Here is a 288,358-nt window from a genome sequence, read left to right as displayed (position 1 = left end):
CTTAGCTACTGTCACTGGGCAACGGGCTCTAGGAAGACCGCTGAAGCCTAAATATTTTATTCATCACATGTGGATTCACAGCCAACCATGGGTGACCAACAGCTTGAGTCAAAAATATTTCCAGTTTTGTTTACTGGAGATATTTTCACTCCAGTCTTTATCCAAGTAAGTTGCCAGGGTGGTAAATATGAAAAATCAAAATTAAATCAATAAAGCACCCCCATAAAACAGAGGTGGTGTACTCCAGTCTGACAACATCTCTGAGGCACCACATTGGCTAACCCTGTACTAAAACTGTATTCTTTATGCTTAATCTGAAATTTCATTTCTGCTGATTACAGGTGACACAGGAATAATGGCAGTGTTGCCTGCCAACTGTTTCTTTTGTCATAATAATAAAACTTATTATTAACAGTAAGGTAAAAGTAAAGGGACCCCTGACCATTAGGTCCAGTCGTGACCGACTCTGGGGTTGCAGCGCTCATCTCGCTTTACTGGCCGAGTCATACAGCTTCCAGGTCATGTGGCCAGCATGACTAAGTCGCTTCTGGCGAACCAGAGCAGTGCAAGAAAACACCGTTTACCTTCCCACCGGAGCGGTACCTATTTATCTACTTGCACTTAGGGGTGCTTTTGAACTGCTAGGTGGGCAGGAGCTGGGACCGAGCAACGGGAGCTCACTCCGTCGCGGGGATTCGAACCGCTGACCTTCTGATCGGCAAGTCCTAGGCTATGTGGTTTAACCCACAGCGCCACCCGCGTCCCATTATTAACAGTAGGGATCCCCAAATATTTGAGTTGTACATTTAAAACCAATCTGACCAACAAGAATTATTTTCACCTACTCTGTCTCAAGAAAGGGACGCAGGTGGCGCTGTGGGTAAAACCTCAATGCTTAGGACTTGCTGATCGTAAGGTCGGCGGTTCGAATCCCCGTGACGGAGTGAGCTCCCGTCGTTCGGTCCCAGCTCCTGCCCACCTAGCAGTTCGAAAGCACCCCTAAGTGCAAGTAGATAAATAGGGACCGCTTTTCTAGCGGGAAGGTAAACAGCGTTTCCGTGTGCGGCGCTGGTGCTGGCTCGCCAGCTGCAGCTTCGTCACGCTGGCCACGTGACCCGGAAGTGTCTTCGGATGGCGCCGACTCCCAGCCTCTTGAGCGAGATGAGCACGCAACCCTAGAGTCGATCACGACTGGCCCGTACGGGCAGGGGTACCTTTACCTTTACTCTGTCTCAAAGTTTATTTGTATGGGCTACAATGCAAGGGAAGACACCCCCCCCCAAAGCAGCCATCTATTTAAACACTCTACAACAGTTCAAAAGCATTCATCCTATATGTTACCTTCTTAATGCTGCGTTTTGTCCTCAGACCCCAGCCGCGCTGGTCCGTTTTTATAATTTCTGCTTCTGGGTAGAGTCTTTTGGTGAAGCACTGGTTCTGGCAGCGCTCTCCTGCAGGGCAAACCTGGGGGTGGCATTCATACTGCAGCATTCGATTCAGACACTCTGACTCCAGGCCACAAGGGTTTTCGTCAGTTGGCTTACAGTTACATCGAGGGATTTCTGACAAGTCTGCAACTTGGATCTGAACTTTCCCTACTACTTTGTTGGACTGTGAAACAGAAAAAGAAGAAAAGATAAAATGTGTAATTCTAACACTTGCATGCAAGCACACACAGAGATTTGGTTCATATATGCATGTACATCATTTGCACTCTCAGAATTTAGTAAACCATGCACCCCCCCCCCCCGGAAAAGTACCAAGTTTGAAATTCCATTTGTGGTTTTCGTATGGCTACTTTTGGGGACAGACTACAGCACAGTGGCAGAGTGCATGCTTTGTATTTAGAAGGTTAGATCCTTGACATTTCCTGTTAAAAATTCAGATAGCTGGTGATGGAAAACCTTTGCCTGTCAAGGGACTTCTGGTTTGCCATGACTCATATCCGGGCACATGTTCGTTCTCTCCAGGGGCAAACCTGATCGCTGTAGGGGACCTGGGGGGCAACGCGGCCCCCAAAGGCTCAGGTGGGTGTCCTGAGACCCTAGAAGCCTCTGTGGTGCTAAAAAGAAAGATTCCCGGTCCACGTGTGAGAAGCGAGGCGAGGGGACTAATGTTTTATAAACTAATGTTGGTAGACAAGGAAAAAGCATTTGATAACATCTCCTGGAACTTCATGAAAAGATTAATTAACCAAATGGGTTTTGAAGAAACTCTGCAAAGGAATTGGGGCAATATACTTGGAGCAGCGGGGACGTGGGTGGCGCTGTGGGTTAAACCACAGCGAGATAAACTTATCATAAATAGCAGTATTACATATAGTTGCAATACAAGGAAAGGGACATGGCAGGGGTGCCCTCTGTCCCCACTAATATTTATTTTGATTTTGGAAATATTGAATAGGAAAATAAGTAGTGATGAAAATACAAGAGGAATTGTAGTAGGGGGAAAATCATTTAAATTGAAAGCCTTCACTGACAATTTGATAGTTACGACTGAAAACCCAAAAGAATGCTTACCAAAAGTGCTGGAAATGATTAAAGAATTTGGACAGGTGGTGGGTTTTAAACTCAATAGTAAAAAAACAAAACTGCCGATTAAAAATATGGAAACCCAAGAAAAAGAGGAACTAGAAAGGATTTCCAGATTGACAATTAGTAAGAAAGTAAAATATCTAGGAATATGGCTTAGGCAAAAAACAACAACTTATTTTAAGATATTAAGACCTGGAAAGAGATTTTTAAAAAATATGGAGATCTGGAATAGACTTAACTTATCATTATGGGGGGAAATATCCACTATAAAGATGAATGTGCTTCCAAGGATGCTTTTATTCTTTCAATCAATTCCTGTGATCGGGGGAACGGGCTATTTCAAGGAATGGCAGAAGGATTTCTCTAGATTTATATGGCGGGGGGGACCCAGGATTAAACACAAATTGCTGATAGATATAAAGGGGGGGGGTTTCCCTGCCAGACTTGAAATTATATCACGAAACTGCCAGTGTCTCCTGGATCCGGGAATGGATGATGTTACAAAATACCGATCTGCTCGACTTGGAAGGATTTTATAATCGATACGGATGGCACACCTACTTAGGGTATGATAAAGTCCATAAAGGTTTCTTGAACCATGTCATAAGAAAATCTTTATATTTGGTGTGGTCTAAATATAAAGATCTGCTAGAGCCTAAAAAGCCATGGTGGTTATCACTGGTAGAGGCATTCTCTGTTTAAAAAAAGAATATGAAAGGAAACTGGGCAACTTACAAAGTATTATTGGAAGAGGTAGAAAACCGACTCAAATTAAAAATTTGTTTTGAAGAAATTCAAACGCATTTATCTGACTGGTTACAATATCATCAGCTTAATGAGACATTTAAAATAGATAAAAGGAAAGGTTTTTCTACAGAGCCATGTAGACTCGAGAAAGAACTACAGTGGTACCTCAGGTTAAGAACTGAATTCGTTCTGGAGGTCCGTTCTTAACCTGAAACACCACTTTAGCTAATGGGGCCTCCTGCCACCGCTGCGCTGCTGCTGCGCGATTTCTGTTCTCATCCTGAAGCAAAGTTCTTAACCCGAGGTACTATTTCTGGGTTAGCGGAGTCTGTAACCTGAAGCGTCTGTAACCCGAGGTACCACTGTAATTCAAAACAAAGACAAATCACTCTCTAAAATGTATAGACTCCTCCTATACTGGGAAGTCAAAGAGGAGGAAGTTAAATCGGTAATGATCCAATGGGCCAGAGATTTTGGTTATAACATTCTAATGGAAGCCTGGGAAAGATTATGGAGGGAAGACTTGAAGTTTACTGCATGTTACACCCTGAAAGAGAACTTTATGAAAATGCTATACCGGTGGTATTTAACACCATCAAAATTGGTTAAAATGTATAGAACCAGGTCAAGCATTTGTTGCAGATGTAGAGAGGCGGAGAGTATGATGATTCACATGTGGTGGAATATAATGAGCTCAAAAATATGTTTAAAATCTCCTTTGAAAAAAACCCCGAATGTACATATAGACATTCCAAAAAAATTGAGGAAAATCTTGCAACAGTGAATGCAACAGTGGCAGCAAGAATCTTAATAGCCAAAAAATGGAAAGGAGATTCCATTTTGACCAAAATGGACTGTCAGATGAAATTATTGGAATACACAGAATTAGCAAGGATGACAGGAAGAATTAGAGATAATACAGAACAATTGTTTACTAGAGAGTGGGATATTTACAGAGAATATCTTAAAAGAGCATTGTAAAAATATGAATTCTCTGGCTGGCCTAGAATGACCCCAGTATGAACATAGAAAACTTATTAAAACAAAAAATTGGGAGAAGTTTGGAGCGATAATGAAAAGTACGCTACTTAAAAGAAACCTGGGACTCTTGATGGGGTGACTGGAAGTCATAAAAAGAAGTTGTATTGTAAGAAGTTAATAAATTTTTTTGTAATTTGTATCATCCTTTGGTTTTTTTCTTTGTTGACTTTTTTCTTTTTTATAATCAATAAAGCAATTAATAATAATAATAATAATGAAAACCTCTGCCTGTCACAGCTGCTGCCTGTCAGAATAGACAATCCTGGGCTAGATGGACAAATAGTCTGATTTGATATAATGTCACTTTCTATGTCCTTATGGCACCTCTTTTGCAAGCCTCTGTAAATCTGTACAGGGAACATGCGCTCAGAGAGGCTGGTTACCTGATGTCATCGTAACATTGGGTGATTGACAGTGGGTAGCCCTGCTCACATGTCAAGTCTGGCCCATGAGGAATAGGGCAGATGCAGACCTGGCTGGCCGGGAGAAAAAGGTTTCTCACTGTGGATGTAAAGTGCTCATGTGCTCAACACATCCAACACAAGTAAGAGCAAGAAAAGGGGCTCACCTTAATATGTTTGTATGGAGGTGGCTTTCTTGAGTTCCTTTCAATTTCAAGTGCTTCTTTGCTTTCTCTTTGTGCTTTCAGTTCCTGGAAGCGTTTTGCTGCTTCTTCAAGTGCTGTGTGAAGGAGCCCAAAATGGAGGAAGGAGTTAGTATTAGCAGTTGGTGCAGAGGGAACACTCTACAAATAGCTACGCTCTGGAAATCCAGAACAAAACGGTTTTAAGCCATCAGATAATATTTAGAACTTACAAATTTTAAAATCTATTATTTCATTTAATTGATTAACTGCATAAAGGGGTGTGGGGAAGCATACTCTTGTTGTTCATACCCCATTCACAAGATGGCACAAAGAACCAGCCCCCCCCCCACCATGTATTTAAGGGAAAGAAACTGCTGCCCAATAATCAGGAACATCTTTTTCATCAAATATTTTTTAACCAGATTTTAAAAAATCAATTAATAGACTAATCAACTAAATGTTGCAGCACTAATATTAATGTTTTATCATTTTACCAAATATGCACATGGATTGCTACCTTCTAGATGGAAAACAATTCCAGAACTGTTGTCGCATATAGTTATAAACATTTAAAACAGTTCTCAGTAGAGTTCAGCTGGTGTTTCACACAGGACACAAAACACAACAACCACAATTTCCATGTGATTAAGTAGTGATGGAGACACAAAAAATGTGGAACATTTTGTCATTAAACCACTAAAAACTGTCTTTTGATTTTACCTTTCTTGAAGGTCTTGTTAATATTAGTTTGCCCCTCAGCAAAGCTTTTGTCTCCTTCAACATAAGGGAATACTCTGCCCTGATGTACCCAATAGTAGTCATGTGAACCAAAGAAAAATACTGGAAAGTCCCCGATATCATGTTTGAGGCCCTGAATGTTGAGAGGAACAGACCTGGGATTGCAGATCTCAGCTGGCCACCACCTAGAAATAATGGAGTGAGAAAAAAGGAGGGGGTTTTAAGAAAGAAATTCATTAAATAAAAGGCTTACTGTCTGTCTTACAGCTCTCAAACCATCTCTCTGCTAATAAATTATGTTCTGCAGGATTATTCCTAGTGTAGGTAACAATCTTAGAAAATTCCTTATACAAGTGAACTCCTCATCACTTAAGAGCTAACCACCCAGCAGTCCAGCTGCACAAGGTCCATTCATTTCAATGAGTTTGTGCAAAAGTGGTATATCCTAGAAGAGAATATGAGCTCTGTAAGCAGAAAACAGACAAGAATAATTCAATTTTGAAAATGTCAATCAACAGTACTAGTCCATAAGACATTTTACTAACCAATTCACATAGCTAGGTCAGAAAAATATGACAACTAGTCAAAAGACAGAGAGAGAACACTACTGAATACTGTTAAAAGTTGCAAAAAGTTTTATTAATCCACAGCACATTTTAAGCCATACAATTCCTTAGAAGAATATTATTTTTAAATGATTGTCTGGAGAACTGGAACTTGGCGACATCAAGTTATGAATGATACATCTTTCTTGCTCTATTCCCATCTCAGGTTTGGGAAGACTCTGGAGATCCTGAACTGTAGCCCAAGATCAACAATGGACTAGATATTTATTTGTACAAGTATATATATATACCACAGGGACGCGGGTGGCGCTGTGGGTAAAAGCCTCAGCGCCTAGGGCTTGCCGATCGAAAGATCGGCGGTTCGAATCCCCGCGGCGGGGTGCGCTCCCGTTGCTCGGTCCCAGCGCCTGCCAACCTAGCAGTTCGAAAGCACCTCCGGGTGCAAGTAGATAAATAGGGACCGCTTACTGGCGGGAAGGTAAACGGCGTTTCCGTGTGTGGCTCTGGCTCGCCAGAGCAGCGATGTCACGCTGGCCACGTGACCCAGAAGTGTCTCCGGACAGCGCTGGCCCCCGGCCTCTTGAGTGAGATGGGCGCACAACCCTAGAGTCTGTCAAGACTGGCCCGTATGGGCAGGGGTACCTTTACCTTTACTATATATAGCACATAAAATATTAAGGCAGTGCACAACATTAGGTACTATAAAACAACACAAACCTTTCTTCAAAAGGTTTGCAATTTTTGGATCCTCTTCAATACATCTTTCCTCCTGGATTGTGACCAAGAGTGCCACTGCACAGCTGAGGCCAAGGCAACAATGACACTCTTTCCAGGAGTCACAACTGCTTTATTTATATCCAGCTAATAATTATAACGGACTCTAAGTGAAGCTGCTCCAAAGACTGTTCAGAAGCTTCAGGGGGTACAAAGAGCAGCAGCAGAGCTGCTGACTAGAACCAGCTACATGGAGATTGTGAGGTCTCTAAATCACCTTCACTGGCTACTGGTTCATTTTGTAGCACAATTCAAAGTCCTAAATGGTTCGGAACCAGGCGGCATCAAGGGCCATTTCCTCTCATACAATTCTGCCTCTTCTTTAAGGATAGCTGGAGACAAAGTTGTCCATCCTGCCACTGTCTGGAGGGTGGCTGGTAGAACCTTAAGAAAGGAACTTGACCTGAATTCAGACTGCCAGACATTATGGAGCTCCTTGAATTCTCTTGGGCCAGGTCTTATTCTCTGAACATAACCTATCTTTCACTCTTGTTGTTTAGTCGTTTAGTCGTGTCCGACTCTTCGTGACTCCATGGACCAGAGCACGCCAGGCACTTCTGTTTTCCACTGCCTCCCGCAGTTTGGTCAAACTCATGCTGGTAGCTTCGAGAACACTCTCCAACCATCTCGTCCTCTGTCATCCCCTTCTTCTTGTGCCCTCCATCTTTCCCAGCATCAGGGTCTTTTCCAGGGAGTCTTCTCTTCTCTTCTCATGAGGTGGCCAAAATCTTGGAGCCTCGGCTTCAGGATCTGTCCTTCCAGTGAGCACTCAGGGCTGATTTCCTTCAGAATGGAGAGGTTTGATCTTCTTGCAGTCCATGGGACTCTCAAGAGTCTCCTCCAGCACCATAATTCAAAATCTTTCACTCTTACTGTGAATATAAAAAGAGGGACTGCTGCCTCCCCCAGCTGCACTAAGCTCCGGAGAAGAGGGGAAGAATACAAATATGACGAAAAATAACATCTGCAAAGTATTTTGTACAGGTAACTCACATCTTTTGCTAATTTCACTTATGTGATTGCAGCTTTGCATGCTTGGCCAGAAAATAATGAATTAAATACAAAGTGTGTGGAGTAGGCAGAGAGAAGGGCCAGTGGGTGGTCCAAACAGAATAGTAACCCTCCTACATCCCCCTTCCTCTTCCTTTCTGCAGGGCTGGCTCGGAAACAGTGACTCACACAAATCCTGTCCCTCGGGCTGGGCTCCTCTGCATGGGGTAACCAGAGCCCAGCAGCCCCAGGAAGGAGCCCAGCAGCAGCATGGAGAACGGGGTGTGGAGAAAGCTGCTAAGAGACCCGCTACTGTAAGCAAGCTGGAGGGCTTAATAGCTTTCTCCATGCTGGGCTTTCCAGATACAAAGAGAACAGGAAAAACCAGAAAGCAGAGCCAGGGTGGGGTAAAGATGTTCTTTTTTAAAAGAAAGTTTGCGAGTTTGCAGGGATAGAACAGAAAGAGCAGCAGCAGTCAAGGAAGGAGAGGCGGCAGCAGCGGCAGCAGCAGCGGCAGCAGCAAGAAAATGACTGAGGAACGCTGCTGAGGGAAGGAGAAGCGAAGCTGCAAGGAGGCTGCATGAGTACAAGTGGTGTTTCCTGAGACCCCAGTAAGTAAGCTGGAGGGCTTAACAGCCAGATCTCAGGAGGTGGGAGCAGTTCTAGGGGTTGTGGAAGCTTTGAGCAATTTAGAAACATAACCCCTGCATAAGATGTGAGTTACCTGTATAGTTTTTAAAAAGAAATCATGATGATGATAATAATGATGATAATAATAATAATAATAATAATAATAATAATAATAATAATAATAATAATTTTTATTTATACACCGCCCTCCCCAGCCAAGGCTGGGCTCAGAGCGGCTTACAAGCAATAATAAAAACAAGTTGAATGTGTCAGGTCTGGTCGTTGTCCTCTTCAGATCACCACACAAACGCTTCTTGTTCTTTTATAACTTTTTATTGCATATTAACAAAACAATCTTATAAACGGTTCTTAACTATTCTTCCTCAGAGTCACTTATTTCAGATACCTTCTGAGCTCTGCTTCTCGATGACCAGCCACCTTCAAAATGGCGAAGGTGCCCTTCCCTTCGGTTTCCTGCTCTTTTTCCTACCCTCCTGGCTAGAGCTGGCTTGTATCTCCCCTCCTCCGAATCTGAGCTAGGACTGAACCCTGGCCTTTCCTGGGAACAGCCGGTCCCTCCCTCTTGTTCCTCTTGCTCTCTTCTGTTAGATTCACTGCTCTCCTTCCCCCCTTGGGGAATGCTTTCTCCCTCTGAGAAACTGGAAACTTCTAACTCTTCCCTGACAGAATGATTACAACTTAAAAACAAAATTAAAATACAACATTAAAATATTGAAACATTAAAATATTAAAATGCAGCCTCATCACAGGAGGAGAAAGACAAAAGAAAAAAAGAGGGGGGAGGGAATCAAATTGGCTCCAAGCCAAAGGCCAGGCGGAACAACTCTGTCTTACAGGCCCTGCGGAAAGAAATCAGATCCTGCAGGGCCCTGGTCTCATGAGGCAGAGCGTTCCACCAGGCCAGAGCCAGTGTTGAAAAGTCCCTGGCTCTGTGGTTGAGGCTAATCTGACTTCCTTCGGGCCCGGGACCTCTATGGTGTTGCTATTTATGGACCTTGAGGTCCTCCGTGGGGCATACCGGGAGAGGCGGTCCCGTAGGTACGAGGGTTCTAGGCCATGAAGGGCTTTAAAGGTCAAAAGCAGCACCTTAAATCTGACCCTGTACTCTACTGGGAGCCAGTGCAGCTGGAAAAGCACTGGGTGAATATGCTCCCATGGCAGAGACCCCGTGAGGAGCCTCGCTGCAGCATTCTGTACCCGCTGGAGTTTCTGGGACAGCTTCAAGGGCAGCCCCGCGAAGAGCGAATTACAGTAGTCAAGCCTGGAGGTGACCGTTGCATGGATCACTGTGGCCCGGTCGGGGCGGGAAAGGTAAGGGACCAACTGCTTGATGCGGCGAAGGTGGAAAAATGTCGCCTTGGCTGTTGCTAGAGTAGTAGTAGTAGTAATAATAATAATAATAATAATAGTAATAGTAATGGGATAACCACAAAGTATTTTGAGTTGGGCTTCACTTGCCTGTAGTTTCCCAGCTTGACCCAAACAATCTGCTTGTACCGTAGCTTCTTGCCCACTTTGCAGTCATTGCAGTTCCAGGAGCCCTCTGGCATCTCGATGTTGAGACATTCCGGGTGGAAGGATGCTGGACATGATTCACAGCACAACAGCTTCCCACCTTTAAACAAACAACATTGCTCAGTTTATAGCTAAAGGCATCGGGCAGGATTCACCGTCTCTCAAGTGCAATATGCCCAGGATTACCAACCCATACAATACAAACGGCAAAACAAAAGGATCAAGTCAAATTTACAATGCTGGATTTAAAAACACATATTCTGTATGTACAAGACTAATTTAAAAAAAAACACCTCCCAAGCCATGTGATTTGCTAAAGCACATCAACTTTTTATGTTACACAGCCAAATCAGACCTACTTTTGAATATAAAAAAACTATGTGGAAGTTTCCTTTTCTCAGGCAGTCTTAATATTAAGAGATGCCAATATTTCAGATAAATGACTGGTTGTAATATGTTTTAAACCAGCATTGCCATGACTGAATCCCTTAGCAATCAGTTAGTGCATAAAAGTCAGCCTATAGGTTGATCAATTTTTTTCTGCTTCAAAAACGATACAAGAGAAAAATAAATTCTATTATCTCTAAATTGCAAATCTTTGCTGACTCTCCAAAACAAAGGTTTCCTGCACTACGTGGCTTGTGCAGATGTAACAATTCCCTTCTCTAAAGTGCACAACAGGCTAAACTCCCTTGCGCATCCCTCCCTCCAAACACTTTCCCTGCTTTTCTGCTTTTGGAGCAAACCACACAGTAGCCTGACATCTGCACCAAGGTTGGCTCTTACTATGGGAAGCTTCAAACCAGTGTGATCAGGGACATCACATCTGCACGAGCTACCTGTATTTTGAAGTAGTTAAATATTTATACTAACGGATGGGGATATTTGCAAGTGGGGACTTGATTTTTGTTCAAATATGTTGCTGATAGCAAACAAGCACTCTTGCAAAGCTGGGGGGGGGGGCCCTCAAAATTTAGGACACAGCATTAAGCTGCTTTTGTGGGACTTTTTAGTATCTGGAGAAATTTGGATTCATGTTTTCCAAAAGGCTGTCAGAAAATCTTGTCCACCTATAGACTTACAAAGCTGTGATTGCACTGGTTGTTATAGAGCTCAAAAAAGAGTTTGTTAAAACAACAACAAAATAATTACTATATTTCCTCTGCTGTGGATGCAATAAAGCCTAAAATGCTTGATTTCCCTTTCATTTCAAAATCCCACAATTAATTCTAAAAGTGTAAACACCATTTCAGAGGAAATACAGCTCCAATCATTGAAAAAAAATGCCCAAACAAGGTAAAATGTCAAAAAGATGTGAAAACCAAAGCAAACAACCAACAAAACAAACACACACACACACACACACACACACACACACAAAATTTTCCACTGCTAAGCAGGAAATTGGCTTTTACAATGCATTAGTAAGATTTGCTGAAGCTAAGCATAAAGAGGGCTCAAAATAATTCTGAGTGTCTCAAGTCTCTCAGTGATGGAGACTAGCTTAAGGACAGCAACAAGGTGAGCGAGCTATTAGCAAGGGGAACAAGGTCAACACTCTTTTGGAGAGTTCAAGCACTCAGAAACAATAGAAGCTGTTTTCCAAACTTCACAGACAAAAGCCCTAGTTTGGACAAGGCTCCAACTGTGTACAGCTCACATGCAGTTGAGGAGGCAGGCCCAACCAAAGTCCTCATAGTGAACATTATGGGTTCTTATCCAACTAGCATCTACTTGGAATAGACCCACTGAAATTAACAGACCTCAACTAGCCGTGTTTATTAATTTCAGTGGATCTACTTTGAGTTTGTCTTATGTTGGATGCAACCTCATGTTTTCCTAAGAGCTATATGTGCCAAGTGGAAGTGAAGGCAGGGAACATGGCAGATGACTGGGTAAGCTTCTCCTGTGGATAGATAGGGTCTATACATGCATGGAACCTCTCCAAATTCCTTCAAAACTGGTGTCCTACTCTTGTTCTCATTTGAACTGAAGGACTGTTGCAGAGTTGTCACCTGGCTGGTCTTCTGTCTTGTCTGAGTCTCAAAATTAAACAGCAATTGTGAATCTTCGGAAATTTAAAGAAAGATTACAACTGTGCAAGAGTCATTTCTACATGTGAAGCCCTTAAGAGAATTATTCAGTAGCATCAGGTGACCACATTTTTAAAGCCATCCTTCCTATTCCCAACTGTCTCTTGCTGGAAGGACTAAATTTGCTCTCTTCAAATGTAGTTTCTTAGGAACCCCCATGAGAAGTATGGTTCCAGGGAGAGGTAGAGAAACAAATCAGCTGTGTGTAATATGTCCATTCTGTTATACCACATTAATGAAAATGGATGAGGAGATAAGAACATAAGAACAGCTTTGCTGGATCAGGCCAAAGGTGTGGGTATTATTTATTTCCAGCAGTCCAGCATTCTGTTCTCATGTGGCTAGTGAGATATCTATAAGAATCCCACAAGCAGGACATGAGCACAACAACCCTCTCCTACTCAGGTGTTCAGAGGACACACTGCCTGTCATGCTGGAGGCAATAAATAATCATTGATCGCCTTATCCTCCTTAAGTGGCGACAACTGGTCAGAAGGAATCTTCTGGGAATTAAACCAGCAAAAGCTATCTAGCTGCCTAAGGAAATATCAACAAGCAATTAAAAGGCTGCCTTCTTCCTCATGGAGACTGAATAAGTCGAGCAAAGGCTTCTCAACAGAAAAATGGCAGTTGAGAAATGTGAAAGCCATCCAGGCAGAAATGGCAAGGATTGGTTCAAATACATGGCAGCCCCATACGATCGATGGCTTGGAAAGGGGTCTTGGTGATCTTACAAATCACGGCACCAAAAATCTTCTCCTGGAGTCACTGGCTAACATACTTGCAACCTCTAGGCAATCCCATTCTGGCTGTGAAACAGGTCTGAACGAGGCTCAAATGGGCATTTATCTAATTTAGTGTGGTTAACATGCAACACAAAAACACAACAGATTCTGTCTCACGGCTTTCAGGAAAGTCTATTAGATTTGGTTGGTAAAGTGCAGCTCAGTAACAGAGCGGAATTTAGCAATTATTTTAAGCCCCTTTGTAATATTTTTGCCAACATGAATGCACACTCACAATAAGCAATGAGTGAAGTTTATCAAGCGCAACAAGAAGGTGCTGGATGAGCATAGAGAGCTTGATTTGTTTTTAAAAGCAAACAAAAAGAAAGGAAAAGCAGGAAAGTGAAAGAAAATTAAAAAGAGAAAGAAGCTATTTTGGTTACCTTTCTCACATTTCTTTTTGGAAGCTGACGAAGAAGGAGGAATCATAGGTAATTTCATCAACTCAGCACGATTTGATTCATTCAGTAGGTAGTGGGACTTATTGGCATATGAACTGAACAGGGGGTCTGAATGATCCTGCACTATCAGCCCTATACGAAACAAACAGAAAGAAATGAGTTGCAATGAAGCTACCCATGATTCCATAAGGAGAAAAATAAAATAAAACCAAATTAAACACCTACTATGCATATTTTACTTATGTTTTAAGTATGGAAAGAAAAGTGATGTGATGAGGAAAAAGAAAAAGTGAGAGAGAAAAAGGTTCTATGTCTACGGAGAGGTTGTTATGTTGAATAAGATAGCATCTATGTGCCTAAGTATATAGGATTAAAGATAAGATATAGGTCCAAAATTGTTTTTCACCTGTGCTCTATTTTAACCTGCACACTTGAGAAAACACATCTGTGACTTTCCCTATAACCGATCTACCCTCAAAAAGGAAAGGCAGCTAATTGGGAAACATGCTGCCAATCCCATCAACAGGGGCTAAGAACTTAAGACCACACGTAAGCCACAGCCACGTTAAGAATCACCTAGAGAGGATTCAGAGCTTGGCTGCAACTTCTGCTGCACAATGCAGTCCTGAATCAATGCCCTTCGTAGATGTTGCTTCACGGGAGCAATTTCAGCCTGGTGAAATTGTTAGACTCAACAACATCTGATTGATGTGCCATGTTTATTTGAGTATTCCTTTCCCCAAATCATCATTGGGAAGAATGAGTATGGGGGTTGGATGGTTGTGGTGTAAGGGAGGCATCATGATCAAATAAATGCAGTAAAATGGGGATCAGACATTTCACATGTCATGGTAAACCATCGTGAGCGGTTTGCCATAGAACATGCAGGTGGCTCCTGCTTCACGTCTGCCCTGGCAGGAATGGGAACAGCATTATGTCCAAACCAGGGATCTAACAAACCACCCCTGCGGAGACATGAACAAACCTCAGCCTCAGATCATGGCTTGTCTGGAGTGAAATAAAGCACGACCCCCAGGTTGAAGGTAACCTTGCACAGGGATTGTGATTTGTTGTAGCCACTAGTGAAGCAGCAAAGCACAAGTCATCTGCACATACATAGCAAACCATTCATGTCAAAATGCAGCCATTACTCCCCCCCCCCAGTACCCCCCCACGGATATATTTTAGAGAGTCTCACCAGATTGAGATTTCTCTCCAGTAAGTTAACACTGGAGCATAGTTTCTTTTAATTTTTACCAGTCTCCAGTGACTAAGGAAAGACCCCAATATATAAAAGGGATGAAAAACAATAAAATGACTTTTCCAGAGACAACTGCAGGACACAAATCATGATTTAATTAAAAGTCTCCTCAACCAAAGCATCCTAGGTTTGGCAACTCTCATGGCAAAGGGGACAGTTTCTCCTGACTTCCAGCTTCAACAGAACTTTTTCTTTCTTTACTTCTTCCTCCTTACACAAATTAAAAGTGTAAAACATACTTATTGATCAGTGCACATCTATGCTGCATGGAATCTACATGCTAGAGAGCACGATCTTTCAAGAAAAAGGGGCCATATACAACTAATTCACTTAGAGCATACCCACTGAAATTAATGGACCTAAGTTACTGAGTAAGAAAAACACTGGATACAGCCCCAAGATTCTAAGCCATCAAGGCTATAAAATTTGTGAATGTGCAAATGCTTCATAGGAAGAAGTCGTCTATTCCTCTGATGACTACAGCAAGGGAGGCAAGCCACGCTAAGTTAAACATTCCACGCATGCCAGTCCCATTTAAAAAGCTTATGTTATGAAGTGCATACTGCAGTCTCAACATTAAATGTTGGTTTCCTACACAAAAATGTACGTATGTTGAGGAGTAACGCACAAACAATTATCATGAGATGTCTGAATTGTATTTGTTCTCAGGGACCCCAGTATTTACTAGAACTGTTATCGGCCAAGCTAGGAGGCAAATCCAGAGAAAGATCAGGAAAAAATCATTATAAACATGATTATAAACCATGCAGCAAAATCAACACTGTAGGCCACTAAAATTCTGGTTAGCTTTACTCCTCCTTTTTGCTAGCAGCAAAGCACCCCAGAATTTTGGGGTTAGCCTTACGTGGAAATGTGGCCAACATAAACTTTTGTCTTCAAACTACAGAAGGCACACATGATAATCAACAGAACACTTTGGGAATCTTAAAATTTTATTACAAAAGCTAAGAATTCATCCATTTTACTCAGATTTGGGACAAGTCTCCATTTTATACCCTCGCATGGCAAGACTACACTATACTCTCTCAAAGCCTTGCTACACTTCCAAAGTTGTTGTCTCTGAAACACGTGTTCCTAACAGTGACCAATACTTCTCAAAAGTAAATGCAGAATATAGCTGCAATGTACTGAAAGCTATTCTTCAATGCATTTTAAAAAAAAAATCCTAAACATGCCTACTTAGAAGTAAGCCCTCTTGACTTCAACGTAACTGTGTCTTGGATTACAGCCTTCATTACAGAACCCTCAAGAAGTACATCTCTGTGAAAACCAGATCAACAAGTCAACGTACAAGAAAGTATTTTTTCTCCTTGTTCTTATTATTCAATGTATTACTATTCCACCTTTCTCTCATGTTGGGATTCAAGGCGGATTCCAACATTAAAAAATAGCATCACAAAATATACAGTAATAAAAATTAACTAGTTAAACCCAATAGTTTAAATATATCAAAACACATTTAGAAGTAGCAATTGAAATCCGATGTGCCCTTACATCAGCCCAGTGACCAGCATCGTCTGCAAGAATAGCAAAGAGGGAGCCAGTCTAGCCTCTCCTGAGAGGGAATTCCACAATATGGGACCAGCCACAGATGAAGCTCTATCTCTGGTGCACCCCCCACATGCTTGTGAGGTTGATGGGACTGACAGAATGTCATTAATCAGGGAGCAGGCAGGTTATTAATGTGCCATCCTGTGTGCCTTTGGATCACACAAGAGCCCCATTTAGCCCGCTGTGCTAGTTGGAGCTGATGGGACTCCCATTATTATGTTCACTAAAACACAATACAAAAGGAACATTGGACACTTACCATGAAGGTTCCTTCTGGTTTGGAGTGAAGAAAAACCCAATCAGGTGGGCTGACTCTTACCATCCAGAAAATTAGAGAACATGTGAGCAAACCTTTGCAGTTCAGCCTGGTCATGTAGACTCCTTCTCAGTTCTGCCCTATGGCCAAGCTTGAGGAAGAGTTTGCTGAGAAGTGTAAAGAACTGGAGGACCTGGTGCCAGCCAGAGGCCTCAGCAGATGTAACTGTTCAGGAGTGTCTAATAAGTGCTAGAGGTTGGCTGTGGTAGAGTGAGCATTGGATGCCTTGTTCACCCCAAAAGAAGATAAGTGCCCCAAGTTCCTTTCTCAGTTTAGAGTAAAGGAGCATCCGATAGTGTGATGTGTGCAAAAGCTGCCCTGATCACCAGGGAGGGAAACAGAAAATGAACAGTGGCTGAAGTTCAAGCAGAGGGAGAACACGCTAGAGCACTCTCTCCCCCAAAGCCAACTCAGTGGAGGTAAAAATGTTTGGTGAACATGAAGGATTTCCATATGGTTGCCCTGCAAATCTCCATGAGAAGAGCACTGCTAGAAAAAGCAGTGGTCTGATGTTTGCAAGAAAGTTCTGGTTTCTCTCCTGCGAAAAGCACATTAAATTCTTTTTTCTGGGTCTAGAACTGCTCCCATGTGCCATAACCTTCTGGGTGAGTAGAGATGGCTTTTCTGCTTGTTTATAATGAAGCCAAAGTTTTCTGTAAGTCCTGCCATGCTCTGTTCCTGGATAAAGACCCAAAGAGCAGGAGGTGAAAGGATGCTACTGATATCAGTGTCTACCTGTCTGCTGGTATACAAAGCTCAGGAGTTGCCCAAACAGAGAAAATACGGGGATATGAAGGCATGGCCCTGTTAAATCTATGGAGTCCACTTTGTGAATTGCCTCCCTGGTGGTCCTGAGGGACTCCATCCTGAACTTGCAATAAATCCTGACACTGTTTATATATTCCAAGTCCAATATGGACATCCAGTTCCCTCTTTCCTTTGGGTCAACAAAGATGACTGACTAAAGCAGAGAATTATTCCTCTGAGGGAACTGGCTCAATGAACCCTATATCTAACAGATTCTGAATGATGTTATCACCTGTTTCACCTCCGACCAGAAGGCTGGCCATGGTCAAAAACAGTCTTTTGGTCTGGACTAAAATTATGTGACTGGGTTTAACACCCAGTTGTCCAATTAGGGTTCCTAGGTGAGGAGAAACAACTTCAATCTTCTTCCCACTGGAGGAAGGCTGGCAGCTCAGCAGGTCTGCCCTAGAATATGTGTCACCATATGGGCTTCAGTTTATATAATCCCTGTAGTGAAATGAGCTTTTACTGAGGTGAAATGAATAATAAGTATATCTAGGCTGTCCCTCCCCTGTTGGGATGCATTTGTCCTTTGTTTCTACAAGGGGTTGCTTGAGTACACATCACCAAAGAGACAAATCCTGTTAAAGGGCACTGATTAAAATGGGAGGTGAACTCCTTCTACCAGAGTAGCAGTGATCGCCTGGTGAAAAATGGCAAAGCATTCAGGGTGGGATCTAAACTGAATGCCAAGGCTTTGGCCAGCCTTGTCAATCCTCTATGGAGGATTCTATCATCCAAATCCTTGTTTTGAAGGTTTGCAAGTCAGAGAAATAAAATGATAATTAAAGAATGAAAGTAGAAGTGGCTCTTAAAGCCAGGGCTTAGTCCGAATGAGATTTCTTGACTGCCACATTGGATTTCTTTTCAATAGGCTCTTAATGCAACATTCATTATCCATAGGTAAGACAGCACATGACAACAAGACTGTCCCCAGGGATTTCTAGTTTTTCCATTGGTTGGGAAGAAAGAGTGTAGAACCTGTGAGCTAGTTTAGCAGCCTTTTTGCTCTGTAAGGAGCTAGCCCATTCCAAGTCTACCATCTGAAGAGGAGGATGAGGAAGAGCACTTCCTTGGAGGCTGACCAGAACTCAGAAAACACCAGTACGCCTCTGGAACTCATTTGAGATGGCTGAGGAGCCAAGGTTGTAAACCAAGTGACAATAAGGCTTTTGCTAATAAAGGCAAAATATCATAATTATGAGTAAGTCTGGTAGTGGATTACCCATCAGTTATGCTGCCAAGTGACCCTTCTCTAGCTCCCTTCTCCAAGCTACTCTGTTGTTGGAAGTCCCCTTGATTAAGAGGGGAGAATGAGGTGCCTGTATGGGAAGCCCTGAGAGGCAACATCCTGCAGGAAGATAGAAAGCCAGCAGATGTGAGTTCAGGCAAATACTGATTAGGTTCCTCTGATAAAGAGTGAACAAGCAGCATGGATTCTTTAGCTGGGGGATTTTGTCTGGCTTCTAGCTATCCCTCCTGTCTGGGGACTGGGGGAGACAGAAAACTCTGAATGTGCTGATGCCATTCTAAAGTGTTTTTGAAATCTATCTTCTTTGTTTTGTTTTAACATTTAATTGGTGAAATCATCAATAACAGCCCCATAAATTCTATGAATAAATTGTTTCTCAGCTAAAAAAAAAAGGCTGGAGGTGAAGGACTTAGTAGCCATGGAGGAGGGAGACCCCAAAGACAACATGTGGCATTTGAGCAGTTGTGGTGCATTTTTGAAAAGGCACTGCATTCTGCTAAAGTCAGCTGCAGGCAGCTATGTGAGTTAGCTGCTTGATGCCCTGCCATCCTCTGAAAAGGGACTGCCATATAAATGTTTTTCCTCATCTGCAGATGACACCTGGTACAAAGATGCAGAGGCTGAGATAATGGTGCTGAGAGCACCCTCCTCCTGCTTTGCTATCCCTTTGCATCAGCTGAGCTGGAGGGCAGGTCAGTACTCCTCAGACTCCTCTGTTGTTGCTGTTGGCTGGCCTTGAAACTTTGTAGTGACAGTGTCAGGCATGACAGGACCCCAGCAGTTGGCTGCACAAAAGCAGGAAGCAAGCAGAGGAGGAATCTACAAGGCTAGGATGAAAAGTTTGATCACATGTCCTCTGCCTTCCTGGGTGGTAGACGGAATCAACCCACTCTGCATGCTTCCTTTGCCCCAAACAAAAAATGTCAACTGTAACAATTTTTTGGCAAAAACCACACTTTCCCTTTTTCTCATTTGCCTTACACTTCAACAACTAATAGCACACCTAATGTTTTTACCTATAGACTAGACAGTCCTAGCAGACAGAGCAATTTGAAACACAACAGACATCGCTGTGCTTTTGAAGAATACTGCTCAACATCAAAACCAGTAAATTTGGGAAGGGAAACAACTTTTACGAAAGAGAGAACAAAATGTACCAGCATCCCCATTCACCCCATGAAAGTTTCCGAGGACAATTGAAACCATGAACCTGAGAAGGCAACGGCCTAGAAAGAACAGTAATCAGAGGTAGGCAACTAGGTACAAAGCAAAGTGTTTGAACCCATTCATGGCTGTTGTGCATGTCTAATAAATACATCAGCACTCTATTACTGTAGCAACCACAACTCACCCTGCAAACCTTGTCAATAGCCTTCTATCCAACAAAGATTTTCAGAAATAGTGTGCATATATCTTAAAACGTCCAAAGAATTTTCAATTAGGAAGTAGAAATCTACAAGCTATTCCTTCACTGCACAAGTACTGCAACAGAGCAAATTTCACCACTCTGAAGGCCAACTGTAATTTCTCAGAGAAAATGTTTATGTCACCATCTCCAAGACAGAAACTGCTCAAAAAGTGTCGGCATGGTGCCTTGCCTTGGGCACTGGCTCAACCATGTGGACAGTCTCCACACCAGGAGGTTGGCAAATGGTTCTCCAGTGAACTGGGGCAACCCATGAAGATTATGAGCCCCCATGTGAAAGCTTCTCGATGCAACAGCATGTGCAGCATCTTCCCATATTAAGAGGGAAACCTGAGCACTGCAGCGGCTGAGGCACCAAGTCCTATTCTAATGTGGCTGTCTATGCCTTTTGGCTGCTTGAATTCATATGTTTTGTTTTCTTTATTTATAGATTTATTTACATACCACCCCCTTGCAAAAACATCAGGGCAGTGTATGGGTACATAAAAATCTTTTGAAAGCAATACAGAACAGTAATTAAAATGACTAGCTACTCAAGAGCATTTAAATTACCAGCTAATTCTCCTTTTGATATAAGAACAAAAGAGCTGCTCCCTCTGTCTGTCCTAAAGTAGATGTTCAGGAGAATTTACCCAACCCAGACCAGAGAGGTAGGCAGAAATCATAGTGTGATGTAATTAACTTAGGACTGGAGTGTAGGATGACCAAAGTGGCCACCTGCCTTTCTGAACACTAAAAGAGCTGGAATCTAAAAACTACAAGTTTTGGAAAAGCTAGCAACAGCCAACCCATTTAAGAAGTTTTGATCTTGTATATTAGATATTTCTAGCTATTTTAAATTTGATCGCCTATCAGATGTATTTATTTTTTTAAATCATGCTTGTAAATATGAAAGTGAAGTCAATCTTAAAGGTGGAGGGAAAGGTAGCTAAGAAGTAACCCCCAACCCCAACAGGTAAAAGGAAACTGAAGCTAGAGGTATGTAAATAGTTTGTGCCCACAACTGTGACTCCATTGGCATGAAGACTGCTTAGGACAGTCACAACATGCTGAAAAGGAGTTAGATCCATTCACTCCAGATGTTGGAAATTATTTGGTTTTCTTACTGCTCCAAGGACCCCTGCTCAAGCTCAACACTCTAAAACTTACTGTTTCCCTCTGAGCCTTCAGGCGCCATTCCTCTGGAAAAAATTAAATTTATTTAAAGGGACATGAACTTTGTCTCCTGTTTACCTCCATGCCCTGTGTCAGCATCATTGCCTCTCCTGTATGTAATATATCCCAAGGAGGAAATGAAATAGTTATTTCCACCACATCTGTTTATGTTCTCTGTCTCTGTATGTCTGTCTCTCTCCCCTTCACCTGCCTTTACAAACAACATTCAAAAAAATTTTTTAATTGACATCTATTGATGAAACTTTGGGGGATCAAGCAGAAAGAGGTGCATTCTACCAGGCAATGCAGGTATATTCTTCTCATTTCAACAGGGCAAATGTAGTTGCTGTCAGTACCTGTTAGATTCTAGTCCAGGCTTCCTCAACCTTGGCCCTCCAGATGTTTTTGGCCTACAACTTCCATGATCCCTAGCTAACAGGACCAGTGGTCAAGGATGATAGGAATTGTAGTCTCAAAACATGTGGAGGGCCAAGGCTGAGGAAGCCTGTTCTAGTCTAAATCACTGCCTGTATCCACTGAATACAATTTAAGAGTCACAGCTCAGTTATTCCCTCTTGCTAGAACTGACTTCCATAATTGCTCATGTGAAATTTACTACCACATTGCTGGTATACTACAATGCACTATACATAAGCTCATTTTACATCTATACAGCTAATCTTGCTGGGTTATCATTGACTAAAACAAGTAAATGACAAAGAACTTACTGTGCAATCCTAGCCATGTTTGTAAAAAGCCCTATTGAATTCAATAGGGCCCAGCAAAGTGTATGCAATTCTAGTCTCCATGCTTTAAATTAGTAAAATTTGTAAAGGCGGATTCAGAACTACTAGAATTAGAGAACAGAAGTCTCTTCCTACTTATATTTAGCTTAAAAAGTGGTGTTTCCTCTAACTCATATTTAAAAGTATTTCATGGTTGAAAAGGGACCTTTTTCTAATCTATGAATAACCCACCCACCTGCAGGATCAGTTTTGATTTACATGATGAACTGAACACATTCATGGCTGCCAAAAGTGACTGAAAAAGTCAGTATTAGAATTCCAGCCGCTGGCATCAGGGACTTTGCCACAGGCTCCCCCCACCCCACCCGGAAGCAGAAGGCACCACCTTGGTATCCTTCCTAACGTGTCTAAGAATGGGCACTAGCAGCTAAAAGCCTGTAGAAAATTAATATGCTACATCCAATAGCCAAGGAGGAAACTTGAGAACAAAAATAATTCCCCCAGAGCAGAAGGGGTGGGAGTGGGGGTTCACAGTTCAGTTTTTAACAAAATCAAGGACTGAACACCAAAGATATAAACAGAGGAAGACAAAAAAAACAGAGCTCACCTCTTGCACAAACGAAACAAAAGCCTACATTTACAGCTGATGAAGAGTGATTGCTCCTTTTGGAATGGTTACTACAGATGAGAATGTGGGATGACACAAACAAACTTCCTGCAGCAATACAGCCATCTCCCGAGTGATAGGCAATAGGGCATCTCAAACATCTCACCATGCGACCTGTTTAATATAAAATGCACCATAGGACAGTATGTTTAGAACATGGCTACAGACTTCAAAGTCTGCAACGAAGTTTTGATTTTCATTTGATATACCTAATAATGATGTAACAGTTTTCAAAAAGCAATGACATTTTGCATCCCTGGGGTGCAACTCCACCCACACCCTGGAGAGAACCTGTTTTGGATAATCCTAACATGAGCCGTAAATGGGCACAGCCAAATTCATATTGGGATTATTCCACAGGAGTGCAGAAAAGATATATCACATCATATCATGTTCAGAGGTCAGGTTCCCAAAAACCTCAGCTTCCATAAATAAAGACATTTTTAGTGCTCATGTCTATGAAGACAGCTTGAAACACGTGCTGCAAACTCAGAATCAGAGTAGATTTACTTACACACTTACTTACACACACACACACACCCCTGCAAAGTGAGGCTTTCATGCCCTGATTCTGGCCTTCCCCTCTCCCACATCTAGAAAAACTAGATGGCTGGGTTGTCAACACAGGGAGCAGTGAATACCACCAGTATTTCCCAAAGAATCTCTCTTTCACCTGCACATCAAAAGCATGGTAAAGACCCTTTCTGTCCACATGGCTCCACCACTGCAAGAGTGAGGGCCATTAGCAGAAGAGTCAACCTTTTCATTGCTTTGACTAATCTTGATGAGGCTGATATTCCCCCCACCCTTTTCAACCGAAAAGAGCCTCAGTACACCAAAGTCTTGAGAGTCCCTATCCGAGGTGCCTTTTTGTGGCTGAGAATTCAAATGCTCTACAACAAGGGTGGGGAACAGAACCTGGCTGATGGGCTGGATCCTCATCTCTATGCCCCCCTCCCCAATGTAAAGTATGACAGGTGGGCACACAGATAATCAGCTGACTGCTGGGACTTACACAACTGTCTGGCACTTACCAAATCCTGGCAATCAGGTGACCATCTCTTGCAAAGGGCTGTGCAGGTGCTGCTGATTAACAGTGTGTGCAAACCCCCTTTGGTGCAGCTGCGCCTTCTCCCGTCCCACACCTGATGACATGTGTAGGTTTGGGGTCATGGCTTGGCCAAGATGGCCTGGTGGGCCTCATTAGGCCCATGAGCTGCAGGTTCCCCAGCCCTGCTCTATAGCTTATCTCAAATGTATTCTAGCTAACTCAGGCCTAATTCAATAAAGGCTGCTAGGAACGCTAATGGATGTTTGTTAGGCAGATGTGTTTCTGTACCTCAACCCAATTGAGTAATCCTCCAGCTATCCCTTCTTCTTTAAGTGACAACTCCACTTTTTTGCACGCACAGGGTACACAGATTGTTTTACACAAAAGATATCAATAACCAAGCAAAATATAACGTCACTTCTTTTCACACCCTACTGTACAGGTTTTATGTCTGCTGTACCAAAAGGTCTCTGCAAATTCTGTTAAGTAACTGAAAATAAAATGAAACAAGATTTGCTATACTTGTTGGTGGCCTAATATTTGGCTTCTCTTGTTCACTGCCAACAGCAATGAAAAACAGCCAGAGGCCATCAAGACAGGTTAATACAGTAACTACTTCTCACTCCTTGGATAGAACCAGAACAGAAATATGGCCACCCGAAGTAAGTGCCTGGATGAGTTTCTTGCTGATATGATAACAATCTGAGACTAGCTCAGCATACCGGCATGTCTGGTGCACAAGCAGGAAAACATACAGATATTATAAGTTGCATCAAACATTCTCCGTTCACTAGTGCAAGGAGTCTTACACTGGTGGACGGGTGTTTGAATGTTGCGCAAGAATCCAACACAACAGCTGGGATAGTGAAAACTTGTTACACAACAAGAAAACATTTCACCAGTGAAACAAATATACTGCTAAGTGGCTTTGTGTGGTACTCAACTAAGTTTTACTCAAAACAGACCCACTGAAGTTAATGAGTATGACTAATATGTGCTGATCCACTTTCAGATCTTGGCAATGGGTTCCTCCATCACAAGCCAACTACAGGAATTGGTAGCCTCAATTCAAGGCCACCAACACAATTTTTTATTTATTTAAGATTTCTGACCTGCCCTTCATCACAGCATGAACATCAAGGTATGATACACCAGGCTGCCCTTGCGCCATGGGAGAAGAAAACAGCACATTCTCCAAGGTAATTCAATGACCACAGGGAAGCCTTGTATCAGGATACCTGGGCCAGCGTTATGAGGTTGCCTTAATGGCCGCTATGAAGAGTGTCCCTGATGCTGCTCTTCCTATTTCCAGGGTCAAGCTAAACAGGCTGAGTGGTAACTGCAGCAGTCTAAGCGCCTTGGGGTTGTTGCTGCAACACATCAGAGAGTCTGCAGTTTCCTGCTCTTCTCCAAAGACAACAAGTAAGAATCTTACCTTTGCTCGCTTTATGAATATCCTTCTCCATGGAGCAGGCAGTACAGCAGTGTTGGGGGCAACGGAATCCTCGGGACTCAAAAACAGCCGTAGCAAACTTGCGGATGCAGACCTCGTGATAAAATTTGCCACAGGCATTGACAGAGCAGCGTTTCACGTCTTTGCCAGGCAGCTTGCAGGAAAAGCACGTATGCTGTCCTTTAGAAAAGAGAAATAAAGAGGACCAGCCTAGGGTAAAACATTCTGAGAGTGTAAAACAAAGCAGCCATGACAGGTAGTAGCTGCCCTAGGTCTCTGTAGACTTCTTCAGACAGAGTGGACAGGAAAGGAAGACAACTGTATATTCCTGCCAGCTTTCTGAGGCTGAGAAAGCTGATCATCAAGACGATTTCCCCCAGTTACTCAGTACGAATAGAAAGTGGGTGGCGAGGGGGGAAGCTGAGTTAATGGACGGTGGCTAGAAAAGAAGGAGCAAATTAGCCAAGATAGTGCCACAGAGCAAGATCCAGGCTGGGAAACCTGAATAGTTTAATGTGCTTTCACACACACACACACACACACACACACACACACACACACAGCCAATATATTTGCTAGTGAACCCTCCAGGACAGGAACACAACAGCCAAGCTGAACAAATGGCAAGCAAGAGCCTCCAGAACTCCTACCAGGAGAATTCACAAGGTAGAAGTCATCCCCTCATTTACCATTTTTGCACTCCAGGCAGATGAACTTCCCATCAGGCTGTGAGCTCAATCCTAGGCATTCTGTATGGAAGACCCTGCAGCATTCTCCTTCACAGGACACCAGAGATTCACCAGAACTTTCACAAATCTTAAGAGAAATAATGAATATGTGATCATAACGACCAGAGGTTTTAAATATTCAATGTAAGCAATAAGAGCTAAAGCTAAAAGAGGGGGACACCACACAACCCTGCAAGGTTCCATCACTGTCTAGCACAGGACTCTTCTACAGGTCGTATTTTTTTTGGTATGTCAAGAAGCACTGGTTGAAAAGTACTGGGCTGGTGTGACCAAGATTCTTCAGATGAAGTGGCTGGGCTAGCCAGATGGGAGGAGGCTTGAAGACCAACTGTTGGGGCCCCCAGAAACAGGGAGCAGAGTAAGCCCGTTTCAAGGCCCTGCATTTGAAAGAAACTAGTCCTGCACTGCTGGAATAAGGCAGCCCCACGGTCAGGAGCTTGCAAGGCATGAGGAGCACACCAAGGCAGAGGGCAACCCTCAGAGATCCTTGCGACACCGTTAGTGACCCTGGGCAGACTCCAGAGCAGTAATGATGTCAAGAACCTGGTAACACTACTCTGCTTCAGCTCTACTCCTATCTTTGGGTGAATGTGATCAAACCAATATTTTCTTCACTCTTTTAACAAAAATTTATAAGGCGAAGTATGGTTTCTACTTGAGTACAGAGTCAGTGGCTGGGAATTCTTCCAGACTGACCCAATGCAGAGTCCAACACTGAGGGTTGTAGCCAACGCTAGCTTTACTCAGAGTAAACTCACTGGAATTAGGACAGGACTTTAGTTTCAGTGGGTCTACTGTGAGTAGAACTTAGTTGGCCAAACCCCTGTGATGCTGCTACATATGCAGTGCAGATGTCATTACCTCAGTTAAGTTTGAATCTTTTTTCCAATCCCTACATTCCCTCCTATTTCTAGAGGCCACACTTTCCACTTTATAAAATTTACACAACTTCAAATGCCTCCTATCAGATGGAATGTCAGCATATGACCTGTTTTGCAGCCAATCAACCTCTGATGGGCTGACACAATACTAACTAAAATAATGCTAACCAGCCTTATAGGACTATTGTAAGGATTACCGTATTTTTCGCCCCATAGGGCGCACCGCCCCATAGGATGCACCTAGTGTTTTTTTTTGGGGGGGGGGGGAATAAAGAAAAAAATGTATCCCCCCCCCCCGGCACGGGGCTGGCGCGGGGGAAGCCCGAGCTTCCCCCAATCCCAGCCCCGAGAACAGCCTGCTATCCGCAAGCCTAGGGAGGCCAGCGGTAAGTCGCTAAATTTGAAGGCCAATTATATTCCAATCCACCTATTAGTCCAGAAAATGTGTATCAGTTTGCATCCAAATTCACAAAAACTAAATTCCTCAAACATCCCTACTCTAGATATGACCTATCAGAGGTTATTCTCCCAATTCATGACTTTAAGGCTGCAAGCCTATACTCACTTACCTGGGAGTAAGCATCACTGAACTCAGTAGGACACTTAGTTTTGAGAGGGTGCATGTAGGCATGTGCTTGAAAACTATCACAAATCTGTATTATACATTGTAATAGGTGCAACCCCTAGTGACCTTTGGACAGAGCATTTAAAGGATAGTTTTGTCTCTGTCTAAGATACAACTACCAGGATCAAGGAAACTTAGAATCTTAGACTGTGTTCACATTATATTGTATCCTGCGGTTGCTGTTCCCAAAGATGCCTATTGTGCTTGCCTCTTGGAATTTGCCAGCCTCCCTCAAGACAACCAGTGTTGGACTTGGGAGACCTGGAAGATTCAAATTTGAATCCCCACTCAACCCTAGAGCTCACTGGGTGACCCTGGCCAGTTGCTGCTTCTCAGGCTCACAGAGAATAAAGAGAGAAGGAGGAGAACCACATGTGTCACCCTGAGCTCCTTGCAGGAAAGGTGGGGTATTTTATAGTCTCTCATTGATACAGAGGACAATCTGATGACATGCGAGTGGGAATTGCTTTAGATTGTTAAGGTGTTTTTATTACTGTTATAACAACAGCTACTTTTTTATCATTAGCAGAGTACCTGGATTTTTCAATGAGGTGAGCATTTTGACCTGTTTCCATTCTGTTAAAAATTGTTATGGTTGCTTAATTTTTGTTTCAGCATATGGTTATAACAACTAAATGTTTCCCCCCTAAAAAGGATGTGGATGATGATTACGATAATAATAGCAATAATGTGGAATTTCAGAGTCAGTGCCCTCAAGCTTTGTGGATCTATAGAGGTCTAAAGTAAATGGGAATTCATTATGCACTGAACAGCTGTTATTCAGCTGCATTTTGGCCAGCACTAATGCAAAGTAGCCCCTTTCTGCTTAATTTGCAAGCAAAAAGAGCAGGAAAGAACTTATCCTGGGCACTCAGAGTTATATAGTATCAGAAGCAAGGCTAATCCTTAATTTTGCCAGAGGTACAAATGCAGAGAAAATTAGCTGGAGGTATATTATGGGAAATGCAGTCGAAGGTATGTAACAAGGTTGCGAAGTACAGTGGTACCTCGGGTTACATACGCTTCAGGTTATATACGCTTCAGGTTGCAGACTCCGCTAACCCAGAAATAGTACCTCGGGTTAAGAACTTTGCTTCAGGATGAGAACAGAAATCGTGCTCCGGCGGCACGGCGGCAGTGGGAGGCCCCATTAGCTAAAGTGGTGCTTCAGGTTAAGAACAGTTTCAGGTTAAGAACGGACCTCCAGAACGAATTAAGTTCTTAACCCGAGGTACCACTGTATTTCTTAACGAAGGCTTGAATCAGTTAAATAGCTTTCAAGTCCATGCTGGGATTTAAACGTCATGTAGCATGGTGCTGACCTTGTGTTGTCCAAAAGGTTTTAGCTGAAAGCAGTGCAGCTCAATCCTGTGCATTTTTACTCTGAAGTAAGTCTCACTTACTCTTGCTCCTCTGAGTGCATGTATAGGATTGCAGCCTTGACCCTGCCACACTTTTTATTTACCTGACATATTGTGTCTCTCTTACTTGTCCCAGAACCTCTTCTTGATAAACTTGAGTCCACGGATTGTACATCAGAAGCATCAGCATCTGCTGCAGCTGAAGGGCTGTCTGACTGTTTTCCAAAGCTACCCTAAAAGAAAAAACCCACAGCCATTTATATTGCCAACTTTTTAAAAGGAATGCTACAAAAGATAAATGCCACTGATTGAAAGAGAAAACCATAATCATATGATAGACATTGAAATTTTCTATGAAATCTTCTCTCTTATTTTAGATCAACCCTATAGTATGTTCTGCCATTTCCAAATTCGTATCAATACAATGTGTAAATGAGGAAAACATCACAGCCTTTGGGGGGGGGGGGGACTGCACCAAAATCTGAAATAAGAAAAGTTGAATTGTGTGGCATGGAACTTAGCATCTTATTTTCAATAATTTAGTCTGCCAGTTGGAGGAAGCAAAAGGAGCAAAACTGAGTATTTTCACAACTATAGGGAGGAAAGGAGCAGTAGCTGAGATTCTGAGTAAGTTAATTGTTGTAGCTAGGATGTTTTCTGCATCTTTGAAATATGCAACTCTGTCCATAACACCAATCTACTCCCTACATTTCCCCTTTTCAATGTAAAATGCTCTGACTAATCAAGGAGAAATTATGCACAGTTCACTATAATCAGTTATTTGCCCATTTCAAAGCACATCAAGAAATACAAAACATGTACCTGTGGATCATTAAGACCTCTCGAATCAGAGTCAGATGTATCTCTGTATGCTGAGCTAGTCAGTTCTACATCTGTTGAGGCACGACTCCTTTTCTTTAGAGGCTTACAAGAATCTGAAATCTCACTGGCACCTTGAATACAACATACTGGAATTAATCTTAAAAGATCTCTTAAATGTATTAAAAACTGAAGGAGAAACTAAGGGGCTGGGTAGACACATGCAGAGATAGAACTGACAAGACACTTAGTTTAAAAGCTTTTAAAATTGCAACTAGTCCACTAAGATAACTCCAATTCTTTGAAAGATTGTTGCTCCAACCCATAGATCAGAGGTAGCCCCCAGGGTGCTCTGCAGGACTACATCTCCCCTCATTCCTGACCACTGGTCATGCTGGTTGGACTGGATGAGAGTAGGGAGTCCACAACATCTGGGAGGCACCATGGAGAAGAAGGGAGTAGCAGGGGGTGAGGGTGCTTTGTATAGTGTTTATTTCATTCATCCATAACCTGTCTTTAAATATGAAATATTTTCAAGGCTGCTTACAGTATAAGCACTAAAACAGTAATAAAAACAACAGAAGTTGAATGCTATACAGTACGTAAAGGTCAGGGAAGAGGCAATGATGCTCAACCCTACAAAGCTAAACCCCACAAAACTAAAATTCAAAGCATGCTTTAAAAGGCAGCAAGAAAGGGGGGGGGGGGTTGACCATAGTGTTATTTATAGATTTTTTTACCCTATTCTTCAGTAGGCTTTGGGGCAGTTTACACATATCAATGGCATATTGCTGTTATTATAATGATCATTTGTCACCTAGTACAAAATGTCTCAATGACTTGCATGATTTTTTTAAGTGCCTCATCAAGTTTAAGAATAAAATAATACCATCCTCCCCTCCAAATAATATTTGCACAGAAACAGCAGTAAGAGTGGTAATCACATTCCCTCAAATGCTTGGAGAAGACAGGCATCTTAACCTGGCACTGAAAGGATGTTCATGTTGGCATCAGAGGCCCTTGCCAGGAGAGAGCATTCCTTAAATGGTGGGGAGGGAGACAACAGAAAGAAGTATTCTGCCTTCTCACCACCCTCCGAACCTCTCTCAGAGGGGCCGGGGAAATGTTGGAACAGACCTATAGCTGTCACAGTGAGCCACCCTGGCAAGGATACTTTTTACACTTTCTGCAAATTGTCTGCTCTTATACACAAAAGGCTGCACCAGAAGCAATTATCACCAGACACATTTTCCAGCTTATATTGAATTGACATCCTTTTGTTCATATGTAGTGTGATAGAGAAGACCAAGGTCATAACTATTTCAATGACAGTTATTGGGGACAGAGGAGCTGGAAATAATAAGTCTCGTCCCTGCCTTTCCACCTTTCCACAAAGGCTAAAATCCATTACACTGCTTAAGAAAGCCTAAAGAATTTTTAAAAACTCTCTCACCCACCCCATTCCTCTGAAACAAGACCTTCGCACCAAATCAGCTTTCCATGTGACATGCAAGATGAGTGTTTGAGAAACACAAGCCCAAAGGCTTCTGAGGCTCATGGAACCAGTGACAAAGCTCTTTTGATTTAGTTCTTTTTGATCCCTACCTGCCCGCCAAACATTTCCTAGCTCTTGTAGGTCAGTGCAACAGATCCAATGCTACCAGACCTGATTGATCTAGCAGAAGGAGAGACAGGACCACAGGGCCTCTCCATCTACTCTGCTGAGAGACCAGATCCATCAGGCTCATCCCTCAACTGTCATCTATCCACAGCCATCCCATAAGGCACGAGAGAGGGGGGGGGGGAGGACCTCTCTATGGGATCTGCTGAAAGATCGGCAACTCCTCTCCAAATTGTTCCATTCCAGCCAGTCATTACAAGAACATTCTTCTTCCCATTTTTGTTCCACCCAATCCCTTTTGAGTTTCTGTCTTTTAGATTCTGAGCATTTCTTATATTTGGTTATGTTTTGGCCACTCTAGAAGCCTTTTTCAGCTGAATAGCATGTTAAAAATTCTTTAAATAATAAATAAATATTACCTCCAACATCAGAGGTAGGATGTCTCTGAATATCAGTTGCTGTGGGAATTTTAGATGGGCTTCTGGTCTGATCCAGGTGGGCTCTTATGTTCACTGCATTAACTGTTAATGCAAGAGATTAAGAAGGAGTGTCCCTGCTTTTTCCAAGCTTTTAAAAAGAACTTTAAAAGCATGCTGTTGTCCCTATGCTCAGGGACCTGGTTCATTCCCTTTTTATTTGATCTGGCTACCACTGGGCAGTAGGTGAATGAGCCAGTTGGCAAGCAAACTCTTCTTCTGGCAAGCAATGACTTCAGACCAGGGCAAAGTCTGTGAATCCCAGTCCTATTTTCCTAGTAAGCGCTCCAATAATCTATAAAGTAGCATGGAAAAGGGGGACAAGAAGGACTTGAGGCAATGAAGTACAGTCCTACACTCCATTCAGATGTGCACATTGAAATATGCAAGAGGTGGTTAGGCAGGTGATTGTTAGATGTGGGACTACAATGCCTACATGGATTACTTACATACACAACATGGAAGGCATAGATGAGTAAAAATGAAATAGGCTGTATACCAAGTTTTGGGTTATAAGCAGCACTACTCACCTTTCTGTAATCCAGTCTTCACTGTTGTCTGTGGGACTGTTTCCACCTGTTTGGACAGGAAAACAAGCAATTAATAGAGGAATTTCCTGTCCCCTAGTATAACAGAGGAAATGAAACTTCAATGCAAGCAATTAGCAAAAGGGAAACTCATGTTGCCATCTCCACCCCCACCCCACCCCAGCAAGTCGTTTCTGATCCACCTCTTATGGAGATAAGTGACGCTGCCTTCTCTGAACTGGGTGATGAGGCGCCTTCCCTGAACTGTGTTGACTTCAAATCATTCACTTTGTGTATTTAGTGATGGAATGGCTTTATCTTTGGTCCAGGCATCAGGAGAGGGGGTTTAGCAGCCACTCCTTGGGCTACAGAAAACCCCTACAATGGCTAAGAAAAGTAAAGAGAAACAGGACACTCTAGTTCCATGTGACGCTTAACTTACTGCCCCGTTTTTTTAAAAAAGGCACTTCTACTCAGCAAGCACTTGAGCTTCTGAGGCCATGGGCTGCTCCTCTGTATAGAGTGCTGCAAAGGCAGAGCGGAGGGAGCAGGAGGCATTGCAGGCCTCTATACAGCAACATCAGCACAGTGCTTGGGCAGGCAAGTTGGCGACCTTGTGAAAGCACTTCATGGCCTCCAGGATCAGAGTCTTGGATCCTACATTGGAAGGCAAGCTTTCTTCCAGAGTACACCCAAGTTGTGAATTTGGTAGTTGCAAGCAGCTGCTTTTGCTAAGATCTTGCTTTTAGGCTAAAATTGCCACTTGAAATAAATAAATAAATAAATAAATAAATAAATAAATAATCTACACAGGTTGGTTATATGTGCATGTAAGAAACACGTCTCATAGATATTTATTAAGGATTATTCTATAATTTTTTAAAAATATTTTATTTCGTTGTACAATGGATAAAAACATACAATAGAAGGATTTGTATAGGATACAATTGATAATACAAATATAAAATCTAAACAATCACTTGTATTTCACTACCACTCACTGCAACAGAATTAACATTGCATCTCTCATTTGTAATTAAAATTCCAGTTATAATTTTAAAACCGAAAGGATGCAGAAAAAATTTGGAAATTCACTGCAACAAAGCTTGACCCTGGGAAACAAATATGGTTGCAGAATCCTAAGGTATCAGGACACCTTTCTCAACATATATCACATCCAAGCTTATGCATTACAGTGCATCTCTGACCATTAAGTTTTGCTGGCCATATGCTCTTCCTGAAAAACATGAGTACAATATACTATGTTGTCTTAATTAGCTACATAGTATAAAGCAAGCAAGACTACTTGGGGAACAATGGCATGTGGTTCTTGTACCATGGTTAATTAAAAATATATAAATTACTACAGCTTCATATTTAAAAAGGGAAACTGCAACAATGGATGCCAAGAGTTATATATGCTATTTCCCAATATTTAATATTCACTTTAGGAAAAAAGTTGCACTGAAGTCATAGTCCTTTAACTTCTACCATTTTGGATATCCAACAAGAGAAATGTTGAACAGGGCAGCAACAGAGTGGATATTTAAATAGAACGGTAATGATGTATTTTCAAGACTTTCAGCTAACCAAGAAATCATGTGCAACACGCTTAAAGTTTATTAGAATTGTAATTGCAAGAAATGTTCCCCCCCCAACATTACTTGGCCCTTGCAATAATCGTGTTAGAGAATATTTATTACATAGTGTATATGGTTCAAGGTGGGTTGCCCTTAAATTTAAAATGGGAGCATACTGAAACAGTTGAAACAGTGACAATAACCTTCTTGAAACCTGCAAAATCCATATACCGCATGGGTGGTATGCAACTTGCCTATTCCTCTTCACTTACAAGTGGCTAGTTTCAAAAGCAGTATCCTTAAAAAGGAATGTCCTGTACATGATGGTTCTACTTAAAGGACAAAACAAAATCAACCCATCGTGATGCTCTTCCCCTTCTGCTAACATAAAAGGCTATAGCCTTTAAATAATGATTATGCTAATAGTAAATTTTCAAGAGTAACCAAACAAATCCATCTAGCTTTTCTTTGAAAACAAACTAAAACCTCAGTACAAACCAGCAGCTAAACCAAGGGTAAGACAAGAAAGAAGCTGGTAGCATTTCCAGAGAAAACACTGAAACATAAAATCACTATGCTTGTAACAGAAACAGCCAAAGTAAACGTATCAGCTGATGAAGAGGTCACTGTGTTCCCATTTATCCAACGTGTGATTGATGCTGAAAAGGGATATCAGTTAACAGCAATATTTACTGAGGGAGAGGATCTCAGGAGGGGAAGTCCAAAAGCAAACCCAGTGGGGGATTATAGAGGGGCAGGTGGGTAGGTAGAAATAAAAAGGCATCAATATTAAGCCACAGAAAGTATGTATACAGTATATTTTAACTCTCTACATGGAGGAAGCCAACCTGCTCCTTTTTGATCTTCTTCTTTGGCACAACTTCAGTGGATTTCTCAGACTCTGAGCGAGTTCGTATTGATCTTCTCTGTTGCTTCTTTTCTACAGAACCTGAGGGAACAGAATGGTTTCCATTACAGGAGTCTCTCTCTCTCTCTCTCTCTGCTCTCTTTCCTCAATGAGGGATGACGTTCAATAGCAAAGTCCTGATTTCTCTACATTCTTCTTTGAGTGCATAGACTTTAATCTGCCAGCTGGCGTTCTGGCTGCAGGCAATACATCTCAGTGCTTCAGGGAGAGTCCTGAGTTCGGGAAAAGACCAGCTTTAATATGAAGATAAAGGGGAAGTCTAGAATTCAAAGTATTAAGAAGGGGTGACTTTTCATGTTCAGAACCTTTAAAATCAACCAGGAACTTGCTTAAATGTCATAAGTTACCAACCACACCAAGGACACAAATGTTCTGAATTTTATTTTCAAAGTATTTGCCTATGTAGGCAATATTTTGCATGTCTTTAAATGAACATCTTATTCCTCTCTCTGTCTGAATCTAAGAAGGGGATGGAACCCTAAAGCCTCCATATGTTGCTGGACAACAACTTCCCTCTTCCCTGAATGTTGGCCATCAGAAGTGGCTGGTGAGATGCGATGTTCAGCAAAACATGGAACCCACAACTTCCCCAATTCCTGTCCTGCCAGGTTTAGTCGTTGTACAACATATAATATTCTAGTGCAATATTTTGGGCACTTTAGAGTAAGTCAAAGATGAGAAACAAAGAACTCTTATGCATTCTCCAAGCATGGGCTGTTCATTCAAGACATGGAACCCAGGCTCAGTATCAATAAGGGCAATTAGGGTATTCAAAGCCATCAAAGAACCTGTGCTGCTCAGCAAATGAAAACCCCAATTCACTCAAAAGGGCTTAAAAATCATTGAGAGCAAAAGTTACATTTAAGAATCCTGGGGAAAACTTTAACAGGCAACAACTTTTGATACCCATCAAGGGACTGAAATAGACAGACTCAAAAGAGATTTATTGTCAGTGCCCAATTTCTAGAAGGAGCTATGCTAGAAGACCAATTGGGGGCCCCAATCAATGATACACAAGAATGGCATCCTGAACCTGCTCAGATGCATCAATTACTTCACATACTCTGGGAAGATCTGTGTCTTCATGATAAGCCAGTTTGTTTTAAAACATGGGTTAGTAGTGAATATGGCTGCCATGGCATGCCCTGCATGGCTTGCTTCTGTGGGTGCTGCGAGAAGCAAAAACAAGGCATGGCATAACTTCTTGTGTCATGTGAATGCAACTCTGATTTGTTTGTTTCAAGCATGCCATGAATGTTAAGCCAGAAACAAGTGAAAAACAAAATTTTAGCTTATTTCTGGCTTAACACTTGTGTTTCTTTTTTAAAAAAACTATGATTCAGGTTTGCAGAACACAAGAAGCCACGCTATCTGAAGGAGGCTATGCTGCAGGATTAATCCATGGTTTAAAACAAATTATGGCTTAGCATGGCATGTGAATCAGCTGTATGAATATGAGGAGACAGGCAGAGCCTCATTTCTAAGCATTTTGAAAGACACATGTGAAAACTTAGAATGTGCTTACCTGTGGATTATCCTCCTATTTGTTCACCAGGCAGTGGTCCATGGCCATTGGGCGCAGAGGCAGCAGAAAGACTGGCTCTAGGGAGGAGCCTCTTAGTCCAAACCCCGCAGAGTCTTTCTTCTAAAAGAACCTGCCTCCTAGTGGACAGAGATCACCCCAAGGTCTGGACCACTGAATGGTGACAAATAGGGAAAATAAAGCATCTTGGAAATGAGTGATATTCAAATACTATAGAATTCTGATGGTGCTGCGACCCTCACAGAATATACCAAAGGGCTCCCCCCCCCTAAACAAACACAGCTGTGTCACATAAGTAAAGAAAAAACCACTGGGAGCACCATTTGTTTGCACAATGCAAGTAAAAATGACTAGAAGCATTGTGAGAATACAACTGCACTCCTGCACAACTCCCATTCATTTCAAAGAGGGCATTGGATTGAGTGTACTGAAAATGATTAAGGCCTTATTCAAACGCATCTAAAATACTGAAAATGATTAAGGCCTTATTCAAACTCATCTAAAATTCAAGCTCATCTAAAATACCAGATTCAGATCTGGTGTGCTTCACTGACAAATGCTTAAGACATGACATTAAACATATGATCACATTGGAGTCTGAGTAGGAGTAGGTTGGAGGTTTTTTTCCATTTGTAAGAGGTCAGCCTATGTTTGGTTTACCCATCAGTCCATCTGTTTATGTGGTACACGGCTATTTCCTCCTCTGGCTGGATATGCAGAGGCATTGAGAAATATTTCTTCCCACATAAAGGAACACATACCAGTAGCAGCAAACAAAATGTTTCACATGCATGAGGCCTAAAGTTCAATCACCAATACTTCTAGTTAAAGGTTTTGGCCAGGAGTGTGCACAGGATAAGAACTCTGACCTAGTCAGGGTTGGACTTTACAGAGATAACCAGGTCATTGGTCTGCCTCTGTATTAGGCAATTCCTTGTAACTGCTCCCAGAGCCTTCCAAGTAGTATTAGCCTATATCAAACTCTGAGATGTGTTTTGATAATGCAAGATATTGGCTAAAATTCCTTTCCTGTGTTAGGATAATAATGGGAACATTAAACCAAAATCCGTAAACCCCTATAACTGTATGACTCTAGCCTTTTAAAGATAATTCACAAATACTACTTAAAATTCAAGACCAAATTAAACACAGTAGATTTTCTATTGTGCTAACCTAGACAGAATTAATGGCTAAGAGGGATTTATATATGAATCTGCATCTGCTCCTACAAATAATGTACTAAATAAAAAATGAGATTTTAAACGCACAACTACCGTCCTGTGAAACAGTTTTAGGTTCCAGAATGTGCTATGACATCTAGGAAGTTTGGGGTGGGGAATTCATGGTACCAATCAGTACCAGAGTGCAAGATGAGCCTAAAAGGAGAAGCATCATGCAATGAAGTACTGGTGTAGCTGACTTGGTGTCTCCACATCTTGTTGCACTACAACTCCCATCATACCTGGCCATGCTGTCTGGGTTGATGGGAGTTGTAGTCCAACAATGTCTGAAGAGCATCGCCTTAGCTACCCCTAGAATGGTGGATAGTGTGTTAGATTTGGACTTGGGAGGCCAAAGTTCAAATCCCCATAAAGTCAAAGTGTGAGCTCAAAGTGTGCCTTGGGTCACTGAGCATCTTTTAACTTAACGAACCTCACAGGGAAAACAAACGGTTTTGCAGCATTGTTTAAAAGACTAACAGATTTATGTCATAAGTGTTTGTGGACTGGAGTACAGTGGTACCTTGGGTTACTAATGCAGCAAACACGGAAGTGTATATTTCCAGGTTTCGCCGCGTACGCATGTACAGAAATGCTCTGTGTGCTTCGCGCATGCGCAGAAATGCTCTATTGCACCGTGCGCAGAAGCGCTGTATCGTGCCGTGCGCATGCACAGAAGCGGCACCTCTTGTTGTGGACTTTTCGGGTTGTGCACGGACTCCTGGAACGAATTAAGTTCGTATCCGGAGGGTCCACTGTACCCAGAAATCAGTTTGTATTTAAGATGCTGCAAGACACATTGCTGTCGTAACAACAAAAACTTATTTATAGCCTGCCCATCTGGTTGGGTTTCCCCAGCCACTCTGGGCGGCTCCCAACAGAATTAAAAGCACAATAAAACATCAAAACAACTACAACATAATACTATGGCTTCCTCCTCTGAATTCCCCTGCTACCTCACAGGGATGTTGTGTATGTAAAAATGGGGAAGTCTTGAGTAAGATTATCAGTCTCTAAGAGACAAACATGTAACAAAATGTTTCCGTCAGTTTTCTGTGCTCTGTAAGTTTAAGAGTTTATGACTAAAATGAGAATTCCTGCATTGCTTAAACTGCTGCAGCATAACGACCTCACAGCCCACCACCCCAAAATAATTTTTCAATGAAGCTTTGCATAATGCATTAGCCAGTTTTACATAGTAAAGTGATACTTCTGACTGCTGTATTCTGAAGACTACCCCAATGGAGGAGGTTTGATTTACTGGATATAACCCAGGAGTTGCAAACTTTACCTACTTGCCAACCCAGAAGATGTTTCAGGAGAGGGTGCACTTTGTGAGGAGGCTCTTTCATTTCGCTGGTTTGAGACAGAAGTGAGTTTGTCTTGCCCCTTGATGATTATTTCAGGTTTGTTTCCTATACCCTGTTATGAATAGAAAAGATCAAGTTAGTAACTACTGAATTAGTCCTTTGGGTTAACTGCTGCATCTATGAAATAAACACTTTCAACTGCTCAGTTATAAACTTTGTATTTAAACTGAATGCCTCCAAAGTGGGAGAATAATCCTATATGCCGCAGAACTGTGCTAAGGGTAGAGAATGTCAAGGCTTTCCCAAAAAATAGTGAGGGAAGTGGGATGTCCAGCAACTCTGCTTTCTCAAATAGCCAACAGCTAGCCAGTTTGTGCAAGATTCTAATCCTCAGAATAGTTTCAGTCCCAGAAGCTGGCACTGCACACAAACTAAGTGGGGGGGGGGGTATGCATGCTACTGGTGCTGCCAAGCGTCTCACAGACTTCACAGTTTTCCTGACCTGTGAAGTGAGAAGGGTTTTTTGTTTTGTTTTTTTAAAGGAGACTGGGCAGAGTACCCCCACAAGTTTACTTTCTCATCTGCTGCTTGTGAGAGCTAGGCCCATAATAACTGCCTTGCAATAAGAGACCAAATATATTATTTCCAGTATATGTTCAATGCCAATCAAATTCCTCTGGAAAACACACACACACAGGGTTCGGTTCTTAGCACCCAATATTCAGCGGATGCCTTTGTGCAGAGGAAGTCAAGAGCCAAACATGTTACATTTTTAAGCAATGTAGTGAACATCCAATTTGCCACACAGGCCCAGTTTAGATGTCACAAACCTAGGGATCAATCGTGAACTATAGCTTCATGCACTCCCCTTTCCTCTCGCATGCAAGTTCCTCCTCCACTTCCCTAACCAAAGCTGCCTGTGATGTCAAAATTGGTACATAGTTAACACCTTGCTTCCAAACCATTGTTTAAAATTATGGTTTGAAGTGGATGTGCAAGTCATAATATGTAAAGCAAGTTGCTAACCATACTTGGCCACTTCAGATGCCATGGCAAACTATGATAAAAGAAGGAAAGCAAGTGAAAGAGAAAAATACTAGCATGTTCATCAGTCTCTAAAACCATGGCTTGGCTGATTTGAATTAATGATGTCTGAAGTGGGTCATTGTTTACCAACACCTAATGACAACCTGCAGTCCCAGAATGGAAGAATCATAGAGCTGGAAGGGACCACAATGGTAATCTAGTCCAACCCGCTGCAATACAAGAATCTTTTTGCTCAACATGGGGCTCGAACCCATGACCCTTAGACTGAGTCACAAGCTTTACCAATGGAGCTATCCTTCACACAAATCAAATGAAATGAAATTAAGAAAATCTATTGCTATGCCATCTCTCTCTAACTAATCATCAGGAGTCAACAAATTCACTTTATTAGCTTGACAGCAGTGAATAAACTTTCTAATCCGACAAAACAAAATTAGCACAATTTCAGGGATAAAATCCTGCTGCTTTCAAAGTTGGGAGGAGGGAAGTCAGAGAAAAGTACAATCTTTGCCTAGCTAGCAAGATCATCTATAATTTGTGAACACCTACTTGTTAGTTACAAAGCAAAGACACAAGCTAACCCAAAGCAGCCTAAACACTTATTTGATTTTTTAAGACTGTAATATAACAGTAAACAAGCAATTTAAATATCATTACAGAAAATTAATTTAAATTATCTTGATTTTCTGAAACTAGGAAGGATTGGGTCACAGACTTCTTGTTTTGCTGAAGACCACGAGCATATACTGCTTTGGGGGTTTTTGTTTTTTGCGCTGCTGGCAGTGTTTCACAGGGACTGATAGCAGTATAATACTTCACGTGTATAAGAGATGATGACAATGATGATGTTATTTTGATTAACATTTACAATTGGGTATGGAAGACGAGCTGCTGATTTACTGGGCATCACCTGCTAGCTCAAACTGAACAACTCTCACAAAAGGTACCTGATTTCACATTACATTTCAGTACAGAAATCAGGCTTAGCAAGCATGGGATAATGAAACTCCCAACATTTTAAGACTAAAGAATTCACCCAAATATTTTACACAAGCTTGCAAAGACCACATTCTGAGACAAAGGTGAGCAGACAAGAATAAACCTTTTAATTCATTGCACATTTATACCCTTTCAATAAATATTTATGTCGTTACCTTGGTAGAGTAAACAAACTGATCAATGAACTTTCCATTCCCAGCAGCATTCTGTAGAGCAAACACTTGTTCAATTTTAACAACTGGAGACATATTACATTTCTGAAGGTCCAAAGTTCCCTGGTGCATGGTGATGGATGCTGGCAAGGATTTTCTGGCTGCAGCCGTTTTCCATGCTATTTTAACAGGAGGGGGCTCTTCATCCACACTTGACTGCCTTCTCTGACTATTCCTCTGGACTTCAGTATTGGATGGAGAGGACACGGCCAACACCTCACTGGTGTGTTCTGGCTGTGCATTAGGCGATGGTTTAGACCTACGGGTTTTCTTCACCTCTGTCTTCGGCGCACCAGTCCTCTTGGCTTTTGACAAAGCCTCTTCTGGCTCTTTATCTATATAGATGAAGGTATATTGCTCCGTCCTCTCTTCTCGAGTCATTTTCAGTGCTTCCTCAGCATGAGCAATGCCAATATCCCATTGTGCACGTTCTCTCTGTGGCCTTGGTTTGCGAATCTTTAAAATAAAGGAGATAGCATTATTGCATTTACTCATCTTCACCTACAAAGCATGCCTAATTGCTGTTGTTTTGTTTGTTACAACTGAATCCGTCAGTGCTAACAGGATAGCACGAAGTGGGAAACATTAGAAGGAAATGTTCATAACTACAAGCATCTAAAGTATTCAGACCTCAAAATACCCATTGTGCCCCTCTCATACTAGTGGACTGACCCAAGTACCCAGAACTCCCTATACTTTTGATAACATCCCTGATTGGAAACATATGTACACCAATATATTAGATAAAACTATAAATCAGTGTTGCTGCTGAATAGGGTAGGCAGCATGACTTTTCAAAACTTAAGTTTAAGGAATAGTCTGGGAAGGCTGAATCTAGGCTGTACCTACAATGAGGTACAAAGGCTGTACCTTTAAACCATCCCCACACCATCCTGCTAAATCTCCTCCCTGACATACCCAAATCACAACTGCCTTCATTAAATTATTATGAAATTACTCCAGCCAGCAGACAGATGGAATGTGCATCCATATGGCTTTTAATTTTTAAAAAGCTACATATGGAATGTGCACCAGTAAAATTAACTTTAAAGGAAACAGCAAATGTTGTAGAGTTTTTAATGGTACTTTGTATGTAATACAATACAAATGGCAAACTATGTATGTTGAGCCACAGCTGATGTAGGGCTTGAGAACAGGGGAGCCAGGGCTGACCATCACCATATCCATGTCTTCCTATTTCCTTTGCCTTAAGGGCTGCTGGCACTATTCCTGGCTATTGTTCCCTGAGACAGCAAGGCCATGGAGCAATTTGCAAGCCCTGTAAAAAACTGGCTGCCAAGGCATAAACAGGAAAACAACATCAATCTGAATCTGTCCCAACAATTATCCTCTCACCCCACTGGTAAAATAAACTGTTGTCATTTCAGACTGTACACACCTTCTGTTTTTCAGAGTGGTTGGCTTGCTTAGCAGCCTCTGCCACCAACTGATCGTACTGTTTACGTCCTTTGTACTCTCGCACCCGCTTCTCATGCACCCATGCTCTCTCAGGCTGGTTGCTAAAGAACTGGACATGATATTCCCGTGCACCTGAAATTGAAAGAAAGCATTCTGCTGAGAAATTCCATCAACACAAATCTCCCATCACTTTCTAGAAAAATATCCTCCACACCATTTTTTAAGCTGCACAGAAAATAATGGATAGTTGGTGAGAGGCCAAGCTGGAAGTATACCCCCAGCATGACTCAAGAGCAGCCCACTCTCTCAGAGACTGCATCAGGTGAACTCCAGCAACAACCAAGGCGAGTGTCTTGCGGGGCTATGGGAGGGGCCAGGTGGAAGCCCTCAGCTCTTGCTTTCCTGGCATCCTGGCAAATGTCCAGACAGCACTTCACCAGAGAAGAGACCTTGGCAGTACATTGCTTATCAGCCTGTGGGCCAATCAGCCTGATAAGGGCCAGCTGTTTTCAGCCTTCTCCACCTCCTACTTCTCATGGGATCTGCAGAAGGTAAAACCCAGCAACAGCCAAGGAAAGCCAAGGCCGATAAGTTGCTGGGCAACAAGGGGTGGGCAGGGAGAAGCTACCAAACACCCCCATCCCCTCTTCCTCTCCTTAACTCCTGACAAAATGTCTTGACAGAATTTCTCTTGTGGGCCGAACTTGACACAACATTAATTATGTGAATGTTATCAACGTGTATTTTCATTGTGTGGACAGCCACAGAAAAATCTTACGTCTTGGGACATGAGGTTGGTGGTAGGGAAGGGATGTTGAAACTGCTTTTTGACTTCAAAGGAAGATCACATCAGTGCCAAAGGGGTCCATCCTTGAAATGCAAATAGCTGCTTCAGAGAGGTTAATTTTAGAAGCTTCCCCACGACTGTTAAGAACATGTAAGAATACCTTGCTGGATCAGGCCAATAGCCCATCTAGTCCAGCATCCTGTTCTCACAGTAGCTGAACAGTTTGCCTGTAGGAAACCAGCAAGCAGAATTAAAGCACAAGAGCCCTTTCCCCCTCCCGTGGTATCCAGAAACTAGTATGATTTACATAACCAACATGTCCATTAAAAAGTGAGCCTTCAGGGAATGATCTGTGGGGTCCTTCAACTCCCCTGGATCCAAGGAAAAATGTGAGACCATCCCCCAAAACTGTTTACAAAGCTATGCAAGGAGCAAAAAGGCTCTACAGTCAGATACAATTCACTAAGGACACTTAAGCAAACCACTTACTTTCAGCCACAGGTCTTCAGTCTACAATTTGAGAATAATAATACAGATCCAACTCTGAGTTGTGGCAAGAAAGGTAAGTATATTTGGGCTTTTAAAATGCAATAGCCAGGCCATAGAGCATGCCTAAAACTGGAATATGCTTTAAGTCAGATATCATCAAATCAATCCCCTCACAAATAGGCCAGGGTCCATAAGAAAGTTGGCACCTCCTGGCTTTAAGAGCTTCACAGCTATGTAGCTCAGGAAGAAAATTGCACAGTAGTAATCAGTTGCATATGAAATCTAAGAGAGCTACAGTAAAGTACAGGATATTTGTCAATTCCACCCTCCTACCCCTCTCCTAATGGAATGGTGTGCAATCCTTCTATCATCTAAAATTTGGAAAGACCTCAGGAGCCACAGCTTCAGAGGCTACAAGTTGCCCATCCCCACTTTGTGCAGTTGTCTTTACTGTGCTACATGCAAAAACTAGTCCTGCGTGGTCTGAAAACTCATGAAGCAGCCACCTTGCTGAAGCTAAGCAGCTGAGAGTGCAGCTGGCACCTGGATAGGAGACTTCCTGAATTCACCAGCTTGGGGGCAACCACAGGTGCAAAGGTGCCACTTCTCAAGACCTTGTCTATGGCCCTCAGCCATAGGAGACTGTGGAAGGAAATTTACGGGGAACTGTGAGGGGTGAGAGCCCACAATAATGGGTGGGCAAAATGCCCTTCTGAATGAGAGCCTGGCTGGGAATGCCAGCACTAGCCCAGGTGTGAGACGTGATGGAGACCTTTGGGGTTTGAAAATTGAGTCTGGGAAGCAAACCACTGGATACAAAGGCACCATCTGAAATATGGGATACTTTATATGCTACTATTCGATTTTTGTTCTGTTTAAGATTGTTCTGTTAAGTTTATTTAATTAGGCTTGCTTTTTTGTTTGTTTTATGCAATTTTTATAGTTCAAGCTTTTAAATTGGATTAACCTATTTGCATTGCTTTTATATATTGTTATAGGGAATGACTTTTTGTACTTATTATGATAAATCTGAATTGTTTCTAATATGTTTCTGAATTGTTGTATTGTTCATTTGATATGCTACAAGCACAATTTTGTGGAGAAGTAGCAAATAAACAGATGGTGATTAAGGCCCACATATGCCACCCTGAGTTCCATAAATGGAAGAAATGTAGGCTATAAATATACAGTGGTACCTTGGGTTACATACGCTTCAGGTTACATACGCTTCAGGTTACAGACTCTGCTAACCTAGAAATAGTACCTCGGGTTAAGAACTTTGCTTCAGGATGAGAACAGAAATCTCGTGGCAGCGGGAGGCCCCATTAGCTAAAGTGGTGCTTCAGGTTAAGAACAGTTTCAGGTTAAGAACGGACCTCCAGAATGAATTAAGTTCTTAACCTGAGGTACCACTGTACTTAAATACTAAGACAATGTATATAAAGTGATCTGAGCAATATACCGTATTTTTCGCCCTATAAGACGCACTTTTTCCCCTCAAAAAATGAAGGGGAAATGTGTGTGCGTCCTATGGGGCGAATGCAGGCTTTCGCTGAAGCCTGGAGAGCGAGAGGTGTCGGTGCGCAGCCGCGCGGGGCTCTGGAGGGTGGCGCGGAGCTGCCTGAGCTCCAGGGCTTCCTGCAGCTCCGCGCAACCCTCTGGATCCCGGCGCGAAGCCGCGCGGGGCTGCGGAGGGTGGCACGGAGCTGCCTGCGCTCCAGGGCTTCTTGCAGCTCCGCGCCACCCCCCGGATCCCGGCGCGAAGCCGTGCGGGGCTCCAGAGGGTGGCGCGGAGCTGCCTGAGCTCCAGGGCTTCCTGCAGCTCCGCGCCACCCTCTGGATCCCGGCGCGAAGCCGTGCGGGGCTCCGGAGGGTAGCGCAGAGCTGCCTGCATCCCGAAGCCTGGTGCGCGCTGAAGAGCGCACCCGGGCTTCGCGCACCTCTCCACAAGCCTGGGGAGACAAGTGCGGCTCCCTAGGCTTGCGGATATCAGGCTGTTCTGGGGGCTGGGGTCGGGGGAAGCTCGGGCTTCCCCCGCGCCTGGGGAGGGGAAATTTTTTTTTTCTTTATTTCCCCCCCCCCCAAAAAAAAATTAGGTGCGTCCTATGGTGCGGTGCGTCCTATGGGGCGAAAAATACGGTACTACAGGCATGCATGTATAATTAATAATTATCACTAATGTATTATCATATTCTTTGCATCATCTGCAGCCAATCTCATTCCTATACAGCCAATAGAATCATCAAATTGTAGAGCTGGAAGGGACCTTGAGGGTCATCTAGTCCAGCTCCCTGCAATGCAAGAATCTCAGCCTATCTGAGGTCTCCCATCCAATTTGAAACCATACAGGACCCTGCATAGCTTTGAACATGGGCTAGCAGTTTCATTGCAGTACCACTTGAACAATAAGGCAATCATTCAGATATGCTACTCAAATCCTCCTGGGTTTGTATAACACTAACTTCTACTCAGAGAAGCCCCATGTGTGTAAATTTCAACATGTCTACTCTGAGTAGGACTAGCACTGAAAACAACCTATACATTTTTAAATCTGAGTTTAAGAGAAGCCCTAACAAAGTAATCAAGTGCATTAGCAATTCCAAACAAGTTTCTAACAAACCTACTAAGTTTTAGTTACTTACCTCTTGTGTTAATTTTGGTATGAACCTCAAGTTGTGGATCACTTGAAACCATGCAAGGCCACCAAGGATATGTTCCCACTTTGGACCAGACCAGATCTCCAACCTCAAACTTGATATCGCTTGCTACTTGTGTTGGAAGAGGAGGAGAGATTTGCTGGACCTGAACAAAAAAGGAAAAGTTGTGTACCAGATATTCTGTACATATATCAAATACTACCAAACATGTGAATGAACAGACCTTTTACAAGAACACCCCAGCAAAAATATACATGACAATCTCTCTCCCTGCCCCCACTAGTGTAGGTGCAAGAAAAGCAGAGTATATCAAACTCTGTGGCATTATCCTCATTCTCCTTTAGTAGAGCTACAGTCTTTAAACAATTCTTCAGTTAGATTCATCATTCTAAAGCCACTGAAAGTAACTTATACTGCAAAACTCACCATGTCTACACTGAAGTCCTACTGAATTAGGACTGAAGCTGAAAAAGGTACCCACACTTATTTGACCACTGTGTGCAGTGAAGAGAGACAACCTCTTCTAAGATGGTGCAGAAGTGATATATACGTGTACCATATAAGAACACATGTTGGTCTTCCATTCTTTCTCCTGCCTTGCACCCTTTTGAGAAACACTACTCCATTTTCACCCAGGCTTACCTGTTCCACACCCTACCCAAATAGGGTGTCTGTGTCCTGCAGGCTACCCATGCATCTGGCAATGAAGCCCTTTATCTGAATGCAGATTTATTTTTTTATTACAATTTATATACCACCTTTTCTTTCAAGAAGCTCCAGATGGTGTACTTGGTTCTTCTCTGCCACCCATGTTATCCTCACAACAACCCTGTGAGGTAGGTTAGGCTGAGAAATGGTATTTAGCTCAAGGTCACCCTGTGAGCTTCACAGCTGAGTGGGGTCTCCCCGGTCACAGTCCAACACTCTAACCCAGGCTTCCACAATCGCCAGATATTGTGGACTACAACTCCCATAATCCACAGCCAGCAGGGGCAGCAGTCAGGGGTGATGGGAGTGGCAATCCAACAACACCTGGGAACCCAAGGTTGAGAAAGGCTACTCCAACCCCTACATCGTACTGGATCAGCTTGAAAATTCTGCAGTCAGAACTCTAGAGGATTTGACTCTACTCACCAGGGTTTCATCCATCAGCTTAGTTTCTTCCCTTGGTCTTTCAGACAGTGTGCTCAGCCTTTCATTTGGTCTCTGTGAACAAAGGCAAACAAAAAGAGTCGAGTCAAAATGGAACAACAATGAAGAAGATGGAAAGGGGAAAAAATACAGGAGAAACAAAATCAGAAGAGTCTGTGTCACATCCTCAATAGTGATGTCCCAGTTTATTTTAGAATTCAGTTTAAGCCACAGTCTCCTAACTGCTCTGGAGATCTACATTAATAAGACACAGGTCAGAGAAGTACAGGAAAAGAGAGGCAGGACAACTGATATGCCATTTATATTTTTGAACTGTTATATGCAAGTTTGTTGACAATTAAAACAAAAAAGGTTCTCTTTTGGACAACACACTTTTATACATACTAACCTCAAAGAGAGGTTATTTCACTGTCAGTGGCAATGAAGTCCATTGAAGCACACAGAGAAGTGAACCGCATGCATGATGTAAGCCAACCACGAGGGGAGGGGGACTGAGGTAAATTCAAAATTTCCTAAGGCAGTTACCTTCTAAACAAGGTTGCTAACTGTATTTGGATTTAAATTAAGTATGTTCAGTCTTTAGAACTATCACATCTTGAACCAGAAATCCAATTTAATGTGGCCAGACTTGACAACCTTCTTGCAAGTTCAACAAACAATTACTTGAACTTAAGAGATAGGAAAGCATCCTTACAATTCAACATATCCAGAGCATTCTGTTGCAAATGAAAAACTCGTTGGCAGACAGGCAGTTCAGCTAAAATTTTAAGAACTATTTTGCCAATGGGAAGTTTACTATGATTGTGATACAGCTTCTCGATTATGTTTTCAGCTACGTTTGGCAGCACTGTACAAATTGCACACACAATTACAGCGTTCAACCCAAGTGTATTTTGAAGCACTCTATGTACAATCAATTTTCTTCCTGATGCTACAGAGGAATAGGCCCACAGAGGAACAGGCCCCCTTTACCTTTCTCTTCCCAATAAACACACAACATACAACCAACGGCAATATCAGCTTCATCTAAACTCACAGCCTGTTTCCAGGATGAAAGGCCATTGTGATTAGATATGAAGAGGTCCTATGAAACCCCTTTAAAGGTATTTGTAGAGTACAATGGAGTATCAATAAACATGGATTAGCAGCAGAGCAGGACATAAATTTAGAAATATGAATAGGGAAAGAGGCAATTGAGGCCAACTCAGTCTAATGTTACTGGAGATGGAAAGGTAAATTGCAAGCTTTTGAAAATTTATTTTTCTGGCTGAATTTCTCTGTCTACACTGTGTTGAAATGTATTGTCACCTTGTTTCCATGGGGTTGTGTAATCTCAGGCAGGCCAAATTGCTTGCCCAAGAATCACAGTGCCTGTATAAACCTTTGTTCTTGTTATTAAATTAAGAAAACTTGGTGAGGCTTAGTTACCACTAGCTTGGGTTCATGCAAATGATAATAATAAAGTCAGCAGAAGAGATTATTCACCATCAGTAATAATACTGTTCCGTATTTACATGGAACAAATTGCTTAAAATCTACGGTCTACCTTGACAACATCTTAGAATTCTACTGTAGCTTGGCAAGAGCCATATGCCAACCTGATCTAAGCTATGAACATATAATTCCCAGTTTATACCAATACTCACTTTTATTTCATAGTAAACAATTTTTAGAGCACCTTAACAAAAATAAAGCTTGATGTTTCTCTAACTCAAGCAGGGGTGGGAACCCTTAAGCCTGGCAGCTTCTCTTTCTGGCCTTTCAGAATCTCTCCTGCCACACTTCCATCCTAGGAACAGCCCCTCTCGCTGGGCCATGCCCCACACCCGCTTGGTTCTGCACCCTTCATGAATGCCTAGGATTGGCTGGAATGTGTCCTTGTGCTCCGATAATGTCTCTAGGCTACCTGGATGGAGGATAGAGGGGTGTGTGAGAGTGTGAGCAGAAACTAGTCTGCTGCAGAAAGGTAAAATTCTACCACTACAGTTTAGAGGCCTGAGCAGCTACCGGCAGCAATGGACAAAATGGTTTTAAATGTTTTAATTGTTTTTAATTTGCAGCACCTTAAATGGTTGTTGTTGTTTTTTATAATATTATATTATTTTACTATTTTATTTTTGCTTGGGGGAGGGATAAGCATTTAGTCAGCGCTATTGTTTCTTGTTTTATTTTGTTCTGTTTTGTTTTATTATTATTATTATTATTATTATTATTATTATTATTATTATTATTCTGTTAAATTATTATATAATTTGTATTTTGCTTTTTAAGGGGTGGGGTCAGGGCTGCCTGGGAGTGGGTCCCAGCAAACAAAATGGCTGGGGCATGTTCCACAGGGGGGGATGCACTGGGACAACCGATCTCAGTGATCATGGGTAGGAGGAGGAGTTACGCTAAGACCAGACCATGTCATTACCGAGGAGGCAGGTTTAGTCGTTGTCTGAGGACTATCCCTGCCTCCGGGTCTGGTTCTGACCGGAAGGATACTGGAATCAGCAAGGGAAACCCACATGACCTGAAAGTGTTGCTGTGCAATGCCAGGTCAATGATGAATAAAACCACTGCCATCCACGACCTGATTGTGGATGGAGGATTTGACCTGGCATGTGTGACAGAGACCTGGTTGGATGAAGCAGGTGGGCCTGTCCTTGCCGCTGCTTGCCCACCAGGCTTCTCTTATGCACAGCAACCCAGGTCATGTGGGCGGGGAGGGGGGGGTTGCAGTGATTTTTAGGAAGTCATTAGTCTGCACCAGGCGTCCTATTGGGAGGACCCAGTTCTCTGAGTGCATGTTCTGGAAGTTGGGCAATAGGGGCAGTACAGGATTCCTACTGGTGTACCGACCTCCCCGCTGCACCAAGGATTCCCTGCCCGAGCTGCTTCAGGTCGTGGCGGATATGCTCCTGGAGACACCTAGCTTGGTTGTCCTGGGGGATTTTAACATCCATGCCGACACGACCTTACAAGGGGCCGCTCGGGACTTCGTGGAAAGCATGGCCTCCATGGGGCTGTCCCTGAATAAGTTTGGCCCAACTCATAGCCATGGACATGCCTTAGACTTGGTGTTCACCTCTATGGATGTTGGTGATCTGACACTAACTAAAAGCGAAACAAAAGAAGTGCCATGGTCAGATCACTTCCTGGTGCAACTGGACTTCTCTGCAACCCTTCCCCTCTGCAGGGAGGTGGGACCGATTCAGATGGTCCGCCCCCGCTACTTAATGGATCCAATTGGCTTCCAGAGAGTGGTAGGGGATGCTTTATCCCAAGTTGATGGCCTTTCAGCTGATTCCCTGGTGGCACGCTGGAATGCGGAGTTAACCAGGGCTATTGACTGTCTGGCTCCGAAGCGCCCTCTCCGATTGCATGGAGCCCGGACAGCCCCGTGGTTTTCCCCGGAGCTGAGGGTGATGAAACAATCGTTGAGACGGCTAGAGCGCCGGTGGCGGAAAACTCATTCTGAATCAGACCGGACACGGGTTAGAGCTCAACGTCGAGCCTACCAAGTGGCAATGGCGACGGCGAAGAGGGCCTTCTTCGCCGCCTCCATTGCATCTGCAGAAAACAGCAGCAGGAGACTTTTTCAGGTGGTTCGCAATCTATCGGAACCACCTGTACCACCGGGGCCTGGTAGGGACCCCAAGATCTCCTGCAATGCTTTTGCAAAGTTTTTTGCAGATAAAATCGCCCAGATTCAGAAGGAGGTAGACTCCACCGTGGGAGCAGGGCCAGGGCGGGAGAGTGCTAGAGTTCTGTCTGGTCCTGTTACATGGGATCAATTCCAGTCTGTTACCTCCGAGGATGTGGACAGGCTGCTTGGAAAAGTGAAACCGACCACCTGTCTCCTTGATCCTTGCCCATCCTGGCTGATAAAAGCGAGCCGGGAAGGGCTGGGCGATGGGCTCTGCGGGGTGGTGAATGCTTCCCTCTGTGAGGGAGCCTTCCCAGACCCGCTGAAAGAGGCGGTCATTAAACCGCTTCTTAAAAAAACATCTTTAGACCCGGCCAATTTGGCCAACTATCGCCCAGTCTCAAATCTGCCATTCTTGGGCAAGGTGATTGAGCGGGTGGTTGCTGAACAACTCCAAGCACGCCTGGAGGAAACGGACCATTTGGATCCCTTCCAATCGGGATTCAGGTCTCACCATGGGACTGAAACTGCCTTGGTCGCACTGGTTGATGATCTCCGGCGGGCTAGGGACAAAGGTGAGAGCTGTTTCCTAGTTCTGCTGGATCTCTCAGCGGCCTTTGACACCATCGACCATAACATCCTTCTGGACCGTCTAGAGGGGTTGGGAGCTGGGGGCACTGTCATACAGTGGTTCCGCTCCTTCCTCCTGGGCCGTGTCCAGAAAGTGGTGGTGGGGGATGAGTGTTCAGACCCCTGGGCTCTCACTTGTGGGGTGCCTCAGGGTTCTGTCCTCTCCCCCATGCTTTTTAATATCTATATGAAGCCGCTGGGAGAGATCATCAGGGGGTTTGGACTGGGTGTTCATCAGTACGCAGATGACACCCAGCTCTACCTCTCCTTTAAATCAGAACCAGTGAAGGCGGTGAAGGCCCTGTGTGAGTGCCTGGAGGCGGTTGGAGGATGGATGGCAGCTAACAGACTGAGGTTGAATCCTGACAAGACAGAAGTACTGTTTTTGGGGGACAGGGAGCGGGTTGGTGTGGGGGATTCCCTGGTCTTGAATGGGGTAACTGTGCCCCTAAAGGACCAGGTGTGTAGCCTGGGAGTCATTTTGGACTCACAGCTGTCCATGGAGGCGCAGGTTAACTCTGTGTCCAGGGCAGCTGTCTACCAGCTCCACCTGGTACGCAGGCTAAGACCCTACCTACCCGCGAACTGTCTCGCCAGAGTGGTGCATGCTCTAGTTATCTCACGCTTGGACTACTGCAATGCGCTCTACGTGGGGCTACCTTTGAAGGTGACCCGGAAACTGCAATTAATCCGGAATGCGGCAGCTAGACTGGTGACTGGGAGTGGCCGCCGGGACCATATAACACCGGTTCTGAGAGACCTGCATTGGCTCCCAGTACGTTTCCGAGCACGATTCAAAGTGTTGGTGCTGACCTTTAAAGCCCTAAACGGCCTCGGTCCTGTATACCTGAAGGAGCGTCTCCACCCCCATCATTCAGCCCGGACACTGAGATCCAGCGCCGAGGGCCTTCTGGCGGTTCCCTCATTGCGAGAAGTGAGGCTACAGGGAACCAGACAGAGGGCCTTCTCGGTAGTGGCGCCCGCCCTGTGGAACGCCCTCCCATTAGATGTCAAAGAGATAAATAATTACCTGATATTCAGAAGACATCTTAAGGCAGCCCTGTTCAGGGAAGTTTTTAATATGTAACGCTGTACTGTTTTAACACTGATTGGGAGCCACCCAGAGTGGCTGGGGAAACTCAGCCAGATGGGCGGGGTATAAATAATAAATTATTATTATTATTATTATTATTATTATTCACTGCTCCACCAATTTTTGCCTCTGGCCCCACCCAGCACTGAAAAATGGCCCCAGAAAAAGTAGCCCTTGAGTTGAAAAAGGTTCCCCACTCATGAACCCAGGTTCTCCTCCCCATGAGTTGCCTTAGTCTTGATCCTCTTTAAAATCTTTCCAGCTTTCCCTGAAGAAGTAACACTTTAGCAGTGAACATATTAAGACTGAAGGGAAGGAACTAAGTGACTCAGATATCCTACTGGAGAAGAAGTGAACCTTATAAAGGAGCTATGAGAATGTCTTCTCTCTACAGACTGCAGGGCTAACTAAGCTGTTAATTTAACTGTCCTGAAACTGGCTTGACTGCCACAGCCCATGGGGGGGGGGGATACTATAAATTCTGTATACTTTGAATTTTCAAAAAAACTCTGTAATTTAATCATCATTTTGTTCTACTATGGGCTCCAAAGAAATGTGCTCCAAAGAACTGTGATGCTGAAGAGACTTTAGATGTGGTTTTCTCCAAACAGCAACCACCCAAGTCAAATTACTTCTAAAACGCAGGGGATTTCAAGTTTTGCTTTGTACCATGGCACTGTGGGGTGTCTGTGTTTGTCAACTGTTTGAAAAGGAAAAAGCAAGGATTACATTGGGCCAGTGTAGGCAGCTCTTTGGAGCCTACTGCAGTTTTCTTTAATTAACAGAGAACCAAGGCTCTGGTCAAGGCCAGCCTAACCTCCCTGTGGCCCGGGACCTCCAAGATGCTTTTGTTTGAAGACCGGCCCATGAGCCGCCCCTGAACCAAGCCGCCCACTCGGTGAGTCCCCGTGTGCTGTGCTAAACTGGCACAGCATGGCGAGGGGACTTGCTTCCGCGGCGCCGGAAATTGCATCTGCCCAGATGCCGGAAATCGCAGGCGCGTGCACGCTACCCGGTCCAACGAGGGATCTCAGCTGGACTGAACTGGCCAAGGCGAGGTAAACCTTGCCGACCCCTGCTCTATATGCATAACTATATTATCATTATTAGTTACATTTCTATCCTGCCCTTCCACCCAAAGGAGTCCATGGTGGCAAACTTCAAAAAGTTAAAACAATACAATTTAAAATAAAATAAAAACTTATTTAAAACATTTCACAACAATTTAAAAACCATCTAAAAGCAGTTACATACCCTCATAATTACGAATTTCAAAGTTGTAATGGCCAATATCTTTCAGCCATCAATTACCTGGGTGTTTTTAAATTTCTTCTTAAAGTCAATAAATATTACAGACACATCTCACCAGGAAGGGCATTCCACAAATGGGGAATGAACATTGAGAAGGTCCTGTCACAGGTCAACACTAACTGGGCAACAGCTGGTGGTGGCAAACATGGTTCGCCAACTATGTGTACCACAAGTCCATTTTACAGTACAGTGGTCCCTTGGTTTACAAACTTAAACCGTTCCAAAAGTCTGTTCTTAAACCGAAACCGTTCTTAAACCAAGGTGTGCTTTCCCTAATGAGGCCTGCCACCCATCCACCATTCAGATTCTGTTCTTAGACTGAGGTAAAGTTCTCAAACCAGGACACTATTTCCGGCTTAGCGGAATTTGTAAACCGAATTGTTCTTAAACCGGACAGTTCTTAAACCGAGGTACCACTGTATAAGAATGCCTTTCCCGTCCAAACTACAGCTCCTATACAGTTCAGCCCCTCCCCACCCATGCCTTGGGCCGGTTTTTCCTTTCATCTTCTGAGCTAAGGAGCAGGCCTGACTATGGGAAAGCCAGAAGTGCACCTGCTGCAGTCCAAAGGTGCCAGACTTGTGGCTTTGGTGCTTCAGGTTGGCCATTCATGGATTTGTGCATCAAAATGAAAAGCTGGAGCCCTGAAGTCAAGCCCACCAAACAAGTAGCTTAGCTGCAAAACTCTATACATACTCACCTGAGAACATGTCACAATAAATACAATAGGAGTTGTGAGTAAACATGCATGGCATCACACTACAGAATAGAAAAAAAGCTTTGAATTGCTCCAAAATCCCCCTTGCCTTCTCCTTCACTCCACTGAATCTTACAGAATATTATTCTAATGCCCTTGGCACAGAAGATTATATTTACTACTTCCTGCATTAAAGCCAGCAATTCTTATCACATGCAACAAGTATAAATTAACTGTGTTAATTATATAGAAGGAAATAAATTTACAATATTAGAAGAGGCTTCCTTTATACAGAGCTACCCCATGTATGTACAGTTAAAAAATTAATTAACACAAGAAGAAAGAGAAGGCAAGGAATGGTTGTTAAGAGACAGAAAGCTTGAAGTGATTTATAATACTGAATCTAAAAATACCAAACTTTTCTTAAAGAAAAAGTTTGATGCAGCTTTAGGAGAGTCATTCCCTCAGTAACAATAAAATCACTGAAAGAAAAATTATGTCATTGATCAGGATAATTTTACTCTGTCAGGATGTCAAGCTTCTGACAAATCATTATGAGAATTTGCATACTTTACGCAAAGAAAATCCAAATTCTGTTTTTGCAATAAAGAGCAATCCACCAAGATAAAAAATAATTTAAAAATGAGAGATCCATAATGGTGAACTGTTCAGGAAAGAAAACCACTAATCAATCTTAACTGTGCTGCCTAACTGTAGATGCTTTGATAATCTTTCAACATGTAAACAAAAACAAAGAAAATAAAAGCAGTGTTGGAGGAAAAGGCTAAAATTCAGTTTTCACTTACATTTTGTTCCTCTTGCTCCAGTTTTGGAATTTTATGTGATTTGCGCTCTTCTGAGTGGGAAGAGTCATGCTTGCTACTTTTTTTCCTTTTCTCTTTTCTCCCTTCATGTTTTGACTTCGCATACTCACTTCCTTGTACTTCATTTAAAAGGTCCCCACACAGAGAGGACTCAAACAATTCCCTGCCGTTCTGGATAGTTTTGGTTATTTTTAATTTGATTTCTGGTGAACCAGTCTTCTTTGGAATCACCGTTTGGGATACTGAAGGAGGTGGCTGCTGTGGAGGAGATGGTTTTTCCAGATTTTCATGTGGCCTTATGCTAGAGTTCTCCATGTGGTAATACTCTGGTGGACTAAAGTTTCTAACAGTGCCAAAGCCATTGGCTGAACCATTAGGATACTGACTATATGGCTGATATTTGGCTTGGGGTTCATACATGCCAATTGGTGGAAATCCATTAATGAGGGGTGGAAGATCCTCCGTTGTTGGCGTAGGATACTGAAAACCTTGCTGCAAGGCAAGAGCAGCTTCATATGGCGTCTGACTACCATCTTCAGTGATGTCACTGCTGGCATCAAAAGCATCCTCTTGGCGGTTGTTAGCCGAGTCAATGAGTTGAGGTGGTTGCTGAATTGTGTTTCCCATGATCCCTTGCATGAAAGAGAAGGAGAAATCCATTGTTCTGCTCCAGCATCCTTAGCTTTCCCTTTTTCTCATAGGGCCTAAAAAAAGAAACAAGTGAAAAGATAAAGCAGTTGGTGATGCAAGTTCTTTGGTAAAGTTTAAGAAGCCAAGACAAATGCTTGGAAGTGGACTGGACGAGAATTTCCCTCCATGCTAACACAATGAGTCTTAGGGCAATTCAAAGGCTAACAGATGTTTTATGGCATAAGCTTTAGTGTGCACTTCATCTGATGCATGAAGTGCTACCTTCAGTTAGAAAAGTACCGTATTTTTCGTTCTATAGGACGCACATTTTCCCCTCCAAAAATTAAGGGGAAATGTGTGTGCGTCCTATAGAGCGAATGCAGGCTGCGCCGCTAAGCCCAAAGGCAGAACAGGAAGACGGAGCACTGCAGAGTGCTCCGTCTCGCTGCTCTAGCTTGGGGACGGCTGCGCGCAAACCTCTGCAGGGCAGCGGGGTGCCTTCACCCCGCTGTCCTGCAGAGGCTAGCAAGGCTGTTCCCAAGCCAGAACAGCGAGACGGAGGGCTCCGTCTCGCTGCTCTAGCTTGGGGACGGCTGCGCACAAACCTCTGCAGGACAGCGGGGTGCCTTCACCCCGCTGTCCTGCAGAGGCTAGCAAGGCTGTTCCCAAGCCAGAACAGCGAGACGGAGGGCTCCGTCTCGCTGCTCTAGCTTGGGGACGGCTGCGCGCAAACCTCTGCAGGGCAGCGGGGTGCCTTCACCCCGCTGTCCTGCAGAGGCTAGCAAGGCTGTTCCCAAGCCAGAACAGCGAGACGGAGGGCTCCGTCTTGCTGCTCTAGCTTGGGGACGGCTGCGCGCAAACCTCTCCAGGGCAGCGGGGTGCCTTCACCCCGCTGTCCTGCAGAGGCTAGCAAGGCTGTTCCCAAGCCAGAACAGCGAGACGGAGGGCTCCGTCTCGCTGCTCTAGCTTGGGGACGGCTGCGCGCAAACCTCTGCAGGGCAGCGGGGTGCCTTCACCCCGCTGTCCTGCAGAGGCTAGCAAGGCTGTTCCCAAGCCAGAACAGCGAGACGGAGGGCTCCGTCTCGCTGCTCTAGCTTGGGGACGGCTGCGCGCAAACCTCTGCAGGACAGCGGGGTGTCTTCACCCCGCTGTCCTGCAGAAGCTAGCAAGGCTGTTCCCAAGCCAGAACAGCTAAACGGAGGGCTCCGTCTCACTGCTCTAGCTTGGGGACGGCTGCGCGCAAACCTCTGCAGGGCAGCGGGGCGCTGCGCTCCAAAGGCTTGAGAGATCTTTGAGGCTGGCGGTGGGGGAAAGCAGCGCTTCCCCCCACCGCCAGCCCCACAAGCTCTGGTGAATGTACCTTGAACGCACCTTGTTTTAGAGGGGAAGAACAAGAAAAAAAATTTTTTCCCTGTTCTCCCCCTCCTATGGTCTGGTGCGTCCTATGGTCCGGTGCGTCCAATGGAGCGAAAAATACGGTATATATAAGATCCTAAGAAGAGTGCTTCTGGACTCCTCTAGTCCAACATCCTGTTCTCACAATGGCCAGTCAGATGCCTGTGAGAAGCCTGCAAGCAAACAGCACTTTCTCCACTTGTGATTCCCAGCCACTGGCATTCAGAGACATGCTGCCTCCAATAACAGAGGTAATACATAGCCATGATGGTTGCATTCTACACACACCACACACAGAAGGGGAAAAAATGCATGTCTAGCATCTCTTGCATTTCACAGCCTTTCCCCTCACTGCTTATTTCCCCCCCTCTGTACCCATGTGTGGAGGCCTGGGAGACATGTTGAAACGTCATCCAAAACCGATTAGAAGTCCAGATCACAATAATGGTTTCAGAATTTTTGACCTGGCAATATATCATGAATTCCCACTCACTTCCTGGCAGAGGGAGCTCGAGAAATTTCCCGCCCGGCGCCCGCCTGCAAGTGGGCTGCCTCCTTCCTCCTGGTCACTCCTCCTGCCCACTCCCTCCTTATTTCGCAACAGAAGTGGAGAATCGTGCCATGTAGCTGCCTGGCTCTTGCATGGCCGATATGCAGAGACCAGATTACAACACAAGGACTGGGTGATGTATCGTCCAAAACCAGTTTGAAGTCCATATCCAGGAATCAACTCTCGGTTGCTTCTTCTTCCCCACCTTATTTCCTCCTTCCTCCTTATTTCAGACATCATGATATATTGGTATATTGTGATGGTTAGCTGGTAATATATTAAGATGTTGAAAACCGGATCTCACCCAGCCCTATTTGTGTAAAATATATTAAAAATCTCTAAGCCATTAAAGGTGCCAAAAGCACCATGAACAATATGACTACAGTGGTACCTCTGGTTAAGAACTTAATTCGTTCCAGAGGTCCGCTCTTAACCTAAGGTACCACTTTAGCTAATGGGGTCTCCGGCTGACGCCGCGCGATTTCTGTTCTCATCCTGAAGTAAAGTTCTTAACCCGAGGTACTATTTCTGGGTTAGCGGAGTCTGTAACCTGAAGCATTTGTAACCCGAAGTGTTTGTAACCTGAGGTACCACTGTAACTCTGTGGAGCCAAGGGCACTGGCTGAACTATTTTTTAAGTCAAGAGTTATCTACCTATACATTGCCCTCTATACCCCAGTTTTTATGTTTTGGGATTATCTTGCATTAAAAAATGTATCTATTAGACAAGAGCAAATACATGTAGTATATATATGCTACATGTTCTTCCAAAAACTGAGTTTTCTTACATACTGATGTGAGCAACTCCATTTGTGTGGTGGCCATGACAAGGAAGCAGCAAATTATTTTACAAAATCACAGATATGGAAGTAAAAACACAATCTTGCCATTCATGCATATATAATAAAGGTAAATTAAGTGGAGGCATCTCACAGCAAAAACATCCTAGGGCCTATTCAAAAGTTAAAACAGTAAAGGACCCCTGACAGTTAAGTCCAGTTGCAAACAACTCTGGGGTTGCAGCGCTCTGGCTGAGGGAGCCGACGTTTGTCCACAGAGTTTTTCCGGGTCGCGTGGCCAGTATGACTAAGCCACTTCTGGCGAATCAGAGCAGTGCACGGAAATGCCGTTTACTTTCCCGCCAAAGCGGTACCTATTTATCTACTTGCACTTTGACGTGCTTTCGAACTGCTAGGAGGGCAGGAGCTGGGACTGAGCAACAGGAGCTCACCCGATCGTGGGGATTCGAACTGCTGACCTTCCGATCGGCAAGCCCTAGGCTCAGTGGTTTAGACCTCAGCGCCACCCGCGTCCCTTATTCAAACGTTACTTATATCCCATTTTGGACTGTACCCAAGGGAGAGAACAGAAGCATGGTGACAGTTCATGGACTCCCTCCCTTTCTATTCTCAATGGGGAGAGAGCAGAACATCCAACTTAGGAGGTCTTAATTATCTGAACATATGTCAAAGTGCAAGTAGATAAATAGGTACTGCTCCGGCGGGAAGATAAATGGCGTTTCCGTGCACTGCTCTGGTTCGCCAGAAGCAGCTTAGTCATGCTGGCCACATGACCTGGAAGCTGTACGCTGGCTCCCTCAGCCGATAAAGCGAGATGAGCGCCACAACCCCAGAGTCGGCCACGACTGGACCTAATGGTCAGGGGTCCCTTTACCCTTTTACATCTTCCTTATTCTGGGAGACCAAGAACTGTTAAAGAGTGCTTATCTGCCTGGAATCAGGGAAGATTCTACATTGCAATAACCACAGGACCTTTTTGTTCAGGCAGCCATGTCTCCTGCAGTGAGAAAAACAGGTGCACTCGATAGGGAGCACAAGCCCGAGGCTCAGTCTTGCTCTCTTCCTAGTAAGAATCCAGGCTAGGAAGGTGGTATCTTTTGAACGACTACATACAGAAAACGTTTAAAGACCTCCCCAGGCAGCATGCAGATGAAGATAGCAAAAGAAATCTAGGTTATTTTGAAGAACACTCCTTTAAATTTGACACACATTGTGATGGTTTTATGAACAAACTGTTCAGCTGAACTACTTGCTGGCAAATTTGGCCCTCGGTATCAACAACCAGCTTGCATTAGCACTCTACACTCCAGATCCAAGAATAAGCTTTTACAGTACTGTATTGCTGATCCCAGGCCAATGGGACATACAGCATAGAATAAGCATAATGACTCTCCCTCCTCTCCCCTCAAAAAACATTTTAAATACACACAATATATCCACCATCCCAATGCTTCCTTCCTAGCTGGTGTTCTGAATTCAACAATATACCAAGTCCTAAACGTTTTGCACTCAGACTTATTATGACAGTTGAGAAAATGAACCCCAAAATGCAACTATGCACACAGCTTATAACTTCATGTTTGATCAGCAATGCCTGTTTTATATGTTTGAATAAACAAACAATTACTTTGCTATTTTGCTAAGTACAAAACATTTCTAAAGGGACATAAGTTTTTAAGGTGGCAAATTTAGGAAACTTGACTTCACTTCTTAAAATCTGGTCTACAGTACATACGCTTCAGGTTACAGACTCCGCTAACCCAGAAATAGTGCTTCAGGTTAAGAACTTTGCTTCAGGATGAGAACAGAAATCGTGCTCCGGCGGCGCGGCAGCAGCAGGAAGCCCCATTAGCTAAAGTGGTGCTTCAGGTTAAGAACAATTTCAGGTTAAGTACGGACCTCCGGAACGAATTAAGTACTTAACCTGAGGTACCACAGTATGAACATTCTTTCTCTTCCATCATCTTGCAATTTAACATGCAGTATTCCATTTACTAATGACACAAATACAAAATAGATCTCATCTCTCAAAAATATAAATCCAGCACAGTTAGGATCAGGGAAAGTACAGAATGAAAAAACACAGATGCACTCTCTCTCTCACACACACACACACAACTTTTTTAAAATGGGAAAATTGCTCAAAACAGAGAGCAACAGCTATGGCAAATTACATCTACAACTAAAATGAAAGTCATTCTGGGAACCTGGTTGTAAGGGTGACATAAATACTAAAAAGAAGGAAGAAGCAGCTCAAGATTCTTAAGACAGATCCCTGGTTTGAAGATCAGGCCACAGGAGTTCATGCTTTTGTTGGTTTTACTGTCATTTATAGTCTTGGAAATGGCTTCAATTCTTGATTTAAATCCTAGTAAAGAGCAAACCTTTAAGAAAGGAATGTAAGGAACTGGGTTATTCAATTCCATGTCCCTGAGAATCCTAGCATGCATAATTGGCACCATTTAAGAGTCAAAGAGAGAAATAATGCCTCCCCCATTTTCAGAACTGCTCTACAATAGAGAAAAGTTGGAGGAGGGAAAGGAGCTGCTGTGCTTAGAAAGGAGAAGCCACAGCTGCTGACAGCTTGGTTTTCCTCTGCAAAAGCAGTTTTGGCAGAGCAGCAGCAGAGGGGGAGTTGTACTGCTATCGCCCTGACATTCCTGTTCGTAGAACAAAGGAAGAGAGGAGGGAACTTTTTATCACAATCTACAGCAGACACTCAACATCCTGGCCTGTTTGCCCACCCTTAAAAGTCATCCCTCCAGCATTCAAAGAGTTCTCTTTCCAGGATACTTTCTGCAGGTTGAGATGTGAAATAGCCGACCAACACATGCCCAATATAAAAAAATCAGCAGTACAGTGGTACCTTGGGTTAAGTACTTAATTCGTTCTGGAGGTCTGTTCTTAACCTGAAACTGTTCTTAACCTGAAGCACCACTTTAGCTAATGGGGCCTCCTGCTGCCGCTGCACCACCGGAGCACAATTTCTGTTCTCATCCTGATGCAAAGTTCTTAACCCGGGGTAATATTTCTGGGTTAGCGGAGTCTATAACCTGAAGCGTATGTAACCTGAGGTACCACTGTAGTTCAGTGACAAGTATAAAACCTCAAAAGGATAAAAAGCATAATCTTGTTTACCTCAATCACTGGCTGCTCCACACTGACAGTAAACTGTAGAGAAGTGTGTCACAAGTGCTTGAGTTGACTGTAGATAATAATACTTTAACACCACACTGTGCTGGTCCTAAATGTTAAAGTGATCTCTGGTGTATATTAAAATTACTTTTTAGAAATGTGATGGGTTTTGCTACAAGGCAAGGAAAAGAACTACATATTGCAATCAGGGTAGCTGAGCATTTCCTGATATTCCTGGCTTCCAGAGTAACACACTTTCTTGCTCCAACAACTAATCATTTATTTTTATTTTTGCTTTATGCAGAAGACACTATAATGCAGTGCAGCTGCATTGATAAACACTCAGCTAAAATCAATATTCACGAATTTCCAACAAGTTATTTTCCCAAAGTTCATTGGGGATGTTAGGAGCGGGTGGATGCTAGAGCATCATACACACATGATCCTCTCCAGAAGCCCTCCTTCAGGTCCCCAAGAGGTGAGAAAAGATGGCTCATCCGTCACAGAGCTCAATGCCTTTGGTGGCGGATGGAGAGTTTTTATTCACCCAGGCCTTTTAGATGTTGGGTTTTATGAAATTTTTAAATATGGCTTATTGATCATTGTTCTGCTACTGTTATAGGATGCATTTTCTGTATCTATTAATTTTTTAGTATTTCAGCTGCATTAGCAACTCATAAATCACCGGAAAAGCAAGATATTAATGCTCTAAAGCAATTAAAGAAACATTATTACAAAATACAGTGGTACCTCTAGATGCGAACGGGATCCATTCCGGAGCCCTGTTTGCATCTAGAAGCAAATGTAACCAGTGATGGCACGTCTGCGCATGCGCGCGTTGCTTTTCATCGCTTCTGCGCATGATGTCATTTTGAGCGTCTGCGCGCTACATTACTTCCGGGTTGCCGCAGAGCGCAACTCGAGCGCGCTCATCCCGAAGCACATTCAACCCAAGGTATGACTGTATAGCAATAAGCAAACTTCATGACAACTATAACCAACATGAAAACTTTAAACACATTTTTACATTATTGATATTTATTAATTTGTATCCCACTCTTCCTTTCAAGGCAGCAAACATCAAAATGTTACATTTTATATTTAATGTTCCTGAAAAAGAACATGATGCAATACCCAAGGAACAGGCTGCAAAAAGCAGAGTCAACAAATGGTCAAACTAGGACAAAGAGTCTGACCCCCTGCACCACCATTATATTGCATTAACCCCAGCATCCCATTTTGTGATAGTAGGCAAACAGCCAGCGTTTCACTGATGGAACATAACCCTTTCATTAGTAATGAGACACGGTTAGACTGAGAGAAACAGAATATCAGAAAGTCAGCACAAAGCTTTACATCCTCCTTCATCAATACAGTTGTACTTTGGATCCCAAATGCCTTGCAACTTGAATGTTTTGGCTCCCGAATGCCACAAACCCGGAAGTGAATTTTCCAGTTTGCAAACGTTCTTTGGAAGCCGAACGTCCGGCGGGACTTCCTGCACTTCCGACTGAGTGCAGGAAGCTCCTGCAGCCAATGGGAAACCGCACCTTGGTTGTCGAACGTTTTCAGCAGTCAAGCGGATTTCTGGAATGGATTCCATTCAACAATCAAGGTACGACTGTAATTACAATTCTGCATTTTTCTAGAATGTACACAAATGATGTAATTCATTATTAGAATGTTTCTACCCAAAGAGTAGTATTTTTCCCAATCTGATAAAGACAATGCTAATCAATTGCAATTTTAGACACACACAAAAGGTTAAGTTTAACCTCAAAAGTAAGCCCAGGCTTAACTTGAAGGTTATCTATCATATGGCATTATTCAGCCCATTAAGCACTTTTAAGTCCCAGCAAGTGCTTAGCTGTCCGACAATAAAAATAAATGGGAATTTAGAATTGCTTAAAATTGATCATGTGCACTGTTCTGAGTAGAGGCACTGCAACCTTCTGGGGGCCACATGGCAGTGGTGGGTAGCCCAAGGGACATGACTTGTAGCTTTGTACTGGAGGCTACAGCCCAGTCATTCAGAAGTCAAGCTATTTCTACATGTGCGTGCCTCCATCCAGGCAAGCAAAAGGCATTATTACAGTTCAATGACACACTGCATCTAGACAGGAGGGAGGCGTGGAGCAGGGCCAGTGAGAAATGTGAGCTTGAGAAGGGGTGTGGCCTGAAAAGAAAAGGACCAGACAGGCAGAACTATAAGGCTGCAGTGGACCCCTGGGTCTGAGACAGTAAAGCTTTTCTGTGTTTGCCCTACTATCTGAACTAGAGAGTTCAACACGGCAACCTCCCTGCACACTTTCCATCAGCAGATGAAACACTGCCTGGGTACTGGTCAGCTTATTTATTTTACTCTGATTATGACACTGCTGTTTATGGCTTTTGTGGCATTCTGTTTTTATGGTATCATATCACAGACTTTTTTCCACATCTTGTTAAGAGTATGAGAGAGAGCAGCTACTAAATAATATACAAATGATTATATATACACTACAATAATTAGCAACACTACCACCAGAGGAGCGGACTGGACAACATAATCTGCAATCTTAACCCCACTGAATTCCACAGAACTTAATTCTGAGTAGACATGGTTAGGATTTCATTAGTAGGCTTCAACAGTAAATCAATGACACCCTCTTTCAAAAGAGGTGTGTCTGGGCTAAGGTGTCAGCTAACACTATCACACCTGCATACAAGCAGCCATACAGAGAAGAAAATCAAGGCCTTCATGCTGCCTACCATTTTTATATGTATGTATATAGTCTTTCAAAGGGGCGCAGGTGGCGCTGTGGGTAAAAGCCTCAGCGCCTAGGGCTTGCCGATCGAAAGGTCGGCGGTTTGAATCCCCGCGGCAGGGTGCGCTCCCGTTGCTCGGTCCCAGCGCCTGCCAACCTAGCAGTTCGAAAGCACCCCCGGGTGCAAGTAGATAAACAGGGACCGCTTTCTAGCGGGAAGGTAAACGGCGTTTCCGTGTGCGGCTCTGGCTCGCCAGAGCAGCGATGTCACGCTGGCCACGTGACCCAGAAGTGTCTCTGGACAGCGCTGGCCCCCGGCCTCTTGAGTGAGATGGGCGCACAACCCCAGAGTCTGGCAAGACTGGCCCGTACGGGCAGGGGTACCTTTACCTTTACATAGTCTTTCAAGTATCCAAAATCTTCCATTTGCAAAATAAAATAAAAATTTTACCTTCTTCACGTAACAAGAAACACAGGATGCTATTTTCACTAGATCAATTAGGTTTTCAAAATAAGCTCAGTTCGAGTATTTTAAAGCCTAGCTGGTCCAACAAAGGCATCATCTCATGGGTCTGGGGTTTCTCATTCCCACATAAATTGCCAACACTCTGGATGTTTTGTATATTTATATTATAGAAAGCATAGTCTAAACAGTTTTATGAAGAGCAAAGCAGTTCATCAACCTAGCCATCATACAAAATGTTATGAGTCATTTCCAACTTTACATACACATAGCGCTGAAGTAAAAAAGTAATCAATTTAAAGTGAAAAATAATTATTCCTAGAAAGCATTTTGTTACAAACTTCCCCTTTGCCAACATACTTGTCCTCTCTACTGGAGCCAAACATCACTACTTTAACCGATTCAATAGCACCTGGTGTCATCCACTGATCATCTTTTACTAAGACTTGCTTAGAGAAAATAGTAACAAGAAAGAACAGCACTAGAGTTGCAGACATTGCCTAGTGTTACACAGAACATGGTGCAGTTATGAAAATGTTAATGAAATATTGTTATTCTGCATATAACTGCAGCATTGCAGCCAATCATAGTAATAAATTATATCTTGCCCCCAGAGTATTAGGGTTTTTAAGGGCAAAAACAGGAACAATGAGAAACCTGTAAACAGATGTGTAAAAATGAAGCAAGCATATCAAAATATGATACTTTGATTTTAAAACAAACTGACACAGGATTTATCCAAACATGCAAAGATTGTGGCTGATTGACAAGACATTCACATTTATACTTCTGTCAAATCAACAAAGAAAAACAAAATGAACAAACTACAAACATTAGAGATACAATCAGAATATGGAGCCTCTCTCCACTGCAGAAAAAACCCTCGGATGCTATCAATTCAAAAAAAATTATCAAAGCATCACACAAATATACCTGCTTCCCACTAATCAGATACCTGAACAGCAATTTGTCTCACATCTCTGTTGTCTGCTGTACATGAAATACAAACAACAGCATCTGCACAGTTCAATGGCAGTTAAAATAAAGGAACACTTAGCTATCTGTACAGGAATAGAGTCAAGAAAAAGCATTAAGAAAAATGTAGGAGGAAATCCCTTCGTGTATAATATTTAAAACACAATCAGTAAGTAAGTTTCATCTTGCTGTTCACAAACAAGTGTGCCTTTTGTCAACAGCCTTGGCAATGTCATTTCCTTGTTTACTTAAAGAAATTGCTGAAGACGGTTCAGCCTTGTGCCATTTACAACAGAGACTCTACCTATTTAATTCTTCATGAAAATGGAGAGAAAAATGTCTGTATAATCCCGCTGCAGATTTGTATTGAAAAGGGTTAATTTCTGCACCACAGTCCCCTAGCAGTACTGGCTGCAGAAAGGAATGAGAAGGAGGGAAGATGTTCCTTTCTCAGCCTGCTTATGATAAATTTCAGAATGGTATGATTCTAAGATAGAGAATAAGGAACAAGGAGAAGGATCTTAAAGATCATTTGTTAACCCAAAACAAGCCTTGTTTCTTTTGGGGAGTAGGGGGTCTAAAGAGATTTACACTGCAGTATATGGCAGCAAACATGGCTGCCTCTGCCCCTTTAAATCCAAATGGCCCTCCTCCATCACATTAAACTATTATCTGATCTATCCTCAATTATTCCTCAATCCTTCTTTGAAAAACAAAGAGGGTGCCTCTCCCTTTAGCAACAAGAGATCACTTTCTAGAACTCTAGGTTCAAGCCTTAATAGCGCATTCATGCAAATTTATACATGTAGGCAGGCACTGTATATACATACACAAAAGGTTGTGTTATTAACAGTCCCAGATTAGACTTCTCCAACTCCAAGGCCAACTCCAACACTACCCCATGACTATTTATGGCTTTCTAGTTAGAATGTCATGCAAAACAGCAACCCCATGGCAAGCGACATAACCAATTCCACATCCACAGTCCATGTTCTCACACTTATATATGACACTACATTAAGGCCATCTCGCCAGACTCCAGCACAGTTATTCTATTATTGTACTGGTCACAACACACAACCCATAACAACACTTTGTCTATAAATTATTTCATAATGTATTTTCCTACATTGTTTCTCATATCCTTTAAGCCAACAGTCTTGAAGAGTCTAACACTCCAAACCACCTAAAATGCCTCAGCAACTGTGTTTACATTGTCATGTTGACAACATCAACAACAACAACTATAGGACTATAGTTGAGGTTATAGGACTATAACCTCCTTGCATACCAGCTGACTTTATTATTTATCACCAAATCATCAATCCCATTTTATTTTATTTATTAAATTTGTACACCTCCCTTCATCTGCAGATCTCAGATGAAGCACAAAATACATGATAAAAACAACTATAACCCCACCTCCCACAAACAAATTTAAAAGGCATATACAGTGGTACCTCGGGTTACATACGCTTCAGGTTACATACGTTTCAGGTTACATACGTTTCAGGTTACAGACTCGGCTAACCCAGAAATATTACCTCGGTTTAAGAACTTTGCTTCAGGATGAGAACAGAAATTGCGCGGCAGCAGCAGGAGGCCCCATTAGCTAAAGTGGTGCTTCAGGTTAAGAACAGTTTCAGGTTAAGTACAGACCTCCGGAATGAATTAAGTACTTAACCTGAGGTACCACTGTACTGTAAGATGTTAATCAGTCAAAGGACTGATTGAACAGGAACATTTTTGTCTGGAACCTAATCATAATGCCTCAACCCGCCTCCAGCCTTCATCCCAATTCTGGCATCCTCACAATCCCATTGCTCTATGTGAGATCTAGCCTCCAGTCATCATCCCACTTCCACTCCATCTGTTTCAGAGTCCTATACCACCCATACATCCTCACATTCCTAGGTCTCCCCAAACCCCCATTCCCCCAGAATATATATGTTGCCCACACCTCCCCTCTGCACTATCTACCACATACAGTGGCACCTCGGTTTAAGAACAGCCCTGTTTACAAACGATTCAGTTTACGAACTCCGCAAAACTGGAAGTAGTGTCCTGGTTTGCGAACTTTACCTCAGTCTAAGAACGGAACCTCATTAGGGAAAGTGCACCTCAGTTTAAGAACAGTTTCGGTTTAAGAACGGCCTTCTGGAACGGATTAAGTTCATAAACCGAGGTACCACTGTACTGTCAGGGATTAAGCTGCTGTGGAATAGTGTTTATGTATTTTAATAAAGTGTTTGATGATTTGATGATACGTTGTTGGTGTACTTTCACTACAAGTTCTTGGTGCTGCTACTGCTAAATGTCTAACAAACACACAAATACTATGGTACTCAGAGCCAAAGCCACTATGAAAAGTCCTTACTTCCACATCTAATGACCCCCTGACTCTTTAGAGCTCTCCCTCAACTGGTGGTATATTAACCAATTCACTACTACTGTATACATATCTCCTCAAGAGGCCCACTAAGCTCAACGGGGCTCACTCCAAGAGCTAAGGGACTATTAGGTCCAAATTTGGAAACTTACATACAGTATTTTAAATCTCACTTTGCCATGAACTCATTATGTGGTCTTCAGCAACCCACTGTCTCTCAGATCAAATTCTGATATAATAATAGCTACAGGTTATTTGTCATGATTTTATATTGCCCTTTCTCCAAAGAATTCAGGGCAGCACACATAGTGTTAGGCTGAGAAATATTGAATAGCCTAAGGTCACAAAGTGAGTTTAACAGCTGAATGAGGATTTGAACCCACTGATCCTAATACACACCACATTACAGTGGTACCTCGGGTTAAGAACTTAATTTGTTCTGGAGGTCCGTTCTTAACCTGAAACTGTTCTTAACCTGAAGCACCACTTTAGCTAATGGGGCCTCCCGCTGCCACGAGATTTCTGTTCTCATCCTGAAGCAAAGTTATTAACCTGAGGTACGACTTCTGGTTTAGTGGAGTCTGTAACCTGAAATGTATGTAACCTGAAGCGTATGTAACCCGAGGTACCACTGTACTGAGGGCTACTTTGGAAAATGCCCACTTGTGCTTGTCTGTGCCAAGTAAGGTTTGCTTCTTGGGAACTGGGAAGGGAAAGCTTTTGCTTCCTGCGCTGGGTTTGAGCCCCGCATCGGGCAAGAGATTCCTGCATTGCAGCGGGTTGGACTAGATGACCCTCGCGCCCCTTCCCACTCTACCGTTCTATCATGAGAAGCCTAACACCCTTCAGCTCACGTTTTCATCAAGGGTCCTGTAGATGAAAAACGGAAGGAAAAATGGAGGGCCCTCGGGCTCTCCAAAAGGTAAATATTGGACACGGAGGAATGTTGAGGACTAGCAACTTGGGGAGGCTCGTTCGCAAGGCGACGTCTCCGCCCCCTGCCCCCCCTCCGTGGCGCCTCACCGTCAGTCTGTTCCATTCTAACTTCCCCGCCGTATCGGACCGATCGCCGCCGGGACGCGTAACGGAGGAAGCGCGGCGGAAAGGGCCTCGCCGGGCCGGGCTCGGCAAAGGGGGCGGGCCAGGCCCCGCCGTAGGCCGCGCTCGATCCCCGGCCTCAATTGACGCGGCGCTCCCGCCGCCGCCTCTGCTGCCGCCTCCTCCTCCTTCTCCTCCGTCGCGGGCGGCGCAGGAGCCTCCTCGGGGGCTGCGGGCGAGGAGTCCGGGGAAGAGAGGGGGCGCTGGCGCTCCGCTCTCGCTCGCTCGCTCTCAGGCCCCGGCCTCGGCCCTGCCCGCCGCCTTCGCCGCCGCCGCCGCCTTTCTTCTCGCGCAGCACAAAGCTCCCTCAGAGGCAGCGCCGGAAGAAAGCGGCGCCTCATTGGCTGCCCGCGCTGCGCCAGGCGCCGGGCATGCTGGGAGTTGCAGTTTCCCGCCTGGACGGGTCGGGCGGAGGGCGCGCGCGCGCTTGCTTGTCCCGGGGCAGCAGCGCCAGGCGGCGGCGGCGGCGGCGGCGCTGCTCCAGTTCCCTCCAGCCCAGCAGGCAGGGCGCTGCCTTGGGGGACGGGGAAGCCCCGCAGGTACAGCCCGGCTGGCAGGAGGGGTTGGGGCCCCAGAGGATTTGGGGCTCCCCTGTGAGGCCTCGGGGGGCCCCGGGCGCGCGCGCAAAACTCTTCCACAAGGGAAGGCGGAGACCCGCGCTTGGCGCTCGGGGAAGAGGCCCAGCTGTGGCACGGACACTTCTGCACCAACATGCAGGCCCGAGTTGTGGGTTTTAATTCACATATTCATTGGAATGGATAGACTGGGCTTCCCCTCAAGTCTACAGAATGCCGACTTCAGAAGAAATAAGCATAATCTGTCACCTCTCTTCAAGTCTTGTTTGGACAAGAATGAGCAGACTTGTGATTTCTGGACTCTGGAAACTGGGCAGAGAAATGACATAGATGAGATTCAGAACTTAGAAAGAAGGCTAATATAATAAAGAATTGCTATGGACATACACCCATGCCTGTAACTTGAGGCATACTGGTTGGGTGGGCGGGCACGTAAACCACACAGCCAAACCTCCTGCTGAGGGCAGAACATCCAAACCTAGAGCTTCCCCAGCAGATGGTTGGCCAGCTCCTACTAAGTAATGTTAGAGTCTGGGGCTCAGGCCAAAGACACAACTAGTCCGGCATCTTGTGGCCAAGCCAGTGCCTAATGGCAAGCCTCAAAGCGGGACCTGCGCACAACAGTCTTCGCCTTCTCCCGGTGGGTGTTTCCCAGCAACTGGCATTCCAAGGCATCATTGGAGGTGGAAGAAAGACATAAGGCTAGTAAGCCATCCATAGTCTTATCCTTCATGAATTTGTCTCATTCTCTTTTAAAGCCACCCAAGTGTTGGTGGCTTGACCTCCACTGAGGGAGTCTTCCACATCCCTGGGTAACGGATTCCATTATCAAACTGCTCTTACTGTCCAAAGGTTTCACCTGATGTTTTGCTAAAATAGTATATCATCGTATAACTTAATCCCATTTAATTTAGTCCTTCCCATCCTGAGGCAGCAATAAAACTGCTAGCACATTTGCAAAGCTAAGCCGTGTCTGGTATGGTTTCAGATTGGATAGGGACCTTAAATGGGTTGAGGTTCCTGCACTGCAGGGCGAGAGGACCCTTGGGGTTTTTTCCAACTCTATGATTCTAGGAAAAAAACCTTTGCCTGCCTCTATATAGCAGCCCTTCAGATTCTGGAGTAGTGCTGTCATGTCTCCCCCTCAGTCATCTCTTCTCCATCAACCTTTCCTCAGGATTTATTTTCTATACCAATGGCCGTCTTCATGGCCTTCCTCTGAACCTGCTCTAATCCATCTACATCCTCAAAATGCAAGTCCAGAAACTGGGCACAGTCCACTGGATGTATTCAGAATAGTCCTGAATGATGTGGGAGTAGGCCTTCTCATGACTTGGAAACGATGATTCTGTTAATGGGGCCATGAATTTCATTCGCATTCTCTCTAGCCACTTCACACTTCTAACTTCATGTTCAGCTTGTGGCTGACTACAGTCCCAAACTCATTTTCACAGGTGTTACTGCCATATCAGATCTCCCCCATCTTATACATCTGGTTCATGTGCCTAAATAGATAACTTTGCATTTTCATTCTGCTGAATATCATTTTATTAATTTTTATTCCTGTCTCCTGAGATGTTAGCAATACCTCCTGGTTTTGTGTCATTTCCAAAGTGATAAGTGTTCCCTCTATCCTTTAATCTAAGTCATTGATAAAACTTTGCCTGTTGTTTAAGTATGCTGCTGATCAAAATATCATGGGGGACTTTACCTCATGCTTTGCTGAAATCCAAATAAAGTATGTCCACAGCATTCCCACTATTGACTACGCTAGTAACCTAATTTTTAAAAAATCTATAAAGTTAGTTTGGCAGGGTTTGTTTTTGACAGTCCACGCTGGCCCTGACTAATCACTGCATAGTTATTTACAGTACTTGAAAAAATTACCTTGATCTTCAGTCCCAAAAAGACTCCCAGAGTAGCTTACAGACCAACAGACAGAATAGAGTTCCTGCCCTCAGACTTACAATCTAAAAGGACACAAAAGGAAAATTGTTTGTGAGGGAGGAGGAAATAAGCAACTTGTGCACTCCATATCAATTCTAGTACCTTTCCCAGTCAGACTGATTCTGTGGTTTTCTCAAACTTTCTTACCTAAACCCACTTTTTAATATAGAAGATTAGGACAACATTTGCCAGTCTCCAGCCTATCTGGCTCAACAGCGTCTAGATTATTTAGCAGTAGTTTTCAGACAGAATACATTTGCGGTCCTACCTAGAAACATCCAGGATTGAACCTGGAATTGTCTGCATGCAAAGCACATGTTCCACTCCTGAGCTGCAGCCTGTCCCTTACAAAGGTAAATTTGTCTGTTCAGGATTTCTCAACGATGATTTCTCAGCCCTCTCTTCCACCAAAAGACTTTAAGAGGTAAAAATGTCGCACTAAACTTTTTATTTTATTTTTAAAAAATACTTCTATACTGCCTTTTACTCCAGAGAGTATCAAAGCATAGATTGTAAAACATATCTGGAAAATATTCATAAGAATTATAGTAGGGTGCTAAATTCTTGACATTAAAGGTCAGGAAATATCTGAGCATGCCAGAAGCAACTGACAGTTGGTAGCGTGTATTTGACTGGAAAAAACAATCTGAAGTGTAATGCATAATGTAAATTTTGATAGGCCTGGAGACTGGCCTCCCACTGCATGTGCTTTTAGTGGGCTTGAAAAGAGGCATTGTGGGAGAAATGACCATGTGGAATATGCATAGACCTGATAGGCTTCCCTCCTGGACAGAGTAGGCTGGGGTAGAGACTTGAGGGCCAAATGCAGACCTCCAAACTTCTCTATCTGACCCTCAGGACTCTCCCCATACCAGAAGCCCTCCCCAGGCCTCACCTCTCACTGGTACCTGGGCTGCCACTCCTGGAATATTTCTGGCTGGCTGGAAGGCATCCTTGACCTCTGGTGATGATGCCTCTTGCTTGCCTTGATGGGGAGGCAGGAGTGAGTGTGCATTAGAAGCAAAGATAAAGCATATATTCAAAAGGTTGTCCAGAAGGCTGAAAAGGGTTCCCCAGGCCTGCATTGGAGTCTGAAAGAGGAGAAAGTGGTCTGGAGTTGGAGGGAGTTGCAGCATTGAGGATTCAGAGAGTGACTGGTGGACTGCTAGGCTGCCACAACCTATAAAGGGAGATGGAAGCCATGAAGAAGAAAAATCTGGCTGTTTGTTCAAATCAGCTTACAGAGGCCCTCCTCCTGCACCCACAAGAATGGATACTTGGGTTGGAAACCACAAGTGATAGGGCCTTCTCAGTGGTGGCTCCATGGTTATGGAATTCCCTTTCATACAGAACCTGGAAAGTCCCTTCATATATTCTAATTTGCCTTTCTTAAACAATGTTATTTCTGTCAAAGATTCCTGAGACTTGATGCTTCCTTACTATTCTGGAGTCTTCCGTTTTCAACTGTATACACATCTTGCTCAGATGGATTTCCCCCAGTTATACACTGCTTTGTAAGGCAGATTATAAAATGCTTTCGATAAACAAAGCTAGGGAACAGATTGTGTTTTTTGTTTTGGAGGCTTTGGCTACATCTGATGCTTCTTGATTTGGAGGAAGGTGCAGGTAGACAGAAGCACCAAGGGCAGGGCAGGGGGCTTTAAATTGCTTCAGTGTGTTAGCATGTCCTTACTCATTACAAGATGAAGTGGTCACAGCCTGGGTAGGAGTGATGTAGCCAAGAAATTCTACAGACTCATGTAATATACAGAAGGCAGTTCCAGATTCCGGTGAATCAATTTGCATTACAGCATCTTGTTGAGTTCCTAGCTCTACCTGTTGGATGGTTGCCATCTGGGCAGGAGACTGAAACTGTAGGTGGGGTGTCATTCTGAATGCTCACAGACATGTACACAGATCCCTGCATGTAGACAACTAGCATATCACGCCAAAAGTTTGCATATCATGCTCTCCCCGCAGTGGAGACTTTTATTTAAGGGGTTGCAATAATGCAGGAAAGAACTGTGTTGCTGCGGTTAACATGTCCCCGAGCATAGCATGAGAAGGGGGGTTCTTCATTACTGGGAATGACAGCAATAGGGGGACTGATGTGCTATTTTGTCCTGGGTTTAGAGCAAGGAGAGATCTTCCACACAAGCCTGGAAAAGAAGATAAGATGAAGGCTTTTCAGTGTTTTCCTTTTTTAAAACTTTTGAAGCTGATTTCTGGTGAGTCAAGGTTAAAATGGTATAACTTGCTCAGGTGTGAAAAAGGCTAAAATCTTAAATGTTTGCTTAGGCTGAGCAAAGTAGTCACTGGTAATGTCACTGGAAACAGAAATTAAGATATAACTGAATTAATGAATGCACACCTGTCATTGGATATAGAAAAGACAGCAAGTGAGGATGTAGAATGGCTAATCAGTGGCACAGCCATTTACATCCTCTTTAAATGAAAATACATGTGTGCACACACCACACTGAGAGATGGAAGATGCTGTTAATTACTAATAGATTGCATTTAATTACTGATGCATTGCATAAAGACAGGGAGCATGCAAGATTCTGGAGGATCAATATAGCATCTGTCTCAGGTTCTGCTTTTAGCTGCTGGGGTTTGACATCTGGGCAAGAGACTGGGAATAAATACCATCATTTTCTGTTGTAGTCATGAATGCAAGATGCAGAGGAAATCATTTGCAATTCATTCCACTCTTGCCCAAATCTGAAACATCCAAAGTAAATACATTGGGAATGAAATCTACTGTTACTAAGCCAAAAGGAAAGCAGAAGAGGCATGTGTGGAGGGGGAAGAAACCTTACATCCAGCAACAGTAAAAAGGAAAGAAGGGGGGGGGGAAATGTTGGTTTTGAGGGGAGACATGAAAAGAGTGATGCCTGTTTCTATAATACCGTAATCAGAAAAAAACTAAAGTACCAGGGAAAACGAGATACATGTTCTTATGAGAGATGAAAGGTTTTTCACTATTGCAATATCTGACACCTGTTTTAAGTGAAGTAATGAATAAAGTCTTAAGAGAAGGAAGGATGCCAAACACCTGGAAAGAAGCCTATATTACACTGATCCCGAAGAAAGAAGTGGATATATTAGATGTAAAAAATTTCAGACCAATTTCATTATTGAATAACGACTATAAACTATTTGCGGATATACTAGCGAATAGACCAAAAATGGTGTTAAACAAGGTTATACATAAAGACCAAACAGGCTTTTTGCCGGGGAGGCAACTAAGGGACAATGTAAGAAATCTGATAAATATAATTGAATATCTTGAAGTCAGAAATGAGAAACAGGCAGTACTAATGTTTATAGACGCGGAAAAAGCGTTTGATAATGTATCTTGGCATTTTATGAAAGAAAACTTAAAAGTATTAGGAATTGGAGAATTTTTTTTGAGAGGTATTGACACGATCTACTCGGACCAAAAAGCAAAGTTAATAATTAATAACAATATATCAGATAACTTCGAGATAACCAAAGGTACTAGACAGGGATGTCCTTTGTCTCCCTTGTTATTTATTACAGTCCTAGAGGTCTTGAATAAGAAGCTAAGAGAATCATCAGAGGTCAGAGGCATTAAGGTGGGACGAAAAGAATTTAAATTAAGAGCTTTCGCAGATGATTTAGTCTTAACGCTGGAAGAACCAAGACAAAGTGTAAAAGAGGCAATAAAAAGAATGGAAGAGTTTGGGAAGGTATCAGGATTTAAACTTAACAAAAACAAGACGAAAATGCTAGCAAAAAAATTGAAGAAAGAAGAGATGGAAGAATTACAAGTATGTAGACTCAGGGATTGCGATAGTTAAAAAAATGAAATATTTAGGATTTTGGATGACAACAAAAAATATAAACCTGTACAAGGACAACTATGAGGCTGTATGGAAAGAAATTAAGAAAGATGGATATATGGATGTATGAAAGGGAATTCACTATTAGGCAGAATCTCTGTGATAAAAATGAATATACTACCTAGATTGCTATTTCTATTTCAAGCAATACCAGTGGTAAAAGGGACAAGACAATTTAAGGACTGGCAAAAAAATTTAGCAAAATTTGTCTGGCAGGGGAATAAGCCAAGGATAAAAATGAAGATGCTAGTAGATAAGAAAGAGAGAGGAGGTTATGATTTACCAGATTTGACTTTATACTATGAAGCTTCGTGCTTGGTATGGTTAAAAGATTGGCTGACTTTAGAAAACACTGACCTATTAGATTTAGAGGGCCACGACAATAGATACGGTTGGCATTCGTACCTATGGTATAACAAAGTAAAGGTACATAAAGGTTTCCTGAACCATGTGGTTAGGAAATCCTTATATGAAGTATGGGATCGGAATAAAAACCTCCTGGGAAAAAAGACACCATGGTGGATATCACCAGTTGAGGTGCTGACAACAAAAAAAGTAAACATGGAAGGGGAAAGAGTAACATATGAGGATATTATTAGGAAAACAGACCAAGGGATAAAGCTCAAACCACATGACCAAATTGAAAAGATGTTAATAGGGTGGCTGCAATACCACCAGATTAGTGACTTATTAAAAAAAAGGGTAAAGGTACCCCTGCCCGTACGGGCCAGTCTTGCCAGACTCTAGGGTTGTGCGCTCATCTCACTCTATAGGCTGGGAGCCAGCGCTGTCCGGAGACACTTCCGGGTCACGTGGCCAGTGTGACAAGCTGCATCTGGCGAGCCAGCGCAGCACATGGAACGCCGTTTACCTTCCCGCTGGTAAGCGGTCCCTATTTATCTACTTGCACCCGGGGTGCTTTCAAACTGCTAGGTTGGCAGGCGCTGGGACTGAACGACGGGAGCGCACCCCGCCGCGGGGATTCGAACCGCCGACCTTTCGATCGGCAAGTCCTAGGCGCTGAGGTTTTACCCACAGCGCCACCCGCGCTTATTAAGGGAAGATAAAAAGAGAAATGGGTTCGAAGATAAAAAATTGAAATTGGAAGGAGGGTTTGAGATTTACAGGATGCATGGCTTTAAAGGAAAACTTACTAAAAATGATGTATAGATGGCATTTGACGCCAGTAAAATTAGCTAAAATGTACAGGAAAAAAGAAAGAAAATGTTGGAAATGTAAAAAGGCAGATGGGGGCTATTTCCATATGTGGTGGACCTGCAATAAGGTTAAAAAAAAAAAAGGGAATTAATTTATAATGAACTCAAAAAATATTTAGATACACTTCCCCCAAAAGACCGGAAGCGTGTCTATTAGGCTTAATAGGAACAGAAATTAAAATGGGAGACCAAAATCTGTTCATGTATGCTACAGCTGCCGCGAGGACCCTTCTGGCCCAAAGATGGAAAGTACAAGACATACCAACTATCCAGGAGTGGCAGGTGAAGTTGACAGAATATGCAGAACTTGCCAAACTGTCAGGGAGGATCCGGGAGCAGGAAGATCAAAGATACCAAAATAACTGGAGTAAATTTATTGAATATTTAAAGAAGAATTGTAAAGAGGTTAAGACACTAGCAGGACTGACATAATACCTCCAATGTATAATAGTACTATTATGAGAATGATGTGTGCGATAGAAAGGGGTTAAATATACCAATTGTGGGGAGGGAGGGAGGGGAGTCGCGACTCGGCAGAGTCAAAGGGAATGTATGGTGTTATTATAATTTGTTGGAAAAAAATATGTAAGGAAAACAATATAAATCTACTTTTAAAAAAAGGAGATGAAAGGTTTTTATCACTTTCTTAACAGAGGCTGGATGTGGATCTCCACATTTCCCTAATTTCTCACAACCACAAGCAAATAAACAATATATTTGCCTTGTATGTGTTCTTGGGTAATCCAGACTATATGAATATGCATTTTAAAATCGTAGGTTGGGGTGTCTTAGGAATGACTTCCCTTCATCATCCTGCTGTTCTTACATTACCAAAATATACAATTTTTACCCCAAAATAGGACCATGGAGGACATTAACTGCATAGGCTGCATGGGCGTGGGGAACCTTTTTCAGCCCACATTCACTTCAGGTTGAGTAGGGCCACGGATGCGACTCTTACCTTTAAACCAACCCCACAAGTTAGAGGCTTCTACCCACACCCCTCTCCATCCAAGCAAGAGTTAAAGGACACGCTCCAGCCAGGTGGCTTTTTAATCTTTGAAGCAGAATTGAACCCGATAGCCCTTCAAATAGAGGATTGCCTTCTGTTCCCCCTCTGGAAGGGTCTCCTTGCAGAGCTAGGTTGACATAGGATACGGAGGAAGAGGATATACACGATTGCTTAGCATTTCCCCACTCTCATTTATCTCCTTTTGCACACTTTCTTAGGTGTGAAATCCATAGAATTCAGTGGGATTGTTTTCAGCAAACATGCATGTGCTTGAGCTACATGCAACATAATGGGATGTTTTTCTACTGCTGTATTTTTGCATGAAAAGCTTTTCATTTACAAAAATGCACTCTTTAAAAAAATTGTAACATGTACCAGTCAAACTGGGCAGTTTCAAAGCTTTCATTATTTTTTCAGGAAAGTATCCCTAGAAAGTGTGCATGGATAAATAATAGATAAAAATGCATAGCTCTTTAGCAATGTCCAAAATTAACATACTAATAGTTTTCAATGTCTTCATGTTTCAATCCCTTGATAGCAATAAAGGAAGGAAGGAAGGAAGGAAGGAAGGAAGGAAGGAAGGAAGGAAGGAAGGAAGGAAGGAGTGTGTGGGTTGTCAAGGCCACCCAGGCTTAAGAATCATACTTATGGTCATTGTATCATTTTGCCACCACCTTTGACCATCCAGGAATACTATCTCTCCTTGTGTAGGATATCTAATGGCTTCAACAGTTCCTAATTTTCCTTAAAGTGTTGTTCTCCTTTCCCTTTTAGATCCTAGTCTGAATTATCTAATTTCTTTAACTTGGCATTGGCCTTTGGAGTGAGCCCAAGCTTGAGGGATTGTTTCCCACACAATCTAAGGCTCTAAACAGCTTTGAGTTACACGACATAATTGCACCTAGGGCTAAATGCAAGGAAAACAAGCTGCCCAATCCTGTGGAGATATGAGGGATGCAGCTGGTTGCTGTCTTGCCCAGGCAAGCATCTGGCTCATGACACTGGCATTCTTACATGGTTAGAATTAAGAGGAAAAGGAGGTGGCCAAAACATACTAAAAATCTTAGTTGTACATACAACTGGCCCACCTCACAATGCAGTTGTGGGCATGGCTTTGTCACAAGGGTGTCCTTGAAAGCTACGGTTTATTTATGAGTCGACAAGCAGAATCTATTGGAAGCATGTGGACTCATTCAAGTCATCAGATGCCCAGATAGGATCTGATTCTATTCATATAATTGGTATATTGAATTTCTTGGATGCTTTGGAGTCTTAAACTGCTTATGGTAAAGTACTTTGAGATATTTTATATATTAGAAGCAGTCTATAAATTGACCAAGTAAGTATTATGCTCAACTTAGCCTTCCCTTGGCCTTTCAGACCAGTCTTCTTCATGTTGGGGAAACCCTGAAATTCAGGAAGTTGTAGGGGCAGTGGAATTTGGACTTCAGCTTTCACACATGCATTTATTTGGGTTAGGTCAGGGGTGGTCAATCTCAAGCGTGAGGGCTGTGTGCAGCCCTTCAGGTCTTTGTATCCGGCCCCAGGGACTCTCTCCTGGCCAGGCCGCTCACCAGCCTTGCTGCATGCCCTCCTGGAGTGTTTTCGCCTGGCTGGGATGCATCCTTGAACTCTTACAATATCTCTGGCTTCCCTCACTGGAATTTAAAGAGGATGTCTAAGTGCATGTGGAAACCGTACAGAGGGAAAATGTACATTCAATGCTCTGCCCACTTTCGCATCTGTCTCCACCCACCAGCAGGTTGCCCAGAAAGAAATGTGGCTCTTGGGATGCAAAAAGAATTCCCAACCCTGGTTTAGATTAGTAAGCCAAGTAGCCATGTTGTGAAACAAGCTCTGCAGTTGCTTCACTGTGTCTGGCTCACAATTCAACCCAAAATTATGTGAAAGTCTGCTGAACGTCCTGAAACACATTCAGCCGGGGTGAAAACATTACACCACCACTTTGCCGCTTGCTGGAGTCACCCCGTCAGTCATGCCTTCCAAGTGGCTATCTAATGGCTGCTTCATGCATCACAAATTTCCCGTGTACATGTCAGAAGCCACCTCTGTGCAGACATGAACACCTGAACGGGTGGGACAACCATGAAACATGGGATCACCCTCAGTTGTTTCTAAAATATGTCTACAGCTGGCTTGGATTGAGGGTTGGCAAGCAGCAAGCCTCTTACTGGCCTGGCTAGAGCTCCCTCCTTGGCTCACTTGTTCACTCTCCCGCTAGTCTCCATGACAATTTACAATATGTCATGCAAAGCAAGGAGGTGAATGGGAGTGTAGTAAAGTGAAATGACACCACACATTCCCTTGTTAGAGGAAAATGTCACCATCCGTCACACACAGGCATGAAAATGGCCACATAACCTGGTTCGTACAATTGAGGGGTAGCTGTGTTAAGTCAGTTGCAGAAAAAACAAGAGAGACACATGGCATCAAAAGTAACACATTTATTATAGCATATGCTTTCCCGGACGAAAATATTTTTCCTCAAATGCCAACTTGCATGTGACCTTAAATGTGTATTTGTGCCAAGAATAGCAACTTGTGGGAAGCCATCACTGTCAGCATCACAGCAAGGAAGGAAAGACCTAAAGCTCCCCACCCCTGACCACCGCCATCCTTCCCTTCCTCAGCCCCTTCCACAGTGGATGCCCTTGCATGCAAGCTGCAAAGAGACGTTCAAGGCACATCTAGCTTGGCCCTCCAAAGTTGGCAGGTGCATCTCCCACAAAAGGATGTAACAGAAAAGAGGGGTAACCGTAAACAGTGGGATTAATTGGAGATTAAATGCAAAAAGCACAATCTGCAACCATCGAATTAAGTAACCATTTGCAGCAGTAACTGATTTACAGTGTATTGTTTATTTAAAGAAATTATATCTCGCTCTTCACCTTTTTCCGTCTCAAAGCAGCTTACAACAATGAAATTCTACAAAACTTAAGACATACATGTTAAAGCTGCAAAATTTAAAAATCTCGATGATTTAAAAGCCCCAGAACGAAGCAAATGGCGACAACACAATTGCAGTAGCGCAAAGCGATAGGAAAAGTTCCGCTTCCGCGCTGGAAGTCAGAAATCTCTTTTCCTGCAATGCCCGTCCGCCAGCCCAGGCGCCCGGCCGCCCTCTCAGCCGCGGGCTGCACGCAGGCAGGGCCAAGAAGAGGAGGAGCCGCCGCCGCCGCCGCCCCCTTGCCCGCCCTGCAGGAAGCCGGGCTCGCCGCCAGGGGGCAGCAGGCAGGCAAGCTCGCCCTCCGCCCTTGGCTCCTCCTCCGAAATGCCGGGCGAAGGGCCCGGAAGTGGGCTCCCTGGCCCCGCCCCTCCCTGGCCCTGCATCCCTATTGGCGGGCATCCGCTCGCGAGAGAAAAAGAGGATCCGGGGCGCGCGCGCGGGGGCCGCTGGGGCCGAAAGCGGCCGGCGGCAGAGCGGGGCGCTCCCGGGAGAAGGAGGGTACGTGGGGATGCGGCGTCACGTGTACGGGCGGGGCGGGGAGAGGGGCAGCGGCTTCTCCGCGCGCCAGCCCGGCCCCGCTTCCCTCCCGGCCGCGGGGTCCTGGCGGGAGGCGAGAGGGAGGCCCGGGGGACCGGCTGGCCAGCGGCTTCCAGGCAGATCCCGTCAGCATCCTTGATTTTGAAGTTGACCTTAGAACTCAGTCCTGTTCTTGTCTCTGGTGTGTTCCATCTTTTGGGGTGGCTTTTAAAATAATTTTATTATTAATTAAAAGACTTCTTTCTCAGTCTCAAGGCAGCATACAACAACATTATTTATTAAATTTGCAGACGACCCTCCATCCATACATCTCAGAGCAGTTCACAACATAAAAATGTAGCAGCCACTTTAAAATCAATACAGATAAAAAGGAGAATGCAGCTCATAACCCAGGGCAAAATTAAAGCAGTGTTAGAAACTCAAATATACGAGCTAGATGCCAAATGGCTCCTTAAACCAGGGTTTCAGTCACCAAAATGGAATGCCTAGTTACCATTTTTCAGCCAGAAGGCTCCAAAGTCGTATTTTTCAATAAGATTTTTTGATTCCTGAAATTCATTCTTGTTGTGCAGATAAAATATAACAGATAGAATTCTACAGGGTGTGTTGCTAGTGTGTGAAAGCAGTCCAGATGGAGATGTCAGGTGCCATCCTGGTGCTCAGGCAGCTTCACTTGGTCGCAAGTGGCTGATAGCCAGGTGCAAAATGTGCCTGGCAGATTTTGAACACTGAGTTAAAGCATAACAAACTGCTGGAATGAAACACCAATGAAGGCCGATTCATTTTTGAATCATCACATTTTTGTTTTTGACCACTGTGCATCATGCCAATACAGATCAGGGGCAGCCAACACGGTGCTCTCCAGATATTGTTGGGCTACAGCTCCCAATGAGTGCTGACCCTGCTGGGATTGGGCTGATCAGAGTTTGAGACCAAAACATTTGAAGAGCCAAAGAGTTTCTGCCTCTTTCCTATATTACAGTATGATCACATGTTATGTGCATTAACTCGTGTGATTTCAACCATACATAGTTGAAGGCCGGCTGGTTGAAATTCAACATGTTAAATGAAAGCAAGGCAGACAGCTTAAAAGCTTTTTTTGTGTGCCAGTGAAACCTGGTGCAAAAAGAGCTTTTAAGCTCTCTGCTTCACTAAGGGGCAAGGTCCTCTCCGCACACCAGTTTTGGGATGCTCTTGTAAGATCTCGCAGGGCTTTTTTGAGTTCCAACAAAATCTTATGTGAGCATCCCTAGCAAGCAAGGCTAGGGAAAAGAGCTAGAGCGCTTTTCATGCTGGGAGAATCAAAGAACATGGGTTAGTAATGGCTTCCCACCTTATGACCAAGTCATGGAAAACACATTTCTTGATGTGCAATGAGCGAAACAGCCCTGATCCTATATATTGGCTGAAAATACCATTTCAGATGGAAGCTGTGTCTGTGACAAGCAGAATGCTTACTAACCTGTTGTAGTATTTTCTGTTGAAGACTATGTAAAGGAATACTTTGTTTAATGAACTTCCATTTTAAGTTGTTTACTGCTACATTAGTTGAGTGAATTCCCTTTTTAAGAGGCAGATGTTAGCTTAAAATGTTGTTTTTCATTCTGCCAGGCCATAGACCAAACAGACTGACTCCAGGTGAACATGGCCTTCTACAGCTGTAACATATTCCTTGCAGTAGCTAGGTCCAGGTAAGAAATTAATTATTGACATTATTTTGTGGACATCACTGTTTCAGTTGCCTAAAGCTTGGAAGAAGTGCGTCATCATTGTACTGAGAAACAGCGCCACTCATTAAACACATTGGGTTGCAGGAATGATTAATGGAATACTCAGGGGCCAATGAAGGTATTTGCCCGGTCACCAATACTGCTCATACCTGATCTTGTGCTGAGCTTCAAGGGTTTGCAGATGCAGTAAGGAGTCTTTCTGCTTCTGTGTACCTCTGAACCCCAATATCATCATAGAGGATTCCAGATAAGGGCAGGATCTTGTCTATGCTGTTGCACTGGACTTCAGAGATGCACAGAAGTAGCAAAGACTACTCTGCTTCCAAGTACCTCGGAAACCCAGCATGGGCAAGACCCAATTTCCTTCTTAAGCTGAGGAGAGGGGTGAGTACTGATCACAATATTTTAAAGATGTGTTCTTGTATTTCTCCTATTCCCTTTCTCCCATAGAGGTACAATGCAGACAAAACTACAATTACAAAACAATTAAAACATTTAAAAACAGCTGTACAGAATAAACTCTCTCTCACACACCCCTACACACAAAATTGCACAGTACAGCAGGTGAGGAATACTGCTCCATCAGATTCCAGTCACCCTTCTCTACAGGCATGGACAAACTAGTGCATCTTTAGTTGATGCCAAAGGCCTGCAAAAATTTGGGCAGTACCAGTATTTTTGGTATTTTGTTACAGCAATTATTGTTTTGTCTCTTACCCCTCACAGGGGACCTCATCTTCTTGTACACTCCATCTGCTCCCCGTTCTCCCCATCGGTTGTATTTGCCCAGCTGTTGGATTCCCACCTTAACCGAACATACCTGAAGGACTCTGAGAGCCAGCAGTTGCTCCTCAGTGCGCAGCAGGGCATCAGGTTACCTCAGTTGCTAAGTAAGCCCATGCGAATGCTTCACACGTCAGCTTCCTGGCACCAAGAGCTTCAGGACAAAACTCAGCCTAGCCAAAGTACTGTAACAAAGGACACTGAGCTGGCCAAAGTTCCAGTGGACCAAGCGACAGAGACTGCCAAGATACCGTTACGCCAGAGGATTATAGATGAACTAAAACATTATTACAATGGTTTCCATCTGCTTTGGATTGACACAAAAGTTGCTGCTAGGATGGTGTGGAGGCTGTTACACGGGCAAGTTCTCACTCGGAGGGAAAGGCGAAGGGTGAGCATTGAATGGAAAGCCCTCAGCAGTGGAGTCCCGTCCACTGGACCAAGCAATCAAATGAATATTTATAGCTGACTGGCCCCTACCATCAGATTTTTGGGCTGGTTCCAAACTTTTGTTCCCTAGTCTGATAAGGTTGCCAAACTTTTTGGCTCAGTGGGCACATTTCAGATTTGGGGGTGCCACTCACAAAGTGGCTGCCATGTGGGGGGGAGTATGGCATAACACAGAAATTAGAGAGGCAGTCATTCCTGGCAACCTTATGTGTACCATAGGATGTCAGCTATGTCCTGATTGTGGAAATCACATAATATGGATCACACACACACAGATGCCTCTCTGAGTTCACGTGCAGGACGTGATGATGACTTCTCTCCCTGTCTTGTTTCCGGTATTTGAGGCCAGGTCATAGGCATCACCTTTCTCCTTGGGGGAAACTCAGGATTGCTGCTGCAAGAGGGGAGAATATCACCCTTCCCTCCCACGCCCCTCTGAGCAAACCGTCTGACACCGTCAGGCCTGAGAGTTTTTAACTTGTGCAGGAAAAAAGCACATATTGAAATCATTATGCTAATTTATAGCACAGTTCAATTTGTGATTTCTTGTCATGCATAAAATTGCGCATTTGGCTTGCTGCGACAAAATACTAGTTTCAAAAAATATTTTTTAAAAATATTGTGTACTATCAAAGTTAATCCCTGCAGGACAGAGTAAAGAACCTTTGGTCCTCTGGATGTTGTTGGACACCCCCTCCCATCAGCCCCAGCGACCACGGCCAGTGGTCAAGGATAGACATAGAGTTGGAAGGGACCCTGAGAGCCCTCTAGTCCAACCCCCTGCAATGCAGGAATAGGCAGCTGTCCCTTGCGGGGATCGAACCTGCAACCTTGGTGTTATCAGCACCAAGCTCTAAGCAACTGAGCTTGCTTTTTAAAATATATTTTAAGATGTAGAAGGGGAAATTCTGTTTCAATGTGGCTCTTAAGGTTGCTAATTTAAAGTGAATAAAAGGTAAATCCCCTTCTTCCGGGCTAAATACATGTTATTGACCTATTTTTAATTGGCAGAACTTTCATTATTTATTCAGCTCCTAAAAGTGTATGTTGCATAGGAATTGCAATGATGTACCTACCTTTGATGGCTTATTCTTTGAAGCCCAGTTCTATAATTCTTGAAGGAACCTTTTCACAGAAGTCAAATCTCAACAGTTTAGTACTGGTTTTGAAGCATAGTATTTAAGCAAATCAAACATTGTTTGACAAGCATGCAATACTGAAATAAAAAGCATTTTAAAGCTGCTATATGTCAGTTTAGTATATTGATTTGTACGAACAAGGAAAACTTAGTTATACAAGATAAATTTCAGTTTTTATTGAAAAACAATAGTGGATTTACCTCAGTTTAGAAATGTGCAGCTACATTTCTTTCAACAAAAGTGAATTACTATGTTGCATTAATATCAACAAGCATCAGACATGATGAGAGTTCTAGTTCTTCAGCCTTTGGAGAGCCACAGGGTCCTCTCCTCTAGATAACTCAGTTTAACTGCTTCTGTACATTAAGTCCTGCAAAAGAGAGACTCTCCTTTTTCCATTTCATGCTTTCAAGATTTTGTGCAATCTTATATTTATATGAAGATGCTGTTTGAGGCACCATTTTCTTCTCAGATTGCTTAGCTATGCCTTAAAGAAATAAATCTGAAAGAAGTGTAGCTTATAACTTTAAAATGATATCAGCGTAGCTTTAGCAAAATGAAAGATAGTGTCATAAACAAGAAAATGGGAGCTAGCTTAACATTTCTCCAGCCATATAGGAGACTAAAATCCTGCCTCAACAAAATTATTTGAAAGACATCTTAAAAACAAGTAGGAAGTGCATTGCAAAGCTTCTCTGAAATTCCAGAGCAACAAAAAGGCACTTAGCCTTGCTGATGTCGCCTTCCTGGTTCTTTTGAGCAGGGCCTCTGCTGACAAGTTGAATGCATAGGAAGAGACTCTGTTGTTCTGCTTTGTGTCTTAACCTCTGCAGCTGATGAGAACATCTGCTGATCTTTTCCGGCTGGTTCCCTTTTTGGTGTTCATCATTGTGCCCTTCATGGAATTCCTCTTACCTGTATTTCTGAAACTGTTTCCTGAGATGCTGCCTTCAACCTTTGAAACCGAATCTAAGAAGGTCAGTGTGAAAAGCAGCTCAGCCTTCGCCTCAACCACAGTGTATCATAGCATGATGTGGCACCACTGTGTCAGGAATTCTCTGCCTCCAACTCTGCTGCATCTGTTTGCTGTATGGGAACCAATGTCTCCATAAGCTGTATGAAGGGGGATAGAGAGGCCCAAGTTCAAATCCTCTCGGCCTTGGGCTGAACACACTTGCATGTACACTCTCTTCACCCACAAGGTTATTCTTAGGATAAAATGGACAAGTGGGAGATCCTATACACTACTCTGAGCTTCTTGAAAGAAGGATAGAATAAAAGGATAATAAGTCAGATATGGGTAAGTGCCAGGCATTATGCTTTCACAAGTGGGGATGAGAATCCTAGGTATAACTTGATACCTGCAACACCTAGCAATCTAGGTGTGCAATCTACATCTCAGAATAGAGTCTCGAATGGAACTGAGTCTTCATGGCGTCAAGATCCAGCCCCCTGCCTCCTTTTGTAGCATCTTGCTGATGAAGAGTTTGGGAAAATGCAAAAGCTTGTTCACTCCTAACAAAAGTATTGCCCAACAGTGGATTTGGGAATGAAATAATAGAATAAAATATAAGTGGCAACCATTTTGGTACGTTCAGTTGATGCACACCCACCAATGTGCAGCTCCCTTTGGACGCAGAAGAGGGTGGAATGGGATGAGGTGTGTTTATGCGTGCTCCACCAATGCACGTGGGGGCCAGGAACAGAACCTGCGCACAAAATGGTTGCCACCTATAGAGAGGAACAGGCACCTTGATGCAGTTAAAGCAGCAGTCAGGAAAACTGTACTTCTGTATCTCACAGGCAATTTTAGCATTCATTCTCATTAAGAACCTACAGTAGTACCTCTAGCAAGTCTTTGATCTCTTGTTATCTCCTATAAATTTAAGCCATGAAAAATAACAGTGGAACAGAAACTGACTAGCTGTGAGCAAAAGGATAATATTGGCATATCTTACAGCACAGAAGGCTCACCTGTGGCCTTGCAGATGTTACTAGACTATAAATCCCATCGTCCCTGACCATTGACCATGCTGGCTGAGGCTGATGGGAACTAGAGTCCAACAGCAACCATAGGGCCCCAGGTTATTTCTTGTCCCATGACCCTGCCTTATAGGGTTCTCAGCCACGACTGGACCTAATGGTCAGGGGTCCCTTTACCTTTACCTTTTTAAGAAGTACTGAAAAAGCTTTTGAATATTTGAAATCGTTAGATAACTGCAAATGTTTATTATTATTTGTATTAAGGAAGAAAAGCAGAGAAAGAAACTGAGTGCAAAGTTGGAACTAGCCAAATTCCTGCAGGAGACCATCGCAGAGCTGGCCAGAAGAAACAAAGCCAGTACTGGAGAAGCCACGAAGCAATTCTCTTCTTACGTTCAGCAGGTACAGACTTCTACTGCTCATCAGCTGATGGCTGGCTGGCAGCATGCCTTGCTCCAGCAAAGGAAGGAACCATCAGACGCCCCACGCTTACACCCCCACCTGACATCACGGGTGACATCTGCTGAGGGTGACTGGGCATGGCTTCTCAAAATTGGTCTTGTGGGCCAAATTTGGCCTGCAGGCTGGAGATTCCTCAGCCTTGTTCTAGCGGAAAGTATTTGAATCCCCTCGCCACAATAATGTAGTTAGGTTTTGGAGACCACATAGAAGCTATGTCTTCCTATTTAGGCATAGGAAACTCTTCCCAACATTGTTTTCTTCTTTTTGTTTTTACCCATTACTTGAGGGTTTAGTGCAATATATCAGTTGCACTCAAACTCAGTACAGTACATAGATTCCACATTGAGAGTTTGTCTGTAGCAGCACATTCCTCAGCTTATACTTCAACAATGTTTCAAGATTGAGTAATCCCAAGGCCTCCATAGAACGTATCTGTTGGTCTTGCCAAATTTCAGGACCTTTTGAGAAGAGATTCTCCATGTCCTGAACATTATATGTGCACTAAGGAAAGAACTTCCACTTGTTTGTGGAGCATGTATGGGAGGAGAAGGAGGAGGACACATTCTTGCTGGAATCTTATTCATTGCTTTGTACAGGTTCGGCATAGTGGCCAGCAGCCCAGCACCCAGGAGATCGTGCGGTTTTCAAAGCTATTTGAGGATGAGCTGACCCTGGAACACTTGGAGCGGCCACAGCTGGTGGTCCTCTGCAAATTGCTTGAACTGCAGCCCATTGGCACTAATAACCTCCTCCGCTTCCAGCTTTTGATGAAGCTCAGGTCTATCAAAACAGATGATGAAGTAAGAGACCAAAAAAGAAAAAAAAAGAAAATGTTAACAGCTCTCTGCCAGCCATTTCTCTCTTCTGATACCTGAGTCTAAAAGGTGCAATCATGCCCAAGTCTCAGTGCTTTGGTCTGACAGATTATGTTTTCCACAGTCTGTGAAGGTAAACACAAAGTGCTGTGTGTGAACTCCCAATTACTTTCATGTAGTAAGTGCTGCCTATTTTCTTTCTCGCCATCCTAAGACTCCAGAATATTTCAGTTGGTCTACATAACAAACTTTCATTTAAAAACCTATAGCGTTCAGAGAAAGTTGAAAAAGTTAAGCTTTGTACAAGTTGCCCATGGATGCTGGAATTTAATACAGATGTCTGCAAGGTCACCCTCTAATGGATATGGCAATGTGGTTCTGTGCCATAACATCAGATTCCTGCACTGAAAGGGGTTGGACTAGATTGCCCTCGGGGTCCCTTCCAACTCTACCATTCTGTGATTCTATCACCTCTGCCACCAAGGTACATTTAAGCAGTTTGCTGCCCTGCTAATACTGAAATAGTTCAACCAATGACAGTGACAGGAGACCTGAAGCCACTTCATTCCCACCCATATGCAGTCTTAATGTGAGGTCAGAGCAGCTCAGCCAATGGCAGGAAGAGGCAAGGCAGGCACAGAGATTTAAGATGTAGGCAGATATTGCCGGTGTGAATAAGTTAGATGGCGAGGAAGGTTTTTACAGGAGAATTAAAAAGACAGGCCGTTTAATAACAACAACAACAACAACAACAACAACAATAATATAAAAAATAATTTATTTATACCCCACCTATCTGACTGGGTTTCCCCAGCCACTCTGGGCTGCTCCCAACAGAATTAATGATGATATGATAAAACATCAGACATTAAAAACTTCCATAAACAGGGCTGCCTTCAGAGGTCTTCTAAAGTCAAATAGTTGCAAACCCATAGCACTACCCCCCACTCTAAGAAAATCACATCTGACATCACATGTGTGATAAACCAAATGGAGCTCCTGTTTAGAAAAACAACAGAACGGTTAATAAAGGCATTGGAACACGCATTACCAACATCATCATAACACAATTACACTTTTAACCCAACATGGTAAAAGCTTATTCCCAATCCATCAAGGTTTCTTCAGGTCTCCTGCTTCCTTCTTGGTGCATACTCCAGCCCAGGGGTCGGCAAACTAAGGTCCACAGGCCAGATCAGGCCCAAATGCCTTCAGGACCCGGCCCACGGACTGTCCGTGGATGGGCGTGGGGATTCTGTTCATTCGGGCTGCGCCACTTTTATTCCTGCGCCATTCCATTCCCCCCCCCCCCCACCGTGATGGTGGTGCCTCCTCCCTCCTGGCTTCTCCCCGCCCTGTCTAGAGGAGGAAGGGGTCTGGGCTGAGCTGGCTGAGCGCCATTTTAAGCAGCCCCCTCTCCAGAGCCAGCCCTTTTGCGCCACTCGTCTTCCCTCCGCCATTGCCGCCCTGGTGCTCCTGTGGGCCAGAGAGCGAAGCGGACAAGCTCACCCCGCCTCCCCACGAGAAGAAGCTGCGGCAGCAGTCCCTGGGAAGGTATGCGCAGCAGCTGCGGGTGGGGAGGAGGACTTCTTGCCCCCCATGCCTCTTCTCCCCCCCCCCACCCGGTGCCGCTTCTCCGGTCCGCCACAAGGTCTGAGGAAAAGTGGACCGGCCTGTGGCTAAATTCCCCCCCCCCACCCCTGCTCCAGCCTGGAGCAAAAATAGCTTTCAAACACATAAGCAGAGTAATTCTAAAAATGTTAAACAGTCAGAAATAATAAACATGCAAAAAAACCCTGTGTTTCAAAATCTATTGCAAAGACTGCCTTGGCCCAGTATACCTGAAGGAGCATCTCCACCCCCATCGTTCTGCCCGGACGCTGAGGTCCAGCGCCAAGGGCCTTCTGGCCCTTCCCTCACTGCAAGAAGCAAAGTTACAGGGAAGCAGGCAGAGGGCCTTCTCGGTGGTGGCACCTGCCCTGTGGAACGCCCTCCCGTCAGATGTCAAGGAGATAAAGAACTATCTGACTTTTAGAAGACATCTGAAGGCAGCCATGTTTAGGGAAATTTTAATATTTGATGAATTATTGTATTTTTAAGATTTTCCTGGAAGCCGCCCAGAGTGGCTGGAGAAACCCAGCCAGATGGGCAGGGTATAAAAAATTATTATTATTATTATTATTATTATTATTATTATTATTATTATTGCTACTACTACTACTACTACTACTTGCAAGAAGAATTCCTGCAGCAAAAGTGAACAAACCCAAACCCCTGTCCCTTGCCCTCCCCCCCCCCCCCCAGTCAGGCTGCATGGCCCTTTGCCTTGGGGTTTCTTAGAGTTTTCCGGCTTGAGTGAATCACACTGCTACATAGAGTTCCTTATGGCATTTTCACAAAGTTCTCATTTCAAGCAAGTTAAACAACTACTTTGGTGCCAAACTCACAGGTTCTGCTTCTCTGGTTGTGGGTCAGAAACATTAAACCCACACCCCAGTCCCAAAATAGTTCCTGTATGGTCTTTTAGGTTAGTTAATCGGGGCACCCATTGTTTATCTGAAAGTGATTGAGTGCTAGCTATACTGAATCAGCTAAAGTGTCTCCATAATGCTTCTCTCACTTTCTATGGTCACAAATTTTCAAACTTGCATAACCACAGCTGTGCATAACTACAGCTTTCAGTTACTAAGACTAGGACTCGTAACCAAATAGGGATTTTGATTTTTAATCAGTAGGCTGATTTTACACTTGCACATTGCTAAAACTTGGATAGAGGTGACTTTTGATGTATTGACAGAAGCACGGTAACCTAATAAACCCAAAGCTATGATTTGTTGTTGGAATGAAAGCCACGTGTAATTTTTTTATTTTTTATTTTTTAAAAAAAAAAATTTGATTTTCAAGAATATAAACATATAACAAAACCAATTCCGAATCCAAATATTGAGATTTCTCTAAATCTCCTGACTTCCCCCCATCCCTTCCCCCATCAACTGCATATCAATACCTCTTCAATTATTTTTTATCTTTCTAAGTTATCCATACATTCTGTTACATTACAAGTGTGTTTAAAACCTGCTAATGTTTTAACCTTCTTACAATAATCTTGTATATACATTATAAATAGTCCATCAACTTGGTTTGCCATTTTTCTCTGGTTAGGGTTGTCTCTTCCTTCTATCTCTGGGCTAGTAATGTCCGTGCAGCTATTGTCACGTACATGAAAAGTTTTTTCTGGTCCTTTGGAATCTCGGTACCTATAATTCCTAATAAAAAGGCTTCTGGTTTTTTAACAAAAGTTATTTTAAACTTTTTTTTTCATTTCATTATATATAATTTCCCAGAAATTTTTAACTACAAGTCCACCACATATGATAAAAGGTACCTTCTTTTTCTTTACATTTCCAGCATATGTTTGTACTTGTTCTATACATTTTTGCTAATTTTACTGGGATCAAATAACACCAGTACATCATTTTAATATAGTTTTCTTTCAGTGAAGAACATGCCATAAATTTCAGATCTGTTTTCTATAGCCTCTCCCGGTGTATCATTTGTATATTATGTCCCAAGTCTCCCGCCCAGTGTATTTGACCTGTTCATCTTTTGTATGCCATTCCATTCCATGGCATATGAATGGAATGGTGTAATATGTTTTTTCTTTTCAAAAATAGTTTAACCCTCTGCATTGCCAGGAAAAGGCTCTTTGTTTTACTCTTAGTACTTCAATTTGTTTCTATAGTATGTGTCAGTGAGAGAGTGTTACCTTCTGAGTTCACCACTTGCTGAAAGGGATGGTGGCCTGATTTCCAAAAGAAGAAGGTGGTGCTAATTTGATCTCTCTTTGCTCTGTGCAGATGATTGCCAAGGAAGGTGTTAATGGCTTGAGCGTGTCTGAGCTGCAAAGTGCCTGCAGAGCCAGAGGAATGAGGTCCTTGGGCCTCACAGAGGAGCAGCTGAAAGAGCAACTCAACCAGGCAGGTTGGGGATGAGGGAGGGTGGGGAATCAGCTCCAAGAAGAGAATTACTCTTTTGTATTAAATTTACCGTATATTCTACCCTTCCTCCCAAAGGAGCCCAGGGCAGCAAGCAACAAAGGAGCAAAAGAATTAAAATAAAGCAAAACATTAAGAAAGCTAAAAACATTTAAAAACAGTCAGCTACCCCTCACAACTAATAATTTCAAGGTTGCCAGGAACAGCATTCATTATTCTGAATAATTTCCCCCCTGCATCTCCTAGATGTGCACAAAATATACTACAAGCTTAAGCCCAAGTTTAGCCCATAGATTCATGGAGGAGGAGAGATCTACTCATGGATATCTGCAGCATCCAGAATCAAGAGAGGAGCTGGCCCTGTGGGCAGTGAGGGGGTGGCAGGGAAAGGAGAGTGGGGAGAGCAGGCTGCTTGCAGGCTTCCCATAGCATCTAGTTGGTCCCTGTTAGAAGATGCTGTGTTCAATGGCCTGTTCTTATGTCATAACAGAGTACATCATCTGATATAACAGGACCCTTAGGGTCTCTAACAGAAAGTAGTGCTGCTTTTATGGCTAAATCCCAATTGGATCAACTTAGTTTTCCCAGTGCTATTCCCCATTATCAGACTTTAGTCTTACATATTTAAACATCCTGTTCCAAATTAGGTGAGAGCCCAAATGAGCTGAATTGGGTGCCATCTCACATGAGTCAGCAGTTATTGGTAGGAGATTCAGCATACCAGGATTAGATCCTGTGCTGAAGGATCTGAGTTCTGTGCTGAAGGATCTGAGTTCTCTTGAGCAAGACTTGCAGCTAATCAGCAAATTCCACCACTTTGCTGAAAGCTAGCTTAAGCTGCCGTGTAATTTTGCACTCCAGCATCCCTAGGTGGCCCTCACATGTCCCCACTGCCTTTTCTGCTGGGAGCTTACAGGAAGTGTGGGGCCTCAGGTAGATGCTGAAATGGTGGAGCCCCATATTTTCATGTCGTTGAGGAACCTCTGGCATCTTTAGGTCTCCCCTTCCCCTGGGTGAGCTGCTGTCCATTGGATTTGAGCTCAGGCCAGCATGAGTCCATAGGATATTCCGGGGCAAACTCCAGCAGCCCCATCTCTGCAGAGGCCTGCTTTGCCTTGAACTCTTACTCTAAAGCATTGTGGGAAAGGAACACAGGAATGTTGCAGGATTTGCTTTTCAGTTCAAACAACTTAAGAATGATATAGATCAGGCAGAAGATGAAGCAAGTATGGGCAGGCTGCCTAATGATAGTTGAGATGCCAGCCTCTATCTGAACAACTGTGTAAAAATCATAGAATCATAGAGTTGGAATAGACCACAAGGGCCATCGAGCCCAACCCCCTGCCAAGCAGGAAACACCATCAGAGCACTCCTGACATATGGTTGTCAAGCCTCTGCTTAAAGACCTCCAAAGAAGGAGACTCCACCACACTCCACCACACTAAAGGGAGGTTGCTTGTCCATGTGGGAAGGTGGCCCATGCTCCAACACTTGCACATGGATTTTTCAGGCTCACTAAAATGCAATTCCCCACCACAGTTTAAATCAAAATTCTCTGACACCGTCTTTCTCTTGTTTCTTTCTGCTACACAGTGGCTAGATCTACATCTTAGAGAAAACGTTCCTCCTTCTCTGCTGCTACTTTCTCGTGCCTTATATTTGACAGAGGTGAAGCCCAAGCCTCTTGTGAATCCAGCTGAGGTGAGCAGGATCGACAGCAGCAGTGTTCAAGAAATGGACCTGGTGGCTTCCTGAGGAGGAGTGGGTTTGTGAGGCTAACAGGGATGACCTAGAACCGCTGCAGCAGAGTTTTTACAAGAGGGGCAGACCCACCAATAGGTGTGGGGAACTCTTCCTTCCCCAGTTTTAGACCACACATGATTATTTTGCAGGAGCACTTATGGCTAAAAGGTATAAAGAAGTAAATATAACAAATGCTCTTAATACACACTTTGTTAGGTCCAGTCTAAGTTAGTTGAATTTGGGTCCTGATGAAACCAGTCAGTTTTGTCATGACTTTTTAGTTCCTGTTGATATCGTTGGAACCGAAGTCCAGCTAACTTGCAGCTGAATCCTGTACCTGTTGGCCCATAATCTCATTAAGTCTAAGTAAGATTTATTCCGAAGAGTGTATAGCATTGCAGCTTTAATCCTGAATGTGTCTGTGAAGTTCGAAAGCTGGCTCTTGAACTCTCATCTCTCTCCTCCCTCCCCTGCACCTGAAAACTGAAATGGCACCTCCTGAGTGAGGTTAATTACAGTGGTACCTCGCAAGACGAATGCCTCGCAAGACGGAAAACTCGCAAGAAGAAAGAGTTTTCCGTTTTTCGAGGTGCTTCGCCAGACGAATTTCCCTATGGGCTTGCTTCGCAAGAAGAAAGCCCATAGGGAAATCTCCGGGGACCTCTTTTAAAATGCTGGCGGTCCCCCCCGCCTGCCTTCCCGGGATAGCGGAGAAGTGCAGCGCGTTTCTCCGCTATCCCGACGGCTTTTGAAGGCAGGCGGGGGGGGGGAGCAAAGACTTTCGCCCACCGCCGGCCTTCAGAAGAGGTCCTGGACCTCTTCTGAAGGCCGGCGGGGGGCAAAAGTCTTTGCTCCCCCCCGCCTGCCTTCCCGCGACAGCGGAGACTTCTTAAAATGTTGGCGGTCGGCAGCAAAGCCCTCCTGCCCCCAGAGCTTGCGGGGCGGGAGGTGGGGAGAAGGGCTTTTCTTCCCACCGCCAACCTTCAGAACAGCCTTCTGAAGGCTGGCGGTGGGAAGAAAAGCCCTTGTCCCCCCCCCCCAAGCCTTCAGAAGAGGTCAGGGGACAGACTGTCCCCGGACCTGGTCTGAAGGCAGTTTCCATAGGAACGCATTGATTGATTTTCAATGCATTCCTATGGGAAACCGTGCTTCGCAAGACAAAAAACTCGCAAGAAGAAAAAACTCGCGGAACGAATTAATTTCGTCTTGCGAGGTACCACTGTAGACAGTTTGGGAAACCCCGTGTTTTGTCCTGCATCAAAAATGTCCTCCGTATGGGCATCTGCAGCACTGCTGCTTCCTTCAAGGCTGGTCCCAAGAATGCAGATCTCAGGATGCATAAAGTCTTTCACAGACTTCTTCCTTCCTGATGGCATCTGCACACAATTCCCAAGTGACACACTTTGTTTCTTGTGGGGTCCAAGTCTCAGAGACGGGTGCTGTAAACCCAAATTAGCACTGCAGGAAAGCCTTAACATTTTCCCTCTGTAGATAATCAGGGTGAAGGCAGTCTTGCTTCACTGAGATCTAGAAAGCCAATAATGACACCAAGCTTTCTGTTCTTGCTTTAGCCTCTGAAGACCGAGGGTGATGCAGACACAGATGATGAGGATCATGAGACCTTGTTGGATTCTGCCCCCAAAGTACAGGAAAGAAAGGTGAGAAATGGTGTGTGCTCTTTGGGTGTTTTCTCAAAGCTTCTCCAATAATTAGGCTCATAAGTAACTAGTAGGGGGCTCGGACTTCCGGCGAGGCAGCATGGCGGCAGCAGCAGAAGAAAAGAGCTCCTGAAGCCAGCCAGAGTAAAAGGCTCTGGTGACCGATTCCCGGACCCCCCAGAACTGCTGCTGCCAGCACTGCCAACGGAGAGGAATTGGGGGTGCCCGGGCATCTATCAAAGGAGCCAAAACACCCCCCCACGACCTTGATTGAGCCGGAAAGGCACCCGACCCCCCCCCCAACAGCCGAGAGGAGCTCCAAAACCCGGAGGACAGTGGAACTAACGCAAAGAGGGAGAAAGAAAGGGAGAGAGAGGAAGAAGAAGAAAGAAAGAAAAAGGAGCCCCAAATTTACCGTTGCTGCCCCCATCTCTGCCGACGGGAAAGCAGAGGAGAGGTAGGTGAGCACGGTGAAGGCAAAATAGGCTTCGGGGAGGAAGGAAAAAAAAAACAAAAACGCACGTGGCTGAGCCCTACCGGGAGCTCCAGCGGCAAGGAGAACACAGAGAAGCTGCATAACAAAGGAGACCACAGAAAAGAAAAAACAACCTCCCCCCCCCTTTTTTTTAACACCCCCTTTTTTTAACCCTTTCCTCCCCCTCCCTCCCTCCCTTTAAAGAAAATATATATATACATCTTTCTTATCCCTCCCCCCCCATATACCTACTTTTACCACTTTTCTTTTTAAAAGAGGGGCCACTGCTGCTGCAGCCACCCTTTATTTGAATCTTTACTTTTATTTCTATCTTTTCTACTCACTATTTAAAGACACACTTTTCCACACACACATCCTCAATTTAAACCTCATTTTATTTCCACCTCAAACCCCCCTCTTAAGATTTAAAATGGCAGTACCCAGAAAACAGCCCTGAACCATCACAGGCCATTTCCTGGGACTGCCACTCCGCCCCAGACTTTCCACTCTCTTTTACCTACCCTCTTTTACCTATACTTTACTCATTTAAAAAAAAAACAAAAATAAAAAGCTTTATTTAAAGACACCCCCCCTTTTTTTTTCACCTTTAATTCTCATTTTTATCTTTTACCCGTACATTTTTGGTTGCTTTTCTGCAGACGGAGAGTGGTGGCGGTGGTTGGGGGGACATATTATTATTATTTTTTAAAAGACAGAGCAGAGCCATACAATTATTCTTCTTTTCTTTCTCTTTTTAAAGCTCTTGTTCGCCTGCTCCTGAGGGGGGAATCTTTCGCCCCCAGCTACGACCACCACTCTCTTTTAAAACAAAAATTTCCTCCATATACCCATTTGGAGAACAAAAAATAACTGCATGGTTTTGTTTGATTTGTTTTTCTTAAGAATAATATTTCCCCCTGGTTATTGTTGTTATTTTTTGCTTGTGGGAAAGTAATTAAAAATGGAGGAAAATTAAACATATACCCTCTAATCTCTTGCATCTCTACCTGCTAACCCCCTTCCCTTTATATGAACTGTCTGTCCGTTAGTATACCCATCTCTACTTACCTGCCCCCCCCCGCCTCGGCGGCACCGCTGAGGCATCTACAGAAGCCCTAGAGAAGTTCTTAAAACACAGGCTAGAAGTGACACAAATGACCACCTAATCGAAACGCTCTGTAAAAGCCACCAGCCAACAAAGCCTGATCAGCTCAGCAACCCAACAATACCCAGGAATCACCACTGCCACAACTCCTAACCACCACACGCCCAACCCCAAGAGGACGCCAAGCCAACCTCAAACCAAAACCATCAGGGAGACCGAGATGACACCAACCAGGGAGATGGCAAACAATGCTAAGATGGTAGCTCCCCTTCAAGATGATGACCACCCAATAACGAAACGAGATCTGAGGGAAATGGAAGCACGATTAGAAGAAGCACTGAAGGCCACAATGGCTCCCATGCAGGTACTAATCAACAATCTAACCTCCAAAGTGGAAGCTCTAGAGAACAAGAACCAAATGCAAGAAAGAATAATAGAACAATACCGGGAGGAGAACGCACGTGTGAACAAGAAACTGGACGAACTGGTAAACCAAATGGAAGCAGAACACAACGAGATGAAAATTAAGCAAGCCGACCTTGAAGACCGCAATAGACGTTGTAACATCCGCTTCCGCAACTTTCCTGAAAAAACAGAGGAGAAAAGCCCAGCGGACCTAATTATACGCTGGCTGAAAAACACAATCCCAAGCCTGAAACTTGAGGCAGAGGACTTGGAGAGGGCTCACAGAGCCCTAAAACCTATGCCAAAACCCAGCGCCCCCCCGAGAGACATCATTGTATGTTTCACACGCTACCGAAAGAAGGAAGAAATATGGCACCAACTCAGAAACTCAAGCAACCTTCGATATGGAGAAACCCCCATTCTGGCCTTACAGGACCTATCTCAGGATACCCTAAACCGGAGGAAAAGCCTGCGCCCATGCACCCAGCGTCTCCAACAAGCAGGGATCAAATACCGATGGGGCTTCCCCTTCCGCCTCATTGTAACAACGAACACAACACAACACATGGCTACCAACATACCTGAGGCCCTGCAACTACTAAAGAACCTTGAACTCGACCTCCCGCCGGAATGGAAACCGACAAACCCACCAAGCGACAGCCCCAACCACGAGGAAACAACAGCAAACAACTGGACAATGGTACAGAAGAAAAAGATACAACAGAAGCGGCGCAACAACGCAAACCAATACAGGCAAGCATCATGCTCAGAACCGTCCCGCCGGCCATACGACACAAGAAACCAGACCAAGATCAACCAAACCAACTCATCGCAGATGGACAACCCTACAACAACAACAACCCCGGCTGAAAGAAGCAACCAGGAAAAAACCACAAACTGAAGGACTGGTGATTCCCCCCCCCTTTTTTCCCCTCCCCCCCCAAAACATAGATTTAGTTAACACCATCAACACCCCCCCCAGCCCCGCACCCCCACAGAAATCCCCACCCCAACACCAGTCCAGACGACCTCAACCACATTCCCCATCACCCACACCTTCAACATCCTCATACTCCATACTAAGGAAAAACAACTCCAACCTTAATAACACAACCCACAATCAGGCTAAAATCTGATACCCAACCAGCACTATGGTGGCACCAGAGCGTACCAGCACCCACATCCCCACCCCAACACACCAACAATGTTGCTCATAATACTGGCAACACTGCTTACAAACCTTATACCTGACAGCGACGTTACAAAGTCACTTCACACTGTCTCGCTGATCACCCCCTATCGCAGACAACAGGGGGGACGGCCTGTCCTTGAACACGGCCTTCCACACCAGCTGAGACCTAGGACCAACTGGCTAAATGCCAGATGGCCCAAAATACCCCAAACAAACACCTATATGACTACATATAGGAAACTCCCTACAACTTACCCCCTACTCTTTAACCCAAATCTCACTCTAATCCTACTAGCCCCCCACCCACCACACCCTAGGTCAGCGCAACCCCACTGGTTCTTTAAACAACACGAAGAGAGAGACACAAGACAACCCGAACGGGTTGGCAGGGAATCGCCCCACATAATAGATAAACAAAATGGCTAACCTAAAAGCAATTACATTAAACGTGAGGGGGCTGGGAAACCCCATCAAAAGAAAACGCATCACCTCATACATAAACACCATGAAACCACACATCACCTTCCTACAAGAAATACACAATCCACCCAAAGGCAGCAAACTCCTGAGCGACCCCCGCTTTAGTCAACAGTGGGTCGCACGAGGCTCAGGGAAAGCCCGTGGTGTAGCCATAATACTCAGTAGGGACCTGAACTTCACTGCCACAACAGTCCTCAAGGACAAAAAAGGCAGATTCATTTTCGCTAAAGGGACACTAGATGGCAAAATCAAACTGACAATCGGCTCCATATATGCCCCAAACACGAAACAACTAGAATTCTTCCAGAAAACACTAAACAAATTCCTCTCCTTCTCTGAAGGGGAAGCAATCCTAGGAGGGGACCTCAATCTAAATATGAAAGGTATATCCCTGAAAGATATCCACCCCACAACCCCATGGGCAACCTTCCTCCGAAGGAAACCCCCAACAACCAGGAACTCTTACAAGTTACTAAAAATGCTAAAAAACAGGGGTCTCTATGACATTTGGGGTGAGCAAAACCCGGGAGACATCAGCCATACATTCCAATCGGGACGCCATGATACAGTGTCCAGACTGGACAGCATTCTACTCACACAGGGTCTGATTCCCTCAGTAGAATCAACAAACATAGGTAACATTAAAATCACAGATCACGCCCCAGTAGAAGTCACTGTTAAAATAGGAGAAGGAACACAAACCACCCCATCCTGGTCCTTCAGTCCCATCCTAACTACAAACAAACAAATTAGAGAGAGTCTCACAAAAACCCTCCAAAACTACTTCAAAGAAAACGATGTAAACAATACAACAACCCCCCTCCTATGGGACGCAATGAAAGCGGTCACCAGAGGAGCTTGCATAAAAGAGAAAACATTCCTTAAAAAACAAACCTCCTCAAAAATTAGCAAAATAGAACAAGACATCACAGCCCTCTCATCACGCTACAAACAAACAGGATCTAAAAAACTCCTCAAACTTATAGAACAGAAAAGGAGAGAACTAGACTCCTTAGAAATCAACAAAACAATGATCAACATTCTATACTCTAAACAACGTTTCTATGAATATGGAGGGAAAAACTCCAGATTACTAGCAAATAGATGTAGGAAAAAAGCACTCAAAACAAGAATACACTGCATCACCAAAAAAGACGGCAACATAACATTCTCCCCCAAAGAAATAATTTCAGAATTTGCAGAATTTTACTCCAACCTATACACCTCCCATAACCCACCAGAGAGGGAAATCAAAAAATTTCTAGCAGGACTGACCATGCCTACCCTAACTGATGAGGAACAGGAATTCATGGATAGCCCTATCACCCCAGAGGAAATAGATGCGGTCCTCAAAAACTTGAAACCACACAAAGCCCCAGGCCCAGACGGCTTCACAGCAGAATTCTATAAGAAATTCAAAGAACCCTTGATGCCCTACATGACCCGCCTATTCAACGACATCATAAAAGGAGGCCCCATCCCCAAAACCTGGACCCACTCCAAAATAGTCTCCATCCCAAAACCACTAAAAGACAGCCTCAAAGTAGAATCATACCGCCCAATCTCATTAATAAACCAAGACTACAAGATATTCACATCAATCTTGGCCAACCGCCTAAAAATCTTCCTACACAAGTTAATAGCCCCAGACCAGACTGGCTTTGTCCCTGGCCGCAATATAACAGACCCCATCAGGAAACTACTGAACCTGATCGAACACAGCAAGGCAACCAAACTCCCATTGACAATTATGTCCCTAGACATACTCAAAGCCTTTGATTGCTTGGAGTGGAAATACATATTAGCAGTACTAACTAACATGAAATTTGGCCCCAACTTCCTACAAATCCTCAAACAAATATACTCCCAAGCCTCAGCAAAATGCAGAACTAACAATATGGATTCTAACACTATAGCTATCCAAAGAGGCACGAAACAAGGATGCCCACTGTCTCCCTTCTTATTTATCCTGGCTCTGGAACCCCTAGCAATCCGCATCCGAGCAGCCGCAGACATCAAGGGAGTGGAAATAAAAGGCAGGACCTATAAATTAGGGCTCTTTGCAGATGACCTAATGGTCACAACACCAGACCCCATAAGCACAGCAACCTCCCTAATCAGAGAACTCAACGCATTTGCAATGGTGTCGGGCCTACAGGTAAATTTCACAAAGTCAGAAGCTATGTGCTTCAACACCCCTCCTCACACCCAAAAAGAACTCACGAAGGTCACCAAAATAAAACTTTGCCACACCAAGTTCAGATACCTAGGGGTACAAATAACCAGAAACCTCAATAAATTATACCTCCACAACTACAAGCCCCTGTGGCGACAAATTAACAAAGACCTAAAGAGATGGAATAACATGAATTTCACTCTCTCAGACAAAATAGCCATGATCAAAATGATCACACTCCCAAAACTAACCTACCTATTCCAAACCCTCCCAATCTGGATCCCCTCAACCCAACTTCACAGTTGGCAGAGAAAACTACACTCTTTCATCTTCTCACATAAAAAACCAAGAATAAGCCCCAAATACCTGCACCTCCCCACCTCAGAAGGAGGATGGGGAATCCCCAACATAGAAGCATATTACAACGCCAACCAAATACGCCATATAATCCCATATATACTAGAAGATGAGACAAAACAATGGGTACACCTAGAGAGGGACACAATTGAAAACACCTGCACCACAACATACCCACTCCTCCCAAACAAACTAAAGAAAATTCCCACAACACTTAACAGGTACACACAGACCATGCTCAAAGCATGGAAAACACAAATAGGCAAACTATCCCCAACCCCATCCCCACTAATCCCCCTGGCATACCACCCATTATTCCACCATGCAGCACAAAACCTCAAGATAAAAACCTGGCGAACCAAAGGCTTGTATCGCCTAATAGACTTTTATAAAAATAACAAACCCTTGTCAACACAAGAAATACAAGACAAACTAGAAGACACCCAAATGCCCTGGTTAACACAACACCAACTACATGCCCTCTTAAACAACCCAACAGTAAAATCAGCAGCAACTAGGCCCCTGACAACCTTCGAAAACCTCCTCCTAACAACAAAGGGAAACGGTAAAGGGATGGTATCCGCAATATACAAAATACTACTCCAAAATCTCGCAAATCCCCTAGACGCAATCAAAAATCAATGGGAGAATGACATAGGCTATGAGATAAACCCCACTCAATGGACCAGAATGTGGTCTAAACCCCCCTTTAAATCCATATCAACGAAAAGAAAAGAACTCACACTGAAACTCACCTACAGGTGGTACCTAACACCAAGGAAACTAGCGCTAATACACCCAGGAACCTCACCAAAATGCTGGAGAGGGTGCACCTCCACAGGCACATACTTCCACATGTGGTGGGAGTGTCCCAAAATCCAACTATTCTGGACAACAGCCATACAAGAAATTTGTAAAATAACTAAGCAAGTAATAGACACCACCCCAGAATTGGCCCTACTAAACATCTTCCAAGACAACAATGCCCATTTACACCACAAAGAACTCATAACCCACCTGCTCTCAGCAGCCAGAAACACCATAACCAGACACTGGAGAGACCTGTCAGGAGTAAGCATGGACCAATGGTATCAAATAGTATGGGAAACAGCCCTACTAGAAAAATTAACCAACAAACTGAAACTGACACGGGGACAAACAGAAGAAGATGCCTTCACCCCGGTATGGCTCCCCTTTATCACACACACAGCCCAACAGGACAATGACAATAATCCACCAACAGCATACAAATCAATATGGCTAACCTGATCCAAAACACCCACCCACCTCACTCACACACGAAAACAAAGATCACCACAGCCAATCACAAGCAAACAATCACACCGTAGGCCAACCCCAACCTCTCTCACCACCAAAGGAACACAAGTGAACAACACAAGCACGCTGACACCAAACTCTACACACATTAAACATAATAGAAACACCGCCACCCAATCCCACCCTTATCCATCTTCCCTCTCTCCACCCCCTTTCTCTTTTCTCTCCTTTTTTTATTTTTATTTTTATTTTCTTCTCCCCCTAATGCCTCAACAAATGAAACGGATTTGTAAAAATGTTACATGGGGAAAAATATATATGAGGCACTACACTTCTGTAAAACAAGAAAATCCTTAATAAAATATTAAAAAAAAAAAAAAAAAAAAATAAGTAACTAGTAGGGTGTTCACCAGTTGCCCTCATGATTTCTTTCTTGAAGAACACCAGGGCTCTCGCAACAAAATTGCTTGGGTTCATCGTTCTATTTTTTCCTTCTGAATCTTGGCCTACAAACCAGTTCTCTGACCTTATTTCTCTCTCTCCCTCTTGAAGAGTGAAGAATTTATATTGCAGCCAACAGAGAAATTACCAGTTCCTGAGGTGTCAGTCAAGCCTCCTGCAGGAGAGGTGAGTTCTACCTCTTTGCCTCTTGCGCTGCAGCTTGTAAATAAACAATGACTAAGCTGACAGTATTTAAGACTATGTACCACACGAATAGATTTTTGTTTTATCATCTTAACCAAACAAAATAGTTATTTAAATTACTGATGAAATAGAGAGTCTGGGGAAGATGGCGCCGGGTCAAGCCTCAACTGAGTCTCTGCTGCATGAGTAGGAGCTCTAATGATCAAATTACCCTGATAAAAAGGCTCATCCTTTGAAAATACCTGCCAACTTTTATCAGTAAAGGACTCTGGGAGCTGTCGGGTGGACTTTTAAACCTCCCCTCCCTTTTAAAGCTACTTAAATCAACTTTGAACCACCTCCCTTGAAAAGCCCATAAAGCTGTGGGTTGGATAAAATAGCCCCATTTATTTCTGGTACTTACAAGACAATGTTGCAAAGAATTTAGGATTTCACCTTTATAACCTGTAACAACTCTCCCAAAGAAAAAAACAGGCCAAAATTTCAACCTACTTCGATTCCAAGGCTGATGAAGCAAATAATCCAGGAAACCTCCATTCTCACGAGTGGTCTATTGACCACACCTGGATTGGAAGGGAGGAAAAAACTAACGTTGGAGGTGAGGGAGTGGACCTGGCAACAAAGCTAAAACAAGCTGAGCTAGCCAAAGAGGGAAGTGAAGAAAGTTTAGAACAGGAGCTATTCCTGGAAAACCCAGAAGCCATGTTAAACAAGACTCCCCTCTCCTCCCTATCAGGAGAGAATTTAAGGTGCCCTTCCCCGACTGAGCCGATTGAGACAGACAAATGGCCAAACAGCTTAAGGTTACAGCACCCGGACAACTTTATCTTCTACCTGTCAGGGATGTTTGAAGAGTTACTCAAAACTCATTTCACACAGATAAGCAAAGAACTTGAGCCAATTAAAAATTTCCTTTTGGAAAGCTTGAACCTGCTTACCACCCTAACTGAATTGATTAAGAACCATGAGGCCGCTTTCCCTCACATGACATCTGGGACTAGGACTAATGGAGGTGAAACTAAGCCGGGACTCGATTACAAAAAAACAAACAGAAACAATTCAGTGCAGGAGGGAGGGTCCCTTGCTCCCAAGAAACCGACCTTAAAGAGAAAATGCTCAACACAAAAAATGAATAAGACCAAAAACATCAAATTGAGAGGCCATAAAGGAGCGCCGACCTGCCGGACTGAAAAAATGAATTTCCAGAAGCTCTTTAAGGTGCTGGAGAATATAACAACAAAGAACTCTGCTTCTACAACCCAAAAGAAAATCACAAACTCATGCATGCCAATAAAGCACTCTGAGGAAAAGCCCCACGCCCCAGCAGATCACACACCGCCCTCTAGTGGGAAAATAGGAAAACCAAAGGAAATTTCAGCTCCCAAGCAACCAACCCTTCTCTTGACATCGCAAATAAATCCTGTGTACCCTAATATAACAAAAAAGGATCAAGATAAAACAACACAGACTTGTTGGAAGCTAACGCTAAACAAACACAAATTTGCCTTCACAATACTTCCCACAAACAGATGTCATCCATCATAGGTTGGACTTGATGGCCCTTGTGGTCTCTTTCCAACTCTATGATTCTATGATTCTATATGCTCAAAGAAAAGTAAATATTCCCGAAAAAATCGGAATAGTCACCAGGGGCCTCGTGACAGCAGAAAATATCATCAAGGTAAAATTCCTCCCTCATGATATGGCCCAAAATAGGGCTATAGTGACTTTTAAGGACGGGCTCTCAACTTAACAGACCCTTTCAAATAAAGACAATTTCCTGAGGGCTGGCTTGCTTGTGCACCGTTTCTTCGAAACATCGAAGACCCTTCACCATTTCTAGGAGCACATAGGCCAGTCAGACCAAAAACCAAAACCAGCACTGCAATCCAACAGTGCCAGAAACGGTAAGCCGCTCTACCCAGAGGCTGGCAACCTTAAACAATCTGGCAGGCTGTACAAAACCCCACCCTCACCAAATAAGTTAGAAAAGGATTTCTCCTCAGAGGATGAACAACTCCTAACAACCTACCTCGAGCAGATCCTACTTTCCCAGGATGCACTAGCTGAAAGAATATCGACCATCCTCTAGCCCTGCCTCCTCCCATGGAATTTAATTACATCAATTGCAAATCAAAGCCTTTAACCAATGAGGAATGGACAACTTGTTGATATCTGTCTCCAGAAGAAACGGGTTTTCCTACACCTCCACCAACAACCCAGTCCAAATCGCAACAAGTTGAACCAGTGGTGCCAGCGCCAGGAATTGGATCAATCTTCATGGATTGCCTGGGAATCCTAGAAGCCATTCATGCAGAGGAATGAAATAAGGTGAGAGGCACAAATACAAGATGGGGGACACCTGGCTTGAGAGCAGTACATGTGAAAAGGATCTAGGAGTCTTGGTTGACCACAAACTTGACATGAGCCAACAGTGTGACGCGGCAGCTAAAAAAGCCAATGCAATTCTGGGCTGCATCAATAGGAGTATAGCATCCAGATCAAGGGAAGTAATAGTGCCACTGTATTCTGCTCTGGTCAGACCTCACCTGGAGTACTGTGTCCAGTTCTGGGCACCACAGTTCAAGAAGGACACTGACAAACTGGAACGTGTCCAGAGGAGGGCAACCAAAATGGTCAAAGGCCTGGAAACGATGCCTTATGAGGAACGGCTAAGGGAGCTGGGCATGTTTAGCCTGGAGAAGAGGAGGTTAAGGGGTGATATGATAGCCATGTTCAAATATATAAAAGGATGTCATATAGAGGAGGGAGAAAGGTTGTTTTCTGCTGCTCCAGAGAAGCGGACACGGAGCAATGGATCCAAACTACAAGAAAGAAGATTCCACCTAAACATTAGGAAGAACTTCCTGACAGTAAGAGCTGTTCGACAGTGGAATTTGCTGCCAAGGAGTGTGGTGGAGTCTCCTTCTTTGGAGGTCTTTAAGCAGAGGCTTGACAACCATATGTCAGGAGTGCTCTGATGGTGTTTCCTGCTTGGCAGGGGGTTGGACTCGATGGCCCTTGTGGTCTCTTCCAACTCTATGATGATTCTAAGGTCTTAGCGGGTGTCTGCCTGGACAGACAAATTAATACCCCCAAATTAGTCTTCCCCTCAAAAGGCTCCCCCATTCCTCCGCATCGTGGCTCAATCAAGCCAAACTCAAAGGACCTGAGGAATCAGCAGCAGAAAACAGCTATGAGAGCCTGGAATCTAAAAACCCAAGAATCAACTGCTGCCCTAAACATCATCTCCTGGAATGTTGCCGGCTGGTCCAGATGCCTCTCCCATTCTACAGACATTCCCTTCTACCGTCAAAGCTTTAATATCATTGCTCTCCAAGAGACGTTGGCGGCTGAAAACCCATCATTGGAAGGATACTCCACATATGCAGTGAGAGCGGTTGCAGGCAGAGGACCAGGGAGGGTTATGCATCCTAATCTCACTCTGCCTAAACGCCACCTGTAAGGAATTGTCCCCCGTAGACCACCTAGCAGTGGCCCTACTCATATCCTGGGGAAACTACAGTTCACTAATTATCAATGCTTATATCCCCCCAACAAGCAAAAAAACCCGATATTGAGGGCATCTGAAATAGACTGGACTCTTATGTCAGGTTACTGCTAACGGACTATCCGGGAGCAAAGGTCCTGCTGGTGGGCGACCTAAACGCAAGGCTAGGTCCTGATGACCCCAGTTTAGAAACCAAATACAGGCAAAAAATAGGGTACCCTGACGATTTTGGCCCGGAGGCTTTACAACTACCAAGGCAGTCAAAGGATCAACATTCAAACTTTGCTGGAGCCTGCCTCCTCAAATTCTCTAGGCAGCTAAGTCTTCATATCCTAAATGGTTGCACCAGGGGCGACATCCCCGGGGAATATACATTCATGTCTGGGGTAAGATCCAGCAGAATTGATTATATGTTGGCGGACAGCGAATTGCTAACAAAAATAGTGAATTTAAAAGTGCTCCCATTCATAGAGGGGGGCCATTTCCCTTTGCACCTCCAGGTCTCCGTTAAACGAGTCACCCTTCCTGAGAACAGTATACCCTGCAGAGATCACCGCATTAGAGCGACCTGGTAGCCAAGTCAAATGGACCCCTGCACTTGACTTCAAACCGAAGAAGATTCTAATCTCTGAAAAACTCCGTACAATTTTAACTGACTTTGGGGATAATCCGAGGCCTGAGGACCCAGTTTCCAAGTATGAGAGCCTGCTCCAACAATTAAAACCCTATCTTTTTAATACCACAGAGAAAAGGCCAACTAAACCAATAACATCAAATAAACCCTGATTTGATTACACCTGCTTTGAGGCAAAGAAAGTCCTGCAAAATGCTTGAGAGCCAGTGTGGTGTAGTGGTTAAGAGCGGTAGTCTCGTAATCTGGGGAACCGGGTTTGCGTCTCCGCTCCTCCACCTGCAGCTGCTGGGTGACCTTGGGCCAGTCACACTTATCTGAAGTCTTTCAGTCCCACTCACCTCACAGAGTCTTTGTTGTGGGGGAGGAAGGGAAAGGAGAATGTTAGCCGCTTTGAGACTCCTGAAGGGGAGTGAAAGGCAGGATATCAAATCCAAACTCCTCCTCCTCTTCTTCTTCTTCTTCTTCTTCTTCTTCTTCTTCTTCTTCTTCTTCTTCTTCCAAAGCTGCCCTGACAGCCGAAAATTCTGTCAGACATCAAGCCTATCTTGCTGACCGTGCCCTAAAAAAAGAGTATAAAGACCTAATACTCCACCAAAAGAATGCCTATACCAGAAAATGTTGGCTAGAATTAATTAGTGTGACAAAAGCAAAAGATCAGACACTATTCTGGAAATTGGTAGCTTCTGGCACCCATAAAGCTATTTCCCCCTTACCCTCACAAATTCCCCCTAGCCTGTGGGTCTCATTCTTCCAATCTTTGTATGAGGACACTGAACCTCCACTACAGAATTATAATATAGAACAACTGGCTAAATGGCCGCCTGTTTCAGTAACTGAAGTGAAAACGGCCAAAGCCCCAGGCTCAGACGGCATTACGCCAGAAATGATAAAAGCACAGGCGGATTGGTGGGCACCTTTCTTAGCCAACCTCTTCACTTACATAGATGACACTGGCCGCATCCCAAGGGAATGGGGAACAGCCATAATAGTCCCAATCTATAAAAAGGGCAACAGAGGGGACCCAGCGAATTATAGGCCGATTAGCCTATTAAGTGTGATCAGTAAGCTCTACGCAAAGCACCTCCTTAATAAGTTAGAATGAAGATATCCTGGCAAGAGAACAAGCAGGCTTCAGACCCGGAAGGTCCACGACCGATCACTGCCTACGCTACAACATCTCATCGACAAATACAAATCAGGAGGGCAGGCCTCACTATACGCGGCCTTCGTCGACCTAAAAGCAGCATTTGATACAGTCTCCAGAACCAGACTCTGGGACAGACTACAGGGTACCAATATAGATAGAAGGCTCCTGCTCCTAATTCAGGCACTGCACGCAAACACAGCTCTTAGAGTCAGGTGCAGCCGCCTAGGACACCTAATGGACCCAATTAAAACCTTCAAAGGAGTCAGGCAAGGGTGCCTATTGGCCCCTCTACTATTTAATTTCTATCTAAATAACTTAGTAACTGCACTTAATGACTCAGAACTCCACCCTCTGAAGCTTGCAAATTGGCATATTTCGGTCCTGCTATATGCCGATGATGCGCTCAAAGACTTTGCACCTGTCCATTGGGAGAGATAGGAAGCCCAGAACACTTGTTCTTCAGATGCCCCTTTTATAAAGAGGCACGTAGTAAGATCATGGATCCCCTACTGGTGAGGCTCGCCGACCTCCCGCAAAAGCAAAAATTTGACCTTTTGCTGTTGGGCAAAGATCAGAAGATGACCTAGATGGTTGCCAGATTCTGTGTACAGATCTGTAGGCGCAGACCATCGCCCAACTCAAAATAGTCCAGCATAAAAACCCCCAAACTCGGTTCCATGGGTGACTCTAAGTCAACTCCCTGGGATAGTTTATTGTTGCACATTGTGTCTAAATTTAGTGTTGTATATTGTTTTAATTGTCCGTTTTAACTATATTTGCACAGTAGTTTTTAACATTGTGAGTGTCCTCTATTTAAGAGGCTTCTACTCTGCAGCCTCTTATAGTTGTTTTATCTGCGAGTCTTTTAGTTCTTATGCTCTTACAGTTGTTTTAACTGCGTGTCTTTGTTGGTTTTTAGCTCTTATCTGTTTTAATTATCAGTTTTTATCCATCCATTATCCGTGTTTAATCTTGTATTTTATTCAGATGTTTTATCCTATGCTTGTTTCTTTGTCCTTACTTGCTCCAACATTTATCAGTTAAAAAAATCCTAACTACTATTTTATTTATATGTTTGTTTGTTTTTTATCCTGGTCTGTGACCGTAATAAAGTTCATTCATACTGATAAAATATACACATGAATTACTGAGACCTCAATATGGTGTTTTTTTTCTTCTTTTCTTGACCTGTTGAAACATATATAACAAGGTGATTTAACATTTTATAAGCAAATCACCACTCAGACAAGTTGATTAGAAAGTGCAGTTAGGAGCAAATGACTAAGATGAGAGAGAGGATGCTAGAAAGCTCTTCCGATGAGAGAAGTGCATTTTCAGGTGCCAAAGACTGAAGCACCATGAAATCAGTGGAATGCAATGCTATGGCTGGACTGCAAAAGAACTGCTGCTGTATTAGACCCATGTTGCTATAAAACTCCCTCTCTCCTCCCTGTGGACACTTATTTGGAAGCAAGGCCTCTGGAACTGATCTCCAAGTGCCTTGTGTTTTGTATCAGAAGGTGACCATTTGCATGAGTATTCCAAAACTGTACACCAGCAGCATCTCCTTTGTTACTCAGGTTTGCCTCTTGTTCTTTTCCAGACGAAAATAGAAGCCTCTCGGAGCAGCAAAGCCAGTGCTAATGGAGTCTAGCTGTTCTACCAGCAAATATTTGGGCACTCCAGGATTAAAAGCTCCATTCTCTGAAGTTGTAGACTAGCCCCTTTCCCACTCCTTTGATCTGATATGGATGCTTTTTCTTTGCATCTAAGCCAGGCTGAAGAGCATGTTGTATACAGTGCCACTCTCTTCTTTTATCTTATTCTGTGTTGTTTAACTTATTTTTTTGTAAATATGTACATAGGCTATGATTGGGAGAAGGTGTAACTTATGCAAACTTGTCAGATGTTAAGATTTGTATTTCTAAAATTTTTAGTAAAGCAGTGGTTTATTATTAGTTGGGTGGTATTTTTGTGTGTGTGTGTGTGTGTGCAAACAACTAACAAGCATCAATACTATAACAAGTACTTTTCTGTGTGGACATTATATAATTTTGGGCTTCCCAACTTAGAGGCTGACACACTTGGAATTTAAACTGATTTACAGGCTAATCCTAAACAGATGCATTTAAGCCAGAGCCACAATCACACGGATTCTTTTGAGGAAGCCATGCACTTTAAATGTATGGCGTGGGAATGACCTTAGAAGGAAGCTCTGGATGACTCTCTTCCAAATAAGCATGCATAGGATTGCAGCTTTACCATAACTATTTTATTTTACAAAGGTGGTGTAGAATGAATGAAAATAATAACTAATTCCCATCCCTGTCTAAGCAACAACATCTGATTACTCACTGGAGGAAATTCAAAACGCTATTTGAACAGTTATTCCTACTTAGTATCACCAGAGAGCAGCAGAGTACAACATTTCTTGGAGGAGTCATCCTTGCAGATCACTGGGAAAAGATACTATTTCCTAAGGAGAAGAACAGCAACTGTCACTGAAGGCAGTGAAAACAAACATCCAGTCCTGAGTCACTCGATGCAAGAGAGAAGTTCTGGTGATGTATATGGAATAGTCTGCTGCTTCCCACGCCTTAACTGGGAGCTTAATGCATCCATTGCCTGTCTGCTTTTCAACCTGCCTTGCATGCAGAATCTTCTCTATCCTCAGCATTCTAAGGACAACCACTTTGGCTTGTAAAGCTGTTTGGAAACCTAATTTTTCCATGTTGCTGAGGAAGATGAAACACAAACATCTTCACTACTTTTAAGTTTCTTTGGACCACACCAAAGGCTCATCTGGGCCAGCATCATGCCCAACATCCCACTCCTTAACCTTGGCTCACTAGCAACTGGTATTCAGAGCTGTACCACCTCCAATACTCCACCAAGCACCCTGCTCACCCATCTTGGCTCAGAGACTTCTATCGTCTAGCACACCTAGAGACTGTGTTTCTCTCCAAATCTTGTGGCATCCATCTGTCACGAGAGACAATGGAGTGTGCCTTGGGGGTGAACTCCAAAATGTTTATTCGGCTTTACGCCCATCATGAAACACAACACAACACAACAAATCAAATAAAACAGCGGACTCGTACAAGAGCCTTGGGGGTGAAGTTAGCAGCACTGAGGTGACCTCCACAGGATGCAAGCCTGGGCAGGGTGTATGGCACATAGGCTTTACAGCACATTAGCCTCTTAGAGTTGCTGTCATGTCCCCCAGCACTTTTCTTACCTGGCTCGACCTGCTCCCATTTGGGCTTTCCTAAATGGTTCACTCTCCTCCCTTAGGGAAGATTCATTCTGAACCAGACACTTTGCAGCTCCTGTCAGCTTTCCCAAAGACACCAGTTTGAAAACAGAGGGGCAGAGCCCTCGAGCCCCCTCCGGGTGGTGTTATGGTCTAAACCACTGAGCCTCTTGGGCTTGCCGATTAGAAGGTTGGCAGTTTGAATCCCCGCTACGGAGTGAGTTCCCATTGCTCTGTCCCTGCTCCTGCCAACCTAGCAGTTCAAAAGCACACGAGCGCAAGTAGATAAATAGGGACCGCTGTGGTGGGAAGGTAAATGGTGTTTCCATGCGCTCTGGTTTCTGTCACGGTGTTCCATTGCACCAGAAGCGGTTTAGTCATGCTGGTCACATGATCCGGAAAGATGTCTGTGGACAAACACCTGCTCCCTCAGACTGAAAGCGAGATGAGTGCCACAACCCCATAGTTGCCTTTGACTGGACCTAACTGTCCAGGGGACCTTTTTCACACCTGGCTGGAGTGGGTGTTAAATTGTCCCTCCTCCCAGTTCTCCTGTCCAAACTTACCTCCCCCTTGTGCTCTCCAAATGTGCCGGCGGGAAGAAAACCCTGGAACTGGGTGTTCTGATCGGAGGGCTGAGCCGGCCTGGGATTCACAGGCTCTTGAGCCAGTATCACTGCCATAAGAGCATAAGAGCATGAGGCCCAATCCAGGACCGGTTTGTTTCCCTCCACCCCTTCTACCGTGAGCGGCAGGGCTGTGGATGCAGTAGTAGCTCTGCCACTCCACAAAGCTGCTTCACTTGTGTGTGTGTGAAATTTAATATTGTTCCTTTAACCTATTGGTATTACAACTGCATCTTGCAAAGGAATCAAAGCTCATCCGAATGAAGCATTATTGATTGTTTTTCAGATAATATGATAAAAGAAAAAATCAATCTATTTGTTGAAAACTAACCCAAGCCATAGCAAGACAATTTTATACACACTGCATAAATAAAGCAAACAGGAATAGACAATAAACAAATAAATCATTAAACCAACTCTAAATAAAATGGTTTTGGCAATTGTTTCAGAGAAGAAGTCGGAGGAAGCTCCTTTCTGGCATAGAGCCTGTCTACTTTCCCGGGCCCTTTCAGTGAACATTTGCAGCACTATCCCTATGCCTCTCTTGAGCAGATCATGAGTTACCGTATTTTTCGCTCCATAAGGCGCACCTACTTTTTTGGGGGTGGGGAATTCAAGAAAAAAAATATGCAGCTCTTGGGAGCTTTTGCAGGGGTGGGGGAAGTGAGAGAGCCTCACTCTGTCCCTTCCCCCACCTCCCGCAAAAGCCAGGGATAGCCGCGCGAAGCCTCAGGGCAGTGGGGTGAAGGCTCCCCGCTGCCCTGCAGAGGCTTTGCGGGCTACCCAGAGCTGCTCAGCAGCTTGTGGGGCCGGAGGGGGAAGCCCGCCCCCCCCCTGCCCCAGGGATCACACATTTGTTCCATGAGACGCACAGACATTTCCCTAGATTTTAAGAGGAAAAAAGTGTGTCTTATGGAGCAAAAAATACGGTATCTTATAATCTTACCCAGGAGAGGTTTTAACAAGGGATGCCATCCTGTATGCATATATTGTTACAAGACTTGCCAACTCATTGCTGTGGAGAGGAATATCACTTAACATGTTTACCAAGAAGCAATACTGGGACACCTTTGGGATTCCTCCACAGAATGCTCGTGGTTCATGCTGGCTAGGAAATAGTAGGAGATATACCTGGCATATTTTGAATGGAAAATGTGATTTTCCCCACCCCAGCTAAAGGGAAGGAGCAAAGGTGTGTGCCTGTGTGTGCCTTTGTGTGTGTGTGGATGCACATGCACGCTTAACTGAGAAAGAGAAGCGTGACAAAGGCAGTTTCTGTGCAAGAAAGAAAGGGTTTGGGTTTGTTTGTTTGTTTGTTTGTGTTGCAATATTTTTGATTGTTTTGAGATAACAATAATAATTCACAACTACAAACAAACAATCCAGTCACAGATAAAAAGCTATTATCATTGTATATTGGACTTCTGGGTTAGTGCCTCCGGCAATGGCGGATTTCCTCTGATCGGGAGGAATCCGCTTCGTGGAAATCAGGGTCTGGACCACCACGGCGAGGCGGAGACCCATCAAAAACCACAGGCGGGAGAAGCCTGTGGACGTGGGATTCGGCTGACACCTTTTGCGCCTCCCCTACTCGCGGGGAAGCCCGGTCTCGGGGATCCGGAGCGACATGGGGTGAGCGGCGCGGTGCTTCGAATCGACTGCTTTTTTCACAGAGTGAAGCCGCATTGCTGTTGCCGGAGAGCGCTGACTTTTTCCTGTGGACAATTGGACTTTAAACAACTACCCGTGAGTAGAATGGAAAATTGGATTATTAAACATCTTAATTTGGCACCGAAGTGGGAAGGTTCTAAACAGGAAGTCCGCCTTCTGCTTTTGTAAATAGATTGAAGCAAAGACATTGCAAGCTAAAGTCTGGAAAGTCTTTTGTAAAGGATTAAATCTCCATCGGCTAAAACTACTAAACCCCGCTTGGAAGCAGGAGAAGAGGGGGGAAATCTTAGATTGTTCAAGCCTGCAGGAGAGAGAGTAAAGAAAGATAAATTTCCACCGTTTTGAACCTGGGAACGGGCTGCCAGGAAGACAGATGTTTTGGGAAAGTTCATTGACTGTGAATAAAACGTATGTTGACAGATAGTTAAATAAGAGAAACATATTGATTCCAATGTTTCCTTTTGCACTTAAAAGGAGCAAAATATTTGAAAAACGAAAGTAATTTTGTTGCTGGATCTGCTTTTAAAAGGACAGATACAAATAGAAATTGTTTCCCCTAGAGGGAGCTTTTGAAACTGTTGCTGGAGTGGAGCTGGGGAACTCTCCAGCTGTAGAGATTAAAGATCGTGAGAACTAGACATTGACCTTGGACAAGAATGTGGACAGAAGAAGCCTTAGTGATTGCTTTTTGCAAGACAAGTGCTTTATTGGAACAGCTTCATGAGAAGATGGATTTGATGACTACTGCAATTGACAATTTTGGACAAAAATGACTGATGGGGGACAAAAAGTGAACACCTATACAGAAACTTCTCAGGAACTGACCCAGGAATTTGCTTTGACAGGGCAAGCTGTGGAGAAGACAAAGGAGGAGGTTGTTGTTGAACCTCAAGTAATACAAGTGGAGAGAGTGGTGGCCTTGCAGGAACATAAGCTGTTGTTTCTGATGACCGAATCTGGAGTGAGTCAGACTTGGAGAGATGGAGTCCTGTCTGGATTGGAGATGGGAAGTTGGATAGATCCCCTTATGCAGGGATGTTCCGGCTTTTGGGATCTGGTTTTGGGCCAGGGGGAGAATGGAGTTGTGGGGGCCTTTAACTTTGGAGGGACTTTGAAACATGCTTTGAAATATCTTTTGGATTTTAGTGCTGACCATGGAGAATGGGCTGACCTGTTGAGAAGGGATAAAGACATTGTTAGGTTGAAGTCTCCCCGAGATCTACTCCTCAGTGACAAAGGAAGGAAATTAAGAACAAGAACAGCAGAAGACAAAGTAAAGTGCAGGTATAAATATGAAGAAGATCTGCAGAAGGGACATGGAAAAGAGTTAAGAGCCTCGGACAGAAGATCACCAGGTTGATGGACTAGATGGAATGGATAGAAAGGACTGACAGAACCCGAGACCAGGGAGAAGAGACGGTTGGAAGAAAGTTTAAAAATTTATTTAGAGAAATATTGTAAAATTAATGAGTGTTAGAAAAATGTTGGAATGAAACTATTTGGCTTTAGTAGAAATGCTATAAGGAGTTATGTACAAATAAGTTTTAAGTTTTAGGGCTTTTTATGGTAAGATAAGGTTAAAATAAATTAAGACAATTAAATGACAGAATGTAGTGAAAGATGGAAAGGATTTGCTGAAATAATCAATAACTAGAATACAAAAAAGGGAGGTGTGAGGAGGTCGATGAAACAAGTTAATGAAAGATAAAGATATGGGAATATTGGATTTGTTTTTAATTTTTTCGCTTTTGTTTTTGGTTTTGATGTGTTGTGTCTTTTGTTCTCTTTTTTCTTTTTATTGACTCGTATTGTTTAATTCCTTTTTTCTCTATTTTCTTTCTCATTTTTTTCTGTAATTTTAAATTTTCAATATATATCATTTTTTTAAAAAATATCATTGTATATTGATTTCCATACTTTAACAAGTACATTTAACAATATTCCACAGATTTCTGAGCTGTAATATACCTCCCTTCCCACTGGCTCTTAAGTGCTGGCAGGAAAGAAAAAACTACACACACGCTTGATATATATGTAAAGAAGAAAAAGCAGATTCCATCGAACCTTCTATCTTGGATAGTTCAGCTGGTTAGAGCTTGGTGCAGATAACGCCAAGGTTGCCGGTTCCATCCCCACAAGGGACAGCTGCCTATTCCTGCATTGCAGGGGGTGGACCAGGTGATCCTCAGGGCCTCTTCAAACTCGACAATTCTATGATTCTCTCTTGGAATGCCTCTTGTTGCTTAAGGGGCGCTCCAACAAAGCCATGGCACATACATTTTTGCCCAACATCTCCAAAGACAGGGCAAAGAAACTGCAGTTTTTAGGGGATGAGACAGAGAGAGAGGACTAAGATTGCTGGGGGTCCCACTCCCCCTTGCCTGGCAGTCTTGCCCTCTGGTAGTTTCTCTCTGGCCACTGCCAGCTTTGGCCCTGCGTCACAAGAACATACCAGGGCAACTGGCGTGTGTTAAAGAAAAAGAAAATGCATTTGGTTGAGCAATCATTTCAGTTCACAGGCATAATTAAGAACTGGAGTACAAAACCTTGCGCAGATGAACACTCTTCCTTGACAGGGGCATTAAAAAAATTGGAAGGGAACCATTCTCAGGAATTCAAATCTGCAAAATAAGCCGATCATTAGTGGGCGGCATAATGAAACGTTTTCTGTCCAGGCAAAACTTCAAAAGGTTCTGCCTGCTCCGCGCCGGCAGCCGCAGTCTGAAGCATCAAACCTTGGAGCACAGGGCTGCCCCTTCCAGGCGGTTCCAGCCAAGGAGAAATGAACAACATGGGCTTGAACTTCCGAACTCTTCCAGGCCAATGTGAATTTTTAGCCCCTGACAGAGAACAATTCAGCAGGAAGGGTGAAAGGGCACATATCTGAAACCCCTCCCCACGAAAATTCCCTGCGCATGGAAAACAACCCCTTCGTTTCCCTGATTCAGAAATACCGTGGAGCAGGGAGCCCCGGTAGGGAGCTGTGGGTCCAGCAATGGAGCAGCTCAGGCAGAGATCTTCCACTGCAGGCTCCACATCTTCCAGGTCTCAGCCAGTCCCTGATCCTTGCAGGTGCTTCCCTCTCCTCCAAGCTTCACTGGCAGCTAAGCAGGTACTCCAGGGGCAGCCAGATCTTCTGATTTGGTCCACCAGCCCCTCTGCTCCTGTGCCCTGAGCATGATGGCGGGCGGGGTGGTGGTGGTTGGTCTGAGAGTCAGCCAGGAATCCACTGGCCCAGAGATGGAAAGAAGACAAAGGCCCTACCAGAGAGGAATGGCAAACCAAGCTGTTGGACTAGGCTGAAATGGCAAAGCGGACCGGAAAGCTCAGGAACCAAGATGACAAAAACTTCAAGAAAGAATGGGGAAAATTTGTAGTTTATTTATGAGACCACTGTAAGCAGATGAAAACATTAGCAGGATTTTAACAACATTTGTAATGTAATAAACATTATGGACAATATGGAGGGATACAAAAGATGGATTATGAAATAATACCCACTTGAAAATGTTGACAATAGAACCCATGGAGGAGATGGTGGGAAGTTTGGAGTTTCAGATAAATCTCTAAATATGGTTATGTATTTGGTACTGTTATAACTTTACACTTGTAAAATCAAATAAAAATTATTTCAAAAAGAAGAAGAGAGAATCAGCCAGGAATCTGTGGCTGGTGTGGAGACATCTGCTCCTCAGCTGCAGAAGTCTAATCCAGCAGCTCCTCTGAGCCCCTGGCAGTGTGGGCGTGCAGGGATGGCAACAGCAGGTGGTGAAGGGGTGTCCCTGGGCCCCCCGCTCTCTTCACTCACTCACAGCCAGGACTCCTCTCCCCACTTTCCCATGGTGGCAGCAGACCTGGGTCTCCTCTCTGCCTTCATTTGGCGGAGCGGAAGAGCAAAGGGAGGGAGGTGAGGGGGCGGAGGGCAGCCATAAAAGGGAGGGAAGGGAGCGACTGGGAAGAGGGTCCAGAGTGGCTCACCTCAGGCTGCGCCAGGCCGAGTACCCGCTTTGGAGAACTCCTCCTACTCTTCTTCTGAGGAGGCCCCAGGGCCCAGGTTTGAGCAGGGCTGAATGCTGGCGACGAGAATTCAGCCTAATCTCCTTTGCAGGCCAGTTGTCTCTGCCATTTGTCTGGGCCCAGCCTCCCTTCTCCCTCCCAAGTGGAATAATCTGCACACAGAACCCAGCCTGAAATGGAATGCTCCAGTAACATTGCAGTGGGTGGCTTTCAGGCTAGGGGCTCTTCCAAATGTTCCTAATCTGACTGAGCATTCTTCCTGATTTGTGGGTAGATTAGATGGCATTGACTATTTAAGGAGCACTTAGCTTGATGTTTATGTGGGGAGGTTAGAAGACCTTGCATCAAAGCAAGCATGATCTCATACTTCCCGGGTATGGGACGCGGGTGGCGCTGTGGGTAAAAGCCTCAGCGCCTAGGGCTTGCCGATCGAAAGGTTGCGGTTCGAATCCCCGCGGCGGGGTGCGCTCCCATTGCTCGGTCCCAGCGCCTGCCAACCTAGCAGTTCGAAAGCACCGAGTGCAAGTAGATAAATAGGGACCGCTTACTGGCGGGAAGGTAAACGGCGTTTCCGTGTGCTGCGCTGGCTCGCCAGATGCAGCTTGTCACGCTGGCCACGTGACCCGGAAGTGTCTTCGGACAGCGCTGGCCCTCGGCCTCTTGAGTGAGATGGACGCACAACCCTAGAGTCTGTCAAGACTGGCCCGTATGGGCAGGGGTACCTTTACCTTTTAGCTTGATGTTTTTGTGGGGAGGTTAGAAGACCTTGCATCAAAGCAAGCATGATCTCATACTTCCCAGCACATTTTCCCCATCACTCTCCTTATTGCAAACATCCCAAACTTTGGGGGAAGTGGGTTTGTTGCGCAAGACCTCCCAGTCAACTATAATTTACTATTATGAGATTAAATGGCACCTGGCAATAGCAATGGTCTGGCAGTGCCTTAGCTCAGTGGCAGAGAATCTAGGTGCTTGATCCCATCCCTGGCATCTTCAGCTGCCGGCCAGAGCAGACTATACTGAACAAGATAGACGATTGGTCTGACCTGGTATAAGACAGCGTCCGATGTTCCTAAGCAGCCTGAGCACCTGCTCTAGTTTTAACTCCTACATCTTATTTTACTGCTTGTGTTTTCCACATTTCTATAGAACATTTGCAAGTAAATAGTATTTCGCAGCGAGCAGACTTTATTTTCTCAATCAAGCTTTTTGTTTCCCTACTGAAACTTTTGCTAAAGAGCCCAACAACCCAGACAGTCCTCTGTAGAGATTCATCTCCTTCCTCCTCCCATGAACAGGAGTGGAGGCATCAGAATTTCCAACATGTGGGCATAAACTGTGTAGGCATCTCCTGCTTTTTATTTCCTTTGCCACTCTCTCTTTGATTTCTTTTACATTCACATCTTAACATTCCCAGCCCACGGGCAAAGGATTTAATGGCTATTTGTTGACACTGGAAAGGCAACATTTTTGTCTCTGTCTGGAAGCTCAGTTTCTCCTGATGTTGAATTCTTAGAAACCTAAGAATTACAAACACAGGGTGGAACATTGATGGACAAGAACTCAGAAAGTTTCTCAAAACTTTGTCATCCTCCCTAAGCCAAACTCTAAGGCCACATCCACTCTATAGATTGAAAGCACTCTCAGTCCACTTTAAGAGTCATGTCTTCCTCCACAAAGAATCCTGCAAACTGTCCTTCGTTAAGGCTCTCCTAACAACTCTTGGCATCTGGGAGTTTCCAGGAACCTTTGTGGGGTGGGGAATGATTCCTAGGGTAGAATAAGAGTGCTTCAAATGCATGGCATGGGTGTAAAATGTGACTCAGGCACAGGACCTGAAAATCTACCCCACACCTTTCAGACACAAGATTCTCAAGGCAGCCTATAAAACTCACACATGGACACATAACCAACATCTCCCTGTCCTCTGGCTGATGGTTAGGGCTAGATCTTGAGTGCCTCTGGGGCTGCAGTCCCAAAGCAACTGGTGGTTGGAGCAGAGTGTTATTTCAGGCAGGAAGTGAAAGATCTATTACAGGGGTCAGCAAACTTTTTCAGCAGGGGGCCGGTCCACTGTCCCTCAGATCTTGTGGGGGCCGGACTATATTTTGAAAAAAAAATATGAACAAATTCCTATGCCCCACAAATAACGCAGAGATACATTTTAAATAAAAGCACACATTCTACTCACGTAAAACCACACTGATTCTTGGACCATCTGCGGGCCGGATTTAGAAGGTGATTGGGCCGGATCTGGCCCCCGGGCCTTAGTTTGATTACCCATGATCTATTATATCAGGGGTCCTCAAACTATGGCCCATGGGCCAAATCCGGCCCGCCAGGGTTCTGAACCCAGCCCGCCCGGTGAGGGACAGGGTGAGCAGGCAGGGGGGGGGGGCGGGCTGCGTGTCTCCAGGTTCTCTTAATAGAGGCACTGCGTTTCCTCCGCGGTTGCATGTGGGCGCCTGGCTGGGCGGTGTTTGCGGGGCTCCTGCCCGCATCTCTAATTGCCAGCGCTGCCACCGGCACCCTGATTTCCTGATGCTCCCAACCTGGTGCAAGGGAAGCTCTTGGGTGAACACTTGCATCACTTGCTACGACTAGCAGTGACAAATATGGAACCGGATATTGACCATCTCATTAGCCAAAAGCAGGCCCATACTTCCCATTGAAATACTTATAACCTCTGGTTGCAAACGGGATCCGTTCTGGAGCAACCTGAATGGAATGCAACCCGCGTCTGCACGTCTGCACACGCGCGGGTTGCGATTCGCCACTTCTGCGCATGATGTCATTTTGTGCGTCTGTGCATGCGCGAGCAGCGAAACCCAGGAGTAACCCTTTCCGGTACTTCCGGGTTGCCGCGGGACACAACCTGAAAAAACGTAAACCACAGCATTCACAACCTGAGGTATGACTGTATTGTATTTCCCCCCTGTTTTTTGTGCACTACAAATAAAATATGTGCAGTGTGCATAGAAATTCGTTCATTTCCCCCAAAAAACTATAGTCCGGCCCTCATCAGTGTCTGAGGGACAGTGAACTGGCCCCCTGTTTAAAAAGTTTGAGGACCCCTGTATTCGATAGACATCTGACAATGGCAAAACCAGCCAAGCATCAGTATGCACCTCTGGGAGACTTCTGACATATATAAAAACACAATAAAACATTTTAAAAAACCTTCCCTAAACAGGGCTGCCTTCAAATGTCTTCTAAAGTTGGTATTGTTACTTATCTCCTTGGCTCGGGGGCTGCATAACTCCAGACCCTCCAACATTTATCCTAAGGAAAAGTGGGACATTCCGGGCTCAAATCAGAAACCAGGACGGCTTTCAGTAAATCTGGGAATGTCCCTGGAAAACAGGCACACTTGGAGAGTCTGCAGTTGGGCTGCAGTTGAATAGAATATTGTGGGGGCCCAGGTAAGCCCCGCCCTGCAGAATTGATCACATGACACAGTGCACACACACCATTTGTGGGGGCCGAAGCTCCCACAGCCCCCAGGAACTGGCTCTTATGTGGGGTGGGCAATACTGAGCTCTAAGGACCAAGGGCTTGACTAGGGTAAGGCAGCTTCCTATGTTCCTGGGTTATGCTTTTCAAACATCACCAAGTCAGACCCTCTTGAAGGCATCAGGTCTGGTGATTAACTCTCCAAAGGCTCTTCTTCTCCAGCCGTGTGCTTCTCTGTTCCTTCTCCTCTCGCTGTGGATTTCCCCGAGTTCAAACGGAGGTCTCTGTGTGTTTTCCTTCTCTTTCTCTTGAGAGCTGCACTGGGAAGGAAGTGAGGGATGGGCGGAGCGAGGGAGGAAGTCTTTGAGGCCTGGTTGTGTGTTCTCTGGAGTGAGATGATTCAGCAGCTGCCTTTGGGAACAAGCTAAGTAAGGAGAGGAGCCAGAACCAGACTGCTAAGCAGACCTGAAGGAGATGCCCTTCCTCAAGGCCAGCTCCTACTATTGGGCAGAGTGAGGCAGCCAATTCAGGCAGTGGATGTCAGGCACACCAACAATGAATCCTCCTTAAGCTGGCCTGCTACATCCAGGCTGGGGTCTAAACCACTGAGCCTCTTGGGCTTGCCACTTGGAAGGTTGGCAGTTCAAATCCCTGTGACGGGGTGAGCTCCAGTTGCTCTGTCCCAGCAGACTAACACCCCCCCCCCCACATTCCTGCTCCCCAGAAACTGGTATTCAGAGGTGCACCACCTTCAACTCTGTATGTGGCGCACAGCCGCTGAGAGTCTTATTGTAGCACCCTGCTTGTGGTTAACGCTTAGCTGGAATTAAATATTCAACGCAGCAATAGAGAAATTAAAATAATAATTTATTTGTCAGACAAATAAATGATAGGCACAGTGGTATATGGTTACCAAAAGCTCTGCCCCCTCCAGCCCTGATGGCCAGCACTTATATTTCCTCAGCCCAGTCCCCTTGCTCCTCCTTTGGCTGCCTCTGTCCAATCAGCCTGGTTGAAATTCCTATTGGCTGTTTGCTAGAACCAATCATAAAAGATACACCCACTTCCTATTACCTTTTATGGGAGACAAAGAGCTATATTTCCTTCTATCCATAAATGGCAGACAAGTAGCCATATATCTTACATTTGCCTCAACAAGGCACCTTAATTATCAGATCACCTTTTGCCCTGTTGCCCCTGCACTCCAAAACAAATGGCTAAAACAGATGGCTCATGGTTTTAAATTCTATCTAAACAGAGATCTTGGGTTCACATTCTCACACACCATCAACGAAATAAGAATCTAACATAAGAATCTAACATTTCTTACTTCCTAAATCCTTTGCATAATTACATTAAGCCAATAAATTTCATACATAACATAGATAGCTTTTTAGAAGAAAAGGAACTCAGTAAAAACAGTTTCAAAAGCAGCCTCTTCAATTTACACCCCCCTTTCCCAGCCAGCTGCTTTTCCCATTAGCTCTTGCCCTTTAACCTTAGGAAAATATGGCTTGAGTCTGATGGGAGGCACATGGTATTATTTTCTGTTAAACAATAAATCTTACTATTTACCAACTCTTAATTAGTGTTTTTGCAGCTTGGTTGTATTCTGTAATTTGTAGGGTCAATGTAACCTTTGCTCCCAGCCTGTAATTCCCTTTTACAACTTTGAGGTACTGCTATAAATCAGGGGGGGCCCTTTCCAGGAGAGCAGGAAGATAAACAACTGCCAAAGTACTTAGCCAGCTGCTTTATGCCTGGCATGAAACATGCAAACATTTGCAAATATATCTTTAAGCTCATTTTAAAATACAGGCCTTGATCAGATGCCTCATTATTTGCCATGCATTTGTCTAAAGCAATCCAAGTTGGTGGTCATCACCAATACTTGTGATATGAATTCCAGAGTTTTAAGCATGCAATGTAAGACAAATACTTCCTTTTCTGAATCTTCCATTATTCAGAGTCATTGGATGGTCCCAGGTTCTGACATTATGAGATGATGAGATGGGGGGGGGGGCTTCTCTCTATCCACTTTCTCTGTGCCAGACATAACTATGGCCACCTCTATCATGCCCCTCCCACCTTTTTTCTACATTGGAACACAGGAAGCCACCTTGTTGACCATTGAGCCACACAGCCCAGCATTGCCTACTCCCAGCCCAACCTGGAGATCCACAGGAGCTTGCGCTGGGGACCTCCTGCATGCCAAGCAGGTGCTCTATCCCGGAGTTTTGGCATTCCCCTAAAAACCCCAATCCGTGTAACTATTGCACATAAGGGACTTGCTCTAGCCCCTTGGTTATTATGGTTGCCCTTTTTTGTATGTTGAGGAACAGCTGCATGTCCATCCCCAAGCCTGTTACCCCTCACCGTGAATGCACCTGTGGAAAATGGCCAGTAATGAAGCTCTCCTGACTAAAAGCTTTGCTACCTTTGGCTGATATTCCAAGTGAGGATTCAGGTCTGCATGGTCACCTTTAGACCATCAGTGTTTTGCAGGAGGAATTAAAACGTGCCCTGGAAATTAAAGTATGCACAAATAAAGTGCATGAAGGTGCTCTGTTGCCCTGGTAGAACAAATCCGCCTTTAAAAAACCACAGACTTTTTGCAGTTAAGAAAGTGAAAGTGAAATGCAGCGGAAAGTGTGGGATAAACAAACCATAGACATAATAACCTCCCTCTAAACAGTTGAAACTTCTGCACAAGGAGATCAGGATAAGTGCTGGATACAGAGGCTGCACTGAGGAAGCCCTGGTGCCCTTCCAAGGATGGCTGTAAGTTGTCAGGCAGAGTTGCTCACTTTTGCAGGCACAGAACGTGAGGCTGATAGTGATCAACAGGCTAACGCACATCTGCACAGGAAAATAAAGGGAACCACAAGAACACGATAAGTGGTGGAGTCTTTGCTCCAGCCTATCATAAATGGGGACAATGTTTAACTCCAGTGCTTTTTTCCTAAATGTTTAGGGGTACTCTCATTTTGACTCAAGAAAACCCCAATTTTATAGTTCAAATTGAGAAAAATAAATACAGTAAATGGAAAAAGTACAAAGATTCACAAAATGTTTAGGGGTATGTGTCCCCCCAGAAAAAAGCACTGTTTAACTCTAGCAATGTGAATTACTATAATCTTAGCTTTAAAGCTATAAAGCAAAAAAGTACAAGCCAAGGCAGTTCCCCACACTCCAGTGTGTTGCATATAAAATGAAACAGTGCTCAGGCGTTGCTTTCAGCTAGGACTTGATTTTTTTTGTTTGGATATGACTGTGATTAAAACACGCTATTCTGGATCTGCCAAGTGCTGAAAGAGCAATGATTTGGTGGTTTTTTCCTGCAGCTTAAAGCAGGCCAATTGCCCAACATGCTTAGGAAAAAGCATCTCAAGTTCATTTGAGAGACCAAAGCAGACAAACTCCTGAATGCTGTTGAAGAGATTCTGTCCTTTTCCATTATCCTGTATTAAATGGGATAAGATGTCCTCTTAAGATACATTTAAAGACTCTCTGAGAGAGCAGCTTTCAAGGAAACTTTATCCCTTTGCAGGAAATTAAGGATATTATCTCAGTAATTTTCTGCTCTGTTTCTTGAAGGAAAACCGGAAAAAATGGACCAACAAACTGAAACTTAAATCCCAGTTCTTTGGTATTCTGAAGATATTATAATTTTATATGCAAATAGCATTGGCCTTGTTCAGCAGAGGCACAAAGACCAAGAAGTGGGTATCTCAGAGCTGGAAACTATAAGGAGCCGGTTCACACATAAAGCTAAGTGTGAACTCATGAGTGTGCGGCTCCTCTGTAAAAATAGCAGCTGCTGTGCTCCTCCCTTGGACACCCTGCTGCTGCATTTACAGGAGCTAAACCATGGTTAGGTTTAGCACTATGTTGAAACCCGGACTTGTGGTTTGCCTCCCTCCCTCCAATAAAAACCACAAGTGGAAAGAAAAAAAATTCCTTCCAGTAAAACCTTAAAGACCAACTAAGTTAGTTCTTGGTATGAGCTTTCGTGGTTAAAATATATTAACCTTTTCTATGACAAAATGGTGCTTAATCCCAATTCAGTGTTTTTTGTACTTGGGCAACAGAAGCAAACTCCATTTTGTTCCTGTAGCCAGAATGGCGCAAGGATTTAAAGTGAGTTTTACATGCAAAACTGCACATGCTCAGAGTAGTTCTTAAAAATAATAATCAGGGCTGGCGAACTGTTTTATTTGGGTTTTTGTTCTAACCTATCAGGAATGTGAAGGCAGTTGTAAAGCATGAAATGGCAGCAGAGGGAGGCATAAGAGAAATGTGAATTCTCTGCTTCTCACCTGATGGAATGTATGTGGCCATCTAAAGCTCTTGCCTGAAATACCATGAAATGCAGGGTTGAAATTACCCAGCTGCACTACTGTAGGGGAACAGCCATATCTCTGGAGCCCAGTGCATGCTTTGCATGCAGAAGGTCCCCTCTTCAAGCCCTGGCGCCTCCAGACTCCTGGAATGATCCCCACCTGGAATCCTGGAGAGCCACTGCCAATCCGGGGGTGCAGAACCTCAGGCTGTGGGTCAGATATGGCCCTTCAGCTTCTCTATTCACCCTCAGGGCTGTCCCAGGGCCACACCTCTCTCCTAACGGGCCTACTCTGCACCCTCAAGTTCTCTAGCCAGGTTGGAGTGTGCCTGTGAACTCTGAGAATGCCTCTTTTTTGGACAAAGGAGACACGTGTGTGAGTGTGAATACTGCCTTTAGCATAGCTGCAAGGTAGCCTGCTGTGTGAAGGAGAGAGGTGCACCTGTTGCTTCTCCCACTTTTGCTTCTGGCCTCACCAGCCACTTGCCTGTGGCCCCTGGAAGATTACCCACAAGGGAACGAAGTCCTTGGGCTGAAAAATATCCCTCCCCTTTGCTGCAGACAATGCTGAGCTAGAGGGACAAATGGTCTGAGCTGGTACAGAGCAGATGTCACAACACGTAGTGTCTCCAGGAAGCTGTGGCCCCCTGGTCTCCCCCAGGATTGGGTGTGCTGGCTGACCATGCCTCTCCAAGAGGTCCCAGGCAGAGGCCAAGGCAGCCCTGCAAAGGATTCTGGGGGACTTTGTGCAGGCCAGCGTGCCATCATCCCTGGCTGCATTTCTGCCTGCAAAGAGCTGCACTTGGGGGGAACAGATGGGTCAGCTTCAGGTTCTCTTAGTTTCTAATTTTTCCAATCTTAAATTCATTTTGCCACATTTCTGAATCAGTTTCCTTTTTTAAAAGCCCTTGTGGAAATCTCACAATTATAGCGCACATTTCTCCTAATACAAACATTTTTTAATACCATTTTGCCCAATAAAACATTTTAAAAGCAATTTTCTGTATCATAATGCATTTTTGCATGCTGTTTTTGCTAATATATGCATCCTTATGCACAGTTTCCCCTAATATACACATACGCAACTGGAAAACATCATCCAAAGATTGCAAAAGTGCAAATTTTGAGGAATTGCTGTGTTTACATGGAAATTGTTTCAGGAAGTGTGAATTATGTTGTTGTTGTTTAGTCGTTTAGTCGTGTCCGACTCTTCATCACCCCCTGGACCAGAGCACACCAGGCACTTCTGTCTTCCACTGCCTCCCGCAGTTTGGTCAGACTCATGCTGGTAGCTTCGAGAACACTGTCCAACCATCTCGTCCTCTGTCGCCCCCTTCTCCTTGTGCCCTCCATCTTTCCCAGCACCAGTGTCTTCTCCAGGGAGTCTTCTTTTCTCATGAGGTGGCCAAAGTATTGGAGCCTCAGCTTCAGGATCTGTCCTTCCAGTGAGCACTCAGGGCTGATTTCCTTCAGAATGGATAGGTTTGATCTTCTTGCAGTCCATGGGACTCTCAAGAGTCTCCTCCAGCACCATACAGGGGTACCTCGGGTTAAGTACTTAATTCGTTCCGGAGGTCTGTTCTTAACCTGAAACTGTTCTTAACCTGAAGCACCACTTTAGCTAATGGGGCCTCCCGCTGCCGCCGTGCCGCCGGAGCACAATTTCTGTTCTCATCCTGAAGCAAAGTTCTTAACCTGAAGCAATATTTCTGGGTTAGCGGAGTCTGTAACCTGAAGCGTATGTAACCTGAAGCATATGTAACCCAAGGTACCACTGTAATTCAAAAGCATCAATTCTTCAGCAATCAGCCTTCTTTATGGCCCAGCTCTCACTTCCATACATGTATGGAAGTGAATTATGTAGGCTTCCATTAAAATACAAACCAAACCTATTTTCTTCTGTACCCCTAGTTGTACCTGGGCTTACTTTTATTATCTGAAAACTCATCTGCTTTCTGTGCAAGCCTTTGGACAGTTGCTTCAGACCTCACCACACTGCCAACAATGCCATTTGACTTCACCCTTGGACAGAACCACAGAGCAGGTGGCAACAGCTGCCTTGACCAGGCATAGGCAAACTCAGCCCTCCAGATGTTTTGGGACTACAACTCCCATCATCCCTAGCTAACAGGACCAGTGGTCAGGGATGATGGGAATTGCCGTCTTAAAACATCTGGAGGGCCGAGTTTGCCTATGCCTGGCCTTGACAGCCCTCAAAACCCTGTTTCAGCTTGTTCCTCCACAAAAGCTTTAAATGAACAATAGGAGACAGTGTGATGCCAGTAAGAAGAACATACTGTATTTCAATATCAATGGAAGGCCAAGTCCAGGTTTTTATCTGGGGGTATTGTGCAATCCAAACCTCCTTTGAGTGTCCCTCTCTCCACAAGAAAAAGCATCAAAATCTTCAAAAATTACATGGAAATTTACACGCATTCTGATTTACACGCTTCTCCCCACTGCCAGCCTCCAAACCAGGTCGGGGAACAGCGGGAAGGCGGCACTCTGCCTCCCCGCTGTCCCCCGAGCTTGTGGGGCTGGTGGTGGGGAGAAGTGCTGCTTTTCCCACCGCTAGCCTCCAAACCAGGTTGGGTTTGGAGGCTGCTATCCGCAAGCCTTGGGAGCCCTGCAGGAACTCCCGCCGAGCTCCCAAGGCTTGCGGATAGCTTCCTGAAGCCTGGAGAGCGAGAGGGGTCGGTGCGCACCGACCCCTCTTGCTTTCCAGGCTTCAGCGAAAGCCTGCATTCGCTCCATAGGACGCACACACATTTCCCCTTGATTTTTGGAGGGGAAAAAGTGCGTCCTATAGAGCGAAAAATACGGTACATAAAAAAAATCCCTGGAAGATCTTAGCTTCTCTGCTTGAGTTATGTAAAGCCCCCAAAAAGGAAAGAAAGAGAGAGAGGCATATTTGATTATTAACATTAATTCAGACTTCCTTTCTAAATAGCTGAATTAAAGTATTTTATGCTGCATCTTAATTACAATTCACTTCCCAAAATCAGGTTACATAGTTCATCGTCTCTGAGTGGAAGTAGAGAGACGGCAGCTGTGTTTGTTTATTAGAGTGTGAGAGAAGATTTACTGTTCAGCCATAACTCCTGGAGGTATAAAGAATGTTAATTCATCTATTTACCAGTAAGGTCTGAACTGATGCTAATACCAAACATGCACTTTTAAATTTCAGACCAAGAATCCCCTAACAAACTGTGGGTATCAGAATGCAGAGTCTCTTTGTTTATTTTCCTTCTGTCTCACTAAAATGGCCAGAGGCAAGGGAGGGCAGGCCTCCTGTTGCTTCATCTTTTGCTCAAGAAGGGTAATTTCTGGGCGTGGGGGGCAGTTTTTCTCACACACCTGTACAAGCTGCATCCATGAAAAATCCCTCTTCCTCCCAACCCTGAAAGGTATCTGATTCAGCTCTCTCTCTTTATCTTCACCATGCCATGGCCATGTTCAAATCTCAGAGGCTGCATTCTGTGCTTTCAGAACTGAGCTGCTCACTTGGTGCATGGGGGCACCACGATCCACGGCATCCCCTCTGCATCCGCTCAACTTTGATGTTGAGCTGGAACAGAAGATTAAATGGCATTTCTATAAATCAGGCAGTTGGAGCCACCTTGCTCCTTTGCAGGGAGCATCCATCTTTCCTGGATAAAAGTGGGATAGGCTAGGAGAGGGAGGCGTACCAGAATCTTCCCAGGAACAGCTCTCACTCTTGTTAATCACATGCACACATGATCTGGCTGCCACATGGGGAGGGGAGATATTGATTTTATTGATGTTCACACTACCTAAGTAACTCCTTTCCCAGCAGCTCTATAATAATCTATCTTGTGTGTTCATTAGTTATTACTACATAGGTCAAATTTTATAGAGATCACAGTGTCTTATTTCCCCCCTTTGTTTTAGAACATTAAGTCTGTCTGTCTGTCTGTCTGTCTGTCTCTCTGTGTGTACACCTATTAAAGCAAGTCATGTTGATATTCATCTCCCCCAACATTCATTCATTCATTCATTTAACTTAACTTGTCTTCTGCCCTTCATTGGAAGATCTCAGGCCAGTTCACAACATAAGCATACAAGATAAAAACACAAAAAAAGACATAATAAAAGCAGGAACAAAAACAAAACAAAACATTGGCTCCCCACCCCTATTCTTCTTCTTTCTTCTTTGGCGATCCCTCATAGCCGAGTAAGATTGTCTTCCATAAACACGGTTTTAACAATGAGTCCGTAAGTGACTGTGGAGGCCAATTCTGGACCCTCACATCCTTCCACAGTGGGGACATTAGTTTCCGGGTGGGAGCTGATTACGGTGTGGATTTGCCAAGCATGCCTTCCTCTTAGCACGTTTCTCCCTTGTGTTCTGAGTTCGAGTGTCTTCAAAGTCCATGACACCTTTGGCAAAGGCTGTTCTCCAACTGGAGCGCTCGCAGGCCAGAGTTTCCCAGTTGTCCATGTCTATACTACATTTTTTAGATTTGCCTTGAGACAGTCTTTAAATCTCTTTTGTTGACCACCAGCATTAAGCTTTCCATTTTAAAGTTTGGAGTATAGTATTTGCTTTGGAAGACGATAATCAGGCATCTGCACAACATGACCAGTCCAACGAAGTTGATGTTGAAGAATTCAACTCCATCTCATCCACTCCAATATTCCAGAGCTCTGGCAGCGGCAGCTGTGGTGGTGGTGGTGGTGGGGGATTAGGATATTCCTTTACAGGAACATCCCAATTCCCTCTCAGTGGCCAAACTCTCCTTTCAGACCCAGCACCACCTTGCTGTGCCCACTCCTGGCACCTTCACCTTTACATCCCCACACAGCACTTGCCTTCAAACGTGAACTGAATCCGTTTTCTTCTCCATAGCTAACTATCCAAAGCCAGTCACGTTATTTCGGCACCTGAAACAAAACCCTACCAGTACTCTCTCCACCAACCACAATGGCGGCAAAAGTACAAGCGCCATAAATTAGATAACAGATTGCTGCCCTTTCATGGCATCCCAGCTGCCAGAGGGGACAGGCTCAGCAGCCGCACCAATTCTCCTTGCTTAACTTCTCTAAGCATTTCTGGTTTTTTTTTTAATAATAATATTTATTAGTTTTCCAACAAATTGAACACAACACTACAAAAAACCAAAAAAGAAAAAACATACAATAATACAATACAATACAATACAAAAAAAACTACAAAACACTAACATACAACTAACAAAACAAAACAAAAACCATTTAAAACACAGTCCAATTTCAATATTTTATCCTTTCACTAATTTCCACGACCTCCTCACACCTCCCTTTTTGTATTCTACTTCTATTAATTGTTTCAGCAATTCCTTTCCATCTTCCTCTATTTTCTATCCTATAATTGTCTTAACACATTCTAACCTTATTTTTCCCTTTAATGCTCTAATAATCTATTTATACTTAATTCCTTATAACATTTCTACTAAAGCGATATAACTTCATTCCAACATTTTTCTAGCATTCATTAATTTTACAGTATTTCTGTAAGTAGTCTTTAAACTTTTTCCAGTCTTCTTCCACCGACTCTTCTCCCTGGTCTCGGATTCTGCCAGTCATTTCCGCCAATTCCATGTAGTCCATCAACTTCATCTGCCATTCTTCCCTGGTGGGTAAATCTTGTGTCTTCCAATATTTCGCGATGAGTATTCTTGCTGCTGTTGTTGCATACATAAAAAAAGTTCTATCCTTCTTTAACACCAATTGGCTGACCATGCCCAGGAGAAAGGCCTCTGGTTTCTTCAGGAAGGTATATTTAAATACCTTTTTCATTTCATTATAAATCATCTCCCAGAATGCCTTAATCCTTGGGCATGTCCACCAGAGGTGAAAGAATGTACCTTCAGTCTCATTGCATTTCCAACATTTATTATCGGGCAAATGGTAGATTTTTTGAAGCTTAATTGGTGTCATGTACCACCTATAAATCATTTTCATTAAGTTTTCTCTTAGGGCATTACATGCCGTGAATTTCATACCTGTGGTCCTTAACTGTTCCCAGTCAGCCATCATAATGTTATGCCCAACATCTTGTGCCCATTTAATCATAGCTGATTTCACCGTTTCATCCTGAGTGTTCCATTTCAACAGCAAGTTATACATTCTTGACAAATTCTTAGTTTTTGGATCTAACAATTCTGTTTCCAATTTTGATTTTTACACCTGGAAACCAACTTTTTTGTCCAATTTGTGTGCCTCCTGTCAGGGGTTCAGGGAGAGAGGCACAGATGAGGGAGGAGACTGAGAGCGAGGGCGAAGAATCCAGGAACGAGGAGGAGGAGGATGACAATGACTTGAGGGTTTCCATGAGTCTTTCAAGTGAATCGGAGGATTCCCAAAAGGGGGCGCCCCTGGTCAGGCCAAGGGGAGCCACAGGGGGGACTCGTCAGGAGCAGGGGAGCAGCAGGGAAATCCCGAGTGGGAGTGGGAGATCGGGGCCGGCTTCCCCGCCGGAACGGAGTGAAGAGGGTGGAGTTCCCAGTGTGACAGGCGGAGCAGAGCAGGAAGCAGAGAGGGGAAGGAGATCGGGGCAAGACGTCCTGCCGGAAGGGGCGGAGAGTAGCATAGAGAGTAGTGTAGCTGTCAAGAGGAAGGTCAGAGGTAGCGAACGCGCGCCAAGTTCAAATGTGGAGGCGCGCGGAAATGCGGAGAGCCCGGAGGAGGAGCCTGGTCCCAAAGCACGGAGGAGGGGGGAGCAGGCGTCTGGGGACTCAGCGTCAGGGGAAAGCAGGAGGGAAGGAACCCAGGGGGGCAGAAAGACCCTGCGGAAAAGGAAGGACAGGAAGAGGTGGACCAGCAGAAGCCTCTTAAACTGGTGTGGAGGCGGGACTGATTCAGAGGGGACTTCAGCGGTCTAAGCGTAACAGACGTGGGGCTGCGCGCCTCGGCTGTGGAACAAACAATGAACTTCAATAAAGACTTTTGTAAATAAAGAGGACTTGGCGTTGGTCTCTTGTGAGCTGGGACCTGAGGCGGCCCTGACACCTCCATTATTTGATAGTAATGGAGCCAATCTCGCACTTTGTTTTTCAATTTTTCAAAGCTCTAAGCATTTCTGTATTCACCCTGAGGTTTTCTACATCAACCTCTATTTTGCATTTGTGGAGTGCAGGCAGGGGGAGCTTTACTACAGATACGCAGAGGAATTCCCAACTTTGAGCAGCTCCAGTCAATGTTTTCTGGCGCACAATAGCCTCTACCTGCCTTTGGCCTAACAGGTCCTCCACTCGCACAGCTGCCAAGGAGCTGAAATGTCGTCTACTTTACAGTCTGTGCAATGTGAGCAAATCACCTCCTGCACTGCTGGCAAAGGCAAAAATTGAATCTTGGACTCCTCAGCTCACATGATAGCAGCTGTTTCATACATGCATGATTTCCTCACATTTTATCCCCCCCCCCCAGCTCCTCTTCCAGGAAGACTGCACACAACTTTACATTCTACAATTAAAAATCATGTTGTGGTCATTGTATGTGTTTGGAGTGAAATGGGGAGACAGACCGGGATATATTCCTCCTTTTCTGTGCATGTCTCACCTTAAAAGCTCACAAAATAATTTTGAGTGCAACAACCCCAGCCCCAACATTTTTGCCCCTGAGGCAAACCACAAAAGGACTCCCCCCTCCCTGCTAGGGAAGAAGGGGTGAGGGAAGATCTACCTCAGGAACAAGCAGGGAAGAAGGATCTGCATTGGGATCTGCTGTCCTAGTGGCTCCTGCCACCTGAGGCAGTCGCCTCAGCTAGCCTCATGGGTGGACTGGCCCTGCAGGAGAGACACTTTCCAGAATGTTCTAGGCAGCACCCACAAAATTGTTGAGCTTTTCGAGGGACTGTTTTTGAATCTGTTTCCGCTGCTTTTTCCATTGCATTGCCAATGCAGCAAAATTCTCCCCTGACGCCATTTTTACACCCAAAAACCAAGACATGTCAGGAATTTTCCTGCTATATGACAAGCCTACTCCTGGCCAAAAAGAGGCAGCTGGTGGGAAGGCAAAAGAAGTTTTAATCTTAGCTGTAGCATTAGAAGGCATGGCAGGATAGTTCCAGAAATCCGAGCATAGAACAAAGGATGCACAAAGCATTTATGCAATTGTAGTAAACACACAGATGCATGATCTCTCTTGGCTAGGAATGAGCTTAAATCACACATTCTTCTACTTGGCTACAGAGCAGTGACTTCTTGACCCTCCCTTATCTCAATCTCAGACCAGGCCAGCAAAACTGGCCTTGCTGTTGCAGCTGTGGAAACATCTTGCAGTTGTTGTTGTGGGAATGTGTTTAAGCAGACTCATCACTCAGCAGGCTGAAGTGAACATGACGTGCAAACTTCAGCATTATGGCACCTCTGAGTTATAGCTTTCAGGTGTAATCAGAAATCTGTACTCTGTCCACAGAGTGTGTGTGAGATGTGAGCATACAGATGTACCACGTTGCACCTGCGGGTTCTGGTATCTACCTAAGTCATGGCTTCCACCTGGGTTCCAAATCATTGTACACCACAGGTTAGGGCTGCCCACTTCCAATCTGAGCATCTCTGTTTTTAAAAATGTGCATAACAGGTGGAAATTCAACAGGTGAAGTGGTTCCCATCACTTTGTGGATCAGGAATTGGTTCAGTAGCAGGAAGCAGAGAGTTGGACTAAATGGACAGTTCTGTAAACAGAAGGATTTGGAAAGTGGAGCCCCCCACATGGATCTTTTCAGCTTCTTCATAAATGCTCTAGGAGTTAGGGGTGAGCAGGGAGGTGGCCAAGTTTGCTGAATTAGTCACTGAAACAAAAGAGATTGTGGCGAGCTCCTAAAGGCCCTCTTCAAACTGGGTGAATGGGTGATAAAAAATGGCAAATGCCATTCAATGTAAACAAATGTAAAGGGATACATGTTGAGGCAAAAAACAAAAAACAAATCTTAATTTTACATATACAGTCATGGACTCTGAACTAACCGTGACTGATTAGTTGTTATTTTTATTCTCTTCCTCTGTACAGCTGTGTTCACACCACACATTTAAAGCACATTCCTTTTCCCCGGGCGAAAAAATCCTGGGAACTATGGTTTGTTAAGGGTGTTGGAGATTGTAGAATTTGAGGGGGAAACTAGCAAACTTGGAAGCGGGGATGTGCTTTAAATGTTGGACGTGGAAACGACATGAGTGCATGAGGCAAGCCTGTTCAGCAAGATTCCCATCAGCCTTCAGTTGCAGTGAAGGGAACCTGCTTGCTTCTCAAACTTTCCAGAGCAGAGGCCACAGTCTGAGGGTCCCTCCAGACTGTATTCTGCAGGAGGGATTCCATCCATTGCAGACGAGAGCTAAACCATTGTGGTGTTTGCCCACTCATTATGGAGATGTCGTACTGGGGGAGAGAGAGAAAGGGTTAATAGGCTGACCAATAAGAAAGCCCAGGGGCGGAGCCTAACTGAGTTTAAGGCTCAACACAGGGCTTTGGGCCACAGCTGTCAAGTGTCCCTTATTTGAAGGGACAGTCCCTTACTCCAGCACCATGTCCCGCTGCTGTCCCTTATTGATGGATGTCCCTTAAATGATGTCCCTTAAATTTCAAAGGAAGCAGCTCCTCTCCCTCCCTCCCTGCCGGCCAGGGAGGCTCCAACTGTGTTGCTTGGCTGTGTTGCTCACCCACTAAGAAGTCTAAGAACGACTGGGGGGTGGAGCTTGCATGCCTTGTGTGTGGCTAGTTAATGCAAGCTGAGGGGTTTTTTGAACGCTGGACACCATTTTGTTGCACGTGCTGCTGCAAACTTTGCAGTGCAAAGCCAGGCCGGGGAGCCATCTTAAGTTGAGGCTGCATAGGCCTTGTGGTGCATGTGATTCAGATTCTATTCAGTTGAACCTCTGGTTACAAAGTTGGTTGGACAGTGTTCTCGAAGCTACTGGCATGAGTTTGACCAGACTGCAGGAGGACAGGAAGACTGGAGTGCCTGGAATGAGTGAGGCTGCAGGTCCCTTATTTTGGCTGCTGGTCCCTTATTTTCAAGGCTCCTGGTCCCTTATTTTCAAATCTGTAAGTTGACAGCTATGCTTTGGGCAGTTCCCTCGGCTGGTTTCTTGTGGGTGGGAGGCACAGGAGTCAGAGACAGAGGGGAGACCAGAGAGTGAATCGGATTACAGTGTTTCAAAGCATTTAAAACTTGTTTGCGTTCACAATAAACTGGAATCTTTGTTAATACGTTACAACCTGACTAAGTCTGAATATATTACTGGGGAAACCTGGTTGGTGGCAGTGGAAGAGATAAGCGGTGGTGGTGCAGGGTCAGTAGTCCGTGGAACGAGCGAGGCCACAACCACGAAGCTCACAGGGTGACCTTGGGCCAGTCACTGCCTTTCAGCCTCACACAGGGGTGCTGAGGGGATTCATTGAGAAGGGGGGGAACCAGGTACATCGGCCAAAGATCCTTGGAGACTAGGTGCGATATAAATAATAAAATAAAACAATAAAAAATGAACCACGCTCAGACATTTGTAGTTGGAAAAGTGCTGAGGAAATGCTTGAAAAAGTGTGGAATGAATGAACAGGAAGACTTATAAATACCTCGCAAGCAAATGGGGTTGAATGCAGGATGAATATTGTATTCATTATTGTATAACTGTCCTGCCCCCAAGCAAATCAGAATGAATATTGGATATAATTCCTGCAATACACTCCATGTCGGGCTCCCCTCGCATGGGATCCAGACACTGAAGTTGGTGCAGAATGACGCAGCACAATGGCTGACAGGAGGTCTTGTCAGCATCTAATTGCCGGAGCTCAGAGATCTGCACTGGTTGTCCATTTGCTACCTGGCCAAGTTCAAGGTGTTGCTATTATATTCAGACTGACGGGGTGTGGAGTTTGGCACCTTCAATTGGATAATTTATTCTTCTCCTAGAAATACATTTTGTATCTAAGTGGAGTGATACAGGATCAAAATTAGCATATTTAGCAGCTCTCTTGTTGGCAAATAAACAGGCGAGCCCACCATCAGGGAATGAAGATCTCACCTATGACAAGCAATTCCCTTGGAAAACAAAGATTTGCATACACCTTCCTTTCCTCAGTTCCATTTAGGATTGTGAGCAGCAAGACTAGGGATGTATAGTTCTGTCCTTGCTAGAAAAAGCCCTGTGTCACATCACATGTCACATCACAGAACACAGGGCTTTCTCCTTTTAAAGCACGTGCACATTGCTGCTCAGCTGCAGGGCTGATGGGGTGGGGTGGGGTGGGGGGTCAGCGAAGGTGAGTGTCGCAAGAGTCCCGTCACATCCTAGTGCTGGGCAGGTTAATGGGTAGGAGTCAGCAGCTTACAGGAAAGTGATTTAGCTTGTCCTGGCCAAGAGCATAAGGCTGAGGAAGCACATCCATCTGTGCAGCTGCAGCAGCAGCAGCAGCAAGAGACAACACAGTTATATGACCAAAAGAGATTGGAAGAAGAAGAAGGACATTTGACTGGAGCAGCCCACTCTGTGCCCAAGGGGACGTGAACCTTGCAGTTAAACTGCTATGCTCAATTGGTCACATTTCAGGATGCAAACAGAGGCCAGCTGTCCTTGGGATGAAGCTATTCCATGAGAGAGAAGCAAGAGGCAAGGCACTGCCAAAACATCTGGCCCTCACAGGCCATGGCTAATTTTCCACATTTGTCTAAGCATCCAGGAGGGTCAGGGTTTGGCTGATGGAAGGAACACTGGAGCCTGCATTCCCTCTGCACAAATTAAATTTTGATCTGTCCCATAAGAACACTACAGATGGTGGAGTTGGCCCTCATAGACACAGACATCAATCTGAGGAGTACAGGCCGTCCTACAAAACAGGTTGCAGAGCTGGAAGAGACCCAGAACTTGTCGGAAATTTCTCAAGGGGTGACGGAGATAAATCAGGAAACGTTTGTGAGAATGCAACTGCAAAGCCACAACAGCGGCTCTGAAGTTGAAACCTGTTTGTAACGTCAGAACTTGGGTCAGAAGTTAACAGATGGAACATGAAGATGATGTCCTGCCCCCAAAAATTACAGAAACAGAAGATACTGAGAAAAAGGGCAAGTACTTGACCTCAGCTGCAGCTTCCATTGGACAGGAGACTGGATGGGGCAGGCTACCCACCTTGGGGGGCACATCTGAAGATATAATTAAAAAAGCAGAAAATTGCTCCCCATTTTGTGTTTAATGGGAAATGCGGCTTTGGTTTTCTAGTGCAGGGACCAGGATGCTAGCCTCTACCTCTGGGACCCCGGGGACCTTCCAAGGCATCCATACCAATTCTGTGCATGCTTCCCTGGATGTAAGACTCCTGTATTTGGTCTGGATGTATTGCTACACTTTGGCTTAGTACATTCCAGGCATCTTCTTCCGTCTCCATTCTCCCCCTACATGGCTGGGAGAAGGAATTCTGCAGCAATTCAGTTTCATTTTCCATGAATTCTGCCTTGTTATGTATGAATTGAGATTTTAAACAAACTCTGGTCAATTTCTAAACAAGCCTCACTCAAACCATGGCCTATGAAGCGGACTTATTAAGCTAACCAGTTTGTTTGAAACCAATACAGTGGTACCTCGGTTTACAAACTTAATCCGTTTCTACAGTCTGTTCTTAAACCGAGGCGTGCTTTCCCTAATGAGGCCTTCTGCCGTCGGTGCCCTTGCACCGTTTGGTTTCTGTTTGTAAACTGAGGTAAAGTTCACAAACCAGAACACTACTTCCGGTTTTGCGGAGTTCATAAACCAAATTGTTCATAAACAGGACTGTTCTTAAACCGAGGTACCACTGTACTGCATTCATGGAAAGTGAAATGAAAATGTTACAAAACTCTTTCTTCTGGTCATGTGGGAGGAAATGAGGTGAGGACACCAGCACACAGCATGAAACTCATGTAGTGTTACGTACAAACTAATCTCTCAAGTAACTATGATTTGCTTAGTTTAAAAGACTCTTCCAATCTTCTCCTCGTAATCATGCCAGAAGAGAAAATATCACAAGTTCAAGGCTAGTTCATGATGTTAAACCATAACTTAGTGTTATGTCTGCATGAGAACAGTGTGTTCAGCTAATTTCACTTCCAATAAAATCTGCAGAGGATTTCAATTTACCGGTAGGTGCTATTCCTTAAGCTACAGTAATCCAATTCGTCCATGACAGTAAACCATAGTTAATTGCTCCTTCCCAATCATGCTGGGAGAAAACAAAGCATGATTTCTGGCTTAGCGTTGCAGTACTTGAACAAACCATAAACCTTCCCTTGGAGGGAATAAAACAAACCACGATCCCAGCTTTGGACATATAATGCTAAATCAAGGATTGTGAACTCTTTCCTTACAATGTGAGCAGGGAGCAGTTTGTACATAGGAAAGAAGGGCTGTAGCTGATGGAGAGAGAGGCACTGCATACAAAAGGTTCCAGGTTCAATCCTTGGCACTGCGAAGTAGGTCTGGGAGAGACTTCTTCCCAAAATCCCACAGAGCTGTTGCTGAATTAGATGGACCCAGCTTCCCATGTACTGTGACAGTAAGATTTGTAATAAATTTACTTATCAGAGAACTACAGCTCAATCTCTTCTTGATTTGCAGGAGTTCACTCTCTGGAGTGTCCATTCAGCTATATTTCCCCTTTCCATTACAACTGGATTTTTATGAATGTGACACTTCCAAATTGCATTGGAAGATGCAGTGGGAAAGTGTGTGCTACGAAGAAAATGTAAGTAGCACCATACGCAGAACCCCTTATCAGTTTAAAAGCAGACATCTTCTACTGACAAACCAGTTCTATTTAATTTCAGCATTTCCCACTTGAGGAGAGTTTTAAGTTTTCAAATCTTCATTCAAAATAGTGACGCTCCCAGTCTGTTCCATCTCTACCCAAATAATGCACATCTCCCAATAGCTACAGTGAGATTGATTCACAGGGAGACTGATCCAGAGTGGCTGGGGAAACCCAGCCAGATGGGTGGGGTATCAATAATAAAAGTATCATTATTGGTCAGAGCACTGTGCTAATAATGCCAAGGTCTGCACAAGACAGCTGCATATTGGGCGAGATGATCCTCAGGGTCCCTCCCTTCCAACTCTACAATTCTGATATTATTATTATTATTATTATTATTATTATTATTAATTAACCTTCTGCCCCTCCCAGTGATAACTTTCATTCAGCCCCGCACACCCTGCATAGAGCAAGCAAATTAAAGAATATATATATATTGGTAAAGGCTTCAAACAGAAGTGGAGAGCCATTTTTTTCCCCTGCCAAGGGCTGAATTCCATTGGCGGTGATCAGTTGGGAGCTTCTTCCTGGTGGCAAGGCCACCCCCTCTTTCTCAGCTGCCCTTTTCTCTAAGGAAATAAAAATTCTTACGTGCTGTAGCCCCCAAAGGCGGGAAATCAAGGGGGGAGGCTTTGTGTTCATGTCCTGCTTATGATATGACCTGGCCAGAGGCAGCTGGCCGGCTGTTCTGAGAACATAAGGCTAGACTAGATGCCACCCCTTCTTCCAGGAGCAGCAGTTGAACTTGGGATGGCTGGGGACACCTCCACTTGCCACCACATGCCTCTTCCTGACTGCTCTGGAGGCCCATAGGTGCAAGAGAGGTTGCAAGAACTTGGCGCGAGCAGAGTACTAAGACATTTCCAGGGTGCAGGTAGACAGAGAATCCCTTTTCTTGTGTGTTTTGTGCGGTCTGAAGGTCTTCTCCTGTGCTGAGTTTGCTATGGACAGGTTGCGAGTATGTATGTCTGGCTCATGTGCACATTTATACACGTGCCCATCTGTCTTGTGGCTTCACTGCTTAATTCCTTAAGCACATACAGTGGTGCCTCGCAAGACGAAATTAATTCGTTCCGCAAGTCTCTTCGTCTTGCGAGTTTTTCGTCTTGCGATGCACGGTTTCCCATAGGAATGCATTGAAAATCAATTAATGCGTTCCTATGGAAACCGCCTTCAGACCAGGTCCGGGGACAGTCTGTCCCCCGACCTCTTCTGAAGGCTGGGGGGGGGGGACAAGGGCTTTTCTTCCCACCCCCAGCATTTTAAAAAACCCCGGGACAGCGGAGGACTTTAAAAGCCCCTGGGAAGGCAGGCAGGGGGGACAAAGACTTTTGCCCCCCGCCAGCCTTCAGAAGAGGTCCAGGACCTCTCCTGAAGGCGGGCGGGGGGCAAAAGTCTTTGCTCCCCCCCGCCTGCCTTCAAAAGCCTTCCGGGACAGCGGAGAAACACAGCGCGTTTCTCCGCTCTCCCGGGAAGGCAGGCAGGGGGGAACAAAGACTTTTGCCCCCCGCCGGCCTTCAGAAGGTGTTCCTGCCCCGCCGCCCGGCTTCGGAGGAGCCTTCCAAAGCGGGGCGGCGGGAGGTGGTGTTCCCGCCCCGCCGCCCGGCTTCGGAGGAGCCTTCCGAAGCCGGGCGGCGGCGGGAGGTGTTCCCGGACCTGTTTTAAAGCAAGGGGCAGCGGGGAGAAGATTGCTTCTCCCCGTTGCCTGCCCCGCAATCTCCGGGGACAGAGGGGAAGGCGCGCCTTCCCCTCTGTCCCCTCTTTTGAAGCAAGGGGCGGAGGGGAGAAGATCGCTTCTCCGCGTTGCCGCCCCTTGCTTCAAAAGGGGTCCGGGGAGAAAGGGGAAGACGTGCGCCTTCCCCTCTGTCCCCTTTTTTGAAGCAAGGGGCGGAGGGGAGAAGATCGCTTCTCCGCGTTGCCGCCCCTTGCTTCAAAAGAGGTCCGGGGACAGCGGGGAAGATGCCAGCATTTTAAAAAACCTCGGGACAGAGGGGGACTTCTCTGCTGTCCGGGGCGATTTTAAAATGCTGGCAGGCAGCAGCGAAGCCTTCGCTGCCGCCCACCAGCATTTTAAAATCGCCCCGGACAGCGGAGAAGTCCTCCGCTGTCCCGGGGTTTTTAAAAAACCTCTCCGCCCCCCCGCCAGGCTTCGGAGGAGGTCCGAGGACAGTGGGGAAGATGCGCTGCGCTTCCCCGCTGTCCCGGAGATTTCCCTATGGGCTTTCGTCTTGCGAAGGAAGCCCATAGGGAAATTCGTTTTGCGAAGCGCCTCCAAAACGGAAAACCCTTTCGTCTAGCGGGTTTTCCGTCTTGCGAGGCGTTCGTCTTGCGGGGCACCACTGTATAACGCATGTGTTTAAGTAGCATCACAGTTTGTTGCTTGGCTTACTTTTGGAGTTACCTGCTCTGCCATGGATTCAATTATGGTCCTTGGGACTAGCCTTATGTTTAAGGCACACTACCTTTCCTCCATGGGACGCGGGTGGTGCTGTGGGTTAAACCACAGAGCCTAGGACTTGCCGATCAGAAGGTCAGCGGTTCGAATCCCCGCGACGGGGTGAGCTCCCGTTGCTCAGTCCCAGCTCCTGCCAACCTAGCAGTTCGAAAGCACGTCAAAGTGCAAGTAGATAAATAGGTACCACTCCGGTGGGAAGGTAAACGGCATTTCCGTGCGCTGCTCTGGTTCGCCAGAAGCGGCTTCGTCATGCTGGCCACATGACCCGGAAGCTGTACGCCAGCTCCCTTGGCCAGTAAAGCGAGATGTGTGCCGCAACCCCCGAGTCGGCCACGACTGTATCTAATGGTCAGGGGTCCCTTTACCTTTCTTCCAAGGAGCTGAATATGGTGTGTATATGCTCAAAACAACTTTGTAAAGTAGGTGAGGCTAGGAGACAGTGACTGGCCCAACATCACTTTCACAGCTGCATGGAGATTTGAACCCTGGTCCCCCAAGACCTAATAGAGCACTCTTAACTGCTACACCTGACTCTCTTTCTGCTTTGTAAAATGTGTTAATGCTTTCTAGAAAGACTTCTAAATGCTTAGCTTCTTAACAACATGAATTATTGTCATGTGTGGATTGTGTTAGGTTGATCTGCTGCTGCTGAGATGCACAGAACATTTAATGGCCTTTCTTCCCTGTGCCCCAAGCAGTCGTTCTGCGAGTGTCTCCTCCTCTGTGTTGCCCTGCAGTGACTATACAGTACCATGTCATGACTTCTTCCAACTGGTAGATCGGGGGCGGGGGGGGGGAGAGTGGACCCCCCAAGCCAGAAGCCTAGCTGCTGTTGGCTTCCAGGTGTTCAAGCCCACAGGCTGAAACCCACAGATTCTGGACTTCAAATAAGATATGTAACATTTACATAAATTTGCATGGTTTATTCTCATTTTCCCCATAAGAAAAAGAAGGCACACAAAGGGGAGAGGGAACAAGAATATCAGCTAATGTCAAGGAGGGTTGCAGGACTCTGTTAAAATCTTTAAAAATAAAAAATAAATTACAATGCCACCAAATTTGTTACAGAATTTTTAAAAAGCACAGTAATCTGACTCTATACAAAGGCAGGGCAAGCTTTCAAGTATGACTGGCATGGCTCTGGCTTCCAAGATACCACTGAGGAACAGAAAGCAAACTCTTGTTTCTTAGTCTAGACTGGGGGAGAAAGCAGGAAGAGGGCTTGGGAGTCTGCATGCCATTCTGGAAGCCAAGGGCCATGTCGATTATTTGGGGAACGTGAAAATTAGAGCAGTCTTCCCAACATGGTGCCTTCCAGATGTTTTTGGCTGTAATGGCCACCAACCCCAGCTGATGGCAGCTGTAACCCAACACATCTGGAGGGCACCAGGTAGGCAATGGCTAATATAGTGAGTGCTGGAAGAGCTTAAAGTATTGGTGCAAACAGGGTTTTTTTTCCAGCCGGAACTCAGTTCTGGCCCCTCTCAGGTTCTGGCCCCTCTCAGGTGGGCACCATCGCCATTCTAAGAGAACACAGGATGCATTCATGGTGAGTCTCTTTTTCTTGAAAAATAGCACTGGGCACAAGGAATGGTCTCGCCCTACCTCCTGGCTCAAAATGTGCAGTTCTAGTTCAGGTGTTCCCGGCTGCTTTAGAGGAGACCCGGATAAGGCTTCAGGGCCAAACTAGCTATTGGAAAAGAACTGGTAGGAAATGAAGAATTCTGACTAATTTGCTAGGTTGCTCCCATGGAAGATAGGGAGGGAGGGAGGGACGAGTGCACTTCCTCTCATCTTGTACGGACATGCAAGTTTCCACAGCTCATTTTAAGGCACTCGTGGAGTTCTTCCTTGGCACTGCCTGGGCGGGGAAAAGTTTGTTTGGACAAAACGAGAAGCTGGGGCTGACCCAAGCATCATGAGAATTCTGAAGCAGGGCCAGAGGCAGCTCTTGAGCTGGTCTTGCTCTGGGTTCCAAGTTGCCAGAGCAAAAGGATGTCAAAACTCAGCTGGGAAGAGCTTGCTCCGGCAACATCACTTTCTACCCCCAAAAGGGCAAGAGCCATTTCTACCTGCAAAACATCAAAGAAATGCACAGACACGGCTGGAAAAGGGTTCCTCGTCCTCATGGGGCTTCAGCCCCACTGCGGACCAAGATTCTGAACCTAGAAACTGAACCATTGGCACACAGACACCCTTTTCTTGCGCCAATAAGGTGAACTGACTGTCCTCCTGCTGGGCACCAAATCCAAAGGCTGCACTCGGTGGCCGGGACAGAAATCAATGGCAGGGCAAGGGAGGAGGAGCCTAAGAAAGGAGGGAGATAATTTCATAACAGCTTTCCAAAGGGAAATCAACATTAACCAACAAAAATCACTGTTTAATATAACCCCATATAAAACTGAAGCAGCAGCAATTTTATTGAAGTACCTAAACTGAAATAAGTTTTAGAACATAATTTAAAACAAAACAAAAAACCAGCAAAAGTAGCAAAATATATGATTTGTTTTTATAGCAACTGATACCTACCAGCCACTAGTAACTTACTACCAAAGTGATATTAACTCTGGTAAACAGCAAATTTTCTTTAAAAAAAGACATGTAAATATATATTTCATATTTATACATTTTGCAGCTATGTACATAAGCTTGTTTAATTAAAAAAAAAAAGACTCTTCCGAGCACTGGCTTTGTTGGGCTGCATCCTCTCTGTTTCGCGTCAAGTGCTGTGAAGATACCCCAGGCTTTGGGGTCCCTGGTCACTTCCCAAGTTTGGTCCACAAAGCACAAACCAGGGCTGTGCCCTATGCCTGTTTTCCTGGGAGGAAGTCCTGCTGGGCTAGAAGGCTTGGTCCCAGCACAAGCATGCGCAGAAGTGCGCTGCGCCATCCCGACTGGCATCACAGACGCAGCAGGCCCTCCAGCCCCAGGTGCTGCTGCTGCTGCTGCTTGGCTGAATTTAAGACTTCCCAGTTGACAGCTGAATCCAGAGTGTCCTTGGGCCACAGGCTTTGCACCTCAGGCTTAGCTGTCGGCTTCTTGAGCTGTGAAGAGGTTGTGTTGCTTGCATTTGGAAGTAGAGAGCAGAAAATGCCCCCTCTCTTCAAAGGAATGTTGTTCTCCCCAGAGTCCTTTTCAGAGAAGTGGCAGCAGGTTGCTCTTGAAGCCCAGGTGTCTGGCTCTGCCTTTTTGTTTTGTCACTGGCCAAAAGGGGGGCAGGGGATGCAGTTCAACTTAAGTTCATGGGAAATATTCAAGCACAGATTCCCTGTGAGCTCCTCTTCCAGAGGTCAAGGACTTGCAATCATGGCAGCTTTGAGAAGAAGGGGGCGGTGTGGGTTTGGTTATTCAAAATGGAGTCTCTGCAGATCATGACTATGGCAGCTGGAAGGGGGCTGATGGCTGCCCCATGCGGTGCTCCACCACCAGTCCAGCTGGAAGCGAAGTGCACACACACACTCCTCAACACATGCACACAAACACGCTACGCTTGTGTACACGGAGGGTTTGCAAACGTCCCACAGAAGTTGCAGTCTCAGCGCCTTTTGAGTCCTCCATTGGCAAGCTGAGGTGGGTGCTTGGGGAGGCAAGGTTCATCGGGGAGGGGGTCGTGGGAAAACACAGAGTCCTCTCCTGAAGAGCAGGTGGAGCTGCGGGTGTCTGGAAAACTAGGAGAATACTGGTCCAATGGCATGGAAAGGTCCAGGTATTCCTAGAGGGAAGGAAAGAGCCATGAGGGCTTAAGCACTGGCCATCCCAGGGTCTGGAGGCCTCGGAGAGGAGAGGGGAGCCCCAAGAGACAAATGCCAGTAGAAAGAGAAAGGGGCATTAAAGCAACAGTGAATCACTTCACCCCGAATTTTCCCACACCCAGGGAAAATTGGGCCTATCAGAACAAAGGTATCAAAAGGGAGTGTGCTCCAGCGACTCTCCCCAAGAAACACTGGAATTAGTTGCAGCACTCAGCAGCAGGAGCCAAAGCCAGACAGAAGACCTGGTCGGCCCCAAAAGCCAGAGTCCCCAGGGGACTCAAAGCATTGAGCTTTGAATCCATGGCTAGTCCAGGAAGCGGCTCCCTGCAACCTTGCAGACAGACAGAATGACACCCAGGAGCATACAGTCTTTGGAAAAAGATGTATTTTACCTGGTTAGAGGTCATGGCCACAATCCTGTCTAAGTCTTCTACCAGTTGCTTAAATGTGGGTCTCTGGGAGGGAACAGCATGCCAGCAATCTCGCATCATCATGTACCTTTACAGAGAGGATAAGAGTACCGGATGAAAAATGTTTAGCACAGAGTTGCAGGACACGTAACAGAACATGGACAAGCCCATGAAATGGCTATTTTATAAACAGGTTCAACAAAAGCAACAGATTCCATCAAAGCTATGAAGCTAAAGGGAGGCAGTAGACTTCTGAATATCAGATTTGGTGGGCAGGGAGCATAAGAAGGCAATCACCCCCAGGTCTGGTATGGATGCCAGGGAATGCTCTCAACATCCCCTAAGGCCATCAGCTGCTCAGGGCAGCAACTGAGAGGGAAGAACAGACCTCTGGTGTTTTGCAAAACCAGCAACTGTAGCTCATTAATCCGCAAGATCAAGGCAGAGTGGGAAATGACACAGGAGCACATATGCAAGAAGGGCCCATGCATTTTGTGATTGCATGCATGCAATTTTCGGGATGCAACTGTATTTTGATGTTTTGGACTGCAGTTCAGCTGTGCGTTGACGTTATTTGACATTATTTTATACATATTTTGTAAAAAAAGAAAATTGGAGAGAATGGAAGGTGAAACTTGAGTAGAGTTGGTAAGAATTAAATAAATGCCTCTGTTTCCATGGGAAATAACCCACATGTGTGTCTGTGTGAAGGGTGTGGGATTTTTTTGCTGGTCTGACAGCCTCCACTACTGGAATGCAATGCTCAACAGCTTTCCACCAGGTGATGTGGCTTTTGGCTCCAAAAAGATTCCCCATCCTTCCTGGAGACTTCTCTGGGGCACTTGGTTTGCCACCGTTGGAAAGAGGTTGTTCAACGAGATGAACCAACCCAGTCTCAGCACTTTCTCCTGACGCCCTTCTCCATCCCACTTGGTGCCCTGCAGATGTTTTGGACTACAAGTTGTGGTGGCGGGGATGGGGGTCCAAAGCACCATCTGGAGGGCACCAGGTTGGCCAAGGCTACCCTGACACTTGCACCTTACTGAACTTGCAAACACTCCATGATCTTCCTGAGATCATAAATCCTTACAACAATCCTACAAAGAATGTTTCAGATGGAAGCTGAGACACAATGACGAATCGCATAGAACCTTGAAACAAAGTCCTCCACCATAATCTAAGTCCAGGTTTCTGTCCACCACCTCTGACATGTGACAAGTCTTTCCTAGTCTATCATACTGTTTATTTCTCTGTTACATCTATGCCTGCCTTTCTTCTGCATGTGGGGTTCACAGGGGGTCTCCAGTGCAGACAACTGAGACCTGCTTAGTTCCACACTTGTGCCTAAAGCAGACCTCTTGGCTCCGGGGGGAGACACATGCCTGCAAACTGTAAACTTCATTTTCACTGAAAGCATGTGACAGGCTTGTATCCCATCCAGTCCTTGTGTGAGCAGGACTGCTTGTGCAGCGGAAATCCCCCGCCCTCTCTTCCCCATAGGTTTTTAAACTGCTATGAATAAATGCCCACCACTTGTAAATCAAAGGTTGCTGCTTTTTATAAATAAGAGTCAAATGAACCAATGGCTGTTGATGAACATTTTGCAAGGCACTGAAGGCAAGTCTAATTTCTGCCATTAACATGCAGACTAATGCAAAAGGACTGCGTGTTTAATAGCAATTTAGTATGAAGCAGGGTCTGGATCTTTCAGCTGGGCCAACCAAGGGAACCCCGACACCAGAAGGTGCTTGCTTGAGCCTGCAGCAACCCTTGGTGTGAGCCCCTTCTTAGGTCTGAGCACCACAATCCTCCTCATTGTGTGGCGAAGGAGGGAGGTGGATCTGTTGACAGCAGCCACTGGCCAGGCTGGCTAGAACAAATTGGGAAGGGACTGAGAGTCGATCAAGACAAAAGACCAAGTTACCCCCCTCCCCCTCCCCCAATTTGGGATATTCTCCTGCTGAGAAAAACAAAAATATAAAGGAAATGAAGTCTTGGTTTATTATCACGCACAGCTTTCAGCAGGGCTGGGAAAATAACGCTGAATTCCTGCCAGCGCTCATAATATGCATCTGCCGGTCAGCGGGGGTTCAGTTCTGCTGTGCCAGGCTGCTGCGCTCGATGGGGCTCTCCAGGCGGGCGGCCCTGCAAGCCGGGCAAGGAAAACCATCTCTGGGAACTCGTGTCATAGGAACAGGCTGACCTTGGGATCAGAATTGCTCAAAGCACCCCTCTTTCCTTTCGCTCCCACGTCCCAAGCCCCTCTGCTTCAGACGCCCTCGCATGGCAAGTTCAAATATCTGGAGGAAGAGAGACTCCACGGCTGCAGCCCCGAGGCTACGGAAGGGCCTCCAGCAAGAGGCCTGGTGGCATCAACAGCTCTCCCGACTTCTGGGAGGGGAAAGCACAAGCCTGACTTGCTTGGCATTTGGGTCGGAGGAGAAGGGAACCCCCGGCCCCCGGCTGTAACGGCCAGGGTCAGAGGCATGGCTTCTGTGAATGCCGATTGCCAGGAATTGCAAGTGGGGAGAACGCCGTGAGAAACAGGGCGCTAGATGAGATGGCCTTTTCCAACATTTTATCCGTTGTGTTTAGGGATCACTTGGATATATGCTGTGTCGATTTGAAATGCCAGTATTGTTGCTGTTGCATTCATTTTAATGAAGTCTTTGATTTAACCCAAGCTGCCCTGGGCACAAGGAGAGGCAGCAAACAAACAAACAAACACTGCTGAAACAGGGATAGCCCCTAACATAACCACTGAAGATTAGATCACATGTAATCTCCTCCAGGATTTCTGTTCACCTGGAAGTTTTTGGGGAAGGGCCATAGCTCATGAGACATCCCTGGTATCTCCAGGGTGGGCTCGGCAACCTGCCCTCCAGTCTGAAATCCTGGAGAGCCCCTGCCAGTCAGTGTAGACATTCCTGAGCCAGATGGTCTGGTATAGCTCAGTCAGTAGAGCCTGAGACTCTTAATCTCAGGGTCAAGCCCCACATTGGGCAGGAAGATTCCTGCACCGCAGGGGGCTGGACTAGATAACCTTTGGGGTCCTTCCAACTCTGTGATTCTATGACTCAGTACAAGGCAACCTCCCATGCTTCCACAGAGACCATAAGGGGCTGATCCTTGACAAAGCAGAATTCTTGCTGAAGCTTTCTGAACCATTTTGCAGGGAGGTATTTTTAGACTCTGGATTTAATGGTCTTACACGGCATTCCTCTTTAGGGGGTAATGGGTATTACTTCATTGGCTTCAAGGTATGGCGAACGAGCCCTGGTATGTTTGGAGCACCTCCCGCTCATTCTGCAACAAAGTCCTGTCCGGACAGCACCACTATCAGAGCTGGTAACACCTGAGAATCTCTCTGCCCAAAGCAGGAATAGCCTTTGAGCCAGGAAAGGGCTAAGAGCTGTAGAAATGGCAAATAAAATAAAATAAACACCCCACGAAACCCAATGTACAATATATTGGCCTCATGCTGTGCTTTCAACACTTTAACGAGAACTGAAGACCAGGGCTGGAAGAACCCCATCTGTGCTTCTTGTCTGAGTCCAGCACAATGCCAAAGACGCGAGAGGCAGCCTGGGAAAGAGCCAGGAGGCAACACTCACAGCTCATTGGTGCAGTTGCTGGGCTTGTCCATTCGGTGACCCTCTTTCAGCAGCTTGAAAAGCTCTTCCACTGGCACTCCTGGGTATGGCGACCCTCCCAGCGTGAAGATCTCCCACAGCAGAACCCCGAAGGACCACCTGGCCAAAGAGCAGAGACACAGTGTGTGGAAATGGGGTCTCCCACCCAACTCACCTGCCCAGTCCTCACGGGGCTCCTCACAACATCTGTGTGGCAGGGAAGCAGGGCACCCCTTCTGATGGGACACTTCTTGCACATGCAGCCTGGCTCAGCTCATCCAGCGCTGACATGGGGGAGGGAGGTGTGGGAAGACACCAGGACAGGAGAGCTCCCTTCTGCAAATGGTCTCCAGCTAGTGTTTGGATTTTTTTGTAGCTTTTTCCTTTTCTTTAAAGGTATGTATTTTAAAAATGTGTTTTTCCAACCATTCCCCCCCTCCAGCTCTCCCCTATGATCACATCTCTCCTCACAGTGCTATTTCTTTCATGGTTTTTATTCTTTAAGTTACAAGGTTTGAATAATGATTGGAGAGCCATGGCCAGACAGTGTAGCCAGTACAGAGCTGGCTCAGAGTAAAGGAACTTCCTACATTCTAAACTGCGCATTGTGTGCACATCAGGAATCACAGCAGTAGCAGTGTAGTTTGGTTATGCTTGCTTGGCTGAGAAAGAAAAACCTGCTGGATAGCTTATCTTGAAATGTTATTTCATAAGCATTTAGGTATGTTTTTTGAACTGGAAAAAACTGGAAAATTCTGAGAAGGGAAAAATCCAAAAGACAACTGTATTGCAATCTGCACATTAGTCCAGGCCAGTCCCTATTGGAATTTGTAAAAACCAAATTATTCAAGCACCCCTAGCTCCCTTGGCTGTCAACAGGCCTGCTTCTCCATGAAATGGTCTCATTAATTTTTTTTAAGACTTCTTGTGGAGGTGAAAAGGTATTGGGCTGACAATAAGGCTGGAATCAGTAGCAGGATTCAAACAAACCTCAGTGCCAGACCGAAAACCCTCTTCCTGCTTATAATAATTAGCATTTCCTTAAGCAAAGATGAACCACATCGGATCTATTTCATCTTTGGGAATGGTATCCAGCACACTGGGCTTAGTTGGAGATGCCAGGAGGCTTAAGGGGGTGTTGCCTGCATACCAAGGTTGTGTGTGAATTGGACCACAAGCAAAGACACACTCCTTGGAGGAGTCATGAGCACAAGGAGCCATTCAGGAGTGGGTTGCCAGAGCAGTTGGTGTCTTGGAGCGCAACTGTGAATACTGTGGAACCAAAAGTATAGCGGTGACATTTAACAGGTTAAAGGCAAAGCAGCCCAGTGCTCTTTCCCCAATCCCTCCACCCTCGAGTCTGAGCAGATGGCTAGCAGGAGCAGAGGCTTCAGGGCTGGGACAGAGCCCTTGCCTTCCCGGCAGGAGGTCCTTCTTCCAATTCCTGGCACCTCCAGTCTGAGAAAAGATCGCATGGGTCTTTGCCTAAGCCCTGCAACCAGTTATGCCAGACAGGACAATCTGGATAGTTCCATGGACTGGCTCAGGTTAGGTTTGTGTCTAAAGTAGCCAAGAGATACTCACACGTCACTCTGGTGCGTGTAGATCCTGTCAAATAAAGCCTCAGGGGCCATCCACTTGACTGGCAAGCGACCCTAGGAAATAGGAAAGACAGCTGCATCAGCCCAAAACTGTGGGAAGGAGAGAAAGGCCAGGGTCTGTGTGCGTGAATAATGCAAAAAATAATAAATATGGAGGTGTTGTGTTGCTATGAATTTAGCAGTTCAACTTTGCTGGACTGGTCATGTTGTGTGGATGCCTGATCGTCTTCCAAAGCAACTACTCTATTCTGAACTTAAAAATGGAAAGTGCAATGCTGGTGGTCAACAAAAGAGGTTCAAAGATTCTCTCAAGGCAAATCTAAAAAAATGTAGTATAAACATGTACAACTGGGAAACACTGGCCTGCGAGCGTTGCAACTGGAGAACAGCCTTTACCAAAGGTGTCATGGGCGTTGAAGACACTCGAACTCAGGACAAAAGGGAGAAACGTGCTAAGAGGAAGGCATGCTTGGCAAACCCTCACCGTGATCAACTCCTGCATGGAAACCCCACTGTGGAAGGACATGTGGATCCAGAATTGGCCTCCACAGTCACTTACAGACTCACTGTTAAAACCGTGTTCATGGAAGACCATCTTCCTCGGCTACCAGGGGTTGCCAAAGAAGAAGAAGGAAGAAGAAGAATTTAGAAGAGCACTTCAGGGTTTGCCCTGTGATGCAGGACTGTCCCACTATCCTTTTATTAGAGTCCACTGATTATACTTGGGGGATCTGATTGACTCTCAGTTTTTAGGTTAGGAAGGAAACTTCCCCCAGCACAAAAGTGTCTGGAGATCTGGAAAGACCTTTCAGTTTTCCCTTGAAGTATGTGCATTGTTAGATGCAGAAGAGTTTATTTCTCATGATGTTGCACCATAGCAAAACAATACAAATATATATATAAAATCATGAAAAAAATAATCACTTCTGAAAAACAAAATCAAACATGTGCACAGCTTTAAATAAGGGTGTGAGCTGGAAGCGCCCAGTGTAGTTTTGACATTTCTACTTCTAGCAAAAACTGCTGTTTAAATCTTGTTTTCCTTATATATAGCACATTAAACAAATGTGGCAAGCACCCCACAATCTCAAAATCCACTATGCAATGTTGAAAAGTGACTATACACAAGCAGCAATAGTGCTCTCCTAATTGGATACTCAAGGTTGCTGTTGGGGGTTTTTTAATTGGGTTTTATAAACAAGAATAATGTTTAAAAATCCTTCCATAATCATTAATCAGTTTAAACATATAATACTATGGGGCATCCTGCCAACCTAGCAGTTCGAAAGCACGTCAAAGTGCAAGTAGATAAATAGGTACCGCTCCAGTGGGAAGGTAAACACCTGCTGGCCACATGACCCGGAAGCTGTACGCCGGCTCCCTCGGCCAATAAAGCGAGATGAGCGCTGCAACCCCAGAGTCGGCCACGACTGGACCTAATGGTCAGGGGTCCCCTTTACCTTTTTACTATGGGGCAGCCCTTTACATCAGATTCCATGAATACATCTTTCAATCCATCTTAATACGGTTTAAGGACAGCCATGCAGGATAAAAGTCTTCAGATTGAATTAAAGCCTCTGCTTCCTGGCGCAAAGTATCTCTTTTCCGAGGTGCATTTTGAAATTTGCTCTTGGATTTCTCAAGCTGGGGTTGCCTTCATGGTGCCCATACGTGCAAAGGCATCATTGAGGTCTTCTTCTGGTGCCCACAAAGCCTCTGAGACTCCCCCTCTCTCTCCCTGGCTTCTTGGTCATGAGGCAACGAGATGTCCTCACCTCATTCTCTAGTTAATTGTGTGGAGAAAGGAATGCCTGAAGTGGCACACAATCTGCTATCCAGGTAGAGGCCAGGCCCAGACTTGGACCTCCTCAGCTTCAGAAAGGTTTCTGCACAGTACCACATACATGACATCCACACCTTTTATGGGCAGAATATAATGATGAAAATAACCAATATTTTATTTTGGTCCCTTCACCACAAGGTCTGGGGGTAGACTTCAACAATTAAAACACAATATTAAAAACTGTTTAAAACAACTTACTATCACAGAAATAAGGTGGAGCCTTAAAATATGCATCTCTAGAGTCAAAAGCCACGGTTCAGAGGTGTGTCGTCAGCAGTCGCCGAAAGTTGTACAATGAAGGTGTCAGATGCACCTCTGTGGGGAGAGCACCCCGAATTGGGCCCAGAAATCAACGGAGGTTTTATGGGATCTAAACAGAACCACAGCTAGAAGTCTGGCTGCTACACTATGGACCAATGGATGTTTCCGAGCCATTGTCACAGGCAGCCCCATGTAGAGCGCATCGTGACCATCCAATCTGGAAGTGACTAGCAACCAAGTCACCTCTGTCGAAAAGGTGCCATCGCTGGCAAACCAGTTGCAGCTGAAACAAGGCACTTGTAGCCTCTGAGGCACCACAGCCTTCCATGACAGTGACCCTGTTCTTCCTAGGGGAGGGCAACCTTGTCCAGAATACAGGCTGGCCGTTTGTATGCTACCACAGCAGCAAGGATTCTTTTAGCAAAGTACTGGAAGACACAAGAACTACCCACGCTGGAAGAATGGCAGACGAAGGTGATTGACTATATGGGACTGGCGGAGATGACTGGCAGAATCCGAGACCAAGGGAAAGAGACGGTGGAAGAAGATTGGAAGAAATTTAAAATATATCTTAAGAATTGTTGTAAAATTAATGAGTGCTAAAATGTCAAGGGAATGGGAAATATAGAATTATAGCTGTAATTGAATAAGTTAGAGAAGAACTTAAAAAAACAAAAAATGAATTGAATAATTAGCTAATTGGGGGGTTGCTGAAGAAATTTTAAAACAGGGATGCAGAAAGGGGAGGCATGGGGAAGTCCGGGAAGTAAGGTTTATGAAAAAAAGGTTATGAAATTATACATGTTTATATGTTTGTTTGTTTGTTCATGTACTGTGTATTGTTTGTGTTTATTTTGTGTTGAAAAATCAATAAAAATTTATAAAAAAAAAAAACAGAATACAGGCTGGCCGTGAGACGTGGTGGCCAAAACCCCTGAATCGGCTACTCACGTTGGTTGTCTTTTTGTAATAGTCTATGTGATGAATGTCTCGAGCCAGGCCAAAATCAGCAATCTTCATCACACTGTCTTCTGTCACCAACACATTCCTGGCAGCCAGATCACGGTGAATGCACTAGCGATGAGACACAGATTGTTAGGGACCTGCAAGAAAGAAGCAGCAGCCCTGGGAGGCCTTGACACCTCCCTCAGAGGAATGCAGGGGCACTTTCAGCTTAAAACAAAACAGGGAACGTAACAGCAAAAGAGGGCAAAATTATTTTTGACCAAGCTAACTTGCAGCCTGCATATATGACATGAACCAAGCAAATCTGTGTGCCTCCTTCCATGCGAGGGACCTACCCCGTTGTTGCAAGAGAAAGAATCTCACTTCTTTGCCTCCATACCCCATTACACATTTTTGTCTGAACTTCTGTGGAATTCTGAAGCCCACACAGCCCCCCCACCATTATAACAACAACAAAGTTACAGATCCAATCAAACAATAAGCAAAGGGCTTCTGCATCCAAAAAGGCAGTATCCAATTGTCAACCTAACCCTTCTGCATTTTTCTGCAGCAGACAATTTAAATAATTCCCTGGCCCTTCTACCCCTCTGGTCACCTGCACAGCGGCCTCCTCAGCCCCCGTCCTCCTGTATGCACTGCACACCCACCATTCCTGCTGCGACTGCTCACCTTCTTGGACGCCAGGTATTCCATGCCTCTGGCCACTTGGTACGCGCAGGATACCAGGTCTTTGAAAGAGAGCTGCTCCTCTGGGATGTGGGTGGGGTTGTAGCAATATTCCATGCCTGGGGGGCGCCGAGCCTGCAGGTATTCCCTCAGGTTCCCTTTGGATGCATACTCCACGATCACATAGAGCGGCCCTGGCGAAGAGGAGACAGGCCGTGGGTTCAGAGAGCACAGCAGAGCCTGTCCTCATGCAATCTCCCACTCAACAGGGCTCCTTTCTGTTGTGACCAGTGGCAGATAGAGAGGATTTGTACATTTGAGTTGCAAGACATGCTCTGGTAACCTCTGTGCTGGATTACTGCAGTTGTTATACGTGGGGCTGCCTTAGAAGACGGTTTGGGAACTTCAGATGGTGCAAAATGCAATGGCCAAGCTGCTCACCAGAACTAGACGGTTTGAGCAAATTACACTGATCCTGGCCCAACTGCACTGGCTGCCAATTAGTTTCCGGTCCCAATTCAAGGTGCTGGTGTTGACCTATAAATCCTTACACGGCTCAAGACCTCAGGACCTTAAGAACTGCCTCTCCCCATACAAACCGGGCCAGACCCTGAGCTTGCCATCTGATGCCCTTCTCTATGTACCTCCTTCCAGAGAGGTTCGGAAGGAGGCAGCAGGAGAGTGGGCCTTATCTGTCCTGGCTCCCCACCTGTGGAATGCTCTTCCCCAGAGAAGCTCACCTGGCGCTATCATTACATGTCTTTAGGCACCAGGCAAAAACAGTCCTCCTTACCCAGGCCTTTAACCATTACATGATCTATGGCCTGTTAAAGATGGGGGGGGGGGAGATTATTATTTCATTATTATGCTGTTTGTTATTATGCTTTTTATTACTGATGATCCGTAAAATGTGTTCTTACTGTTGTAATCCACGCTGGGATCTTCTGATAAAGGGCAGTATATATATTGAATAAATACCAATAAGAAGAAATGAAAGGACAAGCACTTTACAGAGTTCAAAGCCCAGCACACAACTATTCGTCTTTCTAATTGACTTTGGAGCGACCTCACACCTATTCTCAAGCAGGAAGGAATATAGAAAGCTTTCTTACACCAGGTCTAAACACTGGCCCATTAAAGCTCAGCACTGTCTCCTCTGACTGGCAGCATCTCCCAAGGGTCACAGGCAGAAAAGGGCTTCCCCATCACCTGCTGCTTGAGATTCCTTTCAGGGGAGAGGTCAAGGTTTTTTTTTCATCTTAACAAAATATATGTACCGTATTTTTCGCTCTATAACACACACCTGACCATAACACGCACATCGTTTTTAGAGGAGGAAAACAAGGGAAAAAACATTCTGAATGAAACAGTGGATGCTGTGGCCACAGACATGTGATCTGATGGTGAATTTGGGGTGACCCAATGCAAAAATCCTGAGAATTCCTGTGGATCCATGCTTTGTAACCACGGTTTTGCACCATTGCAGCCCCAGGCAACAGTAGGTGCGTGATTTTTTTGGTGCAGGCTGTAGCCATGGACATGCTATGTGATCTGATGGTGAATTTGGGGTGACCCAATGCAAAGATCCTGAGGATCCATGTGGATCCATGCTTTTTAACCACGTTTTGCACCATTGCAGCCCCAGGCAACAATGGGTGCGTGATTTTGGGGGGGCAGGCTGTAGCCATGGACATGCTATGTGATCTGATGGTGAATTTGGGGTGACCCAATGCAAAGATCCTGAGGATCCATGTTGATCTATGCTTTGTAACCACATTTTAAGTGGGGAGCGAAGGAAAAACAAAGAAGGGACATGAGAGGGGTGTGCAGAGAAGCAGCTGGCTAAGAATGCTGGAGAGGGATTTAACGGGTGGGAGGAAAGAAAGGCAAAAGTTCCCCCCCAAGCCAGCCATCTCTCTCTCTCTCTCTCTCTCTCTCTCTCTCTCTCTCTCCCTCCCTCCCCCCCCTCCCTCTCCCTCCCCCACTCTCTCTCCCTCTCCCCCAGCAGTACCGGAGCACAGAGATGACACTTTCCCCTCTGCTTGCCTGGAGGGGAGGGGCTTTCCCTGCTCTTTGTTCCGTTTCAGCAATCACAGCAACGAAACAGAGAAGGGTGGGCAGTAAAACCCTGAGGCAGAATGCAGGAAAGCAGCCACTTCCTCTTTTCAGGTTTCCCTTCTCCGTGACTCACGATTTGACTTTTGCCTGATTTTTTGGCTCCAGGGACCACACATTCGCTCTATAACACGCACAGACATTTCCCCTTCCTTTTTAGGAGAAAAAATCTGTGTGTTATAGAGGGAAAAATACGGTACCTTTTTGTAAGAAAACCTCTAAGTGGCTAACAAAAAAAAAAAGATGATTTTTTAAAAATTCTCAATAAAAACAGCTAAGAACAGGTAACATTCAAGAGATGATTAAACTTTCAAGAGATGATAAAAATCAACAGAAGCTAAAAAGAGACAAAACACATTTAACTAATGGATAGGCTTGTCCTTAAACAGAAACACTTTCAGCTATTTTTAACTGGGGACATTCTGCCGTCCTCTGCTCTTCCACGGAACCACAACTTCTTCCCTCAAAAGAAGTGCTCAGCCCTCACCATCCTGAGTACAAGCTCCCAGGAGATTGATGATGTTCTTGTGCTTGCCAATAATCTTCATCATCTCCATCTCAGAGATCAAGTCAGACAGATCTTTTTCCGTGGCGTCGGCTGAGGAAGAAAAAGACATTGGTGCTGGCAGGTCAAGATTAAGAGTGGCTCAAAAAGGAATCAGCAGCTAAGGCTCCTGCCCCCCCCCCCAAAAAGTAGTGCCTGGCCCTTCGATAGAGACAAAGGAGAGAAAAGTGGCCATGTAATAAAGGTGTCAGCAAACTGGAACATGCCCAGGAAAGCAAAACGGAAGGGTTTGGGTATGTTTAGCTTAGAGATAAGAGATGGTGAAGGTGATTTGATATCCATCCTCAGATATTTGAAGGGGAAAAGAAGATGGGGAGAAAATTTGTTTTCAGTCACTCTAGTGGGTAGGACATGAGCCAATGAGTTCAAATGACAGGAAAACAGGATTTATACAAAACCTTAGGAAGAATGTTCTGATGGTATGAGCTATTTGGAGCAGGCTGCCTTGGAAGATCTCAGCAGTTTTTAAGTAGAGGTCGGATGGAGGCTATCAGGGATGCTGCAGCAGTGGGTATTCAATACTGATAGGGGGTCTGAATATAAGACCAGCTCTGAAGTCCCTCCCAACTGTATGATTCTACTGCCCCTCTCCATGCCTTTCTCAAGATGCGTGGCCCTGAAGGAAAAGCAAGCGTGGGATCCATAGGCCAAGTGGGGAGCATCTCAGGCGACAGCACCCCTGAAGCAAAGCAGCTGTGGACTTGGGCAGCTGCTTCCTTGGAGGGGAGCACACTGGGAGCCCCACAGCAGAGCAGGATATAAATGGAACACCAATTAAGTAATTCTAAAATGTAGGGACACGGGTGGTGCTGTGGGTAAAAGCCTCAGCACCTAGGGCTTGCCGATCGAAAGGTCGGCGGTTCGAATCCCCGCGGCGGGGTGCGCTCCCGTTGCTCGGTCCCAGCGCCTGCCAACCTAGCAGTTCGAAAGCACCTCCGGGTGCAAGTAGATAAATAGGGACTGCTTACTAGCGGGAAGATAAACGGCGTTTCCGTGTGCGGCTCTGGCTCGCCAGAGCAGCGATGTCACGCTGGCCACGTGACCCGGAAGTGTCTCCGGACAGGGCTGGCCCCCGGCCTCTTGAGTGAGATGGGCGCACAACCCCAGAGTCTGGCAAGACTGGCCCGTACGGGCAGGGGTACCTTTACCTTTACCTTTTAAAATGTAGCTGCCAACCAGAGAGTTCAGAGAAATGGAAACATGGCTTGTGGAAGCTTCAGAACACATTTCTCTTCTATGATATCATAATTTGGATAGATACATAAACCTCTTGGCCAGCAGGCACATATAAAGAAATATATTTTTAAAAAACCTGGAGTAGTGGCAAGCAGAGCCATGATGTCTCAGTTGGTGATATTTCTTCATACAGAAATGTTTTTATGCATTTTCTTTCTTTTCTCTCATTTAAAAAAACTTTTTATTTACTTATTCCGAAGGGAACAAATAAACATCATTAAGCTGGCCTTAATGGCAAAAATATTCTATCCATCTTGATTTAATTGTTTAATTAATATAGGTGTAGAATTTAATCATCAGTCTTGTTTGGATACCTATTTGGACACAGGATTGCCTATGTGAATGCATTTTCTTTCAACTGAACTAGAGAGTCTTGCCGTTATCCTGTTTATATGTAACACAAAGCAAAACCATGGCTTGGCAGAAGCATGTAGGTGCTCAGGGAGGAAATCAAAACTACTTTGCTCCTCCTCAGACCCTGCAGTGAGCAGTTATGGTTTGGCTTAGCATGTGGTCTGGACCTAGGCTTATAGTCTGCCTTGTTCCAGACAAGTCATGAGTTTGCTCCTTGTGGTTTGTCTGGACACATTCCAGGCAAACAAAAGCAATTAAGGAGGAGGCAGCAAAGTGGGGCAGTTGAGGGGTGTGCCCTGGAGGACTCCATTTGGCCCCTGGGTCTAAGTCCCCCCCATCCCTGCTCTTAAGGAAGGGATGGGATCATTCACTGCCCTTTTTGGTACAAGCTATGAAACCCATTTTGGGACACGCCAGTCACCTGATATTGCAATCATCAACGGATGAACATAACAAATGTGAATAGATGAAAATATTTCCAAAAGTTAAAAACGCAGACTTAAGCCCCTCAATGGCAGAAAGTCAGCCGTTGTTCTTCAAGAGGCCCTTGGGACAAAGGAGACATGCAGGTCTTTTGGAAGGAAACACGGAGCAGCCTGAAGAGAAGCTACAGGAAAGCCGTTACTTACATTTGAGCATCTTCACTGCCACTTTGGTCACTCGGTTTGGCTTGTCTTTGTCTAGCCCGATGGCCTCAGCAAGCACCACCTGCCCAAAGCAGCCTTCCCCCAGAGGTTTGCCCAGAATCAGCCTAGAGGAGAGCAGAGAAAGGAGGTGATGGCAGGGAGGCTGCCCCTCTTCAGCTCCAAGTCCTCACTTGCCCTTGGCTCAACACCCAACAGAAATTTCTTTCTTCTTGTAGATGGTTCTGGCTTTGACAATCTGGACCTACAGTGGCACCTCTGGTTATGAACTTAATTCGCTCCAGAGGTCTGTTCTTAACCTGAAACTGTTCTTAACTAGAGGCGTGCTTTCACTAATGGGGCCTCTTGCTGCTGCTGCGCCGCCAGCACATGATTTCCGTTCTCATCCTGGGGCAAAGTTCTCAACTCGAGGTAACTCTTCCAGGTTAGCGGAGTTTGTAACCTGAAGCATTTGTAACCTGAGACGTTTGTAACTCGAGGTACCACTGTAATACCGTATTTTTTGCTCTATAAGACTCACTTTTTCCCTCCTAAAAAGTAAGGGGAAATGTGTGTGCATCTTATGGAGCGAATGCAGGCTGCGCAGCTATCCCAGAAGCCAGAACAGCAAGAGGGATTGCTGCTTTCACTGCGCAGCAATTTCTCTTGCTGTTCTGGCTTCTGAGATTTAGAATATTTTTTTTCTTGTTTTCCTCCTCCTAAAACTAGGTGCGTCTTGTGGTCTGGTGCGTCTTATAGAGCGAAAAATACGGTAATTTGTGGTTGGGATGGAATTTTACCCTTCAGACGCAGCTGTAAGTGGTATTTTTGCGTTCTGATAATGAAAATGTTGAAGAGTGGCAAGATATTGCAGTTTTCCAGTATTCTGGAAAACCCGTGGCTGTAAGATGGGATGGGGGACTTGTGGCCTCGTCATCCCTGACCACTGGCCATGCTGGCTGGAGTTGATGGACTTGGGAGTCCAATGTCTGACAGGTCACATGTTCCCCATCCCTGGACTACAATGAAAGTTCAGAATTGAACAGTTCAGGTACTGACTCCACAAAGTGGGGAAAGAATAACTTAGTAATTCCACCTTCCTTAAGCACAAGTTAAGCAATTGTTTAAAGAGCTGGTTAATACAAATCAGCAGTCAACTGGTAAAACTTTTGCAGGACTATACCACTTTAGGCTACAGGGAAGGGATACATGCCTGAATGCTCCCTTCTAAAAACAACAACCTACCATGCACACCCAAAACTATCATGCCAGGGGGAAGGTTTCAGCCTAGTGTTTTCTCTGATATACTGTTTTTCTGTGTGTAGAGTTTTTTTTTGTTTTTGTTTTACATGCTAAAGTCAGCCTGTTTGTTTTTACAGTCCTAGGCAGGCAGCAGCCAAAACAGGAGGTTAATCATATCCCTGGTGAGACACACCTGCTCATTCGAACCAGTTGTAAAGTGACTCCGAATTACATTAGCAGCACATGATCTTGCTAGTTGCCCTTCCATCTACAGTGGTACCTCGGGTTAAGTACTTAATTCGTTCTGGAGGTCCGTTCTTAACCTGAAACTGTTCTTAAACTGCCGCCACGCCGCTGGAGCACGATTTCTGTTCTCATCCTGAAGCAAAGTTCTTAACCCGAGGTACTATTTCTGGGTTAGCGGAGTCTGTAACTTGAAGCATCTGTAACCCGAGGTACCACTGTATATCACATCAAAAGAAGGGCCAAACCAGATGAGACTTTAAGAGATACATTATCCGGCCTCCTGCCCCTTTAAATCAGGGATGGGAAACCTTTTTCAGACTGAGGACCACCTTCTCATCTGGGCAATTTTCTCAGGGTCAGAGGAAAAGTGGGCAAAGCAAGAAATGTGCATGTTACCTCTGTAGAGCAGGCTAGTTTTAACACACACTCGCACAACCCTCTCTATCCTCCAGCCAGGAACCAAGAGGCATGGTCAGAGTTCAAAGGCACATTGGAGCCAGGAAAAAGCACCAATGGGGGTATGAAGTAGGGCTGGGGAGGGTCTGGGGAGGCAGGTTGTGGCTGAAGTAGCATGGCCTGGAGAGACTTGAGGGCCAGGGAGGTTTCCCACCCCTGCTTGGAATTGTGGGTGAGAAGCCCTCCCTCATCCTGGCTCCAAAGTACTTTGTTATCAATAGATAAATGGGAATCTGCTACACTTTCTGTGGAATAATATTCTGTCACCTACAATGGTGAGAGATGCTACCACTTTCATAGTATCTGCAATTCTCTGCCTTGTTTTGAAATACAACATTACTAGAGCTTTTCTTGCTCTGCTTCTGAAATTTCTGGTCCCCAGAGGACCAAAACACCGTCATGAGCACTGGCCTTTTCCAACGGATACAATGAAAAAAGAGAATGGACCCCAAGCCAACAAACACAATAACTTCTTCCTCACCAGTATCTGAGGGCACAGAGCAGAAAAGGTGTCAGACATCCCTGCTTGGCTGAGAAAGAGTAGAGTTTGTTACCTGTCTCTGGGAAGCTCCCAACGGGGGTCTTCTGGCAGCTCGTATTCAGAGACACCTGCCAGCATTGGGATCCCACTGGAGGAAAGCCGTGAGGGGCGCACAAGCATCACACCAGAGTTCATGGAAGAACTTGAATCAGCTGATACCTGCAGTGGGAAGAGTGGAAGTTACCTTCGGCAAAAAGACCCCATGAGTTCAGCTCTGGTAGGGAGAAGAGTTGCTCACCTCCAAGGAGACTATATTTATCTGTCCTGGGACCTTGCTGCTGTAAACAAACTTTGCTCACTCAGGGCTTGCAAAAGTACCACAGAATCATAGAATATGGGTCACCTCCAAGGGTCACCTAGTCCAACCACCTGCAATGCTGGAATCTGAATATATATGACTGAAAGCCATCCAACCTCTGCTTTAAAACCTCTAAGGAAGGAGAGTCCACCACCTCTGGAGGGAGTCTGTTCCACTGTCAAACTGCTCTTACTGTCAGAGAGTTCTTCCTGGTGTTTAGTTGGAATCTCCTTTCTTGTAACTTCTTGGTTCCATGTGACAGCCCTTTAGAGATTTGAAGATGGCTATCCTGTCACCTCTCAGTGTCCTCTTTTGCCAGCTAAACATAATCAGCTCCCTCAACTGTTCCTCATCAGGCTTGGTTTCCAGACCCTTGAGCCTTTTGGTTGTCCTCCTCTGCACACCTTCCAGCTTGTCAATATCCTCCATAAACTGTGGTGCCTAGAACTGGACACAGGACTCCAGGTGGAGTCTGACCAAAGCAGAATAGTGTGGGAATATTACCTCACAGCCCTACCCAGTCCCTGTCATCCTCCTATGGCCATGTCAAAATTCAGAGAGCCCAGTCATCAGGGCTCCCCTGCATTTTGTAATCTGCACTGTGGAAATGCTGAATTTTGTATTCAGCATCCAGAAATTTTTGAGCTAACTTTTCAAAACAAGCTGCTAGGCATTATGGTTTCAATGGCTGGGGGAGGGGTATATGCAAATCTGTTTAATTTGCATTGCATTATACTGGCTACAGGATTCCGTTTTCCATGGCACAGAACCTAGGTTTGTTTTTACTTTTGTTACATGATGAGGTCAGGATTGCAACAGCTGCATGCAGTTTATTAAAAGTGTGGTGTAAATGACTATAGTAACAATTATGACTATGCCTTCTTTTCTCTGCTCCTGCCTCAAAGAAGCAGATCTTGGTTGCTACTGCTTCTTTCTCCTGCACTTGCCTCCCTTGTGACCTCTCTGTCTCACAACCAGCACGGTTGGGCCTTCTGGCCCAGACACACGGCAAACAAAGAATGAGGAAGTCACCAGAAGACCAGATACTCTAACGCTGTTTAGATGCAGGGTAGCCTACATACCACATCTCATGGAGCAACCTGCGTAATTCAGACCACAGCAGGTTCTGCTGCAGAAAGGGGCCAGCACACAGGTAGTTCTGGGTGCCTCAAGGGAGAATGGGTTTCCCCACGCCTCTCTTTCCAGCAGCCATTGCCTCCTCCTCCTCCACTCCTTGGTTCTGCTGATTGTGGCTGGGAGAAGGACTTGGAAAGAGGCCAGGGTATGTCATTTGCACATTGTTCTTGTCTTTCTGGCCCCCAGGAACTGCAGCTGAGCCTCCTAGGAGCCAGAACAGATAGCGGAACTCTCTGCTATTGGCTTGCACATTTGTAACCCACCAAACTTAACACAGCCTACCAGTCTGCTGCTTGACAACCATTTTAATGTTGCAGTTTCTAATGGGCAGCAAAACAGAGATTTAAATCTGGGCCCTGGTGGGCTGTAGCAACAGAGAATTCCTCTTGGTGGGTCACAAGTTCTGCAGGCCTCCTTTGACCTCATCTGGAGTGCCTTAAGCCACAGCATGCCCAGCTCTGATCTATGCTGACCATACTAGGCAAGCAGTTGTGTCACAGGCATCACCTGCTTCTCTGTTTCCCCTTCCAATGTGACTGGACTCCAATTCTCATTAGACTCCCAAGCAGCATGGCCAACGGGTCAGGGGTGATGGGAGTTGTAGTCGTGTTCCCCAACACTGCCCTAGGGAGTTCATCCACATCAGGAATAGCCAACCTGGTGCTTTCCAGATGTTGCTGGGCTACCAGACCAATGGCCATGTTTGCTGGTGCTGATGTGAGTTGGAATCAAGCCACACCTGGAGGGCCACAGGTTGTCAACCCCTGAATTAGACCTAGTGAGCTTTGCTCAGCATGGAGGCAAGGCTCTTGCGGGAAGGGGGGTAGGAGACAATCAAACCCCCCATCTACTTTCTGTTACCTGTCTGCGCAAGGGGATGCTCTTGGCCAGCTTATGCACAGCCAGCTGGCTGTTGAAATCCGACTTCTTTGTGGTGCTCTTCATCTTGTATATGATGACGGTCACAATCATGCAGGAGATGAGGAAGCCCCCTGTGCAGTAAATGATGATCTCCAGGTACAGAGAGGAGGCCATCATAGCTGGCTTGTCTTCAATAGCTGGATTGGTGCAAAGAAAGAATCAGCACACTAGGCAGCAGCAACTAAAAACACCACCATAAAAAAACACCACTACGGGGTCAAGGAGATAGAGAAAAGTGGAGAGAAAAAGCAGCTTTACTTAACTTCTAAAGGTGCCAGGTGTTGTCTGCCCTCACTTCCTGTGGCAGCCAGATGTGCTCCCCAAATAATGCAGAAGAGAAATGGATGTGCGAGCTGAAGCAGGAAGAAGGGCATGCCCTTTTTGCAAGCAGCCACTTCTGCAGCCCCCACCCTGGCTTCTAAAAATAGACAAACTCTAGGCAAAAGGGGGATCCCAAACCAAAGCGCCTTCATGAGTTTGCTTCTCTAGGATCCCAGTCACTTATGGGACAGGATCCAGCATGGACCACATGGAATTCAGCATCCCTAGTAGATTCCTAGCACTTCCTGCAGACAAGCATTGACTTCATTGTTTAGAACTAAACATGATGAAGGTGCTCTATGAACAAAATCTCCTTATGTATTAAAGATTATCCTTTTTAAGGGCACCTGAGACCAAGCAGGCAACATGTGTCAGCCAGAGAGGAAGCAGCTGCAGGGAGTTTGCCTTGTCACTCCCTCCCAGAAAGAACAGCAAAAGAACCCTGCATCTAATAATCAGTGCCTGAGCTTGCTTTTTGCCTTGTCTTCGTCAATCCATTTTTCCTTTTGTTTTGTGTCTTTTGGACTGCAAGTCTGGGAGAATGGACAGACTTATTACTGAGCACTGTAAGCTGCTTTGGGTTATTTTTTCCAGCTGCAGAGCTGAGTAGCTAGTCCTAATAAGTGTAGACCCACTGAACTTAATGGAAATTACTTAGGTTCATTCATTTCAGTGGGTGTATGGGGTGTTAGGGGAGGGGTAGTACCTCCAGTGAGAGACATGCCATGCTCCTTCTGGGGTAGTTTGTCTTACCATTGATCCCCACCCTGCTCTCACTCAGCTCTCACCTGCGGCTCCTAGAAGCTGTCAGCATGCCTCAGGGTTCTGTCCTCTCCCCCATGCTTTTTAATATCTATATGAAGCCGCTGGGAGAGATCATCAGGGGGTTTGGACTGGGTGTTCATCAGTACGCAGATGACACCCAGCTCTACCTCTCCTTTAAATCAGAACCAGTGAGGGCGGTGAAGGTCCTGTGTGAGTGCCTGGAGGCGGTTGGAGGATGGATGGCGGCTAACAGACTGAGGTTGAATCCTGACAAGACAGAAGTACTGTTTTTGGGGGACAGGGAGCGGGTTGGTGTGGGGGATTCCCTGGTCTTGAATGGGGTAACTGTGCCCCTAAAGGACCAGGTGCGTAGCCTGGGAGTCATTTTGGACTCACAGCTGTCCATGGAGGCGCAGGTTAACTCTGTGTCCAGGGCAGCTGTCTACCAGCTCCACCTGGTACGCAGGCTAAGACCCTACCTGCCCGCGAACTGTCTCGCCAGAGTGGTGCATGCTCTAGTTATCTCACGCTTGGACTACTGCAACGCGCTCTACGTGGGGCTACCTTTGAAGGTGACCCGGAAACTGCAATTAATCCAGAATGCGGCAGCTAGACTGGTGACTGGGAGTGGCCGCCGGGACCATATAACACCGGTTCTGAGAGACCTGCATTGGCTCCCAGTACGTTTCCGAGCACGATTCAAAGTGTTGGTGCTGACCTTTAAAGCCCTAAACGGCCTCGGTCCTGTATACCTGAAGGAGCGTCTCCACCCCCATCATTCAGCCCGGACACTGAGATCCAGCGCCGAGGGCCTTCTGGCGGTTCCCTCATTGCGAGAAGTGAGGCTACAGGGAACCAGACAGAGGGCCTTCTCGGTAGTGGCGCCCGCCCTGTGGAACGCCCTCCCATTAGATGTCAAAGAGATAAATAATTACCTGATATTCAGAAGACATCTTAAGGCAGCCCTGTTCAGGGAAGTTTTTAATATGTAATGCTGTACTGTTTTTAACACTGATTGGGAGCCGCCCAGAGTGGCTGGGGAAACTCAGCCAGATGGGCGGGGTATAAATAATAAATTATTATTATTATTATTATATAACAGCGGCCACAATCCGAGAACAGCTGCAACTGACTGGTCAAACCAAGTGAGGATGCTCAATGGGTCTCAAACCCTCGGGGAGTCAGGGTCTTCCCCTGCATGCAAAGACAGGCACTGGCAGATTGAGCAGATGAGACCAAGAGTGGGTCCAACAGTCAAGAAGGCGGTTTCTGCCCATGCTATAAAGGGAAGTGAGGGGCAGATGGCTTATCAACCTAGGAAGAAGGAACTCTCTGATATCCTAAGCCTCCAGTGCCTTGCAGAATATCTTCAGGAGAAGAAAAGGCTCAGGAGTAAACCGTACACAAATTCAGAGTGGAGTCCCTAAGACGGTTGGATGGCACCTTGTATGCCTCTTTCTGGCAATTCCTGCAGCCAAGCTGATGCCAAACATCTTGCTCTGCCTTCCATTGGACACCATCGGCAAGGCCGAGAGAAGGGGTAAATGTAAATTTACAAATGTAAATGCTAAATTCACTGTTCTGCTTATTTTTGTCTTCAACACTGCCTCCACACTAGAATGTGGCCCAGAAAGAATGTGACCCTTGGGCTGAAAAAGATTCCCCAACCTCATCCAATTGGGTGAATATTAATTGGGAGAATAAAAATGGTCTTTATACTCCTCCTCAAGAGAAAGGCCAAGGAAACTGGAAGCAGCAAAGAAGGGGCTTTCATGGGTGTATCTACTTCTTCTAGCCTTTGCCAACTGGGTCCCCTCCAGATGTTTTGGAGGATAGTTTCCATCTGCCTCAAGCAACACGACTGGTGGGAGCAGAAGCCCAAAGTTCCTGGAGGATACCTGGGTGGCAAAGGCTGGCTTGCATGTTAACGGAGGCCAGAGAATTCTGGGGCTACAGGTGTGCTCCAAATAAGAAATTTCATGGAGTGGCAAGTGGGAGTCAAAACAGAACAGGTGCAAAATGAGTGCTTGTGTGTGTGTGTGTGTGTTGCTGAACTCTGTTTGTGATTTCCCAACCTATTTCTTTGTAAAAGCCAAGGAGTGTTGAGGACCACATCACAGCTGCCTGCCAAACCTTTCAGAACTACATGAGTAATGCTTGCAGGAGATGAGTCAAATGTGTCAGATTCTGTTGTTTGCTCTGTTGAACCATCTCTTGCAGGTTTTGCCCAGAAACGTTCTCAGCAGGCCTGTCAAATACAAAGCGCTTTCACCTGGGGTCTTCCTAGTTGTATCGGCATCAGCTTAATGCTTGTTTGCAAAGAGAGAACTCTTAGTGAGAAAGTGCAAAGCCTGTGTCAAGGCCAGAAACATTTTTCTGAACTTGTTTTGGAGAGGGCATTGGAGCTGCAATTTGAAGAGAAAGAGATGAAAAAAGGATGTTCCCTCCCTCACTTTAGTCCTCCCACTCTTAGAAAAAACAATAAGCAACAGAGAAAAGATGGATAGAGCATGTTGTTGGAAGGAAACGGCTGCCATCTTGCCCTGTTCAGATCACAGGGCTCTGAGTGGAAACAGGCTTGACAAGGAAAACAAAAGACTGATAACACAGAAAGTTTTTTTCCTTGTAGGTGTACAAATAGCACATGACCTCAAAAACTTTCTGAAGTTGAACATTACCAGTTCTTGCCAGCCAGCTTTTGATGGCTGAAAAATGAGCCCTGCATCAACCAAGCAGGGTGGAACAAGAGCCCACAAAACAGCAGTTTATGCAAAGTAGAATCCAAAAGAGAATGCAGGAAGAATAGCAGAGACTTCAAATTAAGCAAAGGCCAGATTCCATTCCCTTTCAAGGCAAGACCACCAAGAAAACAAAGCCATATTCGGGATCTTATGGGAAAGCAAGCAGATATTGGGGAGCCCATTTCCTAGTCTCAGTTCTTGGGGGACTGGAATCCAGAGTGTGCCCATTTTATCACAGCCACCTCACAGAGAGATGAATCCAGTTAAGAAAAGGGCCATCTTCACCCAAGCTCCCCAAGGCTTGTGCATGATTTATTTTTATCCCCTTTTTGCAGTAACCCACAAGCAATATGGGTTTGAAGGCCCCCTCTACAGACTTCCTGTCACCAGGAGGAAAAATAGCCACCTATCAGTGTGGGGGTGTCTGCTTGTATGAACTACATCGGTTTTCTTTGCACAGATGTATGGATATAAGGGGAAGCTACCCTAAGATAGCTAGTTGCACAAGCCTTTGGATCTACAACTGGAACATCATCATAGTGAGACTCCTGTGTCAACTGCGAAGTTTTGAACATTTCCAAAACATAGACAAATCAATTGCCAGACCACACTCAAGTCCCAGGAATGAGTAAGTAGAAGCTCTGTGAAAAAGTGTGTGAGAGGAGGAGCTGCACCCCTAATTTTCAGCACCATCAAATAAGCCTACTCTGGTGGATCCACAAGTACCCAGTTATACTGACTGCAGTCCAATAGCTGCCTTTTGACCCCACTTTAAAATTGAAAATCTGGGCTGGGAGTGAGGTCCAAATAGGAGGCTGTATATATGGAGACCTGTATCTGACACTGGAAACCTGGAATCCCAAAACACCTAGCTCTGCTACCCCTAACTGCAGTATGTGGGTGGTCCATGATCTCCCCCAATGCATCCACACAGGTCCACTGGGCACAGGTGGGGTTCTGTTTTAGAACTCCTTGCTGAGAAGGCAGCAAAGTGCAAGGAGAGACTGATCTTGCCCAAGAGAATGGAACCAGCTCTGTCGGAACATCTGGACCTCACTTCTGGTTAAGCCCAAACTGGAAATTCACCATGCCTTGGTCAGCAAGAGCCACCAGATGTGGAGATGGACCATCCCAATTCCGCAGAGAAGGAAAATGGGACCACAATAGGGCAGATGGCTCACTGACTGTCACACCAGGGATATCTCAATTGCCAAGCTCCAATCATATTTGTTGCTAAGCAACCCTTCCTCTAGGAAGGAACCAATTTGTGGGACGACTCTGCCATCTTGGGGGTGGCTCTTGCGGACCACAGCGTGCTCATCTCCATGCATAGAAGAGGACAGCAAGGAGGCAGAGAAAGGAACAGAACCAGTATATACCTTCCAGAACCGTCAACCATGCAGAGTGGTGGGAGATCCCAATAGAATTACCCGCCAAACATGTATACTGCCCAGCATCCTCAAAGGAGACATTCCTTAAGTGAAGGACTTCCATTTCCTTGTCTGTTGTGTTAACACCAGCCGTCTAGAAAGGGGAAAAAATGGAAGCAAAGGGGGAGAGAGAAAGAAAAAAAAGGAAAATAGGACGAGCAAACGTAAGACCCCTTTAGGAACCAAGGTGCAGGAGGAGGAAGAGGGAAGGGATAACATGCCCCCCAAGACCTCCTAAGGAACACAGACACCACTGCAGACATATTGCAACAGAGAGCCTTAGGACAACCTCCAATCCAGGCTGACCTAAAGAGGCAATGTTAAAACAACAACCCTTCACCAAACTGAATTTCCCTGCCCATCTGACATGCTGGCGATGGGCCACATGGAAAAACTAACCTTAGGTGGGGGGAAGAACCAGCTTAGTTTCATGGGATGGGAAGAGGAATAATGGTGGAAGGGAGATGGGAAGAAAAGAAAAGAAAAGAAAAGAAAAGAAAAGAAAAGAAAAGGGAGCAAGGTCTGGGTCAAGAAGTGACAGAGCACTAGGGGGAGAGGCCATGCTCCTGTAAACAGAGTCATGAAAAAGAAATTACCTTTTTTTATTTTGCCGGGGAGAGCAAGGGTACTCCAAGAACCCAAAATCAGATATGCAAAAAACTCAGGTTTCCAGACTTTAATTGGTAGGTCAATTAATTGGTGACAGCCAGTTTAAAATTGGCAGGGCTGCACAATTAAATGGTATGGACATGCATTTTTATGTGGCTTTGATTTTGCTGTCTCAAAAGGACACCTATATTTAGATTTTTACAATACTAAAATCAATGTAATTAGCTGGTTCCCTATCAGGCGATCAAAGCGTTTCTCCGGCAGCCTTTGTAAGAAAAATACAGAGAAGCCAATGCAATAAAGTTTAGCTTGATGTTTCAGCAAAAGAATCTGGGGGATGTTTTCTTATATTGGCTGAATTAATATAGATAGAAGGTTAAGAAAGCTCAAAGAAGGGAATGATCTGTTAAAATGAGGAACGGGGAAGGGCATGAAACTAAACTGACCAGCCCCTTCTGAGGATTTTTCCATGGCTTACTGCACCAGAAACAGAGAAGAAACAGGAGAGCCACAAGAGTTTGGTTTTCCCACCACGAAGGACTGGCCATTCAAGCAAGAGCCCCAAAGTGGCGTTCTCCCCGTTTACCTTCAGCCATGGGTCTGGTGACGGTCAGCCACGCAGACTGGTTAGCCTCACCAATATAATTGGAAACCTTACAAACATACTCCCCACTCTCAGCCTCTGTCACATTATACAGGGTCAGCACCTCCGCATCGGAGCTATTAATTCCCGAGCTCTAGAACAAGACCAACAACACAGGAGTCACTCAATAGCCAACGGACGGGCACGTCGCTCCATGATCAACAGCAACAATCAAGTGGGCATCTCCCTGTGCCCGCAAGCCAGAGGTGGGGGGAACTCAAGCTCTCTGCCCATCCCGCCCCCTCTCGCTGCAAGGATATCTCCTGGGGGCACAAACTGCACCCCTCTCACATCTAAAGGAGCAGCAGTACTTAACAGCTGTATGGCAGGGCCAAGTTCACCAGATGCTAGAACCTGGAGAACTTGCTAAGTGCTTTACAGTTCAAAAAACCCTCCAAACCAAGCCTTTTTACTTGTTAATTTTTAGCATATATAAAAAACCAGTATACCATTTATGTCATAGAATAAGACATGTTTTAGATACATCATAAAAAGTAAACAAACATGAAAGCCACAATACTCTTTTGTTGGGCATACTAACCGCTAGCTTGTGATTAAAAGTACTTTAAACTATTTTATAATATCATTTTGGTGGCATTCAAATTAGCTTAAATGAGGTTTTATTCATGCATAAAAATCTCTGTCTTAACACTCACATTTTGGCCCTGTTTGCTGGGATAAATTGGTTCAAAAGCAATGCACTAACCCCCATTTTTCTACCCAATTCTCCTCTTTAAGGTGCTTAGCATTCCTTCAATAAACCTACTGTAAAGTGTTTAAAAGGCACAGATGTCTCTTGATGACCAGGTTTTAGTATCACAACCAGGTTGGATTCTGCTCACTGTCAGAAGCCCAAGGCATGGGATTTGAGCTTTTGCACAGCTATAAATAGCAGAGCAAGCACATGAGGCAAATGTGAGTTGTGGCAACATATTGTGGGATGCTCTCCCCAGAGAAGTTCGCCTGGTGCCTTCATTGTACACCTTCAGGTGCCAGGCAAAAACACTCCTCTTTAACCAGGCCTTTGGCTGACTGACATTCAATGCCCTTTTAAAATGTGTTATTAGGTTGTCCTTGTTTTTATTCTGATTATGTATTTTGTGATTTTATCCTGTGAACTGCCCTGAGACCTGGGGGTGTAGGGCGGTATGCAATTTAAAAAAACAAACTCGCTGAAGGCTATAAATTTAATTCTGAACCCATCCTCCACAGCACCAGCAGAACCATATCTGCTCTGTTTATATTTGGAGAAGTTACTGGTGTGCCACCAGTTCTTCCCTAGCCTTATGGCAACTGCATGTAACAGTAAACAGCGCCACATAAGACTCACATCCTCCTCCCTATGGGGGATTGTAAAACTTCAGGAAGGACTTTTGCTCCCACTTTTAGTTAATGCCAGCTTTTTGTTCCATCTGAAGCAGGGATAGTGTTTTAACTCTATTATAGCTTCATAACTCAAAGTTTGAAGTTGTATTGTTTTAAAACCACAGTGAGAGCTAAACCATAAATCCTGGTTCAGGCGAAACAACAACCTGGAGTTAAATACAAGCAGAAGCTTTCAAGTTAATCTTCCTGGCCACATGGTTGGGGAAGAGGGAACTGCAGGCTAGGCCTCTTCACCTGGGGCTAAAACATGCTTAGGCGTTGTATCTGAATGAGGTCAGCTGGTGCTATGCTGTGCTTTGGCATCCCAGCCGTACTCCTTTGGTTGGGAATGGCCAAATTCAGTACCCTCCCACAGCTATTTTTCTTTTGCATGCTTTGCTGTAGAAATCTCACAATGGGGAACTTGGACCCAGACTGAGCTGGCTTGACTTAGTCTGGCTGATCAACCAATTGGAAATAGATTATCCTGCAGCATCAATTTAAAACGGTCTTGTCCCTTGCTTGTAGCCACCTTACATGTCTCCCTCCCAAGGCAGTGGAAACAAGCCCCATGTTAACAAAAATGTCACCCATCACTTGAGATAGTGGGTTTTCTTTTACCTTCAAGACCTGCACATAAGGCAAGTTATTTGGCCCAATCTTGCTCCCATTGACCTCAATGTGCTTCAACCACTGGATGTGGGGCTGAGGGTCACTGTAGACTTTGCAAACAAATTCAACGTTGCTACCCAGGGAGACGGTCTTGTTAGCCGGGAGCCCAGCTTGTAAGATAGGCCGGTGAGGTGATCTCTCTGGAAAAGACACAGAAGAGAATGGTTTCAGGCAAACTGGAAAAGGAGAGAGATGAAGACCCACTTGCCTGTTTATTTAAAACATTTATATACTGTCTTCCAACCAGATGGTTTCCAGGCATTTTTTTTTTTAAGTAAAGCAACAGGAATATCAATGATAAATAACAGAAAAAACAGTCTGTAAGACCAGCAACTGAAATAGCAGTTTACAATGAAACTCAAACTTTAAGAAGCCCAGGACAGCAAAAAGGTGTTTGTCTGGCGCTGGAAACATTACAAAGTTGGCGCCCTGTGAGCCTCGCTAGGGAGGCGCAAGCAGGGGGCCAATACAGGGAAGGCCCCTTCCCTGGTCACCACCCACCGCACCTCAGATGGTGCTTCCTTCCTTCCAAACACCCCAATCTAATATGTTTGAACTCCAACAAGCCTCAGTTATTCATAAAAGCATTTCTATACAGCCGTATCATAAAATATTGGGGTGGTGTTAAAACATAAAACACAATTAAAAAAAAAAATTTAAAAATATCAAAATACAGATAATCATTAATTAAAAACCGAACAGCTGCCAAGGCTTGGTGGAACAGAAAGGTCTTGGTGAGACTGTTGGAAGTGAAAAGCAAGGGTGCCTGCTGGATCCTTGCTGGAAGAGTGTTCCACACCATGGGACTGGAAGTACAAAATGCGCAGCTTCTGGCTGAGACCAGTCAGCTCTGTGTAAACACCAGCCTCAGTTTACCAGCCTGCATCCAGCCCATCAGCGCCTCCAAGCCCTGGGCTAACATCTCAAGCACCTCTTCTGATTCAGATGGAGCAGACTGGACAAATGTCACCCCAATGGCCACAAAACACTCAAGAGCCTTGCTGAATGATCATGTCTATGTGGTTGGAGGGTTTGATGGAACAGCACATCTCTCCTCTGTGGAGGCGTATAACATTTGCACAGACTCGTGGACAACTGTGACCAGCATGACACCCCCCGCTGTTATGTGGGAGCAACAGTCCTGAGGGACAGCTTTATGCCATAGCAGGGTACGGTGGGAACCTGCTTCTGAGCAGTACTGAGTGCTATAACCCTATCATTGGCAGCTGGGCTGACATCCCTGGAAACCCAAGGGTGTGATGCTGGTGTTTGTGTGACCTTAGGGGGAAGGCCTTGCGAGAGCTCTTCTGTGGAACAAAGAGACGATGGGAGAAAGTACTGGCTCACTTGCAGCCATGCTCTTGTAGCTGTGGATGCAGTGACCATTGCTATCTGGCCTGTGCTGCAGACCTTCAGGCTCATTTTCAAAGCTACTGATTCCATTCAAAAAAACCAATCCACACACAAGGCACTTTGAACTGAAAAGAGAGAAATCACATGCTCATGTAATGATAACCCTGTGAAAGTGAGTTGCCTAGAGCAGTATAGATGTCTATGCCTCTGGCCTGCTGCATCTCTAGAACATCGGCACACACAAGGAAGTTTGAGCATGGCACCAACGGTTTGTGCCTGAATGTTTCCATGTACCAAACATGCTGCAGTGCAGACTTACTGTTAGTGAGCATTGTGTGGGCACATGATATTTGTTTTTGGAAGCTTTTTACACTCTGCACAGACTTGCCCATGGTGCTGGGGGGAAGAGCCAGAAACACAGGCTGATGCATGCAACTCATAATGACTGTGTGTTGGTGTAAGCAATCTGGCCTTCCACCGTAACGGAAAAGGGGGCAGTGGAGACTATAGCTTGCTGGAATATTCAGTCTTATCTGCTGGGAAGAAAGGCAAGCAGACAGGAAGAAAATACTGAAGATCATGTTTTTAACAATTTTACCTGAAGAGAGGGTGTGTGTTCTAGTATCTGTGAACAAGAACCTGTTTACATCTGCCATCTAAGCCAAGTTTTTTAGTGTTAGTGGAGCAGTAAAGTAGCAAATCTTGACATATTGGAGGGAAAGAATATATATTGTGCTCTGGAAGGCGTGCATCTGCCCAGGCCACTTAGGCTGCATTGCAAATGTCCCTCCAATCTCCACAAATCACTGAACATCTCTTCTCAACCCCACACTGGTCTTAAGCTTGATACCCTGTGCAGGCCTTCTGCATGAGCACTGCCAGCACAGGTTGTCTTACACGCAGTTTTTATTTTCTTGTGCTTCTGTTTTAGCACCAAAGTAGGAGCATGATACCGTTATACAGTGGTACCTCGGGTTACATACGCTTCAGGTTACATACGCTTCAGTTTACAGACTCCGCTAACCCAGCAATAGTACCTCGGGTTAAGAACTTTGCTTCAGGATGAGAACAGAAATTGTGGTCTGGCGGTGCGGCGGCAGCAGGAGGCCCCATTAGCTGAAGTGGTGCTTCAGGTTAAGAACAGTTTCAGGTTAAGAACGGACCTCCAGAACGAATTAAGTACTTAACCCGAGGTACCACTGTATTTCGTTAAGAGCACACTAATGTTTACACTGCATTGTCGTTTTACCTGCTGTCATTTCTCTCCAGACCCAATTACAACAACAAGGGTTTTAAAAAGTCCTCTTTCACATAAACTGGAACATTTGCTCAAGGCATCTCTTTCGTGGCGTATTTATGATTCTCCTTACGTATTTTAATTACCCCTCTGGTGTGTTATGCAGCTTGTACTAGATATGTGAATTCATACCACATTGCTGAAATGGACACCTGAGCCTGTGGATAATGCACCTGCAACCCCTCACGGATGTGCCCTAAACATTCAGCATGATCCTGGAGCGCTCTCTCCCCCCCCCCCCATGACCCTCTGAGCCTCTTCCTGTGTCACACAGCTCTACTGGAAGCCAAGGGGTGAATGTATTTATTTGCTGGGTGATACTGGTACGTAGGCTGAGACCCTATCTGCCTGCGGACTGCCTTGCCAGAGTGGTGCATGCTCTGGTTATCTCCCGCTTGGACTACTGCAATGCGCTCTACGTGGGGCTACCTTTGAAGGTGACCCGGAAACTACAACTAATCCAGAATGTGGCAGCTAGACTGGTGACTGGGAGCGGCTGCCGAGACCATATAACACCGGTCTTGAAAGACCTATATTGGCTCCCAGTACGTTTCTGAGCACAATTCAAAGTGTTGGTGCTGAGCCCTAAACGGCCTCGGAAGGAGCGTCTCCACCCCCATCATTCTACCCGGACACTGAGGTCCAGCACCGAGGGCCTTCTGGTGGTTCCCTCACTGCAAGAAGCCAAGTTACAGGGAACCAGGCAAACGGCCTTCTCGGTAGTGGCGCCCTCCCTGTGGAACGCCCTCCCACCAGATGTCAAAGAGAAAAACAACTACCAGACTTTTAGAAGACATCTGAAGGCAGCCCTGTTTAGGGAAGCTTTTAATGTTTGATGTATTACAGTATTTTAATATTTTTTGGGAAGCCGCCCAGAGTGGCTGGGGAAGCCCAGCCAGATGGGTGGGGTATAAATAAATTATTATTATTATTATTATTATTATTATTATTATTATTGCCAGAGGATTGGAGAAGATCAGTCTACATCGCAATCCCAAAGAAGGGCAGTGCTAAAGAATGCTCCAACTACCGCACAATTGCACTCATTTCACACGCTAGAAAGGTTAAGCTTAAAATTCTACAAGGAAGGCTCAAGCAGTATGTGGACCGAGAACTCCCAGAAGTGCAAGCTGGATTTAGAAGAGGCAGAGGAACCAGAGACCAAATTGCAAACATGCGCTGGATTATGGAGAAAGCTAGAGAGTTCCAGAAAGATATCTACTTCTGCTTCATTGACTATGCAAAAGCCTTTGACTGTGTCGACCACAGCAAACTATTGCAAGTTCTTAAAGAAATGGGAGTGCCTGATTACCTCATCTGTCCCCTGAGAAATCTCTATGTGGGACAAGAAGCTACAGTTAGAACTGGATATGGACAACTGATTGGTTCAAAATTGGGAAAGGAGTACGACAAGGCTGTATATTGTCTCCCTGCTTATTTAACTTATATGCAGAATTCATCATGCGAAAGGCTGGGCTGGATGAATCCCTAGCCGGAATTAAGGTTGCCGGAAGAAATATCAACAACCTCAGATATGCAGGTGACACAACCTTGATGGCAGAAAGTGAGGAGGAATTAAAGAACCTTTTAATGAGGGTGAAAGAGGAGAGCGCAAAATATGGTCTGAAGCTCAGCATCAAAAAAACGAAGATCATGGCCACTGGGCCCATCATCTCCTGGCAAATAGAAGGGGAAGAAATGGAGGCAGTGAGAGATTTTACTTTCTTGGGCTCCATGATCACTGCAGATGGTGACAGCGGTCACGAAACTAAAAGACGCCTGCTTCTTGGGAGAAAAGCAATGACAAACCTAGACAGCATCTTAAAAAACAGAGACATCACCTTGCCAACAAAGGTCCGTATAGTAAAAGCTATGGTTTTTCCAGTAGTGATGTATGGAAGTGAGAGCTGGACCATAAAGAAGGCTGATCGCCGAAGAATTGATGCTTTTGAATTATTGTGCTGGAGGAGACTCTTGAGAGTCCCATGGACTGCAAGAAGATCAAACCTATCCATTCTTAAGGAAATCAGCCCTGAGTGCTCACTGGAAGGACAGATCGTGAAGTTGAGGCTCCAATACTTTGGCCACCTCATGAGAAGAGAAGACTCCCTGGAAAAGACCCTGATGTTGGGAAAGATGGAGGGCACAAGGAGAAGGGGACGACAGAGGACAAGATGGTTGGATAGTGTTCTCGAAGCTACCAGCATGAGTTTGACCAAACTGCGGGAGGCAGTGGAAGACAGAAGTGCCTGGCGTGCTCTGGTCCATGGGGTCACGAAGAGTCGGACACGACTAAACAACAACAACATTATTATTATTATTATTATTATTATTATTATTACTACTACTACTACTACTACTACTACTACTATTACTGACTCCTTGCTTTGGGGATATTATAGCATGGGATAATGATGCATTTTCGAACAACACTGAGTTTATAAGTTCTGTCCTATCACATCAGTGTTTGTGATTAATTTCTTATGTATTTTTTAATAAAAGTATCTCTGGTACATGGGGGGAGGGGCGGAGATGGAGCAGCGAGATGGAGCTGGGAGTCACCTGCCTACCAAGGATGCTTCTCTCCAGATCTCCTGGAATCTGCTCCAAGAGGCTTCACACAAGATGATGTTGAATAGCCTGGTGGACAATCCAGACCCCCGTTGGTCTGCAGTGAGGCAGCCTGGCCTCGCTCCCCGGTCCCGCGGGGATGCTGCCTTCCCATGGAGGGGCAATAGCTTCCATTCACATTGGAGTGGGAGAAACAGGGACTGCTCTGTAAAAAGTGTTCAGCCCTGCCTGGTTCAAGAAAGCTGTGAAGCAATCAAGTGAGCATGAACAACTAGTCAGGTGCAGATCAGAAGTTGGACCCAAACTTCCCAGAAACAAAGAGAATTAGGCTGGCAGGCCTGGAACTGAAAGCCCCCCGCCCCCGTCTGTGAACCTCGCATCTTCACTTGTGATGTGACAAAGCAGGGATTAAGAAGTTATTTCCCCCTCGACGTTGCAAGAGGTTGGAGCCAAGATTTTCTTCTACTTCATCCTAGTCAGTCACTTATTAAAAATACAAAGGGACTGCTTCCTCCTCTAATCCCTCTAGCTAAGGAGTGGGCCCTCCTATATCCTAAAACCATATTCCACTTCCTGAAGTAAACATCACAGGACCAGCCCTCTCTCTGCCAAAGGCTGTTCTTGCCTGGATTTAAGGAGCATCTTTTCTGCAGTGCTTTATAGGGTTTTCTGACCCAGAAAGGAAACAGCCCTTGCCATGCCCTCAGCCCACAGCCCTGGAGAGAGGATCGGAGGCCTCTGCACTTAAGAGGCCTGTGCCAAAGGGGCTAAGATCACACCTTTTCCCTTTAACCATCTTATTCAATCCATTTTCCAAAATGCAAAGCATAACATTAACTGTACGCAGGAAACAGACATCAAGTAAAACATAAACAATTAAGAAGCAGACGGACAAGCTAAAAATACTGTAAATGAAATCACATAATTAGAAGATCAAACTTGCAGCAAACTTGCCACACAAACTTATGTTTCAAAAGATCTACGCACAAACAATACATTGTGAGATGGTACTGACATAGCAATGATTTGTTTGGCATAAATATAATTACAAATATATGCAAGCTCCTTATTCTTTTATTTAATATTTATTTTGTTACATTCTCTATATATGCGCTGTACACTGCTTAGCTGTACTTGTTTGCTAATTTTTGGTGGCCTATTGCCGTCTAGGTGTTCTTTCCTTGTACTGAGAATTCCAATAATAATAATAATCATCATCATAGAATCATAGAGTTGGAATAGACCACAAGGGCCATCGAGTCCAACCCCCTGCCAAGCAGGAAACACCATCAGAGCACTCCTGACATATGGTTGTCAAGCCTCTGCTTAAAGACCTCCAAAGACGGAGACTCCACCACACTCCTTGGCAGCAAATTCCACTGTCAAACAACTCTTACTGTCAGGAAGTTCTTCCTAATGTTTAGGTGGAATCTTCTTTCTTGTAGTTTGGATCCATTGCTCCGTGTCCGCTTCTCTGGAGCAGCAGCAGAAAACAACCTTTCTCCCTCCTCTATATGACATCCTTTTATATATTTGAACATGGCTATCATATCACCCCTTAACCTCCTCTTCTCCAGGCTAAACATGCCCAGCTCCCTTAGCCATTCCACATAAGGCATCGTTTCCAGGCCTTTGACCATTTTGGTTGCCCTCCTCTGGACACGTTCCAGTTTGTCAGTGTCCTTCTTGAACTGTGGTGCCCAGAACTGGACACAGTACTCCAGGTGAGGTCTGATCAGAGCAGAATACAGTGGCACTATTACTTCCCTTGATCTAGATGCAATACTCCTATTGATGCAGCCCAGAATTGCATTGGCTTTTTTAGCTGCCGCGTCACACTGTTGGCTCATGTCAAGTTTGTGGTCAACCAAGACTCCTAGATCCTTTTCACATGTACTGCTCTCAAGCCAGGTGTCCCCCATCTTGTATTTGTGCCTCTCATTTTTTTTGCCCAAGTGCAATACTTTACATTTCTCCCTGTTAAAGTTCATCTTGCTTGTTTTGGCCCAGTTCTCTAATCTGCCAAGGTCGTTTTGAAGTGTGATCCTGTCCTCTGGGGTGTTAGCCACCCCTCCCAGTTTGGTGTCATCTGCAAATTTGATCAGGATGTGTTGTTGTTTTTTAAAAAAGATATGGGCGATGCAGTTAAACGATTGGGGAGTATTTTGCTGTTCAGCTTGGGAAAAGAAGGGAGATCAAATATTGGAGAAAGGGTTGCTGCTGCTTTAGATCACAACTGTCCCCTGCTAAGAAGATTAGGAAGAACTTTAAAAGTCCCTTGGTTTCACATTCTTAAACCACTAACATAGTTGAGAGCCCCAAGCTCAGACTCAATAATCATATTATACAGGAACTGAGCCTGTTTATCCAGTTTTAGGAACAGTTTTGACAATACTACTTCCTTGTCTTTGTGTGTCTTATCAGAACTTACACTGTCTTATCTGGTCTTATGTTTTTAACTGGGTGTGTTTTGTTTTGGAAACTTTCTGTACAGTATACACAATTTCATAAAAACTTTTGTCCTTTTGTCCCCCTGCTGGTGTGCATGGGGCTGGGGGTCACAGAGGCATCCCTGGGCAGTCCACAGGCACCATGCTCTCCCTTTCCGGTGAAGAACCCTCTGCCGTCTGGGCTCAGCTGACCCAGCTTGGAAAGGGCTTGGAAAGGGCACTTCAGAAGGTTCTGACAGTTCTTAACACCATTTGACCCAGAAAAAATCCAGGTCAGATGCAGGCAAATAAAAGAATGAATAAGCGCCACAGTGCTCCCCACGGCTTGCCAAATGCTCTGGGGATCCCCATTGTTTCTTTGGAGGCTGTCTTACAATACCCTATAAAGGCAGCTCTGACACTTGGAATTGAGTTGGGGTATAGAGAAGGAAGGAGGCTGCGATGGGGAGATTCATAAGCAGCAAACAACCAAGCGGCAGAGGAGGGAGTTGTTAAACCAACAATCTCTGTGGGGCGGTTAAGGGTAAGAAATAAATAGAAGTTCCCAGGTTTAGTTCCCAGCATCTCCAGGTTGGGGCTGGGAGAGAATCTTGCCTGAAATCCTGGAGAGCCGCTTCCGCCCAGTGAGATGGACGTCTGCCTGTGGAAGCTCATTCTGCTGAGCGCAGCCCTGGGCGTCGGCCCCAGAGCCCAACCCTAAAGACACCCCTGCAGGGACAGCGTGACAGTCCAAGCAGCTTACCCCTGGATGGCCCAGCTGAAAGCCATCATTTTTTGTGAGCAGCCCAGAGAATTTAGGTTATATGACTATAAAGATACAGCAAATGAATGAATGAATGAAACAAGTAAGCTTGTTTCTGGTTCAGGGGCCAGAGTCCTTGGTGTCCCTTCCTGTAGTCACACATCCCAGGCCACCTCTTCTGGCCAATGGGCCCCCAATTGCACTTGAGAGCACCATGAAGCAACATCTGCCAAAGGCAGCAAAGGAGAAGTGGGCAGGTGAAGTTCTTGTCACGAAACTGGGGTTTGGGTTTGGGGGTGGCTAGCTATTCATCAAAGGTCAAAGGTCAGACAAACCTAATGAGGGCATAGCTGATTAACAAAGGGCCTGCCAGTGTGGGGAGTGAGCATTCACAACCCCCTTTGTTCCCCCTTGCAGACTATTCCCTTCAGTTTGCTCAGTGTAATCAAATTAAATTGCATTTTTAATGGTTCATTTAGTGGCATTTAGAGCAACTCCACAAGTGGAACGGCAGAGATCAGCCTGCCTGGGTTGGGAATTAAGGCTAATAAGGAGATTAATTGGGGAGGGTGGCAAGGAGGAGAGAGAGTTTCCGTCTGGCCTCTAAAATTACCATAAGTGAAAAATGAAGTACAGCTTCATGCTTGGGCTGCACAGCCAGCTGCTTGAGCCCACTCGGTACACACCTCAGGACAGCCAGTCTGAACAAAGAGACAATTCAGAGCCAAAAAACAAAATTCACCCAACCACTGTCTCCTATCCCCTCCTGACACTGAGCCACATACATCCGGCTACTTGCAGAGAATTCCTGCCTACACAATCTTTGTGTGTACCAAGGAGCAAAGGAAGCGGAAGCAACTCAACCCTGCCCCCCTGGTCCTGTTGCTGCATTTTCCTGGGGGGAAAGCTGTACACCGAGAGACTGGATAACACAACCCCCACCCCAATGATGAAGCACACAAGGAACGTTTCTCTCCACCCCACCATTCCAACTCTCCATGCTGTAAAAAAACAAAAGCATCAGAACATCCGGGCAACCTGATATGTATTAAAAATAACATCTGTAGCCGCATAATTTGTAACATAGCACAGGCAAAGAAGTGATGAGACACCGGAAATAAAGCAGGCTTGGATGACTATATTCCACCCCTGTTTTTCTACAGCAAACCAAAAGCCAACCTTGATTAGAAAAAAGTACCCTGAACACGTCCAGTTTCACATTTTAAACTCATGTAACTCATCATGGTTTTGCTCGCTTCCTGCCTTGGGCCAGTCACCAAAACTTAACCAAAACTACTTCATATGGCTTATGTGAAGCTCCAGAGGAGAGATAAAATGGCTGCAAGAAGGACTTTGTGCTTGCATTACAGGCATCAAATGTTGCTTCCTTGTAATGCCTCTTTGTAAAGAGATATTTTTCCCACCCTCCAAATTTGTCTCCATTGAGGCTCTGACCAATGTGGCATCATTACTGTGTTACTGCACTCTGACTTCTGAACAGAGATAAACTCTCTAGGAAAGCAATTTATAACTAACCCCTCGGTTTCCACACTCCTTCCAGCCTCCCATTTCCCTTCCTTTGTCCAGGTCTCCTTACCAACGACGTCAAGCTGGTAGGTATGGTTTAGGGTTCCGTACTTGTTCTCCACAATGCAGGTGTAGTTGCCTTTATCTGATGGCACAACCGAGTCCATGATGATGCTCCAGGTGGCATGACGGACCTGTGGGGAAACAGACACAGGCTGATCAGGAAGGTTACCTGCTGATTGACGGCTGAGGCGGACGGAGCAATGGCTCTGTCCCCTTGGGCCTTTTCATCTCAGGAGCAGGGCCAAAGGTCTTGCCTGCTCCTGTGCTGCATGTTCTAGGCTGCACATAATTGCTGTTCGAGGTCATGTCCCCCCCCCCTTGCTATAGAGAGTAATTGCTGCCAGCTGCTGGGCTGACAACAGAGCTAGCTACATCTGGAAACTGGGATGATGGACAAGTGGGACAAGTTTCGTTGGCCAGTACAAGAACCAGTCTTGGAATTCCTCCAGCTGCTCTCCCACACAAAGAAGATTTCACTGTGCCCAAGTCTAGCCAGGGTGGTGTATTCAGGGGTGGCCAACTCTCAAGAGACTGCGATCTACTTTCAGAATTAAAAACTGGCAGCGATCTACCCCCTTTTTGGGGGGTTCAGCTCAAAGTTGTAGAGCTTTTTTAGGGAGGAGGAAAGCCCCGTTTGGGGGGGAGTTCTGGTTTTTTTTTGGGGGGGGGGGTAAAGGCAAGGGACAAAGGAGGAAAGTCACTCACAAAAAGATCGCTATGGATCAAAACAGCAGCAAAGAGAAAGCTCTGTCTTCTCTTCCAGAGATCATACAACAATGGAGGGTGGGGCAAGGGGCCATGGCAGGAGTCAGTTTTAGCGACACTAAGGAAAGGGAGCCAGAGATTGACCGTGATCTACCATAACCTCACGGTGATCTACCAGTAGATCACGATGGACCTGTTGGGACATCCCTGGTGTATATAATGTGTGCCACAGGTGAACTCACTTGCACAAGCACAAAATTCAGCACAGAATTTGACATTTAGACAACCCCACTTTATATGCTGTGCCTTGCAAACCTTCACAAGATGACTTATGAAACAGCCAGTAAACAGCAAAAATTTAAAAACAGACCAATAGGTCAAAACAATTAAAGACACCATGAGCTAAGCTGGAAAAAAAAATCCTAAAAACGAACATTAAAACAGTAAACCTTATGTTTTTGCCTACTTCCTCCCGTGGTCCAGTCAGCAAGTCTCATCCTAGTCTACCTCACATGGCTGTTGTGAAGATATCTAAGAAACTCTAAAAGGGCTGCTAAGGGGAATTTGGTGCTTGAAGGCCTCAAACATTGGTTCCTTTTACCATAGTGACACATCTTTGTACTATAAAGAGACATTTCCATCCAAATCAGCATAACTGCAAGGCAAGGCTTCAGCCAATCTAAGTCTGGCTCAATGCCTGCATGTTCTAGATGCTTCAGTTCTATGATATTCAGCTGAGCTTACTCCCAGGTTAATGTGCACAGGGGACTGACTCCTAAGGAGTTATTTTAGGCCTGTAGCACTGGGGGTGCGAGCTGTGGGAAGCAGAGTGATTTGCTTTCCTTTTTTAAATGGTGTATGTATTTGCTATTTAAATTTTACATAAAAGATAGTGAGGAAAAGCATACGGTTGGTATTTTTCCTAAGTGCTCAGTAAAAAAACAAAGTCCACTCTCAACCTTTCAGTGTTGTTGTCCAACAGCAAAATCACTAAACACAGCGAGACTTAATACTGAATAAACATGCAAAGGATTGCATGGCACAGGTTGAATATAGAGTGGAACCTCGGTTTCCGAGCATCTCGGAATCCGAATGAGTCAGAACCCGAACGCTGTAAACCTGGAAGTGAATGCTTCCGTTTTCAAATGTGCCTTGGAAGTTGAATGGCTTCTGAGGTGCGTTTCTCCATTGTAATTGCCGACTGGCAATTGTGCCTCAGTTGTCGAACGTTTTGGAAATCGAACAGTCTTCCAGAATGGATTATGTTTGACAGCGGAGGTTCCGCTATATTACAAGTTGTCTTTTAGGTATTTTCCCCCCCAAGCACTGCATGGAAGTCATAGGTTTTCATGCTTTCTGTAACTTTAGAACTCCACCACTTCAGACAGCCTCTGAACCTGCAGCAAACCTGGCTAACTATCCAGTGATGGACACTTGTCTTTCTCCGGGTCTTTGGGCAGCCTACCTCTGCTGAGGGAGCAGAGACAAACCACAGAAAAGAGCACCTGGCCTCCAACCTGCTTATGGGATGTTTTGTGCATCTGGCTGCCATTGGGGGAAGCGCAATGCTGATCCTGCCTCCCCCCCCCCATGCTTTTGCTGGCTGGAATGTGTCCCTGGACTGCATAATGCCTCTTCCTTGTGTCTCAGTGTAAATGTATATCCTTTGCTCCACCCACTTTTGCCTCTGGCCCCACCTACCACTGGCATTTGGCCCTCGGAAGGCTGCCCAGAGGGGAATGCGGCCCTTGGGATGAAAAAGGTCCCCAATCCAAGGTTCAACTCAAAGCGCTTCTGGCCAGTCTTTGGCAACTGGTCCTCCAGGCTGGAATGTGCTAGGAGTATGAAGCCAGAGTCACGGCCAGGTAGCCAACGTCTCTGCATCACAACTCCCCTTTCAGCTGCTACCAACATTGGCTGGCAAAGGCAGCAAAGAGAACAAAGGCAAAGCCGCAACATGGGCAGGCAGATTAAAACTAAGGAAGCTGCAGCAATGACTATTTCTGGAAAAAAGCCATTACTTTCAGGAAGTGCCCGGGAGCTGTTGCTTGATCAGGTTCAGCCCAGGAGAAAAATGACAGGGACCATCTGATTCATTAAAGCCACTACTGATTCTTCAGGCACAGCTCTTTGACCAGACGTGAAGATTAAAAAGGGGAAAGTAGAACAGGATGGTTCTTGTCTGCGTCAGTGGCTGCTGCTAAAGGAGTTTTATTTGTAGCTGAGGGTCCCTGGCTGTGCCAACAGTGGGAGGTGCAGAGGCCACGCTCTGCTTGTGAGTCACTCCAGATGGAAACAAGTTGTTCCAACTGGAGGCAGAGGCGCCCGGCAGCAAACGCCAGAATGACTTCTGCATTGTCGCACTTCCAGCCAAACGCCTCCGCCTGGCTTTGGAGAGGTTCAGAGATGATGAGACCACATCTAGCTGGAGGCAGGCCCTATTTGCAAGACATGCTGAAGATATTTTCCCAGCTGCAACAGGCACGTAATTTGGGGACGTAATCTGTGATGTGGCATAAGAAGCTCCAGGAAGGAGGGGAAAAGGACCATCAACCAATTTCGAAGCTTTTTGTCTTGATCAATCACCTGCTTTTCAGTCAGTGAGCTAATTGTTGTTGCTGGCTTCCATGTGTCTTGGGAGACGATGCAAGAGAGTGCCTTCAGAAGTCAAGTCAAACTGTCAGAGACTTACAGCACCTGCTGTGGCTGTAGAGACAGACTTTGCTGCAGGTGAGGCACCTGAAGGCAGCTGGTCTTGCCTCTACACGTGCACCATGACATCCCACACCTGTGGCGTCTGCTTGGTGGTGGTGGGTTGGCACCTCCCTCACTGGGGGCTGCTTAAGAAAGGCACCTGGGCCCCGGGGGAGCATGCATCTCCCCGAGGACACTCCCGCTTTGTATTTTATATAATGCCAATATACCGTCATCACTACTAGTATGCTAATATCCTGTTATATTATATCCTGTAAGGAGCTCAAGGAGACATATATGGTTTGCCCTTTCTCCATTTGATCCTCACAAGAACCCTGTTAAGAGACAGTGAATGGCCCAAGGCCACCCAGTGAGTTTTCTTATTTGAACCCGGGTCTCCCAAGCCCAACACTCTAACCCATGGGTAGCCAACGTCATTCCCTCCAATGTTATGGGACTATAACTCCCATCATCCATGACCATTGGGTCATGCCAGGTGGGGCTAGTGGGAGAAGGGAGTCAGATCATATCCGTAGGCAACTGACTGCATTTGGGAGCCCCCCCCCCCAAAAGCCTGCCATCCTGTGGCCCTAGGAACTGCAGTGCCTCCTCCTGCTTTAGAGAACAATTAGTGCCATTGTAACACCGTCTGCTATTTTCCACTAAATTAAGGTAAATGAAGGCTGCTGGTGCACTGGAACTTGTGTGGAGGAGGGCAGCCAGGATGGTTGCATGTCTGGAGACTGTGCCTTGTGGGAAGCAGCTGGGGGAAGGATGTGTTTGGCATGGATGGGAGGAGGCTTGGGGGACGTGTGGTGACCATCTTCAAAGGTCTCAAGAGCTGTCCCATGGAAGATGGAGCAAGCTTGTTTTCTCCTGCTTCAGAGGCTAGGACCCAAGCCAATGGTTTCAAGTTGCAAGAAAGGAGATTCAGGCTCAACATCAGGAAGAACTTTTCTGACAGCATGAGCTGTTCAACAGTGGAATGAACTCTCTCGGAAGGTTGTGGACTCAGCACGCAAGTTGTAATTAGCTTGAAGATTTATTGTAATACAATTAGTCTCGGATGTCTAACTGAGCGTCCGTGCCTTACGAGTCAGTTGATCCTTCTGAGCAGTGCTTCCTGGTTCTGCAGAATATCCTGAACCTATGACCCTTACGTTTCTGGGTTTGTTTCCTGTCTAATACCTTTCCCATACGTCTACTCTTTGGGCTCAGGGGATTAATTGCCTCCTCTTCCGCCGAGGAAACGCTACCCCTCCTGCTTTCTGAAGCTGCCTGTGCTTCTTGAGCGAGCTGACTTCTCGCCCTCCCACTCTCTGCTAACACCTTATCTACATTTCATTCTGTGTCAGAGGGAGGGGGAGGGGGACTGCTCCCAGCTGTCTGGCTGCTTCCTAACTCTTGTTGTTTCTCTACTTGGGGCAGATGTGTTCACGACACCATCCCCTCCCTTAAGATTCTCCTCCTCCTTCTCCTCTTGTTCCTCCTTCCTCCGAGGGTCGCTGTCTAGGCCTTCCCATCAGTCCTCCTCACTCTCTTCCACTTCCCCTTCCTCTTGAGAGTTTCCCTCTGTTTCGAGCCCCACTCTGCCTCGCTCTCTTCTTCTTCCACCCCTCCTCCTCCTCCCTCCACCCTCTTGGTTTGGGTTTGTTGGGGTACCAGCAGTGAAATTCTGCCTGTAACCTAGCGGTGTGCACGTTTCCAGAATCCTCCCAAGAATTTTCTTCATTCCCATAACCTTTCCAAGACACTAAATACTGCAATCTCCTTCCCCTCTAGCGAGAGTCCAGTATCTGCAACACTTTGTATTCTGGTTCACCTTCTATCATTATTGGTGGTGGGGGCGCCTCCTTAGGTGCTTGGTATGGGTGTGCAGGAATCACAGGAGACAACAAGGACCTATGAAATACAGGGTGTATCTTCATGGAGATTGGTAACTGAAGCCTGAACGACACTGGGCTAATTTGCTCCACTACTTCAAATGGTCCCACCCTCTGAAGGTCCAATTTCCGGCACCTCCCCTTGTTAGGCAAGTCTTTTGCAGACAACACCACCTTATCTGTCTCCCTCTTATATGTGTCCTTAGATTGCTCTAACTGCTCTTGTAGTAAGCTGTACATAGCTGCCAGCTCTTCTGCAAAATGATCTGTGTATGACAATGACATGCCACCATCCTGCACCGGTAAGGCGTGTGGGTGTTGTCCCAGGCAGGCAAAAAAGGGAGTTTGTTGGGTAGACGGGTGTACTGTGTTGTTGTATGCAAACTCCACTAGGGCCAACTTGTTGACCCAATCGTTCTGTTGATAACTCATGTAACATCACAGGTACGGTTGCAAGGTTGCGTTCGTCCATTCTGACTCTCCATTTGTCTGTGGGTGTCTAGCGGACGTGAGGCAAACTTCCACCTTCAGCAGCTACATTAGTTCCCTTCAAAACTGGGAGATAAACCGTGCTCCTCTATCTGAGATGACCTTCAAGGGCAGCCCATGCAGCTTAAACACATGTTCCACGAAGAGATGTGCAGTCTTCTGTGCCGAGGGTAACTTCTTATAGGGCACAAATGCGCCATTTTAGAGAACAGCTCCACCACCACCCATATCACTGTCTGCTTATGCAACTCAGGTAGGTCAGTGATAAAGTCCATAGCTATTGCCTCCCATGGTCCTTGAGGTGTAGGGAGCGGTTGGAGTAGTTCTTGACCCACTGACAAGTCTCACACGCCTTTACACAACCCTTTGTTTCTTCCTTTACCTTAGGCCACCAAAACTGTCTTGTCACTTGGAACAAGGTTTTGTACTGTCCAAAATGCCCCGCCATGGAGTTGTTGTGACACTGTCTCAGGACCTTGGCATGTAGCTTGCCCTCTGGGACATACAGCGCTTTTCACTTATACAGCAATCCCCCTCTTTCAGCAAAACCTTCCACCGCTGTGTCTCTCCTCTGTATTGCCTCCATATTCCTCCTTGCAAACTCATCCTTGGCAGGGTGCTTCAGGAAGTCGGGTGTCTTGGCTACTGAAACCGCTGCTAACTGTATCTGTTCCAGCTTGAGAATGTGCCTCTGCACCGGGGCAGCCTCCTCTCCCTGATATTCTGGCTTCCAGGAAAGAGGGTCTGCTCTTTGGTTCTGAGGACCCGACACATACTGCACTCTAAAGTTGAATCTGGTGAAGAACTGCGCCCACCTGATCTGCCTCTGGTTAAGGTGTCCAGCCGTCTGCCAGTGTTCAAGATTCTGGTGGTTGGTGCGCACTATAACCTGATGTTGCACCCCCTCTAGGAAATGTCGCCACGTTTCCAGAGCATGCCAGATAGCAAGCAATTCCCTCTCTCATATGGTGTAGTTCTGCTCTGATGGCATCAGCTTGCGCAAGTGGAAGGCACACAGTCTCATGGCCCCATTCTCATCCTCTTGCAGTAGCACTGCCCCCAATGCCCTGTCAGATGCGTCAGTCTCTACTACCATATGTCAGTGTGGGTCGGGATGCACTAGGTACTCTTCTGAGGCAAACATGGCCTTGAGGCTCTCAAACGCCCTCTGTGCCTCTTTCGTCCACTGGCAGGGTCTCTTACCTCTTAAGCAGTCCATGAGAGGAGCCGTCAGCCCTGATTATCTTGGTATGAACTTATGGTAGTAGTTCGCAAACCCCAGGAATTGTTGCAGGTCTTTCTTGGTTCTGGGTTCCTGCTACATCACCACTGCCTGTACCATGTGTACTTCCTCGGGGATGATGTGGTAGCCCAAGAACTCCACCTCTGTCACATGGAACTGACACTTTTCTAACTTGGCATACAACCAATTTTATCTGAGCCACTGCAGCACCTCTTTCACGTGTTTTACATGCTCTTCAGGGGTGTCTGAGTAAATCAAAAGATCATATAGATAATACAACACTGTAGAGTCCACCAGACCCAACACATGATTGATGAACGCCTGGAACGTCGCAGTTCCCGATTGTAATCCAAATGGCATGACTAAGTACTCAAAACTGCTATATCTTGCACAAAAGGTGGTCTTCTACTCATCTTTCGCTGTCACCCGTATCAAGTAGTAAGCCCCCCTCAAGTCGAGCTTAGTGAAGATCTTTGCCAATCTCAACCTCTCCAGCAGGTCCCCAATGCATGGCAGGGGATAGCGATTGGGTACTGGTACCTTGTTCAGAAGCCTGTAGTCATTGCAAGGCCTCAACTCTGAGGTGTTACATTACTTCACGAAGAGCACAGGGGCACCCTCTGGGGCTTTGGATGGACGGATGAAGCCACATGACAAATTCTTCTCCAGAAATTCATTTAATGCTGCCAACTCCCCCTCTGACATGGAGTACAGCCGGCTGTTGGGTAGCTGAGCCCCCAGCAACAAGTCGATTTTGCAGTCGTAAGGCCTGGGGGGGGTGTAGTCTGTCCGCTTCCTTCTCACAAAACACATCTCTGTAAGCCTTGTATGGTGGGGGCAATTGTCCTTCTTCCCCCGTGAGGGGCCTAAGATCTCCACCGAATATGGTACTCTAGCCCCTAGACAGTGTAGGTGGCAACAGGCCGACACGAAAGTTATAGATCTCTGCCCCCATGAGATCACAGAATCGTGTCGGGATAGCCATGTCATTCCCAGTACTGCGGGATAGGTGGCTAACCTTGTGATGTGGAACAATATTGTCTCTTGGTGGCCCGGTAACTCTGGGCCTACTGGACTCGTGGCATCTGAGATGCGCCCTGAAAACAAGGGGTGCCCATTGGTGGTCTGCTCCCCCTGGAAAGACTCTAAAAAATCCACTCAAAAGCATAGAATTATGATCTCAATGGTTATTAGCGCCCTAATATTACAGTAAACAATAAGAGAAAACTAGAGCTTAAATGGTGGTCCAGGGAGCCATTAGTAGGCTCTGATATATTATCAGATGGGCTCTGAGGTTATAATGAGAGTAACAAATGCAAATACTGAAAAAAATGTTTGGCTCTTTTTAAGTTTCCACCACATGCTGAAGAGGCAACCCATTTCAACTTAACAAAAACAGTTTGTCTCTTCAGCAACAAAAGCATCTTTGGTGGACATTTCAAAGAAATACCATATTTTGAACACAAGCATTGGCAAATTGGTTTTAATTCAGAGGGATAGACAATGAAGAAAAAACAGACCAGAATAGCAAACAGCACAACAGAGTTTAAAGTCTCTGCATAGGAGCACGAATTGCCCCTTTCTATATTCTCAGATCTGCCTCTGATCTCCAGACAAGCAGGGATCCTACCTTATATCCACCTATACGATGGTCAGGCTTGAATTCCCTGCCATTCTTCAGCCAATGCAGCGAAGGGGTGGGTGTCCCACTTGAGGGGCACCTAAACTTCACGGTCTTGGCAGCGGGAACAGCATGAAGCTTCTTCTCCATCTTCTCAGGGTACGTCCAGTAAGGCGGAATGGCTTCTACAGGAGACCACCCCCACCCCAAAAAAACAGACAGAGAGACAGATATGTGAGTAAGTTGGGGCTTATCAATATTTAGCACATCTTGAAGGGGGAAAAGCTCATGGCACCAGGAAGAACACGTCTCGTAACTAGAAAGTAGCACAATTGAATTAGGAGCCCTGCTGGCTGCTGGGTTCTGGCTCCCTGCACCCCCAGGACAGCTGCTCAAGGGAAGCAACTTCTAGATGTTGAAAATGGCTCACTTGCCCAGCTTTCCTGGTCCCCAAAATCAGGTGCCACTATGGAATTAATCCTGTCCCACTTCTGTTGCTCTACTCTCAGAAGGGACAATTTACTGCTGAGGGCGAAGACGAGGTCTTTGCCAGCACCCTGGGTGCCTGTTTCCTACCTAGCCTACCGGTAGGCACTAGGAACCTGCTGGCCCTTGGGCATGAGAGGGTGGCCCAGAGGCTGGAAGGGGTTGCAAGAGCCACACTCCCCACCACCAAGGGAGAATGAGTACTTCCTGCTAACTGCTCCCCCACAGGAGGTGGAAGCATTGCTAAGTAGGTTTAGGACACTTCAAGGGCAAAAAAAGAAAGGCATCCCAGGCTTCATAGAATACTGCCAATGGACAGATTCCAGCTGGAAAAGCATCACTGCTACCAAGAGAATTTGAAAAATAAAAATCCTGGCTGTGTTCGTAACTGACAAGTTACATTAACTAATTAATGTCACACGTACGATTTGGTCTGGAGTTATCTGCCTCCTTCTCCTCCGAGGAAGAATCGTCGTCATCGTCATCGTCTTCAGCAGATGGAAGAGCATCTAGAAAAGGAAGTGGCTGCAATCATTTTTGAGTGGGCAGCATGCTAGCCTGCAATGATGCAGGAGAAGGGAAGCTGACTCTGAGCCCCACACATTTACCTTCCTTAACAAGGATAATGGTGGGCACTTGCCTTTGGGATTGTGTTAGTTACACCAATCATACAACTGCACTCATTACCTATTTGCTTCCAGACCCATTTGAAAGTTTTGGTGATCACTTTTAAAGTCCTGCATGCCTTAGGTACCTCTTGCCCCTCCCTAAGATCATGGGCCACTCTTCTCTGCATCTCATCTAGGGTGAAAGAACATTTGAGTAGAAAGAGAGAGAGAGAGAGAGAGAGAGAGAGATAGATCCTTTGCAGTGGCTGCACCCAGATTGTGAAGTGTGCGTGGCTCCCTCCCTATTTTGCTCTGCTTGTTGAATACAGTTTTATTCCAGAAGGCCTTTTCTGAATATGACGGCTAATGTTTTTATGTTTTGGTTTTAACTGCTGACCCCTGACTCCTTGGTGAAATGTTGTTTTGGTAGAATTCCCATGGCTAAATGTTGTATGCTGCCCTGAATGGTGCTTTTGCACCAAGATGGCAGGACAGAAATTTTAATAGGGAAATCTGTCCTGAGCACCTGGATCTGTTGGGCTGCTTGGTATGAAAGTAAGTGGGACTTGGGAGGAGAAAGAAAACCCCAGGACACCACTGAGGAATACATGAGTGGGACTGGGGCCCCCAATGTACTTCCCAGCTTGCCCCTTTTTTTCATTCTTCATTCTGAGATGACCCCCTGCAGGGAAACTTGCTGGCCTTGGGGGCTTTGACTTCATCCACACTTACTTACCTTTTGCCCATCTCTTTCCAGGCACAGCTTTTTAGTACTCAATCAGAGCAAATGTCCATTCGGATTTCCCGTGGATTATTGTATGCTCCAATGGAGTACTAGAGAGAGGGTTTTCGTGGGAAAAGCTCTCACACGGAGCTTAAAAGTGCAAGCTATGCCTGGAAGGAGCGGATGAAAGTTATGTTTGGATAAGCCCTTCTTTCTGCTTTTAGGAACTCTGACAGGCTCCTTGTGGTAGGGCCTTACCACTCCTCACCTGCCTGCCTGCTTCCTGCCAGTCCAGAAGATGCCAGTGGCTGGCAGGCTGCCCTGGAAAACTCAGGAGGTGAGGAGTGGGGACGGGGGACACAACTGGAAAGAGTTGGCTCTGCCTGTCATGGGCTCCCCCTACTGTTGGCCTCCTGGCCTTCCACCCTACCCAGTCTCAAGCAGACATTTTGGCCGGCTCCCAAAGCCAGTCAAAGTCTGTGGATCTTGTGGTTGGGTTGGTCATTCAATATCCTTTCAGGAGTATCTCGTCTGTCACTCTGTATTGATCAGCAACCCTATCAGCTTGAGATAAACAGCTCAGCACAGGAAAGAATTAGTCTGGGTCATACCATCTCAGACTGGAGACAGAAGATCACATGCTTCTGGATTTATTTACCGTATTTTTCGCCCTATAGGGCGCACCTAGTTTTTTTTTGGGGGGGAATAAAGAAAAAAAATTATTCCCCCCCCAGGCGCGGGGCTGGGGCGGGGGAAGCCCAAGCTTCCCCCGACCCCAGCCCCCAGAACAGGCTGCTATCCACAAGCCTAGGGAGCCCGGCAGGAACTCCCGCCGGGCTCTCCAGGCTTGCGGATATCTGCCCAAAGCCCGGGGCGCGCTACTCAGCGCGCCCCGGGCTTCGGGATGCAGGCTGCTATCCGCAAGCCTAGGGAGCCCGGCGGGAACTCCCACGGGCTCCCAAGGCTTGCGGATAGCTTCCTGAAGCCTGGAGAGCGAGAGGGGTCGGTGCGCACCGACCCCTCTCGCTCTCCAGGCTTCAGCAAAAGCCTGCATTCGCCCCATAGGATGCACACACATTTCCCCTTCATTTTTAGAGGGGAAAAAGTGCGTCCTATAGGGCGAAAAATATGGTACTTACGGGGGGAGGGAGGGGAAAATCCATAGCTTGTCACGAGATGTCTAGAGTTCTCCTTTGCTATCTGTTTTAAAAAATGGGAAGGTGTTCTGAAATGAAAGGTTCTCCTCATCCCCAGTCCGCTATCAGAAATTTGAAGCAGGGTGGCCCAATAACAGTTTTATCTTTTGATAAATTGCCTGTCCAAATAGAACCTTGCAATGGCCATGAGAGTCAGCAAAGAGATTTCCCCGCCCTTCAATCTGCAGCCAGAGTGGGACTCAGTGTTAGTCCTATCAGAGTAGATCCACTGAAGTTAAACTTGTCATAGTCTCTTCAATAGGTCTACTCAGAGCCAGACTTAGTTGAATACAACCCACAGTTGTATTGTGAAATGTGGTATCCTGGCACACTACACAACTCAAGCAAATCTGTGTAATCCCTCATTCCGCAAGGAATTATTTGTGGGAAGAAGAACAGAACAAGGCAGACAGCTGAAACTTTACTCACAACCAATGGAATTCTTATTCAATTACCCCACCCTGCTGTCTGAGCTTTTGGCAGGATTTGCCCACTTTGTAGCCATAAGGACTATAAACTTGAGCCTAAATAAAAGAAAAACCAAGATTCTCAAGAAATGGAGTTTTATACAGTTGGCACTGTAGAGCCATGATGACCACATCATGTCCAATGCTTTCCGCTCCACCATAGCTTCTGGTCAAACTGGGTTTGCCAGTCTCTGTGGCACCTTCAAGCACAACTGAACAAAATCTGAAACGCTCTCCTGGAAGCACAATTAGCACTTCCTGCCTTAGATGTGTGCTCACTGTACTGTGACTATCCTGGGAATCTATTAGGTGTAAGTAATTCCTTTGACATGAGCGAGCACACTTTTGCCCTGCTCTTAATAGCTGTGCTGTCTTTTGAATGGACAACAACTCCATCCCTGTTCTTGGCTTTGTTGGTGGACAGTCAATCCAGTTGGAAAATTTCCATGGAGGCCTGGACTATAACAGCACCTAAGGAAGCCTCCTGCAACCACTCTGGGACCAGCAGCCAAGAAAGGAGCAAGAGGAAGCCGCCTCTCCAGGAACTACAAGGTGATGGAGGTCTGAGCTCCATCAGAGGAAGGGAAGGCCTGGTCTTCACCTGCTGGTCTACCAGCAAGGAAAAAAGCCTGCAAAGATGCCATCAAAGATGCGCCTTGGAACTACTCCTCATACAGCTCCCTCATGCATCAGATCCAAGGAAGGACTTGAGTCAGAGCAGGTGACTTGCACTCAAGCACTTCGCATGTGAAGAATTGAGCAACACCTCAAACAACCCTGCAAGAGGCAGATTAAGCTGAGAAGCAGTGAGACTTGCTGAAGACCAAGAATCCAGAATGGGGTTTCCTTGCAGCCAGAATGGATACTATCTGCTGTGCTAGAGGTGGGGAACCTGTGGCCCTCCAGGTTTTATTGGATTCCAACTCCCGTAAGCCCCAGCCTGCATGGCCAATGGTCAGGGATGATGGGTGCTGAAACATTTGGAGGGCCTGAGCAATGCCTACACTAGTTTGCTGCCCCTCATTCCTGCGGTTGCCTGCTACAAACCTGAGACGTTCACGGAGAAGTAGGTGGTCTCGCTTCCAGAGGGGCTGTTGGTCATGCAGGCATAAAGCCCTGAGTCCTCTGGCACGGCGTCCCTAACCTCCACCTCCTCCCCTGTGATGCGCGTCCGGTTGTTCTCCGAGAGCTGGACCCCATCTCGTACCCAGTTGATGCTCTGCACATCATCCCGTAGCCGGCAGCGCAACTGGAGGAGGTCACCAGGGTGAGCTGAATAAGACTCCACTTCAATGCTTGCTTTGGGCAGAACTGGAAATGTTAGAGGAGACAAAGAGACAGAGAGGGAGGGGGAAACAAGGGGGAAGCAAGGTGTGAGTGGTTTATCGCAGATGCATTACTCTGGCAGCATGCAAACACTGGGGAAGAAGGCATCCCTCCTACAGTTGTAAAACACAGCCCTCAGCTGGCATGCAGGTCGTTTGGAAGAGCGGAGGGAGCAAGGGTTGGGGGAGGAGGTTTCAATTTCTATTACTGACACAGGGCCATCAATGTACACAGTGCTCTGTTTTTAAAAACTTGTTATCAGAAATGAACTGCAGCCACAAAGCATCGTGCTACAATGGGCAAACGTCTAGATCTGACCCAGCCCAAGACTAAAAGGCAGGACAAGATGGGAAACCCAACTCTGGCAGGAGGGGCACCTACCTGAAGCTCAGCAGCTGGCAAGCTGGCTGCTCTACAGCCTTCAGAGCAAGGAGGCAGCAGGGGTTAAAAGCAACGCAAAGGATTAAAGCCTGACCGACTGCATGGGCCGCACTTGGATATAAACTTCCCCATTAAGTCACTGTTTGCTCAGTGCTCTTGGTTTCCTTGCACAATTGTGGGGCAATGTAGACATATGCAGATCAGCATGTTGTAAAACTGTCCCTGAACTACATTGGTTCATTTGCAGGTGAGGAGGCAGGGATTGCATGTTTAAGTATTTCTCCATAAAAACAAATAAATACACATTGAAAAGTAGATTTCAGAGAGATGAATTCTACTCTTGCTTTTTTGCCTGACACATGAAAGGAATTGTTTCCAGGGAAAAATAGTTAACCTTGTCACCACAACAGCACTGATACACTCTAAGAACAGTTTTACTGTCGCATCTATTCTTTGCTAGAAACAGGACCTGGCAAACAAGGAAATCACCGGTGTTTGGCTGGAACACTCATTTCACCATCTTGAGTTATTTGCTGGGTTTCGTTATTGAACTGGGAGACGGACTCACCATCAATCACAACTCTGCTATTACTTACATGATCATTTAACTCAGGATGAAAGAGGTAGAATAAAAACAGCTGATTTTGCTGGGTTAACCAACTCAAACTTACTTCAACCTCCATATTACCTCTATGCCCGTCAACATTGTACTTTGAAGTGAATTCAGGTGGTGATATCCCAAGGCATAATGCAAGAGGGTAGGAATATTTTATTTAATGGAATTTATTGACTGGCTGAACCCAAAGTGTACACTCGTCATCCTGGGGAAAAGTGACAAGCGGGGTGCCGCAGGGTTCTGTCCTGGGCCCTTTGTTCTTCAACATCTTCATAAACGACTTGGATGAAGGAATTGAGGGGATGCTCATAAAATTTGCAGATGCCACCAAACCGGGGGGGGGGGGGCGCTAATGCTGCAGAATTCAAAATGACCTTCACAGATTGGAGAACTGAGCCCAAGCTTAAAAAAAAAAAAAAAAAAAAGAATTTCAATAGGGACAAATGTCAGGTTCTGCACTTAGGCAGGAAGAACCAGATGCACAAATATAGGATGGGGGGCACCTGGCTTAAAGGTAAAGGTAAAGGTACCCCTGCCCATACGGGCCAGTCTTGACAGACTCTAGGGTTGTGCGCCCATCTCACTCAAGAGGCTGGGGGCCAGCGCTGTCCAGAGACACTTCCGGGTCACATGGCCAGCGTGACATCGCTGCTCTGGCTAGCCAGAGCCGCACACGGAAATGCCGTTTACCTTCCCGCTGGTAAGCGGTCCCTATTTATCTACTTGCACCCGGGGGTGCTTTTGAACTGCTAGGTTGGCAGGTGCTGGGACCGAGCAACGGGAGCGCACCCCGCCGCGGGGATTCGAACCGTCGACCTTTCGATCGGCAAGCCCTAGGCGCTGAGGCTTTTACCCACAGCGCCACCCGCGTCCCTGACACCTGGCTTAGTGGACCACAAACTTAACATGAGTCAACAGGGTGATGCAGCAGCAAAAAAAGGCTAATTTTATTCTAGGCTGCATCAACAGAAGTCTACTGTCCAGATCAAGGGAAGTAAGAGTAGCACTCTATTCTGCCTTGGTCAGACCACATCTGTAATACTAGGCACCACAAATTAAGAAGGATGTGGATAAGCTGGAAGATGTGCAGAGGAGGGCGAACGAGATGATCAAGGGTCTGGAAACCAAGCCTTATGAGGAATGGTTGAAGGACCTGGGTATGTTTAGCCTGGAAAAGAGGAGACGGAGAGGAGATATGAGAGCCATCTTCAAATATGTCAAAGGCTGTCACATGGAAGAGGGGACAAGCTTGTTTTCTCCTGCTCTGGAGAGTAGGACTCGAACCAATGGCTTCAAGTTACAAGAAAGGAAATTCTGACTAGACATTCAGAAAAACTTTCTGACAGTAAGAGCTGTTCAACAGTGGAACAGACTCCCACGAGAGGCAGAGAGGTGGACTCTCCTTCCTTGGAGGTTTTAAAGCAGAGGTTGGGTGGCCCTCTGTCCTGGATGCTTTAGCTGAGACTTCTGCATTGCAGAATCTATGATTCTTTACATTTATATCCCACCCTCTTCTGGAGTCCAGAGCAGCATGTAACAAATAAATCTTGTGTAACAATATTCAGTACAGTGGCACCTTGGGTTAAGAACTTAATTCGTCCTGGAGGTCCGTTCTTAACCTGAAACTGTTCTTAACCTGAGGTACCACTTTAGCTAATGGGGCTTCCCGCTGCTACCACACCGCCGGAGCATGATTTCTGTTCTCATCCTGAAGCAAAGTTCTTAACCCGAGGTACTATTTCTGGGTTAGGGGAGTCTGTAACCTGAAGCGTCTGAAGCGTTTGGAATTCATATTCTAAAATGGGGAGGTTTTTTGATTCTACAGTTTCTGAAACAAGGCTCCCACCTTTTCCCCTTTAGTACCTTAAAACCTATCTAGTTAGTTGGATTCTGCCCCCCATGCCTACCTTGCACACCAAATATGAAGGTAGAAAAATCCTGTAAGCTCATAAAAGTTACTAACTGCTTACCAATGTTAGCTATTTGTGGTGTAACACAACACTGATTTTCTGGGTCTTTAGGCTGCCTAAAGATGAATTTTATTCCCCATGTTCAGCACAATGCAACACTCAAGGAAGAAACAGCAAATACAACAAAGCTTCTTCCTCTTTTTCTGGTGGAATCCATCATTTTAGCCATTAATTGACAGAAACTTGACTTTGGTGCTTGGGATACTGATTTCTGAGCCATTTGCTGAATTATTTGCCTCCCTACAACACACACAACTCTAAATTAACTCCTGCTGAAAATAAGAGGGAGGCAGCATCCTAGGCTGGAATCTGATGCCAAAATTATTTGACCCAAGAGAGCACTTTGAGAAAGGAAGGAGAAGGATTGCCATTAGGCTTGGGCTCTTGACTGCAATCTCAAACCTTTTACAGAGCAGAGCCTGCCAGATCAGAGCCAGCCTTCTCAGTGGTAGAATAAATGCTTAATTCTTGGTATCTTCAGCTGGAACTATCTCAGGTAACAGGGCTGATAAGTCCAGGGCTGGAGGAAAGAGGTCTAGATCAGGGTGAGGAAGCCATGATCTGCAGATGTTGCTGGACTATAGCTTCCACTGTCCTTGACCATTGGCCATGATGACTGGGGCTGGTGAGGAGGTGTGAGCAATTGACCCTACCAGGGCTCTGGGGCCAGGGATACTGCATGTTGGCACGAGGCCTGCCTTGGCTCACCTTGGGGCTGCTTGCGTGGCACTTTGTCCTTGGGAACATCAATGGGAGGGGAGCGAGTGTGGGCCTTTTGACCTGCACGCTCCCTCCCTGCCATGGGAAACTGAACAACATGAACTGGGGCAAGGGACACAACGCTGCACTTGCCAGTTCACTTGTTCTGGTGAGAGGCATGAGGGAGTGGTGTGCAGAGCAGAGAGCTTCTCCCCCATCACTCCCAAACTGTGCCCTAGGAGCAAAGTATCACCCAAACAGGCCCCCTCTCAGCTCCGCTGTTATTCCTCCTCTATGCAGGGTTCTGTCCAGAACCTTAGAAGTTGAGCTCCCCCATCTACCCTTTTGAGCCTGTTATCACAAGAGAACAGAGTTTGGGACAATACAACCCTTTCAAGTTCTGGCATGCTGCTGTTAAAAAGTTATAAAAAATGGCCTCATTGCTGGGAAAGGTTGGCTTCAGGGAAGTCTGCTGTTATTAGTTTGCCGTCCGGAGAATCCCAAGCTTGAGAACAGATGAGAAGCAGCTGCCACAAAACCCAACATTTGTTTGGAGAGCACAAAGATATCTTTTTTCTTTTCCTTCCACAGCTCTGCAGCTTGGCTCTGCTTGCCCTCAGTCTGCCTTGTTCCTCTCTAAACCCAGAACGGAGGAAAAAACAGAAAGGGAAGAAGAAAGTGGAAGAGAGGAATGCTGAGATGGTGTATGAATCTGTTCCAGCTGATCTTGCCATTGCTCCACGGAATGAATTTTCACTTCCCTCAGAATCCCTGGATTCCATTGCTTTCCTTTAAAAAAAAACAAAGTTTCTGTTCCTTGTGGGGCTATAGAAAAGTATATTAATATGAAGCCAGGGCCCACAAAAGTCAGAGACTGCAAGCCAGAGGGATCTTCCACGTGGCTAAAAACACCTGAGCTGCAGGGTGGTGTGCAAAAATTGAGATGAATGTACAGTGGAACCTCAGGTTATGTACCGTCCTCCTTATGAAGGTTTCGGGTAACGAGCTCCCTTAACCCGGAAGTAGATGCTCCTTGTTGCGAACTTTGCTCCGGCATGCGAGTGGAAGTCGCGCGCTAGCAGCAACAGCAGGCCCCATTAGCAAAAGTGCGCCTCATGTTAAGAATGATTTTGGGTTAAGAACGGACCTCCGAAACGAATTAAGTTCATAACCGTAGGTACCACTGTACAGCAATAATATTTATATGAGTAGTTTACCCCAAAATAACACTTAAGGGCGATGCTTAATACTTCCTTTTCCAGCCACCATTACAGCAACATCCCAGAACAAAACAGGCTTGAAAAGCAACAATGTGCTCCTTTACGTGGAACCCCGTCAATTCAAATTTGTTAATCAAACTTTAATTCATTAAACCGCCAATGAAATGGATTAATGCCTGGCTTACAGCTGTAATTTTAAGATCAGGATGAAGGCACGGGCACACAGCCCTTGGCTCCTTATCTATAGAAGTTGAAACAAACAGTGACCTCGGATCATGAGGCTGGTTTGGATGAATAAGCAATGAGAGATACACAACTGAGTTTAAAGTAGTGAACACACAGAGGCTGCATTCAGAATCAAGGTAAATGATGGCTTATCGCGATACTGGGAACAAGCCACAGCCTCACTTGGCATGCAACACTAAGCCAAATCATGGTTTATTGAGAACACACAAGTGTACAGGCTCACAAAGAGGAGATTGTGATTCTTTTGGCTCTTCTGCAGTTCTGTTGCTGCTGCTGCAAGTTAAGCAATGGTTTGGATTTGCATGTCACCGAAACCCAGGCTTGTGGTTTCCCTCTTCTAGGCAAGCCATTAGCCATAAACCAAAAATAAACCTTGGTGACAGTTTGTGTTTTGCCTGGAGTGGCCCCAAACCATGAGAACAGACAACATGCTAAGCCAAACCATGGATTAGCTCACTGGAGCACAGCAGCATGGCTGGAGGAGGAGTAAAGCAGTAGGGTTTTCCTCTCTGAGTATCTGCGTGTTCATGCTAAGCCATGGTTTGGCTTAGTGTTACATGTGAACCAGATGACACTGAGCCCTGGACTCACATGTGCCCCTTCGCATTTCAAGATGAAAAGAAACATACTGGAGCCCAATATTCTTAGTATACATTACAAAGCATCTCCTGCTCCCTGGTTTACACCAAACTGCAAGGCTTCACCACTCAAATTTCTTTACAAAACCTTGTCTGTGACTGTATCTTTTCCCGTTGAGTCCTCTAGCTTCTCTGTGGTTCTTCTTAGGGTCAATCCCTTCACACCCACAGGGACTAACAAGGATGCTGCTAGTTAAATGCCTCTTAATCTCTCTGTGTCTGTGTCTGCCTCTCTCTCTGTGTAATACTGGTATATTAAGCAGTTTTAGCCTTTTCAGTTCCCAAAGAGACCTGCTGTCCTCAAACAGAGCTGTCAAGGGCATCCGATTCCTGATGTACCCCTCCGCCCCTGCAGACAATGTCTGGGGAAGAGCACCCCTCCCAGAAGGACATGAATTATGTACCCCGTGTTCCAAAGTAAGATTTGAAGGCCTCCTATTGCAATCATAAACATTTGACACCATCTGAGCATTTAGCAATGCCTGGATGCTTTTTTGATTTGCAGACATCAGCTTCAAGGAGCATAGGTGGGGTCACCATGTCTCAAAAGTCAATGAAGCTTCCCTTCCCAGCACTGTTCTGTATGAAACTGCCATGATTAATGCCTTTTCTCCCTGTGATAGACAGCTGTTCTCTCCCAGCACCAGCTGATGAGACAAGGAAGACAGAGGGCAAAGGCAGGCGACTGGCCTTTGAGAACCCAGAGTGCAGGCTGGTCAAGAGGCACAGTGGGAATGCAGAGAGAATGTCGGCACAGGCTAATGACCATATTCAGCTCCACCAGCCCCTCCCGCAGAAGGGGGACAACACCATCTAAGCCAGAAGGTGCAGCCTCAAGGTGCCTTAAATGGATTAGTGGTTCCAGAACATCTCTGCTCAAGGGACTACTTCATAGTGTTGCTTGAAGACCACTGAGATATGGTTGGAAGAGAAGAGTTTGGATTTGATATCCCGCTTTATCACTACCCGAAGGAGTCTCAAAGCGGCTAACATTCTCCTTTCCCTTCCTCCCCTACAACAAACAGTCTGTGAGGTGAGTGGGGCTGAGAGACTTCAGAGAAGTGTGACTAGCCCAAGGTCACCCAGCAGCTGCATGTGGAGGAGCGGAGATGCGAGTCTACCAGTCTTAACCACTACACCACAAACAGTGTAGAAATGGCCTAGAGCTCCAAAGAGCCGACTGGACCGACTGCAAGCACACCAACATGCCCCTTCCCTTCCCCAAACCCCTCTGTTCCTTTGAGACAGGCCAGACCCAGGAACAGTGCTGTGGCTTTTTCACTTGGGCAGGCTAATTTAGGGGAATCCCCTTTGATGGCTGGGCTCCATCAGGCTCCAAGGGCTCTTTGCAACTTAGCGCAGCAGCCAGGTGCAGCTCTGATCAGAGCAGCGCACAGTCCACTGGTGGCCAGAGACGCCAGCCCCCTCCTCACAGATCCTCCTCTGGCGGCTCTTGAACAAGCCTGCCCCCCCTCGCCCCCTTCCCCATTTCCAGCAATTGTTTAATAAGCCAGATGATCTCTCTGGGCTTTTGTGTCCGCCCCTATTGTGCAGAAAGACTCAAGAGACGCCTCAGGCAGATCCAGGCCTCTGAGAAAAGCTTTCGTCCTTAACAGAGCCTCTGGTAATCACCAGACAGTTCGCATCTAGGAAATTACCATAACACTGGGCAGAAAGCAGGACTCTTCTCTCATTCCCACAGATTTTTGGGGGTTGGCAGAAAGGGGGGAACTGGTAGGAGATAGGAAGAGTAGACTAGTAGTATTTGTACTTTTTGTACTGTGCCCGCTTTCCTATTAAATGCTATCAAGAGTATACATATATGACCAACAGGAATTTAAGAAGGCATCATTTTCCTCTCTGTTCTGTATTTGATACATGCATCAGTTTCTATACTGCTGCACTTAGTTTTCCACCAAAAAATGACATTGTTCCTCTCACTGTCCACAGCACTGAAATTATGTAATTTACGCAATCAATTATGTAAACTACAATGTCATTACATTATCCCACCCTGGTTAAGCCACAGTGCTAGACTGATTTCCATTCTGGACATGGAACGAGTAAGAGAAATTCAGCAATCTCCACTCCAGTTTTCCTTGGAATTCACCAACATCGCTAATGACCCAGCATGTCCCACTGCTGGAATTTGTGCAAGAATAATGTCAGACTCCCTGGAAAAGACCCTGATGTTGGGAAACAAGGTGAAGGGGACGACAGAGGATGAGATGGTTGGAAGCTACCAGCATGAGTTTAATCAAACTGTGGGAGGCAGTGGAGGACAGAAGAGCCTGGCGTGCTCTGGTCCAGGGGGTCACAAAGAGGCGGACACGACTAAACGACTAAACAACAAACAACAACAATGTCAGCTGTGGGCTGGGGGAGGAGGGAGAGGAGAAAATGCCACATGTGCCTTGAGCAGGTTCTGGCACTATGGCTTGTCCTCTTCATCTGAGCCCCATCCACATGACTGCCTAGAGGGGGAGGCGGAGAAGGAAGGAAGAGGCTCCTGCTCCCCTGTTTCCATATTCAGGGGTGCCCTGCTGCTGGATGCTCTGGGTGGGACCCTTTCCCCATGTACTCCATCCTTGTTACATTGCCATTGCCTAATTTGTTTGCCTCTTGGCAGAATCCACACCACCTCCTAGAGCAGGTCTTCAAGCTTTTTGGGTCCACAGTTCCCCTGACCAACTGCATTCTTTCTGCAGCTTCCCTGTGGGGCTTAGGAGCTCAGTTATGTCCCCCTTGCCTGCAGAGCCGGCAGCCCCTCACCCCTTTTCGAACACCCTCCCTTGCGGAGTGGTCCCTCAGCCTCCTCTCCTTGGGACTCCTCTGGGCAACTGCAGCTGCTACCCCCAGTCTCTGAGCTGCACCCCCCACCGCCCCACAGGGGCCTGGGAAGCACCCAGGGTGGATTTGATTTCAATCACTAGTCAGTAAGACTTGATTTAAATACTTGTTTTTTTACAGAAAGACTCATTCTTGCTGGTATAATCTTAATATTTACAACCAGATGAAGGTTTCATTTTTAGAATAATAAATTTTCAGAGTAGTTTTTACAGTTATATCAAAAATTACTGATTTGGTTATACTAGTAGAAATACATTGACACATAATTATGAAATTATTGTGAGGTTTAAAAAGTTAAATGTTGATATTTGGGCAACTTTTCTGCTGTACTTTATTGGAAGGAGAAAAAAAAGCATTTCCTTAATAACAATTTAAACAATTTATTTAACTAAAACAATAACATAGAATATGTATCCATGTTTGTTAACTGATGTGGCTAAACAATTTTTTAAAAAACAACAACCTTAGGCTGAATTTTAGCACACATGAAAAACTTAAAGCAAATCCTTATTTCCTGATGAATAGCCTTTCAAGACCCCCAGGGTCTTGGAGAAAAGGGGCAAGGTGTACAAGGATTCTTGTGATTTCTGCTCCTCTCACTGCTTGCTTGCTGGAGGACAGGTGGGTAGGAGCAGCAGCAAGGCCAGGAGGTCCAGGGCCTCAGCAGGTGCCCAAAATAATGCCAGGTCGGTCCGGGGGAGGGGAATAAGCAGCAACAGGCAGCAGAACCAGGAGTTGGCAGCTGGGCTCCTGCAAGGGCATAAAAAAGCCCTCCTGACTCTCATCCCATGAACAGCTATAAGAGTTGGGAAGTAGAGTAGGAAACATTGTGAGGTCTATAGTTCAAATCTCACCTATGACACAAACTTACTCTGTCAATGTGGAAAGCCACCAGCCAGCATCTCAGACATCTACACTTGCAGCTGGTAGCCAAAGTTGTGTGCTGGAGATGTTGTTGGCTTTCAGCTCCAATTAGCTTCAGCCATCATGGTCTATGGTCAGGGACGATGGGAGTTGTAGTCCAAGAACTCCTAGAGGGCACCCCACTGCTAAGCATATTTGTGAATGTTAATATCTTGGTACAGCAAACTAAATATGACATAATAGGCATCACTGAAACCTGGTGGGATAAGTCCCACAATTGGAATGTAATAATGGAGCGATACAATCTATTTCAGAGAAACAGACCAGACAAGAAAGGAGGAGGAGTGGCGTAATATGTCAGGGATGTGTATACCTGTGAAGAGATCCAAGATTTAGAACCTCAAAGCCAAAGTGAGAGCATTTGGGTCAAAATTAAGGGAGAGAAGAATAACAGAGACCTCATTGTGGGAGTTTACTATAGATCCCCAAGCCAAACGGAGGACATAGATGATGCCTTCCTGGAACAGATGGCCAAGCATGCAAAAGGAAGGGAGATAGTAGTAATGGGGGACTTCAATTACCCGGATATTTGTTGGATGTCAAACTCAGCCAAGAGCATAAGGTCAAACAGATTCCTCACTGGCCTTGCTGACAACTTCATTGTCCAGAAAGTGGGAGAAGCAACAAGAGGAACAGCCATTTTAGATCTGGTCCTAACCAATGTTGAGGACCTGGTTAGTGGGGTAGAAGTGGAAGGATCATTAGGCGCGAGTGATCATGCTCTTCTGAAGTTTACTATACAGCGGAAAGGAGCAGCCAAGCATACTAGGACTCAATTTCTTGACTTTAAGAAAGCCGACTTCATAAAACTTAGGGAAGTGCTGGGTGAGATCCCATGGACAGTAATACTAAAAGGAAAGGGAGTTCATGATGGCTGGGAGTTTGTTAAGAGGGAGATAGTAAAAGCACAACTTCAGGCAATACCAATGAGACGGAAACATGGAAGGTACCTAAAGAAGCCAAGGTGGCTATCTAAAGAACTTTTAACTGAGTTAAGATTAAAAAAGGATGTGTACAAAAAATGGAAAAGAGGGGAAACCACCAAATAGCCAGCACATGTAGACGCAAAGTCAGAAAAGCTAAAGCACAGAATGAACTCAGGCTTGCTAGAGAGGTTAAAAGCAACAAAAAAGGCTTTTATGGGTATGTTCGTAGCAAAAGGAAGAACAAAGAAACAGTGGGGTCACTCAGAGGAGAAGATGGTGAAATGCAAACAGGGGACACAGAAAGGGCTGAACTCCTCAATGCCTTCTTTGCCTCAGTCTTCTCCGATAAAGAAAACAATGCCCGACCTGAAGAATTTGGAGCAAATGATTCAGCAGAGGAAACACAGCCCAGAATAACTAAGGAGATAGTACAAGAATACTTGGCTAGTCTAGATGTATTCAAGTCTCCAAGGCCAGATGAACTGCATCCAAGAGTATTAAAAGAACTGGCAGATGTGATTTCAGAACCACTGGCAGTCATCTTTGAGAATTCCTGGAGAACAGGCGAAGTCCCGGCAGACTGGAGGAGGGCAAATGTTGTCCCTATTTTCAAAAAGGGGAAAAGAGAGGACCCAAATAATTATCGCCCAGTCAGTCTGACATCAATACCAGGGAAGATTCTGGAGAAGATCATTAAGCAAACAGTCTGTGAGCACCTAGAAAGGAATGCTGTGATCACCAATAGTCAGCATGGATTTCTGAAAAATAAGTCATGTCAGACTAACCTGATCTCGTTTTTTGACAGAATTACAAGCCTGGTAGATGAAGGGAACGCAGTGGATGTAGCCTACCTTGATTTCAGCAAGGCATTTGACAAGGTGCCCCATGATATTCTTGTAAAGAAGCTTGTAAAATGCGGTCTTGACTATGCTACCACTCAGTGGATTTGTAACTGGCTGACTGACCGAACCCAAAGGGTGCTCATCAATGGTTCCTCTTCATCCTGGAGAAGAGTGACTAGTGGGGTGCCACAGGGTTCTGTCTTGGGCTCTGTCTTATTCAACATCTTTATCAACGACTTGGATGATGGACTCAAGGGCATCCTGATCAAATTTGCAGATGACACCAAGCTGGGAGGGGTGGCTAACACCCCAGAGGACAGGATCACACTTCAAAACGACCTTGACAGATTAGAGAACTGGGCCAAAACAAACAAGATGAACTTTAACAGGGAGAAATGTAAAGTATTGCACTTGGGCAAAAAAAATGAGAGGCACAAATGCAAGATGGGGGACACCTGGCTTGAGAGCAGTACATGTGAAAAGGATCTAGGAGTCTTGGTTGACCACAAACTTGACATGAGCCAACAGTGTGACGCGGCAGCTAAAAAAGCCAATGCAATTCTGGGCTGCATCAATAGGAGTATAGCATCTAGATCAAGGGAAGTAATAGTGCCACTGTATTCTGCTCTGGTCAGACCTCACCTGGAGTACTGTGTCCAGTTCTGGGCACCACAGTTCAAGAAGGACACTGACAAACTGGAACGTGTCCAGAGGAGGGCAACCAAAATGGTCAAAGGCCTGGAAACGATGCCTTATGAGGAACGGCTAAGGGAGCTGGGCATGTTTAGCCTGGAGAAGAGGAGGTTAAGGGGTGATATGATAGCCATGTTCAAATATATAAAAGGATGTCATATAGAGGAGGGAGAAAGGTTGTTTTCTGCTGCTCCAGAGAAGCGGACACGGAGCAATGGATCCAAACTACAAGAAAGAAGATTCCACCTAAACATTAGGAAGAACTTCCTGACAGTAAGAGCTGTTCGACAGTGGAATTTGCTGCCAAGGAGTGTGGTGGAATCTCCTTCTTTGGAGGTCTTTAAGCAGAGGCTTGACAACCATATGTCAGGAGTGCTCTGATGGTGTTTCCTGCTTGGCAGGGGGTTGGACTCGATGGCCCTTGTGGTCTATTCCAACTCTATGATTCTATGATTCTATCATGCCGCACCCGAAAAAGGAATGGCTGCAAATCCGTAAGATGCAGACCCTATCTGATTAAGAAAATCCAGTTGATAATCATAATTTCTATGGTGTTATTTCATGAAACCCAGAATTCCAATGTTGAATCAACTACAAGACATACACAGAGTATAAGATATGTAATGAACAATCTAATAGAAATGTGGACAGGAGCTGAAATAATTTAGATAAATCCTTCAGGTCAACAAAACAGGCCAGAGTTTCTCAAACTTGGGTATCCAGATGCTTTTGAACTACAATCCTCATCATCCCTGACCACTGGTCCTGCTAGCTGGGGAGGAAGGGAGTTGTAGTCCCAAAACAGCTGGAGACCCAAGTTCGAGATACACTGGCGCTAGGCACACACCATTCATTTAAATGACACCCACCCCCAAAAGAATCCTGGAAAGTCGTTTGCCCCTCACGCAGCTACAATTGCTAGCACCAGTAACAAACTTTTTTTCTGTGATCATCATAATGGTTTCCAACCTTATGGCATTGTTGTAACCATTACTGAGTTAATGTAGGCGAACACTCTGAATACTTGAAATGCGCAAAATAGATCCAAGTCTACAACTCAGATTTCAGTTTTGCACTCTGAAAGCAGAATGGGGAACATAAAACCTACCTAGATTCGTGCATCTAGCTCAGTACAGTGACTGGCAACAGCTAACATAAGGGTAGAAGGAGGTCCCTGCTGTATCAAATCAAAGTCCTAGCTAGCAGAGATGAACAAGTGCCCCCCCTTGATTCAGTCCCTGATTTAGTCCAGATCAATTCAGACCCAATTCAACTCAGACTATGAATCCAAAATGAAAACTGAAAATATGAATCATTGTTAGTTCCATTCATATGCACTGGAAACCAAAAGAGTCATAACTGCAGCTCCCCGTTTCACCACCCTTCTATGTGCTCCTTCTATGGGATTGTTTTACACTTTTGCAACATTTTGGAGAAAGGCTGTCTGGCTTTCTTACAGAGTGTTCTGAGATGCAGACTGGTCTGAATCAATCCAGGCCTGATTCAGATTCAGTCTGGAAACTCAATTTAGTTTGGAATTCAGCCAAACTGGTTGCACAGTCCTCATGTCTAGTGTTCTGTTCTCATGGTAGGATGCTACAGGACGCACACAAGGAGGGCAAGTGCGCTCTCCCAGGCAGTCAGGCAAAAGTATTTCTCTGTCCTACCTGGAGATGCTGTCCTTGCCTGTAACACATGTGATGGCCTTTCCCTCTTGCCACACCATTAATGCTTTGCAATACAGAGACACTCAAACCTCTTTGCAGCATCTGGTGGGGCCACTGAGGAAACAGGATGCTCAGTTAGAGGGACCTTTAGTTCGACCCAACCAGGACTCTTCTTAGGTCCACCCCTGCCCTTTGCTTCATATTAGGACGTTATGGGCCAGTGAAAGCACAAAACCATGGTTCTCACCGAACCCAATGAAGCAGGAGAGCCCGGTTTATCCATATAAACAAAGCTTACGTAAACTCACCCCGGGGCAAACAAACAGGCTGCCGCATGCTCTTTGCGGCCATTTACACATACTTCAATGACAGAGAAATTGAAACAGAGATGATTGATGGAAACCACAAAAACCCCATCTACACTGCCTCCCCCAGGGGATTTGGCAGAGGGTGTCTGTTAATACCCAGTGCCTGAGGCTGAAATGCAAGAGCCTCTCCCTGCTTGGAGTGCGCTGGGGCACACACAGCCACCACAGGGCTGGATGAAAGGGGCAGATTCTTCCAGGAATGGTTACATAATGGTTTTGAAACAAGCCTAAAAATTACAAGCGTGATGTAACGTCCAAAAGCTCCGTGCTGCACTTCTGGTGAATTTTACTGCAGCTTTGAAACGGAATTAAATCCGAGTTTAGTCTGGTTAAGGCCTGACCAGATGCCAAAACTCAACAGGTTCTTAGAGCTGTCATTAGCTTTCCAGGGATTTTGGCAGGAGGGGAGGGGGAGGGGGAGAAATTTCAGAAGAGGGGAGGGAAATAAGACCCCCCCCCCCAAGTCCAGGCCCAAGCCCAACTCCAGGTGGGAAAAAGCCTGAGAGCAGAGAACTCATTGGCAAAAGAGAAGGGGGGGGGGGTGTTTGGGGGGGGGGGAGAGGAGAAGCACTAAGATTAACCTTTAGTCTTTCAGTATTTATCCAGGGCCTCAATACAGGCATTTTTCAGGAACAGATTTTAACTTTTTTGCATGCAAATGGCCCTGTGCCAGACTAGGCCATCTGAATGTTAAAAAACAAAACAAAAAGCCACCCTTCTGCATTCAGGGCCCTCACAAAACAGTGCAAACTGCTGTTATTTGCCAGGACGGATTGCAATAATGCAGCCAACAAAGAGATGCAGCCAACAATAAAGAACTGAATGGCTGAGATCAGCAGGTCCCCTTGCTGGTTGCCATGGGAACCCCACCAGGGCTTACTAAAGGTATTTCCTGAAGAAAAAGCACACACATGCCCAACAGCTCTGCTAATCCCAACAGGAAGCGCTTACTGGGCCTCTGGGGACTGGCCTCTTTCTATGGGGGGGGGTCCCCTCCAAATTGGCCTTTCCTCAAGGCTAACTGTGATCTGTTTGCTGGGAAGCGGCTGCAGATTGCCTTATCCAAGCCCCCCCCCCCCCCAAGCTCCTTTTACACAGAGACTCATGCACACAACCTCTGTCTCTAGTGAAGGCAAGCAGTTTTCAGTGCTTGAGGCCGTCCTGCTGGAGGGCATCCTTCACTCTGCTCTCCCTCACATCACCGCCTCCCCACATTAGAACATGGACACGGTCTGGTTTATAAACTCCAGCCTCTGCCAAATATTAATGAAGGGAAGTTGTTGGACACATGAGAGTGCACAAGAGCAGGAGCTCAAGGGCAAACAAAAGTTCACAAGAGTTGGAGCAGGAGTGACAGTCCAAATTATGTGGGAATGGATCCCTTATTGCCAGGGTGGGGGTGGGGGTTCAAGAACTTTTCAGGTTCTCATGAACAGAGGGTGGTCCCTTCCTATGTTAGCCAACTTCTTGTTTCAGAAACAAGTTTCAAACTGTGTTCTGGGGACACCCGGTGGGTTTGGGGTCTTCCCTGGAAGCTTATTAGCCATTACTCCATGAGAAGTTTGGCAATGGTGAGCAACCTTCCTGAAAGCAGCTTGCCTGCCGTGTGAAGTGCTGGGGAAGATGCTCGAGGCACATGTTTCACGCAGCAGTGAGGCCACAACTGTTCCTTGCGTGAACCAAGGATGCCCTTTGGCAACAGGCGCAGCGCTTACTTGATGGCATGTAGTGACGAGTATTAGCTCAGGTGGCTTTAAAAAGGGATTAGACCAGGCATAGGCGAACTCAGCCCTCCAGATGTTTTGGGACTACAATTCCCATCAGATGCTCAAAATGACATCATGCACATGCGCAGAAACGGCGAAAAGCGACACGCGCATGCGCAGACATGCCATCGCTAGTTACGTTTGCTTCTGGATGCGAACGGGGCTCCGGAACGGATCCCGTTCGTATCCAGAGGTACCACTGTATACACTTTTTTGCAACCTGCATTCCCTCTGTGGTGCCTCGCAAGACGAAATTAATTCGTTCCGCGAGTTTGTCGTCTTGCGATTTTTTTCGTCTTGTGAAGCACGGTGTCGGAAAAGTTTTGGAAAAGCTTCAAAAATCACCAAAGTCTTCCAAAACCTCAAAAAAGGCTACCACACCGCATGCTATGAGTTGCTCCTCGAAGTCAATTCGCAACTGTATTAACGGTGTTAAGAAAAAGGAAACAAACTTGCAAGACGTTTCCGTCTTGCGAAGCAAGCCCATAGGGAAAATCGTCTTGCGAAGCAGCTCAAAAAACAAAAAACCCTTTCGTCTAGCAAGTTTTCCGTCTTGTGAGGCATTCGTCTTGCGAGGTACCACTGCTTTTTGCATGTTATTTTTATTAATATATACATATTATGCACATTTTCCACTAATATATGGAATTCTAGACACCTTTTGGTTTGAAAAACTGCACAGCAATTCAAGGCATAGCCACATTTTTGTTTGAATTGTTTTAGGAAGTGCAAATGAGGTGGATTCACATTCAAATTGAAACTAAACTCAATTACTCCCCCTTCCCATCACCTATCAGTCCACAGAATACAATGGTGCTGGTCTGGACCGTGCAAAGCCTGAATTACAACCCTTGCAGATGCCATTCCAGAGGAACCAAGTGCTTCCCTCTGTCTAATGGCATAGGGAGAATGCTAGGCAAAATGCAACAGGACTGCAAGTCAGGGGGTTGGCTCTTTGAGAATCACAGTCTTTGGGCTAAGGGAGTTGAGCCTGGGAGAGGCAGACTAGAGGAAGAGACACATATGGCCTTGGTCCACCTCTACCCTTTGTTCGGGCAAGTTTCTGCCTTGACCTACCTGATACAGATGGCTCAGAGAAGTGGAAGGGTTTTCTGAAGGTAGCAAGCATAAAAAACCACTGCTGTAAATAATTATATGGGCTCATGTACTTCATACCCATCAACTGCCCGGGGGGGGGGGGATATCCCATTTTTTCTTGCAAGAGGACAGCAGCCCAAATGGCTGCTGGGATTTGGGGCTGCACTTTTCCAGACGCCTGAGTGTAGCACTGGAAGAGTCCCAGTTTTGGGCTGCTTCATATGGGAAGATATGGTACTTAGGTGTGCATGAAACAGGCACAGCCCGGACCCATTTGCTGTACATGTGCATGCATGCAAGCAAGCGAGAGAGAGACAGAGAGACAGCAATAGTGATGAGATCTAAATACTTAATCACAATACTCTTAACACAGTAGTCCACTCTACACACAAAACCTGCTGCAAGACAGATCTAAAAGCACTGAAAGCCCCTTTTAGATCCTATAGGGGAGAGTGAATTCCAGTTTTCTGACCTTAGTCACTTAGAATACGGTACTTCTTTCTCATTTTGCAAACGTACTTCTGCTTTTTGTGTTCATCCACAGGACAAGCCTTTGAACCAAGCCACTATTATTCCTACTTTACAAATGGAGAGTGCAGCAGACATGCCCTAGTCCTCTACAAAGGAACTGCAAGGACAAAGTTTGGCTCAACCGGTCATCCATTGGACATAGTGGCTGGGCTTGTGTCTAATGTTGCACAAGTGTTTCCATTTGCAGAATGGGACTTTCCCACCCTTGTCTCCTCCTGCACATGCCCCATGCCCTCCCATTGCACAAGTGAAAATCCTTGCACTGACAGGACGGTTGCTTAGCATTACAGGCTACCACTGATTTACACGCGTCGAACTGATGCACAACCGTACATGCGTGCATTGCAACAACCCAGAAAAGGTCAGGAAAAGGGGCGGAAATGGAGGAATGGAGCATAATGGGAGCATTATGGGCTTATGCATGCTCTACCGTCACATAGAATCATAGATGTAATGATGATAATAATAATAATAATAATAATAATAATAATAATAATAATTTATTATTTGTACCCCGCCCATCTGGCTGGGTTTCCCCAGCCACTCTGGGCGGCTTCCATAAAAACCAAAGATACAGTAAAATATCACAGATTAAAAACTTCCCTGAACAGGGCAGCCTTAAGATGTCTTCTGAATGTCAGGTAGTTATTTATCGCTTTGACATCTGATGGGAGGGCGTTCCACAGGGCGGGCGCCACTACCGAAAAGGCCCTCTGCCTGGTTCCCTGTAGCTTTGCTTCTCGCAATGAGGGAACTGCCAGAAGGCGCTCGGCGCTGGACCTCAGCGTCCGGGCAGAATGATGGGGGTGGAGACGCTCCTTCAGGTATACTGGGCCAAGGTCGTTTAGGGCTTTAAAGGTCAACACCAGCACTTTGAATTGTGCTCGGAAACGTACTGGGAGCCAATGTAGGTCTTTCAAGACCGGTGTTATGTGGTCTCGGCGGCCACCCCCAGTCACCAGTCTAGCTGCCGCATTCTGGATTAGTTGTAGTTTCCGAGTCACCTTCAAAGGTAGCCCCACGTAGAGCGCATTGCAGTAGTCCAAGCGGGAGATAACCAGAGCATGAACCACTCTGGCGAGACAGTCCGCGGGCAGGTAGGGTCTCAGCCTGCGTACCAGGTGGAGTTGGTAGACAGCTGCCCTGGATACATAATTGACCTGCACCTCCATGGACAGCTGTGAGTCCAAAATGACTCCCAAGCTGAGCACCTGGTCCTTCAGGGGCACAGTTACCCTATTCAGGACCAGGGAGTCCTCCACACGAGCCCGCCCCCTGTCTCCCAAAAACAGTACTTCTGTCTTGTCAGGATTCAACTTCAATCCATTAGCCGCCATCCATCCTCCAACCGCCTCCAGGCACTCACACAGGACCTTCACTGCCTTCACTGGTTCTGATTTAAAAGAGAGGTAGAGCTGGGTATCATCTGCATATTGATGGACACCCAGTCCAAACCCCCTGATGATCTCTCCCAGCGGCTTCATATAGATGTTAAAAAGCATGGGAGAGAGGACAGTGGATGTGGAACACAACCCCATGTTTCCAAAGACAACACTGTGAACAACTCCACAAGATCATGTGTGTGTTAAGAAAGAGATAGAAAGGAAAATACAGACAGACACTGGTCTTCTCATGGGCAACGTTCCCTGTGAGAGGTTGAAGAAATTGGGTGAGGGACAATAGTAAAAAAATCTACCTGGGAAAGGGGTTTGTGTGTGCATGCCTTGATCCTTGAGCCTGGGAAGTCTTCATGTTAATCAATCCCCTGTTTGGGGTTTTGCTACTTCACAGTGCTTTGATTGATCTGTTCCACTTTTATTTTTTGTATTTCACTATGCAGGTCCCTGCTTTGGGAGTCTTTATGGCTGAAATGTAGTATACAAAAACAGCAGAAGGAGCAGCAAATCAATATATGAATAAATAATAGGATGAATTTGAAGGAAGAGTGGTTGAGAAGAGACTGGCCTAGCACGCTCATGGACATTACTTTTTATAGACTTCTCTGTAAAAGGCATGACTTCCAGTACCTTTCTCATGTTTTATGGCATATCATCGCTCATGGTAGCAAGATGTTTTCCATTTTTCTACATTAATAGCAGTGAGGGTCTATGCTGGGCCCCTGCAGAGGTCCCTCCTATCATGGACTCCATGGCTTGAGCTCAGTGGCAGGACTTTGGGACCGACGCCCATGTCTCCACTCAGCCGAATCAGCAGCAGCCCCCCAAGTGCAACAGAGCTGGCTTGTCTCACTTACTTCAAATGCAGCGATCAATATACATTACCATCTTAAGAGGGAGCCCCTGTAGGATCATCAAGTCCTTCTTGAATTGGGAGACTTACTGCCTGGGGAACATGGAACAAGGCTGCATTCCTAAGCTTAGCACAGGGGCAGTCAACATGTTGTTGGACTACAACGCCCATTATCCCTGCTGGGCTTATTATGGGAGTTGCTGCTGAATGACCTTTGGTGGGCTCCCCATGCGTGACATAGGTTGGACAACCCACATCTCAGTATCAAAGGAAGGAAATGCGGTTTCTTTGCTAAGCAGTCTTTTCACGTGCACTTTCCGCATTTCTTGTTTAGCGCGGCAGCAGGAAACTACCATATATGGACATCTCCTAAGATTTGGAAATAGTTAATTATACTTTGTAGAAAGGGTTAGAGAGGGTTTTGGAGCAGGGTTATCTAGGGGCAAGATCCAACTGAGAATGAGCTTATTGACAGGGGAAGGCATGCCGAATACTCCACATCATCTCAAATTTCCAGTCCAGAAGAAATATTTACTCTGCAAGGACTGTATACATAACACCCCCTGTCCCAGCTGCCCACTGGGCATCTGCTTGTGCCACAGAAACCAGCTGGCACAAGTCCAAACAGCCTGCTGAAACCATGCCAACAAAAAGGAGTTGGAGGGGGAGGAGAAAGAAATAAAGGGTACCCATTAAAAAGTAGGGGTATCACAACACAAGGTACACACCAATATTACAAACCACTCAAATTTATATAATGAGATTTATAGAATAGATATTCCCACATATAGTAAGCTGCATTAATGCTAACTGACATGGAAAAACACACACCATATGTCGGCTAGTATGATGTTTTCCAGAATCCACAAACCGTCAGGCTGCTGGCTTCAAAGGCACCTATCCATGGCCCAAGAAAGGATTCCAGAAAGCTGTGAACCAGAGGAAAGAGGCCTCAAATATATCCAGGATAGGGCTAATGACAGGTACTGCCACTGACCTCACTTATCTCCAGGTAAGCTATAGACCAGCAGACTATATATGGCCCACAAGAAGAGGAGAGTTGTCAAAACATTGCCCCAGCTGCTAAGCACAATCCCCCAAAAAGCATACTACAGATAACTGAAAGAATATTAGAATTTGGGAAAGTAGCCGGCTTCAAGTTAAACAAGAATAAAACCAACATTATAGTCAAAAATATGACCAAGCAAGAAAAGGAAGAACTACAGGAGAAACCAGGTCAAGGTTTTGAAAATGGTATAGGTGCAATTTATTCAGAACAAAAGGCAAAATTAATTGTGAACAATGTAGTGACAGAAGAGTTTAAGATTGAGAAAGGGACACGACAAGGCTGCCCAATTTCTCCATTGCTCTTTATATCGGTCCTTGAGGTTTTCTTAAATATGATTAGAAAGGACCAAGAGGTTAAAGGTATACAAGTGGGAGCTAAACAGTACAAACTGAAAGCATTTGCTGATGATTTAGTATTGACTCTACAGGAGCCAGAATCTAGTACTAAAAGGGTACTGGAATTGATTCAAGAATTCGGACAGGTAGCAGGTTTTAAGTTGAACAAGATGAAAACTAAGGTTTTAGAGAAAAACTTAACTGTGAATGAGAGAGAGAAATTTCAGGAAGAGACAGGACTAACGTTGGTTAAGAAATACTTAGGGGTTAACATGACTGCAAAAAACGTGAATTTATTTAAAGATAACTATGAAAAATGTTAGACTGAAGTGAAAAAGGATCTAGAAATATGGACAAATTTGAAGTTATCATTGTTAGGCCGAATTGCTGTGATAAAAATGAACGTGCTGCCAAGGATGTTGTTTCTGTTTCAAACATTGCAAATCTTAGATAAGATGGATTGTTTCAAGAAGTGGCAGAAAGGTATTTCCAGATTTGTTTGGCAGGGCAAGAAGCCTCGAATAAAATTTAAGATATTAACCGAAGCTAAAGAAAGAGGTGGATTTGCCCTGCCAGACCTTAAACTTTATTATGAATCAGCTGCTTTTTGCTGGCTGAGAGAATGGCTTGAAAACACAGACGTGTTGGATTTAGAAGGTTTTAATAACGCATTTGGCTGGCATGCATATTTGTGGTACGATAAGGTAAAAGTACATAAAGCGTTTAAAAACCATATTGTTAGAAAAGCATTGTTTAACGTTTGGATAAGATATAAGGATCTGTTAGAAAAGAGAACTCCAAGATGGTTGTCACCAATGGAAGCAAAGGCACAGAAAAAACTCAATATGGAGGCCAAATGGCCGAAATATTGAGAAATTTTGGAGCATGACGGTGATAGAATAAAATTGCAGAGCTTTGAAAAATTGAAAAACAAAGTGAGAGATTGGCTCCATTATTACCAAATAATGGAGGCTTACAATTTGGACAAAAAAGTTGGTTTCCAGGTGGAAAAATCAAAATTGGAAACAGAACTGTTGGATCCAAAAATTAAGAATTTGTCAAGAATGTATAACTTGCTGTTGAAATGGAACACTCAGGATGAAACGGTGAAATCAGCTATGATTAAATGGGCACAAGGTGTTGGACATAACATTATGATGGCTGACTGGGAACAGTTACGGACCACAGGTATGAAATTCACGGCATGTAATGCCTTAAGAGAAAACTTAATGAAAATGATTTATAGGTGGTACATGACACCAGTCAAGCTTGCAAAAATATACCATTTGCCCGACAATAAATGTTGGAAATGTAATGAGACTGAAGGTACATTTTTCCACCTTTGGTGGACATGCCCGAGGATTAAGACATTCTGGGAGATGATTTATAACGAAATGAAAAAGATATTTAAATATACTTTTTTGAAGAAACCAGAGGCCTTTCTCCTGGGCATGGTCGGCCAATTGGTGTTAAAGAAAGATAGAACTTTTTTTATGTATGCAACAACAGCAGCAAGAATACTTATCGTGAAGTATTGGAAGACACAAGATTTACCCACACAGGAAGAATGGCAGATGGAGTTGATGGACTACATGGAATTGGTGGAAATGACTGGCAGAATCCGAGACCAGGGAGAAGAATCGGTGGAAGAAGATTGGAAAAAGTTTAAAGACTACTTACAGAAATACTGTAAAATTAATGAATGTTAAAAAAATGTTGGAATGAAGTTATATGGCTTTAGTAGAAATGTTATAAGGAATTAGGTATAGATAGATTAATAGGGTATTAAAGGGGGAAAAAAGGTTAGAATGTGTTAAGATAATTATAGGATAGAAAACAGAGGAAGATGGAGAGGAATTGCTGAAACAATTAATAGAAGTGGAAGACAAAAAGGGAGGTGTGAGGAGGTCGTGGAAACAAGTGAATGAAAGTTAAGATATTGAAATTGGATTGTGTTTTGAATGGTTTTTGTTTTGTTTTGTTAATTGTTTGTGTTAGTGTTGTGTAGTGTTTTTTGTACGGTATTGTATTGTTGTATTGTTTTTTCTTGGTTTTTTGTAGTGTTGTGTTTAAATTGTTGAAAATTAATAAATATTATTTTTTTAAAAAAAGAACTATAGGAGATATCAGGATTAATAACAGTAAATAAGACCAATTATTTAGGAATTTGGCTGACCGATAATAATAGTAATCTATTCAAAGATAATTACATAAAAACCTGGAAAGGAATCAAAAGAGATTTAGAAATCTGGAATAAATTAAGATTATCACTTATTGGCAGAATAATGGTGGTTAAAATGAACGTGTTGCCGAAAATGATGTATCTATTCCAAATGATACCGATAATTGGAGGAATGGGAAGTCTTAGACTATGGCAAAAAGAGCTATCCAAATTCATATGGCAGTATAAAAAACCAAGAATTAAACACAAACTTCTAATAGATAAAAAACAGAGGTGGACTAGCACTACCTGACCTAAATTTATATTACGACGCTGTCTGTTTAAATTGGCTAAAAGAGTGGATTGTATTAAAAGATGGTGATTTGTTAGATCTAGAAGGATTTAACAATTGTTATGGTTGGCATGCGTATTTAGCTTATGAAAAAGGGAAAGTACACAGGGGATTCATGAACCATGTCATAAAGAAATCATTATATAAAACATGGACAAAATATAAGGATCCCCTAGAACCGAAAACATCATGGTGGGCATCACCTCTAGAAGCAATTACGATAAAAATGAAAAATATGGAGTTAGAATGGGCCACATATAAAGATCTGATTAAGGAAAAAGACAATAAATTGGTAATTAAAGATTATGAGGAAATTAAACAACACCTTACGGGTTGGATCCAATACCATCAATTGCATGAAGTGTTCAGGACAGATAAGAAAAAAGGTTTCTCAAATGAACCTTCATTATTAGAAAAAGTGTTATTACAAAACAAAACCAAGGTAATATCAAAAATGAATGATACATTATTGGAGTGGGAGGTCAAAGACGAAAAGGTCAAGGAGCTAATGATCAAGTGGGCTTTAGATATTGGGAAAACTATTAACTTAACAGCATGGGAAGAACTATGGTGAAAGAACTGGAAATTTACAGTCTGTGAAGTATTGAGGGAAAAGCTAATCAAGATGTTTTATAGATGGTACTTAACACCTACCAAAATAGCTAAAATGTATAAGACAAAAACAAATCTGTGCTGGAGGTGTGGTAAAACAGAGGGGACACTTATACATGTTTGGTGGACCTGTGAAAAATCAAAAGGCTTCTGGAACACAGTATATGACGAGCTTAAAAAAATGTTTAAGTATAACTTTATGAAAAATACAGAAGCTTTTCTACTAGAGATAATAGACACAGGTATAGCAAGAGAAGATCAGAAAATATTCCTCTATGCTACAGAAGCGGCAAGGATCCTAATTGTTAAAAACTGTAAAAAAGACACTGTGCTAACGAAAAAGGAATGGCAAGACAAACCGTTAGAGTATATTGAACTGGCTAGATTAACAGAGGCAATTAGAGATCACACTAGACTAGAGTTTCAAAAAGCATGGGGAAAATGCAGAGAATACTTCACAAAACAGTGCCCTAAAATACATACCTGGACTGGTTTTGATTAAAGTCTGCAGGAGACTTTGTAGATATGTAAGTTATAATTAGAAAAATCTTAATAATTATTTAATAATAATAATAATAAAGGAAACAGTTTATAAGAAGTAAATAAGGAGGCCAGATACAGGATATTTCATTGTTCGTATTGTTGTATGTTATGCTTACTGTATGTTATGTTCCCGTTTAATGAGGGTGGATTGTGTATTGGGGGATGGGGGATTTATGCTACACTGTAAATAAAATTCCAATAAAATTAATTAAAAATAAATAAATAAGCACAATCTCTGACCTTTGGGCTACTCAGAAACTGCTTTCTCTCCCCACACTTGCAGTCTCCCTTGAACACAACTTCACCTTTAATCACAGCATCAAACACAAATCAGTAACTGATGCTCTCTAGCCCTTGATCCACACACTATTGCAAGTGCAAGATTTACATAAAGTGTGGGGTGGCTCACAGAAAGCAGAAAAACTGGAAGAATGAGAAATGTTAAAAGCTAGAAATGTCCAGAGGAATGAAAAAAGTACTTCTGAGTTGTTTGTTTTTAAAAATATTATATTTCACCTTGGGGGCCATGTGGACAAAAAGGTGATTCATCATTTTTATTAACAAATATTAAATTCCCAAACAAATTTGCAACAGAATAAGAGCTAGAAAAGAATTAATAACCAATAGAACACTTGAATGTGATCCTTTATTCCTTCTATTCAACTGTTCTATATCAGTTGGGGATGGGATGTCGCTTAGTGCAGTGTTTTTCAACCTTTTTTGGGCAAAGGCACACTTGTTTCATGAAAAAAATCACGCGGCACACCACCATTAGAAAATGTTAAAAAATTTAACTCTGTGCCTATATTGACTATTATAAAGTAATTCTCTTGAATAGGAATCAAATAAACACAAAGAAAGTATTTTATAATTACTTTATTATGAAATAGTAAGTAAACAGAAATGTGAAAAATTATAAAATACTTTATTTTTAAATCTTTCGAATTTTTCAATTTTTCCCACGGCACACCAGGCAACATCTCGCGGCACACTAGTGTGCCGCGGAACAGTGGTTGAAAAACACTGGCTTAGTGGTACAGCCATCTCAGAAGGTCCAGGGTCGCTTCCTGGCAACTCAATGTAGGGCTGAGAATATCCCCGTTCTGGAGAGTCACTACCACTCAGGGCAGGCGCTGGGGATACTGAGCTAGACTGACCAGCCGTACGACTCAGGATAAGGCAGCTTTGCTATGGTCTTGTTTCCGTGAATCATTAGCATTTTATGTGGCAGCCTTCCTCCAGCTGAAGTCCTTCTTACGTTTTGAACCACAGCTCCCAGCAGCCCCTGCTGCTAAGCTGTCCTGGCTGGAGCTCATGGGAGTTGTAGTCCAAAGCAGCAGGAGGATGCTGGGCTGGTGCATGAGAAGAGCTGCCAGAATGGGAATGGGGCAAGGAGAAGCAGCTGCTGTTCCTGCCGCTGCTGCAGGATGGGAAAATAAAGGGTACGGATACACAGCTAGGGCAAAACCAACATTATATTTAAAATGAAAAGCAAAATAATATTACTTTTTTTTTAGTTGAGAATACTTCTTTTTAGTGTGAATACTTTTAATATTAATTGAAAATGTTTTAGTTTGTGAATGTCTATGTGGGTTGCCTACAGTGCTGCTCAGAGGAGAACAATTGGAGTTAATGAATCTGACGGATTTGGTTCACTGATTTCAATGGGTTTACTCTGAGCAGAAGTTAGTTGGCCACAACCCCATTTGTGTGTTTACAGTGGTACCTCGGGTTACAAAGACTTCGGGTTACAGACTCCGCTAACCCAGAAATAGTACCTTGGGTTAAGAACTTTGCTTCAGGATGAGAACAGAAATCACGCAGTGGCAGTGGGAGGCCCCATTAGCTAAAGTGGTGCTTCAGGTTAAGAACGGTTTCAGGTTAAGAACAGACCTCCAGTTGACAATGTTTCTTGGGATTTCATGAAAAAATTGCTTGAAGAAATTAAGTTTGGATCTAAATTTTTAAAAGGAATACAAGCAATATATTCAGAACAAAATGCCAAGTTAATTGTAAATCAGGTGATAACGGATGAATGTAAGATACAAAAAGGAACTAGACAAGAATGCCCGCTATCACCTCTGTTCTTTATTCTGGTCCTGGAAGTACTTGCAGGAAATACAAGAGCAGATAAGGAGATCACAGGGATAAAAACTGGAAAAAGTGAATTTAAATTGAAAGCATATGCTGATGATTTAGTAATTATGGTGGAGGGTACAAAAAATTCTCCTCCTAGAGTGATAGAAAAGATTCAAGAATTTGGGGAAGTGGCAGGATTTAAATTAAACAGAAATAAAATTAAGCTGTTAGTAAAAAAAATGAAGGAAGAAGAGAAAAAGGAGTTGATGCAAAGTGGGTTAAACCACAGAGCCTATAGGGCATGCTGATCAGAAGGTCGGCGGTTCGAATCCCCATGACGGGGTGAGCTCCCGTTGCTCAGTCCCAGCTCCTGCCAACCTAGCAGTTTGAAAGCACGTCAAAGTGCAAGTAGATAAATAGGTACCACTCTGGTGGGAAGTAAACGGTGTTTGCATGTGCTGCTCTGCTTCGCCAGAAGCGGCTTAGTCATGCTGGCCACATGACCCAGAAGCTGCACGCCGGCTCCCTCGGCCAATAAAGCGAGATGAGCGCCGCAACCCCAGAGTCAGCCACAACTGGACCTAATGGTCAGGGGTCCCTTTACCTATTGAGATAGAAGTTCATAAAAAAGTAAAATACCATATTTTTCTCTCTATAAGACGCACCAGACCACAAGACGCGCCTAGTTTTTGGAGGAGGAAAACAAGAAAAAATATATTCTGAATCTCAGAAGCCAGAACAGCAAGAGGGATTGCTGCGCAGTAAAAGCAGCAATCCCTCTTGCTGTTCTGGCTTCTGGGATAGCTGCGCAGCCTGCATTTGCTTCATAAGACGCACACACATTTCCCCTTACTTTTTAGGAGGGAAAAAGTGAGTCGTATAGAGCAAAAAATACGGTACTTAGGGATATGGCTAACAGCAAAAAACATAAATGTATACAAAGACAATTTTGAAAAAGTGTGGTCTGAGATAAAAAGCAATTTAGAAATATGGAGCAGAATGAACCTTTCCCTACTAGGAAAAATAGCAGCGATAAAAATGAATGTATTGCCAAAAATGCTCTTTCTGTTCCAGACAGGCCCAGTAATGGTGAAAGATGATTGCCTCAAAAAATGGCAGAAGAATATTTCGAAGCTTGTCTGGGGGAGCAAATGCCAAGGATTAAACACAGATATAAAAGAAAGAGCCGGGTTTGCCTTCCCAGACCTCAAATTGTACTACGAGGCGGCATGTTTAGTATCGATTAGGGACTGGAGAAAACTGGAAAAGGAAGAAGCATTAGATCTGGAAGGTCATGATAACAGATTTGGATGGCATGCATACTTATGGTATGGGAAAGGGAAAGTCCACAAAGGATTCTACAATCATATAATTAGGAAATCACTAAGGAGGGTGTGGGAGAGATATAAAGACTTAATAGAACAACAAACACCCTGGTGGGTATCACCAATTGAAGCTTCATTACTCAAACCACTTGGCAAAAAAGGGAAGTGGCCTACATATAGAGACTTGCTGAAGGATCAAGAAGGGAAATGGAAATTAAAAGATTACGAGGAAATTAAAGACCATTTTCAGAGTTGGTTACACTACAGACAACTACATGAGATGTAAAAGGAAGATAATAAGAAAGGGTTCAGTTATACAACATCTAGATTTCAAAAGGAAGTTACAGAAGAAGAAGGGAAGCTGCTGAAGAAAGCATATAGTATTTTGCTGGAATGGGAAACAAAAGATGAGGTGGTCAAATTGGTCATGATCAAATAGGCACAGGACATAGGACATAATATACAATTTGAGGACTGGGAAAAATTGTGGAACGTAAACTTGAAATTTACAGATTGTTCTCTCTTAAAAGACAATTATATGAAAATGATGTATAGATGGTACATTACACCAGTACAGATCGCAAAAATGTATAAAACCGGGTCAAATATATGTTGGAAATGCAAAGAAAAAGAAGAGACTTTTTATCATACGTGGTAGGAATGTAGAGAAATTTAAAAATTTTGGGAAATGATATACAATGAATGTTTAAAATGACATTTGTAAAAAAAACTAGAGGCATTTATGTTAGGGATTGTAGGACAAGACCTGCCAAGAAAAACAAAGAATTTATTTATGTATGCTACAACAGCGGCAAGAGTCTTGATAGCACAAGGATGGAAGAATGAGGAAATCCTGACAAAAGAACAGTGGCAAGAAAAATTGGTGAGCTATGTGGAGTTGGCTAAATTGACATACAAATTGTGGGACAAGGACAACTATAGCTTTAAGGAAGAATGGGAGCTTTTTACAAATTATCTAAAAAGACAACAAAATAAACTGGACTCCTTGGCAGGTTTTGACATACACAAATTTATTGGTTGATAACATGTTAGATAGATAATGTAAGGCTATGTACAATTTTATAACACACAGAGAATAAGATGTGCTGAGAAATCAGAGAGAGGAGCTGAGGGAAGTCTTTGGTGGGGGAGGGGAGGGGGGAAAGGGGGGAAATTATGTGTGCGATTATATGGTTTCATAATTTGTTATGTTGAAATTACTAATAAAAATATTTTTTAAAAAAGAAAAAAAAGAATGAACCTCCAGAACGAGTTAAGATCGTAACCTGAGGTGCCACTGTACAGAGAGCTGGCCTGGCCTGCTCTTATGTGCAAGGCAGGATAGCTCAGCCTGGCTGAAATGGCAGGAGGGAAAGAGCAGCAGGCCAGGCCAAAGAAAGCCTCCCCAGAGGGGTGGACGAGTGACCGATGGAGGGGGTGGAAATATGGAAACCTCCAGCCTTCTCCCTTTAACAACTCATTGGCCACCGTCGCATTTCAGCAACTTCACATACAAAGTAACCACGGAGGTTTTTTTACTTGTCCCGCCATTTTCAAAAGAAAAAAGCATTGATAAAAAGCAGAGGGTGGTACCCAACTAAGTAGTACTTGTTCGTAATATCCATTAATTTTAGTGGGTCTACTCTGAGTAGCTGGCAGTGTAGTAGCCCTTTGCCTACTAAAGAGCACCCACCCCCAGGAGACTTACTGTATTTTTCGCTCCAAAAGATGCACTTTTTTCTTTCTAAAAAGTGGGGGGGGGGGTCTGGGTGTTGAAACAAAGCCGCTGATTGCAAGCGACTGGAAGCGAGATAAGGGACGCTAGCAATAAAGGAGGCTGCCTGGGAGGGGGGAGGTAAAGACAGAAAACTTGCAAGGAGAGGAGACAGGAAGACTGAAGCAATAAGGAGAGAAATTAGAAGAAAAGGAGGAGCAAAAAACTGCTCCAGCTAAGGAAAAGACACTAAGGCAAACAAGAGGGAAGGGAGTGTTGAAAGGAAACAGCTGATCGGTGGGATCAGGAGAGAGATAAGGGATGCTAGCAATAAAGGAGGCTGCCTGGGAGGGGGGAGGTAAAAGCCCATGGATCCTCAGGATTTTTACATTGGGTCACCCCAAATTCACCATCTTCTCACATAGCATGTCCATGGCTACAGCCTGCACCAAAAAAATCACTCATCCACTGTTTCCTGGGGCTGCAGTGGTGCAAAAATGTGGTTACAAAGCATGGATCCACATGGATCCTCAGGATTTTTGCATTAGGCTACCCCAAACTCACTGTCAAATCACATGTCTGTGGCCACAGCATGAACCACAAAAATCATACATCCACTGTTTCAGAATATTTTTTTTCTTGTTTTCCTCCTCTAAAAACTAGGTGCGTCTTATGGAGTGAAAATACTGTAATTATATGGGGGCTCTCTTCTCTTTGTGGAAGCCCCAGTGAGGTGTGAGGAGGCTTTAAAAATTCGTTTTTTTAAAAAAAGAAGCGGAAAATACAAGAATAATTTCAAAAGTAAGAGATAGCTGGGTTAGCTAATAACAAAACTCTACAATTCACCATTGGGCAGTGTCTATTAGGCCTAGCCAAAATGTCACAAAATAGCAGGAAGCTTTCAGTTCTCTAGTGATTAGGCGAGGTGCTACCTAAAGAAAGGAGAAAGTTTCAGGCTAAATATATCTCTGCTGGATGCTACAGGTATCGGTTAACACCTCTATGAATCTGGGATAAAGAAGTAATGCTGCCCCCCCCCCCATTTGCGAGAACCTAAAGGCTGGCTGTAGCCAGATCTGAGGAAAAACAGCCTCCAGAAATGTTTTGAGATTCAGCAAACGTGAGGAGGGCCAGAAGCAGCTGATCTGGCACCTCCATGCACACCTTGTGACACCAGCCACTGGTGGTGATGGAGCAATGAGGAAGAAATAGGAGGGGATCTGGCAGCCTTATACTGATTGCACGGTTGCTGGAGCGGAAGTCTACAGAAAGTGGAAGAGGTGACATGCAGATAGCAGGGGCCTCAGTCAGGGAGACTTTTGTGAAAAGACTCTGCTATTCTGCTACAAGGTAAAGTGAGACAGGTCTCAACCTGCCGTGTTTCAGGTAGTTGATTTGGGGGGTTGCAAAGGGAAATGCAGGAGCAAACATAGGAGATGAGAAGCTGTTTCATGCAGAGTGAGACCACTGGGTCCATCTAGCTCAGTACTGCCTGCACTGACTGGCAGTGGCTCTCCAGGATTCCAGGCAGTGGACATTAATAGCCCTATCTGGATGTGGTTGGGATTGAACCCGGGGCCTTCTGCATGCACAGCCAAAGCTCTACCCTGGAGCTCTGGGCCTTCCGCAAGGGGCAGAGATCCCCCAAGGGGCACAACCCACGCGGATGTTCTCCCATACAAGCCCCTTGGCATGAAGCAGGAGCTGCGGAGGAGCAGAGTGCCTTGTATCTGGTCTTGAACAGTGAGAAGTGGCCACCAGTTCAATGTGATGCATCAAGTCCCAACATTTTTGGGGGCTGGCCGTGTTTGCATGCAACTGAATTGGCTGAACTGGATTGATCTTTATGCTACAAAAAGCTTTACCTGCTGGTGTTAAAGGACTCGTAACCCTACCTATCGGACAAGCAACCAAGAGCAAAAAGACCACAGAATCATTAGGGCACATTTCTCATGAACTATTACACCCTTCCCAAGCTTACTTCAGATTTCACCCCAAAACAAATACTTAAAATTGCTGCCCCGACTATATAATATATACACTTTCAAGCAGATCTAATTCTTGTCTTTTGCACAAGTCTTCTTATTCTTTGGCGATCACTCGTAGCCAAGTAAGATTGTCTTCCATAAACACAGTTTTAACAATGAGTCTGTAAGTGACTGTGGAGGCCAATTCTGGATCCACACGTCCTTCCACAGTAAAGTGGTTTCTGGGCGGGAGCTGGTCATGGTGTGGATTTGCCAAGCGTGACCTTTTTGCACAAGTATGACCTTTTTGATCACTTGCCTTCCATCATCATTTTTTCTCATTTAAATATCTTATAGGCATAGTAGTCACATGAAGTACTGATTTCTACAGTTTATCTGAATTCCTGATGTTCTAATTTGAAGGTTCAGATACATTTAGAATCTAGATAAGTCAGGCATGAGAAAAATAAACTGTTGATCCTACTTGCTCCTACAATGCACAGACAAGATTAACTTTATTTTTACACAATTGCCTTATCAGGACTTATGAGGTTCTTCTCTAAAGATACCAGATTAGGAACTCAAAGATCCAGACACTTAACTGCTCAACTCAGACCAAAAGGATTGGTGACCCAGAAACAGAGACAGTTACAGTATAAGGTTCAAATTTGCAGTGACATTATAAAGTGGCCCTTCAATCCAATGAACATGCTATGCCTCTGCCTTATGAACCCTCTTCTGCTGCAGTGTTTTCAAGCTCCTGATCCAACCACTGACCTCAGGCCAGAGAACAGATTGAGGTACAGTTGTCTACAGCCCCAGCTGGGGAAATGGACCAAAGCCATCCAGGTGCAAACCTCTGCTGTGCCATTTCATCTACTGCCAGCCGTGAACAGGATCCGACTTTCTCTTAAAACAGAAGAACTTCTTCCAAGGTACCATTTGAAGAACGCGCATAGTCAAGAGGATCAGCAAATCCCAGCTACCAACCCACAGTCTACCGACTCCAAGACAGACGTATATAAGACACCCAAGACATTCACAAGCCTAAGTTCAATTCGCAATAAATATATGCATCAGATAACAGATTGCAAAACAAATAGCTTTTGTTTTCTTTCATTTTTAAATGAAATTCCTTTCAAAGTGTCCAAAATTTGTTTGTGGTTTGTATGCTGTTTGAAACTGCATGTCTAAAATTCTATTTCAGAAAATAAGAATTAAATTTAAAACAAACAATTAAACAAAGACATAGGGGGTATTCTCTCAGCCCCATCATTTATTGCAGAGCTTATAAACTAAGTTAAGTATCTACTTGAATTATGCCTGTTACTCAAATGTAAAATTTCTGAATAGTGCATTTACTCTTAATGTTCTTGTACATGCAGATAGGACAAAATATGTATTTATTCCTGAACATTTCTGGAGCGATGCTAAAGGCAATTCAGCTTTGTTCTTGTGAACGCTCTACCACGTTCCTTTTGATTCACCAAGAGAACAAAATACCACTGAAAACTGAAGCACATCTACAGCTGGCAATGGCACAAGAGGTACTAACTAGCACGCCTACCTTGCTCAGGCAGAGTTTGTGCTGGTCTTGCCGTGGACAGTGTGGCTGTGACCAGCACAGCCCAAAGAATGAGGCACTTCCAGGTAAACATCCCAGTTCTCCTGCTACTGGATGACCACTGAGCTCTCAGACGCCATGAGGGTGTGCAGCTTCGGTGCCTGTTTGCAAAACGAGAGAAGGTGGCGGGGTCTCACTTGTTCTCCAAGGTGCAGACTTTCAAACACTGTAAATTCAAAAACAACAATTAATGTACAGGAAAATAATTATACTACTGTCCTCAATATCTCAATTATTTTCTCCAACAGTCTAAAATCAGGACTTTTTGTGCAGTGTTTGTGCGCTTTTGTGTCTGAGCAAATTTAAGGAGGCAATCAGACTGCAGATTCAAAATAGTGGAAAGGAAGGCGAGTGAAGCTCTGAATTGGGACTGGGGAACCTCTGGCCCTCCAGATGTGGCTAGACTTCAACTCCCATCATTCCTGACCACTGGCCATGCTAGTTGGGGCTGATGGGAGTTGGAGTCCAACAACATCTGGAGGGCCACACTTTCCCCATCCCTACTACAAATTCCTGAGGCAGAAATCTCAGTTCCTCACTCAACTAAAATTCCCAGGCACCTTTGGGAGAAGCCATGCCTGTTAAAATGGTGGCAGGGAGTTGGTCATGTACACTGACATGAATTCTATCAGCAAGTAAGAGCAGCAATCAATTGTTATTAGGCCCAAATAAAAGTAAATGCTAAGACTGTGTATAAAAAACATTATTTTGTTGCAAAATAAAATAAATATTCTGCTATTGCTGCTTTTGGATTTTTTTCTCAATGGATCAGCACTGCTGGTTGTGGCTTTTATAGTTCAATCCACTGTAATTTCTTTGTGATGGCCTATTTATACATGGTATCACCCAGTGTTGAGAGTCAAATAATAAACATGCATACATAAACAAGCCCAAAACTCCTATGAAGAGGGTGTTTGCAGCAACAAAACTCACAAGATCACAATACAACCACTAGCCTGAGACCCATTGAGATGGCTCCACTATTCTAACAAAACAGAATCAGAACACACTGTCTTCTTTTTGTACTGTAAATAAGCCTGACTATGTGGTTCATTACAATTTTGTTGGTTGTCACTTTCTTCTCCCAGCTGTAATGATGGAAGTTCTAGCATCTGGAAGTTGTGAAACTGTGTAGATCACATCTGGCAGTACTTTTATTTATGTCGTACATTGATAGCCTCACATCAAAGAACTCCAGGTGATGCAGCTCAGGTTCGCAGGTTCCCCTTCAGACGCTGACCAGACCCATGCGCTACACCTTGTACTGTCCACCATGTCCTCAAGCCAAGGTATAAGTGAACAATAAATTCACACACAGCACAGCAGAATAACCAGCTTAGACATACTGGAGCACCGAGTCTAGTGCGCCCTCCAGATGTCTTGGACTACAACTCCCACCAGCACCCAGCTAGCACAACATCCACAAAATCTAGAAGTTGGGGAAGATGACACTAAATTTTTGTTCTTTCAAAAAAAAAATTTCTTATTCCTAAAGATACAAAGTTTGTAAGTTGCTACCTTATTTGTCACTGGCTAAAGAAAACAGCACAGGATCATTTCTACTAGAGATGCCTTGGTCTATTCTACCAACTTTTAAATTTGTTGTTGTTTTATGACTCATTCTACAGCCAAGCAGGCCCTCAAGGCAGCTCACAAAAAATAAAATTAAAAACCAGTACAATGCCAAAGGACAAATAATTACTATTTAAACTTAATAAAAACATTCAGCGGTTAGCCCATACCAAAGACTCTCTTTCAAACTGCCTTTGCCAGCCTCCTCCTCTCTCCCCAGGCCTCCCCTGCCTCAACTCCAGCGGAGGCACTTGGAGGAGCAGACTGTTCCCAGAGGCCTCTGGGCATGGGCAGGTTGCTGCAAGGTCTAGGTCCCTGGGTGGGTGCCAAGCCATCTTTGCACAGGGACAGTGGGGAACCGCCTGGGTAGAAGCTGGATGCCAGACCAAAGTCTGCTTGGTTATCTTGCCCTCCCAAGCCATGGCGCCTGGGACATGTGTACTGATCCCGGCAGTTAAACAAACGCTGGCACCAGACCTCTGAGCAAAAGAGCTGCCGCCAGACCCAGATCGTACATTTTTAAAATAGCTGGCTTAAAATGTTAAATCGTTTTGCTAACGAGTGAAATACTTGGCTGAAGGGTCTCTGGTATTTTCAGGAAACAACCGCCCTCTCTCTTAAAGGTTCTGTTTATCAACCCTCCTCGCTACTTGAGACACAGCCCAGCAGAGAATTTCCCTTGCAACCAGGGCTCTTTTCTAAGAGAAACCTGCTGGACAGAAGGAGAAGGGGAAGCGCAGGGGCAGAGCAGGCTCCAAACCCTGAATTTTTGTCCCCTGAAACAGCTCACGGATGGCTCAGGGAAGAGTCACCGGGAAACCTGTCCTGGCTTCCCCGAGTGCCAGGTTCATACTTCCCGCATGAATCCCAAGGACAAGTCACGAGCCGTGATGTGGCCGTCCTTCAGGCTGCACAGAAAAGAGGCCCTGGAGACACTGAAGTGGCGTCAGCAGGAAAACATGCACTTCTCAGCCAAATTGGAAGGGGTGTGGGAGCAGGGGGCGTGCAGAGAAAGGACATCAAGGCCCAGTGGCCTCCTCCCCGGGAACAGCAAAGGAGGAGGAAAAGGAGCAGGTCCTCCTGGGGAGATATTAATGACAACTGCCTTTGCCCAAAGCACCACGGAAACCAGCTTTGTGAACTTTGTGCAACAGCTAAAAGGAGGGCAGGCAAAGGAAAAGAGGCGTCATAGAAACCTGGGGGATTTACATCTTGTGTGTGTCTACTCAGAAGTAAGCCTCACTAGAGTTCAATGGGAACTGGTCCCAGGTGAAGCAGGCATAGGATTTCAGCCTATTAAAATATTTAGGAGATCTATCATGTGGAGAACAAAGTGTTAAGTGGAGTGGAGGATACTGGCCGCATTCTTGATGAAGTAGCAAAGCTGAGTCCAGGCTGTAGAATCATAGAATTGTAGAGCTGGAAGGGACCCCCAGGGTCATCCATTCCAACATCCCACAATGCAGGAATCCCAGCTGAAGTGACCGCAGGTGGTGAATCACTTGACAAAAGAATCCCCCACTCCCCCAGAATTCCCTGCATGTATTAAAGTAGCATTCCGGGGCAAAAGCTTCCCTAGAATTGCCTTCTCTAAATTTGCGTGGATTATGATTCCCTCTGCCGTCTTAAGTGGTACAGCTAGACCAGAGCTGGCTCCAGGTTGTGGTGCCTCCTTGGGCAAGATGCCTCAATGGAGCCTCCTCCCATAGAGAGGGAAAGGTAGGAAGCCTCCTCACACGAAGACCAACCTCTTGTCCATCTAAGCCAGGGGTAGGCAACCTAAGGCCCAATCGCCTTCTCAATCCGGCCCGCGGACAGTCCGGGAATAAGCGTGTTTTTACATGAGTAGCATGTGTACTTTTATTTAAAACGCATCTCTGGGTTGTTTGTGGGGCATAGGAATTCATATTATTATTTTTCAAAATATAGTCCAGCCCACCACATGGTCTGAGAGACGGTGGACCGGCCCACGGCTGAAAAAGGTTGCTGATCCCTGCTCTGAGTGGCAGCAGCTCTCCAGGGTTTCAGGAAGGGGACATGCTCAGGGATTGAACCTGGGACACCTCCCATGCCAACTAAGGTCTAGCTCTTTGTCAGCATTGCCAGCACCTGCTTCTTTTCCTCCCCCTTATTGCTACCACCTGCCTGCTTGCTTGCCTGCGAGACAGAAAACCAAGGAGTGAAATCTCTGCTCTTCCTTTCACCACCACGACTGCCCAGGAGCAAGAGGCAGACAAATAAGCAGATGGCAAGGGTGACAAGAAGATGCAGGAGGACTTTGCCAAGGGCCCCCTGTTGGGTGTGCACCCTCAACAGACGCCCAATCCTACCAGCCACAGATACCACTCCTGAACGGGCCAAAGGTTCACCATCTTAGAAAGACACTTCCTTTGATAGTACGCTAAAATCAAGACATGCCAGTCTGCAGGCATGCTTATAAAGCACACGCAAACACTTTTGAATTGTCTTTCACACTGCGGTTAAAAAGAAGTCTAAGCCAGAAGTCTACAGCTGAAGTGACACACTTATACAAACCCTGTCCCTATGGGACTTATGGGACAAGGAGAATTCTTTCAAAAAAGGGATACGTGGAATCTCACGGAAGGGGCTATGCAAAGTGTAAAAGGTCCTGGAAACGAAGGCTGCACATGCCCCCCTCCACCCAATTCGGATCCCAATCCAGTGCTTTGGAGCAGCACAAACCTGAACTGGATCCAGGACCTGAACTGATTCCTACGCCTTGCACAGAGTGTTGCAGAGCTGTCTGGTGGCAAGAAGAAGGGAGAATAAGATGCTCTGGCAGCCTGCATGGCTCTCCTCTCCCTCCCAACTGCATGTTTGGTCAGGCGTTTAAACCCTAATGAAACATATGATCCGGAGGGGAAGAAGATGTCTGCAGGCCAGCTGAGCATCTCTCCCCTCTCCTAGCCACCAGGTGGCTTCTTCCCTTTGAACAGCCCGGGGCTGCCTCAACTTGACCCATCCAAATCCTGGACTGCCGCAAATTGGCCCAATTGGGATCCAGAATTTGGCCCCATCTGAAGTACTGCCAGCATAGAAGCCACTTTTAGGATTCTGTGCCTTTCGAGGCAAAACACTCCCCACTGACGCCTTCATGTAACACCCTTGTTGCTAGACTATTCCGCTTGAGGCTGCAGGTGGGGGAGATTGTGCAGGTTGGGTTGCAACCATCTTCCACCCATGCAAACAATTTCTATGCTGGCTTTCCCCCAAAAGTAGCCTTCAAGGTGGCAAGCAATGCTAAAAATAGCATGGATTGCAACTTGTGCATCAACCACCACCATTTGCCACCCGATTAAAGACATCAGCTGATGTGCTTTAGTTGATTAAGGCACTTACTCGTGAGAAAAGGTGGGGGTAATTTAAAGAAAAATGAAGAAAAGTTATTTGATGGCACATGCATGCCCTGGCAGCCTTCATCTAAGAACTGCTCAGCCTTCTCGCGAATGCTTTGTTCACAATCTTGCTCCCAGTACAGTCTCTGCCCCCACCGCCACCTCTACTCAAGCACAAGCCATCTCACCCTTAAAGGGGGACAGGCTCATTTTCAACGCCCCACCCGCCTTGCATCTTCTCTTGGCTGCTTTGTAATTTAGTTTTCTAATGGTTTCTAATTGTTTAAATATTTCTATGTAAACCAGTTTGCGAGGTTACTATGAAAAAGAGCACTTAAAAACACACACAACCCATTTGGCATATTTATCGATTTATAGGTTCTAGCTCTCAAACAAGATAGCTGCAGCCCTTAAGACTAATACAGGGGCATCTTTTCAGTTGAGGTGTCTGTTTCTCCCCAATTAGCTGACTAAACTCTGCTGTCCTCAAAAGGTAGTACTACGTGGGGTGGAACTGGGCAGGAGGCCCCCATTTGGGGACAAAGACCCCTCACAGGTGGGTGCGGAGTGTGGCTTCCCCTCCCTTCCTCGCAGCCTGCTCTGCGGAAGGGCAAGGGAACTCAGAGGAGGCTTGTGGGCACATGAAGGCGCAGCTCTTCTTGGTGTTTACACAGCCTTTATATATACACCTGTAGAGCACGACTGTTCCTTTCAGAGGGCATGGAGTGCAAACAGAGCGGCCAGTCAGTTCTTCCCTCCCTCCCACGAGTGGGAATCTTGCCTGCTGCTCCCCTCCAGCTTCCCTTAACCCCCAGGCCCTGCACATCCTCCTTGTTAAAGAAGACTTCAGTGGTTAGGCAGACATTTTAGAAGACCACAGGCTGGCTCAGAAACAGGCCACGACAGCTTCTCCCCTTGCCTGTCCCAACACGACGAAACGAGGTGCATGTGCAACCCACTGGCGCATGGATGAAGCACCAAGGCAAGCACACATGCACAGCAACACACCTTGCTCCTGCATAGCCCTGGACGTTCAACAACAAACACAGGAAATGGACTAAAAATACCAGAGCCACATTATTCCAGGCCATGTGTGGGCTTGGAGACGGGGGTGGCCCACAAGGGAACCGACACACAGGCCTCTCATCGCAAGTTTTGCAGGGGTGCCAGGGATTCTCCGTTGGAGATTCTCATTTTATTTATTTATTTTTATTTTATTAATTAATAAAATTTATACACTGCTTCATTGCAAAAACCCAGTTTACAAAAATAAAAAAATCATGAGTAAAAAGAGTTAAACGCAACTACAGTGGTACCTTGGTTGTCAAACCAATTGGCTCCCAAACACCGCAAACCCGAAAGTGGTCCAGTTTGTGAAGGTTTTTTGGAAGCTGAACTTCCGACGCGGCTTCTGACGAATCCCAACTAAAGCCTCCAACAAAGGAGAGCCAACCACCTTCCAAGGGAGTCTGTTCCACGGTCAAATGGCTCTTGTGGCCCAAAAGTTCTTCCTGTTTACAGTGGTACTTTGGTTTATAACCTTAATCCGTTCCGGAAGTCCGGTCTTAAATAAAAGCGGACTTAAACCAAAGCATGCTTTCCCATAGAAAGTAATGGAAAATGGATTAATCCGTTCCAGATAACGAAAAGCAACCCTAAAACATAATTTTTCTATCTAATGAGACAATTGATCCATAAAATGAAAGCAATAAATCAGGCTGCAATCTACTATCCAGTATCAAAAACTGGCAGTGATCTACCCATTGCCACTGGAGGGACAAGACGGGAGGGGGGAGTTTAAGGGGTGTGTGGAAACACTCAAACTGGAGGGATGAGGAGCGCACATGGGGTGCGTGTGGGGAAGGAGGTGGCTAACTGGATGCAGGAGAGGAGAGTTTCGGGGTGAGGGAGCTGCAGATTGCTGAGGGGGCGTTTCCCCCCCCCCCCAAGCCCCTGCGGGGACTGCTCTCCTCCCGCAGCTGCAAGGGAGAGAGTTGCGAGCCCACCAACCTTGCCGCTGAGGGAGGAGAGCAATCCCTGCAGAGGCTTGGGAGGGAAGTGTCCCCTCAGCGATCTGGAGCTGAGCTGCTTTGACGAGAGGGGGATCTCAAAAGATCTGGTTGGCGGGCTGGCCACTCTCTCCCTCGCAGCTGCAGGAGATGCCATGACACCCCCCTTCTCCGCTGCCGGACAACGGAAGTGTGGCATTCAAAACAGAAGTGCACCTGTGAACAGAGTACGTTCGTAATCATCATCATCATCACAACCCGGAGCACTAATTTCTGGGTTGTAATTGATCGTAATCCAAAATGGTGGTATACTAGACTGTTCGTAAACCGAGGTACCATTGTAGTTGGAATCTCCTTCCTCTGGAGCATCAGGAAACAGGCTCCATCTTCCACATGACAGGGATTTGAGGGTGGCTGATTTCTCCAGGCACACCTTTTCATTCATTCATTTAAAAGCATTATATGCTGCTTGAAGTGCTGCTTGAAGCAGCCCAAGCATTTCCCCGGAGAACAGGGGGACAGCAGCAGTCATCACATGAAGCCTAGGGCTGGGCAATATCTGGTTTTCAACATCATGCTATATCACCAGCTAAACAGTGTGATATACCGATATATCAGGATGTCTGAAATAAGGATGAAGCTATTGGCTGGTTTCACGGTTTCTCCCACATTAGGATTTTTGCATAGGACACACACACACATCATGATTCGCGATATATTGCCAGGTGAAATATTATGAAACCAATATCCTGATAGTGACTTCAAACTGGTTTTGGATAATGTATCAATTTATCACCCTGCCCTAGTAAAGCCTGAATGAAGTCATGAGATTGGCAGGTGGGTGGTCCTTTGCACCACACCTGAAACTGGATGAGAGACACACAAGCTAGACTTCTATGGCAAAATTCCACCAACGGGACGCCACAGCAGAGAAGGCCCTTCCTCATGCCACTGCCATGGGTTATGCTCCTCAGCAGAATTACACAAATGTCCTCCCCAGAATATCTCAAAGCCCAGGCTGGCAGTGGCAGGAAGGAGTCATGCAGGAACTTGGCTCCCAAGCCATTTGAGACTGGGGGGCCTCTTTGGCCACTGGGACACTCTCCAGGTCACAGCTCCTTCCCATCTACATCCCTTGACTCTCATAACTACTCTTTCTTGCCAGGATGAGGTGCAGAAACCAACCCACTGTCAAAGGGAACCTGTACATTCATTGCTTTGCCTCCTGGCCTGCCCCCCACCAACTTGCTGCCTTGGGAAGGCCGCTCAGAAGGTAATGTGGCCCCCGAGTTCAACAGGGTTCCCTAATAATAATACTATAATAATGTTATTATTTGTCCCCTGCCCATCTGCTGGGTTGTCCCAGTCACTCTGGGCAGCTTCTGCTACAGACCAAGGAAGCCTCGGGGCACTTTCCCTGGGGCAGGGCAGAGTCTTGGCTGAACTCGGGGCCAGCAGGTCCAGGCTACACAAAAAGAGCATTTCAGATGCTCCAGTGCAAAGCCAGGAATATAAAACGGATAAATCCAGCTGACGTCTGTTGCCAACTCCTCCCCACCCCAACTGTGTACCTTGAACACAAACAGCCTTGAGGCTTGCTTTTGTTTGGTTACAGAATTAGCTCTCCATATTTCACACAGCAGGAGGAGCGGGGGAATAAATCAAAGAGAAGCTGCTGGGTGATTCAGCTGCAATGAAAACTTCAGCTCACCATCAGCCTCCTCCTATGTCACCCTCCGGCTCCGTGGGCTCAGCTGTGTGACACTGTGCTAAAAACACAACTTCCAAACAGACCCACAGGAAGCCTAAAATCAGGCCATACCAATTACCACAGGTCAAAAAAACGTCCAGGACTATTCTGAGGCAGAAACAAGGGCGGGTGAAAGAGAGACACTGTAGATTAACCTCCTCCAACCATGCAGCCTCCCGACAGATGTTTGGGACTGCAATTCCCATGAGGCACAGGCTGCGGGTCTAATGGTGGGGAATGAGGAAGTGGTGGTCTGACAGCATCTGAGCAGTGGGAAGCCCACAAACAGGGCCTGGGGACCCCAGCATCAGCTGGGGGAAGGCTGGCACAGGGGGCCCCTTGATTTGAGGACGGGGTTTATCCTTAGCACCCACTGAGAGGGGCTCATCCATAAGCTCTCAGCATCAGAGAATGTCTCCAAAAGAACTGTCCCTCTGAACAGGCACAGAGTTTATTTCCCCTCTCCCAAGAAGAGTAGGGGTGGCTAAATGCAGACCTCCAGGCCTCCCTGTCCGTCTCTGCGCACTCTCGCCAGACCACACCACCCACTGGCCCTCTCCCCAAACTCTCGAGAAGGTGTCCTTCCTCTGGCTAAACCAGGTGGAGAAACCTCCGACACTTGTGTGGCTGAACCAAAGCAAGAGATGCATTTGTTTCTCTGCAAAGTTTTCATTTGCTTCTTCCCACCCCTGGAATGGGACCCCCTGCTGTGGCAATGAAAAACCCCAGACTGGGAAAAGTTCCAGGCAGGCTGGGGCTGATGGGAGTTGTAGTTCAAAACACATGGATGGCACCAGGTTGAAGAAGGGTGCATCCACTTGTAATCTTCACAGCAAACCTGTAGGGAAGGTCACTGTTATCATCATCCCCCGACATGCGGCAAAGCAAGCCGACCGGGCGCCTGGGGCAGCGTGCGTGCCCTGTGCCTGCGGGCGGGGCCAGCCACCCAAGGGGGCACCGCAGGACCTCCAAGGAGTCTGCCTGCCTCCTCCCACTCAGCCGCCCTACAGCTGAGGGGGAGGCGGCGGGCGGACCATTTGGGCAGCGCAGAGCCTGCGGGGGATCAAGCCACCGCGTCACTCCCAAGAGAGATGCATGGCTCAGGCACACTGCAGGCCCCTCAGTGAGTGCTGCCCACCATTTTGTCACTCCCCCCCTCAGTGGGGATACCCAGGGCGGACGGCACCTACCACAACCCCCTTGCTATGCCCCTGCCCCTGTCGTAAGATGAGCGAGAGCCAGAGACAGTTGGTTACTTAAGGGCACCTAGTGGGTGAGTCTGTGACAGAGGTGACATCTAGGACAACCCCTAGATTAAGGGACTTTTCTTAAGGAGTAAAAGAGTTTTCTTGTGCAGGGCAGCAGCGCACGCAGTTTGATCCATCTTTTAGATTTAGGGGAGCTAGTCTCAAATGTTTGTTGGGGGAGACCTAGGTTTTTTTAGGGGGGGTTATTTGTCCTGTCTTCACGCTTTTTAAGATGGAGGACCACTGTAGCCACCCCCAACGACACGTTCTCAAGATGGAGGGTGAGGAAACAGCTGCAGTCGCCTGCGGTTCCTGCGCAATGTTTGCCATCTTGCCAAAGGTTGCAGGCAGCTTTACCTGCAGCAATTGTATGTTGATTGCCCTCTTAGAAGACAAAGTCCAGAACTGGAGGAACGTGTAGCTACGCTCCAAAGACTTAGAGAGCTGGAGCTCTTCTTGGAAGCAACAGAGAACACCGTCTCCACCAAGGAGGAGACAGGGGACACCCCTGAGAAGGAGGCTAGTTCACCAACACAGGTACCAGATATATGGATAAACGTGACTCAAAGAAGTAGGAGGCCCAGGGTTCGCTCTGATTGTTTAGAAATACACAATCGCTTTGAAGTCCTCTCCCCTAGCATGGAAGACGAAGAACAGACTCCATTTGAGGATCTCTCCCTCATTACAGTCGATCAGGTATATGAAGACGAGCAGCAAAGTCAGTCCTCAGGGAATGTGCAGGCGACCTTGGAACGGACAGCTCACGGAAGAACCCCGACCAAACCTAAGAGGAGGCGTGTAGTGGTGATAGGGGATTCCCTACTGAGGGGAACAGAAGCAGTGATCTGTGGGCCTGACAAGATGTCTCGGGAGGTGTGCTGTCTCCCCAGGGCTAAGATCCAAGATGTAACTGAACGACTGCAAGGAATCATAAAACCCACTGACAAATACCCCTTCCTCTTGGTTCATGGGGGAACCAATGACACTGCAAGCAATAGCCTCCAGAAGATCAAAAGAGACTACGAGGCTCTGGGCAGGAAATTGAAGCAATTGAATGCACAAATTGTCATCTCATCTGTCCTCCCAGTTGAATGATGTGGCCCAGGGAGAGAGAGGGAAATAGTGGAAGTGAACAGCTGGCTTCGCAAATGGTGTAAACAGGAACGGTTTGGATTCTTAGATCATAGAATCATAGAATCATAGAGTTGGAAGAGACCACAAGGGCCATCGAGTCCAACCCCCTGCCAAGCAGGAAACACCATCAGAGCACTCCTGACATATGGTTGTCAAGCCTCTGCTTAAAGACCTCCAAAGAAGGAGACTCCACCACACTCCTTGGCAGCAAATTCCACTGTCGAACAGCTCTTACTGTCAGGAAGTTCTTCCTAATGTTTAGGTGGAATCTTCTTTCTTGTAGTTTGGATCCATTGCTCCGTGTCCGCTTCTCTGGAGCAGCAGAAAACAACCTTTCTCCCTCCTCTATGTGACATCCTTTTATATATTTGAACATGGCTATCATATCACCCCTTAACCTCCTCTTCTCCAGGCTAAACATGCCCAGCTCCCTTAGCCGTTCCTCATAAGGCATCATTTCCAGGCCTTTGACCATTTTGGTTGCCCTCCTCTGGACACGTTCCAGTTTGTCAGTGTCCTTCTTGAACTGTGGTGCCCAGAACTGGACACAGTACTCCAGGTGAGGTCTGACCAGAGCAGAATACAGTGGCACTATTACTTCCCTTGATCTAGATGCTATACTCCTATTGATGAGGCCCAGAATTGCATTGGCTTTTTTAGCTGCCGCGTCACACTGTTGGCTCATGTCAAGTTTGCGGACAGCAGTTTCTTGAAGATGGACTTCTGGCAAGCGATGGGCTGCACCTCACAACGGTTGGGAGGAATGTTTTTGCCAAAAATCTCAGAAACCTCATCAGGAGGGCTTTAAACTGACTAATGTGGGGGAGGGAGACAGTGCTCCTGAAGGTAGGAGTCTATCAATTGATGAAGATGATCATCCAAATGTCATAGACCAAATGGAGCAAACAGCACGCAGACCTAGTGGTGGGAGGAAAAAATCCTTAAATAAGAGACACGGGGGAATGATTAATGGACTTCAATGTCTGTACACTAATGCGCAAAGCATGGGAAATAAACAAGATGAGCTTGAGCTCTTGGTACAGCAAACTAAATATGACATAATAGGCATCACTGAAACCTGGTGGGATAAGTCCCACGATTGGAATGTAATAATGGAGGGATACAATCTATTTCAGAGAAACAGACCAGACAAGAAAGGAGGAGGAGTGGCGTAATATGTCAGGGATGTGTATACCTGTGAAGAGATCCAAGATTTAGAACCCCAAAGCCAAAGTGAGAGCATTTGGGTCAAAATTAAGGGAGAGAAGAATAACAGAGACCTCATTGTGGGAGTTTACTATAGATCCCCAAGCCAAACGGAGGACATAGATGATGCCTTCCTGGAACAGATGGCCAAGCATGCAAAAGGAAGGGAGATAGTAGTAATGGGGGACTTCAATTACCCAGATATTTGTTGGATGTCAAACTCAGCCAAGAGCATAAGGTCAAACAGATTCCTCACTGGCCTTGCAGACAACTTCATTGTCCAGAAAGTGGGAGAAGCAACAAGAGGAACAACCATTTTAGATCTGGTCCTAACCAATGTTGATGACCTGGTTAGTGGGGTAGAAGTGGAAGGATCATTAGGCGCGAGTGATCATGCTCTTCTGAAGTTTACTATACAGTGGAAAGGAGCAGCCAAGCATACTAGGACTCAATTTCTTGACTTTAAGAAAACCGACTTCATAAAACTTAGGGAAGTGCTGGGTGAGATCCCATGGACAGTAATACTAAAAGGAAAGGGAGTTCATGATGGCTGGGAGTTTGTTAAGAGGGAGATAGTAAAAGCACAACTTCAGGCAATACCAATGAGATGGAAACATGGAAGGTGCCTGTCAGGAAACTGACATCGGAGCAGAGTGGAGAGGCGAGGCTCCCAAATGATGCCGGAGAGGGAACCAGTACAGGGATAGAGAGGAAGTCCGCTGGGGAAGAAAAGCAAGGAGACACAAGGGAGAAAGAAGGGGTGGAGAGCTTATCGGAAGGAAGGCTCCGAGACTCTTCCAGTGAGGTGAGTGAGGAGAGTGGAGGACCACCGATAAGCACGCCCACTCTGCGCAGAAGGCTGCCGCGCAGAGAGGCTAGAAAGAGGCTGTCCGTTAAGGAATTTTTATGCTGGAGGAAATTTAGAAAACGCCCACTGACGGACTCTGCCAGCGACTGAAGCAGACGTGCCCAGGGGGAGGGCTGCTCAGCCGGGGAAAAAAGCAACCGCATCAAGCAGTTTGCAGGAGGAGGAGGTTTACACACAAGCAACCCCAATTCCCATGATAGCAGTCCGTCAGTCACTTACGTTGCTTGTGTGGAGGAGAATAAGTGCATCGTCATGAGTCAACCAGGAGGAGCCGGCGCCGGAGAGGGGGCCACGGGAGGACCAAATCTGAAGGAGAGAAACCGAGACTTGGAGCACCAACTGGCTCTAGTAGCGGCGCGGCTGGATGAGAGGAGGGCTCAGGATGGCCAGGGGAAGATTACCCCCATCGCAAGGAAGGTACCGGGACTAGTACAGAAGTTTGGGGGCAACCCCAGGGATTATAATGCATTTAAAACAGAGGTGCAGTACGCACTGGACTTGCAGTATGATGACTTTGCCGACGACAGGGGGAGTCAGAAGCAGAGAATGCATGGGTTCCAGCGGAGGAGTTGGGGGATGAGTATATGAAGCAGGTTTTCCATCGCAGGTACCCCAGAAAACCCAAACCCAGAGAGAGGTTCTGGGAGGAGCAATTTGGCACCACAGATGATGGAGAAGAGTTTGTGGGGCTTCCCAATTCGGAGGAGGGGGAAGAAACATTGTTCGAAGAAGAAGAATCCGAAGGGGAAGATTGGGGGGGGGGGTGGAAAGGCACAGCAGCAGATGGAAAGGGGTGTTTGAATCATCAGATGGAGAGGATAGCTCCTTCTGGGGTTTTCAGGTGTCTCCGTCCAAGGAAGGGGCGGGGGAGGAGGAGGGCCCTGAGTGGGAGGTGGATGTCAGGAAACTGACATCGGAGCAGAGTGGAGAGGCGAGGCTCCCAAATGATGCCGGAGAGGGAACCAGTACAGGGATAGAGAGAAAGTCCGCTGGGGAAGAAAAGCAAGGAGACACAAGGGAGAAAGAAGGGGTGGAGAGCTTATCGGAGGGAAGGCTCCGAGACTCTTCCAGTGAGGTGAGTGAGGAGAGTGGAGGACCACCGATAAGCACACCCACTCTGCGCAGACGGCTGCCGCGCAGAGAGGCTAGAAAGAGGCTGTCCGTTAAGGAATTTTTATGCTGGAGGAAATTTAGAAAACGCCCACTGACGGACTCTGCCAGCGACTGAAGCAGACGTGCCCAGGGGGAGGCAACCGCATCAAGCAGTTTGCAGGAGGAGGAGGTTTACACACAAGCAACCCCAATTCCCATGATAGTGCCTAAAGAAGCCAGGGTGGCTATCTAAAGAACTTTTAACTGAGTTAAGATTAAAAAAGGATGTGTACAAAAAATGGAAAAGGGGGGAAACCACCAAAGAGGAATTCAAACAAATAGCCAGCACATGTAGACGCAAAGTCAGAAAAGCTAAAGCACAGAATGAACTCAGGCTTGCTAGAGAGATTAAAAGCAACAAAAAAGGCTTTTATGGGTATGTCAAAAGGAAGAACAAAGAAACAGTGGGGTCACTCAGAGGAGAAGATGGTGAAATGCAAACAGGGGACACAGAAAGGGCTGAACTCCTCAATGCCTTCTTTGCCTCAGTCTTCTCCAATAAAGAAAACAATGCCCGACCTGAAGAATTTGGAGCAAATGATTCAGCAGAGGAAACACAGCCCAGAATAACTAAGGAGATAGTACAAGAATACTTGGCTAGTTTAGATGTATTCAAGTCTCCAGGGCCAGATGAACTGCATCCAAGAGTATTAAAAGAACTGGCAGATATGATCTCAGAACCACTGGCAGTCATATTTGAGAATTCCTGGAGAACAGGTGAAGTCCCGGCAGACTGGAAGAGGGCAAATGTTGTCCCTATTTTCAAAAAGGGGAAAAGAGAGGACCCAAATAATTATCGCCCAGTCAGTCTGACATCAATATCAGGGAAGATTCTGGAGCAGATCATTAAGCAAACAGTCTGTAAGCACCTAGAAAGGAATGCTGTGATCACCAATAGTCAGCATGGATTTCTGAAAAATAAGTCATGTCAGACTAACCTGATCTCGTTTTTTGACAGAATTACAAGCCTGGTAGATGAAGGGAACACAGTGGATGTAGCCTACCTTGATTTCAGCAAGGCATTCGACAAGGTGCCCCATGATATTCTTGTAAAGAAGCTGGTAAAATGCGGTCTTGACTATGCTACCACTCAGTAGATTTGTAACTGGCTGACTGACCGAACCCAAAGGGTGCTCATCAATGGTTCCTCTTCATCCTGGAGAAGAGTGACTAGTGGGGTGCCACAGGGTTCTGTCTTGGGCCCGGTCTTATTCAACATCTTTATCAACGACTTGGAGGATGGACTCAAGGGCATCCTGATCAAATTTGCAGATGACACCAAACTGGGAGGGGTGGCTAACACCCCAGAGGACAGGATCACACTTCAAAACGACCTTGACAGATTAGAGAACTGGGCCAAAACAAACAAGATGAACTTTAACAGGGAGAAATGTAAAGTATTGCACTTGGGCAAAAAAAATGAGAGGCACAAATACAAGATGGGGGACACCTGGCTTGAGAGCAGTACATGTGAAAAGGATCTAGGAGTCTTGGTTGACCACAAACTTGACATGAGCCAACAGTGTGACACGGCAGCTAAAAAAGCCAATGCAATTCTGGGCTGCATCAATAGGAGTATAGCATCCAGATCAAGGGAAGTAATAGTGCCACTGTATTCTGCTCTGGTCAGACCTCACCTGGAGTACTGTGTCCAGTTTTGGGCACCACAGTTCAAGAAGGACACTGACAAACTGGAACGTGTCCAGAGGAGGGCAACCAAAATGGTTAAAGGCCTGGAAACGATGCCTTATGAGGAACGGCTAAGGGAGCTGGGCATGTTTAGCCTGGAGAAGAGGAGGTTAAGGGGTGATATGATAGCCATGTTCAAATATATAAAAGGATGTCATATAGAGGAGGGAGAAAGGTTGTTTTCTGCTGCTCCAGAGAAGCGGACACGGAGCAATGGATCCAAACTAAAAGAAAGAAGATTCCACCTAACATTAGGAAGAACTTCCTGACAGTAAGAGCTGTTCGACAGTGGAATTTGCTGCCAAGGAGTGTGGTGGAGTCTCCTTCTTTGGAGGTCTTTAAGCAGAGGCTTGACAACCATATGTCAGGAGTGCTCTGATGGTGTTTCCTGCTTGGCAAGGGGTTGGACTCGATGGCCCTTGTGGTCTATTCCAACTCTATGATTCTTCTTTAAGTTCTCAAAGCGCTTAACCCAGCTCAAGGTAGTCATCTGAACTATCCAGATGTTTAACTGAGACTCAATCACAGTTAGTCCGTCATTGGAAAAATAAGACTTTAGAGCCATCTTGCCCCAAAATGGCAACGAGACATTGTGTTTCGACAGCTGAAACCTTGGTTTAAGGAGGCATTTTGGCGCCTAGCTTATATATCTGAGTTTTTAACATTGGCCCTTGATCCATATCTCAGTCTCATAGCAATTATGCTATACCAATCCTCATTAGTAACCTGAAAAAATATGCCACTCCTTACCAGTTAACAAAGGTTTCCTAGTCAACTGGAAATGATAACAGTAGAACACCACAAAAGCAGTCATTTACATACTTGCTGAATTCATTCTATGCACAAAAGGTTAGACTAGATTTCCCACTCAAGCCTTTACCAGACTGCACGCCCAATAATTTATGCAACAATTAACAAGATCACTTAAAAACTAGAGTCAGAAAAAATCCTCCCTGAGAGTTTTGTGCACCTCTACATGTTAGGCCAGAAACAATTTGCTTAAATAAAACCTATTTATTTACACTGGGAACAGAGGAAGGAAACCACACAAATTAATGGTTAAAGCAGATTCAGAAAAGTCAACATCCAGGTATGCAAAAGCAAGCAGCAGCCTCCTCTCAGCGCTGCAGACTCACACCTAGCAGGCAGACCAAGAGCACAAGCAGAATACTGTACTCAGCACTCATGTCTCACAACAAATGTAACTGATTTGTAAGAAAGACTGTACAACCTGAAAAAAGAGACAAGGCGTGTACTTTTGTAAACCAAGAAAATCTTTAATATATACATATACATATACATATAGGTAAAGGTAAAGGTACCCCTGCCCGTACGGGCCAGTCTTGCCAGACTCTAGGGTTGTGCGCTCATCTCACTCTATAGGCCAGGAGCCAGCGCTGTCCGCAGACACTTCCGGGTCACGTGGCTAGCGTGACAAGCTGCATCTGGCGAGCCAGCGCAGCACACGGAACGCCGTTTACCTTCCCGCTGGTAAGCGGTCCCTATTTATCTACTTGCACCCGAAGGTGCTTTCGAACTGCTAGGTTGGCAGGCGCTGGGACCGAACAACGGGAGCGCACCCCACCGCGGGGATTCGAACCGCCGACCTTTCGATCGGCAAGTCCTAGGCGCTGAGGCTTTAACCCACAGCGCCATATATATAATAATAATAATAATAATAATAATAATAATAATAATAATAATAAATTTTATTTATATCCCGCCCTCCCCAGCCGAAGCCGGGCTCAGGGCGGCTAACAACACCAAATAGTGCGACATTATAAAAACATTATAAAAATTAATTAAAATCAAGATTGATGGCAGCCATAAAGTTTTGTAAAGGTTGCCAAAGGAGGGAGTCAGGCTGCGCCCTAACCAAATGCCTGGCGGAACAACTCTGTCTTGCAGGCCCTACGGAAAGATGTCAAGTCCTGCAGGGCCCTTGTCTCTTGTGACAGAGCATTCCACCAGGTTGGAGCCGCAGCCGAAAAGGCCCTGGCTCTAGTTGAGGCCAGCCTAACCTCTCTGTGGCCTGGGACCTTCAAGGTGTTTTTGTTTGAAGACCGTAAGTTCCTCTGTGGGGCATACCAGGAGAGGCGGTCCCGTAGGTACGAGGGCCCTAGGCTGTATAGGGCTTTGAAGGTTAAAACCAGCACCTTAAACCTGATCCTGTACTCCACCGGGAGCCAGTGCAACTGGTATAGCACCGGATGAATGTGATCTCTAAGCGAAGACCCCGTAAGGAGTCTCGCTGCGGCATTCTGCACCCGCTGGAGTTTTTGGGTCAGTCTCAAGGGCAGCCCCACGTAGAGCGAGTTACAATAATCCAGTCTGGAGGTGACCGTCGCGTGGATCACAGTAGCTAGGTCAGGGCGAGAGAGGTAAGGAGCCAACTGCTTAGCTTGGCGGAGATGAAAAAATGCCGCCTTTGTAATAGCTGCAATCTGCGCCTCCATGGAGAGGGAGGTATCGAAGATTACACCCAAACTCTTAACGGACGGTGCTGGCACTAATTGCACCCCCGCAAGAGATGGGAGTTGCCCCCTCATTCCCATATCATCCCGTCCCAGCCAGAGGACCTCTGTCTTCGAAGGATTTAACTTCAACCGGCTCCCACGTAACCATCCAGCCACAGCTTCCAAGCATCTGATCAGTGTGTCTGGGGCCGAGTCAGGATGGCCATCCATCAGCAGATAGAGTTGGGTGTCATCAGCATACTGATGGCAGCCCAGCCCAAAACTCCGGACAAGCTGGGCGAGGGGGCGCATAAAGATGTTAAAAAGCATCGGGGAGAGAATCGCACCCTGAGGCACTCCACACACCAAGGAGTGGCGCGATGACAATTCCCCCCCAAGCGCCACCCTCTGTCCCCGACCAGAGAGAAACGAGCGCAGCCATTGAAGGACTGTGCCCTGGATCCCCACGTCGGCAAGGCGGTGGTCCAGAAGTTCGTGATCGACCATGTCAAAAGCTGCTGACAAGTCTAGAAGAATCAGCAGCCCCGACCCGCCTCGATCCAGCTGTCTACGAAGATCATCTGTTAGGGCAACCAGAGCCGTCTCGGTCCCATGACCAGCGCGGAAGCCGGACTGGAATGGATCCAGAGCCGATGTTTCATCCAGAAACCCACCAAGCTGTTCAGCAACCACTCTCTCAATCACCTTACCCAGGAACGGAAGATTCGAAACCGGGCGGTAATTGGATAGATCTAAAGGATCTAATGATGTTTTCTTTAAGAGCGGGCGCACCACTGCCTCCTTCAGTTCCCCTGGGAATGTCCCCGTGCCAAGGGACAAATTGATGATATCCCCCAGGAGAGCCCGCACCTCGTCTGGACACGCTCTAATCAGCCAAGACGGGCACGGGTCAAGAGGACAGGTGGTGGGCTTTCCAGCTCGGAGGAGTCTGTCCACATCGGCTGGGGATATCCGGTCGAAGTGGTCCAATACTGGACCCGAGGACAGTCGAGGGGCCTCCAGTTCCTTTATTGTATCCAAATTGGCAGGGAGGTCATGGCGGAGCAACAAGACCTTCTCCGCAAAAAAGCTCGCAAATGCCTCACAGCTGTGTGTCAAATTGTTATTTAAATTTGGCTGTCCTTCGAGGGATGTTAAAGACCGAATTATACTAAATAATTGTGCCGGGCGAGAGCTAGCGGATGCAATGGAGGCCGAAAAGTAGGACTTCTTAGCGGCCTTCACAGCCATCTCGTAGGTTTTCATAAAAACCCTATAAGATGTTCTTGAAGCTCCGTCACGGGCACGCCGCCATACTCGCTCTAGCCGTCTGAGGTCCCGCTTCATTTTCCGGAGCTCCTCGGTAAACCAGGGGTCGCAGAGGGCACTTAGGTGCGATCTCATTGATGGCTGCCAGGAGATGGGTATTCCAGCCCTCAACAAGCTCAGTCAATGAGTCGCCAGGGGGAGAAAGGTCCCGCAAGGCTTGACGGAATCTATCAGGGTCCATCAGCCTCTGCGGGCGAGCCCAAATCGGCTCGCCACCTAAGCAGGGTGGGGGTGGAACGTCAATCCTGGCTTTCAGAGCGTAGTGATCAGACCATGGCACCTTCATCGAAGGACACATGATCACATCTATACCAGCGCCAAAGATCAAATCCAGCGTGTGGCCTGCTTGATGTGTGGGGCCCGAAACAAACTGGGAGAGCCCTAGTGTCGCCATGGAAGACACCAGGTCCAGAGCCTGTGAGGAGGGAGTGGCATCAGCATGGATGTTGAAGTCCCCCAATACCAATAGGTTAGGGAACTCCAAGGCCCAGCCGGCCACCGCCTCCAGCAGGCCTGACAGGGTGGCTGCTGGTGCGCTAGGTGGCCGGTACACCAGCCAGACAGCCAAGCTCACCTCGGAGCCCCACACTAGGCCAACACATTCAATGCCGGGGATCGATGGCGATGGTAGAGCCCTGAAAGAACAATCTTCCCGGACTGGTGGAGGACGGAGAAACCCGGGGGCGCCATCTCTCGTAAAGTAACAGTATCCCCTTCGCGCACCCAGGTCTCCGTCACACAAGCCAGGTCGACCCCCTGCGAGATGAAAAAATCTCGCAGGGTGGCGGTTTTGTTGCCTATAGACCTGGCATTGCACAACACCAGTGACGGAGGTGAGTAATCTTTGCTCACCCTACCCTCGTCTCTCGGGATGGGGCGCAGATTGGAAGGGGTACGAGCATATCCATATCTCGATCCCCTTCGCCTATGACATCTGCCCCCACCGCCATACCTCCCTCGCCCCTCCACAGTAGGAATCCCAAGCCTCATATTCGCCTCCATTTACAGAATATAAAAGCAAACAAACAAAAACAATTACACGGAAACAAACCAATCCCCACCCCACTCCACAATCACCCCGCCCCAACCCAAAATAAACCAAAACAAAATAAAAATACATAGATAAAAACCACCGCTTATGGTGGTACAACAAATCAAAAAATAAAAACAGTTTAAAACATGTAAAAACACTTCAAACCACCGCTGCAGCAGCCCTAGTGTCCTCAAAAGCTGTGGCAGTGGTGAGCGTGGGCCCCGCCCCCTGGCCTGATGGAGAGTGGGCCTGCAGGGGGAGGAGCCCTCCCCACAAACGCACAGCAAAGCGGCAGCAGCAATGTTCCGAGGCCTCCTGAGGTGGAGTCTGGGGCCCGCCCCCAGGCCCAAGATGGAGAATGGGCTTGCAGGGGGAGCGGTCCTCCCCAAGACTCACCGGCAGAGTGGCAGCAGCAGTGTCCCGGGCCCCTTGGAGTCTTTTATGGATGCAGCAGCAGCGATGTCCCTGGCCTCATTGAGGCCTCTTAAAGCCGTGGCGAAGGTGAAACGACCAGCAGATACCTCCCCCAAAGCAGCCGCAGCACATGGGGTCTGCCATGTATAGTCATGTGGCCAGCTTGGGGGGAGCCGAGGTGGCTTCGCATGTGCTGGGGAGGGGACATTTCTTGCCTAGAGCAGTCAAGTTCAAGTGGTCGACCGCGATCAACAGGTAGACCCCCTGTTGATCCTGGTTGATCGTGGGAACCGTATTGACCTTTGGCTGATGAAAACTGTGAAATGATAGTTTCTGCCCCCCTTCCTCTGTCCCCCCGTTGTGTGAAGTGGGTGGAGTTTGTCATTTTCTCTTTGTGTTGGTGAATTTGATTATTGCCTTTATTGCTGTGTGCGTCTGTTAGTGGTGTAGTTTGAGGTGAGCGTTTTTCTTCCTTTATAGTAGTAGATCACAGTCTCTTGGGCGCTGGACAGGCCTGGCCTAGAGGACCAAATATTTATCTTCCCCATACCCACGAGCCTGCACAAGTGAAGTCCATCCCCTCAGGATTGCACCTTCTGTTCCCCAGCGGGCCAGGTGCAACAGAAGTTGTGGGAGAAGAGGGGGAAGCTAGAGAGGCAGGTGGTTAGAATCAGCTCTCAGGTACACCTGGGGCAAAAAACTGCCCACCCACTGCAGTGGAGGGACTTCTTCTTCTTCTTCTTCTTCTTCTTCTTCTTCTTCTTCTTCTTCACAGGCCGCAGACGCAACTGGCTGGCACAGAAGACGACTGGGGAGAGGGATCCCAAACATCATCCACCTGCTTTCTCCTCCTCCTAACGGAAAGCCCAATTCAGAGCCTTCCTCTTCCGTGTGCTCTAGAGCTCATCCTGCTCATCCCAAAGGGGCTTGCACAGCAGGATTGTGTCCCAGGACCGCCTCCCACTCTGCTGCCAAATGGCCACCTGCTTGGTTCATCCTCAAAAGACATTTTGAATCAGCTGCAGTTTTAAAAAATGGACAGATGATCCTGATCTACGGGAGACTGATAAAGATCCTGTCTCTCCTGAAAGGAAGAAAGGCCTCTTCAGCAGAGCCAGGCCCTGTCCTCCTTGGAAGAGGAATTGCACGTAATGGAGGGCTCTTCCCCAGCCCACAGTCTTGTTCCCAAGCGGAGGCTTCTTTCCATTCCAGTCAGGGACTGTCTTGATGTATTTTAATCCTCTCTGAAGACGACAATGTAGGGGCACCAATGCATGCCAGCCCCCCCCCCCCCATTACAGAAGCGAAGTGCTCATGTGGGGCAGTGGAGAGAAATGGCCTCTTGCCAAAGAAGTATGTGAGAGACCTTGACACAGCCAAGGCTTGGCAAGCTCCCCATTCCTCTCTTACTTCCCCTGATCGTTTACATCTACTAAATCTGAGGGAAGCAAAAGGTCCACAGGAATCCATCTGCTCAAGTTGGATGATGTGTTTCAAATCTTCTCTCCTTGTGGGGCTGCTTCTGGCATATATATATATAGAGAGAGAGAAGAGAGAGAGAAGCAATTTCTCCATGGGACGTATGGGTCGACCCCCTTTCTGACCAAAGGCACCAGAGGTGATTTCCAACATTGAAGCCCAGAAATGCAGCTCTTTATTCCCTACCCTTCGCCCAATGCTACATCTTAATCACGTTTGGGAGCAAAATGGCCGCAGGCTGCCGGCCACCAGGAGAGTTATTTTCCCATGCTCCCTCGCAAGCGGAGCTGTTTTTTCGTTGGCGTTCCTGGGAACTCTGCAGTTCCAATGAAGCTTTGCAGTTCTCAGTGAGCAGATCCATAATGACAGGCAAGGTTCTCTGAAAGACAGCTGGTCCCTGGAATCCACAGGTCCAGAGGAAAGTGGGAGCATTCCAGGGCGGGGGGGGGGCGGCGGCAGGGATTGGGGATAGATCTCTGGGTGATTTGCAGAAGATCAGCCATGGTTTTCTCACTCCCAGCAGTTTAACAACAAATATGACTTTTTCTACTACTACTCTTAAATCAGGCTCTTGGAAGCAGAGTAAGATGAGAAAGAAACTGAGCTGAGTTCTGGTATTAAAAGAAATTTACGGGGATGAACACTCTGCTCCTCGATTCTATGCTCCGCACTGCACACAAATCACTATTTTACACCTGGTTGGGCCTTGAGGTTCTTGTAAAAAAATCTAGTAGAAGCCTCAAGCCTGAAGTCTGCCCCGTCCTGTCCTACACGGAATTTGTTTCATGAAGGCATAATATGTTTGGGTGCAGACAGTGATGGGCATCTTAGAGATCGCTCCCCAGAGTCACCCTCAATGTGCAGAAAGTCCAAGGCAGACAAATCAATGTGGAAGGGTTAGGCTTGGACAGCTACTGTCCCAACCTTTTGGCTTCCCTGGCAATTACTCAGCTTGGAAGTCCCCTACCTGCAATCTAGCTCATGAGGTGGGCTTAGGCAAGCTTCCACATATCAGAATAACGTTCGCCTACTTTGCAGGGTTGCTGTACTTAAGTGCTTTGAAAGCTTAAAAACACAACAAGCATTTTTACCATAATCCTAAACTTATTTACATGAGAAGGAAACCAATGTTTTCAACTGGGACTTCATCCTCAAAAAGTTGCCAGCACTACACACTTCAGACTTCTTTACAGCAACAAGGCTTCCTGGCAGATGGGCTTGCCAAGGAGTGCCAAACTTCCACTAATATTACAAGATTAAAATTCCCCGAGTTCCATGGGGGCAACGTCGCAGCAGTCAATGTGCTTTAAGAGCAGAGTGAATTGTAGTGTGAATACAGTGGTACCTCGGGTTACATATGCTTCAGGTTACAGACTCCACTAACCCAGAAATAGTGCTTCAGGTTAAGAACTTTGCTTCAGGATGAGAACAGAAATCGGGCTCCGGCAGTGCGGCAGCAGCAGGAGGCCCCATTAGCTAAAGTGGTGCTTCAGGTTAAGAACAGTTTCAGGTTAAGAACAGACCTCCGGAACGAATTAAGTACTTAACCCGAGGTACCACTGTATTGGCATTTCTCCAATACTCCCTATAGGTTTGCTTTTCTACACCAAAAGACCCCTGAGTTGTTTTTGACAAGCCCCAAGCCTGGACATGTGCACCCACTTTTTATCTCTCTCACATTCACACAAAGTGCTAGGAAATTATTGAGGCCGCTATGCCCACCTCTAAGGCCTGTCTCTAACAAATGGAGAGAGCAGTGTAGTGGTTAGAGCAGGGCTGTCTGAGGTGGAGCTGCAAACCCCAACCACCAGCGGCACAATTGCCAGCCTCCAACAGAGGTTGGCAGGGAGGCAGACAGAGCCGCTCCTACAGAGCAGGCAGCCTCTTCTAGGAAGGGGTAACTTGAGACTCTGAGAGACATTTTGTTCTTGCTTCTTGTGGTACAGACATTTCTGCCACAACAGACTAGTTTGCGAATTAATGCTCAATGGGCGTGTGCGTAGGTAGATTTTTTTCCAGAAAAATTTCCAAGATTTTATTCTTCCACGGGGGAAAAAAATCATTTTTATAAGTTCTTTAGTAACAATGAATGGGTGACAATCACAAATAATAGGCAAAGCTTGCCAGTTTCAAAGAGGGTTTTTGTGTGTGTTTTTTTGGCTTTGTTTGTTAAACACAAGTAAAATGAGCATGCTAAATTAGATAATTCTGTAGGGCATCAGAAAATTTTCCAATGCAGATTACTCTATACAAATTACCCCAATTTGCATAGGAAATAAATCAAACATGTTTTCAAGGACTACAGTCCACTTCATCCGATGTCGCCAATATTCTTGAATTTTATGCATCTGATGAAAGGGACTTTTGTCCACAAAAGCTAATGCCATAATAAATTTTATAGTTTTTAAGGTGCCACAAGACTCTTGATTGATTGTAATAAGAGAAATCCAAAGGATCTTATTCACACAAAGCAAAATGGCTCAGAATTCTACCTCCCAATATCTAAATGCATAGCCACCTAACCACCCCTGGACCACACTCCTAGACCAATGTGCCAGATGAAGGCATTTTGGTCACATTCTTAACCCAGTGTTTTTGTTTTCAGCCCACTCTGTTAACGTCCTCTTCCCTCTCTAGTTCTTTCTTTTCTCTCTGCCCAACCATCTGTTAACCTTTAGCCCTTTTCTCTCCCCATCCCAGGACACTCTCTCTATGCAGGTCACCCACTCTGGGCCCACCCCTCTCGTTGCCACAGGTTGTCTCTCTTCATCTTTACCTTCTAATAGTCTTGATACATCTGTGGCAGCTGCGGCTCTTTCAGAGCACCATCCACCCTGGGATAATCTAGATTGCAAAGTAGCAGCTGAATGTTCTCCTTTTTCGCAAGGTACAATTACACAACAACTAAAGCTGAAGTCCTAGAGCAGGGCTGTGGAATCTGGTGCCCTCCAGATGTTGCTAGAGAACAACTCCCATCATCCGTGACCACTGGCCATGCTGGTTGTCACGGACAGGTTGAACCAAGAAATGGTGGGAGGAAACAGCTGGGGAACCCTCAAGGGAAGGCGGCTCAGAGACCGGGGAGTAGGGGTAGGGCAACAATGAGAGGTGAGAGTGATAAGAAGACTGGGAGGAAGAGGTGGTGGAAGCTGAAGAGGGAACCGGGCTGAGTGAGTGGGGAGAGTCTGTCCAGAATCAGAGGCAGAAGCTGAAGCGTGGGAAGAGGGAGACTAAGAGGCAGAGATGAGCCAGGATGTCTCTGTCTCCTGCTGCAACAGGCTCCCCTCCCCCCTTGCCTCCCAGAACCAGAAGAAGCATGAAAAGGGCGGAGGAGAGGTTGGCTGCACACACGCATAGTCTCCAATTGCTTGGGGGAAAGCCCTGGAGAGGAGGGGTCTTAGCTGGCTGTGGGGAGGTTGGAACTTTCAGTCTTGGCAACTGATCTTCATGGAGTAAGGCCCCAAGGAGTGTGAACTGTGTGCCCAGTAGGTCTAACACTGAACCAACTGTGTGGAGGCTGTGCTTTTGCTAATAAAGAGTTGACTGACTGCTCCTGCAGCACAGGGTGGGGCTAACTGAAGTTGGGAGCCCAAGAGCATCTGCAGGGCCACAAATTCCCCATCCCTTACTCAGAGGTAGGTATAAAATACACAAACCTTTTTCACAAATCTGCCAAGAACCTACAACCCTCAATTCCCAGTGGCTGAACTTTCATCCTTTAAGCCATGCTGGATATGTCAAAGAAAACCCAGGAAAATCTGAACACTAGTCAAGCAAGTTCAGTCGGTAGAGCATGAGACTCTTAACCTCAGGACTGTGGGTTCAAGTCCCACGTTGGTCAAAAGATTCCTGCATTGCAGGCGGCTGGACTAGATGACCCTTGTGGTCCCATCCAACTCTGTAATTCCATGGATCTAACATTTAGATGGGTTCAGTTTAAACAGAAGTGAACAAATCAAAACTGGCTGAACAATGCAACAAGAGAATTATGTCTTTTATAGGTCTTGTTCCAAGAAATACTCTTCAGTTACAGAATGCCAAACTTCAAAAGAAGTGCCAATTATTATTTGGTCTGTTCCCACCTTTTCAAGATAGAAGTATCAATGGGATAAATTTCTAGGGAGTGTGTTTATGATCTGGTTAGGATCTGGTGGTATTTGGAATCTTTCCTTAGTTCCCAGGATTGTGTAATAGCCATTTGGGGCTGGAGGGATATGTGCAGTGAATAAAAATTAAATTGCGCATTGACAAAGGATGGAAGCTTGCAGGTTTGAAACATACACCAGTTTTAGCTATCCCTCACTGTAAAACAGTCCTGGTTTTCAAACTCTTGAATTCAAGCCCAACACAACTTGAGAAAAATCTCTGCCAAGTATTTAACTCACACTTAACCTTATTTGTAGTGCAAGAGTCACTTCCTGCTTAGTCAAGGTGCAGGACCACTGATCCACTCATGCCGAACATGTGAAATGATTCCATTGAAAAGCCCTGCTTTTGAGGCCATGCATGAAGCCATTCAACTTTTTCTTGGGGTGCTTGATCTGTGATAGCTCATTCACACAGAAGTCACCACTCTGAATCATCAAGTGAGAAGCTCACAAAGAAAAGCAGCTCAGAAACAGAAGGAACTGAAAATTCCCATCAAGCCAAAAGTGCCATCCTGTCAAGGAGAGAAGAATCCCCCACCCCCGACAACGGCAAGCAGTTTCGCCAGGGACAGCCAACTCCTTTCAGAGCATAGCAAGAGCTCGGCTCTCGCACACCAAAGGCCTCCCTAGTCCCCCTTACCCCACGGCCCATGGGGAGCCCCAGGCCTCTCCTGATATTCCTCTCCTCTAGTAAGCTGTTACTCAGGGATGCTGATCCTGGAGGCACAAGTAGCCATTAGGACCAGCAGCCATTGACAGCCCTTTCCTCTATGCATCTGTCTAATCCTGCATAAAAGCCATCTAAGTTGGTGCCCATCACAGCACCTGGTGCAAGGACCCTTGAGCTGCGTCTCCCAGAGCTGGATTACCAAATAGGCAGAGTAGGCACTGGCCTACGGGCCCCAAACCTTTTAGGGGCCCCATGTCTGAAGGGAATTAGAGAGCAAGATAACAGGTTGTTGCTGTTGTTATTGTTAAATAGACAGGGGTAGGAAAGGAAGGGGACTTTCAGAGGACAAGGGATGGCAGGATCTGGTGGTTGAGGAGATGGAATTAGGCACAAGGCAAGTGGGGCTGGGAAGGGGAAACTAGAAAGGGAAGGGGGAACTAAAAAGCCCACCTTTAAAAAGCTGTAGGATAGGCCTGGTTGAAGAGGAACATTTTTGCCTGGCACCTAAAATATATAATGAAGGTGCCAGGCCAACCTCTGGAGAGCATTCCACAAAACAAACTTGTCTTGGGGGTTGCCTATGAGTCACCTGCAGGTGGAGGTGCACCCACAAGGTCACCCTTAAAAGCAGCATTCATTGTAGCCAATAAAACAGATGATAGTGGGCTGTTTCGGCAGTTGTGCCAGGGTCCCAAAACGCTTTACCCTGCTGCCTCTCAATTGCTAGGCACTTGCCATCTCTTAAGTCCTTCTGGGCATGAATTCCATTGCATCAACATTCTGGCCAGCTCATAACACACAGTTGGCAAGAAATAAACGTTCAAAGAAGAACAATCATAGTTGTTATATTGCACTATGGCTGTCCCAGGATGTGCTCTGAAGGCTCTTTTTTTTTTTTTTTTTTGCTTTCCATAGCAGTGGAAGTCAGCTTGCAGCTGAATTCCTGGACATGCTAGGAAAGCAGGGGAAGAGAATCTTTTGCAGCTGCAAAGCCACATTCACTCCTGGTCAGCCTTCTAGGGGCCACTTGGCAGTGGTCGGCAGAGTCAGAGGCAAAAATAAGAAGAAAAATCTAACTTTGTAGGATAGCCAAGTTTCTATGCACCCACCAGAGGTCAAGGACACATTCTAGCCTGGGGAAAACATTCAAGGAGGGTGTGGAATATGGCTGGAGAGGAGGCGTGTGACCTGGGAAGAATGGTAAGGGCCAAACAGAGACCTGGAGGGCAACATCTGGCTTGGGACCAAGGTTTCCCAGCCCTGTAACTAGAGAATAAGCCCCACTGAACTAAATAGGATGCCGATCGAAAGGTCGGCGGTTCGAATCCCCGCGGCGGGGTGCACTCCCGTTGTTCGGTCCCAGCGCCTGCCAACCTAGCAGTTCGAAAGCACCCCCGGGTGCAAGTAGATAAATAGGGACCGCTTACTAGCGGGAAGGTAAACGGCGTTTCCGTGTGTGCTGCGCTGGCTCGCCAGATGCAGCTTTGTCACGCTGGCCACGTGACCCGGAAGTGTCTGCGGACAGCGCTGGCCCCCGGCCTCTTGAGTGAGATGGGCGCACAACCCTAGAGTCTGTTAAGACTGGCCCGTACGGGCAGGGGTACCTTTACCTTTACCTAGATGTGCTTTCATTTGCACAACATACGGTTTCGTCAGCCCTCCAAAGCAGGCACTCTTCAGTCTGTTTGTGTCAACAAATTCCATAGGAATCACTGCACTGAGTCTCTCGCAGGCAGCTAAGAGCCCAGCGGTACCTCAGCAGATTTACTGTAACTTAAGCTCTTGTGGACGAGAGCCAAACCTGTGCACAAGATAAGAAGAGGTGACCCTGCACTTTCCTTGAACACATTTGGGCATTGCACAGAAATGTCACAGACTTACTGTAGCTCCTACATTTCAGGGGCTTTGGGCTCCCCTGCTTATATCCTCCCCCCACCCCACCCTGGAGCCCACTGCTGCCAATGGAGGAGGAGGCCTCGTGCAGCTAATGGAGGCAGCTCTGGAGTCCACAAAAGATCACAGCACAAGTAAATCTCTTAGTCTTTAAGATGCCAGGAGGCTCTCTGCTCTTTCTGCATCTATCAAGAGCAGTCTTCCCTCCCCTTCAGCCAAGCAAAGTAGCAAGGGGAGAAGCGGGGCTCCTTCCTCTGGACCAGCCTTCATAAGGGAAAGGATGGGGTGTGGGGTTGGGTTTTTTCCAGGAACCCAGTAAGAAACAGGCATCTCAGAGGGATTCTGGATACCTGCTGGCTCACACACCTCACCCTTTGTCCCAACCTTTCAGAACAAATAGATTTCAAACTTTAACAGGGGGCAGCTTCCAGCATTTCTTAGGTCTGTGTAAAAGGTGCACCAACAGTCACATTGAGCAACAGGGACAAGCAAGCTCAGCTCCTGGCTTCCCAGGAGGATGGGCAGAGTCCTCAGGGTCTGCCCCCAGGTCCCAATTCCACAGACCCTGCAGCGCTCCAGTTTGGCGACTGGGAGGGCAGCTGATATTCCTAGGATGTGGGGGGGGGGGCGCTGGGGGCCCCACCTGCTGCTGATCCTTTGCCTTAGGCAACCCAAGCACAAGCCGCAGAAAGATCACGCCTTGCTCTGGCGAAGGCAGTAGTTATTTTAGAATAACTACCACTCAGCCGCTGCCTGATGCTCGGCAAGAGAGAGAACACTCTCTGCCCTCAAGGAGCTTACAATCTTCATTCTGAGAGCGGAGAGAGCTGAGACCGCGAGCCAAGGCAGCTCCTCAGGCCGACTTCGCTTTCGTGAGGGGTCGGGATTCGGGGGTTAAAGCAAAGGCTTCCGCGGGCAGGCGCCCCCATTCCCAGTTCGCCCATAAAGGGGTTTGCCTAAAAACCAAAACGTACCAAGTCGATCCCTAGAACCAGCTTAGCCGCTAAACGCAGGTCGACTGAGCATGCCAAGAGCGCCCTTGCCTCCCCGGCCCCGTCGGGCGCTGATCCGCCGCCAGCGGCGATTCCCAGCCAGCAGGATGCGGCCGCGCAGCTCGCAGCTCAGTCCAAAGCGAGGGCGAGGCGGCCAAGCCTGCTCCGCTTCCCCGACGGCGGCGAGTCGCCTCCCGGGGCCCCGCCGCGCTCCCCCCGCCGCCCCCTCCCGCCCCCCAAGCAGCACCAGGGCGGGCTGCTGGCCCCAGGCCCCCCCCCCGCCGCCGCCCGCGCTGCACCGCCGGGAGCCCGACGCCGGGGGCGATGGCGGACCCGCTTCAGCCGCGGGAAGTTGGCCAGCTTCTGGCCGAGCCCCGCCGCTGCCCCCTCGCCGCCCGCGCCCGGATCCGCGTCTCCCGGAGGCCCGGCGGCCCAGCGCCAAGTTGGCCGGGAAAAGTTTCTGCCGCCGCCGCCGCCGCCGCCGCGTTGGAGCGACTTACCGCTGGGCTGGGTCCCTCCTGGGCCGGGCGGCGGAGCGGGAGCCCGGCAGGGCCGCGCGGGCCCCGGGAAACAATGGGCGGCTGGGCGGCTCTCGTCGACTGGCTGGCGGGCCAAGGGCAGCCTCCTCCCGGCGGGCCACGAGCTGGCGGCGGCGGCGGCGGCGGCTTCTCGCTGAGGCAGCCGGAGCCCAGGCGGAGAGTGGCTCCCGCAGCGCCGCGCCGGAGCCGCGAGGGAGCCTCGCCCCGCCCCCGCCCCGCCCCTCCGGCGCCGCCGCTCGGAGCCCGCCCCCCCCCCCGCGAAGGCCCCCCCCCCCACTTACCGGGGAGTAAACCCCATGGACTCCAGGAGGACTTACCGCTGAGTAGCGAGGAGAGGCGCGTCCGTCTCCTCGGCCGGCCTTTTGCGGCAGCCTTACTCAGCGGCAAGCCGGCCAAGTCCCCCAGAAGCCCCCGAAGCGCCGGCGCAGCTGCTCCCTCTGGGCTGGACTTGGGGCAGGAGAGCAGGGAGCCCTCGGCCCCCGGAGCAGCTTCTGGAGGAAGGGAAGCCGCCTTCCCATCTCCGGAGCGCCCGCCCGCCCGCCCTCCCCCGAAAGACCGCCCAGTCTGGAGCTGGGGCCGAGAACGAGGAGACCGAGGCTCCAACGCCCTCGAGCGCCCCTTGGGCCAGTCGCTCTCGCGAGGTGGCTGAGAGGATAAAAGGAGCAGGGAGAAGCAAGGGCAGGATGTCACCTTGAGCTCCTTCTAAGATGGGTTATGAATGCAAGAGGTAAGTAAAATTGCAGCTCATAAGGTTGAAGTCCTGGCCATACTTGCTTGGAGCAATCTCATTTCCAAGACAGCGTGTCTAGGATCAGGCTGCATGTTATGTACAGTGGTACCCCGCAAGACGAACGCCTCGCAAGACGGAAAACCCGCTAGACGAAAGGGTTTTACGTTTTGGAGGCGCTTCGCAAGACGAATTTCCCTATGGGCTTGCTTCGCAAGACGACAGCCCATAGGGAAATATCCGGGACAGCGGGGAAGCGCAGCGCGTCTTCCCCACTGTCCTCGGACCTCCTCCGAAGCCTGGCGGCGGGGCGGGAATACCTCCTCCCGCCGCCGCCGGGCTTCGGAAGGCTCCTCCGAAGCCGGGCGGTGGGGCGGGAACACCTGCCCCCGCCGCCCGGCTTCGGAACGATGCTCCGAAGCCGGGCGGCGGGGAGGGAACACCTTCTGAAGGCGGGCGGGGGGCGAAAGTCTTTGCTCCCCCCTGCCTGCCTTCCCGGGAGAGCGGAGAAACACACTGTGTTTCTCCGCTGTCCCGGACGGCTTTTGAAGGCAGGCAGGGGGGAGCATAGACTTTCGCCCCCCGCCCGCCTTCAGAAGAGGTCCAGCTTGAGTTTGCGGGAACCTTAGCCATTAGCTGTGGCGATGACTTCTTTTTCCCCTTCCTGCCTTTCTCTTTTTTATCTTGTGCAGCAGATTTGTTTGAGTCCGATGGGAGTAGATTAAATAATTTCTGCCATTGTTTATGTCGGCTTATCTTTATTTTCCTTGTTGTTTTAATGTTCTTAGTTTTCTTTTCCCTGGCTTTTGGTCTATTTTTTTGCAATTTCTTGGTTGTTACTGCTTGTCTCATCTTCACAGTTTCATCTGGGTTATGCACAAGTTCATCTGGTTTATGCACTTGGGGTGCATCAGTTGCTGTTGTCTCTTTTGGTTGGGGAATAAAATTTTCCACAAGGGTCAGCAATAACCCATTTGTTATTGTCAAGTAATTTTTTATGTTGGAAAGGTCTGTATTTATATCTTGGAGGTGGGCCTGAAAATGGCCATCACTCGGTTCAGTTTGAGTATATTTAGAAATGGGCGCCTGGTCTTGGTGGCATGTTGTTAATTCTGCCAGGGGCCGCTGATTATAGGTGACAGAAATATTTTCCTCAAGTTTCTCCGCTAGAACTAGCTCTTGCGCCAAGCTTCTTGGGGAATTTGTGTTTCCAGAGTTTTGTTGAAGCTCTTTGAAGTAATGTGACCGGTCAAGATAAGTAAGGGGGGGAGGAGTGACTTCGTCAATAATTAGTTCAATTTGTTCACTCATGCATTCCTCCCTCTTAGGGAAATAATTTATAATTTTACTTTGTCTCTTTCCAGGTCCCGGGGGGCTAAGTGGCGTATCTGGCAAGATACCCAACTCCTTACATATCTTTCTGGTGAGGACCATGTTTCTGGTGAGGACCCAGTTCTCGTTGTCCACCACCTGCTGAATTCTCTGGGTGAGGGTAGGGTCTTCGCTAAACTGGCCTTGCCCAAGCCTATCAATAACTGCCTGTTGATGACGCCACTGCTGAAGCCCAGACGATCGTCACCCACCAAGGGGCTTTCCGGTGCCGCCGTTTGCAGTTTGGGGCAAGTGTAGCTCCTGGCATCTTTCAAAGCCTCATGGAGCATCTCCTGCAGGGGCGCCCGGGTGTGGTGCCATATTTTGATGATGTCTTGGTATCCGCAGACTCAAATCAGCAGCTGTTTGAGCGCATCCACGCTGTGCTGACCAGGTTCCAGGAGGTTAAAAAAGTTGAAAAAAGAAAAGTGCCAGATCGCCGTTCCACAGCTGGGCTACCTTATCGACGCCTCCAGTCTTCACCCGACGGCATCCAAGATCCGGGCCATTCAGCAGGCCCCGATTCCAAAAAGCAAGGTGGAGTTGCAGGCGTTCCTGGCGCTGCTGAACTTCTACAACATGTTCCTGCACCACAAAGCAACACTAGCCGAGCCTCTACACCGCCTCCTCAGCACATAGGTACCGTGGTCCTGGGGTCATTGGGAAACGGCAGCTTTCTTTCTTTTTTTTAAAGATATTTATTAAAAGTTTAACAATTACAAAAAAAAGAAAAGAAAAAGACAGGCAATAAGAAGTTACAATACATCAAAGAATAAAAAGCAAAATAAAAAAAACAATACTGCGCAACAATAAAGAGAAAAAACAAAAACATTTAAGAACAAAAACATTTAAAAACACTGCCTGGAGAGGCCAGAGATTGAGCCTGGGACCTTCTGCATACAAAGCATGTGCTCTGCATTGACCTCCCTGCTGCCACAGTGAAGAGTGACCTCTTCAGCCTGGTCCTTTGCATATTTACTCACAAGGCCCACAGAGTTGGTTAGACCTGCTCTTGGGTGTGTGCGTGCATCAGGTGGCACCCTCCGTGAAATTTCAGTGCTGCAAGTCTCTCCCTTCTGAGGGTGGTGGTGCAGATTTATTCAATGTCTGCGGGTTGTGTGGCTGTTAAAAACACAATAAGAAAAAGACAGACATCATTTCCTACTCTTCTCAAGAGTAAATGGTTCCCAGTTAGGAATTCCTTGCCAGATAAAACCCTGACCAGCACCATTTTTTACTGCATCCTTGGCCCGTGCTGGGCTGGAGTGGGGTGGGGAGGAAAGGTCTAGAGTGTTTCCTGAGCCAATACTGCAATTTTTATTTGGCACACTATTTCTTTTTCTTCCATTAAAAGAAAAATCAATAGTCAGGCATAAATCAGAAAAGCTGGCTGTATAAAACTAGACCCAAGTCATCAAGCCTTTTAGCATGAAGCAAGGCTGCATATTCATTCATTCTTTCATTCATTCATTCACATCAGGGGTCACCAAGCTTTCTGGAGCCCTGGGCACATTGGCAAACTGCAGAAACTGTTGTGTGCAGCACAAATACATCACAACCAAGCACACACCAGGGAGCCTTTCAAGTCTTTTTTCCCCAAGGGGGGGGGGGCGGCAGAGGATGAAGGGAGTTTGTAAATGCCAGGGAAGGCGTCCAGGAGTGTAGATGTGCCAACAGCCAAGACAGTGGAGCCGGTGATGTTAAAGCATTTGCTCTTCAACCCCAAAGGCTCCCAGAGTGACTTACACATCACAAAACCAAACTAAACCCCCAAGCAGTTCCTGCCCTCTAGCCTGCTGTACGGAAGGGGACACACTAAAGGAAAAGGGGATGGGAAGGGAGGAGGGAGATAAAGCAAGCTCAGAACTACAGTTAACAACCAACCAGGGTGGAAACTGGTCAGGTGACCTCATGGAATAATCTGTGCTAGGTGGCAGCAGGTTTCTCAGCAGAGCCAGTTAAATCTCTCTGCTTCCCTCTTCTCCCTCAATGAAATGGCGGTGCCAGCATTGTTGAAGAATCCATGTGAAATTTGATTGTGCAAAGGGGACGGATACCCCAAGAGCAAGGTGTGGGGAGTGCCAAGGGCCCATGGCCCCAGGTGCACAATTTTTAAGGGGGTGTGAACCAGGCACCTGACGCAGTGTTCCTCTCTGCCTGCCAAAGGCTGTGTCAGCCAGCCCCCCCCCCCCCGTGCAGGCGGCTCAGCGCTGCCCTGCTTTGCTCCTGTGGGGATGGGGTCGCGCCAGTGGTGTCAGTGGTGAGGGCTGGGCTGGTGAGCACCCTCTCTCCACTGGGTGCTGGCAACAGCCACTACACTGCCGCTTCTGAAAATGTTATTTGTTCCAAACATTTCATGTAACCCCCCTGGGGACCCCCTCCCCCAGACTGAAAAACGGGAAATGTTTTCAATAAATAAACACATGCAGAAGGAAAAGCTCCCTAGAAGACTCTGGGCCCAAGTCTTATAGGGGCTGGCTACATACAGTCGTACCTTGGTTTTTGAACAGCTTAGTTCTTGAACATTTTGGCTCCCAAACGCCACAAAGTGACTATTCCAGTTTGTGAACTATTTTTGGAAGCCGAACGTCTGACGGGGCTTCTGTGGCTTCCGATTGGCTGCAGGAGCTTCCTGCAGCCAACCAGAAGCCGTGCTTTGGTTTCTGAAAGTTTTGGAAGTCGAACGGATTTCCGGAAAGGATTCTGTTTGACTTCCAAGGTATGACTGTACTCAGTGGTAGAGCATCTACTTTGCCTTCAGCAGGCTCTGGGTTCAATCCCTGACATCTCCAGGTAGGGCTGAGAGGGACTTCCTGTCTGAAACCCCAGAGAGCTGCTACCAGCCAGTGTAGGCAAGAACGAGCTGAGTGGACCATTGGTGTGACTCAGTAGAAAGCAACTTCCTACAGTCCTGAGTTGGTCCTGCAAAGAATGCAGTGTAGATCTTTTAGAAGAGGGGCAGGAAGTTCATGACAGACCACATCTGCCAACAGATGGGAAGCAGTGTTTGGGTGTCTGTTGGGGCTTCTGAACTACTCGAATAATCAAAGTTGTGCAAGACAAGAAGAAACTTGCATGATGATAAATAAACCTGCATTGACTTGGAGGACCACAGCAGCTTCTCCCTGTAGGCAGGTGGCCCAGGTGCTTTGCACAAACCCGAACCAGAAGACGCAACATGCCAACAAGTGCCAGAACTGTTAACATGGGTGCTTCCTTGCCAACTTGTGCCTTTCTTTGCTGATTGCCCCTCATCAGCAGTTTTTCAACCCTTTTAGAAATTGGATACATCTTGACAGAATACAATAAATAATCAGAAGGGAAAGGAGAACTTTGAAGCAAATAGGCAGAAGTTTTTTTAAAAAGTCAGTTCTTGGGAGACATTGCAAATTGCCTCCTCCTCTGTAGAAAGCTGGTATTTGCAAGAATCCTGGCAAGAAGCTCTAATAACATTAATTGCCAAACAAGGGACAGAATTGACAGAAACCAAAAACTATAGACCAATTTCATTGTTGAACATTATAAGTTATTCACGGAGGTTTTGGCAAAGAGATTAAAGAAAATTTTGAATAGAATTATAAATGAGGACCAAGGTGGATTCTTGTCTGGAAAACAAATGCAAAACAACATGAGAACAGTAATTGACATCCTGGAGTATTTAGATATGAGACCCGATAAGAAAGCTGCGCTAGTATTAGTTGATGCGGAAAAAGCATTTGATAATGTTTCTGGGAAATTTATGGAAAAAACAATATAATTTATGGATTTAGGAGAAACATTTGGACGTGGGATAAAAGCAATACATAGAAATAAAATGCCAAATTGATAAATTTGGAAGATCAGGAAAAGCAGGAGTTACAGTGGTACCTTGGGTTACATACGCTTCAGGTTACATACGCTTCAGGTTACAGACTCCACTAACCCAGAAATAGTACCTCAGGTTAAGAACTTTGCTTCAGGATGAGAACATAAATCGTGTTCTGGCGGTGCGGTGGCAGCGTGAGGCCCCATTAGCTAAAGTGGTGCTTCAGGTTAAGAACAGTTTTAGGTTAAGAACGGACATCCGGAACGAATTAAGTACTTAACCCAAAGTACCACTGTACAAAATAAGACGGGTTTATTCATAACAAAAAAATCAAGTATCTGGAATTTGGATCTCTGCCAAAAACAAAAATTTATTTGTTGATAATTACAGTAAAGTATGGAGGGAGATCAACAGAGACCTAAAAAATGGGGGGGGGGGGAGTAAATCTATCACTGTGGGGCAGAATTTTGACTAGCAAGACGTCCGTGTCACCAAAAATGTTATTCTTATTACAAATGCTACCAATAATAAGTGGGACAAGCTGTTTCAAGGAGTGGCGGAAAGAACTAGCAAAGTTTATACGGCAAGGCAAAAACCCCAGAATTAAGTACAAATTACTGACCGTGATAAAGGATAGAGGGGGCTTTGCTTTGCCAGACCTTAAACTATATTACAAGGCAGCTTGTCTTTGCTGGATAAAGGATTGGATGACTTTGGAAAACACAAGCATATTGGATATAGAGAAGAGGGATAACAGATGTGGCTGGCACAGATCTCTGGGTTACAACGAAGTGAAGGTGCATAGAGGCATAATTGGAAAATCTTTATACACAGTCTGGGAAAAACACAAAAAGTTATTAGAACCAAAGACACCATGGTGGCTATCACCCCTGAAGCCTTCGCGGTAAAAAAGAAAAATATGACTATGTAAAAAAGAAAAATATGACTATGTTGTCCCTATTTTCAAAAAGGGGAAAAGAGAGGACCCAAATAATTATTGCCCAGTCAGTCTGACATCAATACCAGGGAAGATTCTGGAGCAGATCATTAAGCAAACAGTCTGTGAGCACCTAGAAAGGAATGCTGTGATCACCAATAGTCAGCATGGATTTCTGAAAAATAAGCCATGTCAGACTAACCTGATCTCGTTTTTTGACAGAATTACAAGCCTGGTAGATGAAGGGAACGCGGTGGATGTAGCCTACCTTGATTTCAGCAAGGCATTTGACAAGGTGCCCCATGATATTCTTGTAAAGAAGCTGGTAAAATGCGGTCTTGACTATGCTACCACTCAGTGGATTTGTAACTGGCTGACTGACCGAACCCAAAGGGTGCTCATCAATGGTTCCTCTTCATCCTGGAGAAGAGTGACTAGTGGGGTGCCACAGGGTTCTGTCTTGGGCCCGGTCTTATTCAACATCTTTATCAACGACTTGGATGATGGACTCAAGGGCATCCTGATCAAATTTGCAGATGACACCAAACTGGGGGGGGGTGTGTGTGGCTAACACCCCAGAGGACAGGATCACACTTCAAAACGACCTTGACAGATTAGAGAACTGGGCCAAAACAAACAAGATGAACTTTAACAGGGAGAAATGTAAAGTATTGCACTTGGGCAAAAAAAATGAGAGGCACAAATACAAGATGGGGGACACCTGGCTTGAGAGCAGTACATGTGAAAAGGATCTAGGAGTCTTGGTTGACCACAAACTTGACATGAGCCAACAGTGTGACGCGGCAGCTAAAAAAGCCAATGCAATTCTGGGCTGCATCAATAGGAGTATAGCATCTAGATCAAGGGAAGTAATAGTGCCACTGTATTCTGCTCTGGTCAGACCTCACCTGGAGTACAGCAACCCAAAATGGTCAAGCAGCTGATCCATTATAGACAAAAAGGTAGTAATTGGGCTTTTAAAGTTTCATAACTGCGGTTTGGAATCTTTTTGACACAGTGGGCCACATCTTTATTTACCCCAAACTCCTTGGATCAGCTCTGGCATTATAACCATCTGACTTACCAAAACCGGCCCAGGAAAGTTGAGTGAGTTTCTGCCTAAATGGGACTGAGCTTCCCCCACATCAGCTGATGAGCAGGGAGTCCACACCTGCTTTCTGCAGCTACTTTCTAACTGCCCTTCACTTGGCAAGTGGCACCAGGTGTGAGCAGGTGCGCATGGTGTGGAGAAACTGGATTAGTAGATTTGGAACAGACAAAGCAGTTCTTCACAAAGGGCATAGCTAAACTCTGGGATTTGGCCCACCAGGTGTAGTGCTGCCTGCCTGCTTGGCCTGCTTTAAATGGGGTTTAGACTAGGCCTTAACAGAGGATAAGATTATCAGCAGCTACTAGTCATGATGGCTACACCATCCTGCTGGGGAACAGGAATAGGAGAGGGCTATTGCACTCTGATTTGGGGCTTCCTAGAGCTACCTGGCTAGCCACTGTCAGGACAACATGCTGGATCAGGGGCAGCTCTGGTCTGGTGGCACAGAGCTCCCTTGTGCTGCATTGCAGGAGGGAAAGACAGCTGCACACACACACTTGGCTTTTCCAAGACAACAGGGTAAAAACTGGATCCAGTAAAATATGAGCCACATCACAGAGCTGTCACATTTCCAGCTTCCTTGTTCAGATCTATGTACTTTTCAAGGGAGAAGAGGACCCCCTCATGTCTAAGGGATGAGTGAACAACAAAGAATCATCTGGATGCCTGGATTCAGAACACGGAGTAGCACACAGGAGCAGAGTATTAAACTCATAAAAATAAACTGCACAATGTAGTGTTAGGAATGCAGATTGTTAAACCTTTAGATCCCATTCAGCTGCACACAGCAGCTGACCTCTTACTACCCCTCTTGCAATGATCAGACAACACACTGTTCAGTAAGTTTACTTACAGGTTCAAAATATCAGCCATGCAGTATTCCATGCAGCAGCGAGGATAATGCAGCCAAAATAATACTGGGTAAGAAATTCAGCAAAGTAGTTTCAAACATGCAGTCTGTGCTTAGGAGGAAGTACAGACACATCCTTCTTGGTAGATTACATGATGGAGAAGAGGAGGAGGAGGAAGAAGGAGAAGGAGAAAGGGGGCATGACCTAGCTGAGTTTATCTAGCAGTACAACTCTGTGGTCCTTTATGTTAAATAGTGGGTAGACATAGCAGACGATGCAGCAATTTCTCCAAAGCAGCTCTTTATTTGTAAGCTGGAACAGAACTGAACAGCAAACAGCTCAGCCGGCCTGCTTTTATAGGCAGCCAGCTGCCAACATTGTAGCAACAGCAACCCAGGGTTTCCTTGTTTTTTTTATATAAATTTTTTATTAAAGTTTCAAAAGTTTTTTATAACAACAAAGACAAAACAAAACAATACAATACAGTAAAAATGACAAACAAACAAAAAGTATAAAAAACACATATAATTTCAACCCTTAATTTCTTATAACTTACTTCCCCGACTTCCTCATACCTCCCCTTTCTGTATTCCAATTTCTAACTAATTTTTCAGCAAATACTTCCCTTATTTTTATCTTAATTTTGATCTTACTTTTTCTCTTTAACTTATCCATTACCGCTAATAACCACATATTTTCTAATCCAGCGTCATTTTAACATTCATTAATTTTACGATATTTCTTTAGATAGTCCTTAAATTTTTTCCAATCTTCCTCCACTGTTTCTCTTCCCTGGTTTCGGATTCTGCTCGTCATCTGTGCCAGGCCCATGTAGTCTATCACCTTCATCTGCCATTCTTCCAAGGTGGGTAGGTCTTGTGTCTTCCAATACTTTGCGATGAGTATTCTTGCTGCTGTTGTAGCATACATAAAAAATGTTCTATCCTTCTTTAACACCCCTTGGCCGACAATACCCAAGAGAAAGGCCTCTGGTTTCTTCAGGAAGGTATATTTAAATACCTTTTTCAATTCATTATAAATCATTTCCCAGAACGTCTTAATCTTTGGGCATGTCCACCAAAGGTGAAAGAATGTACCTTCATTTTCTTTGCATTTCCAGCATTTATTATCAGGCAAGTGATAAATTTTTGCAAGCTGACTGGGGTCATGTACCACCTATAGATCATTTTCATAATATTTTCTCTTAGGGCATTACATGCCGTAAATTTCATCCCGGTGGTCCGCAACTTTTCCCAGTCAACAAACATAATGTTATGACCAATATCCTGTGCCCACTTAATCATTGCAGATTTAACCGTTTCATCTTGTGTATTCCATTTCAACAGCAAGTTATACATTTTTGACAGATTTTTAGTACTGGATTCTAGCAGTTCAGTCTCCAATTTTGATTTTTCCATCTGGAAGCCAATTTTCCTGTCCATCTTAAAAACCTCCATTATTTGATAGTAATGAAGCCAATCTCTCACTTTTCCTTTTAATTTCTCAAAACTCTGCAATTTCAATCTGTCCCCTTCTTGTTCCAAAATTTCCCAATATCTCGGCCATTTAGACTCCATATTAAGCTTTTTAACAGCTTTTGCCTCCATTGGCGACAACCACCTTGGAGTTTTGTTTTCCAACAAGTCTTTGTATCTAGTCCAGACATTATATAGTGCTTTCCTGACAATATGATTTTTAAAACCTTTGTGAGCTTTGGCCTTGTCATACCACAGATATGCATGCCACCCAAAAGTATTGTTAAAACATTCTAAATCCAAAATGTCTGTGTTCTCAAGAAGTAGCCAGTCTTTCAGCCAGCAGAAAGCTGCCGATTCATAGTATAGTTTAAAGTCTGGCAGGGCAAATCCCCCCCTTTCCTTTGCATCAGTTAAAATCTTGAATTTTATTCTGGGCTTCTTGCCCTGCCAGACAAATTTAGAAATGTCTTTCTGCCACTTCTTGAAACAGTCCATCTTGTCCATTATTTGCAATGTTTGAAACAAAAACAACATTCTAGGCAATACATTCATCTTTATAACCGCAATTCGACCCAACAAGGAAAGTTTCAGATTTGACCAAATTTCTAAGTCTTTTTTCACTTCTGTCCAAGATTTCTCATAATTGTCTTTAAATAAGTTCACATTTTTAGCTGTCATATTTATCCCCAAATACTTCACTTTCTTGACCACAGTTAACCCTGTCTCGTTCTGAAACCTTTCTTTTTCAAAAGGTGTTAAATTTTTCTCCAATACCTTAGTTTTTAACTTATTCAATTTAAATCCTGCCACTTAACCAAACTCTTGAATTAATTCCAAAACCCTTTTTGTACTAGATTCAGGCTCTTGTAGTGTAAGTACCAAGTCATCTGCAAATGCTCTCAATTTGTACTGTTTAGCTCCGACCTGCACTCCTTTAACCAACTGGTCCCTTCTGATCATGTTCAGCAAAACCTCCAGGACTGATATAAAAAGTAATGGAGAGATTGGGCATCCCTGACATGTCCCTTTTTCTATCTTAAATTCTTCCGTAACCACATTATTTACAATAAACTTTGCTTTTTGTTCAGAATATATTGCACCTATACCATTTTCAAACCCTTGGCCTACCCCCATCCCCCGGAGATTCTTCATCATAAAACTCCAAGAAATATTGTCAAAGGCTTTCTCGGCGTCCACAAATATCAAAACTGCTTTAGTGTTTATATTCACTTCCAACTTTTCCAAAATGTCAATTATATTCCTTACATTATCTGACAAATGCCTTCTCGGGAGAAAGCCCGCTTGGTCTCTGTGAATCTCCTCCATCAAAACTATTTTCAGTCTCTTTGCTAAAATATCAGCAAAAATTTTGTAATCCACATTTAATAGCGAGATGGGGCGGTAGTTTTTGAGTTGAGTCTTTTCAGTCTCTGTCTTCGGTATAAGTGTAATGTAGGCCTCTTTCCACGTATCTGGTGCCCTTTTCCCCTCCATAATTTCATTACAAACTTCCTTCAGAGGTTGTGATAACCACTCCTTCAAAACTTTGTAGTATCTGGAAGTCAGTCCATCCGGTCCTGAAGATTTGCCCAGTGCCATGTTTTGAATGGCGCCTTCTATTTCTTGTTCTGTTATTTCCTGGTTCAAAATTCTTTTACTTTCCTGTGAAATCTTTTTCAGTACATTTTTTCCAAGAAATTGTTCTATGTCCATATCTTTCTGCGGCCCTTGTGAATAAAGTTGTCTGAAGTATCTCTGGAAGCAATTCCTAATCTCAGTTGGATTATAAATGTTCTTTCCATCCACTTCTAAGTTTGTAACCGTATTCAGTTTTTGTCTCTTCTTTATTTGCCAAGTCAACAATTTACCACATTTATCTGCTGATTCAAAAGTCTTTTGTCTCATTTGTTTAATTTTCCATTCTATTTCTTGATTCATCAATTCCATATATTGTGTTTGATATAGCTTAATTTCTCTCAGAATCTCATGCGATTTTGGTTTCGATCTTAATTTCCTTTCCCCATCTTTTATCTTCTCCAAAAAATTTTCTTTCTTTTCATTTTGGCTTCTCTTCTTTATTGCATTTTGTTGTATCAAGAATCCTCTCATCACAGCTTTGCTTGCGTCCCAGATTACTCTTTTTTCTACATTAGTCTTCATATTAATTTCAAAATAGTCTTTCAAAGTTTTTTGGGCCTTTTTACAAACTTCCTCATCTCCAAATAAGGTGTCATTCATCCTCCATCTGAAGGTGCCAGTTGTTGTTTGCTTCATCACCATCTTTACAGCATTGTGGTCGGAGCAAGTTTTTGGGCAGATTTCAACTTTTTTTATCTTTGGTGCCATTCCTCTAGTAACCCAAATTTGGTCAATCCTAGTCCATGTCATTTTGGCTTCAGAAAAGAAGGTTCCCTCTCTTTCAAGAGGGTGTTTTATTCTCCAAATGTCAACCAAGTCCATATTGTCAGTCATTTCAAAAAAAGTTTTTGGTAGTCTTCCGTCTTTTGTGACTACCTGTCTTTGTGCTTTGTCCATATTTGTCGATACTACTAAGATATGTTTCGGGATGTCTTTAAAAATTTCAACAAAATAATCTTCAATTTGCAAAGTTCTTTGATAGTCCAGATTCAATATTTTGTCCCTCTCTTCCTTTGATCTTAAAGTTATCAAACAGTCTCTTGCCTTGTTCCTTCTTTGTCTTGTGCCAAGTCTAAATGCACTCTCTATCTTGAATTCTTCCTTCTCCAAATCCTGTTGCCAAAAATCCGAGAACTCTTTTGTTAAATAGTCCACCAGGTTGTCCCCTTCACTTTCAGGAACTGATCTGATCCTTAAATTTCTCTCTTTCCTTTGCATCTCAATCATGGACAATGTCAGATCATGATCCTCCAATTTTCTGAGGACCGGTGGGAACCTTTCCTCAGTAGCAGTCGCAATTTCTTTAGCCTCCTCAGCAATCTTTCGAGTAGTGGACGATTCCTCAAGCAATTTTCCAATTGACTCTGTATTAGAATTCACCTTATTTCCAAGTTCAATTATGCTTCTGGTATTTAGGTCAATTTTTCTTGAGATCTCAGCTACTTTCTTATTGGTTTCAGCAACTTGTTTACTAGTCTCTGCGCCTTGCTTTGTTAGCTGTTCCAAAGAGTCATTAATTTTCCCAAGTGCTTTTGCAAGCGCATCTTCAGAAGACATAGCTCTTGCTTTTATCTGTGGGACAGCAGCTGTTCCGGTGGCTCCGGATGTAGAAGCCCTTCTTTGTTTCAAAATATCAGTCTTATATTGTCTGCCGGATCTCAAATTTTTTTCCTGTAATTCTCCTTTCTCTTTGTCATCTGCCATAACACTATCTTACCAAGTCAAGGTCATTCCCACACTCATAAACTTGTTTCCCAGTAGCTCAGCAAGCTGTAGTCCAATTGTTACTGCAACCATCCAAATCTCCTCTAGAGGGAGAAGTATCTAAATTCTCTTTGCAACTTTTAACATAAAAACTTTCTTTGCATAAAAAACAGTCCCCAAGTCTCTTAAAAGTCTCTTAAGGAGCCACAATGGCTCCTTCAAAATCCATCCAAATGCAACAAAGTCTAAATATATTCCAGGGACAATGTATCCTTCCAGACTCAGAGTTAAGTTCCCAGTTACTTTTTTACCTTAACGTATTGACAGTCCGCAGTCGGCTTCTCTTCTCTGGCAGTCCGTTCCCAGGGTTGAAATACAGCGGTATCAAATTTAATTCCTTTCTGTAAATGCAGGCATATAATGTACACTTTCCTTCCCCCCCACTCCTGCCTGTGGGGGAGAAATCCCAGTCTCTTTAACAGTGGATTACTTATCCAAAGGCAAAATCTTCAAAAGTTACAGCTTAACAGTTATTTGCTTTGATCTTACTGCAGAGCGGAAAGGCAGACTTCCTTTTTATTCCTTTTCCGTCTCGGTGCCGAAATTCTTTAAATTTAGCTTCCAATTGATCTTTAAGCCTTTATCCTACTCACGTATAGTAGTTTCTTTAGATCCAATTCTCAGGAAGAAATCAGCGCTCTCCGCTAATGGCGACGCGGCTTCACTCCACGGGCTGGGTAAACGACTCTCAGCACTCACCCGCTGCTGTTCCGTAGCCTTTAAAAAGGCTCCTTCACAGCTTTGGGGGGCGCAAAAGGTGCCCACCGAGTCTCCAGTTCACAGGCTTCGCGCCTGTGATTTTTAGGGGTCCCCGCTTTGCCGTGGCTGCAGGACCCGAACCCGCGGAGCAGATCCCCCTCAGGAGCTCCGAGGGAAATCCGCCATTAAGCGCTGGCGCTGACCGGAAGACCAGGGTTTCCTGCCTAAAGTAACTGACGTGGACCTGAGTGAAAACTATATACATGATATTCCTGGTGGGCAGGGTGAGAACTTCAATACATAACACTTTACCCCTTCGTGCAACAACTTGCAGTCATGCATAGTTATGTTTGAAAGCAATCTCCCACAATTTGAATCTCTTGTGTTGTGGTTTGTCCTGCAGATCTTAGAGACAAGAAATGGCTTGTAAGTGGTTTAGAGGAGGTTTCATTCCTTTTCCCCCTTCTTGCTGGTAGTGGCCAAACAGGTTTTGCTTTTGCATGGTTTTGAAACAACACAAAAACCTGCACAACTAATTTGGATATAAACAAAAGTGAGATGAGAGCTTACACCAGGGGTAGGCAACCTAAGGCCCGTGGGCCAGATGCGGCCCAATTGCCTTCTCAATCCGGCCCACGGACTGTCCGGGAATCAGCATGTTTACATGAGTAGAATGTGTCCTTTTGTTTAAAATGCATCTCTGGGTTATTTGTGGGAACTGCCTGGTGTTTTTACATGAGTAGAATGTGTGCTTTTATTTAAAATGCATCTCTGGGTTATTTGTGGGGCATAGGAATTCGTTCATTTTTTTTTTAATAGTCCAACCCACACATGGTCTGAGGGACGGTGGACTGGCCCACGGCTGAAAAAGGTTGCTGACCCCTGGCTTACACCATAAGCAACAAATCTCATTTTCAAATTACCTTCAATTCTAGATATAAAAAATCCTCCAGAGCCTTATCTTCCTTCCTTGAAGTGGAGCCACTTCCAGAGTACCAACTGCCACATTATTTGTATGATAGCTAATATGGTCAACTGTCTCCTGCAGGTGTGGGAAACCTTTTGTCCTCCAGATGTTGCTGAACTACAATTCCCATCTTGGCTCTGCTTCCCAGGGATGATGCAAGTTATAGTTCAGCAACATCTGGAGAGCCAAAGGTTTCCCACAGCTGACCTGCTGAATGGCAGTGAGCCTATTCTTTTCATTCTGTGCCATCTGAAACCATCTGAAAATCCATATTCTTCTAATTAATGCAGGGTATGACTAAAGAGCAGGGATACAGTCAATTCAATTTACATTTAAAGATCAACCTACATAATTCACAGTTCCTGACAAAATATGCAAGCTGCAAATGCAGCCATCTTTTGAAATTTGCCCTTCTTTGAATTCTCCAACCAAGTAATGCACTTTCTATGGGGAAATTGCTTGCAAAAATGTGTATTATAGAAGAAATCACACCCAAATGCTGATGAGTTTCATGAGGACTTTTTAATAAAGGAATTTACAAATTGATGTGTTATGCATTGTATATGAATTATAATGTGTTTGAACAAAACATACTCAAATCTGGAAAACTGCAAAAACCCAAGGATGGCTGCTTTTCCATCCACAAATTCTGGAAGAAGTAGATCAGTTCAGTTCCTATGGGAATTAGCAAAGAACAAGTTTCTAAAGCATCCCAACCAGCCTAGTTGGGCCACTCTGATACTGCTTTGGTCATTGGCTCCGAGACTTTGGGGGCTGCTCGGCACGAAGCTGCCTCACTCCGCTCAGCTCCTACTGCCCTTCTTCCTTCTCATCCCCAAATCCAGCTCACTGGGAAGACTCTGCAGGCTGCCCTCTCCTCACAACATCCTTTCCCCTGGTAGAATAAGGCAGCAGCTGCCAAGAAGATGAAGATCACAGGACAATGGAACTGTTTCCCCCCTCCTCCCCAGTCCTGACCTTATGGTGCCCAGGGAGGGGTTCTGCTTAAAGGGTCTTTTCAATCCCTTAATTTGGAATTTAAAAACCAAAAGCTGACAAATAGAGGTTCCTTTTGGAAGTGGGGGTGGGGGTGTGCATGACAAAGGTCTCTCCATCGCCCCAAGATCAGAATGACAAAAGACACTCTCAGTTTACTGCTTCCTCCTCAGAAAGGCCAGGGTGGAGGAGGGTGCAGGCAGGGCCCCTCTTGAAACAGTGGGGCTGAAGCAGTCTGCACACCCAGAGTGCCCTGTTTGCTGGATCCCAGGGGGCTTCTAAATGCATTTTGAAAGCAAAGTGGGCAGGAAACCTCCAGCCCCCCAGGTGCTGTTAGGCACCCAAGGAGGGATGAAGGAGGAAGCTGATTTTCTTTGCATTTTAATGAGAAATCACATAGTTAACATTTCTCAAAGTAATATGTAAAGCAAAACATGCGGGGAGGGCATATTGCCTACTGCTGCAATATGTCCTGAGTTGCCCTCTCTTTAAGGAGACTCTAGAGAATTCTTTTCAAAATGGTCTACCCAACTAACTTCTACTCACAGTAGACCCATTGAAAAGGATCTGAATTAGCCATGTTCATTAATTTCAATGAGTCTACTCTGAATATGACTAGCAATAGATACAACACTCCGTCTACGAGTGGATGCACTAAGGCAAGTACATTTGTTTCCTACTCGTTTTGCACATGGCCAGGAAGCTAATGTTGAACAGATGGATACATAGAGCCAACACCACACTGCTGGGGGCACCAAGGCTGAGCCCCTGCCCCATGAAGCAGTGCAATTTATTTTTCCTTTAGCTGCCACCACGCAGCCCTAACGCAATTGACCTGTGTCTCTACGGGGACATTTCAGCAGTGGGTGAGCAGCAGTGCTGGTTTTAAGGAGGAGATAAGCTCAGCCTTCTTTATGTGAGAGCTGGACCATAAAGAAGGCTGATCGCCAAAGAATTGATGCTTTTGAATTATGACGCTGGAGGAGACTTTTTAGAGTCCCATGGAGTGCCAGAAGATCAAACCTCTCCATTCTTAAGGAAATCAGCCCTGAGTGCTCACTGGAAGGACAGATCTTGAAGCTGAGGCTCCAATATACTTTGGCCACCTCATGAGAAGAGAAGACTCCCTGGAAAAGACCCTGATGTTAGGAAAGACTGAGGGCACAAGGAGAAGGGGACGACAGAGGACGAGATGGTTGGACAGTGTTCTTGAAGCTACTAACATGAGTCTGACCAAACTGCGGGAGGCAGTGGAAGACAGGAGTGCCTGGTGTGCTCTGGTCCATGGGGTCACGAAGAGGCAGACACGACTAAACGACTAAACAACAACAAGAAGCTCCGCTTCCCTCCGCAGCCACCACCCGCAATTTTAATTTATCCAAAGTGCAATCTCCCTGCCTATAGTTTGAATTGCACTTTGGATATATAAAGGCAACATGCAACCACTACAACTGGGATCTGAGCTTGGCTCCCATTCAAAAGCAGCTCTGCCATGTCCCCATGGCTAGCAGAGCGGCCCCATGGAGGCCTGGGCCTGTGAAGAACCCTTCTCGGCCCCTGAGAATGTCAGCCTGTGCCCAACCTGGCCTACCACTGATGCTGGTCACCGAAAGAACAAAAACATATTCTTTTGGCCCAGCAATGCCAGGAAAACCCACTAAGATTTTGGTTTTTTAAAATCAGAGCTCAACAAGGTACTTCCGCAGGTGGCATAGGGCAGCTTTCACCAGCCTGGTGCCGTCAAAATGTTTTTGACTACAGCTTTCTCTCAAACATTTCTCTGAGGAAAATAGGGACGTTCTATTCCATAATCATTATAAAAATAATTTTATTATTTATACCCCACCTATCTGACTGGGTGGCCTCAGCCACTCTAGGCTTCCAACATAACATAACAAAACATTAAACATTAAAAAGTTTCCCTATACAGGGCTGCCTTCAGATGTCTTCTATAGGTTGTATTATCTCCTTGGCTTGAGGGGTCACATAACTCCATACCCTCCAGCATTTCTCTGATGAAATTAGGGATGTCCTAAGGAAAAGTGGAACATTCCAGGATCAATTCAGAAACTGGGACGGCTTCTGTAAATCCGGGAGTATCCCTGGAAAATAGGGGCCCTTGGAGGGTCTGTGAGCCTGTGGCCTCAGCCGCTGGAGAGCTTTCCAGCGGTTGGGGAGGTGCTGATCGGGATGCTGGGCAGTGACTTGGTCGTAGCGTTGCCTCCCCTTATCGAAGTGGCCCCTGCCATGAACATTTGCCCCAGAGTGGCTGGAGCAACCCAGTCAGATGATGATGATGGGGAGGTCCCTATTTTCATCAGAGAAATGTTGGAGGGCATGGACTCATGCCATTCCTCTGGCCCCTTTTTATCAGTCCTACCAAGGTGCCTCCCCACGGTCCACAGCAGGGTCCACAGCAGCCTCAGCTCCAAAGCATAACAGCACCAGACTGTAGCGGGGGGAACCCAAAAGGCAAGGCAAGGCAAGGCAAGGCAAGGCAAGGCAAGGCAAGGCAAGGCAAGGCAAGGCAAGGCAAGGCAAGGCAAGGCAAGGCCATCAACTTTAAGGAGCAAGAATAAGGTGGATGTGCATGTAGGCACTCAACCCACCTGATAGTCCTCTTGCCTCCTGGGTGGTAGTGAAATCTGAGAATATTTCTGGACAAGGAATCCAGAGAAGCTGTCGGTGGTGATACCTTTCTCGTTCTCGTTTAGGAGAACACAAGGTCGCTTCCAGGTCTGAGGGGCCCCTTGGCAGGGCACCTTCTGGCAGGCTTCCTTGGGGGTCAGTGGGCCCCAGCTGTGCGCTCACCAGGCGGTGGAGACTGTAGGTGGCCATTTTAATTGTCCTCCCTGAAGCATTGTGAGAAATGAGAATGGCGGACCTGAGTGGAGTTGGTCATTTTAATTCCCTGCAATGCCCTACAGTTACAGGACACTGGGTCACTGTTTGAAGTTTCAAGGGCTGCCTGTGGGCTTGGGCCAGTGAGCCCTGCCAGGGAGACCTGCCAGCTGCCCAGAAGTGCCAGGTGCTGTATCTGGGCCTGGTAGAACAAGGCTGACCACAGCCTCCCAGGAGATCCGGGCACAATGCTGTTGTAGCCTCTCGGTTGGATTACTGCAGTATGTTCCAGACAGGTCTTCCTGGCAAGGAGTGGAGGCTGGGAGAGAGGGGAAGGCAAGCATTCAGAGTGAAAGCAAGCAATTTGAAGAGAGAACAGGAATCAGCTTGGCCAGGCAGGAGGTGAGCTGCCTGCTCCCCCTGGAATTGCTAGCCTGCAATTGTCACATCCCAAGGAGGTCATTAAGTAGCATCACATGATGGTTTATTGTCTGCAGACAACAATCAGACCAGACAGTTACACGGTGGTGTTTGCAGCCAGACCAACACTTAATGCTCTTCTCCCAGTCTGAAGTGCCTGCGAGGGGAGCCACTTATTACACCGCTGTTTGCCTTTCTTGCAGCAGCCTTAAATGTTCATTATCCCTCTTTGGACCTTTCAAAATAGCATCCATTGTCTGGGCGGGGGGTTGATTGAGCACTCCAGCCTGCACTTGGAAGTAGGCCACTGCTGCCAACCAGGGTGTGGCCACACAAAACTCCTCTCGCACAAGTGCAAGTTTTGCAGATTGAAGTGCTTGTATACACATGCGCAGGGCAAGGTGATCCCTTTAGTGAATGGGTCCCAAGTCTTTAGAGCACATATATATTGAGCTTGCCTTCTGGTTTCCACCCTGGCTCTCACAGTTGCACTTATACATTTTGCTGCCTGTGGTCAAGGACAAGATGGCAGCCCCCAGTTCCAGAAACAAGCTGACTGGTTTGGCACCTGCATCTTATTTCAACCTCTGGGAGCAGCAGGCTGCCTTAGGGGGTGCGGTGTCAGTTGTCAGTGCTGCAACAGAGGACTGCTGCCTGAAGCACCTGCCTCACTCTGCCTCACGGGAGTTACTGTTTTTGAAGCTATGCACTTTTTGTTTTCATTTTGTAAACCACCAAGTGATCCTTGGATGAAAGGCATACAGAAATTTAATCACTACTAATAATAAGCTTGGGATGCGGGTGGCACTGTGGGATAAACCACAGAGCCTAGGACTTGCCGATCTGAAGGTCGAGGGTTCGAATCCCCGTGACGGGGTGAGCTCCCGTTGCTCAGTCCCTGCTCCTGCCAACCCAGCAGTTTGAAAGCACGTCAAAATGCAAGTATATAAATAGGTACCGCTCCGGCGGGAAGGTAAACGGTGTTTCTGTGCGCTGCTCTGGTTTGCCAGAAGCGGCTTAGTCATGCTGGCCACATGACCCGGAAGCTGCACGCCGGCTCCCTCGGCCAATAAAGCGAGATGAGCGCCGCAACCCCAGAGTCGGCCATGACTGGACCTAATGGACAGGGGTCCCTTTACCTTTTTAATAATAAGTTTAGAGCTGGCCCTGCTGGCTCCAGACAGTGACAGACTTTGGGCCCCCAAATTTCAGCAGAGCCCCGTGCAAGGCTAAAACTCTGCGCCCCCGTGTCTTGCGTTTCATTTGACACCATTGTCATGGCACCCCCTGCAGCGTGGCACCCAGGGCGGCTGAACCAGTCTCACCACCTTAAAACCCCCTCTGCTCCAGCCTCCCTTCACAGCACTGCACATAGCCTAGCCAGAACAGATCTGCAACCAGCTCAGCGATGCCTGGATACCTTTGTAGCAATTATCCAGATCTTTCTGATCTGTAAAAGCAGGTGGGCAGCATCCAGAGTTGCCCCCTAGGCTCCAATTCAGTCATTCCTGCAATCCATTGCCTCAGTCCCCTCCCTCCCTCCCTCCCTCTCCAACCCCCATCCATGCTGAGCACAGGAGCACAGGAGAAGTCTCTTTAATTTGCTCTGAGGCTAGCAGTGAACGCCGGGATACGGGCTCTGTGGCTTGCATCCCAGCAGATAATTATTCAGTGCAGTGTACTTTCTGCTTGAGAGGAGCCTGACTTCTGGCCTCTCATTGATTTGCAGAAGGAAATTAATTATGACAAGGATCAGCTTGGATGCCTTAGTGTCATGTACTCCCTTCCTTCACTCTCACTGTTAGCTCCACCTTGCACAATGCTTGTCAGGACAGACCAAGGAAGCTCTGCCTTTTCCCGTCGAATGAAGTCTTCTTTTCATGACTAGGAGTGCCAAGAGTTGTGGAGCATCACTGCAAAGCTTAGAGCAGATGGGCACCACCTAACGCTAAGAGATTTTAAAGATTCAAAAATATTAGATGAAATACTGACTAAAGGTCAGTATCCTGTGAACATACAAGCTCCTTATTTGTTTTCATTGGAAATTCTGGTATGCACAGTGTGGCTTGCAAATTTGGCTAAAGAGCAGACTTTACCTGTTTCAATCACACACAGAGATATGCTTGTAGAGGAAGAAAATAAAGTTGTATATTTTGGGAAGTACATGGGTAGAACAGTTTGTAGTTTTAAGCTAGAGAAGACAAAGGCAGCCATGCTTGATCTATGTTCTCAGATCATCCAAGATGGCCTCTTATCTTGAGGTCCAAGAGAGAAGTGTGAGGAGGATGTAAACAGGATGCAACCTAAGATGTCTCCATCTAAACTTCAGAGGATAGGGAAGTCAGCACATGGCAAAGGTGCAGCAATAGTCTGGCAATTGTAGGGGACTCTGAGGCTTCAGCCACAAGGCTGGGAATGTGACCTCAGTGCACGCTTTGGCCCCAGGAAGGATTCTAGGTACACAGCCTCAAGCTCCTGTGATTGGCAGGCAGCAGGCCTGCATTGGCCAAGCCTATGTAAATATAGAGCAGTATATAAATTCAAATAATAATAATAATAATAATAATAATAATAATAATAATAATAATAATAATTAAAATAAAAAATATAAATACAGGGAGGCAAATCCCCATAACAGGGTGAGTTCCCATTGCTCTGCCCCAGTTCCTGCCCACCTAGCAGTTCGAAAGCACACCAGTGCAAGTAGATAAATAGGTACCGCTGTGGCAGGAAGGTAAATGGCATTTCCATGTGCTCTGGTTTCCATCACGGTTCCATTGCACCAGAAGCGCTTTAATCATGCTAGCCACATAACCCGGAAAACTGTTTGTGGACTTCTCCCTCGGTCTGAAAGTGAGATGAACACTGCAACCCTTTGACTGGACTTCACCATCCAGGGGTCCTTTATGATGATGATGATGTTGCTGTTGTTGTTGTTGTTGTTGTTGTTGTTGCTGCTGCTGCTGCTGCTGCTAAAAATACTGTTTCCTCTGCTTGGAGACTGGGGAGGGATCTACTACTAGAGATCTTTATGACTGGCTAAGCGTTTCCGTGTGCTGCGCTGGTGCTGGCTCGCCAGAGCAGCTTTGTCATGCTGGCCACGTGACCCGGAGGTGTCTGCGGACAGCGCTGGCCCCAGGCCTCTTAAGTGAGATGGGCGCACAACCCTAGAGTCGGACACGACTGGCCCGTACGGGCAGGGGTACCTTTACCTTTACCTTAAGCTGAGAAGATGGACAGAAGCCTCCCAGTTATGCGAAATGCATTGATATTATTGTGGGTGACAGGATAAAGACTGGACCGTGCAGGTTTCGGAGGTTTGGGGAGCTTAACAATCTCAGCCGCGCTGCATCCCACTTTGCCCATGAGAGGAGCCTCCCCTGCTTTTGCTGAGTTCTGGCATGCAGACAGTGGAAGCCCCACAAGCACTTTCCTGCCGCTGTAAATATTCCATTGCACGATAATCTGATAATAGCCTTTTCTGCACACTGTCATTTTGGAGTTCAACTGGCTGTTCCTTTCATCAGGAGAAGGACTGTAATTATGTGTCTTTTGCTCCTGGACTGTGATTTCTCTCCTACAGCGGGAGATTGGGATCCTCCCTCCTTCATGCTTTCTTTCTAACCACCCTCAGATATTTATAGTGGAAAAACCACAGCTGAGCAATGAAAACAACTGGAGGACGGCCTTTCCTCTTGAAGGTTAAGATGACAGCAAGACAACAACAAACAGAAAAGAACTCTGGAGACAGGATGGGGCCCTTGGGGGGCTCCAGGGATTTCCATTTGGCCTCCTCACATTATCTCGGAGCTATATCCCATGGACATGAGTGGTGATGGAGAGCAGCCCGTCAGGATTAGAGAAGGGGATAAATTTGATTCAGTTCTCATCGAAAGGCAAATCTACCTAATTCACACTTTCCAAAACAATATGGGAACTGAAGTGCAGTTCTCTGAATGTGCACTTCTCTGAATTTTGCAATGCAGTTCTCCAACCAAATGATGTGTAAAAATATGCATTACTGGGGCAAAAAGTTCATATAAAGGCATATACTATGGAAAATAACATACAAAAATGCATTATATTAGAAGAAATCAATGTATTGAGAACTGAGTTTCAGAAAGTTTGAGAAAAATGAGAAACAAAGAGAAGCAAAACTGAGAGCAGCTTGACAAATTTGCCCATCCCGAGTCAGCGAGTAACTTCTCTCTCTCTCTCCAGACAGGGCCTCTCTAGGCGGGACCTGTTGCCTGAAAAGCAGAAATTTGGCAGGAAACTTTTCCTTGGAACATACTGGCGGAAGCTTTAACTGTGGGATTTCTGCTTGACAGACATGTTACAGGCAAAGGAGCTGAGCTGTAAAAACAGTCATAGTGAAGGCTGAACAAAATGGAAGGCAATTGGAGCCAGGGCTTCATGGGAAATGTGCAGAAAAATGCACAGGGAGGGAGGGGTCTTTTGCAGGCGGAGCCCATGGCAGGGATGAACAAATCTGTCCATTTTGCTTTTTCTCAGTTCCTCATTCTTTCCCGGTCTCCACATTTCTGCAGCAACTTGCATTTGAAAGGAAAAAACAAACACTTCTGAAAATTCACCTGCCTTTTATTGCATTTTTCTCCAAATAATGACATTTTTGTCTGCAGTGGTTGTTTTTTTTTTTTTGCTTTATTTGTGCTTATGCACCAACAAAATACAAAAAAGAAGGTATTTACATCATTTGTTACAAATTACACCATTAACCAAAAAAGATAAATTTATATAATTGACAATAAATCTTCTTGTAATTCATTGGCTTCATGTCTTCTCCATACTTCATTTCTAGTTTACTAACTTTTTGCATAAACCTATCTATTCATTTTACAGTAAAATATCATTTCTCCTGTATCTTTATTTCTTACTTGGTACAACTACAGAGGTTATTCAAAAGCAGCAACTGAGTTTAGACTTCCACAGTTGTTTTTAAGATCTGTTTTAAGATGTTCCCATTTTGTAATAAATACTTGTTTGGACTTATCTTTCATTCCTTCAGTTAACTTGGCTAATTTTGTATATTCAAGTAGTTTCTGTAGCCATTCTGACCTCGAAGGGGTTTTATCACTTTTCCAATTACTCACAATTAAAATTCTTGTGGCAACAGTAGCATACAGTGGTACCTCTGGTTGCAAACGGGATCAGTTCTGGAGCCCCGTTCGCAACCTGAAAGGATCGCGAGCGGTGAAACCCGGAAGTAACCCTTTCCGGTACTTCCGGGTCGCCACATATTATGAAGGTGGGTAACGGAAAGCAACCAAACAACAGTACAGGGACAATGATGATACTACTAAAAGTAGCATTTCCCCTGATTTTCCCCTCTGGTGCTCTCATACCACAGGGTCCAGGGATAGGCAACAGTGGTATGCTGTTCCAGGGATGAGTGAATCTGTCTGTTTCAGTTTCTCTACATTTCTAATTTTTCCACTTTTCTGATACTCACATTTCCACATCAGTTTCCTCCCCCCCACCTAAAAAAAAGGCATCATGAAAATTCACCAACATTTGAGTGAAAATTTCTCCTAATATACACAGTTGTAGGCAATTTTGTTTTTCAAGCAATATCCCATATACATTGCATTTTTGTAAAGTTATTTTCAGTTAGATGTGGATTTTTATGATAGCATGTATTGTTTCAGGAAACATGAATTAGTATATTTGCTTTTTAATGCAAAGTGTACTGAATT

General features: G+C 45.5%; 3 protein-coding genes and 2 long non-coding RNA genes across 29 annotated transcripts in view; 3 read left to right on the top strand and 2 right to left on the bottom strand.

Annotated features, from left to right (window-relative positions):
* Positions 1–70,192, bottom strand: part of NSD3 (nuclear receptor binding SET domain protein 3) — an 84,812-nt gene extending 14,620 nt beyond the window's left edge. The window contains exons 1-20 of one of the 12 annotated variants that reach the window (XM_028708201.2): positions 69,823–70,191; positions 55,698–56,419; positions 47,512–47,583; positions 46,363–46,522; positions 42,425–42,576; positions 40,969–41,481; positions 38,753–38,879; positions 34,615–34,715; positions 32,190–32,235; positions 31,603–31,704; positions 29,566–29,696; positions 28,848–28,976; positions 25,817–25,943; positions 25,110–25,307; positions 22,564–22,737; positions 13,404–13,553; positions 10,086–10,242; positions 5,629–5,831; positions 4,891–5,003; positions 1,342–1,611 (exon numbers count right to left, since the gene is read on the bottom strand). In XM_028708201.2, coding sequence (XP_028564034.2) covers positions 1,342–1,611; positions 4,891–5,003; positions 5,629–5,831; positions 10,086–10,242; positions 13,404–13,553; positions 22,564–22,737; positions 25,110–25,307; positions 25,817–25,943; positions 28,848–28,976; positions 29,566–29,696; positions 31,603–31,704; positions 32,190–32,235; positions 34,615–34,715; positions 38,753–38,879; positions 40,969–41,481; positions 42,425–42,576; positions 46,363–46,522; positions 47,512–47,583; positions 55,698–56,375 — 3,603 coding nt within the window. In that variant the 5' untranslated portion in view covers positions 56,376–56,419; positions 69,823–70,191. Of the gene's footprint in view, positions 1–1,341; positions 1,612–4,890; positions 5,004–5,628; positions 5,832–10,085; positions 10,243–13,403; positions 13,554–21,049; positions 21,422–22,563; positions 22,738–25,109; positions 25,308–25,816; positions 25,944–28,847; positions 28,977–29,565; positions 29,697–31,602; positions 31,705–32,189; positions 32,236–33,004; positions 34,907–36,219; positions 36,391–38,748; positions 38,880–40,968; positions 41,482–42,424; positions 42,577–46,362; positions 46,523–47,511; positions 47,584–55,697; positions 56,420–69,822 lie in introns of those variants that run through there. The other 11 variants (XM_028708203.2, XM_028708202.2, XM_028708204.2 and 8 more) reach the window with 11 other exon arrangements.
* Positions 70,193–70,322: 130 nt separating this feature from the next.
* Positions 70,323–77,996, top strand: LOC144325668 (uncharacterized). Its single transcript, XR_013390881.1, has 3 exons — positions 70,323–70,436; positions 74,553–74,647; positions 77,720–77,996. It is a non-coding gene; the product is annotated as an uncharacterized LOC144325668 (long non-coding RNA).
* Positions 77,997–81,844: 3,848 nt separating this feature from the next.
* Positions 81,845–119,332, top strand: LETM2 (leucine zipper and EF-hand containing transmembrane protein 2). Of its 6 annotated transcripts, none has more exons than XM_028707712.2 (11): positions 81,845–81,983; positions 83,634–83,713; positions 84,479–84,926; positions 86,958–87,101; positions 88,372–88,509; positions 89,166–89,369; positions 93,242–93,361; positions 94,973–95,080; positions 96,694–96,780; positions 104,801–104,875; positions 117,684–119,332. In XM_028707712.2, the coding sequence occupies exons 2-11, from the start codon at positions 83,667–83,669 to the stop codon at positions 117,696–117,698; spliced, it is 1,386 nt and encodes a 461-aa protein (XP_028563545.2). In that variant the 5' UTR covers positions 81,845–81,983; positions 83,634–83,666; the 3' UTR covers positions 117,699–119,332. The 6 variants fall into 6 exon arrangements, with proteins under 6 accessions (XP_028563545.2, XP_077775880.1, XP_028563544.2 ...); XM_077919754.1 differs by lacking the exon at positions 117,684–119,332 and adding an exon at positions 116,882–116,902; XM_028707711.2 differs by lacking the exon at positions 117,684–119,332 and adding an exon at positions 111,789–112,143.
* Positions 119,333–146,174: 26,842 nt separating this feature from the next.
* FGFR1 (fibroblast growth factor receptor 1) lies at positions 146,175–263,470 on the bottom strand. Of its 9 annotated transcripts, none has more exons than XM_028707894.2 (18): positions 263,354–263,470; positions 232,044–232,266; positions 198,356–198,619; positions 194,739–194,822; positions 193,837–194,012; positions 185,200–185,323; positions 175,139–175,329; positions 173,096–173,246; positions 166,578–166,780; positions 164,301–164,446; positions 161,809–161,930; positions 159,512–159,622; positions 156,913–157,103; positions 156,229–156,351; positions 153,157–153,227; positions 151,555–151,692; positions 147,923–148,028; positions 146,175–147,490 (listed from the first exon to the last, which is right to left on the bottom strand). In XM_028707894.2, the coding sequence occupies exons 2-18, from the start codon at positions 232,132–232,134 to the stop codon at positions 147,314–147,316; spliced, it is 2,469 nt and encodes an 822-aa protein (XP_028563727.2). In that variant the 5' UTR covers positions 232,135–232,266; positions 263,354–263,470; the 3' UTR covers positions 146,175–147,313. The 9 variants fall into 9 exon arrangements, with proteins under 9 accessions (XP_028563727.2, XP_028563728.2, XP_028563726.2 ...); XM_028707895.2 differs by lacking the exon at positions 263,354–263,470 and adding an exon at positions 263,318–263,339; XM_028707893.2 differs by lacking the exon at positions 263,354–263,470 and adding an exon at positions 262,998–263,148.
* Positions 263,471–263,661: 191 nt separating this feature from the next.
* On the top strand, positions 263,662–268,716 carry LOC144325623 (uncharacterized). Its single transcript, XR_013390796.1, has 2 exons — positions 263,662–263,763; positions 265,128–268,716. It is a non-coding gene; the product is annotated as an uncharacterized LOC144325623 (long non-coding RNA).
* Positions 268,717–288,358: the final 19,642 nt, after the last annotated feature.

Source organism: Podarcis muralis, chromosome 15, assembly GCF_964188315.1.
Source record: "Podarcis muralis chromosome 15, rPodMur119.hap1.1, whole genome shotgun sequence".
In the NCBI taxonomy this organism is placed as follows: domain Eukaryota; kingdom Metazoa; phylum Chordata; class Lepidosauria; order Squamata; family Lacertidae; genus Podarcis; species Podarcis muralis.
Note: the sequence above shows the minus strand (reverse complement) of the source record. Positions and strands in the feature narration are given on the sequence as shown.

What these genes read in the sequence shown, in the direction of transcription:
- LETM2 (XM_028707709.2), top strand. Translation starts at nt 83,667, where the DNA reads ATGGCCTTCTACAGCTGTAACATATTCCTTGCAGTAGCTAGGTCCAG. An exon ending in CTTGCAGTAGCTAGGTCCAG is followed by an intron (nt 83,714 to 84,478) that starts GTAAGAAATTAA and finishes TACCCCTCACAG; the next exon opens with GGGACCTCATCTTCTTGTAC. An exon ending in CTCTTGTGAATCCAGCTGAG is followed by an intron (nt 95,081 to 96,693) that starts GTGAGCAGGATC and finishes TTCTTGCTTTAG; the next exon opens with CCTCTGAAGACCGAGGGTGA.
- FGFR1 (XM_028707894.2), bottom strand. Translation starts at nt 232,134, where the DNA reads ATGTTTACCTGGAAGTGCCTCATTCTTTGGGCTGTGCTGGTCACAGCC. An exon ending in ACAAACTCTGCCTGAGCAAG is followed by an intron (nt 198,620 to 232,043) that starts GTAGGCGTGCTA and finishes TAACATTTCCAG; the next exon opens with TTCTGCCCAAAGCAAGCATT. An exon ending in AATACCTGGCGTCCAAGAAG is followed by an intron (nt 156,352 to 156,912) that starts GTGAGCAGTCGC and finishes TCTCATCGCTAG; the next exon opens with TGCATTCACCGTGATCTGGC.